Source organism: Oenanthe melanoleuca, chromosome 1A (genome assembly GCF_029582105.1).
Source record: "Oenanthe melanoleuca isolate GR-GAL-2019-014 chromosome 1A, OMel1.0, whole genome shotgun sequence".
Lineage (NCBI taxonomy): Eukaryota > Metazoa > Chordata > Aves > Passeriformes > Muscicapidae > Oenanthe > Oenanthe melanoleuca.
Window position 1 is genome coordinate 55,138,117 of NC_079334.1, and position 288,358 is coordinate 55,426,474.

Genomic DNA, 288,358 nt, shown 5'->3' on the forward strand with positions numbered 1-288,358 from the left:
AAGTTGCACCATTTCCTGCCTTTAAATGTCCATAATGCTAATTCCATCCCCTGGCAAAAAAAAATGTCTTACAGAAATTAATTCAGAAAAAACAACCCTTACATATTAATTGTCTTCTAATAAAGAAGAAAATCTAGTAGTAGTAGAAATGGGAAGATTGGTAGGAATGAGAAAGGAATGGCAATGGGCGGGTGTGAGGCACCAGGAGGGACCAAAGGAAGGAGAGTGTAAGTGGATGCTGCAGGAGTGGCAGATGCTGGTGGGAGCTCACCAAGATGCCAGCACACAGACACAGTGCTGCTGTTTGGGAGGCAGGAAATGAGGGGCAGGGAGTGAGTGAATCCTGCACCTCCCAGCGGTGCAGCAGGATGGACAGTATGGGTGCTACCAGAAAGGGACAAAAGGCACATCTAGAGCCAGCACATGTCACCAATTCAAGAACAACACAGGAGATGTGATGCAGACATGAGGGCAGCATCCCTCATGCTCAAAGCAATTGCAAGGTTGGACACACATATCCTGTGTGCTGGTCAGCCATCTCATGAGGTGCTGCTTTAAAATAACTTAATCTGCCAGTGAGGATACAAAGTCACCCTCCTGTAGGGATTTGTGTTTGGTTTGCTACACTGTGGCTGGTCATCAATCATTTGGGTACATCCAGCCTTGGAATAGGAAAATTATCTCATCTCCAGGGCACCTACCTCATCTTCTGGGAGCTGTTCCCATTTATGGGCCATTAAACTGCTCCTAATCAGCTGTGGAGAGCATTCTTTATACAAAGTACATCTGTATTTGCCAAGACTTGGAAAAATGTCCAGAACGACTTTTCAAATAAACCAGGAGATGTTGCTGACCTAATCTGCCCCATGGCCTCAACACATTCTGGTGAGTACCATGCCTGCCTCTGAAAAACTCACTCCAGATGGGAGAGCTACAAGTGCAGCTGATACAAGCACCCAGTGTCCAATCTTTGCCTGAGACTGCCTGGGAAAAAAAAAAAAAAAAAAAAAAAGGATAAGTGCACCACAACGAATTTCACTAAAGTGAAGGAAATGTGATGGTATTGTAATTTTTTTTTGGGGGGGTAGGCTTTTGGTTTGTTTGAATTGCCATAGTATTCAAGGGATTCAAGGAAGCCTGGTCTTGCAGGCACAGATGCAAACAGGCTGTTGAGATGCTCCATCCCAATAAAACCTGCCCTTCACAAAGCTTTCTGAGGCATGACTAAGCTATAGCAAAGTGGGAAGCCTACGACAGTAAGGGCTGCTTGAGCATGTTGAGAGGAAAAGGGTTGCTTTGATGGGAGGTTACTTTTTCGGAATGAACATGTATCTCACAGCTAATTTCTCCTGTCATCAAGGTAATAAAAATTCACGTCTGAGCATTGGCTTCAGAGATGCAGAATGCTCCCATCTCTTCCACAAATACCCTGCAAATGCTACATCCACATACACTCACTGAGTCCATGCTCTCCCGTACTGACTTGCACTCTGCCCTGGGTTAGAGCCAAACAACTGCAGCTTCAAGTGGAAAACTCCACTGTAGAGAAAAAAAGAAAATCGGAATTCATCCCTCAGTGCCTTTTGCAGCTTGTTTTGTAGTGAAAGGACCGAGACACCTCGCGCTGCAGCTGGTCTTGGCTAACAAAAGCTGTCTCTGGGGTTCGCAGGCGGTCGCTGGCCACTTAGCGGGAGGGAGCCCGAGCTCTTTCTAGCGCGGGTGATTCAGCACAAAGGAGCTTTTGGCTCAGCAGCGGGCAGCCCGCGCCTCTCTGCATCACGCCTCTTCTCGGGCTCTAATACAAGGGACAAAAGTTCTCACAAACCCCTGACTCTGTCAATTCCCTGAGCATACGCCTGAAATGCCCTTTCTGGCGTTTAAGTGTCTTTAAATGGAAAAGATAGAGCTCAGGGCTGTATGCACCATCTGTCTTTGAGAGCCAGCCTCTGCCCCAGGCTGGCTGATGGGTCATCTCCAGTGATACCTTGAGGCTGCAGGGCACTGAGCATCCCTGAATTGCAGCACAGAGAGCTCAGGGCACTGAGCATCCCTGAGCTGCAGCACAGAGAGCTCAGGGCACTGAGCATCCCTGAGCTGCAACACAGAGAGTTCAGGGCACTGAGCATCCCTGAGCTGCAGCACAGAGAGCTCAGGGCACTGAGCATCCCTGAATTGCAGCACAGAGAGCTCAGGGCACTGAATATCCCTGAGCTGCAGCACAGAGAGCTCAGGGCACTGAGCATCCCTGAATTGCAGCACAGAGAGCTCAGGGCACTGAATATCCCTGAGCTGCAGCACAGAGAGCTCAGGGCACTGAGCATCCCTGAATTGCAGCACAGAGAGCTCAGGGCACCGAGCATCCCTGAGCTGCAGCACAGAGAGCTCAGGGCACCGAGCATCCCTGAACTGCAGCACAGAGAGCTCAGGGCACTGAATATCCCTGAGCTGCAGCACAGAGAGCTCAGGGCACTGAGCATCCCTGAGCTGCAGCACAGAGAGCTCAGGGCACTGAATATCCCTGAGCTGCAGCACAGAGAGCTCAGGGCACTGAACATCCCTGAGCTTCAGCACAGAGAGCTCAGGGCACTGAGCATCCCTGAACTGCAGCACAGAGAGCTCAGGGCACTGAATATCCCTGAGCTGCAGCACAGAGAGTTCAGGGCACTGAGCATCCCTGAACTGCAGCACAGAGAGCTCAGGGCACTGAGCATCCCTGAGCTGCAACACAGAGAGTTCAGGGCACTGAGCATCCCTGAGCTGCAGCACAGAGAGCTCAGGGCACTGAATATCCTTGAGCTGCAGCACAGAGAGTTCAGGGCACTGAGCATCCCTGAGCTGCAGCATAGAGAGCTCAGGGCACTGAGCATCCCTGAGCTGCAGCACAGAGAGCTCAGGGCACTGAATATCCCTGAGCTGCAGCACAGAGAGCTCAGGGCACTGAATATCCCTGAACTGCAGCACAGAGAGCTCAGGGCACCGAGCATCCCTGATCTGCAGCACAGAGAGTTCAGGGCACTGAGCATCCCTGAGCTGCAGCACAGAGAGCTCAGGGCACTGAACATCCCTGAGCTGCAGCACAGAGAGCTCAGGGCACTGAATATCCCTGAGCTGCAGCACAGAGAGCTCAGGGCACTGAGCATCCCTGAGCTGCAGCACAGAGAGCTCAGGGCACCGAGCATCCCTGAACTGCAGCACAGAGAGCTCAGGGCACTGAATATCCCTGAGCTGCAGCACAGAGAGCTCAGGGCACTGAGCATCCCTGAGCTGCAGCACAGAGAGCTCAGGGCACTGAATATCCCTGAGCTGCAGCACAGAGAGCTCAGGGCACTGAACATCCCTGAGCTTCAGCACAGAGAGCTCAGGGCACTGAGCATCCCTGAACTGCAGCACAGAGAGCTCAGGGCACTGAATATCCCTGAGCTGCAGCACAGAGAGTTCAGGGCACTGAGCATCCCTGAACTGCAGCACAGAGAGCTCAGGGCACTGAGCATCCCTGAACTGCAGCACAGAGAGCTCAGGGCACTGAGCATCCCTGAGCTGCAGCACAGAGAGCTCAGGGCACTGAATATCCCTGAGCTGCAGCACAGAGAGCTCAGGGCACTGAGCATCCCTGAACTGCAGCACAGAGAGCTCAGGGCACTGAGCATCCCTGAACTGCAGCACAGAGAGCTCAGGGCACTGAGCATCCCTGAGCTGCAGCACAGAGAGCTCAGGGCACTGAATATCCCTGAGCTGCAGCACAGAGAGCTCAGGGCACTGAGCATCCCTGAACTGCAGCACAGAGAGCTCAGGGCACTGAGCATCCCTGAACTGCAGCACAGAGAGCTCAGGGCACTGAGCATCCCTGAGCTGCAGCACAGAGAGCTCAGGGCACTGAATATCCCTGAGCTGCAGCACAGAGAGCTCAGGGCACTGAGCATCCCTGAACTGCAGCACAGAGAGCTCAGGGCACCGAGCATCCCTGAGCTGCAGCACAGAGAGCTCAGGGCACTGAATATCCCTGAACTGCAGCACAGAGAGCTCAGGGCACCGAGCATCCCTGAGCTGCAGCACAGAGAGCTCAGGGCACTGAGCATCCCTGAGCTGCAGCACAGAGAGCTCAGGGCACTGAATATCCCTGAGCTGCAGCACAGAGAGCTCAGGGCACTGAGCATTCCTGAGCTGCAGCACAGAGAGCTCAGGGCACTGAGCATCCCTGAACTGCAGCACAGAGAGTTCAGGGCACTGAGCATCCCTGAGCTGCAGCACAGAGAGCTCAGGGCACTGAACATCCCTGAACTGCAGCACAGAGAGCTCAGGGCACTGAGCATCCCTGAGCTGCAGCACAGAGAGCTCAGGGCACCGAGCATCCCTGAACTGCAGCACATAGAGTTTCAGGGCACTGAGCCTCTGCCATAAAATGTGAGCAGGGGGTCCTCCATGCCAAAGGAGGGGTATCACAGCAACAAAAAGCTCAGCCATATTTTAAAGGGATTAGAAGTGCATAGATGGCAAAAAGGATTTTCATAACAAAAGACTAAATAGATGCAAGTTTGCAAGCAGCAGTAGCTCCCTGCTTTATGGGAAAGTTACACCAGATACAAAGAAAGTGCAGGAAGAAGTCTTATCCCACCCTGCCAGCTGCTGTGGCCTTTCAGCATCCTCAGAAACAGCCCAGACCCGCTGGTCCAGGCAAGGAGCCTTCCCCAGGTAAAGGTAAAACAGAAAGTCATGTCCTAGCTGCCTGATTCATGTGAATGAATAGTCAGTTCAGACTGCTCAGAAAGAGATACTCAGGTTTTGCAAATTTTTCCTCTTTTAATTTTTATTTGGTTTTTTTTGTTTGTTTCTTTTGTTGTTGATTTTGCTTTTGTTTGTTTGTTTTGTTTATAATTTACCTTTTGGATAAAATATTTGTGTTTTCTTTGAGGTTTTACCTGGCTGTGAGTAACTTTGACACCAGCTGCACAACTGTCAAGGCCTAAGTGGGCAACAACTCTGGAAGTGGCTGGGAAAAACATGAAGGCAACCCAAATACCAGTTTTGCTTCTGGGAGCAAGGATGCCAAAGCATCTGTGCCTGTATAGGGCTGAACAACTTTCTACTGATGTTCTTCCTCTTTGTCTCTATCAAGCTGTCCTGGGAAATGCAGGAGCAGGAGCCACTGCTTGCTCAATCACTGCTATAGCTCAGGGGAGAAAAAAGCACCCTGGTTTCTTCCATCTGGTTGGCTGTGTGGGAAACAAGACTCTTACCTGCTAGCAACAGAGGAATTGCTGGCTGCAGCCAGCTGCTTCCCAACACGTGCCCCCTATTCCTGCCTTTACCCCAGTTCTAACCTGGGCCCTGCCCTGCCAGCCCACTGCTGAGCCTGGGCTGTTATTCAGAAAGAATAAATACTCATAGGAAGAAGCAACCATTTCTGAAGGAAAGGATAACAGATCAGTACCCTAGAAACTGGTTTTTAATATAAATTATTAGTGAGGAAGTGTGTGTGACTTGGAGCAGAAATCCATTCCCCAGTGAGTGTCATCTCCTCCAGGCTCCCCACCAAGTGCACTTTTGCTTTCTAATATTTTCTGGACAAGAGATCAGTTTAGGAGGCAGCCAAGGGTGAGAACTCCTTGGAAATTAAACACAGTAGTACTATTATTTAAATCTCTCACCCATCTCTTTACCACAGTTGGATGAAAATCCAACCTCTGCTTCTCATTCCAGTTTCAAAACAGGCACATTAGCTGAGTCTGATCCAAGTACCAGCAGTAGTACTAGCATCTGTTGTTGCTGGTATCAACCTTCATAAAAGGTTTTTTGCTTGTCCTTGAAGGCAAGTCTGGCAGTGAAACTCTTTCCAGCCCTGGAAATGGTGTCCTCTGCATTTCATGGTTATGTCACATTCCTGTACCTGTCAGATGATGACCCAGAAGAGGAAGCAGCCAGATCAGGCAGTGTTGTTCTCTGGCCCCTGGAGCCAGCCAGGAATAAGGTTTGATGGGTGCTATAAAAAATTAATTGGAAGACGTGGTTAAGCTGACATCTCTGGTCTCTTGTGGGATTTCATGGCACTGCATGTCAGGTTGCATTTCACTGTGCAGGGCTGCTCTTCTCTGTGCTGGTATTTCCCTGCTTTTGTGAGCCTCCACAAATGAGATTTCGGCTGTGGACATGCACAGACTAAACCATATCATGTGTTATATCGTGTGTGTCTTGCCCAGTTGCTAAGTAAGCTCCAGTGAAAGATCCTAGTTGGATTCTCAGGCTATAATTAAGTGAGATTTCATTAAGATTTTAAATTATTTCTAGCAAGGTGAAAAAAGTCCTTTTCCATCACCTAAGATTTAGTTCTCTCCTTCAAGTCAGCCAGCCAAGACACTCCACCAGGGTGCTGAGTCACACAGCTGAGGATGGTGCCACCTTGGCCTTGCAGGAATGAGTGTGATATCATCTGGGGTTTGAGCCCAGAGCTGAAACAGCACCCATGACACTCTGGCAAGCTGAGTCACCGAGACAGCCACAGGGGGAGAGGCCTTGGACACAGCAAACACTCTCCAGCAGCCCAGCCCAAAGCCTTGAGCCTGCAAGGCAGCACTCAGCTCCTTCCAGCAGCTCCTGTGCAAGCTGCCTGAAGCCTGCTGCTGCCAGTTATTTTCATTCTCACAGATACATGTGAGCTGTGGGTATGGCAGAGCAGTATTTGGTAGAGATCAGTTAACTGAAACTCAGCCAACTTGTGTCAGGGCTGAAATAAACCTGAAAGGTTTCTCCACAAACATTTTATTTTTATCTTAGCAATGCTAAAATAATTAAAAGGAGAACAAGCCTCAACACCGAAGAAAACAGCTTCTCTTCCAGAGAGACTGCTGCCAGGCTCAGGACAGGCTGGCAGGATGGCAAGGCACAGCAGTGAGGAGTGCCAAGGGACCTGCCAGGGGCTCTGCAGGGCTTGTCCTGGCTCTGCTACCCTCCCCTCCTGCTCCAGCATCCCCCTCCTTCTTCTGCTCCTCACTGCATGTGGCTTTGGCTAGCTCTTCCCTAACAGGCAAGGAGGTGCCAGCTCCTCTCCCCTGAGCTCCTGTCCCCAGAAGTGCATTAAACTTGAAGTTATCCATTTCAAAGCCCCCCAGCCACAACCTACAGGTGAAAAGGCCTCAAGGGGTTGCTCATCATGCCACCCCATGGAGGAGGTAAGTTTTTACAGTACTCTTGAGGGAGGAGTTGTAGTCCCCACACATGCTGTCAGCTGCACAAGCCCAGCATGGATAAAGGAACATCATTTTCCTTTACTCCTCTCTGCCTGGATGACAGGTATCTGATGTGCTGGTACCTCTCATCACTGGAGTAAAGAGCAATTTCCATCTGTGAGCCAACTGACATGCCCTAGGAGGAAGTGACCTATACCCCAGGAGTGCACACTTCTCTCATTTTACACTGGAAGGAGCCTGAAAACCATCCTTGAAGAAGAATATCTGAAATTGGGAAAGGGTATGGAGGTAAGATCATGAAGAGTCCATCCAGCAGTGTCTGGTGGCTGTGCATCCCCCAGGGTGTCCCATTCCTGACATTCCACCTGCAGTTGTGTGTAAGCTATGAGCTGTTTGCCCTGGTAGCTGCTGGGCTGAGAGATGCTGAACAAATCTCATTCATCTCAGTGTGAAGCTCGTTCAGCTCAGGCTGGCACAGACATGTCCTCTCCACAGACCTGATGCTCACAGGGACAGCCAAAGCCCTTCCAGGCTTCCAGGTACCATCTTTGTGCATTTTAGGGCAGAAACTCTGCCTGAGTCACCTCTCAGCAGGGTTTATCTCAAAGCAGGGTGTCAGAGACTCGGGTCATGCCCTCTTGGAGAAGTGGAGAACCCCTTGAGGAGATAATCCTCTAGATCTGTTCTCACTCACCTGCTCACTGGCACAGCTGCCTTGCCTTCCCCACAGGAAGCCTTTCCACTGAAAAACTCAATTCTGCTTTCTGGATTCCACAGAGTGCAGGACAAATGCATCTCCAGGGAAAAAAAAAAAAAAAAAAAAAAAAAGAAGAAACAGAGTGTGCAAATTCTGCAGACAGCTTTTGCAGGCACCTGATGTCAGTTGCACACCTCTGTCCTGCCTGCAGCTGCTGCCAGAAGTTTTTCCCATTCCCATATCTGATCTGTCCTGGAGGAAGTTGTCTCTCTGCTGTTTGGAGACTGTGGGCACAGCAGCAGCTTGAGAAGAGTTTTGGAGTTCAGGAGCTTCAGTTTTACCTGATTGCTGCATGGGGCTGTCAGCACAAGGAAGCCACTGAGCCACCTGGCAGGATTTCTCCTGCACTGAGCCACATGAGCAGCACAAAGCTGGGCAAATTAACCAACAGCTTCTCAGGGACTCAGCTCAGCTCCAGTGCCAGTGGTCATGGAATGGCCTACATACACCCTTTCATCTTCTAGCTAAAAACAAAACAGGAAAATTATCCTTCCTCTCACCCTGCCTCCCACAAGAAAAGGAGTAAGGAGAGCACAGGTTCCTGAAGCTTATGTAGAGTGGTTAAATATTGTCACAGAGTGACCAAGCATTGTATTCAGCCACCCCTGCTCTCCATCCAGAGATGGATGTTCCTTCTGCCTAACAGCACTGGTCAAATGCATGGTGCTCATATCTCCCATGGGCATATTCTGCAGCAGGGTTCTGATTCCATGAAGTGGGTGTTAGCTTCATCCAGTGCCAAAATTTTGAAGGTGGAGCTGCAGGTTCCCTCCTCTACCCTGATTTGGAGATGCCCTGAGGCAGACAAACCTATACACTCACAGAGGCAGCAGGGGGATTAGGGACAGATTTTGGAAGCCTGTCTCTTCTCCTGATCCTGAAGGAGCCAGGATCTAGCTAGCAGAGCACAGTGCTTTCCTCCTGCAGCACAGCAAGCTGTGTTCAGACCCCAGAGATTTGGGATCCTTTGATTCTTTGCAAGTCAAATCAAATGCTTTGCCCTTTACTTCATGAGGCACCTGTGGGAACAGAATCTGCCATGCTGCATCTTTCCCTAAAGTAACACAATCCTACTGCAGTGGAAGTTTGGGGGATTAGTAGCACTTAATGGCTCAGATCTTTGAGTAGTATAAATCTTCCTCATAGTCAGGCTGAAGAGTCACAAGTTAATGACAAATATTTGTTCTCTTTAATGTGTGTACCAAGGGAGGAGTGCCCAGCTCCTTCCAGCTTTCCTCCTCCCTCCCTCTGACAGCTTCAGCACCACCTGCTCTTAGAGCAAAGTGGGCACAGAAATAAAGTCCATGCTGATTTTTGGACAGACAGGCAGTACAGGCTTGTAATGTGAAAACATGCACTTTATTCTTAAGTACAGTGAAGAACTTGGGCACACCTTGTTGAAGATGGAGTGATGCACTTCCCACAAAGAAGTATCATATTTTTATTGATACAAAACATCAGGTTTTAAAAGTTTGATAGTAAATGCAACAGTGATTTAACAAACTCGATGGCAAGGTACACTTGGTTATTTTCTGCTTGGTTATTATATATAATATATTATATTAAGGACAGAGTAAGATAAAACTGTCAGGGAGACTCTCCCATTGAGTCCTTAGGTTCAGAAAGGACCCTCTTGAATTCTAAATTCCTATTTTGTGGGGACTTTAAGGATGGCTGGATCCAAACTTAGTCCCAAAATTGGTCAATGTTTTTAAAGGATTTTATGTGTACAATCAATATTTCTATCACTTAGCTAATATGTCAAAGTTTCAGAAAATAAAAATTAAAAAAAAAAAAATTTAGGTCCTTCCTCCAAGCTACCTTTCCTGTACATCACTATTATTCTATAATTTTTCCTCCAGGACCCCACCCCTCACAAGCATCATTGCTTGAATTCCCTGGGAGCCAGGAGCAGCCTCACAGGCTCCCCCTCCTTCAGCTCACACCTCAGCTGTCAAGGACCTTGAAACTCTCCTCTGCCTCCCAGGCTGTCCCAAAAATGGCTCCCACTCCCCATCAGCTCTTCTCCTCTGTCCTCCTCCTCATCATCATGTGTTCACCCCTCTCCTTCATCTCTAAAGACAGATACAGCCTGTATCTTCTTTTGCCAAAGCCTGGAAGTGCTGGATCAGCCTGCCCTTCTCTGGTTTCTTCCCACTAAGGAATCAGACAGAGAAGAAATTTCTGCCGTTCTTGTGGAGCTTTCAGATTACAAAAAAGCTTCAACACAGCCCATCACTGGTGCAAACACCTCACAGGGAGGACACTGGAGGGACTGACTGGCCAGCTCTCACCCTGCATGGCCAGAATGATGCCAGGGTGGCCACAGCACCTTCAGATGTGGGCTAGGCCCATCACTTTGGGTCCCACAGGGTGTGTGGTTTGAGATTTTGGGTTGCTTTGCCTTTTTTTTTTCCCACAGGTGAATGGGCAGTTCCTTATGCTGTAATTATGGGGAGCAGTTGAGTATCTACAGCCTTGCTCTGCCAAGCCAGACATGGATTATCAGTGTTCTCATTCAGGCTCATCTGTGCATGTATTGTGTATATCTAAGGTTTGATACTTTTGAATACTGGTGCCAAGATTTTATCCCTTTTTTAATTACTCTTTTTTTAAGGCAGACTTGAAAAATCTGATTTAGAAAACACTTAGGCTTAAAAACACTTAGAGGTAAATTATTAAATTTTCCTAAAAAACCAAACCCCCCAACAAACAAACAAACAGACACTCTCCTTCTAAAGAGCTTAGTTGGATACTCTTAGAGAGACAAAACTGTTGTCCAAATGTTATTATCATTGTATTAAAAGGTAGAGCAACTCTAAGCATGATTAATTTTTCATGTATTGAGTAGAAGGGGATAATTAGAATGTTCTTCATACCAATTGCCTGCAATGGCTTTCTAATTAAGTAGATGACTGCCAAGCTAATGAGATTCAAAATTAATTTTTATATATGAATTTGGCCAGGCCTATTTTAGGAACCCCGAAGACAGATTGGTCAGAAGCTTTCTTTTGATGTCAGTCAGACTGCTATTTTGGAAACTGGCATTTTATCACCAGGGTGGCTCTTTTGCAATGGCTTTTGCCTCTACCTGGTGGCTGGAAGATGAATTGCAGGATTCCCAGAGTTTGTTTTAGTTGCAGGCAGGCAGTATTTTTGGATAAGAATATATATAATCATGGAATCACCCTAAGCTTTTGCTATCTGAGGACTCATTTTTTTTCCCACTCCACAGTTGGGTCAAGTAACTATTGGAAAGGACTGGCCATGTGGATATGTGAATAAATAAGGTACATTCATCACAGTCAGCATCAGCAGTCATGACTCATCTGCAAGATTCCTTTGAAACCATCAAAAAAATGATGTTAACAGACAAGAAAACCCAAATGATACAATCAATTCCATTTTCAAAAGGCAGTGGGGAAATCCTTCAACAGCAGCTTGTGAAATAGCTGCCATGGGTTAAGAGAGAGTGTTTTCATGTGAGCCAGCAATTGGCAAAATGCAGGAATACACCAGCATTATTCACAGGGAAGAGAAGTCCCAGCTGGAGTCCTACACTGACATATGCTGCAGCTCCTCTGAGCAGCCAGTTTCTACAAAATCCACAAATTAAGGTGAATAATAGACCTTCTGGGATATTGAGTAAAGTCAGTCAGCTACGTGCAGCTGTCCAAAATAATGGCAAAAGTTACTTCAGCAGTTGCAGAAGGGTTTCAGAATACACAGTAACTGGACAATAAGATGGCAGATGAAATTGCAAATAAAAGAATAGTTTAAGTCAAACCTGTTAGCAAGCTCAATTGTAGCTTTCAATGTGCAGAGATAAAACCTGAATAAGCTACTGCAAATCAAAACAAGATGCACAGTTCCAGGCCCCCTTTCAAGGCAATTATAAATGTGAAAATGTGTTACAGAAAAAACTGTAGCCACTAGCCCTGAAAATAAATAACTGGGGGGATGGGGGTGGGAACTGTGTGCATGAAGTGCTGAGCAGGATGAAGAAAGGGAGCAGAGAACATTGTCTAAGGGTGTTTGCAGCCCTGAGCAGGTGGCAGATGCTACAGGAAAGGAAGGGGAGGGTTTCTCACACAATAAATGCTGAAGTTTCACAGCAGTTTGTGGGAGGATGCCAAAGTTTGCACAGTTCAGAAAGCAATCAGCCAAAGTCCTGGAAGAAAATCCATTTGGCACTATTAAAAATGAAGGTGTTATTTCTGTCAGGAAGTCTTTGGACCATGAATAGGTGCAGTCTGCAAACACTTCTGTGAAAAACCAGCACTTTCTTTTCCATCTCCTTTTGCCCTGCCTGCAGGACCTGTCACTGCTAGAGACAGGGTCACAAGCCAGGAAGCCCTTCGGTCTGCTTATTCTTGATATTTTTTTTTGTATTGTATTGTTTATATCCATTACATTCCACATTTGAAGAAAAACACCAAAGGCTACTAAGCATTTGCTGGAATACATCTTATCTCTCACCAGATGACATTTCAAGCCTCAGCAGGAGTCATCTACAGTGTCTATAACAGGAATGGAGACAGCTAGCCAGAAAAGCCTCAACTAAATGTGAAATACAGCTAAAATCCTTTCTTTTACTAAGTCCACAGTGTACAAGTGCTACACTGAGAAACTGCAACAAATTCCCACAGCATGTGTATTTAAGAAGTCTGTAAGGCATGTAGAGCTCACCTTTGTTTTGACATGCTCTTGTGAGCTTGACTTTACAAAGGCAGTATGACCCATGACATCCATCCTGAGGAGGTCAGTACCAGGTAGGAGCCCTGCCAAATTATGATATTATTGTGATTTCCCACTTTGCAACCACTTTCTATTGCAGCATTATATCTCAGTAAGTCCTAAGGTACTGGTTTCAGATGGGGCCAGAAGAAAGGGAACACAACTGATGCTCCCTCCTGCCAGTTGCATCCTTCTGTTCTGCCTCAGTAATTTACCTTGCTCTGTCTTCCTTAACCTGTTTTTTTCCCACTGTTTGCTGTCCTGTTTTGAGCCACAGAATGGCTGAATTTGGAAAGGACCTCTGGTGTACCTGGTCCAAACCTCTAGTCAAAAAAGGTCATCTGTCAATGAAAAGTCAGATGGTGTTTGAGTATCTCCAAGGACAGAGACTCCCCAGGATGCAGACTCCTGGGCAGCCTGTGCCAGGCTCAGTCTCCCCTCAGTGTGAAGGTCTTTCCTTGGTGTTCAGAGGGAGCCTCTGTGGTTCATTTCCTGCCCATTGCCTCTGACTCTGTCAGTGGGCACTGCTGAGAAGAGCTGGCTCTATCCTGTCTGCAGCCTCCCTTCAGCTATCTGTCTAACCTGGTGAGATCCCCTGAGCCTTCTCTTCCCCAGGCTGAGCAGTGCCAGTTCCCTCAGCCTTTCCTCACAGGGTGATGCTCCAGCCCTTTCACCGTGTCCACGGCCCTTCCTGGGCCATCTCCAGTGTGTCCATGTCTCTCCTGGATGGGGAGCACAGAACAGGACCCAGCACTCCAGGCTCCCCAGTGCTGAGCAGAGGGGCAGGATCCCCCTGACATCCTCCTCCTGGGAATGCTTTGCCTAGTGCAGCCTGGAGGACACCAAAGCTCACTTTGCACTCCACTGCATGAGACCAGGGGAACAGCACTGCAGGACTCACCTGAGAAGAGATCTTTCACTGGAAGAACTCTAATAGCCACCTAGCTCCTACCAAGGGATTAGCAAGGCTAACCACTTCTGTATTTTAGAAAAATGCTGCCTTGAGGCTGAACAAACCATCTGATCAAAAGTTACAGTACATGAAAAAGGCAAGGCCTTTCCAAGAGAGCCCTGCCTCAATCCATAGGTGAAGGTCATGGATTAGGACAGGAAGCAATCTTGGCTGTAGAACACTAAAACACAGATACAGAGCAGCATAGGCCTTCAGCAACCCAAATATTCACACATCTCTGGCATCTGCAGGTTTTACACAGCATGCAGTTGGGTGAAAAAGCAAAGAAAGAATATGAGAATATCCTATTCCAAACAAGACCAAAGGCTTCCCTTCATGCCCTTTCCCAAGAAGCAGCCCATTAGCACCCAGTGATACCCACCCAAGAGAAGTCCAGCATCCCAGCACTCCAGCACTTTGCTCCATGACTACCCCAGGACCCTTCTCTGTCCCAGTCTGTGCTGACAGCTTGCTTTGTTGGCTAAAATATTAGAATAAGCCTATTTTGACAACCTTTTTCATCAGTGACAGTGGCAGCTGTGGGAATACTTTTGCTTCCAAGTCTCTCAGCCTCCTCATAGTTCAGAAAATATTTCAGTTTCTCTACTGTGGGTGGAAATGGAGATCAGCACTTACTAATATTAGAGCAGTGATCTCTGCATGAGTAGCAAAGAGTCCCAGAGTTTCACCCACAGTCTGCAAAACCCAAGGGCACCCTGCACCTCTCTAACATGTCATGGCATAAGGTGCAATAACTGCAGAGGCAGCAGCTAAGGGTGATGCTGCATACTCCAGTAGGAACTGTTAGAGATATTCCCAGAGGGTTTCTTCCACCTGAAAATGTGTTTTGGGCCCCTGAGGACAATGAAATCATCAAAATGGCATTTAAAGCTAAAGGTCAGGTCAGGAATTACAGAATCATTAAGGTTGGAAGAGCCCTTTTAGACCATCAAGTTCAGCCATCAGTATCCACAGTAACCCCTGAACTCCTGAACTGTTGAGGGGAAGCAGCAGGGTGGGAGTGGTGCTGCTTTGGCCCTGTGAAACCACTGCTGTGGCATGACTGATGGTGGGATTTGAAGCCAAAGCTGCCCTGTGGAAACCATCCTGTGTGACTCTTGTTTCTCTGGGGGTGTGAGACCTGTTGGTACAGGGAAAATCAGCCTGGCAGTAGGGGTGGAGTCGGAGCATGTGCCTGACAGCCTAATGAGCTTCCCATCCCCAGCCTGTGTCTCCAGGGATAACTTCTGTCCTTTTTCCTGGCTACAGTGTTCAGATTAGACTCTCTGAAGATAAGGCTGTTTTGGGGCATGCCAGATAGAACAGGAAATGATCCTGGCTGTAACTGAGCAGGAAAGAGGGTCTCCAGTATCCACATGGCACATCCTCCCACAGCCACTGTGGTGCTGCCAGTGAGGCTGCTGTGTGCTGAGGGGCTCCAGTCACTGCCAATAAGCATCACCAATTTTACTTAAAAAGCAGAATTTGGACTGCTTCCCAGATCATAATTACCTATGTATAAATACAATGGTAATTACCTTACCTGAGAGAGACCTCAGAGCACCAACTGACAAGTGATGACAACTAAATTCATTAGGAGTGCAAATGCTCTTCCTCTCCTTTATGAAACAACACTGAGTGATCTCTGAAGAAATCCAGCAGCCAGAGACAAAGTCTGTTAATAAGTGCTGAGCCTGGTGAAAGCTGCTGCAGAGGCAGGACAATGAACTGTGGTGCTCAGGAGCTAGGAGAGCAAGAGAAAATAGAACAGCCAAGAGAGTAGATTTTGAAATGCAACGTGTTTCATACATTTGGAGTGAAATCTGTCTTTCAGTTTGTTTAAACTGGGAAATAAATCATGGCAGGGGCCATATTTCATCACGGAGGACAACAGGTATGGCATGGACATTCCAGAGCCAGAGAGAGCCTAAACTGGGGCCCAGCACAGTATTAGTAAGGCTTTAAAAAATGTTTTTTCAAACACTTCCTATTTTTCTACATTCAGAGTTGCCAAGCCTCAGGTATGCCAACAAACACTCAGGAATATGTTACAAAATGCATCTATGAAAAAAAATTGTATTCCGAGGTCTCTTGAGAAAAGATGAGAAGAGGTCATGGTGCAGAGTGTGCTTCCAGTCCAGGACTAGGCATCAAGACTCTGTCTTTCCATTGAATTCCAGCTATGAAATAAAAAAAAAGAAAAGGGGGGACATAACAATAGTTGTAGTATCTCATATGCACAGCGATTAGGAGAGGTGCTAAATGCCAACTTCACTTTCTCTTGCTGAAAGAGCCACAAAGCTGAAACCCCCACCATTATCTGAGCAACCTGTTATGCTGACTTCATATTCCCACACTAAGCATTTCAGGTAATATTTTAATTTTTCCAACAGGGCAACTAACTAACTAACCTGCCTGCAAGTCTTTCATAAGAGCTGTGTGTTTCCTCCCCTAAGAGGCTGAAACCCCTTGCCTTTGAAAGTAATTGAATTTCTGGAAAATGAACAGATTAGACTGATGTCACAGTGTCCTTGCTTTCACTCCACCTTCATGCCCATCCACCAGAAGCTCTATGACTACTGTTTGATAAATTGAAGGAATGCTCCTCCATGCTTTTCTTCTGCAAATGTTGCCATGTCCAACGAGCCCATGGCAAGCTGATGAGAAACAGGCTACAAGGTCCCACTGCCAGGAAGGAGCTGAGCAGAAAGGTGCCTGGGTGTGTAGATATTACAAAAATAAACAGTACTGTTTTTATCTAATGACATCAAACCCAGCCAGCTTCTGGAGAAGAATCTCTGGGTGCTGAGCAGGTAAGCAGTATAGTGGCAGATGATGCTTGGTGCTGATAAAAACAAAATAATAGAGATTGGAGGAAAAAGCCTAATCCTGTCTCTATGTAAACCATAAAATGTTGAGAAAATGTTAATTCACTCCAGCAAAAAAAAAAAAAAAAAAATTTGGAGGAGTTAAAATCCCTAGAAAACAGTATTTCCATATGAAATGAGTGTCTAAATAGTAGAGATAGATGAAGGAAAATCTAGGGCAGAAATTGGAGCAGTCTGGATTTTAACATCATATGACAAACATCCATCCACGTGTAGTCACTGAGGAGTAGCTACTGATGGTGGTACCAGAACAGTACCCCCATATTCTGTAAATGCAGAGCATGCCTGCCCCATGAGCAGTGCAGTCCTGCAGACTCCTCCACAGCCAGAAGCATCTCTGCCAGTACTTGAACTCTACTACTAATCCACTCATCTTCTGTGTCACCTCCTTGCTCCTCAAGGTTCTTGTAGCACCCCAGAAACTGCTCCCTGGTGCCACTTCAGGGTGTTTGTGATGTGGTGTAACTTTAGTCCCAAACCCATCACTCAGTCAAGTTAGAATGTCTAGCAAGATAGTATTTCCCTTTTGTACTCTGTTCTTATTAATTAGTCCCCTAATCCCCTGATTAAACAACAGGATCTGGCAAAGCAAGGAAATCTGTCCTACTGCACCTTTATTTTGATGAGCTGTCAGCAAACTTTCAGCAGGCTCTTGGGCAAAGCCACAGGAGCTGACTTTTTAATCTGTTTGTACATCATAAGATGAGACCCTGTGAGAAAGAAAGGGCAAATCCTACAAAACAAACAGTAAAATGTAATTTCTAAGGGTTTATTTTTCACTCAGCAGCTCAGTTAATGTATAGGAGAGATATGCAAAGTGCAGAAAAACACATCAGTGTGCAGACTTGGGCTTTCTACTCTGCTTACTTGAGCTGGATGATTAGTCTCACATTTTATTTACAAGTTTATTACAGTATACATTACAGAGCTTGTTATTATGTAGGACTACATTTCTGATGCATTAATCTCTTTATCACCTCCTTCAGTAATTACAATCAAGCCTTATTCAGCTTTTATTTGCTCTTGGCCACTGTGAAATTTTTGAACACGAAATTTGCTTTTCTATTGGCTTATTTGTCATTTTGCATGTTGTAACTAGTGGAGCCTTCAGCTAAAGTGAGGAGGGGAAAAGAAAACCAAACCAATTTAGAGTGAGGAAACTCACAGGCTGTGTTTGAGTAGGGTGGAGCTGAGCTCCTTAGGGTAAATTATAAATGGATGGTTTGAAGTCTAAAGAAATAAACAAGTTCCAACACCGAGTCGCTGCTGTATCCAGTGGGGATTTTAAGAGGCAACAGTGTGCTTAGCTACAACAAATGCCAAGAGAGTTCTAAATTGTTTCTACTCTTCCTGAAAGGAAAAGCTACATACAGCCAAGAAGCCTTGAACATAATTCCTTGCAATAAGGATCCCAGCATTTTGAAGTCCATTCTTGGCTTTAAGAAGAATGAATGTTAGCAATAAAAGTATTTTCTGGAACACTTCCAAACCTGCAATAGGTGAAGGATCAAATTTCACCATATGGAGCTTGGACTACTTCTTCTATTCCTAAAATAAACTCAGATGCAATGTAGAAACATAAATTACTTTTGGTCATTTGACCATTCTTGGGCTGGACATGGAACAGAAGATTGCTCTGCTGACTTGCAGTCCCAGACAATGGAGATACCCAGCTGGGAGAATAAGATGTAACAGCAACCAGCACAGGTAGTCCAAAAACTAGTGAGCTGTTATTTGGTTTTGGTTTGTTTTGGGTTTGTTTTTTTTTTGTTTGTTTTTTTTTGTTTTTTTATTTGTTTGTTTGTTTTTTTCATGTCTAATATGCTGCTAGTTTATTTGAAATATTGGGTAATAAATAATGTTCCCACCCAAAATCTAGTATTATTTGCTTCTCATGTGTGGCACAAAACATCCAGTTTCTTTCCAGTTGCTGGAAAATTGTAAGGTTGTGGAATAAATTGTGGTTAAAAGCTGTTTTATTACTACCTGTTGTGGTTTCTTAGATTATTTTCTCAAAGTGTTACTTTAGCAGGAATAAATCATTGGTGCATTTGTGAAGTAAATAAATGCAGTTACGAAAACGTGATACATGTATCAATTTATGTTAACACTATGTATATAGAGATCTTGTACAAGATATAGGTTGTGTTGCATGGATACCTAAATTTGAGCATAAATTTTTTTCTTCTTCCCCCAAGCAAGAGTTTAGAAGACAAAACCCGTGGTTTGGAGGGGTGGGGGACACACTGCATATCACTTTTTTGCAATATACTTCACAAATCAAATGGAAAAAAAAAAAAAAGTGAACTATTTTAACACAACATTACTGAATGTGAATTTTAAGTCTTTCCCCAAAGTACTGGTGGGCTGAGATAAGAAAAGATCTGTCTCCTTCTATGGAACCACCTCTTACACAGGGATGGATTTACACTGAATCACTTTATTCCCAACCTTAAAAATACTATTGGATCTAGATGCAGGCAACCCCAGCTCCAAACGAGCCTTCCTCTGGGCTACAGTCCCAAGTAAGGAATGATTCTTGGTCCCTGCCCTGGTCTTGTAAAGTTCATGTTTTAGGAAAATCCCTTCCAGTTTAAGTATCTTTTTTTTTTTTTTAAATTATTTTATTTCTCAGTTATGTTTTAAATTCACTTTGGGAAGAAACTTGAAATATTTCACTCCTAGACAAGTTGAAACAGAGCTTTTTTTTTTTTTTTTTTTTAGCTCTGAAATGAGTATGTCATCAACTGGTACAAAGGAAACAAAGGGTCAAGGAAAACCTCACGTGCTTGCATTCCTTATGGACATTGCTCATCATGGTGATGTCAATGTGATTTCTTTTATAAGGAAAGGACAGTTTATATGAGAAAATCTGCAAAATCAGACACGAAGTATCTGGTTTTCTTTGAAGGATCAGCCTTCACTGAAAACTTGCCAGCTAAAACAAGAGAGGTGTAATTCTGTTTTTGTTCCCCACCTTGAGCTGCCTTTTCCAAGCATCCAGATTCGCTGCTGCCTTCTCTGGCCCTTCTGGGGCAGCAGCAGAAACAGATCCCTCAGCCCTGACCTCCGATCTAACAGCGACCCCTGCTCCCCTCCGGGAGCAGCCCTGACTCACCTCACCACCGAAGAGTCTCTGGAGTTCCAGTGTTAAATAAACCATTCCTCTCACTAGGGCAGCGAGTCGCTTGTAAAAACTGTGTTCACCGTTTTGGATTTGAAATCTGTTTAAACTGCAAAATAATATGACAAATGGTGCAATGCATGCAAGGAACACTAAGGATAAAACCTTTAATCAGAAAACAGTGAAACGTCACATCAACAAGACGAAATTGACTGGAAATAGAAGGCAGGACATACAAGTAGGGAAAAGATGAAGGATTTTGTGTAATCATACACAAAATCATTTTATACAGAAGATATTACAGTGTCTTCCCAATCCACAGTTGCCTCTTATTGCAATAAAAAGAAAAAAGTTTATACTGTCTCTTCTTATAAATCTATTTTATCTTGAAATATATACTTGGATCTCATTTTCGAAGTGTCAAGAACAGATATTATTTTATAACAAGAGATTTTTTTTCAAATTGTGGACATTAAGCAATAGAAGCAAGAAAATGTAGAGTGAAGCAAGAAAATTATGGACTTAAACTAAAGTTTCTTTATGCAAATCCCAAGTTAATATTGACTAACCCAGCTACCAAGTGAGTTGCTTTGTTTCTGGAGTATAAAGCAGGTCATTGCATCCACTCAAACTCAATAAATGAATGAAAAGTTATGTTTAACTTTTTTAACTTTCCTTTCAGGAGCGATCATTTTCATCAGAGGATATGCAAAGCCAAGTAAGCTTCTAAATTCCATTTTAAAAAATCTCTGATTGAGTAAAGCTGAATCAGCAAAACATCTTCCAAAAACCCAGTTTAAAAAGCTCTTTTTCCTCCTGACAGACATACTGGCAATTATCCAGGTGGTTGGGGTTTTGTTTCTCTTTCTTTCTTTCTTTCTTTCTTTCTTTCTTTCTTTCTTTCTTTCTTTCTTTCTTTCTTTCTTTCTTTCTTTCTTTCTTTCTTTCTTTCTTTCTTTCTTTCTTTCTTTCTTTCTTTCTTTCTTTCTTTCTTTCTTTCTTTCTTTCTTTCTTTCTTTCTTTCTTTCTTTCTTTCTTTCTTTCTTTCTTTCTTTCTTTCTTTCTTTCTTTCTTTCTTTCTTTCTTTCTTTCTTTCTTTCTTTCTTTCTTTCTTTCTTTCTTTCTTTCTTTCTTTCTTTCCTTCTTTCTCTCTTTCTTTCTCTCTTTCTTTCTCTCTTTCTCTCTTTCTCTCTTTTTCTTTCTTTTCTTTCTTTCTTTTCTTTCTTTCTTTTCTTTCTCTCTCTCTCTCTTTCTTTCCTTCTCTTTCTTTTTCTTTCTCTCTCTCTTCCTTTCTCTCTTTTTCTCTCTCTGTCCCTTGCAATAATGCATTTCAGGAATGAAAGCCACTGAAATAATCTGCTTTATTTATAGACTTCTTATAAGTGCCTAAGAGCCTGACCCGATAGTGACAGATCGCTCTGAAAGTTGCCTCCCAGTTCCTACAAGTCATAAAGTTTTGCGAAATCCCAGCCGGCAGCCTTGGGCTGCTCGTTGTTCTCCACCCCACGGCTTCTCCCTGGGTGAAGCTCTCGTGTGCGGATCTGCAGGTCAGGATCGGTGTGTGCCCGGCAGGCAGGGCAGCCCCGCATCCCGCATCCCGCATCCCGCATCCCGCATCCTTCCCGCAGCACCCGCCAGGGGCCACTGCAGCCGCGGGGATGCGGCCGCACCCGGGCACCGCTCAGGCGCCGGCACCGCCGAGGGAAAAGCAGCGCGACACGAAGGATTTAGCGTAATTTCCTAGAATTGACATTATAATCACCAGTGCAACGTTTCCATGTGGAGTTGGGCTTTGCTTCTCACAGAAGTTTGCGTCCCGTTTATCCTTATGTGCGATTGCCCAAAAGAAATCTTTAACTCGAGGCTCCAGATCCTGCCTGCGGCTTTGCGCGTTTCAGAGCAAGGCGTGAGCACGGCAGCAGATCTTGAGCCGGGACACTGGCAGCAGCCCTTGGGCCTCCACATGATGCTTATTTTGCCCTGGAAAGTAATTTCACTTTATTTTCTCCCCTCCATAGTGAGATTAAATAAAATGAACTTAAACGTATTTGTGTTTAACTTTGCTCTGGACGGCGGATCTGAGACGACAGGTGGCTGCTGCGCGGGGAAGCGGCGAGAGCCGGTCCCGGGAGCTCGGTCCGGGCGGAGCGGCCGCAGCGGGACCGGCCCCGAGCCCGCCCGGCCCCGCGGGGCCGCAGCCGCCCCGGGCGCGGAGCGCAGCCCGCGGGGCCGCAGCCGGCCCGGCCCCCGCCGCCGCCCGGGAGGGGCCGGGCGGGGCCGGCAGAAACCCCGCCCCGGGCAGCGCCCGCCGCGCTCCGCGCTGCCAGCGGAGCCGAGCCGAGCCGGGCCGGGCCGGGAGGCTGCAGCGGGACCGCACCGGACGGGACGGGACGGGACGGGACGGACGGGGCGCAGCGGCTCTGCCGTGTCCGCAGCCACGCGGGACCGCGCCGCCCGTGGGCCGGGCCCGCCGCGGGGAGGGGGGACCTCGGTATTTGATTTTCTTTTCTTCTTTTTGGCGAAGGAGAGGAGCAGCAGGTTTATGCTAATCGCCCTCTGGGGAGCGGCGGCGGGAGGAGGAGGAGGAGAGGAGCCATTTTGAACTCACTTCAAAGTTTAAGGTGGAAAAGTTGGAGCTCTCCAGCGCGCTGCCCGCGGACCGGGACGGGGCGCGGGGCTCGGGGCCGGCGGTGCCCGGGAGGCGAGGGCGGCGGGGGGGGCGGGCCGGCGGCTGATGGATGCGGGCGGGCGGGCAGCCCGGCGGGTGGATGGATTGTGCGGCAGCCCGCTGCCCGGCCCCGCTGCCCGCTGAGCTCCGGAGATGCCGCGGCTGCTGTCCGCCGCCGCCTGCGTGTCCTGGGCCGCGCTGCTCTGCGCCCTGGGCTCGGCGGGCGGCGGGGACCCGCGGCCGCCCCGCGCCGCCGCGCCGCTCCACCTGCCCGCGGGGCCCGCGGCGCGCCCCGCCGCTGCCGCCGCCGCCGAGCCGCCCGCGCTGCCGCCCGCCGGGCGCCTGAGGGCTGCGGGCACCGCGCCGCGCCGCGCTCCCACCGCCGAGCCCCGCGGCGGCCCCTGCCCGCGGCGCGCCCGGCTCCGAGCGGCCGCCGAGCCCCGCCGAGCCGCGGGCTGCGCCCCGCCGCCGGGCACCGAGCGCGGAGCGCGGCGGGCGCGCAGCCTCAACAGCCCCCCGCAGTTCCAGCTGCCCAGCTACCAGGTGTCCATCCCCGAGAACGAGCCGGCCGGCACGGCGGTCATCGTGCTGCGGGCCCAGGACCCCGACGAGGGGGAAGCCGGCCGGCTGGCGTACTCCATGGAGGCGCTCTTTGACGAGCGCTCCAACGACTACTTCACCATCGACGCCGAGACGGGCAGCGTGGTCACTGCCCGCAGCCTGGACCGGGAGACGAAGGACACCCACGTGCTGAAAGTTACCGCCTCCGACCACGGGTCCCCACGCCGCCGCTCGGCCACCACCTATCTGACCGTGACTGTGAGCGACACCAACGACCACGAGCCGGTGTTCGAGCAGCCCGAGTACCGGGAGAGCATCCGGGAGAACCTGGAGGTGGGTTACGAGGTGCTGACCATCCGTGCCACCGATGGCGATGCCCCCGCCAATGCCAACATGCTGTACCGCCTGCTGGAGCCCGGGGCTGGTGACGGAGTCTTTGAGATTGACCCGCGTTCCGGGGTTGTGAGGACCCGAGCCTCGGTGGACCGTGAGGAGGTCTCCGAGTACCACCTGGTGGTGGAAGCCAACGACCAGGGCAAGGACCCAGGACCACGCAGTGCCACGGCCATGGTGCACATCACTGTAGAGGATGAGAATGACAACTACCCTCAGTTCAGTGAGAAGCGCTACCTGGTCCAGGTGCCAGAGGATGCCCCGGTGAACAGCCAGATACTGCAGGTCCAGGCCACAGACCGGGACCGGGGCAGCAATGCCCAGGTGCACTACAGCATTGTGAGTGGCAACCTGAAAGGCCAGTTCTACATCCACTCTTTCTCTGGCGCCATTGACCTAATCAACCCTCTGGATTACGAGACTATCCGGGAGTACACGCTCCGGATCAAAGCCCAGGATGGGGGCAGACCTCCTTTGATCAACTCCAGTGGTATGGTGTCGGTGCAGGTTGTAGACGTGAATGACAATGCCCCCATCTTTGTGAGCACTCCCTTCCAGGCCACAGTGCTGGAGAATGTTCCTCTGGGCTACTCGGTGCTGCATATCCAGGCTGTGGATGCTGACTCTGGAGAGAACGCCCGCTTGGAGTACAAGCTCATAGAGATGGCACCATCCACTGGAGGTGCCCCTGTAGCAGGTGACTCTGGGTTCCCTTTTCAAATCAACAACAGCACGGGGTGGATCACTGTGGCTGCAGAGCTGGACCGAGAGACTGTGGAAAACTATCACTTTGGGGTGGAGGCCAGGGACCACGGCGTCCCGGTCATGACCTCCTCAGCCAGCGTGTCCATCACTGTCCTGGACGTGAACGACAACAACCCCACCTTCACAGAGAAGGTGTATCACCTCAGACTGAACGAGGACGCAGCTGTGGGCAGCAGTGTCCTGACCCTGACCGCAGTGGACAGGGACGTTAACAGTGTTGTGACTTACCAGATTACCAGCGGCAACACCAGGAACCGTTTTGCCATCACCAGTCAGAGCGGAGGGGGGCTGATCACACTGGCCTTGCCCCTGGATTACAAGCAAGAAAGGCAGTACGTGCTCACAGTCACTGCCTCTGATGGCACTCGCTTTGACACCGTCCAGGTCTTCATCAATGTCACGGATGCCAACACGCACCGCCCAGTCTTCCAGAGCTCCCACTACACAGTGAGCGTCAGTGAGGACAAGCCCATTGGCACCTCGATTGTCACCATCAGTGCCACTGATGAAGACACTGGGGAGAACGCAAGAATCACTTACATTTTGGACGACAATATCCCCCAGTTCCGCATTGACCCTGATACAGGCACCATCACCACCCTGATGGAGCTGGACTATGAGGACCAGGCCTCCTACACGTTGGCCATTACAGCCCACGACAATGGTATCCCCCAGAAGTCGGACACCACGTACGTTGAGATCCTCATCCTGGATGCCAATGACAACGCGCCGCGCTTCCTGCGCGACCGCTACCAGGGCTCCGTTTTTGAGGATGTGCCGCTCTCCACCAGTGTCCTGCAGCTGTCTGCCACTGACCGTGACTCAGGCCTCAATGGCCGTCTCCTCTACACGTTCCAGGGTGGCGATGATGGAGATGGAGACTTCTACATTGAGCCCACTTCTGGAGTGATCCGCACCCTGCGCAAGCTGGACCGCGAGAACGTGGCTGTCTACAGCCTGCGGGCCTTTGCTGTGGACAGGGGCAGCCCACCACTGAAAGCCTCTGTGGACATTCAGGTGACTGTGCTGGACATTAATGACAACCCCCCTGTCTTTGAGAAGGATGAGTTCGATATCTTTGTGGAGGAGAACAGCCCCGTGGGCTCTATTGTGGCACGGATCAGTGCAGCAGATCCCGACGAGGGGACCAATGCACAGATCATGTACCAGATTGTAGAGGGGAACATCCCTGAGGTCTTCCAGCTAGACTTGCTCAATGGAGACCTCACAGCCCTCATGGACCTGGATTATGAGAGCCGGACCGAGTATGTTATTGTGGTGCAGGCCACTTCAGCCCCTCTCGTGAGCCGAGCAACTGTGCACATCCGCCTCCTGGACCAGAACGATAACCCGCCCGTGCTGCAGGACTTCCAGATCCTCTTCAATAACTACGTGACCAACAAGTCCAACAGCTTTCCCTCTGGTGTGATTGGCAAGATCCCAGCTCATGATCCCGATGTGTCTGATAGCCTGGCCTACACTTTTGTCCAAGGCAATGAGTTAAACTTGCTCCTTTTGGACTCTGCCACTGGGGAACTCAAACTCAGCCGTGATCTGGACAATAACAGACCCCTGGAAGCCCTTATGAAAGTGTCAGTCTCAGGTAAGCAAGTGTTTGGGTGCATGATTTTGTTTGTACACCAGTATGGGGGCATGGGCAGAAATAGCAGACTTGCAGTTTAGAGTGTAGCTCTCGGTTTCCTGAAGCAGCAATTTATTGGTGAAATTTTTGGAGAGGAACCACAGAAATGTATCAAGCCTATATGCTGTGCATTGAAGTGGTGCTTTGAAGTTATTTAGTAAATGTGGATCACAAGGATAAATAAATATGAGTGTGCATGGGAGGGAGCATACTCCCTCAGCTGAGGTGGTACCTTGCCTGGAGCTTTTCTGATGTGGTTCCATAAAGATGGTAAATAATGTTAACTTGCAAAGATGTAAGGAATGCATGTGTATCTGTAATGCTGTCTCCCCTCCCTTTTTATTTTTCTCTAAAAAAAAGTTGAAATTGGGTATCTCTGCTTTTTCAGCAACAAAACGTGTTTACTCCCTCCTGTGTTCCCAGAATTTTGTCCGGTAGTTTCTTAGACCTCAGCCCAGAGCTGGTGGTCTGAGTGGATGTGCTGCATGGTGTTTGCCATTTCCTGCAGTTCTGTGAGAAATGGCAGCTCAGAAGGCAATGAGCTATGGCTGTGTGATGGCTGTGTAGCATGGCTAATGGCACTGGAGTTGCTTTAGTGGCAGATACTGGCCAACTGCATCCCCCAAATCAGGGCTGTTATGGGGAGAGAAAAGGAGAGGGAAGGATACTGTGCCATTAACTTCACTGGAGAACTTGTGTCTCTGTGTGTGTGTGAAGACCATTCCATATTGGCAATATGTACTTTTATTTGAGCACAAACATGCTCTTAGGATATTATTTTTTTTCTGCTCAGTTGCTTGTTTATCATGGAATTACTTTTTATGCCTCTAATTGTGACATCAATCATGCAATGAGTAATTTCCTCTGCAGGTGCCACTCTATAAAGTTTACTGTGGATCTGATCCCATATTTCTGTTGACTTTCAAAGGTTTAGCTAGATACTTTCCTTGCTGCCTCTCTCTGCAAACTGAAACTAAGATTTGTGTTCTTTTTGTAGAAAAGAAAAAAGCTCCAAGTACTATGTATGTAAAATCACACTTGGGGAGATTATTGTGGCATAATCCCAGCAGCAATTGTTTGGCTGTAAAGTGGCAAGGTTCTTTTTGCTTCAGAAAAATGAAAGTGGCATTAACTGAGGTGACTGATTTTGCTGCAGTGTGTCTCCTGAAAAGCCACTCCTGGTTCTTCCTAAACGCTGGGGTGCAGCTTATGTGGTAAGGTAAATGCTGTTTCCATGTCCTGTGAGGACTAGCAGGAAAAACAGACAGTAGGCTTGTGACCTTAAAGAAAAGCATTTGGATTAAGGTGCAGATGATTGCATGGTCACTGTCTGTTTGAACCAGTAGCTCTTTATCTGGTAGCAGAAGATAAGCACTCATCTCGAAGCACAGAGCTTGGAAAAGTTGTTAAACTAGATGGAGAGTGTTCTCAGTGCAGAAAAATAGCTGACATGAACGATTCCTTTCTCAGTGTAATGATTTACATGGTTTAAGTGGGTGAAGTCTCAGGTAGGAGTGAAGACCTGTTTTCTTATGCAGCAGATTAATTATTCCTGCATCATTTTCATGTTTTGTGAAGGTGTGAACTTTGAAACTGTGCTGTTCATCAAAATGGACTGTCTGCTTCATGTCTTGAGATACTTGAAATGTTAAGGTTTTTATGGCTAAGGTTTTTAAATAATTTTATCAAGCACTGAATTACATTTGACGTTTATTTGGAGAAGTTCACTGTATGGAAATTGGAAGGGCAGTTTGTCGTTGTGTGATTAGTCCATGAAAGTCTCACCTGCCTGGTTTCTCTGATTTATCTGATACAGCTCAAAAAAGAAAAGAGACAGAGAAGAAGCTCAGACAGAAGTACTCCACGGGGTTATCTCTAAGAGTTGCATAACACCTGCAAATCATCTGCTAAAATGACCTGCCAGTTAACTGAGAAAAACCTGTCTATGGAGTAGCCATTAACCTCTCTACCCAGACAAACACAGTCCTCTGCTACTCACAGCTGCTCTTGGGTCAGGGAAGGACTGGACCTCTATATGAACTTGGGAATTCGATCTCTATACGAGTCGGAAATAACAGTGGTGCTATAAAAATCTTATTTCTGTTTAGCGATGTGTTGTGCTGCAGGGGATGTGAGTGTGTGCAGGGCTAGCAAGGAGCCTGCTGCTCCACTGAGCTGCTTTGAGAAACTGAGACGTGGCTGAACGCAGCACTCTTCCATTGACTTGGGGATTATTCAAATAAGCATGGTAATTTTTGCCTTCTGCTTATAAACAGAATTTAAGAATCATGAAGACCAAGCAAATGGAGCTAATAAAGCTGTCAGAGTTTCGAGTCAGCATTGTCAGGAGCTCTGTGGGGTGGTGAGCAGCTGGGGCAGGCTCAGGGCTCTGCCCTTGCCAGTGCTGGGGTACCTGGGCTGTGCCCCACAGCCAGCCAGGAGCCAGCCCAGGCACAGGAGGGAGGAGTGTGGGTGGTGGGTATTAGCATTTTGCTTTGGACTGGGAAGCAGCTTTTGAAGTCTGTCTCTTTTGAAGTGAGTCTCTCTGGGTGCCCCTGTGCCTGTTGTACAGAGCTGAGTGAACAAACCGGACCCTTTTGCATGCAGCTGTTCCAGAAGTGCTCCAGGGGTCTCTTAAAAAGGCACTGTCTCCTTTTTCTACTGTACCTTCAAGGTTTTCCTCAGTAGGGCAGAGCTTTGCCTTTATATTCCCATGTCTGCACATCATGGTGTTTTAACAACTGAGGTGGGATCTGGGCTCTGCTGAAATCCTGCACCTACTTTCCAGGAGGGGCAAGATTTTACTCTGACCTTCTAAAACAGGTGGTCAAGAGTCAATCAGTCTGTGATTTCTTAGTGTTATGGTTAAATATGATTGCTTTTTGTCTGCAGTAATGCTCATGATAATGTTGAACTGGGATTTATTTGGTCAGAAAACGGGTTAAACCTTGCTGAAGTCGCGTTGGGTTTGCTTGTTACACATTATATTGCAGTTCTTGCCGGGGCAGTGGGGGGAAGGCTGGTAGGGCATCAGCTTTGCACAAATGTTACTCAGGTTTGCCTGGGTGTCACATTGCAAGCACTGCTGGCACCTGCTTGGCTGCCTTGCCACAAGCAGTCCCACTTATCCCCAGCAGCAGCTCGGTGGGACACAATAGATGTGTGTGCAAACTCCTCTGGGAACCAGCCTGAGCCAGCAGCGCAGCAAAACCCAGCCCGGCTGGATGCTGCAGCTTCGAGTGGTCCAGATAAAAGTGAAATATCATTATGCAACATACAGTGTACACTTCTGGGAGGTGTAGCACCTCAGGCAGTGAGGGATAGGCACCCAAGCATTTTTGAGGACTGTGCAAGCTCAAGTACATTTCTTTAGCTTTAAATATCCAGTGGCATTCAGCGGGGTTATTGACTATCAGCAGATAGAAATTAACATAGAGCTTGTTTGTGTTACAATCAACTTTGGGAACTTTTACTCAGAGCTTGGTAAGGAATCTTCATTATTACTGTGATTTAAAAGTCCTTATTGCTAATGATCCTGGATCTCCGGGTCTGTGCCATCTCCATACAAACACAGATGATGCAATACTTTGGTGCAGCCCTTGTGAGAAAGGTGTGCCTGAGATACAAAGTGTTGGGGGTTGCTTGTGTGTGGCAAGATGTGAGATTAAAGGGAGAAGGGAAATTTTGGCGAGCAGGTATCTTTGTAGGTACAGGGACACCTCTGGGCAGGGAGGGTGAGCGTGGTGTGACCCCTCAGGACTGTGCTGGAGCCCTGGGCAGGAGCCCAGGCTGCTGTCCCCACCTTTGGGCAGTGGGACCTGGTGAGCTCTGGGGACAGGTCTGCAGGGCAGCTGCCACCAGGGACACGCTTCCAGCACAGCAAGGGGCACTTGGCACCCAAGCTGCTCTCCATGGCCCCTTCCAGGAAACATTCCTGCAGGCAGCTGGTGCAGGGATCCTGTGCCTTACACAGGTAGGAGATGGGAGTGGCTGGGGGGAGAGTGCTCCCCTTGCAGCGGGAGAGGTGCTGGAGCCTGTTGTGTGGCTGCAGGGATTTGCACACTGGGACCTTGGGCTCTTCCCTCGTGCATCCATCCCTCTGCAGAGCCAGGGGAGGAGGCAGCAGCTGGGGCTGCTGGGGCCTGGGAGGCAATGGTGAGGCACCATTTAGAAATATGGCTTGACACAAGCTGCAGGATTGTGTCCCCAGTCGTTGTGTGGTGTGTTTGGTGGGACTGAAGTGAAGGATATTGATAAGAGCTAGTTGTGGTGACTTTGAATATTTACATTTATTGTCCTAAAATACCAAATGAAGAAAAGTGACCATCAATTAAGGTTGGGGTAATTCCTGGATCTGCTGTAGCTACCTGTATCCTTTCTTGCATCCATATAGGTTCTATATTCTAATTTATGCTACAGCAAGGTGCATTGTAGATGTGTGTCCTTCCAGCCTGCTGGAATGTGACTTTCTGTTTTCAGCTGTGTGATGTGTTCCAGCTGATAAAAAGCTGTGGTTGCCTTGTTGGTTCTGTACAGGCTTCCTTCCACTTCATGCCTGGGTTTCATAGGAGTGGTGTATTTTTGTTTCAAAAGACAGGAAAACATCTATGGCAATGAGGGGAAAATATTTAGTGGAAGTCTGACTGAAAACTGACTTTTTACTGAGATAAAAGGTATCTTCTGTCTGTCAATAAATAAAATGTTGATACTTTTCTCAGCAATTTCTGGGAAAGAGAGAAGCTAAGGTAACAAGGATAAAGTATGGGAAGAGTAAGAATGGAGATATGACAGTGAGAAAGATCTAATAGGCTTTACTTGTTATCAAGTCTCATGGGAAAGAAATTAAATGTAGAGAAGTATGGTAGTGGGATTACCTTGAACCCTTTTTTCCTCTAATTTTCACATTATTTGCAAATGAGGCGATAGTTGTAATTAGCATTTTTTAGAATTGGATTAGTAATTTGTTTGTGCTTTTTGATTATTTTTTAAGCCTCAGGGTATATTAAAGAATTGGTTTCCTTGGTGTATTCTCTTGTGATTTGCTTCCATCTCACACATCACTGAAGTATTCTTCCTTCTGACCTCACTCGAGAGTTCAGAAGAATCCTCTCTGGTTCTCTTTTTCTGATCAGACATTTCAGAATTGTTTTAGGCTGGGGTTGCAGAACCTGCTGCAAACTGCCAAATACAGAATAAACATTGAGTTGTTGTCCAAGTAATGGCTAAAGAACCCTTTGTTTAGAATACAGGAACAGTTTTCTAAGTTTTGATGTTAGCATGATAGCAAAGTGCAGTGGAGGTAGTGGTGGGGAAAGCAGGTGATGTGAAGCAGTGGGATTTTATACTGCATTATCTCCAACATCCCAAGTGCTACCTGAGGAAGTGTCTGGCTGCTGATAAAGCCTATCATTTTACATCTGCTCATTGAACAGCCCATTTTCCTTCAGTGTATGTACTTAATACCTTGGAGCTCCCATCCTTTGCTGACTCCCATCTTGGAACTAAATACATTTTCTGACATCCCACAACTGAGGAACATAGTGTGAGGGTTTAAAGTACAACATTAGGTGAATGAAAATAGGTAGTGTGCTCACTGCTCTTCTGTAGGGTGATTGAGAGACCCTTAGCAGACACTTGGATGGGAACCCAGGCATCCTTACACTTCAACCAGTCTGGTCAGAGCATCTTGCCATCCTGGTACCTCCCAGCATCTTCACTGAGGGTTTGGGGTGACTCACTTGTGATCTGCCTCCTCCTCAGAGTGCAGCAGGTCTGTCAGACACCCCTGCAGCTGACAAGTTGTCTCCAGCCTTTGGGCTGGCCAGTGGTCAGAGTTCAGGGGTCCAGGGGTGTGTGATGAGAGCGTGCCACACCTGTGATGGTGGTTCCAGCTCAGCCAGATGTGCAGCTGCTGCACACATGGGCACAGCTGGGCTCACATCCATGGGTTGTGTTGGATACAGCAATTGTTGGACATAGCAGCTTCACTGAGCCCCTCAATTGCCTTGTGGGTCAGGTGAGACTGGTACAAAGACCCTGGCAATATGACTGCTCTGAAAGTTGCAGCAGCACATAACTAAATGTGAAGCAGAAACCTCTCTAAGCCTGTGTGCAAGTACCTTTTCAATATTTAGCAGTGTAGGCAACTCTAGCAGCAATGCTCATGCATGGAGGATGAGTAAGGGAAGGATCAAATGTCAAGACACAGGATCTGTGCTCTCCATTCCTTCACCCTCTCTTTCTTGAGCCCGCAGGGTTTTGAGAGTCAGTTGGTGAGGAGAAGCTCTCTATGTTTGAGTATTTGAGATAACAACACAACTTACCTGCTTACCTCACTATTGCCTAAGCCACAGGGTTTGGGCAACTGTCTCTTTTGGCTTCCTTTGGCCTACTGGCTTGCATTTCCAAAAATATCTATGGAAAGTATTTAGGAAATGTAGGGGAGTTAGAAGAGCTGAAGATACTCAGATCAGATCTAATGACAGTCTTTGGCAATCTTCCATGTTACAGTTTTTCTGTCCAGGTTTCTGTGGGAATTATGATGTTTTTAGGTAATATAGTACTCCTAACTACTCTGACATCTACTTTGCCATTCAAGAAACAAGCATGGTAGTACTGTCTTTTCTCAATGATAGGCTTTTTTGTTGTCTGCTCCTTTTTTAAGACTAGTTGGACAAATGATTGCATAAATCAAAGTACAGAACAAGTTGACAAGGAGTTCAGTTCTTCATAGATTTGTTCACAGTGGTTGTCCACTTGAAACAAAGAACATCTGAGACCTAATTAAATTCAGTTTTGCCACTTTGTATTTCTGTGACAAGTGACAGTATTATTGTTCCCCTCCAATGGAGCTCTTTTTCCAGGGTTGAAAAACACTGAACTATTTATAGAAGTAATACAATTTCCAAAAAGGGCAGGATGTAATCTCTAGTGAAAATTTTGAAATCTGTTGATATTTGCCTAATGCATTTTTTTTTAATTATTAAGACTTTGCTTGAGAATGAATTGCAATGTGTTGATCTTATTGGATTGAAAACAGCTTTATCAAAGGTACAGCTTGGCTTTTATGGTCAGATCTGGTACCATGATCATCCTCTATATCTCTTCAAGTGCTTCAAATGTAGGTTGCAGCCATGCCTGGTTGATAAGCTGGAAATGCCCATCTCACCCCACTGATTAAAGAGGGAATGTGAGTGACTGACTTGGGCTGATTACCTTGTTGTTAGGTGGCTAAAGGTCAGTGGGATGAGCCCACCCTGAATGTGTGTGCCAGAACGGAAGAGTTTGCTTTCTTTTGGAGTGCACTTATTTCTGTTACAGCAAACTACCTGTAGTAGCAGGCTTAGCAGACTAGATAGAAAAGATGGGGGAGCCTGTAATTTGCAAAGAGGAAAAGTTTTGCTGTGAATAATGTTAGGATATACTTTAAATAACGTCAAGAGTTTGAGTGAATGAAGGGGGAAAGTATGCTTTTATGGGGATTTGGCATTCAACAAAGAAAGAAAATTTAAAAATACTTCAGAAAGATCATCTCTGCACTTGAAAAAAGCACTTGAACAAAAAAGTAGGATTTGCTGGAGAGAAAGGAAAACCGTTGGACTTTGTTTCAACAAGTTGTTAGTGCTGCTAAGCTATAACCACCTTCGTATTTATTCCAGTGTTTACCCTTGCCAAGCACAAAAAAAGCAAATAAATGGAATAGCAAACCTTTAATAAATCCTCAGGGGACCACATGATAAACATAGACATGTTATGTTTATCACATACAAAGGAAAGTAATCTGTTTTCAACACCATTTCCTGATGTGATAGATGCTACACTCCATCAGGCCTCCAGCACTTCTGGAAATGACTTGTATGGTCAAAATATTTCAGTGCTTTTTGAAGGAGACAAAAGAAAAATCCCTCGTTAACAACTGCTGTCAGCATGGCATCTCCTGCCTGCCGTGGGGTCTGGGACCTAGGCCCAGTTTCAGGAAGAAGGAAAAGGTTCTGGGACCCACCAAAAGGGGCAAAGCTATGTTCTTAGATTTGAGTTTCCAGTATGTGATGGCCAGCACCTAGCAGTCTGTCTTGGCTGTTAGGTTTGAAGCTAATGTAGTCAAGGTGGATCTCTGTAGCTACCACCAGAGCACACATCACAGGCACAAAGATCTGCTGGACTGGTTGGGTTTGCTCTTTCCTTTCACTAGCCACAGATCAGACTCCTTGATCCTATTCAAAACCAATGCTAGCAAGTCACTGAGCTTATTGCATTGAATTCCTGTCACAGCACTTTTGAACTTTCCAGGAACTGGCTCAGCCAGTGGTGTTCGTACTCTGTTTCTAAAAGAGACCCTTGAACATTCAAGCTGTGATTTTTAGTTTTAAAATTGATTTGGCTGTGTGCATTTAGTTTAAATCATGTAGAAGCTGTCCCACACCAGTGCTTTCACCAGGGCACCACTCAGTGTGACTGGGGAGAGGTGTTTGGCACCTTTCACACCTTAGGTCTATTAAGAGGACTTGGATCTAACCAGCAAGTGCTACAGCATTTCACTTGTGGGTGCCTGTTCTCTGCAGCCCTATTCTGTTTTAGGCAGTTAAGTGTCCTGTAAAGTGGGAATACTTGAAATGCCATCCCACTACAGCTTGGGCACTTCACTCAGCATAGCAATCAGGACACTCAGCCAGGGCAGAGATGGGCTGGGCTCCAGCCCTTGATCTAAGAGCTCTCCCTGTGCTATACATTAAAGAGGAGCCGAAGAAGGTTCAGAAGCTGTCGTGGGACTCACATTTCCCATCTCTTTAGTAGGTGCCATAAGCCACAGAATCTCACCACTCTTGGAGGGTGCAGGAGGGGAGGCTTTCTGGCTCATGTGCATGGACACCTCTGCTTCAGCAGCACTGTGGCCAGTCTGGCTTTTACCTTCAGCTGCTGGATGCTGTTTAGGCCATAAAAAAGTGGGATCATGAGCCTTTCAGGCTGTGTCAGGGCTAGGTCACTTCTGGTTGTAACCAGGAGCTGAATTCTTCTCACCTGGGAGCTTAAAAGTAAAATAAACAAGAACCTTGGGAAATTCCATGGAGTACTTTCCTGTTGATCAGAGATGATTTGTTTGCCTCCTGGCTTTAACTATTTGTAAATGTATTCTGATTTTATGTGGAGCAGCCCCGATGGGCTAAAGGGTCAGTTATGGAAGAATTCATGGGCTCAGACTTAAGTTACTCTGCTAAATATTGAGAGTCCAGCCCACCTTCTCCTGTTTAATCCTCTTTCTCAGTGCAGTTTGCCGTGCTGACAGACTTGCTGGTAATCGTGGACGTGTTGCTGCTCGTCGCTGGATGCGGTGGCTGCTCCGGGTGTGCTCCCTGCTGCTGGAGACAGCCAGGGCTCACTGCACATGGGCTGGAGGGCTCTGGGCAGGGGCTGGGCTCAGCTGTTCCCTTGCCTGACTCAGTTTCCTTCTCACGGGTGTATTTCTGGTGTTGGCCTCCTCTTACTGGCACAGCGTAATTTAGTGATGTGTGCTCTGCATGATGAGCTCTCCATCTGGCAGATAATTGCCTGCTAGTTTAAATCCCGTCTTAACTTCAGTTTCCCAAGCTCATGAACCTGCTGGTGCCTTCTGGTTCCTTTTGCAGAGTGTTTGCCAAAGGATTTGGTGCAAGTTAGAGTGATATGGGTACATTTCTCTGAGATTTTTTGATTGATACATGGGGACAGATTAACTTTTAAGTCCTACTTACCAAGCTGCCTGACATTATTCTTCCTTGAGTTTGGCAGTCTGACACCTCTGCTGACAGCAGGCACTGGTGGTTTGCACTGGTTGTGCAGAGTGGGGACCCTGGGTGTGTTCTGGGACCTGGTAGATGCTGAAAGCTTGTTGCACAATTCATGCTGGTGTTCATCTTTCCTTCTTCCTTATTTTTTTCTCCTTTCTCCCTTTGCACTCACTGGATCTATTTGCCCTATTCTGTTGTGCAGCAAGGTGCTGCATCTCTGGGGTTTGCTTCCTGCAAGTTTGTACAGGGCCATGCACAGCAGAGACCTTGTTGGGCTGCTTTTGTAATAGCTGCTGTAAATAATGAGGATAACCAGCAGGCAGACTGCCTGCCTGCCCTGTGAGAGAGCAGCCTGCAGTGCTGGGGACATCCTGGGCTGGGCAGCAGGCACTGGGGGCTGGCTGGCAGCTGCCCACCAGCACAGGGCTTGCCTCCCTTGTCACTGCCTTCCCTCTTGCATTTGGGGAGGCAGGGCAGATTTCTCATCCACTCTGCACCCTCTTCTGCCCACTGTGCTGCCACTCAGGAGGATACATTGGTGCAGGGCTTGGGGCAGGGTCCATCCCCTCCTGGGATGCCCCTGAGATGTGCCTGGTGAAACAGGGCATTGCCCATGCAGCCCTTGCACTCCCTCTGGCAGCTCTGGGGTACAGACTTCAGTGATGGTGCTGGCTGCAGCTTCCAGGGGTTTTGCAGACACAATCCTTTGTCCCCTGTCCTTGTGCAGAGCCCAGGGAGCCACAGCACAAGTGCTGAGAGTCCCACAGGGGTGGGCAGCACAAGCAGTCGTGGGACATCCGTGTCCAGCTCCAGGTGCAGGGCATGCTGCTCAGTGTCAGTGCTTGCTGTCTTTGCAGTCTGTGGGAGCAGCACCTGTGTGGCCCAGTCTGGGTGTTGATGTTGACTGTATTTTTTTCTATCCCTTGTGCAGTTGCCTTTATTGACTTGTGTCTTTGTGCCTCAGCAACCCTGTGGCTCAGCTAATAAGAGTGTCTGGGACTTTATTCAGCTTTAAGAGGCTTTAAACTAAGAAATTCCTATTTACTGCTAACAGCATTGATGGACATGACTGATTAATGGCAATAAACTCAGGTGAGAACTGAGAGACAAGGATGTTTTTTCTCTTCTGTGCAGTGAACATGTTTCTTTTGTATGACTGAGTTTTACAAACTTTTGTACGATCTGCTTTTAAAATATGTCCTTTGCCAAGTGGTGGGGATTTCTTAAGCTGAGATGACTGATTCACTCCTTTATCTCAGCCAGCCTGCATCAGACTGGGCTGAAGCTGAGATGCTGAGATGATCAGATAAAATTCTTCACACCACTTCTGGCAGTTAAGTATCCATCCCTTTTTATCCCCTGGGGCTAGTCCTGCAGGACAAGTTTCTCCTGCTCTGAGGTTGTCTCAGGGACTCCCTGGGTTTTTGCTCTGAGTCTCTTTGATCAGTCTGTAGCTGTTAAAAGATTCCATTACTCTTTTCAAGGCCTAAAGGGAAAGTAAAGTGACAACTTTGATGGCCATTTTGAAAGCTTTCTCAGACTGGAAAGCATCCCATGGGGCAAACAACTTTACTCACACTCTACACATCCCATAGTGGCCATATAGGATGCCTTAGTGCTGCATAAACTTTGGATATTGTGCATTTTCGGGCATTTCAATGAACTTATATAAGTGACTAATGATAAGAAAAACCTAATTAAATTTTGTTCCTGTGATGAAACTGAATTTTAGAGAAATCAGGCTGAGATTTCAGCAGTTGTGAAATTCCCAGTGTTGTTCTTTGCACTGTAGAGCCTTTGTGTTTACTGCTGTAGTCATATTACATGAATTGCCCAATACCCAGCAAGGCGTTTTCTTGGCTCATTCAGCAGGTAAGATTCCCTGAGGGTCACTGGATCTGCCCATGCACTCAACAGAGAGCTCAGTCTGATAATTTCACAGCCATGTATTTGCATTTCCAGTGCTTTTTTCTTTTTGCCATGCTTCTCCCTTTTATCCTACCACGATTATTGAAACCAAGGCTCTGACTGGTTTTGTGACCTGTGCCATCCCTTCCTGTGTCCCACTGTTTTCACTGTTGAGCCCCTGCTCCATCCTCCTGATCCAGTGGGAGGGATCCATGGGTGTAGGCACCTGGCAGAGTTGGTCAGGTCATGGGCTGGGGTGCTGAACTTGCTGCTGAGAGCTGGTCCTCTAGCAAATGAGAAACTGATCTATGAGAACTCCACGGTAATATAACCCCTTTTGGAAAGCACAATAATTGATAATCCAACCTTTAGAAACCACCACTGTTTCTGTTCCTTACTAGACACCTTGATTAATTTGTTTTCTGTTTCTGTTCTTAGGTATTTTGTAGCGTTTAATTTTCTCTATGATAATTTATGAGTCACAAAATCCCTTGGAACATGTTTGCTTCCACGTGATAACATTTCAGCACCTCTTGCATTTCCTTTGGTTGGATCATGTGTTGCTGCTTATGTGGAGGAAAGGCTGCTGCTTCTCTGAAGAAATCAATATATTGTTACCTGGGTGTGATATGCCAGGCCCTCTCTTTGGAGATGGGCCCTCCATCAAGTTATATAGTACTTAGGGTGCTTGTCACATACTGGAATGGAAAATTACTCCATTTTCTGAAATTACACTATTTGGGTGACTTAATTTTCTTGCCTGCCCACTGTCTATGTATTTGAGTTGGTTCAGGTACATGGAAGCATAAAAAATGTCAGCAGAAAAAATGCAATGGTGCATGGGGCTTCAACCACAGGGGCTCAATAAGTGAGATGGGTTTAATGTATAAAGTGAAGTATTGCATGCAGCTGTACAAGGCACTGCAAATATCTCATCTCTCTCCAATTCTGATTGCTGCTAGTCAAGAAAAGCTAATGTATGTTGTAAAGAGGATAAATTGGGGAACAGAGAATTTGTTTTACTGGAGGTATCATTTATGGTAGAAGATTGCATCCTTCTAACTGCAAAATAAAACCAAAGAAGACTATGACTGCTACCTACATCCCTGAAATACAGGAGAGGGGTAGTTCAAAGAAAAAACGTGTAAGTGAACGAAATAAATTTAGGTGGGATGTTAGAAGGCAGTTTGAAACCTTTAGGGAAGCAAATTCCTGGGATAACCTCTCTGTGAAGGGATCCAAAGAAGTGCAGCTGGGTTTAAGATAAAGCTTGATAAATTGATAAGATTCATGGTTTTGCATTTCCTTGAGAACCTTCCTTAAATAGAAAATTGCACTTGCTGGTGGAAAAATTATTTCCTTTTCTCTGTTTGCTGCAGAAATTAAACATTCATATTAATAAATTGTGAGTGCAGTTAGCCCTTTGAACTGCCTGAGTTGTGTAATTTGGTGTGTGTTGGTAACAGTATTGCTGTCTTCTCCTGAACTTGGTATCAAAATAAGCTTAAGAATCCACAATAAGGTGGTTCAGCAGATCCATGAAGGGGGCTGGAAGTTATTCACAAATGTCACAGGATGCAAGTTGCTGCAAGATGAACCATTCTTGCTTCTGGCTGTCACAACCCTTTGCTTCCCATCACCTGTATGATCTTGTGCTGGGCTGTTTCCATGCACCAAGTTTCCAAAAAGCCAATCTGCCAATAAAGAGCCCCAACAAAAGAGGCTTCTGACTTAGCACAAAGAAACAGCTGAGTTCATTGAATGAGTAGAAGATAATGCAAGGGAGGCTGAGAGTTGACAAAAAGCCAAACTAGTAATAAAAAACAAACAAAAAAGTTCTTACTTGGTGTGAAGAAACAGCTCAATGCAGTATGAGATGAGTTCCAGTGCAGAGATGGGGAGGAGCTGTGGTAGTCAGCCCCTCATTTAGCTTAGTGCTGCTTTGCATTTGCAACCAAAGAAAAACTAACTTTTTTTTTTTTTTGGTAGGATTTCTTTTGCCTTATGCTGGAGCAGTTCAGCACAGGGTTGGACAGACATAGAGATGGTGCTAAAGAGGAGGCAGTAACTAGGTGGGTTTAGGCTCTGCCCTTGGCTTTGGTGGTTTTTCTTGAAGGAGATATATAATTTTCCCCATGCTTGCATTATGTCCCTCTGGAAGGTTGAAAGTTTCTAGAAAGTCCTTTTAAGTTATGAAAATGTTGTACTGCCCCTCCCTCAGGTCTGTATGACCACATGGACTCATATCAAGTGCAAGGTTTGTTCCAGTGCTCTGTGTGCAATACTCAGCTCTTAATCCATGTAGGCAAGAGTGTCAGCACTCATCACTTCCTTCTGTGGGTACAAAGCTCCCAGCTTTCATTTGTGTGAATTTTTGCCACCTAGAAATTCTTCAGCTTGAACCTGCCACAGATTTTGGGATACAAAATGCAGCTGCACTGTACTAACATCAAAACCTCAATAAACATGTTTAAAAACACCTGTCTTGAAAACACACAGAGCACATGAAAAAACAGTAATAAATGATTGCAAAAATAAACAACTGAATAATTCTTTTCCTATAGATTGCTGCCTTTCTAAATTTGTAAGTTTAAAAGATTAGCAAATTTCAGTTTTAAAAGGTAACAAATTCTCTGATAATAAGAGTTTTGCATTAAGAAAGTGTCCATATTTATGAGGTCTGGCTCAGTCCCTTGAATTATCTAGGCACTACTGTAATTGATAACTGAGTGCTGATAACCCTGTTAATATTTCAAGGACTCTTTTGCAGCTATAGGGGAGCACTTGGTAACTATCACATTCCTTTGCACTGCAGGACAGGTTTTTATTTGCTATCTGAATGGAGTTATATGCATATAGGCTTTTTTCTAACTCAGTTCTCCTTGTCTTGCAGCAGCTCCTTGGCACACAGCCTCAGGAACTCTCCAAGATGCTTTTTACAGCAGCTAGGCTCATTGCCTGCTCTGCTGTGGCTGGGATTTGGATTGCAAATTCCTGATCCAAACAAAGAGGGGGAATAGAAAGGGCTGGTTTCTGGCCTCTCTCACACTTTAGGAAACTTTGCTGGCTTCAGAGGATTGTCCTGGTAACTCTGGTTACACTTCCAAAATAAAGAAATGGCCTCTATCTTTGGGTGCAGCCCCTCCAGCTGGAGAGAGGTGGTTCTGGGGAGGCTGCTGGGATTTCAGGCTGCCTTGAGTTTTATCCACACTTGTTCTCTTTCCCCCCCTGCTTTGTTTCTTCCAAACCATGGGTCTGGAAATCCACGAGTTTAGAAAACTCAGGAGAGAGTGGGGAGAAAAAAAAGGATGGAGACAAGTGGTGTGTGCAGGATGTATCCAGATGTGCTCCTTCACCAGCTTGTTGGCACACAAGGGCCCTGCAATGTGAGCACAGCTTCCTGCCATTGATTTGTGAGCCAGTATCAAGGGGTAGGAGCTGGCCTGTGCTGGCTTGTGCTCCTTGGGGAGCAGAGAGGAGTCAAACCAAGCAGGGTGACTCAGCAGAGTCAGCTCCTGCAATGGTTTGTGTAAAACTGCCCAGGGTTGGGAAATGGGCTGTCTGGTCATGGTTAAATCACTCTCTCCTTTGGCTTGCTGCTCTTTGGAGCCATTTATATGGAAACCTGTGCAGAAGACTTTGCAGCATAGGCAGTGCTGGGCTAAGCAAACTGCAGTTGTTCAGTGTCCTGGTTTTCAGTGTGGTATCTGCTTCCCTGCAGCCAGGTCTGTGCAGTGCAGTGGGGAAAGGCACTTTGCTGACTCTTGAACTGTGCTCTGATTTGTGCTCATTCTCCCTCTCACTCTTCTCCTGGGCATTTGTGTGTTAAGGATGTTCACCACATGCTGGAGTCTCCACCTCTCTTGTGGCAGAAAACCACAGGTCCTGTCTTAATGGAGTGGGAGGAACCAGGCAGGGGCAGGGAGGATGGCCAGATGGACACGGGATTTTCTGTGCCTCGCCCCAGGTTGATCAGATGAAATCCAGTCAGGGGTGCTTTTCTCCTGCTGGAGAACAATCCTGTGGGAAGGGGAAAGCAGTGAGGCTGTGAGGAGAGCCCTGTCTCTGTGCAGATGGGGTGCTGTGGGTGCAGGGCAGGGCAGCTGGAGCAGCCCTGGCAGCAGCCGGATGGTGCCGTGGGCGGCGAGCAGCCCCGGGCTCCCTCCCGTGATCTCTGCACAGGAGCAGCCTCCTCAAAGCCTGCTCCTCTATGTTATATGCACAAAACTAGCCTCTGGGAAAAGCTGGTGCTTGCTGGAGACGTTTCTTGGGTGTACCCTGCTCTGTGAGGTACAATTTCTGTGAGATACAACACACCCTCTTTGGGTGAGTTTGTTAGTCAGAAGGTGTTCTGACTTCCTTCTGTTTCAGGGAAGCAAGGCTGGAGGAGAGGCAGGTAAACAGTGTAAGGGGATCTCCTGGCACAGCTCCTTTTAGAGCTAGGAGGCCACCAGAATGGGGACTTGGCTGGGCTGCCTGGTCAGCTCCAGGCATATAGGTAATTAAGATATATCCTCCAATTAACCTGAGTGGCCCTTTTATTGCTGTGTGAGATCAGTGAGCCCAACTGCCATAGCAGAAAAGAGGCTGGATGATTTTAACCACTGCTTTGCATGTTTAAGTAATTAGAGATCTGCCCAGTTAATGTTTACAGAGGCTCATTAAGCAAGACAGGTATGCTTCCCTGCCCTGCAGGTTTAATGGCAGAGGCTGGCTGGGCTGGAATGGTTCCCTTTGCTGTGTCCATCCTGGTATGGCCAGCTCTGTCCCAGCAGGTGAGCCAGCTCAGCAGGGTGCTGGGGCTAACACTGCTGAGTTATGTGGCAGCACTGTGTGTCTGTGTGTCTGTGGTGCCCTGTTTTACTTAGAGCCACGAGCATCACCTCTCAGACCTGCTAAATGCTATGAGGCCAAAGGGATGCCCAGGCTAATATCCCACTCCTGCTCTAGCCACATACCCTGAGGAAGGTGTATGAGAAACAGGGCAGGTACAGGCAGATCCTGCCCTCCTTGCACTGCTCCAGCTCGCAGCAGCCAGATGTTTTATGGCTTTTGGGGCTGCAGGTTTCCCCCAGTTGTGGCATTGACTCACTGTGGGGCAAGTCCATGGCACAATCCATGGCCCCCTCATCTCTCAGTTTAACCCTCTGAAGTTTCTGCTTTCCCTACTGCCTGATCACAGTCCCCACCATTCAGATGCACACACTTGCAGAAATTGTTTTCTGTTAAAACATGTTCCTGATCATCTCACTTTAGTGAGTGATCTTTAGGTTTTATATTGTGAGGGACAGGGATTTTTTGTTTTTTTGTTTGCCTTCTTGTTGTGATCTTATATTTCCTTGTCATCCTTCATCTTAGCCATCTGTCTCTCCATCCTATGAGGAGTGCTCCTAGTCGTGTAATATACTGTGAAGACAATTTCTCCAGTTGTGCCTGGCTTGCCCAGGGGGTGTAAATAAAAGCATCCCAGTGCATATGGGTACATTTATGGCCAACCATTTCCAGGGAAAAGGCAAATTGCAGAGGTGGTAACTGCAATTTCTCAGATGCTTTGAACTTTGTATTCTTTTCTGCAAAAAATTTACTGTGTTTATATAGTTTTTTAAAAGTTCTTTACAAAACTTTGGATATAGAAACATTGTTGTTTTCAGGTAGCTGCTTCTGGTGGTTGTGTGTGAAGAGCTGTGGGATACCCCATACAGCTTTTTGATATTCTCTTTTCTCATCTCTCTAGCTAGGCTGTTTGGATACTGCACTGCTTTAATGTCCATTTCAATACACAAATAGTAGTTATATTGCCTTCCCACTCATGTCAGAGCAAAGCTTAGTCATATATTTCAGAGAAAAATAAAGAACCAGGTGCAGCAAATGTATTTTTACATTTTTATTTGTATTTGTTGGCAGCATTTTAGCCTGCAAATTGTCAACAAAAAGGCAGTGTTTGCTCTCCTCCCTGTGAGGGTAGCTGTGACCTGGGCTGGGCATCTTGTCAGAATTAAGATGTTCATCCCCACTGGCCCACAGCCAGGAGAGGGTGGGAGATACTAATGACATCAGGGTCTCTGCACACCTTGAGCCAGAGTGTGCCTATCACATCTTCCCAGCTGATCTCTGCCCAGCTGATCCCTGCCCAGCTGATCTTGCCCAACTGATCCCTGCCCAGCTGATCCCTGCCCAGCTGATCCTGCCCAGCTGATCTCTGCCCAGCTGATCCTGCCCAAATGATCCTGCCCAGCTGATCCTGCCCAGCTGATCCCTGCCCAACTGATCCCTGCCCAGCTGATCCTGCCCAGCTGATCTCTGCCCAGCTGATCCTGCCCAAATGATCCTGCCCAGCTGATCCTGCCCAGCTGATCCCTGCCCAGCTGATCCTGCCCAGCTGATCCTGCCCAGCTGATCCTGCCCAACTGATCCCTGTTCAGCTGATCCCTGCCCAAATGATCCTGCCCAGCTGATCCTGCCCAACTGATCCCTGTTCAACTGATCCCTGTTCAACTGATCCCTGCCCAGCTGATCCCTGCCCAGCTGATCCTGCCCAGCTGATCCTGCCCAACTGATCCCTGTTCAGCTGATCCCTGCCCAGCTGATCCTGCCCAACTGATCCCTGCCCAGCTGATCCCTGCCAGGACCATTGTGGCTCTCTCATCCCTGGGGAGAGGCTTGACTCAGGCTAAACATTTTACCCCATTCACAGTTTGTTTATTTATTTATTAATGCATCTGGATACTTTTGCTTTTATAACCACATGAATTGTGAGCACATCTGAACTTGATACTTTAATTGCAGTATGAATTGCCTTTGAATCACTAAGGGAAAATCCCTGTTCTTTCCTTTAACCATGCTGTCTACTGGTCAGGATTTTGCTTTGAGGTGTGGCAGGTGTGGCTGCCTGGTTTCTTAGACCCTCTTGCTCAGCCCTTAGTGATAGAAAGAACAAGGTGACTGCATGTGGACAGATTATTATTTTTTTTACAAGAACTCTTTCTGCTAAAATCAGAACACACTGAATTTTTTTTGACAAAGTCAAAATAAGCTCTAGAAAGAAGATTTCTGTAGGCTTCTGAAGAAGATCTGAGTAGTGAGAATATTATCTGCTTGGCATATGGAGTAGAGGGGAGAGTGTCTTCGTGGGGACCCTGTCACCAGTCTTTTGGAGAACACTCAACTTCACCCAAAACAGGAGCTCAACACTTGGCAACAATATTGAATATTTTTAGTTGTTAGATTTAAATTTGGTCTGTTTACCGATAAAAAAGGGTCAAAAGTAAAAAGCAGAAGATCTTAAGCATCATTGTTCAAAGGATATAAAAAGCAAAGTGTTTGCTGTTTATGTTTTCAGTCATAGGGGCTTGATCTTAGTTCCACTTTCAATTGTAAATCACTATAATAAAATGAAAAATGTCAGCATCTCTGCTTTGCCTTGCATACAAGTATGATACAGCATTTGCTTTATTTAATTTTTTCAAATTATCTATATGTGCTTTTGATTCCACTTTTAGACTTAACTGGAATTGTACTGGTTGTGTCTCAGTCACAGATGATTGAGCAGGGAATTATTAACCCAGCATAAGAGCTAACATGAGGATTACTGGAAAGTTCCTGCCTGTGACAGCTTTAAGTGAACTGTGTTACTGCAAAAGCTGCAGAAAGTTCAAATTGCTTGAGATCGTGCCAGAGGACTGTCAGTGGTCTTTTGTTAGAGGCTGACCACCTCAGGCAGGGCTCACAAAGGGAGCCTATTTTGTTTAAACCAAGCAGGGCTAGTTCTGTGCTCCAGAGTTACAGCCTAGCTACCTTGCCCTACATCAGCATTTTGGATATTAAAGCTGTTACCCATGTCCCCAAAAGCCTCTAGGAGGGAACCTGGCACTGCTGTCACTTGGGTCTTACCAGCTTCAATGGGAACTTTCTGCAAAGCTCTTGTGGACTACCTTTGTTTTTACCTGAACCATAAAACTTGGTTTTGACCAAGAGCTGCTGGCTGACACCTGCTGGACTGGACATCCATCCCCCTGAGGCTGAGCCCTGCCATGGAGCACTTACTGACAGAAGTGTTAACAGAAGAAATAACCTGGGTATTAACAGAAGAAATAACCTGTTTGGTGGTCAGCAAAAGTAATGACTTTCAGCTTCTCTTGCCTGTCCACCTCTTTTCCAGATTGATTGTCTGGTGTCTTCAGCTTTAGCCTGGGAGGTGTTGCCTTCTGGGGTGATTTTTTCCATCCCTGTCAGCAGATTATGGAGGCTGAGCCTGACTTTCTGCACCTGTGCCTCTGCTGACTGATGGATGCATGAGCTGTCCCTGTTCAGGCTCCTCCCAGCATGGCCAGCATCTGTCCTGGAGGGCTGAACAAGGCCCAGCCTTTGTCTGAGCTGAGAGACAGTGTAATCTGTCTGCAGAAGCCATGGATAGCCCAGGGCTAACTGTGCTCTCCTAGCTCTGCTGCCCTAAGAGCAAGAGGCATTTTTGGAAAGAAATTTGTTGCTCTGATGGAGAGAAATGTTGCCAGTCCTATCCCATTGGCATGTCCTGCTCACTCCCAGAGGTCCTTTTTGCTTAATCTGGGGGGCTGTGAACACACAGCCTTGACTGGGTGTCATGTCTTGAAGGTGAGATCTGGTTTCTTGTCCCTTTACTGATGTAATTTTTCTGACAAAGCTTATTTTCATTAGCCAAATATATAGGTATTCATAAATACTTTCTAGAAAAAATCCTCAGATCCTGTAGCCTAGCTTTTCAGAGCTTAATTTTTCTTTCCTCTGATGATAGCATGACAGAGACAGAAGTATTACCAGGTATTTGGTGGACCTCTAGGAGGTCTATAAATAGACTTGTATTGCTACATTTTTCAAGTTTATTGTGTGCCTGTATGTGACCATATATCACTGCAACTATTCTTGAGGTAAAAATATTGAGAGGTCCACTATTGTTCCAGCATTTAAAACCCTAAATAGTGGCAGTAGCACTGAGACAATATCTTTTGTTAGTTTTACCCTTTCAACAGCTTTCTGAAGCAACAGATCCTGGTGAGACAGAGGAACAGATAAACAGGTTTATGTGGATTCTTTCAGAAACAGAGGTGTTTCCCCAACTCCTTTAATTGTTGTAGGGTTTTTTGTAGCACCTCTTTCTCTTCTGTATGTGCTGCTTCTAGTAGAGAAGGCTCAGTACAGCAGTTGTACTCTTAACAAGTCAAAGGTTACCCTGCAGCACTGTGTTCTCCTCAGGCATGTCTAACATGAAATTAGCTCCTTTCTTTTAACATTGTGTATTGTGTAACAGTGTTGTTGCAGGATACACTGAAGTCCTCTTTCTTGTGTATGTACCTACCCGTGTGAGGAGCACTGCTGTGGTAAAGGGAACAATTGCTGCAGCACGACTGGGGGCTGTCAGCTCTGCTGCCGGTGGTTTTTGGGGTGTGTGCAGCCTTTGCATCCCTCAGATCCAATGGCAGCAGCTGCCAAGCTTTTGTGCTGCCTCTGATTGCAAAACCACTCTCTGCCTGTTTCGCCCAGTGCCCACCCCTGCAGCAGGCTGAGTGTGAGCTCTGGGTACCGTGAGCATTTGTACAGGGTGAGTGTTCAAAATCCTCATTCTGCACTCCAGCATCTGCCACTGATTCACTGCAATTTGCTGCTCTAGCTGTGCCATGTAACCTGTGCTTATTCATCTCCCTGTGAAAGTAGTAGCAGGTCAGGAGGCAGAGCAGAAAATGAGCTCGCTGTAACCTAGGTGGGTGCAAATCCTCACTGAAAGGGAAGTCAGGGTGGCCACATGGCCACAGACCATCCCTGCCACATGGCCACAGACCATCTTGGCCACATGGCCACAGACCATCCCAGCCACATGGCCACAGACCATCCCAGCCACATGGCCACAGACCATCCCTGCCACATGGCCACAGACCATCCCTGCCACATGGCCACAGACTATCCCAGCCACATGGCCACAGACCATCCCAGCCACATGGCCACAGACCATCCTGCCACATGGCCACAAACCATCCCTGCCACATGGCCACAGACTATCCCAGCCACATGGCCACAGACCATCCCGGCCACATGGCCACAGACCATCCCGGCCACATGGCCACAAACCATCCTGCCACATGGCCACAGACCATCCCTGTCACATGGCCACAGACCATCCTGCCACATGGCCACAGACCATCCCTGCCACATGGCCACAGACCATCCCTGCCACATGGCCACAGACCATCTTGGCCACATGGCCACAGACCATCTTGGCCACATGGCCACAAACCATCCCTGCCACATGGCCACAGACCATCCTGCCACATGGCCACAGACCATCCCTGCCACATGGCCACAGACCATCCCAGCCACATGGCCACAAACCATCCCAGCCACATGGCCACAGACCATCGCTGCCACATGGCCACAGACCATCCCAGCCACATGGCCACAGACCATCCCTGGGGAATGCAGAGCATGGGAGGATGAGTTAATGTGCCTCTGAGTTGGCTCTGGGTGAGGACTGCATTGGGAGCATTGAAGTCTCTTTTATCCTATTCCTGTTGAGGTAATTCTTATGGAATAACATCAAATTATTGATGAAAGGGAAGCCCTTTATTTGCTTATTCTAGAGAGAGATGGCAATATAGTACAAGAAATGCTGTGTAAATACAAGTGGCAAGAAATGGTTGCATTTGATTTTATTGATGGAGATATGGCAGATTTATGACAAATGCTAAAAAAATCCCTATTGTGCATTGAAATAAAATGCAAATGTGCAGAAGTATAAAATCTTTTCCTTATCTGTCCCTATGCATCTTTATAAGTTTACAAACTCATGAGGTACCAAAAGTTTTAGATCTCAGAACACCCATGTTTTACTCAAATGATGCTTATGGCAGGTTGGTCTGGCTCTCTTTTTTTTCTTCTTGTTCCTTATTCCAGCAATCTTTTGGCCAGCTATAATGTAAAATTCCTGATTCTATTTGAAAACTCGTGTTTGCCAAAATGGTAACCTCATAGATTATTCTCTTGTCAGCAAAGCTTTTAACCACAGTTTTGGCAGAGCCTTAAAACATGCCCTTTCTCAAGAAAGAGTTGTCTGGGCTAGAAAATCATTGGCATTAAAAAGAGGTTGTCATAGTGATTGAAACCTCCTCATAGACATTCCTTAGGAAAAGTAGTCTGCAAGATGCACCTTTGTAGTCCCTTTTTTAAGTAAGGGACCCTTTAAATTGAAGAGCCTATTTCATTGTCTGAATGCAGATTTCTGTCACTTGTAAAACAATAGGACTCTGGAGTGCTGTTTGTGTATCAATGCTTCTTTTAATTACTTTTTACAAGAAATGACTCAATGGGAATTAAGTTCAAATTTCTTGCTATTGCAAGGCACCAGGTTTTTAGGTCTAAACCAGGATCACAGCTTAGTTCCTTAGATTAATAGGAAAAGATTCGAGGAAGACACTCCAGCTGAGCCCTGAATGACCAGCTCTGAGCAGGCTTGAAAAGCACAGCCTGGGAAATCCTTCCTTATAGAGGTTTGGTCTCTTGCCTGAAAAGACCTAAACAAGGTTGGGAATTAACTATTACCTCTGGAGGAGGCAGATCCAAATGTGTCACCAGTGTGTTTGGCTCTGGACAGAGCTATGCAGATACAAAAGAGAGAGTTGAGAACATGAGCAAATCACTTTTATGCTAAATCTAGAAATATAATATTGAATCAGTATGGTGGATTTTTTTATGGAGAGATGTAATTATTTATTTGAATCACTGCTATATCTGTGCTGTATTTCCCAAAAAGACTAAAATAAGATGAGGAGGCACATGTTTCTTGGATGGGATCTTTACTTTATAAAGTGAATCAAAATGTATGCTGGATAATCTGGGAAAAGATTGGAAGCTAATCAAGCTAGGAATAAAATATGTGCAGGGGCTGGGGTGAGGTTGTAGAAGTCTCCTGGCAATTATATCTTTCACTACTTGGAGTCCCTGGATGTGCTTTATTCCATACACCTACTTCCAGTTCTTTCATAACACATGCACATGTGAGGAATATTAATTAGATGGAAGCTAAACTCGTGGCTAGCCCAGAGCCATCTGTTAGGAACCTACTTTTTTACCTGGCTGCCCAGCAAGAAAGGTCTAATCCTGAGCTGTTAGGAGACAGTGGCAGAATGAGAGGCGTTGATGTGAGCTGCACTGGATTTCAGTGCCTACTCCTGCAACAAAATTAACCCCAAATTCCAATCCTCTTGGGATTAAAGGAAGAGACAAAGAAAGAGACCTTTAGGAAGATCTTGTTATTCCTGGAAGTACCCAAAGCCCTGCTGGGAATGAGGCCTAATGAGAACCTATTATTGTTCTTATTGTTGTCTCTGAAGTCAAAGGGACTTCTGCAATCGACTTGAAAGGAGCAGGACCTGGGAGCCATTTATTTTACTTTCACTCCCTGCATGAGAGTTCATCAGTTCCAGAATAGTAACTTCAGGGTTTGTGGGTATGGGAAAATCCATCTGAGGGAGAAATGGGGGCTATTTTTTTATATTACATCAGGTTGTTTGGGGGAGTTGGGCAAAGCTGAGAGCTGTGGTCTAGTTTAGATCTGTCTCACCCTAGGTGCATCTATGCCATCATTTTAGTACAGATCACAAATATGCTTTTGAAGCACATCTGCTGATCATTTCCACTTACCACACTGTGATGTGCACTTCAATGTGCTTCATGCAGTCACTTGTGAGTGCAGGGTCTGAAACTTGTCCAGAGTGCTCACTTTAAACACAGCCAGTTCTCAGGACAGAGCCAGGACAGGTGAGAGCAGGAGCCCTGAAATGTGTGCAGAGAGGTTGTCAGCCCCTGCTCTCTTTCACCTCAGATCCTGTTGCTCTGCCATGTCCACACCATGAGCCTGTGCTGCCACAGCAGCCTGCAGGGGAATATGTGCAGCACCCCGAATTTCCCAGCTGCCTATCCTTGTCTGGTGTCAGGCAGTAGCTTGGAGCAAAGTCTGCAGGGTCTCATCAGGTGAGGAAAATCCACAGGAGGGTCACTAAGCTCTCAAGAAAGCAGGAGACAGGTTTTGTCATTTTAGCACACAGCCATGCTTGCCCCATGTCTGCCTTCTCTTGTTCTTAGGGTGCTGCAGCAGGTGCTGAGTTACTGCTTTCATAGGGAAATTTTTCTTTTCACATATACAGCTGATTTTAAATATTTCAGAAATACTGGAATATTGAAACTTGTTTAGTAATAGATTTTTAAAACAGCTCAGCATGGTTGGACTTGGCATTACACTTGGCAAAGGGATTGCTAGAGGTGAACCGATGGTTGAAACAATATTTTGGACCATTTTTTGTCTGCCTTTTCTTTTTGAAAGCTCTGAAGTTAAGGAGGACAAAAATCTGGATCCAACTCATAATTGTTATGAGAAAAATTGTGCATGAGAAAGTGCTGTAAATACTCATTCATTATGAAGAATAATAAAGGCAAAATTTGGCAAAATCGGCTTCGATACAGGCTTTACGATTGCCCCAGCAGCTGGGGTGTGTGTCCAGCTGCAGTTCCAGCCTGGAGCCCCCGTGCCTGTCCCCGGGCTGTGTCCCCCGTGCCTCTCCGGGCTTGGACCAGCCTTTGTCCCGGGTTACTCATCAACCCGTTGCTGTGGCTACCGGCAGCATCGCGCTCCGCTTGTAAATGCGATCTTTGACCGCAGCCGCTGCACCGGAGGAATTTCACAGCTCCCAGAGAAGACAAAACTCCGGGAGCCGGGATGTAAAAGGTTATCTGATACAAGGTGGATGAAGCGGAGGCTTGTTCTGTGTGAAAGCGAATCCCTCTGCCTCACAGTGAGGGAAAGGTTGGGAAGATTTTAAAGTTTCAGGCGTGTTCCCTTGCAGCTATGGTCTTGTTAAATTTGTTTTCTCTAGCTGCAGTGCAAGGGTCGTACACAGCGGTGGGGGTTTGGCCGTTGGCCATTTGCAGAGCTATAAGGTCACTCAAAATTGTTCTTGCACTTGTGTGTTCGCAGCAAGGAAATTTTAATGAGTCTTTCATCGGTAGCAGCCAGATCGTATCTGCTGCAGGGTATCACTCATCTGGCCCCGGCAGAATTAACGCGTTGAATGCCCTGAGCTACGGGCTGAACTTGCAGAAAGGAGCTCGAGTCTTTGTCTGCGTAGCCACAGCAACAAAACCACTGATGAGCTATAAGTTTCTCCAGGATCTGACAATAAACATGCTTTAGCCTGAAAGATTGTGATCACCTGCCTCTGGAAGGGTGTTCTCAGTCGGGACTTTTTGCTTATTTGTTTCAAAGTGATGGGTCACTGAATAACAGAAACTGGGGCCAGAGCACTGGAGACATCATAATATCAATCCATTTACCACTGTACTTTGTCTCACTTGTTCACTGTTAATAACTTTGTTTTTCAGGGGAGTTTGTGCCCATAGACTATATTAATGTATTCTGTATTACATTTTTATTTTCTTGAATTGCTTAAAATGTTTAATTCAAGGCACGGGTTTAACAGGGGAAGGGGTGGTGTGGTTCTTGCTGGAAGGGAAATGCAGGAGGTGCAGTTGCTGGGATTGTCCCCTCCTGCTGGGACTCTGCCCCCCTCCCATGTGCTTCAGACATTCCAAGCTCTTCTTAGGAATTTAGAATTCCCTTTCTTTTTCCCATACGTATGAATTCAGGTCTTGTCTGCCTCTATTCTTTCAGTTCTTAAATGGAAAATACACTGACACCTGTGCAGTTAATGAAAATACAGTAAATTATTGCCTGCCTGAGTTTAAATCTGTGTGATGGCTCTGAGCAGATCCTGAGCCCTTAGGGTGTGAAGATGGCAGCTTGCTGCCAGCAGTGGAGGTCCTGCCCCTGGGTCAGAGCACAAGAAGGGGTGACAGGGGCGTGCTGTGTTGGCTCCAGGTTTCAGGGACAGGACAAACAGCTGGTCTCTGGGATGGCGTCAGGAATGAATCCAAGGGAGTTAATGCAGCTAAACCTGCAGCCAGTTTTTCCTTAGTTCCCTCTGCTACTGTGGGAAGTTCCCAAAGCAAGGATGGCAGGGCCAAGCAATATGAGCTCTTGAAGATGCTCTGCTCTTCCTCTTTGGGAGCTGCATTCAGATCTTGAGAGGTGCTGCAAGGAGACATCCCAAGGCAGGCGTGCAGGTGAGGGCACTCAGGAGGGTGCAGCAGTCAGGGGGCTCCGTGGTGCTGCAGGATCACAGCCCCAAGCAGAGATGATAGGCCAGATACAGTTTCACTGGGGCTTGCACTGTAGCATAAAGGGTTCTTTTTTATTGCAGCCAAGAATTCCATTAGCCTTTTCTTTTCCCAAACAGCCTGTCTCCTACCTGCTGGCAGTATGTTTTAGTTACATTGCATCATATAGTGTGTCTTATATGGCTTTGTTCTAAAATGCATCTCTTTACTTTTGCTCATATTACAGTGAAGTCTGTCACTTCACTGCAACCAGCTCCCACAAGCCTGAGGTCATACAGTGCTCTGATGATTCCATGAGTCTGTTCCCACTGGGGAGATGAGCAGAAGTTGGTTGCTAGTGGGACCAACACCTATTCAGTACACTCTATGTGACATGGGACATTAAATGTATTGAACAGATATGAATGGTCTTAGAGCCTGTGAAATTGCAGTGATAAAACAACATTGTGAGGTGTTTGACTTTACAGGAAATATTTTGCTCCTTTCTTATTTTTGACCATCTATCCCATTTGTAAAGATCCATTTCTCCCATCTTTTCCACATGAATACTCTGAGAAAGCATCTCTTCTGTTGTGTAATTAATGTTACAATACTGTCTGTGTGCACCCTCCAGTCCCTATAATGTCACATTGCTTTGGACTAGGAACTTGAGAATTGTTATTCCTTACTTCAGTGGAAAAAGCACCCAAAAGATCCAAGTTCTTATACCATCAAAATTAAAATAGTAGATATTAAGCACTATCATTCTTACCTTAGTAACTTTGGCTGCATTAGAAGAAATGTGTACTATGAAAAAGCTTTTGTCTGCTAGTAAAAGTATCTTAAAACTGTTTATATTCTTGCTGAATTACATTTGAATGGTCCTTCTGCTGTGAGAGGTAAATACAGGTTTAATTACACTTTTTGGTGGAGATCTTTTAGTTTCCATGTAGATTACCAGCAACTTACAGCCATTGCTGCCATTACCATCATTGCAGAAAGCAGACTCCCCAGTGCTGAGTCTCAGAATAAATTGGTCTGAGACACTGTTGGCAAACAAAGTGCTGCAGTTAGATGATTTAGAACAGTGCTAATGAGGATAAATTTGCAGGGATATTTGGCGTGATTCAGCGTGGCTGTCAACCATGTTTGCTGTTTCTGCCAAAAGTACTAGAATGTGTCTAATTTGGTTGCAAGTGGTAAAACAGTTTTCAGGTATAAACAGGTCAATTCTCTATAGAGCAGAGACACCAATGCTTATTATAATAATTTTCAGGTCTGAAAACAGTATCACTCATAAATATCTCTTTAGGCACTAACACTACAAATTCTTGTCTGAGTGAGCTATCTTGTCTACCTTGAGCAGTTTCATTAAATGAACTTCATTCTGACTGCCTAAGTAGGAAGAGGTTTGCAAGGCCAGGTCAACAGTTTGACTTATTTTCCCATGTGGTGCTAGACTTCATTATAACAAACTCCTGTTACCATTTTCAATTCATTTTTAGGAGGAAAGACTGGTTTTGATAAGCTGTATAGACCCTGTAGTTTGTCCTGTTTTTCTAAGAATTTTTCTTGCCTGTGGATTTTGTAACATTTTTCTCTGTTGAGATCTATTCTTTTAAGAATAGTTATTTTGCTAAGAGCTGTTTGCTTGCAGAGATTTTTGTACCTAAAGTGCTGAGGTTGCTTGTACAGTGGATTTCCACGTCTCACGTATTTGTCTCCCTGTCGGATTAACCGTTCTTGCTGTGCCACTAGGAACATCTGTCAATCTTTTCTGCCCTGTCTGGCAGCTTCATTAAGGATCTCAAATGCATGTAAACACCTTGGGGCTGGGCCTGTCTCTTGGCCTATGCAGTGTGTTTGGGAAGTGCTGCACCAGCCACTCTTCTAAGTAACAGGCACAGAAAGTGTGTGAGGACTCAGAAACAGTAGAAAATTTATCTGAAGGGTTTGGTGACCAGCCTCTCTCACAAAAGTCATTGAGATAGGAAGAATTTGGACTTTTCCAGGTCAAGTTTTTAATGTTCAGGTTCTCTTCTGTACTGCAATTTACTGTTGGAAAGGTATTTGAGGTCTTTGTAGTTTTGTTTATTTAATCAGGTTTTTTGTGTGATCATTTATAAGGGAATCAATGAGTTCTTTTGGATTTCTTAATTTTATTTTATACTTGCATCATAGGTTGTTGGACAGATCAGAGGCACAGTTTGTTCTTGGTACATGCATTTCAAGTGACATTTCCAGTGGTGACCATAAGGAAAAGAAAGCAAACAAGTGCAGTGGACACAATCCTTTTTTTGGGTACAGTTACTTTTTCAAAGGTGTGTTGATGTAATTTGCCTTCTATCCAGGAGATACCTCAAGGAAAGGAAAAGACCTTCACTGCCTGGCTAGGAAGGCAGAGGGCTGGGGCTGGCAGTCACTGGGACTTTGCCTTCAGAGTGGATGTGGAGTGGGATGCCCCAGGCTGTGCATTAAGAAGGTCTGCTGTGAAATACAAGGTCTTTCTGCTTTCCCTTTTGAAGTGCATTTTGTCCTTTTTTGGGCACAGCTTCCTTGGGCTGAGCATAATTCAAATAATCTGTGATTGATGCTGTTACCAGTGCTTCTCTTCTTGGACACAGTTCAGGGATGGTGTGAAGAGATGGCAACCACAAGTCAGGTCTGCCCCATCTAGAATGGATCTTTTCCATTTTTATATGGAACTTTCTCTTCAGAAATGGTGTGAAAACTTTTTTAGTGGATGAGTTATGTCAGGTGAATTTTCAGTTGTTTTCACTATGGAAAGCATGTTATGTTTTCTGACTTGGATCAAACAATTCACCTCAGTTACCCAAATCATGGGATCAAGAAGATGAGGGACTTCTATAATCCTCTTGCAAATTTGCTCAGGTCGGTAGAGTTTTCCTACTTGAGCCCTTTGAGCTGACCTTATGGAAAATATGGGTGCCTTATCTAGATCATGATTTCCCTCAGGGTAGGTGACAGGCACTAGTTAACTGCAGTCAGAATAAAACAAGAGCCTCCTCCCATGTATTCAGTACTCTCCTAAGCTTCCTTCCAGTGCTTCTGCTGATATTGCCAGTGCCAACATAGCTCTTGCTAATTAGTGTACCCTCGTGGGACTTCTCACTTTCCCACTGGATGTGGATGGCAATCTAGGAGCAGGATCCTTCTGTGTACCCAAATACAGAAGGCAAGGGACTGTAGCTGTAGCTCACAGGGGAATTTGGTTTATTCTTTTACTCTAACTGGTTCAGTCTGTTTTCCAAGGCGTGCAGATGGCCCAGTTCTGAATAGTGTACAGACTTGCATTTCCTCTGTGTTTTTCTTTATAAATTGTCTTTCTGTATATATTTGGGAATGTACCAATATCTATATATATTTCTCTTTTAAAGATCTCGCTTTTTAAGGCAATGACAAACTATGGTGTTGTTAAAAGATACAAACATGTTGCCTTCTTCTTATATTTAGCCCAAATACGGTGAATGGAGAGTGATTTAGTAGGGCTGTGAGAATGTAATGAGTGCTTTAGCAGGCTTATAAAGTCAGATTGTGAATCAAATCCTGACTCATGCACAAGAAGTTTTGACTTGCTGAGTTAGTCTGTTGGATTTCACACAGCCAGCAAATTAATGAAGTATATGAATTATTTGCCTTTCAGCATCTCCCTTTTCCTTTTTTAGTTAAAATGTTGTTTTCATTTTAAGTAGGGACAGTTCATATTATAAAACTGTTTTGTAACTGTAGACTCCTTGTTTGCATTTTCCTGCCCTTTCTTGGTAAAATTGATGCTGAGGTTTCCAGGAGATTTGCATTGGCAGAAGTCAAAGTCCAGCCTCAAAGGGCCGTGGGTGCCCCCTGCACAAAGAGTGCATCTCACCCTCCTTCCAAGCTGCTCTTTGCCTGTTGAGCAGATGGGGCATGGTCAGGATGGCAAAACAGGTTCCTGAGCCACAGGAGTAACGGGGACAGACAGCATGGGCACTTTTCTATGGCATGAGACTCTTGCAAGCAAACACACTGGTTTCCTGAATGCCCTCACACCTGGAGCCCTGTGATTTCACAGCTATCAACTTTTCCTTTTTGGGGTTAAAAAAACCAAAACACTTAAATGAACAAACGTTTAATTGCTTTAATATAAGATTTCCCAACCTGCTGCAATTTCATTTTAAGATCACGTGTTGTTGTGAGAAAGCCACACTTTGGCAGTTGTGCCTCATTTTAATGGAGTCCTGGGGCCTAATTCTGCCTTGTTTGCATTAAGCAATGCTTTGTTCCAGGAGCAGTTCTATGGCAATTACCAGGTGTACATTACTGCACACCATGAGTAAGCATGTGATTTAATTACCTCATGGGAGATTCTCCTTGATGTAAAAAGAAATATTGACCCTTCCAAAACCTGATGTCTGAACTTTAGCAAAAGTGGATAAAGCTGTTTTCTACCTGAATACCAAGTGTACTAATTAAACATCAGGAGCTCAGTGTAAAAATGTAGTGGGAAAAGTTGGCCACAGCTCTGGAAGAATTGTGGTATGGGCTGGAGCCTGTGCCGTTCCCAGGAATGGGAATTTTTCCTTTGACTTGGTGAAGAGCAAGATAAAGATCATTTTTCTGAGTTCTGAGGGACCAGTTAAACAACTCATGTTGGTCACATTCTCACGGTAAGCCTGTGGACTAAATGTGCAGCTACTTCAACAAGTAAATGCCTCTAAATTAAGTGATAAATTAACTAACCTAATCCCTTGCTGTAAATAATGCCTGTTGCGTGCCATATTTTAGCATGTTGGGATCTGAAGAGATTTGTGACAGGGGCAGAGCCTGCATTCTAATGAGAGAGAACAGCAGTCTGTAAGCACACCTTACTTTTGGAGACCTCAACTGGACACAAATTGGTAGAGACTTTATTAGCAAAATTCTCCTTTCAAGTCTGATTACATATAATGCACTAAGCACCTTTTATCAGATTTTCTTTCAGGGGGAGTGGCAAGAATCTCTGATGACAAAACTTGTGTCAGTGTGTTGTGTTTGCAGATAGCTTGAAGGAGGAAATATATGCTGTCCAGTTTATTCTCATCAGGTGGACAAGGATCCACTCGTTGCTCATGGGGTTCTCTTAATTTTGTTTGGTTGTTTTTGCTGAGTGTTTTAGGGTTTTTTTGAAAGATGTATTGCTGCCCTGTAGATTGCTCTGTTTGTCTCTATAAAACTGTAGAACTGTGTTCTCAGCTTCTGACTCTGAATCTCATCTTCTCATCTGATGATTTTGAAGCTGGAAGCCAGGGGAGCAGGAGATTTTTGTGTGTGCTCAATTTATCTTCAGATAATTTAGGAGTTAGTTCACAGGGTGTGGAGTCAGGATCTGCCTCCTTCCCTCACTGAGTCCTTTCTGGTTTGCAGACTAAACCAGATTGCCTGTCTTGCCTTCTCTATTGCAGCCAGCCTTGTGCATGTGCCGTGGTGAGGAAGGGGTGCCAGGAAATGCCAGGGCAGGATGTGAGCCCGGGAAGGGCAGGGACAGCCATGGGGTCTCCAGCATCAGAGTCGCCTCTGCTTCCCCAGTCACACATCCTGAGGGTTACACAGTGTACTGTTTTGTTCATTGTCTGAAAAATTTGTGTGACTAGGGAAGTCCATAATCTGTGGTCTCTTTATTCATAAATACCAGCTCAGTAATTTTGTTTAATTTTTGAAAAATCTGCAGTACTGTAAATGCCTATAGAGGCTATGCCCTTTTGGATAGCATTTTCATTGGGGTCTTACCTTGGTATTCAGAGAAATTCAGAGGAAAAGTGTACTCCTACTTAACTATATAATATCTGCTGAGATGATTTACTGCCTGACTTGCAGATATGATTGGATTCATATGCCTTGTTGGCATGTTTGCCTTGCAGTATATATTACCAAATTTGAATGTAAGGTTGCTGGAATATAGCAGACACCAAATCTACTGTACCTTCTGCACAGTGCAGCTGTCATGCAGAAGATTCATTCCTTGTGCCACAAAAATATCTTGGGTGGTTCTTGTTCCTATATAAGGGAAACAGATTTCTTATTTCATTACTTTTGCCCTCTCTGAAGTGTAGGGTGAGGACTCTGTGCCAGGCAGCATTGAAATATTGAAAAGTAGAAGACAATGGAAAGACAAGGATGTGTCCCTCTTCACAGCAGGAATCCCTCTCTGTTAAACAGAAAAAGTATTAATCTATAAATTCCCTTTTAAAACTTACATCTATTGAAACAGGATTATTTGAACAACATAATAAAGGAAGTTATATAAAGTTTTTAATGGTATGATATGTACCACTTTCAATTATTAATAGAGAACTCTTTCATCAATGTGTTTTTCTGTTTTGATGAGTAAGTGTTTTCACTGAGGATGATGAGTGAAAACTATGCAAGTTCTTGTGGAACACGTTGCTCTGGCAGATGGATGGGCTGGGGCAGCTCATCAAGGAGGTGCCCGCTGCTCCTGCAGCACCAGCAGGAGCTGCTTGGAGGAAAATCACTGCCTGACTTCTCATCCTGGTGACCAGCTTGTTGCTTTGGAAAACATGGCTGTAAAAGAGCTTGGTTTATGCTGCTTCAGCTTGATCACAGAAGCATTACTTGCTCCATCATATTTGTCCACTTAGACCAAGACCAGAGGCCACTGCAGAGCGACTCTGAGAAGAAAGCACCTCGTAGCAGGGTGGACCTGAGGTGACTCCTCTGGCACAGGTCCTAGCTCCTCACAGTTTGGGCCTTGCAGTGAGATTCCTAAAGATTTTAGGACCAGAGGAGTGGATTAACAGAGAAGTGTTTGATAAGGAGATTCAAAACTTTCTGTGTCAGACATGTGCATAGCTATTTAAGAACTGAAGTAGCCACACGTGGGGTGTGTTTCAGGGTTAGAGCCATTTAACAATTTTCTAGCTGTGGCACCTGGGGCAATGTAGCTGTCTCCTTTGGTCACCACTCATTGTCTTCAATTCCAAATATTAGCCCTCTGGTTTTGTTTTTTTGTTTTGTTTTGGTTTTTTCCCCCTTTTTGTGCTTCTTTTATAAACCTTTGGGCAGGAGCAATGCATTCTTGGCATTGTTGGACATTTTGGGGGAGCACAATTCCAGGAATTCTTAGCTTTGGGGAGTGATCAGGCAGAAAGGTGTGAGCTAATGTCTGATGATTTATCATTGTTCCACCAGAAAAGGGACACAAGACTTTAAACAATTGCTGGCTGTATAAGCTCAGAAAGTTGTTTTATATGGGGTTGTTTAAGCCCAAAATAGGAATAGTGACAGACTTGCATACTGGAAAGGTGCACTCCTGTTTAAATCCATAGGCATTATTTACTTGCTTGCATGGTAATTTTGATAATGCAATAATGGAGAAAAGTGTATAAAGGAGAAATTTACTTTCAGGAAAAATATTAAGACTGTGAAAGCTCAATATGTCAAAATGTTGGGTACTTTGTTCAGTCCAGGAGGTCTTTATCTTTGTATTCGTAACAATGGTCTTCTCCAAGCTAGGATTTAACTTTATTGATGGGCTGTCTTGGTGAATGAAGAACTTTCTTTCTGTACTGCTGAGAGAAAGAAAACAGCATACTTTACTGAGATTCCCCTTTAATTAAATCCAAAATCAGTTCCTACAACTGATTGTATGTTCTCGAGTTTTTAACAGCATTTAAACCTTGTTTTTATTCTGCAGCATAGGTTGTGTAATAGAAATTCTTTAACTTAAATACAGTAGTTGTAAAAGGAATATGTCAAGTGCTCTCTCAATTTCACTCTCTTTCAGAAAGTGTTGGCAAATCAGATAGGTAGTAAATTGTTTAAATTTACTTTGAATTCTGTAAAAATTATCTGCAAAGTCATCACACTTCTAGGTTTTCTTGGACATGTCTCCTTTCTCTTCCCAGCAGTTTTGTCCAGGCAGAAGAGCCTGGACTTTGCTTATATAAAAGCACATTATGTCGGGCCCTTAGTGTGTGAAAATTTTGCCTAAGGAGGTGTTTGATAATTAGACTAATTAAAAGTAAGCACTAGGGCAGATGCACCAAAGATATTTATGGAAGTTTATTCTCCGTATAAACAGAAGAGGAGCCACTTAAAAGGCTGAAAGCTTTATTTTGAGTCTTTCAGGCTTGAACCAGAACACTAAGTAGCACCACTGCTGCTTTGGCTTTAAAGATAACACTGCTGTGAAGACTTGTCTGTTTTTAGTACACAGTTTTTTGGGTGACAGTCTTTTGAAGTTTGTGATGGACTACTTTGTACAAACACATGGTGAAGTGTTTCCAGCCCTGGGTCATGATAAAGCCTCTTTAAAAGAAATCAAGTAGTGTATTTTGTTCTGGTTCACAAAAGTGGTGTTGGATAACATAGTGAAAACCTTTGCTGCTTGGTGAATCAGGAGAGAAACAGCAGTCTGGCCCTGAAGGGAGGAGAGTTGGATGTACAGAGCCTGGAGAAGGTGAAGTGCCAGGGCCTTTGGGTTTATATTATGAAAGAAATAAAGTGCATTTTGTTTTAGACACAAGTACAAGTCTGACTTCCCTCACCTGGGAACCATGGGCAGAGTGTGGGATTGGCTCTGAAGCACAGCAGGGTGAGGGGATGAGAGCTGGAGGATTGGGAGGCAAAGGAGAAGGCTGGCTGCTCTTGGATGCTCTTACTTCAGCTGAAAAGCTTTCCTTTCCTGACTGCCCCAGAGCTCCTTCCCAGCCCTCCTGGGTGAGAAATGCCTGTTGTCCTGGATCTGGCAAAATGTCTGTCTCTCAAGGCATAAAGATTCATTTCTGTTTACAGCTTTACTAAGAGAGGGAATATGTGAAAGGGGAGAGTGGGAGGGGAAGAACACATGCTGTGTCTTGGGGAACTTGTGTTTCCCAGCAGGTGAAGGACACAGGAATTAAACTCCCTGCTTGAAAGATGTGACTCTCATTCACTGTCAGTGTTTGTCCTCAGTCCATGTGTATGTCTGTGTATTTACCTTTGTGTGCCTATGTCCATGTAATATATGGTCATACACTGGCATTTTTTCGTTCTGTAGAGAGTGTAGTGTGAGAAATTGCTTGTATTGTCATATAATTACTTAGCAGCATTTGAAATAGATGGGAAATAGTGAACAAAACTCCTGTGAGTTAAAAAAACTCAACACTGAAAGCCCCCTAGCAAACAAAAAATCCAATTCCAATACACAAAAAATTATTGTATTCACTCTCTGCAGATGGAAATGGTTCACCTTCAAGTCTGAAAGTGGAGCTTCTTTAAAATGAAGGAGTCAGAGAAAAAGAAAAAAATCCCAAGTCCAGAAACATTCAATTTCAGAACTTTGAGCTTTCATGCTCTAAGATAGGGAAAGCATTTGTCTTTTTTCAGTATACATGCATGTGTCTGTTTACAGTCAGAGTAGTGCAAACCTCATCAGAACCACTGGGACTATTTAATGTTGGCATCTGTGAGAATAGTGTTTGTCTTGTGATCTTAATGTTTTAGCTCCTCAGCAGAGCTCAAATCCACAGGTGAAGCATGCTGATATTTTCTTGTGAAAGTGTGAATTCACAAGGGGAAAATTGAATGTGTGGAATGGTATCATTAAAGTTGAAAGCTAGGGGAAATTGTGCAAAGTCCCAAAACACAGACACTTAGGCTTGGATCTGCTTCCATTATAGCAAATGCCAAAACTCCTATTGTTTTCCTTAGGAGCTGGATTAAGACTTCTATTGATATCATGCCAGTTTGAATTCCTTCTCCTATTTTTGATCTTGACAATCACTTTTTCCATTGTAGTTCCATTAAAGACTTATAACAGTATAATAAAACTTGCTGAAAAAATAACCTAATGTGCCTAAATTATTATGCAAATAGATACAAACTAAAATGCATTCACATAATTGCAATTCTCTCTTTACAGCAAACAATAGGATCTAAACTTTATTCTTTTTGCTTTCTAATCAATTTTCAGTTCATTGTCCCTTTTTTCCAGGGGTTTCTAGAGTATCAAAGTAATTGAAAATAATTGGTCTTTCAGTTGTTTTACAGTTAATACTTGAATAATTAAAAATTAAACCGATTATGCATGTTGTATTTTAATAGAACAATTAATTCAGTGGCATTATTCAGTGGCATCTCTTGAGCATGCCTGGCAGCACTCAGCCCCAAACCAACAGAGACCAATCCAGAGCACAGAACTGCCTCTGTGTTTTGGCAGCCACTGAAATTGCTATTATGGACTCTCCACAAGGAAACAAAACTAAAAGGACTGAAGTATCCTTTTTTAACCCAGGAGAAGCTGCTGCAGCAGGGATTTGGGGACAGTGGCAGTGAGAGACTCTGGGTGTCAGAGGGTGCTGGATCAGCTACATCTCTTCTTCATTCACTTTGGCATTTTTTCTGACTGCCATAGAGGTGTCTATCTGGGGATCATATGTAAATCTGAATAAATAGTCCTTAGTCAGTGTCAACATAGTAAATTCTGTCACACTTGACCTCAGTATGGCCATCTTCCAAATTATGTATTTACATAATTCTAAAAAATTGTAAACTTGGTTTTAAGGTGTATTTGCTCAGAATTTGCATGTAGAAATGATGGAGATCCTGTAGGCTGACAGTGTGCAACTCTGCTGTCATTCATAGTGATCATGGTTTATTTTTGTTTGTGTGATTTTGATATGAGTTTAAAGATGTGATAGCAGAGATACAGTTTGAAGAAAATTGATACGTTGCATCTAAAATATTCATGGTGAAGAACTGAAGTGTCTTCTGCCATTTTGGTTTTGAGTCTGCATAATGGGAATTCCTTTGCCTCCAGCCTTTGCATAGGACAGCTGTAGGAGCATTGCTGTACTGTTTTACCACTTGATACAGCAAATATTACAGACAGTTAAAGACAATTTGAAAAGTGCTTTTATTTTTCAGATTTGAAAAAGCTTTAATTAATAGACCAGCCTCCTGCCTGCAATATGCAATACAATTTTTCATGTACACCCAGTAATAGGACCTGACACAAGCAAGGGGAGTTCTGCAAGCTGCTTCTGTTTTGGGACATTTCTGTCATTTGCCCATGTGAGCAGGGTGTTGGGTAGTGCACACAGATACTGAGGAAATGGTGGTTTGATGAGAGGCATTGTTCCCTCTTCTGTACACATGGACACACCAACATGAGATGCAGTTTTAAGTCAGTCCCAGCATCCTGTTGCTCCCTGTGAAGCTCAGGCCAAGTCCTGTACTGGTGAATGAACCAGACATTTATGGCCTCCACAAATTTTCAGTGTCCCTGTGACAGGACAACTTTCTAATAGGCATAATGGGGGGCTGTGGAATCAGATGCATTCACTCAGTGCTCTGTGGTGGTTCTCAGGGAGCAGGAACATGTTTTTGTGTTTTCCCTTTGTGGCTGGATCAGGAAAAGAAGTGTATGCTAGATAAAGTCAGTTAATGGAAATGTTAGAGACAAGTTGTCCCCAGGTTTTTCCCCTTCTTTTCATACATTTCATTCCACATACATTTCAAAAGGAATAGGTATTGCCAAAAGGAATGAGCAGCATGCAGGGACAATGAAACCTGAATTTGGCAGCCTGCAGCCTGCCAAGGGCTGGGAACCAGGGGGTGCAGCCTTCACAGGGTGCCAGACTGAGCAGGCTAGACCACATGCAAATCTTGATTTGAGCTGTAAAGGCAATTTTGGGGTGGGTCTTGCTGGGATGGGTGTTCCAGATCATTCTCATATGCCCAGGGCAGATGCATTACTGTTTGAGCATTTGGTTGAGACTCAGAGAGCTGTTAGCTTTACTGCTGGAACCAGGGAAGCCAAGTTCTCTTTCCAGTAATAGCCCTGTAAGCCTCTGCAAAACCAATGGAGTTATGTCAGGTTGGCATCTTCGGGGGTGAGGACAGTGTTTTCCTTCAGATTAAAAGGGACAAGTTTCTTTTGTCTTGCAACAAAACAACCAGCTCTTCTCAGAACAGATTTGAGTGTGTTTTGGTGGCCTGTCTTCCATCCATAGTGCATGAAGCATGGAGTGAAGCTGCTCTGCTCGAGCCCTGCTGCTCCCTTGCTGTGCTGCAGCTCTGTGCACATGCTCACACTGGGTGGGCTTGCCTGGAAATGTGCACTGAACCTCTGTGCTTTTATTCTTCAGCCAAGAGCTGCTAATAAAATTGTCCATTCTATGGAGGTCCATATGATATGAGCTCTGTTTTTGAGCAAATTTACATTATTTCATGGCATGTGGTGACAAGTGTGAAGTGTTGCAAAGCACTGGGGTGACTTCTGCACCCAGGGCTGGAGGGGCAGCACCTGATAGAACCTTTACAAACACACAAAAATCTGTGTCAGTTCTGACTGCAGCAGGCTGTGCAGAGGGATTTCAGTAGATGTGATCCCTCATGTGCAGCTGTGACTTTCTGCTTTTTCCTTTCAAGGGAGAGACATGTGGTTTCTGTGGCTAGTTTGGAGTGTTACCTGCCTAAAAAAATCCCTTGTCCCTGTACTCTCAGAGTGGCCTCTCAGGTGGGTGAACACAAGCTTAGGAGAACACAAGAGCTGAAATAGTAATCAGGTGGTTGTTTGGATAGTAATACTTTTTTTATGATTTTCTTCACAAAAGGCTTAGTGAAGGTGTGGATTACTTGCTAACAGCTGAAGTCAAGCAGTGATAGGAAAGTCCTTTCTCTATTTACACAACATAAAGCCAGAAAGCAAGAAATGTTTTTGAAATAGTCTCTGTGAGCACTGTAAAAACAAATGTCTCCACCCTTCACAAATAAAGGCTTTATTGGAGAGGCCATTTGCCATGTATAGAGCAGGGAAAAGGAAACAAAGCTGGTAAAAGTACCCTGTTCATGATGGAAGTGAGAATCCTGGCTGTTCTTCTGTCCATATTGGCAAACACATCTCTGGTGACTCCATGAGCTCCACAGAGCTGAGCACGGAGGAGGAAGAGAAAAGCTTTGGGGGAACAGCCAGAACATCAACCACCTCCCAAACTGGTGCATTTCTAGAACAGCTTTGGGTAGAGGGTGATGCCATTGGGCTCTTCTAAGAGCTCCTTAGCAAAGATTGCTGGTGGGGGCTCAGGTTCTGCAGGCTGATGCTTGGCTATAGCTCATTCCTGCCCTGGAGATGTCTGTTCCTGTGCTAGTTAGTCACCAGTCTTATATTTGTACATGTTAGCTACTGCTTCCCAAGCAACCAGAGGTGAACCACAAACAGGTTACAACAAGACCCTTTAAAATGCTGAAAGGTTAGAATGCAGCAAGTGGGACTTTCAGCATGAGCATGGTAAAAAAAAAAATCTTATAAACCTTTCATCCCCAAGTTTTTAGTGAACATTTTGTGTGTGTGTGTGTATCTTTCTAGGAATAAAAAAGTATTTCAGGAGATCTAGAAGTATAAATTAACTGTAAATTGAATTGGGAAGACACTCACAATTGAAGAGGGACAATGAGACTCCTCTCCAGCATTTCTGAAGTTGTGAAGTAGGATAAAAGACCTTGCAATGATTTTTCCAGTTGCTTATTTTTATTTTTTTTCAAGATGACTACTCTTTCTGTCCACCTTTTGCTCTTCAGAGGGGGCTTGGCATGACCTGGGAAGTATCTCAGAGCCCTACATCAGCAGGTCTCCCCCACACCAAACAAAAATCCCAGAAAGGAGTATTTTTCTCTCTGTGTTCATGCAGAGTAGAGGATTACTTAGCTGTCTTCCTTGCATTGAAAAAGATCTGTGGAGGCTTCAGCTGCAGAACATGCAGCTGTTTGAAGTCTCCCAAACTCCTGTGTCTGAAACAGTGACTCCAGAGCAGCACAGAGGGACCCTTTGGTGCACTTGGGAAGCTGCATGGTGCTCTCAGTGTAACCTGTGCTGTTCCGTGGCATTTTGGTGCTCAGTCTGGTGGCCCAAAATGGCATTTTGGTGCTCAGTCTGGTGGCCCAAGAAGCACAGCCATTGCTTTTGCAGCCCTTTCCCAGTGGGGCTCCAGGTGCTGGTGGCGTGGTGCTCAGGGGCACTGGGTGGACATGGTGTGGGCAGGGGTGGATGGGCAGTGGGGTGGGAGCTGCTGCTGCTGCTGCAGGGGCCCTGCCCTGCCTGGGGACACTTGTACAAGGACATGTTTGCAGAGTTTAGTGTAGAGGAGCTGGGCAGCCCAGTCAGGGAGTGTTGGAGTGAGTGGCAATGGAAGAATGCAGTGAAACTCCTAATAGTAATTAGTTGCATACTGTGGACTAGATGAAAAATCTGGAAGTGTTTTCTCTTTTTAAGTCTTTTTTTTACACACTGTAATAAATGGTAGAATTATGATGAACAGCCAAATAAGCTGGGGTGGCAAATGAAATGACCTCTGTACAGGAAAGGATGTTACATTGCTGTTCCCATCTTCAGCTGAAATGTGTCCAGTGCATTTTTCTATTGTTTAAATTGCTTAATTGCTACGTTCTATGAAGGCATTATTTTGCTAGTCTTATTATTCTTTAATTTGTAGGGTTAGCTTTAATTTGGGGCCAGGAGGTCAGCTCATAAATATTTTTTAGATTTTAGTTAAATTATTTTGCTTTTAGTAAGTCTTTCAGTGCTAATTCTCTGTGTCCTGTAAAATAAGTGCATTGCATAAAATGAGGAATAAGAAGCATAGGCTAACAATAAAATTGATCAGGAGCAGGGTGCTAATGGCATGCCATGGGGTCTGCAGCATGTCACCCCTTGCAGAAACAGCTCTCCAGGAACTCCTTAGTTTCTCTTGGCAAAGGCAGTCTCTGATGCAAGGAGGAAGAACTCCCCTGGGTGCCAAGCCTTGAAAGGCTGAAGACCCCTGAGCTAACCAGCATTAGTTTAATGGATACAGATTGATGTGCTTCTCCCAGCATGTTTTAAAGTATTGCTAAAACCTTCTAAATGCTAGTCTATACAAGTAAATCAGCTGATTTTTTTTCCCTCTTTAGTGCCCTTGGAAGGTGTGCTCTGTGTGTCTGAGCTTTACCTGAGCTGTTTGCTCTCCTTTGGAGAAATACAGCCATAACAGATGATAGACATTCTTTCTCACAAACGTATTCCTTTTTCCACACTCCTTGAATGAGCTTGTGCCAGAAGTTGCTGAGCTGTTAGGAAGGGGCCGGAAGCTGGTAATTTGCTCTCCTGTAGCTTCACAAAAGCTACCAATTTTTTGTGTGGTTCTTACCATCGAAAGGCAAATATAATTAAGAAATTTAGTTGGTTTACAAATAGGTCATGGACCATCTAACAAACTGCAATTGTTGACATTTATGGAGGCTTTTTTTCCCAAACATGGTTTATGAAAGGCAACTGGAAATAGCAGTGAGACAAAACTGCTGTAGGCTCCTATTCTGGGCAGCACTCAGCCCCTCCAGCTCCTCCTCCTCTTTCTCGCCCCAGCATATCTTTTGAAGCTCCCTTTGAGTATTTTCATGTATGTACATGTGCTACACTTCAAATGGTGCAGTAGTTGATTTTCTTGTACTGAGAGCTGTGGGTTGTTAATTGCTAGGCTGGTATTAATGGGTTTCATCCAAATTCTGGCTTTCCTCCCATGAGGCTGCAGTGCACCTTGGTTTCAGCTGCCGTGTGTGCTCGGCAGGGTGTCCCAGCCTGGCACAAAGTGTCCTGCCAGACCTCCTGCAGGGCTGTCACCTTCCCTGGGTCGGTGTGGAGGACTCTGGCTGTCTCCAGCAGCACAGGCATTTGTGTGTCTCAGCCCCAAATCAACCTCTGGAGCAGCTGTAGGTGCATGTATGGTCTTGCTCTTTGTGGGAGAGCAGCAGAATGTCAAGCACCAGAGCTGCTGCAGGCAACAAAGGGTCAGGGTAGAGTCTGTTATTGAAGCAGCCAGTAAATTTACCATCAGGTTTTTCTTATTTCAATTTGCTATGCTTTGCATCTCATTCTTGAACCAGAATTATTTACTCCAGTCAGAGGCAGCTGATCTGAACTAAAAAAACTTTTGCTGGAGGCAAAACGCATATTCTGTCTTCATTACCCACCCCAGACTGGTGAGAAAAACAAAGCGGGGAGCAAGGAGAACCAGATCAGGGATGAAAGCAGAAGCCTGGTCTGCATTCAGCTTTTTGCCCATGATCTTGTGTGCTCAGAGGTGTGGTTAGTTGGATTCAGGAGAAGGAAAATAAGGGTAAATCAAGGAATGACCTCAACCCAATCTTCTCAAAAACTGGCAGTATTGGGTTGTGTGGTTGTGGTTCGGCGCTATTGGTAAGGAGACAAAACCAGGACCAAACAGAGTGGAAGCTGCATCCTGTGGGGATCTTCAAGGAACAATAGCATCTTTCATACTTCATACTTCATGTCTATAAAACACATGAATCAACTCACCTGAGGCAAGAGAAGTCAGAAGCAGCTGACATCAACCACCAGGAGTTGAGCTGCTCATTCTTTCAGAGTTAGCGCATTTCCCGACCGACCCAGTCTGCTCTGGAGCCTGATCCCTCCTTTCCCTGCTAGTGTGAGCTGGGGCCACATGTTCCATATGCTCTGCTGTGTGTCAGACAGCTCACCACTCCTCAGAGCCACCATGCATGGTGAGGGGCCCAGCTGGACACTCCCTTTGCTGGACACAGAGCTGTTGTGCCATGCCTTGCTGGTATCCTCTGTGTGTGGTTATCCTGCACCACACAGGGTGCTGAGAACACCTGCCCTGCATGGTAGGGGACAGCCCTGCTCTCCCTCACCATGGGAGGCTGGAGATCAGTGTGCAGGGCTTGGCTTTTTGGGTGGTTCATGTGCAGTTCCACAACTGTGTCTGAGAGGCTACTTTCTTTGCACTAAAAATTGCTATAGTTGGAGTTTTAGTGCAAGAGGTCCCTAAGTGACCAAACTGGGATTTAATTTACCCATGGCAAAACCCCTTGTAGCAAAATCCCATCCCTTCTTGCATGGCATGAGTCAGTGTTTCAGACACCAGAAAGAGCCAGAGAGAAGCTAAATTAAACTAATTTAATTTTTTCTTCTGCAGGGGCACTCAGCCTGGTGTGAAAGACTTCTATTAGCAGGATTATTCTCTTGTCAGATGGAAGCTGGAGATAGCTGTCCCAGATGTGCATGTCTGGTTTGAAGGCCTGATTATCTTGTTCATGTCACTTCTTGGCCTCTTATCAAAGGAACTCTCACGCACATCACCTTTCAGCTCCTCACTCTCAGCTCTGCAAGGAGGAGGATACACTTAAACCATTTCTAGCTAGTAAGCCCGTGTTTGTAATTTTTTTCCTCTGGGGCAATAGTGTCAAGAGGAACAGGCTCCTGAGCATGTTAGGTGGGGGAGGATGGAAGAAGATTTCTCATGGTTTAGGACAGTAGATGAGGACAGAGCTGCTGTGCTGCAGCAGGAGATTACAGCACAGTATTTGCCAAGCATGAGGTGCTTGTCAGATGGAGCCTTCTGGATGACTGGGATTTGATTTTGAATAATTTTAAAATACCCTTTATTGGTGAGGTGGAGCTTAAAACCTGAATATTATCAGGTGGCTCAAGAGGAGGCCTTAGAGTAGATTCAGAAGTACTGTAAATACTAAAAAAAAAAAAAAAAAAAAAAAAAAAAAAAAACCAAAAAAAACAAAAAAACAAAACTATTATTACTTTTATCAGTATGTGAATAGATTAACTAGAAGTTCTGGTATTTCTGGAGTCATTTTTACAAACCCCTTAGTAACTTTTTGTAACAAAGGTATCAAGAAGAGAAACCAAGTATTTCATGCTTGTAAAATCCCCCAACATCTTTTGGTGCCTGTCAAGGTGTCACCAGGCTGAATAGAGGCATATGTCCTTCTGAAATCAGCCTGAACATAATACAGGAGCTTCCACGTCTGTCATTCAGTGGAAGGAAAGCTCATCCTTTCCCAGGGCACTCTGACAAGAGGCTGTTTAATTGAGCTGAACAAACTGGTCCTGGAGGGGCCGGGGCGGGGGAGCTGCCGAGGATGAGCAGCCCTGGCTGCAGGCAGGCTTGGCTGGGCTGGGAAACACCCCAGCCCGGCTGGAAATGTGAGAGTGCCTTCTCCTTTCTCTGGGTGGCTTCATGGAGAGCCGGGGGCACTGCAGCCTGCAGCGGGGAGAGAGGAATCGAAGGAGAGGCAGGGGGGAGAGTTAAAGTCAGTGCAGTGCTCCCAGTCAGATTGGCTCAGGCTGCAGCTGTGAACTCAGCACTCTGTGACCATCTCTCAAGTCCAGGTGGACTGGAAATTACTTCTGTGATTCTAGTAAAAGCACTCTGAATATTCCACTTTTATCATGTATTATTTTTATCAGTAATTAGTCTATATTAAGGAAAGTGCAGCCAGTGAAGTTCATGTTGGGTTAAGTTGCCTTCTGTCATGTCTGAATCCTGCAGATGGAAGCATTGCTAGAATTAACAATTTACTTGTATTTGGCCAATCAATTTTAACTATGCTGACTGCTGTATTTGTTCATTACTAGCACTAAACTGCCACATGTTGCATTACCAGCTAGTTGTTCCTTTAATTCTTAAGTCCTCTCAAGTTTTTTTTTCTTTCAGTTAAATTCTACTCTTTCTGTATCACAGAGCTGTTCTGTAGATCTGCTAGCAGAATCTAGCATGTGTGGAAATGCATAGTGTGTTAAGTTCCCTACCTCTTTACAAGGTGTGAAAAGCCAGGCAAGTTTATATTGTGCTGTGGTCTGTTCTTGATGTCCAGCTTTGGTTTCCTCTTAGAGCTGCTTTGGGGTTTGTCTCATTTATTCACTCCCATAATGTTTTCCCTCCTCATTTTCTTCACTGTCATGGGTTTTTGTTAGCAGCATCTAGCATTGCATACCCACCCCTCTGCCTCCATTCTCTCTCCCCACTGCTAGTCCAAGAATCATTGTTCTCTGTTTGGTGGTGTTGCCTAGGTCACGAATTGCATCATTTATTAACATTTTTGCATAGCTCACTTCTTTCCCATACCCTCTACATTGTGTGTGTGCACATCAATGTAGCTGTCACCAAACACATGTATTTCCCTTTTTGAATTAGTATTTTGACTTTTCAGGGTTTCTTTATGCCATAAAAAGGAGCAGAATTGACTCTGCAGAGTAACATATTCAGGCATTTCCCCAGGCTTGCAGAAAACCCAGATTACACAGACCTGAGACGTATGTCTGTGTTAGGAAGATGTTTACACACTGGGGGCCTGTCAGCAGTGGGGGCAAACAACAGCCATCAGTGTGCCATGTGTGGCTTGGCTTCTTGTAATGTATATTGTGGTGTACAATTGAGGAGTGAGGATGTCTATTTAAGGAGTAAGAAGAACTATTATATTTTTTTTTTACACTCCATTCTGGAGCCTGTACTGAGACCTCTGAGCCAAGTGCTTCCTCTGGTGTTTTGCACTTATCTTGAAGCTCTTCTGAACTGTCAGTTGTGAACACAGGGAGGTTAGCACCCTCTTTGCTTAAGACCATTTAATCTTAGTACTAACCTTTCATTGAAGAAGGCACCCATGAGCCCTGCCCCTGCAGCTCCATTTCTGTGGCACTGCTGCATCCCTTGGCTGCTGTGCCATCTCTGCTGAGAGCAGTGGGTACCAGAGCAGCTGCAGAGGAGCCTCCTTTTGGCTTTTCTAGTTGCACATTTCTAACATGATCCTATTAAGCACTGACTTCCCAGCTGCCCTTCTCATTAGTTTTCACTTGAAAATACTAACTCAGAAAATTCCCCGGTATTCTTGAGCTGATCCACCCTCCATATGTTTATTGCATTAATCCCATCCTAAACTCCCAGAAGGTAACATCACATCCCATTCTCTTTGTTACAGACTATGGGGTTTGGCTCTTCACTGTGAAATACCAGTCAGGGTCACTTAGGTCATCTCTCTGTCTCATGCTTTGGCTCACGCTTGCTTCCTGAGAGTGAGTTTTGGGTTACTGGTGTCTCCTTCCATGCACTGGTCTCTGCAGGAGCTGTGGCTCAGTCAGTCTGAGCAGTCTCTAAGCCCACACAGTAAATTCTACACAAACATATGCCCCGGGACCATAAATCCTTTTCTGCAAGAGATACCTTTGCTTTGTTACTGTTACCTCCTTGCATTTTAGCAGCCTGCTGAGACCCAGAGCCAGGTGTATGAGCACGGAGCAGGCAGCCCTTGGGGCTGAAGAAAGAGATGGTAAAAGTTTGCCAGGCTCAGTCAGGGGGAGGGATGGTGGAAGGGCAAGGCCATTTGTCTCTGTACATTTGCACCTGTTTTTCATTTGGGCCCTTCCCTTTTCCACATTAAGCTGTGGAGAAGGCATCAGTGGCTGCACTGGCACCTGCTGTCACCTGCCAGCACAGGAGGGCAGCTTCCCACTGCTGCTCCACAAGAGAGAAGTTTAGAGTGAGAAACAGGGGGAGGACGTTGTGGTCACTCTGGGAGGTGGAAAAGGGGACTGGCACTGAGAGGAATGAATTGTAGGGTAAACCTGATGCTGGGAGGTGGAGCCCTGCTGTGCTGACAGAGCAGAGGGTGAGTGGCAATGTATGACAAGTAAAGGCTGAAGTGACCTTACCGAGGTGGATAAGCCATGCCTACAGCAGCATGGTGGCTCTCTGATGTTATTCCTTAGCTCCTGAGGATCCTGTGAGCCACCACACCACTGCTTTGAGGACTACATTTGCTTTTGTTGGTGTGACAGCTCTCCTTTCTTTCCCATCTCCTCTGAGCTCTGAGGGAGGGATTTCCCAGTTTTCTTTGCAGCCTCTCTGCATCTGCTCCAACAGAGGCACAGCTTCAGGCAAGGGCTGACAGGACCTGGGCCACACTGCTAGAACCAAACAAAAACTAATATGTAGTTACCCTTGAATGATTAGTTTTCATGTCTTCAGTCATGGTTTTCCCCTGCATGTGCTTCTCTGCCCACTTCTTTACTGACTCTTGGCAATTTGCATTTGAAATAGCTGGCTTGAATATCAGTAGATGTTTTGTGACATTTTGGGGTGTCAAATTGGGACCTGTTCACCTCCTCAAACATGTATCTGCCTCTTTGCCCTGCTGTGCAAGTCTAGCAGCTGAGTAGAGAGGGATTAGTCTCTCTAGACAGGGCTTTCAGAAACAGGCTTTAATTAAAGGTGCAAGATGGAGCTCAGTGATCACCTCTGATTACTGGTGCAAATGCTTTAAGAAGAGAAATTAGAGCAATGGTGTATTAAGAGGTGGATTCTCAGGTCTTTATCTCAAGCAGTTCGGTCTTTTCAAAGTGATTTGGCCAGATTCTGCCTCCTGGTGCCTGTGTGCAAACCTGAAATAACTCCAGTACACCAAAGGTGTTCCAGGGCAAAGCAGTTACTTTGCTGCTTTGGGTAGAGACTGTTTTGAGCTCAGTGCTGCTGTGTTACTCTGTGCTTGAAAAGAGGAGAGGGAAGCACCCAATTTATTTTACAGTGGTAAGTGATAATAGAGAAATAATCTGTTTCATGCTCATATGACCTTGTTGTTGCCACATTCTTTCTTTTGACATTTCTCAGCTTCTGCTGGTGCCTTGGGATTTTGGTTTGATATTTTCTAGGACAGTATAATTATTCAAATCCCATGCCTTGCACAGCAATGCACAGCATGCACCAAGTGAGCTCAGAACTTTAAATAATTAAAAAAGAAATACTGTGACTTGGTTGGCAAATAAAAGCAATTGTGAAAGAGAGGTACAAGATGCACTCAGAGACCTAAGGAGCCTCTCTGTGCTTCCATCATTTCCAGAGTATCCTGTGCTTTCCAGATGGCTCAGTCAGTAAAACACAGCAGATGTTAAATGGTGCTGTATTTTAAGAAATTGTAATATCATATCTATTGGCCACAAGCAGTGTCAGGATATGAGTCATGGACCTCTACAAAAACTCCAAAATTCTGATTATGAGTGTAAACATCTAAAGACAAAAAGGTGCCTTAGGTAGGTGATATTAAGATGTTTCCTTTTTCTGGGTGCTGGCTTGACTTGGACCACCTGTTACAGCATTTCCTGAAGCCTCAGGTTACTGCTGGAGAAACAACATGTAGGAGATGTCTTGAGCCAACTGAGAAAGCAAGCTGAGAGGGGTCATTTACAGAGCTTGAGCTGTTTTAAAGAGCACAGGAGCCTGGTGTCACAGCACAGCTTCCTGTTCACAAGAGGCTCTTTCAAAGGCAGATGTGAGAGGGTTTATCCACTGAACAAGGAGCCGGCAGCAGTCCTGAAGCGAGAGCGTGGCACTGGATTTCCGTATGGGGAGGCTATGAAACGTCCTCTTGCCAAACAGGTCTCTGAAAAGGACACAAAGACAAATTGGCAATTGTTTTTCAGGGCTAGAATATCTTATTTTGAGCTTGAACATTCTTTGAAATTTTCATGTTTTAGTTTTTTTTTTCTTTTAATTATGAATCTATCCATTCTAAAATTTTAATGTTTTTTTTTTGCTTTTAGTTTTACATCCATCCTTAATTAGAATATTATTCTCTTTTTTTAAGGGAACCAAAGTAAAAGATATGTTTTTCAACTGGGGAAGCACTTTTAAATTTTACTATAATGAAGTTAGAATTCAGGAAAGCTTGAGTCTGGCCAAACCCACCTTAACCCATGGGCTTCATGCCCATGAACAGTTTTCCACCATGAAATGCAGTGTTGGGGTTTGCTTCTGCATCACTGCTCAGAATAGAACACCCATGTGAGCTGTCCTTTTCTACTTCCATGTCCTTGTAGCTACAAATGCAGCAGTTTGTTTTTACTGGGAAGACAGGAAAACAAAAAAAAAAAAAAAATAGAGCCAGCTTCTTTGGGACAATTCTCTGTTCTTCCAGGGGTGGTGGAGGAAGAGTGCATGCACTTCTTGTTAGCAGTCACAGGAGTCAGCCTGAGCTGGAGATCAGGAAATTCTACAGTTTTGGAAGATTTCTGGTAGAAATGTTTCTCCACTTGGTGCTTTCTCCAGACACTGCAGCCACCTGTCACTTCCATGTGCATCTTGCTCAGAGTTTTCTGCCATGAGAAGTGACATCTGGGTGACAGCTGGGCATCACTGTGGTCACCACGTGCCCCAGCCAGGCTCCTGCCTGTGCTCCCTCTGACCTGGAGCGTGCTGAAGCCATGCCTTGCCTGGCACAGTTTATGTGAATTTTCCTGTCCTTCCCACTAACACCAGCCTGTGTGGAGCTGTGCATGGGCACACTGGCAGCCCTCTGAGCCTCCTGATCTGGGTTACAGCTGCTTTGCCTTTCTCCCCATTACAGCTGTCACATCCAGACAGAAATAGCTCTTTCCATGCAGATACTGAAGCTCTGGTTCCCTTTTGCACGAGCCACCTGTGAGACATTCAGGGAAATTGGTGCTTCTATCAGCCAGTGCTGTGCACCACTAAGGGTAGGATTTGCTGTCTTAGGACCCAGCTCAGGGATCAGCAGGTTTCCTGCAGGCTGGGAAGCACAAGGGGGTCTCTGGTAGGTCCTGTGGAGAGAAGGAGCAAGTCTTCCCATGTGGGGTCTTTTTGGGGTTACTGTACAATGACTGTTAAAACTGAGTATTTTTTCAGCATTTAGGAAGTTTTTTCAAAAAGATTCTCAGCACTTGCCAAATAGAGAAATATCAGACTAAATGTAAAGAGAGCTAAAGAGGTTTTAGAAAACTGAGGAAATTTAAAAATAGCTAAAATACATTTTTCTTCTGAGAACTTTGTAATTAAGTTGAGCCATGGCATAAGCCTAATTTTATAACTGGAGAGAGAGAATGAATGTCTGGACTCAAAGGCATGGTCCAGGTACTGTTTGTCCAGGTGACCTCAGAGCTCAGGTGGTGAAAAGGTGTGCTCTGAACGCTGAAACACAAATGCTTTCTCCTAATTAAACTTCAGCAATTGTCTTAACTCTTGGCAAGAGACTCCACAGTATAAAGCATCCTGCAGGAATTCAGATAAGGTCCTTGCCTGGAAAAATCCTGATTTACAGACAGGTGTTTTTCATAGTGTGTACTACTAAATTTTAAAAAGTATATTTTAGAAATAAAGTAAGGATTTATATTGTCTCAGGGATAACATTTATCTCATATTGCATGCATACAAATGGAGGACACAGGAGTTTGGTATATTTAATAGAAAGGTAATAGGATGAACCTCTAATGCTTGGTGAAATTTCATCCTTGTGACTCAGTGGTTTCTCAGGAAGCTGCACATTCTTGATGTACCAAAGGAGTCTCAGAGCTCAGGCTGAAAGCTTCATGTCCAGCAGTCCTGTGATACCCAGGCTGTGCTGAGATCAGTGGGATTATAGGGGTAGGGATTCCTAGAATGAAGATTTTAATGTTTTACCAGAGTGATTTACATTTTAGGGCTCAACATCAATGGTGATGGTTTTGGAGTATATTTTACAAATGCTCAGTATTTTATATTTTTCCATAAAACATAACTAAAACAATGAAAAACAGTGCCTTTAATTATATTAATAGGAATCTACTGGTACTATAATGAAGGAGATCCATACATTCTTTAGGTTTCGTAGAATATACAAACAGCCCTGGGAAAACTGAATGTACAATGAAACTTTTTTTTCTTCCTTGGGTAGTTTATTCCATGCTAGTTGAAAAGTGTTGCTTCCATGGCACCATTAAGGTCATCTTATATCCAGCTTTCACTGTGTGTGCCCTCTTCTACACCTGGAAATTCTTCTTGGGTTGAAAGAGAAGGCTTTTCTACAGATGTTAAGATGTCCAGTGGTCTGGTGCGAGCATTAGCTTCAATGGGATGCCTGGAAATGGTGAACTGGAAAAACTTTGTGCTGTCCATGATGCAGGTGTCCCATCCTGCCCTGCTTTGTGGTGGGCACGTGCCTGCTGGGTCTTGCCATGCTCTTGTGGTAAGGCTCCTTGCTGTTGAAAACCCTGGTGTCACCAAATACAACTTGCTTGGTCTTTCTGCCAATTTGGCAGAACAGGAAGGAAAGAACCATCACCCAGAAGACACAGTCATCCTGCTCCAGAAACATGTGACTTGGCAGAGCCCAGCCTGGCACACTCTGGTGATGCCCTGCTGATGCTGTGCTAAGGTCAAGCATGTATCCAGAGCACAGATTCTTGTCTCTGTTTATCCATTATAGTAAATTCCTTTAAAGAGAATCTTTGCCTTATGGAATTTGTTGGATAGTCTTACATTAGTCCTAGAATGCAAAATTTTGCTCCAGATCTGTGTCATACAAAGTGCCTGGCAGGAAATCTTATCTGAATCTTAAAGAAGTGAATTATGTCGTTATGACTTCACTTCTACAGTTCAGCTGAATAGGAATCCTTAGATAGGCATTTGAGATTACAGTATCATTTCTGAGGATCAGTGTAGTTTCTGTGTTTCACCAGTGGCTCTCAGTCACTGTGTTCCCCACTTTCCTCTGTCAGAACTCGACCTGCCCTTTCTCTGCATCAGCTTCCTGAGGTGATGCAGCAATAGGAGCCCAGCTCCTGCATTCCCTACATTTTGTATGGAGGCTGCTTTTGTCTTTGGAAAAGTTTTGGGAGAAAAATACCCACTGCAAGTTCAGTACTGCAGAAACAGGAAACAAGTGCTTTGTCTCTTGATTCTTGTCCAGCATTCTAGTTTTAACGGCAGGGATCCAAGAATAATCTGAGTTGACCGTGCAGCCAAGCCCACCATGATCTCACTGCCAGTGGCCAGTGATGTGTGATGGTTTGTTAATCAAAAGGGGGTTGTTTTTGCATGACATTTTTAGAAGATTGTGTAGATTGCCTATCAACGGAGAGTTTGGACAAAGCATTCAGCATTTTCCCTTTAAATATTCCCAGTGCCTGGCTTTCCCAAAACTGTGCAAGTTTGGTAAGGGTGGTTTGACCTGTTTGTCTTTGTGCTCTTACTTCTTTGATCATATGATGCTAGCAATTTTTTTTAATTTACATTTCTTATTTGCCTAAATTTATTTCCTCAAGTTTCTGATTTGCTTATTTGCTTCTTACTCTGCTTAAGTCAACAGACCTTGGTTAACAGAAAAGACCAGCTAGACTGGTCAGCTGAAGATCTAGTAAGGAAAAGGAAAATCTATTCCCTTTGAAACTAAAAATGAAGGAAAATGTGATATTTTGTTGAATATTTTCTTTCTAGGGATTTTTAATGGAATTAAGCTAGTTGAAAGTCTAAATTTTTCCAACTGTGGGAGATGGGTGTATTTTTTGTCAGATCCCAGTGGCTGGGTTGTGATGGACCCCATCTCTTCTCTTGAATTTTATCTACTTCTTATTAAAAATTCTTAAACACTAATTGAGCTTGAGAGAGGAAAGGGAGAACAGGTAGAGTTATTTTTTTTTTGGACATGTGTGCTACAAGTGGGACATTCATGCCCTGTCATGGCTCCCATCAAAAAATTTGAGAACTGAAGCAGCCTGAGAGTGTTGCCTTGGTAATGTGGGTCCCTCATGTTTGAGTCTGAGTCTCCTGGGGCAGAAGGAGCAGCTGAACCTACTTTTCCTGTGCCTGGTGCATGTGGAAGCTGACACCTAGCCATTATTGCTTGCCCTGTCCCAGAGAGATAACCTTCTGGTTTTACCTTGTATTAATGTGCAAATGGCCTAGGATGACAGAAACCACAGAAAACCAAAAAAAAAAAATAAAGTGCCCATATGCCTAAGAACCCTCTGATTTCCCCAAGCTGGGCCTCCACAGCACATGAGCACAGTCAGCAACCTGTTGAGCTACCACAGCTGAACTTTTCTGGTGGTTTTTGTGTTTCAGAGAGCTGGGCAAGTCTGCATCACCCTATGCTATCAATAAATTTCAGTTGATACAAAACTGATTTGAAAGCTTTTCTGCAAACAGAAATGACATCAGAAAAATATAAGTATTCTTTCTTTCATTGTTCCCTTCTTTTTTTTTCCACTCAAGATAGCAAACCTGAACCCCTCCAGCAGGAAGTGTCCCCATGATTTCACTGAGGGTCACAGCAGGGAGCAGAGTGTATCTCCAGGCAAAAGCAACATGGGAATATGGAGACATTTAGAAAAAGAAACCTGATGGATTTCATTTTGCTGATGCTGTTTTGAAAGGATACCTTTGAGGTTATTAATATGTTTGTACAGGTACAAACAGTGAGGCAGAGAAGCAATTTCCTTATCACTGCTCCCAGTTTTGAAACTCCCAGGTCCCCACTCCAATTCTTCCAACCTCACCATTGCCATCCTCAAAACATCCATTTCCATCCAGTTTTCATTCATTCCTGCTTTGAAACTGCAAAGAGAGAGATTTGTCTAGAGCTGTGGCTTGCTTGGGGAAGTTCTTTCTTTAATCAGACACAGTGAGTAGAAGTGTTTGCAGGGGATGTAGCTGTGAATGGAGGCTTTTAGGGCACCCATGGGCTGTACCCCAGCAGCACAGCCCCACACAGGGCTGTCCCTTTTGAAGTGGGGTGGGTGATGTAAGAGCATCTCTGGGTAGCCACACTGCTCTTATGTCCTGTACAAAATGCACCATTTACTTGAAGGCCATGGCCTGAATGGAGATTTAGTGCTGGAGCATCCCGTGACTGCAGTTTGTGCTTTCATGGATTTTTGACTCCTGTGTACCTCTGGTTACAGTGGGGGAGGTGGAGGCCCAGGAAGCAAGGAAAAGCCCTTTGGCTGTGGGGTGAGTGGACAGCAGTGCTCCTGTGCCTGGGCTTCATGCACCCCAGTGCTGGCTGGTGTCTCTGCCTGCCCTGCAGTGCCCCACCCAAGCCACCACTGCGAGATGAGGCTGCAGGCCATGCCAGTCTGCTGGGAAACTGTCTTCTGCCTAACCACATTTAGCTCTGCACTTGATTAGAATGAAAATGTGAATGATATTAAACCCCTCTCCCTTCAAAGTTCAGAGAAAATTATTGCAGTAATTAGGCAATAGTTTTGATTATGTATGAAACAAGATCAAGCTTTATGGGAGCTGCTGGAGCCCCCAGCAAGTCAGTCTATGAATTTATCTGGTGTAGCAATCAAGAGTGGGGTTTTTCAGCTGAACAGGTCAGATGAGTCCTGAAAGATGCACAATTTCCATGGACATTAGCATTAAATGGAAATCCTTGTCTTCAGCTGGAGTCTGGATCCTGCATTGTGGCTGGCAGCTGGCTGTGGAGAAGGAGCGAGATGGGCTTCTAGGTTGTGCACTGTACCAAGGACTGGCATGGCCCAGAGTGTGCAGGGCTCCTTCCCTGTGCACCCTGCTAAGGGCTGGCATGGCCCAGAGTGTGCAGGGCTCCTTCCCTTGCACTGTACCAAGGGCTGGCATGGCCCAGAGTGTGCAGGGCTCCTTCCCTTGCACTGTACAAAGGGCTGGCATGGCCCAGAGTGTGCAGGGCTCCTTCCCTGTGCACCCTGCCAAGGGCTGGCATGGCCCAGAGTGTGCAGGGCTCCTTCCCTGTGCACCCTGCCAAGGGCTGGCATGGCCCAGAGTGTGCAGGGCTCCTTCCCTGTGCACTGTACCAAGGGCTGGCATGGCCCAGAGTGTGCAGGGCTCCTTCCCTTGCACTGTACCAAGGGCTGGCATGGCCCAGAGTGTGCAGGGCTCCTTCCCTGTGCACCCTACCAAGGTAGGACACCAAGGAAAGCCAGCTGAGGTACAGGGAGGTGTGCAAATCCCAGAAGGAAAATTGCTTTGCATTTTAGATAGAAGGAAAATCTCCTTTTTGGTTAAACAGTCTGTAAGGAGAGGTTGTTAGCATGCTCATGCTATCTTCCCACATATCATACTTCCCAAAACCCTTCTACTTGTGCTTTCTGCTCAGGACAGGGACTTGTTTCCTTGTTCAGCCTGCTGTTCCTGCATCCCTCTCGGCATCCCCTGCCTGCATCTCATCCCCTAGAGAAGCTGTAGCCCATGAGCACCAGGTACCTGAAGAGCAAGCAGTGATTATTCTGTGGGAGGGTGTTCAAGGAAATTAGGTGTCTCTTCAGCCTTGCTGCAGTTAGAATTCAAGAGTGCTTATTCCAACTTGCTTTACCTCCTACCCTCCGGAAACATTCCCCCAGACTAGTGTTATCAACCCAATTAACATTTCAAAATTCTCAGCTTGCAGGTGCTGGTTTCAGAACAGCAATCTTGTACAATGTTGAGCAATCCAGTTGGCATAAATTTGTTCTTAATCCCCTGTTCAAGCTGCAGACTGAATATGCTCTTTTTCTTTTCAGTATTGTGTACAAAGTAAATAATCCTGAGCAGCACAGGCTACATTAAAGATAATGATGCCAAAATTGGTTTGTTTTTTTCCTCTTATGCACGTTGGGAATTCACAGTTGCTTTATGCACAATTTATCCTCCCACAGTTTGGGTATTTTTAGCTCTTTGATTTAGCTGGTGCAGCTATGGCTGCTGGCAAAGGAACTGTGGGGTGAGAGCCCCAGGTGCCACTGCCCACTTTCCCCAGGTGTCCCAGACATTCATCTTCTTTGCAAAAAGAAGTACATTAAGGTCTGACTTGAAACTGAGAGTGCCTGCAGCTGGTGAGCAGAAGAAGTGTCTTTGCCTGGAATGTCTGAGCACCCTTGTTGGGCTCCATTGCTTGCATCATCTCACAAGTGGGGATGTGGCTGATGCTGCTGTGGGACAGTGAGTGACAAGGCACAGCCTGGCACAGCCGTGGCCTGGGTGCAGACCCCGTGGCCTGGGTGGCCTGGGACAGACCCTGGGGTGCTCTGAGGTGCTGCTGTGGCTGCAGGAAGGTGCTGGAGATAATGTGGTTAATGCTGGTGTAAGGAGAGCTGGTCACTGGCACAGTCACACAGTGTTACCCACTCTGCCAGTGTGGACTATTGCTTGTCTTCCATCACTCTGCCAGTCTTGCTGTAGTTAACCCCAGATACTTTCTTTTCCCCTAAAGATAGGTCTTATCCAGGTCTTTCCTTTCCAGTCAGGACTGGGTGTGCCAAGGTGCTTGCATACACATCAGCTGCCTCCTGTTTTACCTCACCCTGCAATCTAAAATACCCCCATAACACCAGGTGACACATCTTTGTCTTCCCTCTTCCTGTGAATGCTCCAAACCTTCTTTCTTCCAAATGATGCTGGTTAACATTGGCCAATGTTTTCAAAGCAGAGCATCTGCTGAAGGGTGGCTGCAGCTGCTCATCATTCCTGGAAGTTGAGAGATGTTGAGGTACAGATTCAGGCACCTCATTTTAGGAAAACCCTTACCACCTTTTTGTAGTGTCCACATGCTTGCCCTGCTCATCCCTCATGTTTTGCTTTCTGCCCTTGCTGTTCTGATTTTTAACCCCGTGCCATTTCCTGGGCAGACTGCTCTTGTTTGGGGCTGCAGGGTTGGGAGTGAAGCTCTGTGTGAGTGCACTGGCAATGGCTCTGGGAATTAGGCTCCAGGCCAAATTTGGGCAGGGAAGGAAGCCCACTGAAGTCAATGGGAATCACCCTGTTGGTGTAATGGGCTTGGGAGCAGACCTGGGCTTTGACATTCTTCAGAGCAGTGGTTCCAACATGAACCTTTGGCATTGTGTGAATAATAGGTAGTTATTTTTATATATTGTTTCCAAAGCTCACAACTTGTGTTGGCAGTCAGTGCTCCTAAATGCAGGGAGCTGACTGGCAGCCTGAAACAAAGGGACAAAATCAATAATGTAGGCTTCATGTGGCCAAGGATGGTCATCTCTGTGTAGTTTCATCCAGCTTGATGTAATGCCAGAATTGCTTATCAGCAGTGCTTCCAATTCAGGGAAAGGGAGGCTTTGACAGAATTCACTAGTGCCTGTCTAAGAAATAATATGACATTATACACAATGTGTTTATGTTTTTATAAAGCAAGTGATGGAGTGTATTTCTCATTGATGTCACTTTTCTGTCACTGTACCATTTAAGATCACTTTTCTCTAGCAAAAGAAGCCTTTGCACTTTGAGCTGCTCCTGCTACAAAACAGAGACTCTTTAGGGACATAGAGAGGGTATTTGCCAGTGGACATTGCCTTTGGAAAGCTAAGACCACAACCATCCCCTGCTTCCTTTTCCAGGGTGCCCTGAGGGACACTAAAACTGGGGTCATACACAGTTTCTAACCTGAAACACTTCCTCAGTGAGGCTGCTTGCTAACTGGGGAAACCCTGAGATGGGATATCTGTAAATTTGAAATTATGCCCATTTTCCTTTTCCTTTCTGGTCATGTTTTCCTGGTGTTTCAGCAAGGAATTTTACTTAGGTTCCCACCTGCCATTTTTTGTGCAGTTTATTTTCTTTCAGGATATGTTCTTTGCATTATAAGCTCCCGAACTTTTCCATATCACAGAAGATGTTTTAAGGAGTTTATCTTATCATAGACTTCTTACTTCTACTCATGGAAGTGAAGCTTTGCAATAATTTGGGAGGGATGATATTAGCACACTGATATTTTGTGCATTTTAAATCTGCTTCCATGGTGGTGGAAGCACAATGCAAGGAAAGGAGCCAGCCCTGCAATACTGGCAGGTGAAAGCTCAGTGCAGGGCTGTCCACTCTGTCTCACTTTTATTGACATCTGCTGATTTTTTATTGCTGTTTGCTCAGTGGGAAGTGTGGTTTGGGTGCCAGCCCTGCTCAGACAGCCAAGCATTGCCTGCAGTATTCATTTCTGTGACCTGGTGCTACTGGTGTGCTACTGCCACCCAAGCAGTGGAGAGCACGCTAAAAGCACAGCATCCTCATCAGTAATCCCAGGTCTAGTGCTGGACTGGGTGGGTGTTATCTCCCACATGTAAAAACATGGCTGGAAGCAATGGGGATGCAGCTCTGATCATTCCAAGGCCACGGCTGCTTCTTGTGATTTGGGAAGAGCAAGACATTATTTGAACCTGTGGATCACTAGCCAAGGATTTTGCAGGGTTGTCATAAAGACTGGTATCTGCTATTTCCAGATGTGTTATAAAGCAAAATTAGAAAGGGTTTGGGTTGGTATATCTTGTGTAAGAAAGTTCTGATGCTAAAGTATTTGTATAAAGTATGTAGCTTTTAAAAATGGTACTAACACATTTGTATGTAATAAGCTAAAAAAATGTTAATTATTTTATTTCTGCAAACTTAAAAAAGAAACAAAAGGACCTGGCCAGGTGCTGCCATTGCCAAATATGCATTTCAGTTAAACTTCACTGTGTTTACATTTCTAGGTAATAAAATTCTTTGGTTTATAGACTGCCAGAAGATAGAAAGCTGAGATTAAAGTATCAGATTTGATAAGGTTTGTTGTAAAGTAAAGATAATAATGAAACAATGCCTATTTAGTCAATTTTCTAGTTATTAATGTATTTCAGAGACCATTAGGCTTTCATCAGCCTTTCTTCTCTTTTCTTTGTAAAGCATCAGGGTATGTGTTTGCTATTAGGTCTTTTCATTAATTTGATGAGGGATGAAGATGAGTAATTCTAGTGTTAAGTCTCCTCTTCAGCAATGACAATGACTCAAAAGACAACAGTCTGCTTTGATTCCCACCTTCTAGAGAGCATTTTGTGGAAATTATACATAGAATAATATTGCCAGAATAAAATTTCAGTGTGCAGGGGCCACATCTGTAATGAATGCATTTTTGGTGTAGGCACCAGGCTGTTCAGAATTCTCTTGGTTTGTTCACGGGTGTGTAAGACATTAAGAGTCTTATTTTAATCTTTCCACCTTGTTTTTTAAAAACTTGTCTGCAACAGCTCTTGAAAGAACCTTTTGTGATTGCTTAATGACATTTGTATTGCTTTTATTACCTCAGTGTCTCAGCATTTCATCATCTGTACCTACTACTTCACAGTGTACATGTTAAGTGCTATTATCCCTATTTTATGGAAGAGAAATTCAAGACAAAGTGACAAAAGCCATTGGTACAGGGATTTAGGAGCCAAGCCAACAAAAGGATTGGTTGAATCCTTTTTTCTTCCCTTTGGTCTATCCTGTGTTTCCCTTTCCTCAGGCTGTCTGGGTGACTTGGGCTGCTAGGATCCAGGCTGTCTGCTCAAATCACTTTAGCAGGATGCCTGCACATCCCATCTGCAGCATGATCTGAGTGTTTGGAGCTCCTTCAGGAGCACTCCTGCATCCAGCTGGTTTGCTGAAGCCCCCACATGATGGCTGTGAGAGCTGGTGACAGCTAAGCTTGGGGAACGTGTGTGCACTCATCTGTTCCAAGATCTGCTCCAAAGAGTAAAGTGTAGCCAGAAATTTCTAGTGGAGCATCTTGAAGGTTGTTTCACACCTCTGACTGAAACCATCCTGCACCTGCCATATCATGATAGGGGCTTCTTGTAGCTGTATCATGAGACCTTTGGAAACTCAGATGGTTTGAGCCTTTTTAGCAGATTGGTAACTACACATGGTGGGCATCTCAAACATGAAGGCCATGAAGTATTGCCACTCCACAAAATAATATTTCCTAGTGGTAATTCTCTGGCATTTCTGGCAGGAAGCATTTTAACATTCATGGAGTATTTTGATTGTAAATCTCAAAACACATACATTACTGGGTATTTAGGGCTTAAGTCATTTCCCAAAAAAGACAAAAAATTCCATTTTCTTTATTGCACTTGTTCCCAGCCTCAAAGCGAATGCTGTCTGTTGAAAGTAGAATAGATACTAATTTGGTCTCATAAAACCACGGATTGTTTCAACTTTCCTAGAGTTTCTGAATGAACAGATGATCAGATCCTGTGATGCTGCTCTCAGCCTAACTAGTGATATGAAAGAGGCACTTGTCCAGCCAGCTCTATGGCTGTGCCATTCTTTTGTTGCCTATAATACACATGCTCTGCTCCTTTTCTACTCTCTTTTAATTTTAATGCTCTGCAATAGGGTTGCACAAAGCTGAGCTGGCTTTTAAAACACAACTTCATTTTGGAGCTATATGTCTGTGCCCAGTTTTCTTTTGTGCTGCCCATGGAACAAGGAGGCTGTGTGGTATCTGACACCAGGCTTTTCCCAGTGATTTATTAACTGTGTCAGAATAGCTGTTGTGAATGCTGGGAAGCTCTTGCATATTGTGACAGTTGATATTGATTATGACAGTTTGTAGGCTCTACTGCATTGTCAGACAGTGGATCTTATTTTGTCTTCTTACTATACATACCATGGGCTGTAGATCATAGTGTTTTCTTAAAAAAGGACCCATTGTCCAGCATTCTGGCTGGCATGAGAGAACCTCTGTAGCATATTGTGCAACAAATAGCAAAATAGTTCAGACACCCTATGGGACAAACAGGGAAATGTCAATTGCTTTAGAAAAAAAAAAAAAAGTGAATAGTTTGTTCTGGCCTTTCAGGGGAATGAGCTGTGCAAATGATAGACATGGGTTCACTTGTCTGAGGATGTAATTTATGAAAATACTGGTATCCTGTATTGTCTGTTGGCCAGAAATCCACAGACCATGTAGGAGGAGTTTGCAATGAGGATTTTGGCTATCAATCATTTGTAAAGGTTGCTTTGGGTCTTGATGGAAGCTGAGACTACACATTCCTAGAATGAGTCTGAAGGAGAGAAAATAAAGATTTTTGTAAACTTGGGAGAAAATGAAAGCTGTTATGTGAGCTTCTGTGATGGGCACATAGAATCATAGAATTGTTTATTTTGGAAAGGACTTTTAAGATGATCTAGTCCAACCATTAACCAGCCTTGCCAAGCCCACCATTTAACCCTAAGGGCCACATCTACACATCTTTTTACACACCTCCAGGAATGGTGACTCTATCACTTCCCTGGGCTGCCTGTTCCAATGAGCACCCTTTTGGTAGAAAAATTCTTCCTCATACTTAATCTAAGTCTTCCCTGGAGCAACCTGGGGCCATTTCCTCTTGTCTTGTCACTTGTTACCTGGGAGAAGTCAAACAGATCACTCCAGACAATGACCCCTCCTGGCTGATTGGTTTTAGCCAGGCAGTAGTTAAAGTAGCACACAGAGGAAGAGATTTTCCTATTTGCATAAAAGCTGCTTCAGTGGGGAAAAAGTCAACAGCTGAGCTTTTACAGACAACCTGATAAGAGGAGGGAGTCAAAAGCCAATTTGTTAATTATGCTGCTGTGATTTACTATATTGCTGCTATAAAACTGGAAGAAAAGTTTTCCAACAATGCATTTCTTTTTAAAACAAAACCTCACTTGAGATGAAGTGGTGACAGTAAGTAGGAAAGAAATCATTCTAATTTTTTCTCTTCTATTTCTGAGTCACCATAGTAGGTCATCAAGTTACATTTTGAGATAACAAGCCTTAGCAAAATGACATTTAGCAGTCTATGTTATTAAAATTTTGATCTCACACTGATTGGTTTAAATGCAGTTCCTGATGCAATTTTCCACTGATGTGATTCAAAATCCATTTCTCCACATACCTTGTGGTTTAATTGTGGCTTAATAGCAGGTTAGTTGTGTAATTATTACCACTTCAGACCAAGGCTGTGACACTGAGCTGTGACCTAAGGAAACTGGGCTCAGTTCTTAACCCCACTCTGGGCCTCATATTGGCCACTCAAACCAATTAATCTCTCTCATGAGATGAACTCATGCCTATTTAAAGTTGTGTGTTTACACTATGACATCTTTTAGAAGGAACATTTCCTATCAGAAGCCACTCTTGATCTCATCTGGGATTTCTAGATGCTGCTCTAATGCTAACCATATTATCTGTAATGCAATCTTGTATTTTAATGAGTCCCCAGTGTTAGCAAGGAGACAGATTTAAAGTAAGTGATTTGATTTTCAGTGATGATGCAACTTCCCATTCCACACTTACATTGAAGTTGGATTAAATTTAGCACTCACTATGTCATAATTATTTTTCATAATGACAATAATCTAGAGTTTGTACCTTCCCTACTGTAAGCCTCAGGGTGTACTGAAATTATACAGTGGCATCTCTCAGTCCAGTGTCAGGTATTAGTTCTTTATTTTTATAATTATAGGTTTTATTGCAGAACAGCCACAGCATTATCAGAAATGCCTTAAAGGAAGGATAAAATGGAAGAATTTTTAAATGTCTGCTTTTTGCTACAGGCATATTTTATTTACATTTTTTTCTAATATTCATGAAATATTTTTAAGAAGCTACATGTGAGAAATGAAGAAGTTCCGGCACTCAAATGTGAAAACTTGTTTCCTTAGATGACTTTATCTGAAGCTCTGGTCACAACTCTCTGTCTGTCCAGAGTTCTGGCTCTGTAAACTGGGATCAGATCTGAAGAAGATAATTATGACACAGTGAGTGCTAAATTTAAACCAGCTTCAGTTGTGCTGTGAAAAGCAACAGCTTCCCAGCACCAGCTGTGGACTAGCAGTCACTGTCCTGAGAGTGCCCTTCCTCTTGGTTTCCCTTGGCCACCGTAGGGCCCTCAGACTGTTTCCACACTAACCTTGCTAGTTATTTGCCTGGGATCTTCTCCAGGTGTTCTGGCCTCTTTGAGATGTCTCAGGTGCTTAGAGCTAAAATTCTAAGAAATTTCATTTTGTTTTCCTGAGAAAAGGCAATGGTAGTACCTGCAGAGGATGGATACATTTCCCTCTCATCCTGGGGCCCTGAGCCGACTGCCTGGCAGGTCAGTCTCGCCTCCAGGAGTCAGTGGGAGCCTCCTTGTCCTGGTGAGGGCTGCTGTCTGACGTGGCTGTGCTTTTGTCTCCCTTCAGACGGCGTTCACAGCGTCACCGCGGTGTGCACGCTGCGCGTCACCATCATCACGGACGACATGCTCACCAACAGCATCACCGTGCGCCTGGAGAACATGTCCCAGGAGAGGTTCCTCTCTCCGCTCCTGGCCCTCTTCGTGGAGGGCGTGGCCACCGTGCTCTCCACGGCCAAGGACGGCATCTTTGTTTTCAACATCCAGAACGACACGGACGTCAGCTCCAACATCCTCAACGTCACCTTCTCGGCCTTGCTGCCCGGCGGCATCCGCAACAAGTTCTTCCCCTCGGAGGACCTGCAGGAGCAGATCTACCTCAACAGGACGCTGCTGACCACCATCTCCACGCAGAGGGTGCTGCCCTTCGACGACAACATCTGCCTGCGCGAGCCCTGCGAGAACTACATGAAGTGCGTGTCGGTGCTCAAGTTCGACAGCTCGGCGCCGTTCATCAGCTCCAACACGGTTCTGTTCCGGCCCATCCACCCCATCAACGGGCTGCGCTGCCGCTGCCCGCCCGGCTTCACCGGCGACTACTGCGAGACCGAGATCGACCTGTGCTACTCCAACCCCTGCGGCCGCCACGGGCTCTGCCGCAGCCGGGAGGGCGGCTACACCTGCGAGTGCCACGAGGACTACACTGGTACGTGCCGCTCTTGGCTCTGAGCCCTCGTGTATGGGCTGCACCGTCGGCCAGGCCAGCTCTGTGTGCAGCTGAAATTGCTGGCATTCTTAGTCAAAGGGAGAAAAGCTGCTGGCGCTGCCTTCTAGCCAGGAGGAGGTTTGTGGGTGTCACTTAGGGTCAGTCCCATATCTCTGTGTGCACAGTGCTAGGAGCCTTGATCCAGGTCATGCTGGGGGACTGTCAGCTGCTGAAGAGATTTGCACTGTAAGAATTTCTGCTCAGAATGCTTTATGTAGACACATTTCTTCTGTCTGGAAGGAAAAAGGTGGGATGCATCTCCTGGTTCATGGGTTTGCATGTAAATCCATTCCAGGTCCCTTCATACACCAGGGCACAGCCTCAGTAGGAGCTCCAGCCCATGGTCATCACCCAGAACAGAGCATTAGGACTGTTGTTCCCAAAAAGCTGCAATAACACCATAGTGTGGGTGCACAGCTTTGGTAGGAGCTCCAGCCCATGGTCATCACCCAGCACAGAGCATTAGGATTGTTGTTCCCAAAAAGCTGCAATAACACACTCTAGGGAAATACTGTAAGTCAGCTCTGGTTTGTAAATGTTCAGATAAAACCCCAGAAGGACATAGCTGCTTCCAGACCTGTCTCCACAGCCTGCTGAGGAACGTGCTTTGCCTCATCATGGACTTGACAGCTAATAAAGATCAAAGTGCTGCTTCTCAAATACTCTTGAGAAGTTACGAAAGAATATTAGGTGAATGTTTGCTGGTGCTTCAGCAGAGTCAGTGGGATTATTTATGTATTTGGAATTGCACATGCATTTAAGTTTCTGCACTGACGTGCTGCCAGCTGTAATTTACACTGACAGCTCAGCAATGTCTGCTGTGACCCCTGCAAACAAGGGGTGAAGCAGAGGGGGTTGGTTCCCAACACTGCCTCTCACTGCTGCAGCTATAAAAATTTGAAAACATAAATTATTTAAATTATGGTGTAAAAAAAAATAAATCTGGTTGATGTGGATCCAGCCCTCCAGGTGGAAAGGTTTTCCTTCACAGGCTTTTGCCTCAGGGTTGCCATCAAAAATGTGACTGTGGAAGGAGCCAGGAGTAGTGAGCAGGGACATGGCAGCAAAGGAACTGGGCTTTTACCAGCATGGGGGACAGGAGATGCTCCCTCCCATTTATGCAGGGCTTGGGGCAGCAGGTCCTTTCTAAGAAGATGGAGACAAATTATTTGCCTGGTGGGAAAGACCCTGAATAGAACTGTGAGATGGTTGGGATATTTGGTGTTTGTTGAGGCGTTACTTTCCTGCCAAGCTTCTCGTGAATGACTTCTGCAGTGAAGTCCATTATCCATAAATACACAATACTCACAGAATTGGGCATCAAAAAACAGATTTTATGATAAATAGATTTCATTAAAAATGTCTGTATACTAGTGTACTGTAAATAGGAATGCTTAGAAGTAGTAAGATCCATTAACCAAAGATATGCATAAAAATGAAGTTAATACATCCGTGTCTTAGCTTTGGAATGACATGCATTCCATCACATTTTTAGAATCTCTTGCTAGAAATCTTCAGAAAAAAAAAGGCTAAATATACTTTTAAATGAAAGATAATAAGCTTATATTAATAATTGATGAACATGTTTAATACTTAATGCTGCAGTCAGAACAAACACAGTACATATTCAGTATTATTCATACACACAGAAAGATTTGATCTGTAAGTTTATTTTCAGTGCATAGTTGTTGAGTTAAAAATTAACTGTCCTGCTGCCAGGATATTAAAGTGGTCAGAAGTTAAGGAGTGAGCACTGCTTATAGCTTTGCTGTCTATAGGTTTCAGAGTTAACTACACTCGAATAAAACACTTTCTTCTTTGGAAGGGCAGTTTGATGACATTCAGATTGGCCATGGAAAAAGACTTCCAAACATGATAAAGAGGGCTCTGGAATATCTGATCCCAAGAATTGATACAATATTGTTAAATGTTTTTGTTTTATTACTGATGAGTGCAGTAGAAATTTAGTATCTGTCCTGTGGTTGTTCAAGTTACTTTGATGCCTCTTGGTTCCATGTTGCATAACCATGTTTTGTTTATCAAACCCAAGCATCTACTCACATATGGTGGCCATTAGTTTGTTGATTTTCATCCCCTTTACAGAGCAAGGTTGAAAGTGTTATCAACAAGTAATCTATTACCAGAAATATTTCATGAAGATGCATTATTGAATTTTGTCCCAATCTCCTTTAAGTATTATTATTTTACCTATGATTTTAATACTTTCTTTAAATATATTCATATCCATTTGCAAGTTCAGTTTATATCTATTAATCATAATATTGTGTTTTCAGCTTGGATGGGAATTTATTGTTTACTGCAATCCAGATTTTCTATCTATTTGATGGGTAAATAGCATAGGCTGGTTTCAATAGCAGCAGTGTGTGTTGGCTCATGGAATGCAGTACCATAAATTGGAATGAGCAGAAAATTACTAAGTCTGAAGGTTGGGAGATTCTGGTATTACTGAAATATCATTATAGTAGTACCTTGGCATAGTAACATACCAGTATGAGGTACTTACAAATCTTTGAATTGTAAAAGATGAAATATGGATGGTAATAGTCTATGAAATGCAGCCTGCTTTGGGAGCTCTCATGTTTCCATTTCCCAATTAAGAGCCTACATAGAAAAATAATTATAAGAAAATGCTAAGATCTGTCATCTCTCTGGGGAGATAGGCTGCAGTTTGATGAGAAATCACTACACAATCATAACCCTGTACTGATTTTATCTGACTGGTCACCTGCTAAAAATATAGTGTTTATTTCCTGTACAAGGCAATTATGTTCTATCTTAATAGGATGGAATTTCCCTCCATTTTTCCACCCTGCTTTGAAGCCCTCCCTTTGGTTTGATGTAATTGTTAGTCATTTATACATGATGAAAGTTTCTCTGTCTTCAGGAGTCTTCTGTTACGGGCACAAAGGTAAACTGAGCTTCTACAAGGTATTTCTGAAACCTGATTACTGGCTAGGCTGGGGTGATTTGGAATTCACTTCCTGTGATGTAAGGAGGTTAGTGAGGAAGTACATATATTTTTAGTAGTTTTTTTTTCAGAGTTACAACTTCCTTAACTACTTTATATACAAATTAATGTAGAGAAGTGAACAATGTACACACTAATAGTTGTGCCATTGATGGCAGAGAGCTGTGTGCATGACTAAAGGTTAAAGGATGAAATTTTAGTTAAGCAAACCAATTTGTTGAACACTATATAGAGCCTGTATAATTTTTCCAGCTTCATTTCCTGTATCTTTGAGTTCTGCAAAGCAGCTGAGATGAGCTGTAGGTGAAGGCTTAGACACAGATGGAGGTGTCTGTACTGCCCAGGGGGCAGCCCCCCAAAGTGCAAATGCATCTTGTCATCCACAGCAGGTTTGGGGGCATGGATGCCACAGCAGTTAGTGCATGAGCTCCTTCCTGGTGCCTCCCACAGAGCACTCCACTGGGGCCATAAGTCAGCACCTCTTTGGGTGTGAATTCCCAAATTCCTGCCCTGCCATGGGTGGGTGCCTCCTCCAGTGCTATTCTCATGGTCCTCCTGCTCAGCAGCCACCAAGACTGCTCTCCTCTATGGTCATGTTTCCAAAAATCAAAATTTAATTGACACAGAAAAAATGGAAAAAAACCCCACCAACTCCTGAAATAATGAAGAGATTTAATGTTCCCACAGTTCTCCTCAGCATTATTATATTATCTCTGCCTCCTTTGCTATGCAACCCCTAGCCAGGAACAGTTTGTAAGGGGAAAAGATCATCAGAGAATTCCCCATATCCTTTGCATCTCTCCTTGGATTTCACTTCAGAGAGAGCAGAAATCTTACATGGTTGTAAATCTTCTAGTAATCAAATACAGCAATTGGAGATCTTTTGTGTGTTACAGTTTTTTCCCTCCTAATTTGTATTTGTGATACCATATTGACATGAGGAATCATGACATCTAATGTGCCTGCTATGAATTCAGACTTTGTGTCATGAGAAGGTAATTATAGCTGGTTTTTCAGCATCCTGCCAGAAGTTCCTAATCATATTGCTTAGTAAGTTCTCAGTGTTTGGCTCTTGCAAACATAGAACATAGAACATAAAAGTAAATGTGAGGATATCTTCTGCTTTATCTTTACTTATATCCATTCTTTAGATAGTAATTTCTCAGCTCACTCTGATACCAGGTTCTCCTTTTTCAGGCCAGAGAGATTTATTCCAGAGAATTTCAGCTTCCGTGTAGAGAAATTTGGCAGCCACAGTAGTCATAATGAGTGTTTTATCTTGTGCTAGAAGGTCTGAAATTCCACTCTCAGTTGCATTTCTGCAGCTTGGTGGGATCACAGGTGTGTAGCAGCCAAATCCTGTACAGAAACTCAAAATCTGATTCCTTCCTCAGTGCTTCTTTAACTCCTTGTTTAGCTTTTGAAAGGCTGTGGTTTTGTGACACCAAGTGTGAACAAAGGTTATCCTTACAGGCCTGTGGGATTTTGACAATACTTTCAAGCAGCTGTGGCCAAGTTTTTATTTCATATGAAACACCAAAGAAGAAAATCTGTGGTTCACAAATGCTGCTGTGAATGTAGGGACACTGTCCTTGCCATGTAACAGCTTCATGGCTCATCTCTCTGATACTTCATCCAAGTATTGAGGGCACACAATGAAGACACTGAAATGTTTTGTATCACTGCTGCCTTAACAGTATCTTCTAGTCTAGCTCTTAAGAGTTGTGCTACTGGATTCCAGGTGGTTTTACATATTAAAGAGATAAAAACCTTGGCAAGATCTAATTCTCTAAAAAACATATAAACATATAGCCTCAATTTTAAGAGTTTTATTAGAGTGCTGGATGATTTGCAGTACTTCCAGAATTTGAACTCTTAGTGGGTTTTTATGAAGTTTTTGTGCAGATTTTGGATGCATGAAAAATTGAAGCAGAGTGCTGATTAACTTTCATTGTTTGTCAGTGCCTTCAGCAGAATACCTGGTTGCCTTATCTTGCAGTTTCTATATGGCAATCCTGTGAAAAATTGTGGAGGGTGATTATATCCCAGTGAATGTCTGGACAATGTAGAAGGTTCAGACATTTTTCTGAATTTTTTTCTTTTTCAGCAGTGCTATGCCATGCCATTGTTCTGATGCTTGTGGTGAAACTAGGTCTTCATAACAGCATCACCACTTCCCTTTGATTGTTGTGGACCTGACTCTCTGCAGCTTTTTCATATCTGATGGAAAGATAAAAATCGTTTGCTTGTAAGATCCATCCTTACAGTTAGCACTTCTTGGCTGATGTCCCAGCACAGTCTTTTCCATCCATTTTCAGCTTCCCCTGTTTCAGCCCTTTTCTGCCCTTACTGAATAGGGAGGCATTTCTGTTGGTGTAGACATGGCAAGCTGTGCCTCATCCAGAGGAAGCTGGGCTCGAGGAATGGGCCCATGGGAATCTTGTGAGGTTTAAGAAGACCAAGAACAAGGTCCTGTGGGGATTAGAGCACCCCCAGTATCAACACAGTCTGGGGTTTGAACAGATGGAGAGCTGCCCTGCCAGGAAGGACTCAGAGGTGCTGTGGATACAAGCCTGGACAAGAGCTGGCAATGGGCTCCTACAGCCCAGAAAGGCAATTGTGTCCTGGGCTGCATCCAAAGCAAGTCAAGAGCAGCTGAGGAAGGGCCATTCCTGGGCTGCCCATGGCTGGAAACTTGGGGGAATCCCTGTGAAAGACATTTCTCTCCTGACACAGATTCTCAGCAGCAGTCTGTGCACCCACTCACCTGGTGTGTTTAACTCTGAGATTTGCTGTGCATGTAAAAACAGGTCCTTGCTTTTTGTGGCAAGGTTTGCTGCTCACACATGCAGGGATGGGGCCAGCACACCACAGCCTTACAGCTGGATCCAAGTGATGCTGCACTGAGGCTGTGGCCCAGATATCAACTGCAGGACTGCTTCCTCCAGAAGATAAGTGAAACAATAAAAACAGAGTAAAGAATTTCAGTCAAATTCTGAAGTCTATTATTGTTATGTTTCTGTTGATTATATTCCTGTCCATGTCTGTCACCAAGTAACAGGAGATGAATGTTGCAAATCTGGAGTTTATATCAGATTCACAGGACTCACTGAAGAGGTCTGCCATTTCTCTAGGTGGGTTTTTATCTGGAGGAGATGTCCTTCAGCTAATGCTCAACCTACGCTCACTTGTCAGGATGCAGAAAGCCTTTGCTAATTGGATTACTGTGCTGTGTTTGTTGGCAGTTTAGTTCTCAAATGCTGTACATGGCCTGCAGCCTTCACAGCAATCTGCTATGCTTTTTCTTAAACCCAGGCAGAGAGTTTTATCACATTACCCTCATCCTGATGTGCATAAACTAGCTAGTGTTTAAAGTTCCACAGTTCTCTCAGTCATGTCCAACCCTCCTTGCCCTCACCCAAGGTGCTGCACGTGGGATGGTCTCTGATTCAGCTGCCCTGCTGCAAGTGCTGGGGTCCAGATGCCTCATCTGGAGCCTTGTGTCTTATCTTCCTTGCCCATGGAAATATTTGCACTGATCAAAGTCCTTTGCTGTCATGTGGAAACCTAGCTACAGACTTAATGCTGTGTTTGTTCTTTTTAATTAGTTTTAGGATTATTTGACAGGACTCATGTTCTTTCTGGGTGATCCTGCAGTGGAGGCATGATGGGTGCTTTGTAGAAGCCAGTAGCAGATCACACACCAATGTAATCACTTAGCTCTGGCTTCAGGAGCCACCTTAGTAATTAATCTCTAGTATACTTACGAATTCACCTCCTCCAAACAGTTCCATGTCTAGGAAATCCTTCTTACTGATTACAGCTTATCTTCTTTTGCTTCTCCATGAGACAGCTGTAGGCCTGGCTTCTTCTGCTTCCCTTCTTTTAGCCACTCCCCTCATTTGTCAGCTGAAGAGTCTATCACTGATCATTTAACACTTTCTCCCCAGATTTTGATAACAAAAAAAAGGTGAAAGTAGCATGCAGCTAAAATTCAGTGACCAGATAGCTTGGGCAGTAACCTGTTTTAGGATGGTTCTATTCTCAGAGTTACATTTTTACACTTGCTGGCTCCCAATGCCCTTGGTGTCTGTGAGGTCACACCGGGATATGGAGAGAAGGCAGGTTTTGGTTGTGGGCTGTACAGCACCAAGTCAAGGCTTGTGGACATGAGAAGCCTGCCAGCACAGACTGAGGTGGGACAGGGCTGCAGCTGTGGGAAAGTGCTGCCCCAGCTCTTCTGCAATGCAGGTATGGCCAGGTATGACCTCAGGATGTTTGGGGTCAGAAGGGACCTCTGAAGATCAGCTAGTCCAGCCCCCCTACCATGGCTAACCTTGGTTTCAGCCTCTTTTTTTCAAGTCAAATTTCAATAAATGCCTTTTGTGAAAGTAGCACATTTGAGCCTGACCCCATGCCCAGCTAAGCTCCTGTTTGCTGTCAGGCTTTGTGTGAGCCAGGCAAGGTGCTAGCCTGGCGTGGGTACCTGGCCCCTGACCTCTCCTCCACCCCTTGGCAAGGAAATGTGTGAGTGTGAGCTTATCAGTGGTGTCCAGTGGCAGAGAGATGCACAGGGAGCAGCTCAGGTTCCCTGCTGGCATCCTGGCTAACAACAGAGACTGCTCCAAATTTAGGATTCCCTTTATTCTAGTGCATGTGAAATTTCTTTTATTGTATTTCATTGTGTATGATAGTGTTCTCTCAGTTTTGAGCAGTTTCTTGAATTGTTTTCCTGGTTTTATATTGATGGTATTTCTGTTACCACACCTAAATGGGAGGCACAATTGTCCCATACTTTTTGCAAACCTTTGTTATAGCACATTTTCTTAAAATCGTTGGTAAAACTAAAATAAAAAATGTGGGAAGTGAAGTGCAATTAATCAAAGTGGAGGTAGTATTTGATATTATAATTGTAGGTACATGTAAAACCCCTCCTTACTGATGTAGCTAAATTCCCACACACTGTCATAATTGTGAGCATAGATATGCATTGCAGATCATTGGTCTGACAGAAATTACACTCATGGGGGGTTTTTTCATAAAAATATTTTAAATAGCAGTTTATTGAACAACAGCAAATTTCTCTGTGACTGTAACTTACAATTGTGTTTTTATTAATTTAGCCAAGTTGAGCCTTGTGTAATGTAAGATTTGGGGGTGTTTTTCCCATTTTTTAATTTCAAAAAAGTTAGCTGGATAAAATTTTAAGCTGCACAAGCTCATTACCCAAACATACACTTGCTAAATGTCAACACAACCCATATGTTAGACTACCCCTTAAGTGGTGGTGGTTTTTTCTCACTGAAAACAAATCAGATAAGAAAAAAAGGAGGAGAGAGGGAAGAGAAAAACCCGAAAACTTGCCTATGAGTTATTTGTGCAGAAGATAAAATCATAATGAGATAGCATATTTTTCCAGTATTCCTTTTGTTCTGAAAATCCTCTCACAGTGTTCACAGCAGATCAGAGGTGAAGAAAAAAAGATTCACATCTGAAGTGAAATATTCTAGATCTTCCAAATCAAAAAAGAGATTTAGCTTCCAAGGATCAAGGTAATGGGGTTTCTTTTCTCCTGTTTGCAAATAAAAAACTTGGAAACAAAACTGTTTTTGTTTTGGGAAGCAGTAAGACTGAATTGTGAAAAACATGTTGGACTTCTGTATATATATTTATAATTCCCAAATTAGACATTTTTGTTTTTATCAGTGGATAAACAACGGGCAGAGATGAGGGTATCAGGATGATATCCTGTTAGGAAGGAAAAAAAGCATAAAACAGTTTCTTGTGTCTCAGTTCTTTGTGCAATGATGATTGAAAGTTTCGACAGTTGAGCACCAGACTGAGGCACTTGGCCTTGAACATCAAGATAATTACAGTTGTGCAGAGCGTGGTGGGAACCACAACTTCATTGTTGTTGCAAATGCTCTTTTGTTTAGAGCATCATGGTTCAGTGCCTGCATGCCAGCCCTGCTGCTGGGGGGTTTTGTTCCGCGACCCGCATGTGCTGCCCCGACACGCAGCCTCCAGCTCCCAGCTCCTGAAAATCGAGGTGAAGACACTGCAGCCTGTCTCTTAAATTCTCCACAGAGAAGCATATGGGATCTTTTATACAGCATTTTCCTCTAGTATAATTCAAAAGCATGTTTTAATTAGATAGGCCAGCTTCAAAGGGTCAGCACAACTGATGTGCATATTGTAAGAAAGATGAAGATATGAAAATGAATGCCTTGTATTAATAATTAAACACATTCTAATTGACACCATGAAGTGTATTAACTCTAATAAGATGGTAATCATTTAAGGTTACTTTAAAATTGAATGGTATTTAACAAAAAGGCTGAATTTTAATTCACTGGACTGCTGTAAGCAGAGTTAAGTGCAAGCTGTGAAAGCTGGCTGGATTAATTTTTTATGAGTCCATTTAAAAATACTTTTTAAGACAGTAACTTTTGAATTTCCATCTATTCTGTAGGTTTAAAAATACATGGACTCTGAGATTTTCTGTGCAAGATGTGTGTGATAGTACAGTCCCTTTTTCATGACTCATTAAGAAAAAGTCAGTTTCTCTGCTTAAGTTGCTTTTTGTTTTCAGTTTGTGTTCTTGTGTTGTGTACCAAATATTTTTGAGGCTACCAAAACACAAGATTATGGGATTATGTTTTTGACCCTAATCATTTTAATTTGACAGGCAATGGGGCATTTGTGATTGGTTTTTTTTCAGAATTTTCTTTCAATGTATAACAATGAGAATTTGATGAGCATCAGATTGTTTTGCCAGTGCTACTTATCCCGTGATGCTCAACCACTGAACTGTGATTCACAGTCAAGACAGTTGCACAGTGCTTTTAAGTATACCTTTCTTTTAAGCTGATACTTCTCATACAAAATAAAAATACAGAGCTCTGAACTCCTAGCTTCCTAACACATACTCACAATAGTAGATTGACTTTAAGCATGGTTTTCTCTTGCATTATTAATATTTTATGGCCTATCCTCAGTTATTCTCACTAATTGGCCATTACGCTCCTCCCCACCAGAGCTTCTGGGACCACCTAGGATGTTTGGGGGCATGATTTGATTTGAGGTCTGCCTGGTTCTATTTACCATAGCACTGGATCACACAGAAAATGGGAGAGGGAGATTTTCCTGTGAAAACTTTGATTTGTGGAAAGCACAGAACGTGGGCTCTCAGCCTGCCTTTAGCAGGGATGTGCAGAGTTGGCTGCTTGTGCAGGCAGTCCCAGGGGGCTGCTGGAGACAAGGGGAGATGGCTTCTTCTGTGTTTTGTCTCCTGGGAGCTGAATCATCATGTCTGTAATAGTTACATGGAGAAAATCAAGTGGGATTTAGTGAAATAAGGACTGAACTCTCCTAAAGAAAAGATCAATGTTTGTCCTTGAAAGGGAGACACAGATCCTCTTTTCTGCTTATTCTTTAGCCTTCATTTTTCTTCTTTCTGAGGGAAGTTATTTGCAGATGTGTTGCCTTTTTGAACTGCTTTTTGATGCTAACTTGATCAAAAACAAGTGCAAGAGTTTTGCTCTTGCCCACCAATTTGGGAACTGGGAGTTGCAACCCCTTGGTGATCTCTGTGGAAAGCAGCTTAGGGAAACCAGGCTGCAAGTGAGCAGGAAGCCTGGTGGTGCCTGAAAGCATGTCTGGTTTTCCAGCTCCTGAGTTCCTGTTGATAAAAGATATTATTGCACACACACCCCTGCCACTGCCACCACACCTTGCTTGCTTTCCTCATTCCCATAAATAGTTTAATGTATTTTGAAAAGCACAATGTGAGGCCAAAACAGCCTTTGGAACAGCAGCCTTGTGGAATTAATGGGCCTGGTGGTGGCATTGGGTGCCCAGGAAAAATTGCAACTCTCTGGGATGAAATAATCTTTCTTGTCATCTGAGCAGAAGCACGATGAGTCTGTCCCCTTCTTCTGTCTCACTGCTGCCCATGAAGGAGGTGAGAACCAGGCCTGGCAGGTGGTTCCCATGCTGAAGTGCCTGCAGGGATGCAGAGATGCAAATATGGATCAGCCTGCAAAGGTTGTCCCAAAGGGAATCTGTCCTGCCAGCCGTGGTGGCTACTCCAGCCTTTGGTTCTCTCCATGTGCCCCTCCTCCAGTAACACTCCTGGAGAGGAATCAAGGGCCACAGAGAGCTGAGAAAACAAAATATAATATCAGATGAATGTATAGTAAAGGTAGAGAGTGATTGTGCCTCTTAAATAAATGGAGGGAGGGATATTCCTCTGTAAATGAATGTGTTATGCAAAGGGATGCTTTGTTCTTACACCTCCAGCTTCTTCACCAGTTTTAAGGCGGGATTTTAGGAAGAGATTTATTCCAAGTAATTGCAGACAAATGCAAATTGCAGACACAATGGCATAATCTAGTTTGAGATTTGTCTTTGACATCTATAATGATGTTATCCCCCTGATAATACATCCAGAGATAAAGCTTAGGCTTTTATTGAAAGGCACTGTTTCATCACCATATCTTACACCAAATCACTGCAATTTGCATTATGATGAATTGTCTTACATGTAAACCTGCCACAGAGTTCAATACAACTGGAAATTTTTGTGCATTTCTTTTTTCTCATGTGTAGGTTTATGTTAGCTTTGTGAGAGAGACAGAACCTAAAAGGTCTCTAAAGCTTTACCTTACAGGTCAAATGCAGAAGGAGATGACACCTTGCAAGGCCCTGTACATTACAATAAATGGTTCAATAATTAGAGAATTTATCAACCATTGTCAAGTCAGCCAAGAGTAAAGATTAAGATATTAAGAAATTACCCACTGGACCCCATAGGGCAAAATTTGTTGTTAAGTGTGGCAGGATGAAGGTTGGGAAGCCAAATGCCTTTTCCAGCCAAAATGATCCTATGATTCTATGGGTTTTTCTCCTCCACCACATCTAAAGCATTCCAAAAAAGTGCTTTTCCTCAGCATTTCCTCAGCAGCCTGGGGGTGATTGTGTCTGGTGCTGTGGGAGCAGGCAGCAGGGGGAAGCCAGACACGTTGTGTCCATCCCTGCCCACTGCCCATTGCAGGACACCAGTGCCCAGGTTTCTCATGGAGGTGTCTCTTCCTGGGTTTGCCATTGAGGATGTGCCCCACCTCTGCAAAACAAACATCTGGGGCTTTTTTGGGAGGTATTGGCACCAATCCATGGGCTGTAAAATCATGAGTTAACTCTTTTCTCTGCCAGACCATAAGGTGGGCTTCAGAATTGGATGTTTTCTTAAATAAAGAATATTTTACTGTGGCATCTGGCTCCTTGCTCACCATGGTGCTGTCAGTAAAAACCAAAAAATCACAGTACCTTTGATAAATCTCACTTGCACTTCTGGTGCTCACACTGTTCTGGCCTCATGACTGGAAGGTGAAAAGTGAGTTTCCTGTTGTAGATAGAGTGGAAACTTAATGCCTAGGAATTTTTAATCCTCAACAAGTACACAAGGAAAAGAACACAAGTATTCAGTTGTGACTTTTGTCTATGCTCTGTTCTTGCTGGTGCTGGTGGAAATTGCATAGGAGAATGAGGTTCAGTGATCATGCAACATTGAGCATATATCATCTTGAGAACATGCTCATAATTTCTGAAATCCACAGACTAATTCATTTCTCCAACAGATGTGCCCCAAATATCACTAATCCTCCTCAGTATTGTTTCTTCTCCCTCCCACCTCCCCAATTATTCCTTCTCATTTAAATGCAAAAACACAAAAACAACCCAAATCATCAATCCATCCATCCGTCCCTCTCTGCAGGGTGTCTTTTGTTTTGCTTTGTTTTGTGACCAGGGAAGGGGAGGAGTCAGGGGTAACTGGAACATCTTTGCTGCTGTAGGATCCTGAGCCTGGTTTGGGGCTCTCAAAGGGCCAGGCACTGCTGCAGGGCTGCTCTGCATGTGCATTGCATCAGTGGGCACAGCCTGAAGCAGCTTGAGAGATGGAGACCAGCTCCTGCTGCTTTTGCTTTTGTAAAACACAGTTTAGCTTGGCTTCCAGTGGGAAGGATCAGCAAGTAGAATGGGGTCCTGGCCTCTCCCCTGCCTGTTTGGCCCATGGGGTATTTTCATGGTGGTCCTCCTTCTCCTCCCAGGAGCTTGCAGGACTTCAGAGCAGCCAGGATGCAGATGCTTTCCTTGAGCACCCTGCTGGGAAGAGGAACTGGGAAGGCTCAACAGCATCATCCTGTTGATGGGAGCTCCCTCAGAACAGACAGTTTGGGCTGGAATTTGACCACCAAGAGCTGTCATGAGCCTTGGGGCCAGCAGATGACACCCACAGCTTCAAAAGCAAATAAAAGAAAATAAAAAGCCTCTCACGTTCATTATTTTAAAGCGACTCGTGATTAAAAATTTTAGGACCCTTATTTAGCTGAGTCCTTTGATTTTTGAAAATCTGATTTGTGAGTTATCAGGAATGTCTAGGGGGAGCTTTAAGGAAGAAACACAGGGAAGGGAGAAGGGTGATGGTAAAGGAGAGGTATAAGAGATATATATTTGTATCCAAAAGAGCAGAGGTAAATCTGCACACTTTCTTCCCACCAGCTCAGAGCTTAGGGCTTATGGCCACAGAAAAACTAAAGCAGATCCAGAGATAAAAGGGTGATTTCTGGAGTATCTTATTGTAGAAGCATTTCTACACATCACCTCAGAGAACTACTTGGCACACTAAATACAGAGTGTGACAGGAATGTTTTTGCTGTTACGTTGCTTAGTGTTATTAGGTCAGGTTACTCTCTTGTAAATACATAATATTAAATCTGGAATGGTTAGCAACTGAAATTCTGCAGGACAGCTGGCACTGCAAGTCAGCAGTTTGAGTGTGTATGTATAGAGTATGTCTGTGTACTTATATAATATATGTGTATGTCAGGTATTTATATATTATTTTACTCTAACCTGCTTCTCATAATATGACTATCAGTCAGAAAGCAACAAAGAAAGCAGAAAGCAAAAGAAAGTAGGGAAACTCTAAAACAGACCTTAAGCTGGTGTTTCTCCCTGTAAGAGGATTTGGGATAATTTTAATTAACCTAGATTAGTCCCAGTTCTAAAAACATAAACAAATGAGAAAAAAGAAGACAAAAATGTATTTTCAAGTTTGAAGGTTTAGTAGCAGTGTCATTTAGAAACCTTACAAGGTCATGGCCATCAGTGTCAGTAGTATGGAGTCTGCACAGCCTCTGAAGTGGCAGTGGGGTTTGGCCCTTGATTTCTAAGGAACCCAGGTTTTACATCTGTTACTCAAATAACACTTCTGAGTCACTCATGTGAAATGGTACATGAATTTAGTTGTCCTCTAATTAATCTCTGTCACTACTGTACTAGTGGCTTCTAACTTCTATTTGATCCAGCTTCTCCATCATTCACAATGAGTTGGCTAATGTTTCTGGGTAGCTGCTCTCCAACTTCTCTCATAAACCCAGTAGATTTTGTTTGCTTGTTTGCTTGTTTGCTTGTTTGCTTGTTTGTTTGTGTCACGTTTCATTGGTAATTGGCATTTGCTGCCAGTTTGCTGGGAGGTAAGGCTGACCTCCCAGTAGGTTCTGAGGGTAAACTCATGCACCACAGAGCCACTAAAGTAGTGAACTTCCCTTTATGGACAAAATTCAGTGATAATTTGTATTATTTGAATTGCACTTATGTTTTAGGCAAGTTTTCCTGCAGTACATGCCTGTACAATCAGTGGAGAGAGGTGGGTATCTACTGAAGATGTTGATCCACTTCTCCTAAGGCAAGCATTGAGCCACTAGACTCACACATGAGCCATCCAGAATGGCTTAAAGCTGTATTTCCACAACAGCTAAACCTTTCTAAGGCCATTCCTTCATTCTTATTCCTGGGTGCATGGTCCTGCCTCCTTCCCATGTGCTTGCTGTGCTATTCATCCCATCAGTCATAGCAGGGACTTAATCTGAAGATCACTAATGCTTCAGTAAAGAAATGAACATGTTGCCATCTTAGCTCTACAAATCAGTCAACTGCAGGATGACATGAATGCCAGCACAAGGGAAGGGGAGGAAACTGCAGCATGCTTGGGGAAAGGAGGGGACTGTGGTAACTCCCACTCAGACTGAACTATGGTGAAACCACCCCTAAAGCACAAGATCCCAACCTCTTTATCTCTTGTTCCAGTAGAGATTTCCAAGCTGATTCTGCAGCTAATTTGTTTTTAACAGCCTTCTTATTACTTAGTGCACTGACTGCTCTGGTGCCAGTTGTCATGTAAGGTTAGTAGTGCTTTAAGTAGTAGAGGAAAAGGAGGATTGATTTCCCATAATGTGCAAGACAGCAAATACATTTTTAATGTAGTTGGTTCTTTATTAGGGCAAATGGTCAATGAGACTTGTTTGAAGAATTTAGTTTTTCTATTTCTTTTTGTTTCTTCTTTTGCCTTAGTTCTTGTGGATTCTTCTTTTCACATTAAAGTATATAATTTGAGGTGGGCTGCTTAAATCAGCTTCTCAAAATGCTTTTTATTCTGGCAAAGCAATTACAAACATAGAGAAAATTAATATGTGTCTAGAGCAAGTGGCAGGATGAAGAAAGGAGAAAAGAATCAGTTCAAACAATTACAGACAGTGAGTAAAAAATTAATGTGTCCAGGGAAACTGAAGAAAAACTAACATCAGTACAAATCTGCTGCTTCATTTAAATATATATTTAATGTACTGTTTCAGTTGAATACAATCAGAGAATAGCAAAAGATTTTGAGGACTAGTCCCTAAACCATGTATTGGTGAAACACACTGCAGTAAACTGATGTGAAGAGGAATTATGTATGTATTTGGATGCCATCATCTTGTTTCCAGCAAGCTTTCAAACATTATTCATCATTGTTGTAAGGACAAACAACTCATCAGCAAAACCACAGTCAGATTTCTGCAAAGACCAGCTTCTTGATGCACACCAGTGTGTTGCTTGAAACCCACAATGTTCAGCTCATAAGGCATTTGCAGCTGTGAGATTATTGTCTCAGTTTTAAGACACCATTTTTTATTTCTTTTCGCTTTTTTTCATCACCACTTATTGTTTATTAGTTTAACTTTCATTACTTTATTTGGAATAGGTCAGAGGCACACCAAATCTAGCCAACCTTTGTATGTGCCTGTTCTCGTTATTTTGCACCTGCTATCGTGGTGTCCTCATTTATATAAACTTAATAAGAAACTTAATAATTAACATCTTTGTAACATTAGTCCTAAAATCGAAGAGGATAGGTATGTATTAAAGATAGGATGTTAGGATGTTTGTGAGTAGAATGCAGTGTCAAAAGCAAATATGACATTTTCATCTTGAGGGCTTTAAATCCAGGAAGCACTACATAAAGGGCTGCAGAAAAGCCACAAGACTCACAGCTTTAAGAGTCATGAGTAATAATTGGGAGCCTATAAGATCAGCTACTGTCATATCACAGTATCACAAATCATTTTCTGGCAAGGGCAGAATTTTTTCAAAGCCCAGGAGTCTGCTGGCAGATAACAGGCAGCCACAGCCTGTGTTATCTGAGTGCTTTAGCTTTAGAGCTGGAGGGGCTGAGCTTCACATCCCCTGCTTGCATTTCACAGGGCTCAGATCTGTAACTAGTTTGTTCAGTGATTCCTAAAATGCAAGCCAGTATGAAAAATGAAATTGCATTAGGCAAGGAAATGCTGTGAGGAGCAAAGGAGAGTTTCACAGTCTGGGTGAGTGGCTGAGCCTTGCTGCTATTGCAGACTGAGCCCAGGCTGTGTGTGACAGCTGTTTGGGCTGTGCTTTTGTCACCCCAGCCCCTCCAGACCCTCACTGCACAGCAGCTCTCCCTCCTCTGCACTATTTTTTCCTGCCAGACTGTAAGGCCACCCTTTGGATGGCACGTCCCAGCACTCCAGCCTTTAACTGCAAGCAGGCACACAGGCGCTTTTCATTCCCAAGGGCTGGCATTCTGCTCCCTTCCTTTCCTGCTCCTCAAGCAGCTCTTCCCTTAGGGCCTTCTCACTCCAGCTCTTCCTTCGAGTCCATGCAGGCTTTGGTTCAGATTCTGAGGATGGTTTTCAGGCAGTGCCTCAAAACTCCTGCAGGGCAGAGCTGTGGGACAGTGACGTGTCCATGGGGAGGTGGCTGCCCTTGGAACTGACCAACCCACTGGTGACACAAAAGTGCCTTCTGTTGCCAGTCCTGATCAAGGCAGTGCTTCCAATTCTTGCTCAGATGGCCACTCCAAAAGGCAAAAATGCTGTTTCTAAATCCAGGCACTTTTGGAGAAAAGGGCAATTAAGGTTTTTAAGTGTGAAAAAAACAAAAAAGTTTTTTGGTAACCTTTGTGTCTCAAAGCACAGTGACACCTTGGATTTACTGTTGAGATTTCAAAACCACTATTTTAATATATTTTGGTAAATATACATAAATATGAAAATTCAGCATCAAAGAATATGCATCAAATAGTTCTCATTTACATTAGAGACTTAAGAGAACTCCGAATAATTTTAGTATCTGGGACATCAATGATGCTACAGCTGAATGAATATAGAACAAAGAATCTTGAAGTATATTATTTTAATTTACTTCTTTACACATCATAAGGAAAAGCAGTAACAAACAGTATACAGTAGAACTTTTCTGTAAGCTTTTCTCTTAAATAATTTTATGCCTGTATAGGTATCTAAACAAATGGCCTACACATTCTTGTTATATGACTGAACTATCACTGACTTCCAGCTTAGGCTTTTGTACTTCACTTCTGTATTGCCATGGCATTTCCACAGCATGCTGCAATGCCAGGAATCTCTCCTTTTTCTGTCTGTGTATTCAAGCCTTTGTGTTATTTGCTTTTACAAAATACATCATTCTGTTCCCAGAAAGCCTTGAAGATTATGTTCTTCTCTGAGTCAGAGAGTTATTTCACAAAATATTCTACTACTTTTTTAAAGCAATGAACCTCTGCTTTGTCTTTCTGTAGGAATTGTTTTTCCATTTTCTGAGAGTTTTGGTACACAAGATATGTGTAGAAGGGCTGTGCTTATGCAGTGGATCATCAACAAGTGCTTGCTGTTGTGTTCTCTTGAAACATCTGGTGTGTGTGCACCATATCCAGTGTACCAAGGGATGTCTTGGGTGATATGTACATTTTTTGCCAAAAGAAACACATTATAGAGCATTTAAAAATATTAAGGAAAGTGTATTCATATAATCTTGCCTGTTATGTAGAGCTGATAAATGGAAACAGGAAGATATTTATCAAGTGATTTTCACAGCATTTCACTTAATATGTTAAAGTGAGAGTACAGGAACCTCAGTGCTGAAGGGGGAAAGCTCTGAGCACAGGCTGGTATGGGTTATCAGTTCAGAGTCATGCACAGAGCAGGTCCATCCTCCAGAGCTGGCCCCACATGGATGGAGAGTGCATCCAGGCCTGGCTCCTGATCATACAATCCAACCTTTGCTCCTGCATTTTGCCAGCTTGAGCCATCCCTGTCTGAAAGGCAAGTGATGTTGATGCAAGAAGAACATGCAGCAAAGCTGGAGAACCAAAAGCAGAAAGCTGCTCACCTCCCCTTACCTGGGAGACCCTGCCCTTGGGGCAGTGGCTGCAGCAGTGCAAAGCCTGGCAGTTCTCAGCTGGCACAGAAAGGAGGTGCAGACCCAGGTCTGGCTGCAGCAGTGCTGCTGGCTGCAGCTCTGGCCTGGGAGCCTGTGGGAGCAGGGCTGTGGGGCAGCAGATGGAGCAAAACTTGCCATTTAAATTTGCCTTTGTTAATGAGTCACTGCCCCCAGCTCCTGCTGCTTTTGCTTTCCTGCAGGAATGTGTTTTCATGGTTTTAGCTGTGCTTGAATCAATCACAGGGTTGGGAGGGGTCTCTGCTCCTCCAGACCCCCACTAAAGCAGGTTTGCACAGGATCACGTCTGGGTGGGTTTCAAATATCTCCAAAGAGACCCCCCAGCCTCTCTGGGCAGCCATTCCAGTGCTCTGTCATCCTCAAAGGACAGAAGTTTTTCCTTATTCTCAGATGGAACTTCCTCCTTGTCAGTGCCTGTTGCCCCTTGTCCTGTTGCTGAGCACTGCTGCAGAGCCTGTCCCAATGTAATTGCATCATCTGGGGCGAGTGATCATGCAAACATTGAGGTGTTAGAAATGTATTCCTTCAGCTGGCTTGAGTAGTACAACACTTGAGTAGCATTGCTCTACATTTACTGTCAGACACTGTTACTGGGTTAAGTTAACTGTGTATGCCACCTCCAGTTTCTCTGAACAGTGTTACGTGTGGGATGTGAACATGCTTTATACCATAGGAAGACACATGTCAAAACACTAATGTTAACTAATTAACTCACACAGAGGGTTTGGCTTTCTGTACAATGATTAATTCAGCAGCTGCTTTTGTCCCAACCACAGCAGATTTTTTAAAATTAATATCCTCTTAAAAGTCCATTAATTTTTAAAAATTAGGATTAATTCTCAGATTTTGGGCAAGCACAAGACAAAACCCCATGGCATATATACAAAGCAAGACACCACATTCATTAGTATTGTATTTAACACAACTTACTACATGCTTTGGGGATGAATAAAGACAAAGTATTTAGGGGTGAAACAACTTCAGCAAGTGGCAGACAGAATCCTTAACTTCTGTGGAGAGTTAATGTGCCCTTCTCTGAAGGGTTCAGAAAATGTTCATTACCTGCAGCATGCATGTGTGGGAAAAGGTAAAAGCAATCCCTATCTGCATCCTGCTTATTCTTGCTATAGACATTTTGAGAGCTTTTTCATCAGCTCAGCCATGTCCTGCTCCACCATGGGCAGCAGCACCAAATTCCATTCAAGGCAAAGTGTAACCATTTATCTGTTTTACACAATTTCCAGCTGTAGTGAAACTCCAAAACAATTGTACATATTTTGGTTGACAAAGTATGTACCGGGTTTTTACCTCCTCCCATCTAGATCTGTCTGTCACCATGTCAAGGAATCTGAAAACCATTGTGGGAGAAACAGGACTTTTGGACATTAAATTAATATGATTATGCAGAAGCTGATTTATTGTTTACTTTTTAGCTCTAATTATACACTCTAAGACTACTGTCTATGTGATTACACATTTTTTGATTGGTGCTTCTATGCTGTTCACGTGCTTTGTATGAGCTCTTCAGGTACAATCATTGGTGGCTGTCTAGAACTTCACTGCCCACTTTTATCTTGGGTTTTTAATCTCAGTATTCTGATTTTTAGCTTTTTCTCTCTCGATTTTGCACAAGTAGCCTTGAGGGGTCTCAACAAGTTGCAGAAAAACACCTGAAAATGGCTCATCTTGTGCACCTGTTATAAAGATTGGTCTAAACTAAGAAATATACTGAAAAATAGCTAAGTGTGTGAAGCAAAAGATGCAGAAAAACAACTAGGCAGCAAAATATGGAGAAAAACAGCTAAATATATTTTATATACAATAAAATACGATACAGACCATGGCCTGGAGTTGTTCAGACATGTCACTGTGGCCCAAACTTGTTCAGTATTGCTACAAACCATAGGCCAATGTTGTTGGGTATTTGCAAGAGGATTGCTCAGCAAATCCACTTCCCCGAAAATTGAGACTTGAAGAAGCTGCAGCATCCTTACCCCAGCAGCCACTCGTAGCTGGGTTGCTGTGGGATGGGGTGCAGGGTGACTGGTGCAGGTGAGGTGCCACCCTCCTGATGTGTGCTTGTCCCCCGCAGGAGAGTGGTGCGAGGTGAGCGCGCGCTCCGGCCGCTGCGCCCCGGGCGTCTGCAAGAACGGCGGCACCTGCGTCAACCTGCTCATCGGGGGCTTCAAGTGCGAGTGCCCCCCGGGCGAGTTCGAGCGGCCCTACTGCGAGATGACCACCAGGAGCTTCCCCCCCCAGTCCTTCATCACCTTCAAGGGGCTGCGCCAGCGCTTCCACTTCACCGTCTCCCTCATGTAAGTGCCGGCAGGGAGGGGTTCTGTGGCTGCTGCCTCCTCCCTTGAGCTCAGTTTGTCACACGCTGACACCCACCAAGATCTACCCCTGAAGGTCACTGCAGGCGTTTCTGTCTGTGACCCCTGGAGCAGGGCATAGCCATGCTGTTTGAAAGCATTTGATTTCTGCCCTGCTGTGGATGTTTCTGAGTTGCTGACTCACAACCTTCCCTGTTGTACACAGGGTGATGGGATGGGGAGAAGGGACACCAGGACCACTCTGGCCACCCATCCGCAGCCTTCAGCTGCTGAAGTGGATGTTGGGGTGGATGTTGGGTTTGACACTTCTACTAGCTGGGCCTTTGGCTTCCTGACCTTCAGCCCAGCTTCAGAACCAATCCATTTGTGCTCCGTGTTTGAGAGCATTTTTCCCATCTCCTGTTTCTCCACCTGTGAGAGGACCTGTGCATGTCAGGCCATGGCTGAGCACAGTCTGGATCTTCTCAGGTTCTTGCCTTCCCGTGGTCCCCAGCCTTGGGTTTGGGATATCCCAAACTGATCCAGCTCCTCACCTAGCCCCTTCTGGCCTTCACACCCAGATCCCATTCCAGCTCCCAGGCCCATCTGTCCCAACTTCCCTGTGTTGGGCAGTCTTTTGGGCTCTCACTTTTCTCCTGGGGGAGCTCAGGTAGGCAAGGAGGAGCAATGATAACAGTCATGGGCAAGGGCTCTTCCTCACCTGGAAAAACCCCTCTTCTGGAGAAGATTCTTGGGTCAGGCATAGGGTTTGCTTGGTGTGGAGCCAGAGCTCCAGGTGCACAGATGTCTCTTCTCTGGGAAGGAGGTGGGCTTGCAGCTTTCCCATGGTTTAGCTGGCCAGGGACTTTTGGTTTTCCTCACAGCTGACTGTGAGTGAATGACACAAAATGTGTTAGCCCTGGCCCCAAAGAGCAGAGCTGGGATTTTTTGATAGGTACAACATAGCTGGATGGGCAGATCTGTTTGAGTATCTGTCCAGAGAAAGTACTCAGGGAGGTCAGACAGGCTTCAGGCTTATGCCCCTCCAGCACCCAGCTATTACCTGGTGTTTCACATCTGTCAGGAGCCAGGTCACTTTTTTGCACCATGTTTTTGAGTATTGGCCTTTAGCACTGTTTACTTTCCTGAGCTAAGATCCCAGAGAGACTCCCCATGTAATGCTTTTGTTAATATAAGTAAGTAATGCCCCATCCTTGTAAATGTTCAAGGCCAGGCAGGATGAGACTTGGAGCAACCTGGTCTAGTGGAAGGTGTCCCTGCCCATGGCAGGGGTTTGGTACCAGATGGTCTTTATGGTCCCTTCCAACCCAAATCATTCTCTCATTTTATGATTTCTACCATTTTATCTTTCATCTGCCTTAATCCTAAATTCAAAATTTTATGGGATCTTGAAATTTTGATTACACCAGAAAGCACAGACGTGGTTTGCACACAAGCCAAGGGAAGGAAGAGTTTGTGAAGGTTGTTTTAGAGCCTCAGGTCTGAGCACACAGAAAAGCTGAGGAGCAAAGGCTCTGTTGGTTTGTCAGACCCACCATGAGAGCAAACAAAGGCAGGGTCTGGGCTTGCTGCCAGCAGGAATTGCTGCACTACCCCTGACTTGTCCCCTCTGCCAGGAGGTGTCATTTTTCAGGCTTTTGGAAAGAGAGCTTTGACGTTTAGGGTGCTTCTAGTTAAAATGAATCAAATGCCCTGTGTAGGAGTTATTGAGAAATAGCAAAGTACTGTACAAAGGTAATCCTTACACCAGGGTTTCTTCACCATCTTTAGAATGACAATGGCTTATTTAGTTATGAGCTAAACACTCTTAGTCCACTCAGTGTGGCTGTAAGAATTCTAGGCCATTATGAGGTTCATCCCACACTGTCTGGAATGGTGACACATTTAGCTTTTCATACCTGAAGTTTACTTTTATTTACACTAGCTATGTCTGTGGCTTTTATTATGGAAATTATTACTATATATATAATATATTCTTATTATTATTTATTTATGTTTATTTATTTATGCTAATGATGATGATTTGCCATTATGTATTTTATGATTTGGGAGGATTTTTAAAATCCCAGGATGTCCAGTTTCCATTGGCCTCAAGTGACTCATGACCCACTCCTAACAAAGAGCAGAATATTTGCATTGTCCAGTCTCATAACTAAAATGTTTTTTAAAGTATTTAGGTTACTGACCACACATTTCTTTCTGCTCCCAATATTTTGTATCTTCCTTGCTTAATTCCAACACTTACTACTCCTTCACTCCAAGAGACACTGTTAGTGGAGCAGGTTTCTCATTATTTATGCAAAATTCTGTAAGAAAGAGAGTCTTTTGTTTCCTGTGTCATGAAATGAAACATATCCCTTCTATTAAAAAACAGTATATTTTCCCCCAGGTGGTGGGTTATAACCAGACAAGTTCAAAAAAAGTAGTGCTTTTAACAATGAGTATAATACAAAAGTTGCTTTTGACTAGTGGCAAAGAATGGAACTGTGCACAGATATACTAAAGAAATATACAAAATGATTAATAATGAAATAGTTTAATAAACAGTGGTTTCATATTTACAATTATGGTATACTTAAAACTAAAGTTATAAGAATATGAGAAAATATATTCAAACATAACTAAGCTTCCTGTTATTTCTGCCAGACTAAATCTTCCTGCCCACTGAAGAAACACCACTAGTATTACTCCCTTTTCCTTTGCTCATTTATATTCTGGATAGATGGGTCAAAATATTTGGATGAAGCAGTTATCCATGAGAAAATAGTCTTGGGAAATGTTTTAGAGGAACTGAATTCCTTTAGCTCAAATGTTTGATGGTAAAAAATGAAAACTAAACCTGTGTTTTGATAATATTGGTATATTTCAATAGTATTGTTGTAATTAATTTAGTGTGCCTTTTACTTGTATAATATTACACTATGATAAACTAGAAATAAATACATATATTAAAACTAACTAAAAGTAATCAAAACATTAATTAATATTTTGAAGGACTATAATGCATATTTTTGAAATTTGAATTTTACGGGGAATATCAAATTTGTGACTTCTGTTTTTTTGAACCAGAACAATTCATTATCCTTCAAAAACATTTAAAATATATGAATAAAATTTCCCATTTCTGTGTAGCTCAAATTCTGAAAGGTTTCTACTCAGTGTGATCCATAACATATGCATGTCTGATAAACAACTTCTGGTAAAAAATTTGTCTTCGAAACAATTTCTTACAAATACCAACCCTGGTATTTTAACATACTGCTTCATTCCCATTCTCTGAAATGCAGGTTTTGTTGCATCACATGAGAATCTTGCTATTAGACATGATATGACAGGCACAAGAGTCACTTCTTGTGTCTGTGGAAAAACAGTTTTCATTAGCTGTGTACAGTATTTCATTCATTTGTAGGTAAAGTGGGTTAATTTAAATCAGGCATATTTTCTGAAGTTCAAGATACAAAATCAGACTAAATTGCCATTGGGAAACACAAGGAATTCCCATGGTTTCTCTCTTTTTCTCTCTTTATCTAATATTAATCTTTGTAAAAATGTTTATGTGAAGTGTAATAATTTTTTTTTGCATTTCTGACTAGATGAAAGCTGTGTGCAATTCTCCAGAGATGAGAGAATTCAATTAAAAATTATAAAATACTCACAACAAGCAGAAATTTGAAAAAAATGTTCTGTGCTGACAAAAAAAAACAAACACAAGGCTTTTTTTAAAGGGGGGGTTGCCCCTTTTTCTGCAAGACGGATACATTCCATATTAGTAGCACAAGAAAAATTTAACCCAAATGTATGTGTTGGTGCTGATCTAGTGAAATCATTTAAGTGTTCATTTTCCTTCCTCCAATTGACTGACCGGTTGATTGACTAACTCTGATTTTCTACATGGCATTATTAAAGTAACTCTTATCTTTCTTTCCTCTTACCTCCCCATCAGGCTTTTTTAATCAGTTGATGACTGTCCTAAGACTCTGTAGCATTTAGACAGCCAGCAGGCAGCAAGGATGCCCCCTTTGATGTGAAAATGCTTTCTGGCTGTCAGACTGTTTGCAGAGTGTAGTAAGTGCTACTGTTTGGTGAGTGTCAGATACTGCTGCTGCATCTTGTGTCTGCCTAATTTTAGCCCTCGTGAGGGTCAGCAGATCTCTGCAGGGTAGATTTCTCTAATTTCCATCTGCTTGCCTTGCTGATTGTGAAAGAGTAGATTTATCCTGTGCCTGACTCCTCAGTTTTACAATTTTCTGTCTGAAGATTGATTCAAAGGCTTGTTTATCTGCTGAACACAAAGCTGTCTTTCTTCTGGGTGACTTGGCCATCAGTCTTTAATCCATAAGCTGTTCAGCACAAACTAACTCCATGTGTCTGTTCCAGGTTTGCAACCAGGGAGAGGAACGCTCTCCTCCTCTACAACGGGCGTTTCAACGAGAAGCACGACTTCATTGCCTTGGAGATCATTGAGGAGCAGATCCAGCTCACCTTCTCTGCAGGTGAGGCTTCACCTGAGCCTTTCTGCTCCAGCTCAGGGGATCCTCTCAAGCCCTGTGGAAATGCACTTCAGTGATTTTATATGGCTGTTTGCTGCCTCATTAATTTACTGGCTGGCACTGCACAGTAAACAGCTGATGCCGGGTGTACTCCAGATTGTAGCAGTTTGTGGGGTTACACTCACTGTCGTAGGCTGGAGCTTGTCAACACACCAGTTATAAAAGCCAGAGTTTATGGCTGCTGTAAAAGATTGGCACTAGCCTGAATGTTGGCCTCCAAGCCAATGTTTGCTTAAATGACACTTCATTTTATCATATTGTGATAAATGTTGTGTGTTTATCAGAGGAAGGTAGGTGCATAAATGTTATCTAAAAAATCTATGCAAGCCAAAGGAAAAGCTAGCAGAAGTGAAAACTGCCTGCCATTCATTAGGGATTAGGGGAGGAGCAGTGCTGTCTCTAGAAGGCATTTCTGCACTGCAGAAGCCCCTCCTCTCAGAAGAAGCTGTAAATGACAATGAATTGAGGAGAACTGCACTCTCATTGCTACAGTGGGCCAGGAAACAACAAGTGGCAGCTTCGGGATTTGCTTGTTTCTGCACTAGGACTAAGCCAGTGTCTTCATAGGAGAAGAGAGCAGGGAGGAGTGACAAGCAGAGTTCAGGCAGGACATATGCCCAGAAGCAGATCTGTGCTTTCAGTGCAAGGCTTTGGTGACTTTATGAAATCTCAGTAGTGTAGATGAACTGGTATTTTTAGGTATTTAAGATACTTTTCTAAAGTACCTTAGTCTAAAGACTAAAACAAATACCTGGAAAGGGCTGTTGTCCCGTAAGTCAAGTGGAGTTATGTGTAGGTCAAGTGAGATGTTTGTGCCTTTGTATTGGGCAGCATAATTCAGGAAATAATCCTGCTATTTCCCACTATCTGTATTCAGGATAGACACCTGGGCTCAAGTCAGCTTCTGTTTTATTTTTGTGGAAATTGAGACATTGCAAGCAGTAAGGCCATGGAAGCAGAAGCACAGCCCACAGTGGTGTTGCACACTCATCACCAGTGATGGCTTACTGCCCTTAGACCCCATGGTGAATCCTGTGTGACCCCACTGATTTACCAGTGATGCTTAAGTGCATATGTGGGCTCTTTGGGTTGAAGATATCCGGTTACATTTCCCCTTTATTACCTCAAAATTGTCCAAATTAGATTTTAAGGCAGGTTTCTGAATGGATTAGTGTGAGGAAATAGCATGCTGCAGAGAGATGTGCTTTCTTCTGTAGCTCTGCTTCACCTGTCTAAACTTGAATCAAATTGCTTGGAAGGTACCCTGAGGATGAATGGGAAAAAAAAATAAATTCTGCTTGCACTTATATGCATTTAAATGTGAAGGAACTCCTTTAAGATACACAAAACTAAATTTAGATTTGCACTGCTGCACCTGAGAGCAGGTCTGGTCCTGCATATTACAAATGGTATTTTCTTTGGAAGGAGAATGTTTTGTGTTTTATAGTTTTAAGTGGCTTTTAGCGAACACTACAAGTTTGGGACACCTGATCTCACTGTGTTACATGTCGCAACAACTTTTTCACAGAAAGCAGAGCAAAAGGATTGCAGAACAGTGATCTGCCTTTTGCAGACACTTGATAGCTGAATAAAAAGCCCAATTATTTGTATAGATTTTATCACTAAGTGATACAAACCATCACAGCAGAATGTCACACATGTTAAGCTGAAATATGTATTGTTTAAATAATAGAAATATATGGGATGGGAGTTAAACAGAGTAGGGGACACAAGAATAATACTTGACTCAGATATTTGTTGCAAGTAGAGAGTTGAAAGTACCTTTTAAGCTCAACAATACTATGAGCTTTGTTAGTTTACAGGGGGAGTTACTTTTCCTGTGGTTTATTATGTAGAATTTTCCAACTGTTAAAAAAAAAAAAATAGGGAAAAAAAAAAGAGCAATCCCTTCTCCGTGCCAGGCCTATTATGTACTTTCAACAAGAATGTTTATTTTGCTGCTACCTCGAAACAGATATGCTTGGTTACTGAGCTGGGTCCGCTGACTCAGTCCTGGCTTAAAAGCTTCAGCTTTCCAATTGCAGTGGCAAACTCTTGCTTTCAAATTTAAACACTGAAAGGCTGCCAATAATTTCATTAATCACTGGTAAAATTTTGCTGAGCCCAATGTTACCATGGGTTTTAGTACTTTTGGATTTCACTTTCTCAGCTTCAACAGGGAGTAGCTTCCCTTCCCTGACAAAATATCCCATCACAATGCTTATTATACTCAAAAAACCTCAAAGAGTGCTTTTGGCAAAAATGCAGAGAAATTCATGTACGTTTCTCCCTCAGCTGATCACTTCAGCATCTACCCAGTACCTCTGTTACCACACTTTGCAGAACCATGATAAAAAACAACATAATTCACCCAAATGTGCAGAAGCTGGTTTTTGTGCACCAGAGTAACTCCATGAAACTGGGGATATTTATTGACTTGCAGGACAAACCCAAATTCCTCCCTGACGAAGCAAGGTGCTGCATGCTGTCCAGTGAGAGTCTCTGTGTTTCTTGCAGTAGTGGTCACTTATGTTTCCCTTCTGCCTGTTTTTGCAGGGGAGACAACCACGACAGTGGCGCCGTTCATTGCGGGAGGGGTCAGCGACGGGCAGTGGCACTCGGTTCAGGTGCAGTACTACAATAAGGTAAGGCTAATTGTGTTGGTGATAGCCCTACTATTTATACAGCAGTAGAGGTGTGGGTCATCTAGCTCTGACCTGAATTTTATTTGTTTAACCAGGCACATTGGTACAGCTCTGCACAAATGGTACTGGTCACGCTTACCTTGCCTGGGACAAAAATTCTCTCGTAGGACTTTTGAGTTTTGACCCAGGAAGGCAAAACTAGATGTAATACTTTTTTTTTTAGAAGTGCTTGGAACTATTTTCATTTCAGTTTCTGGGGTTCCTGTCCCTCAGCTGCCCCCTTGGTCACTGCCACTTGGTCACAGGGTCAGTCTGACTGAATGAAAAGGATTGCAGGCTCTCTGTGCAGAGCAGCCATTCATGATGAACCAGAAAGCAGAGGCTTTTAGAGTGTACAGTGTCACTATTTACAGGTAGATGTCAGACATCTTCTATAAACCATAACAAAAATTAAAGAGTTCATTTAGTGACTAAGAAACGTTGCTTTTAAGTCTGACATGATAGCATTTTGGGGGATCACATAAGGAAATAGAGAAGCATTGTTGGCTGTTAAAAAGGAAACAGGATACTGGTGTAGGAAGCTGAATGGAAGATGAAGGATTAATGTGATCAGCAAGTTTTTTATTTCCCCGTGCTACATCCTTTCATCACAGTTTGTGCGGCAGTTTGAATGGGAAGATTAAAATTTTATTTTGACTCCTAGATAGGATCTCCTAGCCTAAGGATATTTTATCGAGGTAATGAAAAGCTTTCTATTAGTATTTTATATTTAAAAAAAAAAAAAAAAACTTAATTAAGTTTTGTGCTCAATATATGTAATATATTCTCTGCTGTCTGGAGCCCAGAGAAATAGAGCAAAAGTTGGTGTGTTGCCATGCACACATCTGTGGACACTGTGAAGCTCTTCCTCTGCTTCCATGTGTGCTTATTTCTTAGAGGATTACTCTGGCAGAGTGAACAGCACTTACTGAGGCAGTGGAGGGACACCTCAGCTTTCAGGCTCCTGGGCACAGCTGCAGGGAGAGCTGCTGGACCAGCTCACTGAAATGCCAGTGAGCAGATAAGGGGCCTGAGCAGCAGAGGAATGCTCTTTAAAAGGCAAAGAGATGTGACACAGATGTTAAAAATAAACCCCTTCCTCATTTTTAGGGCTTGCTGTGGTTTAACCAGGATAGTAGGTGAGCCATGTTAGCAACTGGTGTTTTCTCGTTGTTAACACGTGGGTCCTGTCATCATTTTCTTCTTCTGTGTCAGTTTTTTGAAGTGAAATGAGCCAGTCTCCACTGAACAGGACAAAATTCTGGGCAGAGAGGGAGAGCAGAGGGAAACACCAGGAAACACTGCTGACTTCACTGCCTTTGCCACTTGCATGACATGAAAGTGATGAAAAGCAGGGTCACTGTGTGGAGAGCAGCACTGTGCCCTTTGCTGTCCCTGTGAGAGACTGAGGTCATCACCTTCCCCTTAGCAGCATTTATTGCAGGATGGTTAAATTTGGGCTGGAGGGGGGAGCTGACAGTGTTGAGTAAATGGCACAGTAGGACATGCTCACCAGTGTGTATTCAGCGTGCTCCCAGGACTTCTTCCCAGCACATCTGAGAATGGCACATGTTGGACCAGCTCTCCAGCAGTGAAACAGGGAGTGGGTGCTGCAGGGCAGGGACAGCTGGAGGCAGCTCTGCAGCCCTGCCTAGGGCTGAGCTTTCACCTCCTGGTATTTGTTTGTACAGCAGTTTCTTGGCTACTTCATGTTTTAACAAAGCTGGAAGTAAAGTTCCAGTGAGGAGGTTGAAAAGACAGGGATAATTTAGGGATTCGAGTTGTGCCAAGATAAATGGGATGCTGTGCCTAAACTTGACACAGTTGAGATGTTTGAATAACAGAGTACCAAAACTCAAGAGTTTCATTAAATGATGCACACATATCAGTTTGCAGGTACTGCATCCTTCCAGTCTTTCCAAAATCCCACTGCAGTGTCAGTTAATTATCCCAAGACTATATGGCCCCTTTGTTCTGCTCAGACACTGCCCAACCTTTCTGAGCACACAGAGCTCCCCTGAGCTGTCTCCCTCCTCCCTGTCTCTGGCTCATGTTTAATTCTCACCTTCAGGCCCTCTGGACTCTCCTCCCTCCTGTCAGCCTCTGTCTTTTCCTGGCAGCAGGGCCACATGGGCTACCTCCACCAGCATCCCTTTGGTGCTCCTCACCCCTTTTTCCATTCTGCTGTTTGTCTGGGGCACTTCTGGTCTTTGCTCATTTTTAGACATATCTTGATGATTTGTCCATGGGAAATGCATAATCATCACAGATATCCATAGAGATCCAATTTATTGATTTGTCTTTCTCACATTAAAAAACTTCAGCAGCAGCTATTTTCTTAATATTCACATCCTGGTGGTGTGTAAAGTCACCCTCCACAAAGTCAGTTTGCTAATAACCATAATGAAACAAGAAGCAAGTGTAGAGTCAACTCCTGTAAAGTGTTTTCTGTTCTTAGCTCAGAAATTATGTGCTTGGTAATATTTATCTTTAGTGTTGTTGAAAAATGATGGTTTAGAATTAACTGCATATCATGAAGCTCCCCTGCCACTTGGGGCCGAACACTGGAGTCTCATCAGTAAAAGAGAAGTCCAGAGCTGGCTTTGCTCCACTGTATTTCAGAAAGACATCAAACCAGTTCACTGTCAGTTCAAGTATTTGATGCTTTCTTAGCAATCCTGCTATTTTCCAGCACTGTAAAACATTGCAGTAAGGAAACAGATTGTAACAGAGGAATGGAAGCAATGTCATTTCATTTACTGTGTAGTGATGGAAAAGGATGCTCCCTACCTTGGAGGAAACCAGCTGACACACTTGGTTTCAGTAGAAGTGCCCGAGGGAAGCACATGGAACTTGTACTAAGTGTTGCCACTGTATTGAATTTCTGGAAGGGAAGACACCAAGAGGGAGGAATTAAAAGTTAGAAGACAGCAGAACTAGGAGTGTTTTATAACCATTATCTGGTTTCAGTTATATATTGGAAGTTTTTCAGCTTCCCAGTAGCAAAGTATCAGTTTACCTGTTACTTGCCATTATAGATGTTTGCTGACAGTGGGGGAAGACAGGGAGGAAGGCCACTTGCTGACTCTGATAACTCAAACACATTATTTAGTGGGGTCCTGATCTTGCAGCAATTAAAATCAATGGAGGTATTGACCAAAAGGTAACCTGTGGGTGACCTGCTTTCTCAAGAGGCATATATATATTGATAAGAAATTTAGAAGAAATGGAATTTAAAAAATTATTTTGGAAGGAAAGGTCGAAGGAGAGGGAAGATTTCAGCCTGGTAAATAAAACTGATTCAAAAATAGTAGGAGCAGCCTGCTGCTTGTCCACAGGATAGCTGGTGTAAGGGGCAGCAGCAATGTCAGCTGCCTTATTTGCCTTTCTAGGTGGTGAGAATGTAGTCAGCCTCTGATGGAGTTTGGTCCTCATCCTTTGGCTCTCCTGAGCCTGCCAGCATGAGTGACAGTGACCAGGTTAGCCATGCTGATAATGTTTGGAATAGGAGCAAACCATATTTGATGGTAATGATGCTCAATAGCAATGACATCACATGAACTGTCTAGCATTCATTGCACATACAGGTTCATGTATGATTGTAGGTAGCACTTGGAACAGCAGATTTTACTGAACCCAGTAGTGAATGATGTTTTTAATTAAGTGCAAAGTTCAAGCCACTCTCCCAAACTTCTGATAAATCACAGTTTTATTCAGAATTTGAGATATACCATCAAACTTATGTTAATGTTTTACCTGACTCATTACCTCAGGGTAGAATTCATCATTTGGCACAACATAAAAATATTTTGAGTATGGACATGTTCCTTTAATTATAGACGACATGTACCTATATATTTGTATTTATATGCTCTGTATATTTTATCTTACTTATACATGTATGACATCCAGGTTGCTTAATGACGTTATGTTTGTAAGCAAAAGGTCCTTCTGTATCTCTTTAAGGGAGCACAGGATTATTTTACCTCAATGACAGAAAACCTGAGAAAAGCATATAGAAACAAGCTATCAGTGAGTGTCTGATGTGCAGTGCAGTAATTCTGGGGGATAGGATGAACAAAGCCCTGAATGACTCACTGAATGACTCACAAAAGTAACAACTTCTGTGTGCTGTTAGGCAGTGTCTCTGATGAGATCCACTTCCATGATCAGGAGGTATAAAGTGATGGGTGCCTAGGACAGTGTCTCCACTGATCTGGTCTCTTGAACCTACAGTCTCCTAGGATGAGCTATTCAGGACAAATATTACTCTTTTTCCATTGCTGGGACGAGGTTTCTTCTCCTATCTGATAATCAACAGTAAGCAGCTGTCCTCCTTGAATGTCTTTGACTGAGACATGCCATGGTTTTTGTTTCAGATTCTTGGCTGTCTTGGGAGTAGCCCACCCCTTCAGAGTGATTAGAGTTAGTAGGGACCTGCTGATTCTCATCCCTGTGTGCTTCCCACCCGGCAGATCCCAGGCCTATACTTAGCCTGAAGACAGCTGCTGGAGAAAACAGGCAAATTCTTCAGTTAGAGATAAACTTGAAAGAAGTGAGGGCTGCTTAGGTTTGATCTTTGGTGTGTTGTGAATTCAAAGAACAGGAGGTGAATTGCTCTTGATTAGACTCACATATGAATTAAAAAATTTCCTGCCTGTGGTAAGCGATGGTTTCTCTTGAGTTAACTGGCCTTCATTAGGGGCAAGCTGCAGCTTGAATATCACTGAAGACTGAGTTAACACTGTAGAGATTTAGCTCTCAGCCCACTCATGCACTAGAGTTTGCCAGTACCTTCCCATCTCATGGAGGTTTTATCCCTCATCCACTGGCTGAAAGCTGTTTACAGGTGCCAGAACAGCCTGTGTTTCAGTGCCAAGTCCCCCACTGTATTTTATTTTCCATACCTGGGGTGGGTACTGCAGCTCTCCCCTTGTGCTTGCTCAGCAGGTGAGTGGGTGGGTGGGAAGCAGCAGCTCTCTCCCTCACCTGAGGGTTCCTCTCTCCCTCACCTGAGGGTTCCTCAGCCAAAGCTCATCCTGAAGGGTTATTTTACCATGCCTGTACAGCTGTGCTGTAGCACCAGCAGAGCTTATTTATTGAAGCCTGCTCCACAAATCCTCCATCCTGTGGATCACTCATAGTGCCCACAGACTGGCTGTTGATGCAAAACCCACCACCTCTATATCTGGGGCACCTCAGTGAGCCCCATTTGTTCAGTGGCTCCCCAGCACTGTTGGACAGAGCTTTGCTGTGATCCAGATGAAGCTGTGGGCAGCTGAGGGTCTTGAGGATGGTGTGAATTTGGGACTGCTGCCAGCTCAGGTAGCCTTGGGATGAAGCTGTTCACAACAGAGACACAGATTCTATCTGCACTTGCTCAGGACTTAGGAAAAAGTGGAAGGAAGGGCAGGGTCATAGAGGAAAAGTCAGGAAGAGAAAAAGCAATCCCAGGCCAGGTCAGGGTTTCATAGGATGCTGTTTCTGTAGCTAGTCAGGCAGTATGGTGGTCAGAAAGAGGAATTAAGTTCTGTGAATACAGGCATCCAAAGGGGCATAAATGAAGAGCATACCTGAAGTGTCTGTCAGTGCTCTTAATGTTAAAACAAAAATCTCTAACATTTGTCACTGCCTTTGTTTTACTAGAGCCCCTGTTTTGTTTCTGGGAGCTTGTGTCAGCTGCCTAACAGTGGCCAGAGGCAGAGCACTGCTGAACAACTTGAGGATGTGCATGCTAATTTTTTGTTTTAAAAACTCGGGTCCACCCCTGTTGTCCTGTTCTCCCCCCCAGGAGCCAGCTGAGACCAAGTGTCATGCAGCCACCCTTCACCAAGCGGGGGTGACACATCCATACCCTGAAAATCAAGATCTGCAGGGCTGTGTGTTGTTGTAGTTGTGGGCAACTGAAGCTTGGTGGCCACTTGCAATCCCCTGCCATGGGCAGTCAGGATGTGCCTTTTATTCCTCATCATAAGCACAAGTGGCACAGGCAGTTGCAGGCAGTGGGAGTGGTGCAGGTCTGTGTTGGGGAGGTAAATGTAGTGATTTGTTTTCTACAGGGTGGGATGAGTGCAGCAGCCTCTGATGATCTGCTGCAGAGGCAAGCACAGACCCTGCTGCCTCTGGCACACGAGCCCCTGCATGAGGTGCCTTTGGAGCTGACAGATAGGTTATCTGGTTTCCTTCTGAAAACACAGACCTTCTCTGATGATGGCAAATTTGCCTGTTATGGAAATATATTCTGTATCCGGGACTGACAATTGTTTTTGCCACTTTGCCTTGGAAAAAAAGAAAAAAGGCAGAGTGCCTTTCAGTACAACACTGTAGTGAAACTCAGACTGTGACAATTGTGCCAAAAGACAAGGGTGGCACTGGTTGCTGCTTTCTTTCCTGCAAAGGGGACCAATGCTTGTTAGAAGTTCTGGGTTCTCAGCACTCTGTTGCCCCAGGACCAGCAGGCAGCATCAGGCAGTAGCTCAGCACAGGCTTCCCTGTGCCACCCCACTCCCACCTCGTGGGAGCATTCCAGCACAAACACCTTGTTTGCTCAGCTCTTGGTCTCCCTGCTGAGCCTGCCAGCGAGGCTGCCAATGCTGTGGGTGATTTATGAGGCAGGCACATGCCTGCAGTTGAATAGGGATTGCCAGCTCTTTGGAGAAAAGCCACATAGCTGCCACCAGCTAGGCATAACTTTAGTCATTGGACCCTGGGTGAAAGACACTGCCCTCACAGTATCCAGGACACCACCCAGTATCGTTTACTTCTTAATCTGAATGGTCAGGAAAAGTGGTTGGCAGTTAAATTCTTAGGTAGGTATTTGATATTTTACCCCTTGTGCTGGGGAGCACCTCTTACACCAGAGCAGGATTGCCCAGCTGAGTGCTGAGTTTTGTAACTTGATTGGAAAAGACAGACCCCAGCAGAAGTCAAATAACTGGAAAAACAATTAGCAATAATGTTTGGGTATGACTTATGCAAATGTCTATCGCTGGTGACATCTGAGCAGATGTAATTGTGATCTGAGGGAGAATTTTTGAAGTTAATCCTCGTGGTGGCTTCCAGACTAATTTGTTAAGGGATTGAGGGAGATTTTCTAAATAAACAATGCAGTTGTAGAAGATTATGGTAATGCCACTGTTGATCAGATGTGGGCACTGCCAGAGTTTGGATTTTGCTGGCTCAGATTGGCTTGCTGTGTTTACAGCATTTGTGATTGACACAGACCTGCTCCAGCATTGCTTGGCATTGTCTGATACAGAAAAATGCAGAACAGTAATTGCCATGTCAAGCAAACCATGGAGGTGGGGAGGTACTGTAAATACCTAAAGTGTTATTCAATTAGGAGCAACTTACTTCTCTGGGCATATTTTCCCAGAAAGGAATAGAATTTTGTGGCATTTGAAAACCTAAATTAATAATTTTTCTAAGAAATGCCAATGTATCTTTTAAAGGCCCTCTAAAGTGTGCAGTGCAGAAAGTGTGTTACAATGTAGTGCTTCCTCTTAAAAGAAACCACATGTTCTTACATAAGATTTAACCACATTTCTTCCAATTTTATCATTTCTTTATCACCCATCTCACTGTGAATTGTTTAATAGCAGAATGTGCAGCAGGGTCTCGAGGTCAGTGTGTTATGGCAAGGAGGAGGTGGTGGTGCTAACTTCCAGCAGAGTGTGGATGGTACAGCTCCCCAGATCATCAATTTGTGCTGGATGCCTTTCCTTCTACGGCATTTTCATGGATCAAAAGTTCTGCCATGGCTTATGCACAGGGGAGCTTGCAGGACACCAAAACCACAGGGAGCATAACCACAGTCAATTCCTTAGCTCAAGTTTTTGAGGACTTAGCTGTACTAACCCGTGTAACTCGGGGGCCTGTTCTTCACAGAGAATGTTACCAGAGTTCCTGCAGCTTTACAAGAAAAAAAGCATTTCAAGTGTAAAAGTCACTTTCTTTTCTAGCCACAACCAGGATTTTTAAGCAGCATCCTGAGAGACATTCATGTTTAATTTACTCCTCAGCTCAAGAGGGTAAGGAAATTTGACCGGAATACCAAGGTGGCTAGCCAGAAGCAGGTTATGACAGTATTTTTTACAAGAATAGAAGTTGCTGTATCAGAAGATTGTTGTGCTTTTTGGTGGGTAGGATTGTATACTGGTGAAAGATGTGGTGGGTAGTGCTGGGGGCTCATGTACAATATGAGAGTATGAGGAATTTGTAGCTATGCATTTGTATTACTTATCTGTACTATGTATTTTAGCTGCTGCTGGGCATGGCCATGTGAAAATCCCCTAGCAATTAAAATTACAAGCAACTAGAGGAAGGAAAGAAATTAGATTTTTATTGCTCAATGCATTCTGCATTTTACATTTAAAGTTCAGAATGTTATTCTAGTCAAACACATAAAATATGTTCTTCATGTCTGAATGCAAAAGATGTCATTTCCCACATGCTCAGAACTCAATTTTTAAAATGCCATGAGAAAAGGTAATCTCAGAAAAAATAGTTCCATTTATGAGTCATTTCCTGGCTTTCTGGCTCATGATTCAGACACTCACATCCTTGCTGAGGTCAAATTCATCCTATTCCACCCAAATCCAGTGGATCATCAATGAAAGTCCTCCTCTAGGTAAGGCCATGGATTTGCTATATTGAAACTGAACCTTGACATATTCTGATTAGAAGTCATATACCTGCCCACAGTTCTGATGTTCTTGCTGTCCCTTGAAATCTTTAAATCAAGTCAGTATTTCCCTTTCTAAAGGAACATTTTCGCTTGGGTGCAGGTGATGTTATTGAGCAGGACTCACTGGGTTATGTTCTGTGGTTGTATAAAGCAAAAAATTGATTAGATGAGAACACGAGTCCCATCGATTCAAAAAATGTGACAGAATCCTGTGAAAACCTGCCTTGAGTTCCAGCCTGCAGTATTGCAGGTGGAAAGCTTAGAGAAAACAGAAATGTTGCTGCACATTTGCCCTGTTCTTACACACTTCCACAGCATCTACCACTCCCTCAGTGGGACTTTGGTCTGGCCTATGGCAACCATTTACATTCCTAACATCTCCTGAAAAGCACTGGAGGGCTGCCTGGCTAATATTTACTTTTTCTTGCTCTGGCTGGTTGTGGAGCCCTTGCAGGTGTTAGTGGGTGTAAAGGGATGGGGGGTGGGCAGCTGATTTGCCCTTGCAGAACAAAGATATGTGAGTCTGGACTTTAAAAGCCCCTCCCTGCAATTCCACCGGTATTTATTCGTGTGGATTTCAATTAGTAATTGTTTTTGTTGGTGTTTTGTTTGCTTTTTTTTTTTTTTTTCTGGTAGAGGGTAAGTGTGAAGTGATTGATATCTGGGAAAGGAAATCAGGATCTGGCTGTGGAGCGACATTCCATTGTCTTGACACAAAATAACAAATAACTCACCTCTAAATCTGTGTCTCGGGAAATTAAAGTGTAAAGCAGTGAAAGTCATTTGGAGGTCATTGAGATGTAAAGTGTGACCTGCTCCCCAGCACTGAGTAGCTCAGCTCTCAGTGACAGCTTTGAGAAATCTCTCCATCAACTGGGGAAGGGAGGGAAGGCGTGTACCAGTGCCTGGCTTGTTCTCTCCCACGCCTGCTTTTGGAACTGCTGCTCTCACAGAGTTTGCAAACACCACTTGAAAACACTGGTTGTTGTGGTGGTGATTTTATGTGCAAACACCAACACCAACTTTTCAGAAAACATCTGCACAGTAAGGGACTGTGTCTTGGTAAAACCAGCCTGAGTCCCTCCTCCTTTGGAAGCCTCATTTTTGGCAAGGCTGTTCAATGCTTACTCTTCTCACATCACCCAGGTTTTAAAGGTTTAACCTGTGTGCCCATCTAGGGTGCTCACCCCACACCTGAGCTGGGTGTCAGCTGTGTGGCTGTTCCTCCTGGTGTGGGGCTCTCAGGTCATCCTGGGGAACCTGGCACCCTGTGATGCTCTTGGAACCCAGTTTGCTAAAGCCAGCTCTGCACTGCAAAACTCTGAAGACATTTAGTGGCACCTCCCAAAATGGTGATTGTAACCTCCTCCTGAAGGCTTGGGAGATGTAAGGAACCTCCATGAGATCTGGCAGAGTCTGATGGTCCTCAGCTCACCCTGAGGCTCTGAGGATCGTGCTTGAAGGTTGTGCTGTGCAGCCCAGCCTGGCAAAGCCTTGCTCAAAGCCAGCACAGTCATTGGAATGGCACCTCAGGAATTTGGTGCGAGTTCTTTGAAGTGCACTGTTATCTCCATTAAATCATGTAGTAAATTACAGTAGCTCACTGATTTGCAGTAACTGTTCAGGTATTTTGTATCTGTCTGTGTAGTTGAGAGGAAGGAGCACTCTGCAGTTACCAGGCCTTGCAGAAGTCTCTGTGTGCCAGGAGACCCTCACAAGATCCAGCCATGGGGGCAGGGAGGGAGCCCATAGAAAAATGTGGGATTCTGGATTTTACAGGCTGAAATATGACTCCATTACCCATACTAAGCAGCAGTTTGCTTGGTGAGGTGTCACCAGAATTTGTCCAGTAGGGGGTTAGTTTCTGTGCATAAGTGTCACAGGTATTTCTTGGACTCTGAGAGCAGCAACATTGACATCCTGGATGGAAAAATATGTTGTAGAACTTACAAGATTTATATAAAGCCAAAAATATTTGAGAATGGTTCTTTGGCAGGTAGATAGGGAAAGGGAGAAGGATTTGCTGAACTGGCAGAGGACAGCAGGGAAAGAGGCTTTTCCAGCATCAAAGGATGTGTTCTTCTTTCCCAGTTCTCCAAGGGTGCTGGAGAACATCCTTGCTGGTGGAAAGAGAGGGAGACAGCAAAATAGTCAGAAAAAGGGTTCAGAGGGCAGGAGAGGTCAGGGAGAAGGGACATCAGCCACAGAGGCAGATCAGAGCGAGGAGAGGAAGGACAAGGACACCCACAGCAGCAGAGCACTGTGGTGAGTGCTGTCTCCCACATGGAAAACTGAATGTTGTCTTGAGCAGAGAGAGAATGGTCTTGTGACAGCCAAAACAGGTCTGTCTTGCTGTGTCACTGATTCAGCATCAAAGAGCTGAGAAGCATCTGGGAATACACATTTGAGGATAAAATTTCTATTTGCAGACAGAGAAGACTCATCTTCCCATCAGCACTACAGCAGCCCTTGCCAAAATTAGTCGAAACTAAGAATATACCCTTTGCAGTAGCTGGATGATATTTGTGAAGATACTGATAGTGCTGAAGAGGCAAGGAGCATGTCTGGATGCCATGCCTGTGTAACCATGGCTTTTCACAGCCCTGCTGTGCCATTCCACATGCTGTGACAGGAGGGGCTGCTCCCATCTCTGCCCCAGCGCTGGAAGAGCAGCAGCAATTCGGGCAGTGCCGTTCAGTAGTGCCAGGTCTCATAGCTGTGCTGAAAGCCTCCTGCTTTGAATATCAAAGTTTAGCCTCTGGATGCAGCCCTAAAGGAGATAACAAATCAGGCCAGTAAAACTCGCTTGACTTTGTGGGCCAGCCCAGATCCCGATGATTGGTGTTGCAGGGCGTTTCTCTAGGAAAAGGAACTGGTCTGGTGGCTTTTCAGGATTTGCATTTTTTACTCACTGATGGGAAACTCTTTGGTTTTCCTTTTTACTGTCACAGGCTCTCGTGTTTCTGTACAGACTTGAACCAAATTAAATACAAAGAAATGACATTAAAATGTTCAGTGAATAAAGGGAATACATACATCAAAGGAGTAAGGGGGTTATGTGAAATGACTTGTCCTGCCTTTCCCTGGTGACTAATCAGGATCTGTTCTTCACACCACTTATTTTAAAGGTGCTCTGGAAATCTGTAAGGGGAAACTCTAGAAAACAGAGATTAACCTTAGTGGTTTCTGTAATCTGGCCTAATTTGGAGTTTCCTGATTGATCAGAGTGGCCTGCAAGTCCATGCTAAGCTCCTCTGGCATTTCCAGTCTCTCCCTGGAGGACTGTAAGCGGTGTGCTTCCCCTGTTTATGTGTTCCTGTTTATTATTTATTTTCCTTGCGGGGGGCTGGGCTCTGGCAGCTTGTCCAGGGCGAGCGCCGCCGCGGGCCCTTAATGAGCTTTTTGAGCACTGAAGCAGCACAGCATGGCCTGGGAATGGCAGGGGCTGTGCCTCCTTCCCCAGCAGCCCGAGAGGCCGCGGGTTAACGAGGCAGCCGGGGCAGCCTAATGAGCGCCAGGGAGCCGGGCAGGGCACCCGGCGTGGCACAGCCCGGCAGCCTCCGGCAGGACCAGCGCCAGCTGCTCCATTCCCCATTGATACCGAACCCGGGAGCCTCAAACAGCAAAGAGCCCCAAAATGTACAAGGCATTTTCCACACAGACCTTTGGGGGTGGTGGGGTCTGAACCAGCACATTAGCAATGAAGAGGAGAGCATTAAAAAAAAATAACTAGGAAACAGGTTCTTTTTAACCTTTAACCACGCCAAACAGCCAATAAATCATTAGCTACTAATTAACAAAAACAGAGGGGTAACTTACTGTCTGGTAAGCAAACTCTTGGAATCTCTGAAAGGCTGGCGCTGACTTCAGGATAGCTTTTCTTCTTACACATTTGCACTTATTAAAAAGACAAACAAGCCAAGCTCTGAATATTAAGCTATGCCATGCAAAGCATTTTGCTAAAAAACCGACTTTCTAAAATAAATATTTAATTTTTAATGTGTACAGTGAGCTGAGCAAATGCAGAATTTACAGTATGCAACATCTGACCCCCAAGAAAATAGGTCTCCTTCAAGTGTAGCAAGGTAGGCTGTGTCTCATCTGCAAGCAATACTGGTTTGCATTTTTTAAGTCTTGGCCATACTTACATTACAGTCTGCTGCTGAATCATCTCCTCAGCTCCTTCGAAAGACTCGGTGGGGTGGCTAAAGCAGGCAGAAGAGCTCCTGGCCAAAGTTTGGGCAGGGGAGCACAGCTTTCGGTCTGAGCTCAGGGAATATATGTTTGTGGAAACACTCTCTGATGGCTAACAAAACTACTCTCCCTCTTCCCATCTGTGAGAAAAGTCAAGTGGCAAGTTTTTATCTAAGAATGGAAGTTGGAAAAAAGTTTTCTGGTGGAGGAAATGTTTGTGAGAACTCTGGAACAGGTTATTATCTTACAGATTAACTAATGAAAGGGTGAGATCCAGGAATCTGAGTGTCACCACTGCTGCTGATTGACTAAACAAACATTTTAACTTTGCAGTATTAGTATCACACATACAGACACTATCCAGTCTGGTTTGATTTAAAATAAGTCTGCCAAAGATTGGACTACTTGCTTAAACCTCTCCAACAATTTTGCATCCTGACTGGGAAGCAGTAGGACATATGATCTAAAATACAAGGGTTAAGTGTTTAGGACAAGGGCTCCCATTGTCTGTTGATTTGTATGTCTCTCCATTCACTGTGCATCGTTACACCAGCTGTGTCTTTAATAAGTCACTGTGTGGGCTCTCACAGTTTAAATATTTACTTAAACATAGTAGAGAATCCAAATGAAACTGAGATACACAAGAATATCCACGTCTGATGTTCTAAGTAGAATCAGAGTGGATTTGTGCAGTAGATTTGCAAACTATAAGCAGATGTGTTTTGATGACTTTCTCTCTGTCTGGTCTCCACTTATAAAACAAAAGTTCACAGATTAAGCTTCTCAGAGTTTTTCACCTAAAAGAAGCTACATGTCTTTCTTGCTGTTGAATTTATGGGGAGAGGTCCAGATATTGCCCCATAACTGAATTTCAAAAGAATTGGATTTGGCATCACTAGTAAAATATCTCCAGAGTGGTGTTCTCTCACTGCAGTCTGAGACAGTCACTACAAGGGGCCAGAGAGAGTTCCATCCCCTACTGCAGCTCAAGAAGGTCGCTCCTCCAGGTTGCTGCTGAGGACAGTAGATGAGTCTCACTGTTATCTCTGCTATGGTCAGAAAGGGAGCTGCAATTTTCAAAAGACATCCTAGGAGGCTGTCATTCCTGTAGTCACATTTTGCCTGTGACTCTCTCTGGGCAAGGGTGAATGTCACGGGTTAGATATGAGATGGGAGGTTGTCACTCATATCAGAACCACTGATCTTCATGAAAGCTCAGTGGTGAGGCAAGGTTAAGTTTCATTACATTGTTTACAGTTTTAGTTATTAATTACCATCATTTGAGGAACATAAATATGGTTCATCTTGGTTTACAGATAGAGAGAAGGGTAGGGGACTTACACTGTCACATGTTGATCCTGAGGCAGGACTATTTCTTTGTGTCCTCCAAGTTGACCCTATATGTGACTATAACATAAAAACAATAACAAACAAAATTACTTTCCTTATGGGATGCACAAAATGTTTGAAGAATCATCATGTGATGGTGATAAAATACTGCAACACTCAAGGCTGCTCTTTCTTCCTTTCATTTGAGTCCTGCAATAATGCACTTCTTTCATGGTTTGTTTAAGGGAGACCAGGTTTTCTCTCTAGAACTGCTTGGTACCTCTTCTTGCTACTCTGTGTTACAGCATGTGGTCTTTGAAATTTGAATCCCAGCTTCTTACTGGAGAAGCACTAACTGAAAAGGCAGCCTTTAGGGTTAGGCAGCGAAAGGTAAATTTTCAGCTCCATGAGCAGGAACTCACTTACATGACTTGCATTACTATTAATGGGGGTCATGCTGGTAAATTCCTGTCCACCACATTGCACATTTACTCATGAATGCAGACTTGGCACAGCTAATGAAACTTGCCTTTTGGGAAGCATGTGTTTCAGGAGATGGGTCTGACAGGCAGAAAGGACTGCTAAGTACCCAGATGAAAGTCTGGCTTTTAACTCCCTGGACATATTTCCAGAAAATAACAGTGTGAATTAATGCTGGTTAGTGTTAGCTGTTCCTACTGTTAGGGATCAGTCTTGCTCCAGTGGGATTTCATTGAGGCAAAGATCATGCCTGAAATGTGAATGTGTGTGCTGTCATTTAGTGTTGGCAATTCACTTTCTGGTGCATTTTCCAAGTGCTACTTACTGTTACTTGTTTTCTTCAGTTCTCTGCTAACACCAGCTTCTATAATCATAAACAAATAAAGGAGTTTTTAAAATAATTTTCAGCCCTGCTACTTTCCCAGAGATGATCCCTCCTATGGCTGAGCATCACCTGGTGATTACCAGCCTACATTACTCATGGGCATTTAAACCCCTTTATTCTTGTAATGTGTCCATTACAGTGATGGCATCTTATTTCCAAAACTCTTCTCCAGCCTATTTACTTTGCTAGGCTAAACATGCCAAGTCCATTTTGCCTGTTTGATATGGTAAACTTGGCACTGCTCTGGCTGTTCTGTGCACCTGCTGTAATTGGAAGGTATTTTTAGTAAATGAAAACAAAACTACCCAAACATTCTATCCTGTTCAGTGTCAGTTTCAGAAAGAAACTTTCCTAATATGCATCTGTGCAACAGCTCAGTATTGTATTGCCTTTTTAACCTTTTAATCTCATCGTGGTTCCTCATTGTTTAGTAGTTAATTAGTAGGGTTGTTTTATTATTTTTCATTGTTTAGTGCTGAGAGTCGCAGAGTCTGCAGTAGGAATTCTTGTCTCAGATCCCAAGTTTCATGTTGTGGGATTCTCTTTCTTACATGCACCTATTCAAAGTGATTTTTTTTTAATGCATGATACTCTAAATATTCTTTCCATCATCAGTAACCTATATTTAATCAAAATACTGAATGAATAAAATCTGTTCCATGATTCATTGCTGAAGGAACTCCTAACTTGGTTTTCTCTGATAAAGCGTTTTATTTATTTCCTATACTGTTAGAATATGAGTAGTGTATAGTACTTGCCACATATTTTGAGTTCTTGTCCCATTATATCACTCAGAAAATCTCTTTCTCTTCCCAGTGACATATTCCTGCATTTTGGGAAAAGCCTGTCAAATTCTGTCAAATGAGCCTTTTAGCACGGTCAGAAAATCACCTTGTGTTTGAACTAAGTATGGTTTGAACTGCCAATAGATTTCATTCACTGGAATATTCCCTTTCTTCATGGTTCTGTGTGGTCATCAGAGCTGAAGAGATGCCAGCGATTTATACTGCAATGAACAGTCAACATCTAGAGAAACACTTTTCAGTTTCTACGTTAAATAAAAGTAGAAAAAAATCAATTTGCTATTGCATCTAGTGACTGTGAAGGAGCAGCTGCAAAGTGCTGAGTCTCATCAGGTTGCAATCATGATTAACATTGGGCAGATCCCCCCTGCTGAGGGAATAAATACCCTGCCTTTGTCAAGGCTCCCATGTAAGAAACAATAGATTATTTCAGTGAAGCACAAGAACATAAATGTTAATCGAATCATTCCTCTGAATGAATAGAAGTAGCACCCAGAATGTAAACATTTTAATTTTGGAAGGGAAGGTCTGTCTGTCAGTTGATTAGTTTTCCATGTATTTTTTCATTTACTTTGAAAAGCTGCTCACTAACATTGCCATCATTGCATACAATAACATTTTCAGCACTTCAAATACATGTGTTTCCTGTCTGTCCAAGCTGGGCAGCGGCAAAGTCCAGGGAGTATCGGAAAAAATAAAATCTGCCTTAATAGCACTCAAGAGAGGTCAAAACCTTATACTGAATAACTGCCAAACTATGTGATCACATTAGTTCTTGGTAGAGGAAATGGAAAATACTTTTCAACTGGAATTGACACCAGGAAACATATTTTAAAAATGTTTTTTATACATTTGGATAATTACCCTTAAAAATAAATCTATCTCTATACAGATAATGAAAGTGGCTGTAAGTATTTTAATAAATTTATGTGTAAGTGAAACAGAAAGAAGTCATTTATTCCCTTACTTCTTCCTTGTTTGCTGTACAAATAAGCAATTTCAGAATGCAGTCAAGCAGTACATGTTTTAAAGCAAGTGTACAGCAAGCTACAAATTCCCAGCCATCTTCATTTTCAAATGGATACAGCTATTGTTGATTAACACATCCAATAAATATGTTTTGGCTTTCAGTGTATCTGGGCAGATCCTGCTGACTTCATTCCTGTGGGGTGTCCCTTTGCAAAGCCAGAAGAGTCCAGCTCAGTGCTTCTCTTGTACCCATAATGTCCTCAACAATCTTGCACAAGTGGTAGATGAGGATCCCTCAGCTCTATGTGAACACTAAACATGGAAACAGTTTCCTTACAGGATTTTCTAGTTCTTCACTGAGGCTGCTATGCTGCTGTTTATACATGCACCCTTTTTAAGAGTCATAATGTTCTTCTCCACTGGACAAATCTGTCTCTTGAGTTTCTGCACAGCAAACATCATCTCCTGTCAGTCACTCTGGGGTGCATTTCAACAGTGACCAAATTAGTGAAGATGATGAAGGATCTGTTTGTGGTGGAAGCACAGAAGTTTGATGGCTGGTATTGAATTCCTGGTGGTCCCATAGGAAAGCCTGTCTGTTTGGGTCACTGAATTTCCCCACTCAGTAGGTGCTGCAGTGGGGAGAACAACAGCTGACAGCAGGTGATTGGCAGAGTGAGCCAGTAACAGGGGAGATGTGAAGCTGAGTGTGATAATTCTAGCTTTGTTGCTCATATTCACCAGAGCCCATTGTGATTGGGTGGGCAGGAGTTTCCTACTGCCTGGGGGAAGCAGAGGTGAGGAAAAGTCAGAGCTTTTATTGCTTCTCTAAAACACACTTTCTTTCCATTTTCCTTGCTGCACCTGCAGTGTCAGTCTGTGTGCCTGCACCAGAGCAAGCACAGATACATCCATTATTCTTGATTGTCCAGCTCCACAGGTCATTGGTCTATAGTCTTCTGCAACTAGAAACTGGGGGCTTCTCAGCTGACCCAGCAATGGGCAGTGGTTTTTTGTGCACTACATCTTGTAGCTGGAACAAGCAGGTTTCCCTGAGTTCCCTCCCAGTCATCAGACAACATCTCACTACAGCTTTTATAGAGGCCTGAGCTCAGTTTCTGGTAGCCTTGACAGAGTATGCCCATCAGAGAAAATGTGATTTAAGTCTTTAAGCTTCAGTTGCAATAATACATCATTTTAGGGTTTTCATTTCCTTGAGGTGAAGAGGTGCAAAACGAGCATAATTTATTAGAATTTACTATGCAGAAGTGAGAAACACCTGTTTCATTTAGCTGTGGAAAAGACCAAAGCCACTTCTGACACCCTGTGTATCATACTGGGCATGTGTTGACTGACTGAAGTCATCCATCAGGGTTTTTTCTTGCCTAAATGTTGTGGGACAACCTAACTTCTGCTGTTTCATTTACATCTTCTATTTTTGTCCTCTTTAGGGGGTAGTGACAAGTATGTTGTGGAGCTGACTGACCCAGCATTGAAACCCCATGTATGTAGCACTGTATGACATGTGCCATTTATTTTTTTTTAGCCAAACATTGGCCGGTTGGGAATTCCCCACGGGCCCTCTGGAGAGAAGGTGGCTGTGGTGACTGTGGATGACTGTGACACAGCAGTGGCCGTGCGCTTCGGGAGCCTCATTGGAAACTACACCTGTGCTGCCCAGGGGACTCAGACTGGCTCAAAAAAGTAAGGATTCACTATATTTGTGTTTTCCACTCATTGCCTTTTTCCGGTGGAAAGTCAACAGTGTGCAATTAATCACTGAGCACTAAGCGATTAATCAGCAAATTGGAAAAAGAGATAGGATGCAACAAGAAAAAATAACAAAGTTTAGTTTGAGACCTGGAATTATATACATCATTTAAGTTAAGAGTCCTATCTTAAAAGGAGGTAGAAATAAAGAGTATAAACAACCAACCATTGCAAATCTTTGGGTGTGAGAAAAGGTTTCCTCTGAAGAAAGAAAAAAACCCAGTACTTTTCAGTTTAAAGAGGAGGCGAACAGCAGCAACATAGGGGGATATAAAGTAATGAATGATAGGAAAGAGGCAACTGAGATACACATGGTGCTCTAATATCCCAGGAGAGGGGCACACTATAAAATGGGGCTAATCCAAATGACCAGATGATGACTTCTTACACAATGTGGAGTCATTCTGTAGAACCTACATTCGCTAAATGTCATTAAGACTAAGATCGTCACAGGATTTTAAAGGGGTTGGTACTATAAAATAATTAAGTCATTATATAAAAATGCTCTGCTTCTCAACCTTGTGCTGAGCAGCATCAGCCAGTCCCTGCATGGCTGGGGTCAGAAGGAAGTGTCCTGTGGCTACACATTTTTCTCTAATTTTCATTTTCTTCTGCCTACTAGCAACTGTTAGGAACAGGTCGCTGGATTCTGTATGCACATGGCAGCTCCTAAGTTAAAAGTTAGTGTTACTGGACAGTCCTTTGATTACAAGCTCTGGAAGTGCTCATGCAGCAGAGGGAAGTGCAGCTTAAATGTGCTTATGGAAGCAATAAGATAAAGAACAAAATAAAACAAACTCTTGCCAAGAAATTATGAGCATTTCTTTGTTTCTTCAGATCTTTGGACCTAACTGGCCCTCTCCTCCTTGGTGGTGTCCCAAACTTGCCTGAGGATTTCCCGGTGCACAACCGGCAGTTCATCGGCTGCATGAGGAACCTCTCCATCGACAGCAAGCCCATTGACATGGCTGGTTTCATTGCCAATAATGGCACTCTGCCAGGTATGGGCAGCTACTGCCCCAAAGGTCAACACCAGAAAGGTCTCTGCTGTGTGTGTGGCACAGCTTAGGGTGTTGAGGAGGCTGGCACTGCGAAGAGCCCCAGGAAGGGGAAGGAACACAGAGTTCTGAATGACCCCTGTCCCCCTGTTAGCACTGTTGAGGGCAAAGCAGCTATGGGGCAGGAACTTAAAGTGCTGTGTGGCACTGTGCTGCCACTGTCTCTGGCCAGACCTCATTTGTGTGAGCAAGGTGCAGTCCACACCTGTGCCAGGGAAGCATACAATAGCCTGTGGCACAGGGCACACTTCCAGGATTCAGCTGCACATCAGAAAGGGCTGGGCTTGTTTAGACTTTCTGCATTGCTGGGAGTTTCAGACAGGAATTTACTCCTAAATTAACTTTTTGTCTTCTATTTTTAAAGAAGACAAAAAGTTTATTTACCTAATTTTTATTTACCTATTTATTTGCCTAATAAATGTCATTTTGCTCTGAAAGCCAGTGGGATTAGTTCCTGAAAAAGACAGTACTTGCAATGACTTCTTAATAAATTGTGTTGGCTCTGTAAATAAAATTCTGGAATCCCTAAATGTGAGTCCTGCTTCATGGAGCAGCCTGTTAGAGGTCCTGATTTGATTTCCAGTCCTTGGATCCCTGATCAGGATTAGTTCCAGTGATTAGGTATACAGAATGTTCTCATCATCCTAAAACTGGCTCTGACAGACAAAAATGGAAAGTCCCTTCTGTCCGTGCTGCTGAAGGTCTGTGTAAGAGCTAAATTGCACTTCTAAAGTATGTTGTATTGATTGTGGATTAAGGAAGGAGTCATAGCATATGCCTTTTATAGACAGACTTGTCTTTATGCATTTGACACATGATCAGCTTACATAAACTTTTGCCATCCACATTTTGTTTCACTGCCTTCAAAAATATTTTTTTAAAAAAGGTAGAAACCCAAACTTGTAATAGTCGTGTCTTCTTTTTACATAAAAACTCAAATGCAGTCATTCAGAGCCTTTTTCTTATTAAAAGCATACAAAGTAATGGTTTTCCTGGATTCCAGGCTGTGCAGCGCAGAGGAACTATTGTGAAACCAACTGGTGCCAGAATGGAGGCACGTGCATCAACAAGTGGAACACGTACATCTGCGAGTGCCCCGTGCGCTACGGAGGGAAAAACTGTGAGCAAGGTAGGCTGCAAAGAGCTCTCTGCATTGTCATGTCTGCACATCTCAGTGCCTGTCATTGCCATCCCAAAGCATGTGTGTCCAGCTGTGATGCTGAAGGGTGACAGAAGATTGTAGTTGAGGCTGTCACCCATTATCTATTTGAAATCGTTTTAGAGATCCCCCCTATATAGTAGATGACATACTGTCATGAGTAAGAGCAGCTTTCATTGATTTGTTTACATAAGCAAAGTAGCTCCAAAGAACTTGGCTGCATTTAGTAATTTGTTTATGGTAAAAATGCCTGATCCTAAGCCCCTTAAATCAGTGGAAAGAATCCTGCTGACTTTACTGGGCTTTGACTCAAATTGGGGATGAATGTGCTGTTTTAATCACCACTTTTTTGGCAAGAAGGCTTTCTGTGCTAAGTAAGAGCACTTCCAGTTTTACTGGATTTCTCTTTGATTGAACACAATGTGCATATATGTGTAAAACCTCATTACTAAAGGATAAGGAAGGAGCAGCAGGTGAGTTTTATAGGGTGTGAAGAACTTGCAATCAGTTTTTTCCCTGGAAGTGAGGAGCTGCCTGTGTGAGGAGTCCCATGGGGTTGGTGCTGTAAGGTGGCTGCTGCTGCTCCTTTGGAGTCTTCCTGGATGCTTCCAGCAAAGAAAACATGCTTCTACTGGGCCAGGTCTAGGTAGTGGCAATTTCTCTTCCCTTTCCTGGGAAGCAGTAATATTAGCTTAAGAGGAGAGGATACTTGGTTAAGTTTCTGTCTTGGAGGTAAAGGTTTTCAGAGTGAAGAACGGGGAAAAGGAATGATGGAGATCTTTTCCTATGCTCCACCTCACACAGAGCCCAGAGCTGTTATTATTGCCCCTAGCCTGGTACCTGCTTTCTGTAGCAGCTCCTTAAATATTTTGAGCTTCCCAGGTTTGTATGAAGATCTGATTTTTCCATGTGTCTCATGTCAAGTATGTTTGTTGGTGAAGTTCTTGTGCTCTCTTTATGATTGGCTTTTCTCTGTGCTACAAACCCACTCTGATGTACCCTGAGAGGAGTGCCAGGGCCCAGCTATGATGTGTCTCATACTGGTGTAAATGGGGAGTACTGCTATCACATGCAAAGACTATCCTTCCCTCTGTTTTTCAAATGGAATTCAGAATTTGATAAAATGTTTGTTTTATTTACTATTTTCTTATCCCAAACTCAAGACCAATCCACAAAGTTTGGGATTTAGAAAATCCTATAGGAGATGTCCTGTAACCATCCCTGGAAACTCATTTTAAATTCAGGTGATAGAGGTGATGGCAGTCACAGCAGCACTGCCTCCCCCCATTCCCAGCTGTCACCTCTGCCTCCAGCACTGTGCACTCTTGCATGTCCCCTTTGTCACAGAAAAACCCCATGTTCTTGCTGATGTCTCAGTTTGTGGGGTTTTTCTAATAGTTTGAAGGCAGCAGGCTGCTTGGTTCTTTGATGATATTTGTGGGCCAGTGTCTCTGGAAAAAGTAGAAGCCAAGAAAGAAATTGAATGTGACCAAAGGTTTCAGGAGCCCTAAGTTAAAGTCAGGAGGAATCACATATACACTATTCCTGTCTTTCAAAAAATCTGCACCTAAACACAATCTTCCACATGTCCAGCACCCACACTGCAGGTGGCATCCAGTGGGATGTTGGCAGCATGTTTCCCAAGGCCCTCTGTCTCCACAGGGAATAACCCTCACATCTTCCTGCTGGCCTGTTAAATGTAGGACTCTCTTTAGAGTGAGTGTAGGCACAGGCAGTGCTTCCAAGTGACAAGCCCTGAGCACACCATTGGTTTGCATCAGTGCACTGCCCATGGCAGGGAGGTGCTGGGAAGCACATGGGCCCCTGTGGTGACAGGGGAGGTCAGGTCCCACCTGGGGACAGTGCGTGTGGCCAGCCCCTCCATGGACACCCAAGCATGAGGAAGGGCTGGGGGAAAGAGGGAGGTCAGAGGGGGCTGACAAATGGGGATTTCTATTTAACTAGCAGGGGAAGGTGCACCCTAGCCCCAGGGAAGGGAGGGAAGTTGGGAGAATGTGTGGGAAGGGAATGGTATTTGCAAGTACAGAAAGTCACCAGCAGTGAGAAAAGGAAGGTGGCTAATTGCCATGCCAGGCCAGTTCTCCCAGGAGCAAAGGCAAAATGCTTCAAACAGCATTCCCAGCCTTCAGCAGGTGGGAAGCCTGCAAGTTTGCATCCTGCCTCTCTGCTCCAGAGGCACATGGGCTCAAAAATCTCAGCAACAGTCCAGAAAACCAGCAGCAAAGTTGGAATCTGGGGTCATTGTGAAGGTCAGCAGGATAGAGGAAGGTGTAGGCTGACTTTTGCACAGGTAGAGCAGGAGAAAATAATCCTGCTCCACACTGATGTCCTGGTTACTTTTACACTGATGTGGTGCAGTGTGGGCTGATGAATTGTGCCCTGTGTCAGAATTGTGCCCTGGCCCAGACAGCCAGAACTCAAGCACTGCATTCAAGTTTTAAGCAACTTAAGGACATCTGTATCTGTGACAATCTTTTTTTAAGTTGCCATCTGCTTTTCAAGAGCAGGCTATGCTGCAGTTGTTCCACCATATGCCCTCTCTGGCATGAGTGTATGACTGCAAAGGGAAGATCACAGGTTGGAGCAGGAGAGAGAAGGGCAGCCCCTTGGGACTGCCCTTAGCCTGATGTGGGGTGGATGGGTAACCACATCTTAAGGAAGGGCAAGTCAAGTTACACCTCCGGCTTGACTAGTGGTAGCCCACTAGTCCCTGACTTTTTGTTTCTCACAAATGGGGAGCTAAAGAGCTTGCACTTTACTCCAACCCCTGCACTCCCCTCCCCACTCCAGCCTTTCCCTTTATAGACACCAGCAGGGCAGACATATGAGAATTTGGAGTTTGGCTTGATTCCTCAAAAAAATGCAACTTCACATCAACTTTACTCCATTTTCTGCCATGGTGTCATCCCTCAACCTTTTTCTAAGGACTTGCCATTTCATAGTAACACATATGCATTTGTGTATAATTATGTCTTCTAGTACAAAAAATCCAAAAAGTGCCAGCGGATATGGTAGTGTGGAGCAGAAGGGGAAAGACTATTAAGCCCTGTCATTTCACTGTCCAACATGGACTCAGCACATGATTAAATAAAAGGCTGGGTGCTAATCTGTGGTGGTTGTACCCAGTCTCTAAGGCCTGTTTCCACAGAAACTGCCATGAACTTCACCAACGTGCCCATGAGCAAGGACATCTGTCAGGGGCTGACTGCAGATCCCACTACAAGGTTTCACAGGTGGTGGAGGTGTCATATGAGGTGTTGCAAATAGCACAGATCTCCCATGGCTTAATCTGTGCTTCTGATCATTGAGATCAACTAGTTCAGGGGACTGTAGCTCCTGTTACCCAGGGTAACAACTTTAAAAGTCCAAGGGAATGGGTATTCCTCTATTATACATCAGCAAAGTACTTTCTATTGAAGACTGTCATTGGTGTCACCCTGTGGAAGCTGTGCTTGTGCAAGGTTAGAGAGGGGGACAGCTTTGCAGCTGCCATCTCAGGATATTTAAAGCAGATGATTTAGGCAATTCCACACAAACTTTCTCCCTGTGAAAAGGCTGTGTAGATGGGGCAGCTGAATAATCTGGCCCTGGAGTATTCATAATTAATTCATATTTCCTGTTGCCTCCCAGCCTTTTCCTGTGTTTAATCTGTTAATTAGAAGCAGGTAATCAAGGTTATGTTGAAAACATCTGCAGCAACTGTTGCCCTCATACTTCCTGCTCTGTCCACCCACTCAACAGCAGAACTGTATCAGCAGAGATCCTGAGCTTGCCTTTCTAGGAACAGCTCTCACGTGGGTCATGCCACAACAGTGTGGAGGTGCTGCTTTTGAGTACAGGCAACAAGACAAGATGCCTACCCACAACCAGGGTAGGTTGTGAATTTGCAGTATTATGAACTGATTCACAGTAACCCCTAGAGCAGCTCTTCATCCATGGTAGATTGAATATAGCTCAGTGGAAGAGGGACTAGCTCCCTTGTGCCATCACTGTGACATAGCACCATTTTTCCTCTTAACATTTGTCTTGAAGGATAAAAATTGTTTTCTTCTGTATTTTGGTTCACAGCAATGCCTTCTCCTCAGCGTTTCAGTGGTGAGAGCATTATCATTTGGAGTGACCTTGACATTACCATCTCTGTGCCGTGGTACATTGGGCTGATGTTCAGAACCAGGAAAGTCAATGGCATGCTCATGCAAGCCAATGCTGGGGCTGCATCCAAGATCAACATTCAGGTAAAACTGTGGCTGCCTTTGGTTAGAAAAGAATTAATACTCCTCCAGCAGTAGATATAGCAAGATGAACTATATAGCTTCATCCACCTAAATGAATTCCTGTCAATAAAAACATATCACTACTTTAGCCTTTTACAAAGATCAAAAAGTGAATGATCAAAATATCATTATAAAAAATCATATTAATTTAAGATGTTTTTCCTAGTCAGAGGTACGAGTGGTCATTTATATAGATGTCAAAAATGGGTCTATGTCTTTGGGGGATTTTTGGCCATAAGGGAAGTTGGAATCTAAATGTTCAAAGTTACACAAGGAGTTCTCGCAAGCATTCCCATCTTTACTCTTTGGACTTTTTTTTCCTTTTGGGTTGTCTTAGGAAGTGTTATTACGTAGCTCTCCACCTCTTTCTGCATCAAGTACAAATATGCAGCAAAAAAGACATGATTTTTAATTTTTTCTCAACAGATACTGAACAACTATGTGCAGTTTGAAGTGTATAGTGGCCTGAGCCAGGTTGCTAGTTTGAAGATGAGCCAGTCACGGGTCAGTGATGGAGAATGGCATCATTTATTAATAGAGCTGAAGAGTGCAAAAGATGGTAAAGATCTCAAGTACCTTGCTGTCATGTCCTTGGACTATGGGATGTACCAGGTAAGGCAGCATCATAACTTTGCCACTGAGCACTGCAGAAATGCTATTAGGAGCAAGTAGGATAAAGGAATGTGAACAAGTACTTAGGCTGTGAGATATGTTCTGCAGTGATTGATGCCTAATTAATGATATTAATTTATTAAGCTTTATGATGTCTTACAAAGAAGTCTGTAAAAAGACACATTCCAGTGTCTGGCTCCTCACTGCTTTGGTATTTTTTATGTTATCTACTGACAGCTACTTCTTGACTCTATCACTACAGAAAGCAGTCTGTCTGTGTCACAGAGGATGATAGTGCTTCTTATCAGCTGTCCTTTTCCTCACAGAGCTCTGTGCAGATTGGAAATCAACTACCTGGATTGAAAATGAAAAGCATCATTGTGGGAGGTGTCTCTGGAGACCAAGTCTCTGTTCAGCAGGGATTTTATGGATGTATGCAGGTATGAAATGAAAAGTGTAGCAGTAAATGTTGAACTTGTGAGAAAATACCCAGGTGAAAATGTGGGAGGTTTCTTTTTCATCCACCCTCAAACATTTCTGTTTCCTCCATAAAAATTATCTAAGAAACAAAATATTAAAGTCTACCCACTCTGCCAGGTACAAAGCTGATCACATAGGGGAAAAACATTCAAAAAAAGTCTGGGTTTGGCTCATCAGGTGATTTCTTTAAAATGTAGCCTCATTGATTGATGAAAACAGTGAAACACATACTACTGTACTCTGAAAGGAGGCTCTAATTTTAAAATAATTGTCTTTTGTCACCAGGGAGTAAGAATGGGAGAGACATCTACAAACATAGCGACTCTCAACATGAAGCAGGCTATCAAGATTAATGTCAAGGAGGGCTGTGAAGTGGACAACCCTTGTGATTCCAACCCATGTCCCCAGCACAGCTACTGCAGTGATGACTGGGACAGCTACTCCTGTGTCTGTGACCCAGGTAACCTGTGACCACTCATACTGGAGCTGATCACACCTTTGTGCACTCATCAGAAGCAGCACAGCAGCAGTATGCTGGCAAAATGTTCATCTTCTGATTCTTCCTCTTCCAATCAGTATTACCTTTCTCACTCTTACTGGAAGCTGCAGTCCTGGGCTAAGAATCCAGGCAATGTATCCACCAAACAGAAAGACAGTTTCTGGTCCAAAGGACTCCTATACACCTCCCCTTTTCTTTTTATGGTTTTTTTTTTCTTTCTCAGCCTTTTCTGCTGCTGAATTTCAGTCTCTCACTCTGCATCCTAATCAAGATACTTTGAATGTTTTCTCTGTTTTGGAGTATGTAACCAGCACATGCTGTCAGCACCCAGCACAGTCACCTCCCATACATGCAGCAAGAGAATACAAAACTATTTTAGCACATGCCCCGAATATTAAACTGGGAACCAAAGGCACAAGGGTGCCTCAAGCATGGTAACAGACTGTCAAAAAGAATGGCTTATTACAATTTTGTCTGAGAGGGAAAAAGTGCTTCATTTCTGACAGTATCTCATGGGGAATTTACTGATTATCAAAGATGTGTTATTAGTCTAAGCTTAAGACAGGCAGTCTTTTGGAGACATGCAAATCATAAATTACAATGGTTGCTGTAATTTTCTTACCTTGTCTCCCCAGGGTACTTTGGGAGAGACTGTGTTGATGTATGTAACTTGAACCCATGTGAGCATGTCTCCACGTGCGTGCACAAACCCAGCTCATCCCACGGCTACACCTGTGAATGTGGACAAAGCTACTATGGACAGTACTGCGAAAGCAAGTAAGGGAATTATTTTGTTCTTGGCTTCTTGATCCTTCCAGGTAGCTCTTCATCTGAGGCAGCAATCCTCCCACTTCCTGTTCTGCTCCAATAACCTTTCCTGTTACAATTTGGGTTGTGTTTTAGGCTCCTTTGCCTTTTGGCATTCCTGAGCTCTCCCCAGAAACTAGACAATCTTCTGTGTTTGTTACTCAGGAGCCACTTTTCTTCATCAGCTGCTCAGGGCCCCAACGATTTCTGCTATATTATACAGCACTGTATCTCACTGTACTTTGTGGTGGGTTTGTCCTTAGTTTGCTCTACATCTCTCCTCCAGCTTCCCCAGCACACAAAGCGATGCACCAGTTTGGTGACCTATAGCAAGATAAAATCCTTTTGCAGTTTAGGTCCAGTCCCTGGACTGGCAAAAAGCCATCTCTTCTGGACAGTCTGGGGGCCTGTGTCTATTGCTTTGTGGGAGAAACGTGCTGATTGCCTCGTCAGCAGCTTCCTGGTCTCAGATAAGCATTCAGCAACCAGCCCTATCCCAGAGGCGGCACTTTGATTTACTGTAATATGGGCTATTCATGATGTGCAAATGAAGTGCATTTGTCTGCCCATTTAGGAATGGCTCATGTGATGTTTCCTTCCCTTTGAAAACTGCAAGCTTCTTCCTCTGCCTTTTGTTGTGTGGGCTTGCAAATGTTGGCCGTGCTGTTGCCAGATTTGTCTTTCATTCCTCTGGATTAGCGACACGGAGACATTGTCTCTTGTCATTATCTGCTGACATCATGTCAAGTGCAACATTGTGGTTTTCATATACTGAAGCATAGAAATACAAACCTAGCAATTACCGTAAATAAAATTGTTAGTGGTCTTCGAAACAGATGCAAATAGATTTTCTTTCCTATATGAGCAGCAGGGAGGGGATACCTTGTGCATTACCATGATCTGGGTCTCAGAGCCATTGTCCTTCAGGCTACTGCTTGACAAAGGCTCACAGCTATCAGAGAATCAGAGGTCTCCTTGCCAGAACCAGTACTGGGGCATCTGTGAGATAACCTGCTCAGAGAATCACCCAGAAGAAATAGTATCAGTGAAAATGGGAGTTTTCCTTCAGCAGGGGTGGCCTTTGGCTTGCTGCTTAGCTTCCAGTGTGCTGCACTCAGTCTGAATCACAGTCTTTGATCCATAATCCAGATCAAAGCTGCCACCCTCCCCTCTTCCATGTTCCCTACCACGTGTCCTCTTGTCTCTCTGGTAGCAGACCAGGGCTTTTCAGACATTGTAGTGAACCATCCAAGAAAGTCAGGTTGGCTGAAAGTAGTGGCTTTTCTTTATAGGATGAGCTTGCAAACAGCTTTGCATCTGAGCACCAGCACAGATATCCCTGTGGCCTGGACAAGAAGCACTGCTGTGGGCAGCAGGGGAGGGGGAGTGGGATATAAAATACTGGGGAGCTGTACCCCAAGTCAGTTTGTGGTGACCAGGGCACAGACTCAGAGCCACCTACACTTGAAAATACTTAAAGAAACATTCCCTCTAGGGTTTTTTAGCACTGATATTCTAAATTTTCTCATATTATAGTGTATTTATACTTATATATGTATTGATTGTTCTTTGAGATACATTACTGTCTGTAAGCTGATACAGTTGAGGGCTGATTTGGCCCAAAGCTTTTTTTTTCACACTTCTTAAGAGCAAACTTAAAATAACTTTCTTTCAATTTGATTTTCTTTAATAGGATCGACCTACCTTGTCCCAGAGGCTGGTGGGGAAACCCCATCTGTGGCCCATGTAATTGTGAGACTAGTAAAGGGTTTGATTCTGATTGCAATAAGACCAATGGAGAATGCCACTGCAAGGTAAGCAGAAGAAACCAGTCTTAAGTCAAAATTTCTTTAGTTTAAAAAGTAATTGTACCACCAAGAATTACAAGTGAGTATCTGAGACAAAGTACACACAGTTGTGCTTTGTATCACATATATATGTACGTGCACAGTGGAGTTAATCGTTACCTAGACATTTTGCTGGCACCACCCTTCTCCAAATCATACTGTAAGCTCTTATCTTATTTGTGTTTGGAAAACTGAACGAGAGGATGAAAGCCTGGCTCTGATCTCTGAAGTGCAGCCTGGTTTATCAGGGGAGATCAGGCCGGGGTGCAGAGGAGTGTCAGTGGGGTTTTGTGTATCACAAGTGAGTAATAGCCATGAAACAGCTCGGGCCAGCTGGGTGAAGCTCTCCCCTGGGCTGTGGCCAGCAAAGGGCCTGGCAGCTGGACAGAGCTGGAGGGCTGAATGCTTTCCTCACTGCCCTCTCCAACGAGTTTTCCGTGGACAGGCAGAGACAGATGGGGGACGTGGGAGGGGAGGCACCTCGTCATGAAGGTTTTACAAAGGACTTCTCACAATAGGTTTTACAACTGGCTTGAATGACACCAGAGGAGCTGGGCTTGTGCAGACTGGCGCTGTGAATCTGGCCCCCTGCTCCTTTCCAAAATGCCAGCAGGACACACAGCAACTGTTGCATTAAATGGAGTCGGTGGGGTGCTCTTGTGCAATCCCAGTGCCTCAGATCAAAAGCATGCACAGAGGCAATTTGAATATGGGATCGTTGCGTGCTCTCCACCTTCTACGTGAAACACAAATGCACAGTGTGGGAACTTTCCTTGGTGACTCGTTCGTGCCATACATTGTGGAATTGCAAAGCTGAGAAAACTCTAAATCCTCCAAGAATATGTTTGGTGGGCTCTGCAACAAGTGTCCAAGGAATGATGTGGGCCCTGTGGCTCCACTGCAAATGGCAACACAAACCCTGATAAGAGTAATGTAATTTTTACCTGTGCTCTGCAAAGTTAGCCCTTTTATGATGTACGTGCTGCTAGAGCAGGTTTCAGAAATGTGAGCAGTTTGTAACCTCGTGTCTGTGATTTTGGTTTTTCCAGGCCAATTACTACCGGCCCCAGAGCAGTGACACGTGCTACCCCTGCGACTGCTTCCCGTCCGGCTCCCACACGCGCGCCTGCGACATGGAGACGGGGCAGTGTCCCTGCAAGCCCGGCGTCATCGGGCGCCAGTGCAACCGCTGCGACAACCCCTTCGCAGAGGTCACCCTCAGGGGCTGCGAAGGTCAGCGGGCCTGGCACGGGCACAGGGGACACTGGGGCCTGGCTGGGGACACTGGGGCCTGGCAGGGGACACTGGGGGACACTGAGCCCTGGCAGCGGGCACAGGGGACACTGGGGTCTGGCTGGGGACACTGGGGGACACTGAGCCCTGGCAGCGGGCACAGGGGACACTGGGGCCTGGCTGGGGACACTGGGGTCTGGCTGGGGACACTGGGGGACACTGAGCCCTGGCAGCGGGCACAGGGGACACTGGGGCCTGGCTGGGGACACAGGGGACACTGGGGCCTGGCAGCGGGCACAGGGGACACTGGGGCCTGGCTGGGGACACTGGGGCCTGGCAGCGGGCACAGGGGCTTGGCAACGGGCACAGGGGGACACTGAGCACTAGCAGGGGGCATAGGGGACACAGAGCCTGGCAGGGGACACTGGGGCCTGGCAGCGGGCACAGGGGACACTGGGGCCTGGCTGGGGACACTGAGCCCTGGCAGCCGGCACAGGGCACACTGCACTGTCCTGGGGCCTGTGAGCCCAGCAGCGTGGCTCCAGCTGTGGGGATAATGGGCTCTGCAGCAGATAAACAAAGACCCCTCCTCCTAGATATGTGCCAATGTAGCTCATGGGGGCTGAGGAAACAGAAAAAAAGCTCTTACCTCTTTAATTTTTCTCAAATGGAAATAGAGCAAGGTGAGGTGAAGTAGGGGGGCCAAAAGACTAGCACCAACTTTTCTTTAAACCTGAGTTCATCTGCCAGTGCAGTGTTGTATTGCTGAGCTGCAGCTGGAGAGGCAGGTGAGAGCCTCACAGCTTTTGCCCACAGAGGCTGTGCCGTGCACCTCATGCACTCTGCCTGTCTTCCCCATCTTGCCCATCCTGCCTTTCCTCTCACCCACCCACCCACCCACCCACCATCCTCCTGTGATCAGCACAAAGCTGCTGCAGCAGCCATCTCGCCAGTGTGTGTGGGTGAAATGAAGGAGAAACATTTTCCCACAATAAAGGAGCAAGCAGAGATAGGCACAGCCAAAATCCAGAGCCCCATAATCATCCTGAGCTCTCCTCTGCCTGTACCTGTCTGTCCAATCTGCTGGATAAGGAGCAGCTGATGGGAGGCACTGCAGAGGACAGGTATCCTGACAGGGCTTTGGAATAACAGGAAGGTCCTTCAGGCAGGTTGAAATGTCTCACTGTTGTGATTTTTATCTTGTCAGAAAAATTGCATCATTTCTTTTTCTGCTTTCAGTAATTTATAATGGCTGTCCCAAAGCTTTCGAGGCTGGTATTTGGTGGCCACAGACCAAGTTTGGCCAGCCAGCTGCTGTGCCTTGTCCTAAGGGCTCAGTGGGTAAGTTCCCATGGTAAATAATTACCTACTTTATCTGCATGCCTCTTTTAAAAAAGAAAAAATGTGTACATAGGGGATAGCATTAATTCACTGGGTCTGGAGACTGCAGCATAGCTTATGCATATCATGAGCAAAGAAGTATAGCTAGCTGAAATCAAAGAGCTGTTAAAATACATTTGGAATACTAGCAATAAGTAAATACAACAGTACAGCAGATAAACATGTATAAAGCACAGAAATTCTCTATTTCCAAAAAAGCAGAGTCCAACTTTCTGGTTTTTATTTTCTATTTATCAAGCAATTCTTACACATGTAACTTTTAATTTCTAGTGACTTATAAGTGTTCTTTAGCTGTACAGTTCATCTGGGATACGATAAAACTAGGAAAATTATATTCCTGATGACTACTTTACTAGGATTGCAGCCTACTAAAGCTAAGAGTTGCAACAAAACTCACATTTTTCCACACAATATCTTTTCCATAAGTGAAACAGCTGAAAAACACTTTGTATAAAGCAGATGAGCTGTGCTGTTTAGTACAACAGGGAAATGACAATTTGCTTTTTCTGTATTACTCTGAAAACATGTATCAGATTTTTGAAAATAGAGTTCCAGATCTTTTCCAAAGGATGTTCTGTGGGAAATGAAAACTCTGTCTTGGTTCTGGACCTGGTAACTCTCTGATGTGAGTGCTCCTTAGGCTCAGGGAGTTATAAATAGTTATGTGACTGCCCCAAATATTTTTAGAGGGAGGCCACTGCTTATAGGTGTGAGTTGTGGTCAACCGAGCTCCTGTTCTAAAGATTTTAGGAGACACATTTTTTCTTTCTTTTAGGTAAAGAATGTTTTCATTATTAAACAGTATAAAGTTGAATTAAAATGAGTTTTCGACACTGTTCTTGTGGTTGTGTCTCTTCTAGGAAATACACTAGCAGGCAATGTTTCTTATAGTAATTGCACATTCTAAGTATTTTCTAATTTTACAGATCATTCAAAAAACTAAGTTTTATAATAATGAATATTCAGACTAAGAAGCTGAGGCTTAATTGTATTCACCTAATCATGAAAGAGAAATAATATTAGACATAGTAAAATAAATTATAGTTCTTATTTAGACATTGGTAATTAAATGGCTTAGACACATGCAGTATATTATGTGCAAATTAACTAGCACAAATATAAATCTTGAATTTGATTACTTGCAATTCGTGGTGAAAGATCCTCAGCCAAGAATTACATTTTAAAATTATTTGACAAATAGTACAAAATATAATAGGCTAAATTAAACAGTAAGCTGCTCTCAGTCCATTTACAAGTGGCATAAAGGCAATTTTGCATGTTAGCTGAAGTGTTAGCACATGCAGCATGCAGATGTGTGGGCATGTGTTGATGGGAATACATTTGTCCAGTAGGTCTTCCTGTACAGGCTATTGCACAGAAATCTCAGCTGGGGTGGGTTTTCAGGAATACATAGGATGTGCAGAGTCTTTCTCTTTTTTGGCATAAAAAAATGAATGAATTAATTTGAGAACAATCAGGCAGTGAGGCTGAGAGCAGTTGGGCAGAGCTTAGAATTTGCCTGACTTTTCTCCAAAGCCTGGGGAAAGTGATCCCTGAAGTAGTCTAATTTTCTCTCACAGGAACCCCCTGTTTGGAAGTTGAAATACATGTGTAGCTTTGAGCAACTTGAAAATGCAGGGAATGTGAAAGTCTAGGATAGTTGAAATCTATGAATATTTACCCTGCACAGTTCAGAACATTGTTTGCCAGTGATGCTTTGTTTCCTTCAGGAAATGCCGTTCGCCATTGTAATATTGAGAAGGGCTGGCTGCCTCCTGAGCTTTTCAACTGCACCACCAACACTTTTGTGGATCTAAAAATCATGGTAAGCTGGGTGTTTTCAGTTTTCCCTTTACTGTGTAAATAATGATCAGTTTGGACTCCAGTCTGATATCCCTGCACTCAATCTTTTGACTGCATCATTGAACACCCTCATTTTCCATCAGGACCCTGGTGCTTTTCTGGCTCTCAGTTACATTTGCCATTGAGTTTTGTTGCCAACTCTTTCTCAAGACAAACAAAAATTTGACCAAACAATTCCTTTGTGCCAAGAATCCCTAAATTGTAATTGTCTTTGTGACTAGAATGAAAAAAAAATATCTGATTGGATTGTTTCTTCCTTTTTATCTGATTCAGAATGAGAAGTTACACCACAATGAGACCAAGTTGGATGGAGACAAAACCATACGGATTGTGAGAGCCCTGCAGAATGCCACCAAATACACACAAAGCTTGTATGGCAATGATGTGAGGACAGCTTACCAGATAATGATCCAGGTCCTCCAGTATGAGAGCCAGCAGCAAGGGTTTGACTTGGCAGCCACAAGGGATGTGGAATTCAATGAGGTAAGAGAAATACTGTATACTGTGCTGTTACAGTTTCCCTTAAAAATTAGGTGGCAGTGGGTAATTAAATTTGTCTTTGACCAAGATGAAGAGAATATTGTGTAATTGCTAATCTGTTCCACAAATAAGCCTCTCTTCTCAGATTAGAATGGAAAGTTGGTTATGCATGTGTCTATGCATGCATATGTATGTGTAATACAAATATAATAGAGTGTGCTTTTCTAAAAAATATCTTCATAGCAACAGCCAAAAGCAATATTCTCCATATTAAAAAAATCATTAAGTTAATATGTTTTTTCTGGCTGAAATAGTTTTGTATACTATATTTATTTTTGTTGTAAAACATGCCCAATGTGATCATGCTCATTTTAAAGCACATACTAAAATGTGTGCCAGAGAGCTTCTGCTACTCAGAGCATCCATGAAAGACCCAGTTACTACCCAAGACCTGACCAGGGCTAGAGAACAAGCTGTAGCACTCTCCCTGTCTGGTAAAATATGTAGTTGTGATTGAAAAATGTGAAATTTGAGGGCAGTTGGGAGTTTTCTGTGGTCTAATGTGAAGGCTGGATGACCCATGTCAGGCTGGTGGAGCTTTCCTCAATCCGTGTGTACAGTGGGGTACTGTTCTCCATTCTTGCCTATACTATTTCCAAGATCCTGACCATGGCACAACACAGGGTCCAAGATAAAACATCTGTTTGGATCTGTGCTGGCAGAGCCCAGAATTTGGGCACCAGCATGGGGAATGAATGACCCTCCATGGGTCAGGTCTGGCCCATGCTGGCCACGGCTGGCTCCCTTAGAAGGTGTGCTACACCCAAGTCCCTGCTCACAGTACTTCAGGAGGACCATAGGTCAGGCAGGCTTTAGGATGAAATTGGAGAGCCTGTGCAAAGCCAACCAGGAGAGGATATCACGGGAGAGTTAGGAGCAGGAAGAAATGCTGAGAAAGAAAGGCTGAGAAAATTCCTGTGTCTTGGGCTGTATAGTCAGCAGAGAGTGGAGAACTTCTGAAACATTTTATGTTTTTAGATGCATGTTTAGATTTTAAGAGATTCAGTTGTTTTCTTTCTTGTGGGCTGTGAAGCAGGCTGTTCAGATCTTGAAAAGGAACTTCATTTCTTATCATGTTTTGTTAAGTAGAAATATGAACAATAAGCAAAAAAAAATTTGGAAACATGTTTTAATTTACTGTTCTCTGCACTTGGCACTGAAATTCATACAGATGATGTTTCCAAGAACTCCCTAAATATTTTAGGATAGGTCAGGAATTTGAAAACTAATGAGTACAGCTCATGAATAAAAGGAGGTAATCCTATGCTGAGGAAGCACAAGGGGAGAAGGAATTTATTTTTTATAATCCCGCATAGAAGCCTGAAAAATAGATAATAAAACACCATAAATAATGTTCACAAACATGGAGGAGGCCTGGTACCAAGTACAGTATGTGTCTCCTGCATTCCTGGGAACCATGTTGTGCTTCTCACCCTAGGTAAAGGTGGTCATATTGGGAGTCTCTTTCAGCTCAGATATGTTCCTGCAGCCTCAAACAATACAGACAGGATACAGATAGCTCCTTCTAAATGAAGCCTAAATATTTTTCTTGGCTATTTTAGAGCTTGTGGTGATTAATTCCTAACATCATTTTTGCCAGTTTTACCTTAGTTAGGAATTAGGTTGTGTTACAACATAGTTCATATGTACACCAAGAATAAAAACTTCTTAGCATCTTTCTCATTTAAGTAATTTAAGACTCTTTTGGGGTCAGTCTTCTTCCATTCAGCCTGAGGGTCCCTTTGCATATTTTTTTAAGGAAGGGCAGAAGAATCAGGTTCTCAGAAGAAATGCCTTTTTTATACTATTTGTAAGCAACGTAAAAATGGGGAGATAATAACATGATTTAAGTTTCCTTATGTACTTTCAAGTTTGTCTATGCAAGTTAATACTCACTCTTATCATTTTTCACCCTATAAGTTGTCTTTGTTACCTAGGAAACAAAGTAAAAGAAAAAATTAAAGAGGAAGTGATATTTCTATCCGTGGCTTTCTTTTGTTTTTCAACAAAAAAACATTCTTTTGATTTCTCTGGAGAAGTTCTTTGGTGTACCTGCTAAGAGCTGTGCTTTTCATGTGTCTGATCTCTCAGGAACAAAGAAAACATGGATAGGTTTTCCTCCTGCATTTTCTTGCTCTATTTCCTGTCATTAGGTGGAAGAAAGTAGGCAGTTTTCTTACAGCCTCCAGTTTTGGCTTAGTTTGCTCATAAAAAGTTTGGAGGGATTAGCTTTACATTACCAAAAAAACCTCTGGGTGAGTAACTGGTGTACATATTTTTATATGGCTGCACAGAACATGCCTGCATTAAATATTTCATTACACACTCACCTGAGGCAGTCAGGTCAATCATTTTCAGTACTTCTTACTTGAAACCCAGCTCTGCATTTGCTTAATAATTTAGGCTTGTACTTTATTTCTCAGAATATTATCAAAGTGGGTAGTGCTTTACTGGACCCTGGCAACAAGGAGCACTGGGAGCAAATCCAGCGAACAGAGGGTGGCACCGCTCACCTGCTCAGGCACTATGAGGAATACTTCAACAATGTGGCCCAGAACATGAAAAAAACCTACATGAGACCTTTTGTCATTGTTGCCACTAACATGAGTAAGTATCTGTGTTGAAAACTGACGTTTTTTTGAGTCTTAAAAATGTGCTGTATATAGGTGCTAGTTATTTGTTTCTCAGTACCCACTGAGAAAAGTCATTGCATTAGTTTCAAATCCATTGAGCCTTGATCCATATCTTTCTGGACCATGCCACTTCTCCATGTGGCTTTTTGTTGCAGTCATAGCAATGTAGAGATAGTAGGAAGAACTAAGTTTATAAATAAAGGTAATGCCTTTTGAGAACAAGTAATATAGTTGAATGTAGTAGATCTCATTTTTGGAGGAAACACAGCAATGCCACCTGAAGAATTACCGCAGTACAAAAAAAAAAGTAACCCTACTATTGATTTTATTGCATATTATTAATCTTACTTGCATATGTACTGGCCAGGGAGGTGGTTGAATTCCCAGCCCTGGAGATGTTCAAGAAACAACTGGATGTGGCATTTAGTGCTATGGTCTAGTTGACAGGGTAATGATCTGTCAAAGGTTGGACTCAATGGTCTTATAGGTCTTTTCTAACTTAGATGATTCTGTGATTGCACCTCTGATTTTCACATGCTTTCCTAACCTGGAACCTGTCCAGAAAATAATAATCTGTAGGGATTCTTGTGCTGAAAGGTGTTTGCACAGAATCACCAATCCTTCAAACACCATCCCAGTCTTGCAAAACCCATAATCAGAGCAAAATCCATGGGATCCAAAATATCCAAAATGAGTCTAAACTGAGAGGGAAACATCAGGCATCCCAAGACACCTTCCCCACCTATCACAGGAAATTTCTCCTCTGACAAACAAATAGCAGCTCCTGCACTTTGGGCTGTGATGTATTTCATAGACATCCCTGCAGTGCATATGCAGGTGAAGCACAGCAACCACAGCCTGGTCAGCTTGTTTCCCCATTCTCTTCCCTGCTCTCTCTATTTCATTTTCTTCCCAGCTACCAACAGTCTGAGCTGAGGGGGTGTTGGTGGCAGTTCTGCTCTGAGTGGGAGTGGAGATGGGGCTGGCTGACCTTCAGAAGTCCCTCACAAAGAGCATTGCTATTTGTATTTTCTTTCAGAGGTGCTCTAAACTATATCAGCCTGAACTTGTGTTTAGCTTTTCCAAGTTGTTGCTTTTATTTCAGATATGAAGACAAAAGTTTGTCTTATTTTCCCAACTACACCTGCTGTTCTAATATGAATTTGAATTGGCTACAAACTTTTTCCCAAGAATGCTTTATGTCCACAATCACAGGGGCAGAAAATCAAAGGCATGAGGCTGTCAAGTTACAAAGACTGTAGCATCCTGCATCAACAGAGCATAGATTATTGTTGAAATGAGCCAAGCTGAAACACTTTGATTTTTGTTTAATAAACCAAAATGGAAATACATTCTTATCATTCAGGACAATGAGAATCAAAATATTTTTATCTTCATACTCAGAAAAAAAGTGTGCTCAGGATTTTAACCCAACTGAACTGAGATGAAAACAAACCCAAAATTTCTTGCAGGTTGTAAATCATGACTTTTTTTCAACCAGTTCTTCTTGTGTAAAGAGGTGTGAGCTTGAGAGGGATGAGGCAACTCTGGCCTGAAAGAGGTCTGCTTTCTTTTGAGCAGTTTTTCCAGGTGAACATGGTGTTAATAGATTTTTCTAATGGCTCATCTGGGAGTTAGTTAGAAACCAGGAAAGTTCTTAACGTGGATGTTTCTTCATACAGAAATTTGCAGAGGGTCACACCTTTTGGTGTAGGTTTACCCCCAGGACATGTAAATTGGCACTCAGTGACTTGTCTTAAATGAAAAAGTTAAAGCCAACTCAACTACTTTTAAGTATTTGGGCAGTTAAACAGGCAGAGATGATGAGGTAAGCTAGGGAGGAACTGCCAGTGGAGGACTAAGGAGTAGTTCCAGATAAAATGCATGTTATTTTCTTTGGTCAGCTGACTTCACAATCCAGCAGATGTAGAACTATGTTTTTGAAGCAGTAGATTTAGTCTTCCCATTAAAAAGCAAGTCTAAAATTGGAACATGCAACACACACTGGAGCAAGTCAGCAGCACATGGAGAAATTCTGTGAAGCAGGAGCATTCACTGAGCAGCAGCCAGGGAAAAGCCTCTGTGAAACCACAATCAGCTGCTGCTGGAGAAGCACCAGTGAAGTGAGAGATCACTTCACTGATGAAAAATTTCTTCACTGAAACAATTCTCAGATATTGAAACAGGTGGCCCAGGGAAGTCACCATCCCTGGAGGTATTTAAGATACGTAGATGTGGCCCTTGGGGCCATGGTTTAGTGCTGGACTTGGAGATGCTGAGTTAACAGTTCAGCTTTATCTTGGAGATCTTTTCCAACCTAAACAATTTTATGATTCTTTATTTCCAATATTTGCAGTATGTTTTCATAGTATGAGATAATGCCTTGTGATTTCCTTTCCACTGAACAGTAAATGTATATTTTGATAAATGTAACATAATGCTGACACATAAACTTTTAGTTATCACGTAAGGTCTTAATGGAAAAAATTAAATTTTACTTTCTATTTTAGGGTTTAAATTTTTTATCTGCATCGTGCAGTCATTTTAACCTTTCAATAATGTTTCACTGTGATGATGGGAAACTTTTATCCCCCCCAGTTATTGCTGTTGACATCTTTGACAAGTCTAATTTCACGGGAGCTAGAATACCACGATTTCATGAGATTAAAGAAGATTACCCCAAAGACCTGGAGTCATCTGTTGTGTTCCCTGATACTTTATTCAGACCTTCAGAAAGGAAAGGTAAAACCCTTCTGCTGCTGTTTGGTGAGCGATTCTGGCCAGCTCCCAGGGAGTGTGATTGATCCCCAGGGAGCAGAGTGGTACTCGGGTGAGAGCAGGGCAGCCATCTGCACAAGTGAACGTTATTTTGGGATGGAGCAGCTGTGCATACTTCTGAGGCATTTTGCCTGCCGGCAGTGATGGAGGCATGGGGGGCTGTGGGACTGGCTGTACCTGTCTGTCAGGTCTCACTTGCAGCCCCTCAAAGCCCTGTCAAACAGGAGAAATGCTCTGCTTCTGTTCCCACCAGGACAGGATGGGATGGCTGCCCAGCCCCTGCAGTCCCACAGCCACCTTCTCCAGCCCCTGCAGAGAAGGAGGGAGTGGTGTGAGAGATGGAGAATCCACCTCAGAGAGAGGTGTTATCAGAGCTAGTCAGCAATGAAAAAATCTTGAGCTGGGTGATAAGGGAGAGTACATGGGAAAGTGCCTGTTTCCCAATGTCTCTGAAGTACCCCAAGGTTGCTGCAAAGCACCACAAGGATTTTTGGGCAAAGGGAGAGAGGGGAACTCAAAGTTCAATACATGTACCATGGCTGAATGTCTTCTGAATGGGAAAATAGTAACTCTTCTGAAAATAATACATAATAAGCTAATACAGCTTTATGACTTTTTGCTTAGAAACAGAGTATCTGCTTCTATGATTTGTATCTTTTCTGTAAGAAAAAAGGGAATGGGAATTTTAAGAGAATCTTCCAAAACTGGAAGCTCATTAAATGACACAATTAGCAGGGTGAAATCTTATGTAAGTAGTTGGTGTATCCATTAATACTAGTTTTGCCATATATAAAGGTACAAGCAATTTAACAGCATGCATAATGTTCTCCTTAAGTTATGCATGGAGTACTTATGGACCTTTTAGCTTAGAAATTGCTTATTTTATAGCTAGACTAAATGGCTTTTCACTGTTCAATGGTTATTTGATTATGAGCTATATAACTGTGAATTGTGCTGAAATTTTATTAAAAATATCAAATATAACATTAGGAGCATGCTGAGTGCTCTAAGCCTGGAGTTGTAACAACTCTAATATTACTGTATCTTGGCAAAGCAAAATTATCAGTTTAAATGGTAGCTCTGAAGCTGTGTGCAAAGAATATAATATTTGTGTTAATTCCATAGCAGTGCCTACATTGAAACCTTCAAATCAGAAAATACCCTCGAAATTGAACAACAATGTCTTCAGCCCTGAGAGCGCTTTTGCAAAGAGAAAGAAGAGACACCCAGACATTGAGACACATCATACTGTTGCCATGGTCATTATATACCGATCCCTGGGACACCTCCTGCCTGAAAACTATGATCCTGACAGAAGGAGCTTGAGGTAAACTTCAGACCTGTTTGTGAATTGTTCAGATCCCTTCTTCTACTTTCTGAATGCGTGGGGGCAGCAGAGCTGCTTTTGTACTGGCCAAGTTATCATCAGTGCTGCTGTTCTCACCACAGCACTGTCTCATGTCCTCCACTGGCACACTGTGGGAGAATAACTATGCCAGAAATGCCAGCAGTTTTTGGAAACACATCTGTGTGGAAGGCTGATGGTAATGCCTGCCTCACTTTCTGAGCAGAAGCAACTGGAAATCTTCTATTTGCATTTTGCTGTGTAGATCACTGTGCAGTTTTTCTCCTTGTGCAGATTGCCAAATCGCCCTATCATCAACACACCTGTAGTGAGCACAGCCATTCACAGCGATGGGGAGTTTCCTCCCAACCTGGTGGAAAAGCCCATCATAGTGGAGTATGCCATGCTGGAAACAGAGGAGAGAACAAAGCCTGTCTGTGTCTTCTGGAACCACTCCATCACGTATGTCTCCTGCTTGCTTTAGGGCTGTGAGTGACAACTGTCTGAGTAGCAGAAAAGGCCTGCCTGGGAAGATAATTCTGGAGGAAACCCTTTCTTGGTCTGTCTTTTCAACTGACAGTTGATTTTTGGTGGAATAGAGCCATGTAGTCATTTCCCACCAATGTGAGAAAAATGAAAATAATTATCATAACTCCTCAAACAAAAGATTCACCATGTGGTTTCTAAGTGCTGTCATGTCTTTCTGCAGGGTTTTCACCCAGAAATAATAAATCTCACAATTTCCTTGTATTTGCCTATGCTCTTTACCCACAGATGTATGTCTGGACAAGCATGGTCTGACTCCAGTGTCTGAATTCATGGCTCATCTAAGTTCTTTAAGTCAGGTTTTCAGGAGATGATTCAGCTCTTCCAGGGGCTTCCTGTTACACTCCAGTGACTATGGACAGAGTAGATAGCAAGCAGGCACCCTTGATGCCTCAGCCAGGGCCAGTGCAAAAAATTGCAAAACCAAAATCTTCATTTTGGTAGAAATGAGGACTGAGGTTTTGCAGATGAAATTAGGAGTAAAGATTATGAATTTCTGAATCACAATTTTTTTAATCAAGATTCAATGCAAAGGCAGTTACACTGATAAGAACTTAACTTTCATTTCATCAACTATTGTGGATTTGCTTTCGTTTGTTTTAGTGAAAGATGGAGGTAGAGGAAATGCCTTCTTTTGGCATGAGACCTTTTCAGCTTCTGGAAAGCAATTGTAAAACAGAAGCAGAATATAAGGAGGGGAAGTGTTAGGAAAAAGATAAAATGTTCTGAAAATGGTTCATTTAGGTATTTTGTATTGAGTAAAGTTCAAGATAAAGACATATTTTTCTTGAAATTGAGAAAAATTACATGAGCTGGAAATGTATATGCTGATATGCATTGGTTTTATGGCATTGTGGAAACAGTCCTGTTGGAGATATTTCAAGAGTGTCAATAAAACAAAAGAAAATGTTTTGAGAGGTAACCACATTCATATTATGCTTTCACAGTATTGTAACTATTACATGCACAGTGCAATTTCCAGCTAGAAACCCAAGTACACACTGAGAGGATAACATGGTCTGCCCAGGGGAAAGGGCTGTTACTTGTTTCCTAACAACCCAAAAACTCTAATAAGTTTATGGAAAAATCCATTAAAAGGCAATATCCTGTGCTGGAAATAAACAACAAACTAACCTAGGGAATGTGTACCTCCTAGTTAAAGGCTTCAGGAAATGATGTCATTTAAAGAATCAAAGATGCAACAGAAATCTCTTATGCTCACATTAATAAACTCTTCCATTTGCCCACATATGAAGTAGTGTTTTTGCTTGTATGCACTGTCAGTCTGCTGATTATGAGGGAATGGCAAGACCTTTTTCATAAATTTTTAAACATTGTATGAGCTTGAATAACTCATTAGTTCTAAAGTGATTCATCTGTTAGCTATTTGCTGGCAACTTCAGTGGCATTGTTATCTGTGTTACGTCTTCCTACAGCCACAATTGAAAAGCAGCTCTTACGTGGCGTGTAATGAAAGGGCTTTTAGAAAGAGAGTACTTTTTTTTAGAAAGAGACAAAGTGATATTAAAATTTAACAAGTATTTTATTGTTGAATGAAAATGGTCTTGTCATATGTAATTGAAAAATCTTTCAGTAACTGCAAGACTATTTTTATTACTCATTAACTTCAGAACAGAATAATTAATATTGATACAAAATAATTTCTGAAGTCGCTGGAGTTAACCATAACTACACAGGGAAGAATTTTAAGGCAGCAGTTCCTCCCCATTGTTAATATAAGAGGTCTTCTAATATGAAGTATTATTTATTAGAGAAGGTTTTAACCTTTTCTTGTGTACTTTTCCGAGGAACTCTATAATGATATCATATTTTTTCATATTTCACATGACTCAAATATGTGTCCCTCTGTGGTTCTGGTATTATTTACCTTGGTTACAGACATTTTGTTCAGTGCAATCACCTTCCCATATTGGTTGTGTGGTCACTGACCCAAAAGCAAATTTTAAAATTTTTTATTTTTTTAAACTCAAAGCAGACTGTTACAAACCCACAAAATCTGGGCATCAAAGCCGGTTGTCTTACCAGAAACTACTTCAACTGAAGGCCTTTTTAATTTGCTGATACTCTTTCAGGCAGGTGACAGCTATAAATAATTCTGTCCTGGTACCAGTCCTCTCTGGTTGTGCAGCACAAGCTGCCACAGAGGGCAGTGGAAGGTAGGGGGAGATCAGAGGATGACACTCAGAAATGCCTTTTTTCCCACAGGATTGGTGGGACAGGTGCTTGGAGCTCCAGAGGGTGTGAGCTGTTTTCCAGAAACCAGAGCCACATCGCTTGCCAATGCAACCATGTAACCAGCTTTGCTGTCCTGATGGACATTTCTAAACGAGAGGTGGGTGATGGCAGACTCATGATTTTTGGAGACTTTGGTTTTCAAGGGCTTTAACTCAGATCTTGAGCTTTGTGTGTGACTCAGGGCATTGTGAGCAGATCAATCCCAGTGTCAGGAGTGTGTTGCCTGACAGCACCTGCCGTTGGGTTTGCTGAAAGGAACTTTTTACCTGGTTGGTGCATCCTCAACATGTTTTGCAACTAAAGAGGTGGCATCACCCACTCCTTTGGTCCATAAGTAAATCTATATGTTGGCTCAGCAGTAATGAAAACACTGGCATTCTGAGTAGCAGATTTAATTGGAGAAAAAGCAAGGGAAAACCCCAAGAGATCCTGTCAGTCTGTCTTTCTGCAGAATGGGGAGGTGCTTCCTCTGAAGATTGTCACTTACACAACCGTGTCCATCTCGCTGGCGGCTTTGCTGATCACCTTCATTTTGCTGGTTCTGATCCGCACACTACGTTCCAACTTGCACAGTATCCACAAAAACCTGGTGGCTGCCCTGTTCTTTTCTGAGCTTGTCTTTCTTATTGGAATCAACCAGACTGAAAACCCGGTAAGACTTACTCTGTGTTCATTGCTAGAGTTGTTCTCAAGTTTAAATCAGGGGGTTCATATTGCAGCTTTTACCTTCTCCCATCTGTTTCACTTTCTCATCTTTTTGAATTTTTTTTTGATTTAGCACTTACTTGAAAAATATCAGATTTTTAGTATATTCATGTGTGGTTGATATCATTAATAGCAATGGCAGGCAATAGGACTATATCTCATTTTCAGAGAATATATGACAGCAGCCCTGTTGAAGGTTTATCCCAGGAACTGAACCTTGCATACTGATTTCTTCCTTTCTTTCCATCAGTGTGTTTTCTGTCTTATTTTGTCTATTAAGTAGGATGCTCCCCAGTTTTTCCTGCAGCAGGTACTTCCCAAGCCCAAATGGCTCCTGGTGCTGACTCACATGTTGTCAGTGATGTGGTGCTGGTTGGGTGCTAATATGCACGTTGTACACCCACTGGCCATTCTGGAGAAGCCACTTGCCAGGCGTGGGACAGCTTGCTACTCCAGGATTCAGTAGGAGACCTGTCAGTTTGCTTTGTGCCTTCCAGACACAGTGATTGTTGGCTTCAGCCCATCATACCTGTTGACAAAGCTTAGTGCAAGGATCTCCAGCATTGTGCATGTCAAGAAGTGCAAGTTATTAATAGACTGAGTATGAGATAGATGTAAACCACACACGAAGTGTGTGTGTTCTGTACTTAAGATCTCACTGCTCCCTTAACCATGTGGCATTATATGTAGTATTGCTGCTGTTTCTTAGTAGCCCCCATCCCAAAAGCTATGGCTGCCATTCAGACAGGTAAGATACAGGCAAGGGCTCCAGCACTCCCAGGCTGTACAGGCACCTGTGCCAAACAGGCTGGACACAGATGGGGGATGACATAAGATAAAAAGTATTTCCTTAATAGATAGGAAAAATATTCGAAATATTACTTCAGGGATTATCTGAACACTGAAGAAAATTTATCCTTTAGAAATCTGTTACTGTACATGTTCCAATCTAATTTTTGAGAGGGAAGTACAGTCTTGAGATCAAAACAAAGCAACAACATCAACAATCATGCTGATTTCACATTGTCCAAGCAGCAGAAATAGGATAATATGCCTACATTCAATGAATATCATCACCATCATGGTAGTGACCCTGTGGTGCCTAAACATGCAGCCTCGTTTGCTGTATAACTTAATCCTACACTGTCACTCTGGCTTCTAATATCCACTTGAGCTATAGCATGCATTTTAAAAAGTATCTGACCCTGGCTAATTTCAGCTTCCAGTAACTGAGTGCTGACAAGAACTTTACCTAGTAAATTTGAGAGACCTCTCTTATAAAAATTGTCTTGCCAATAAACCTCTGTTTAATAGTATTTCTTTTGGAAAACTGTATAAAACTTAGCTGCTGAAATTATTCTATTTCTAAGATTCAGGTTAGTCTGTTGGGTTTTTTCTGGGCTTTTTCTCTCACTTTACTTTTTGAAAAATTGTGAATGCCTAACTGGATAAAGCTTTCCAGTTGGTTGCATCACTTCCAATCCCATATACCAAATATATCAGGAACTCAGGTCCTTTATCTGCTGCAATGGTGAGATCATCTGCAGTGACCTGCCCTCTGGGATATGGTCTCATGTCATGTGTGAACTTGTGTTGTCTTTGTTTCATTATATAAATGTTTGCATACTAAAATAACTTTGCTGAAATGAGCTCACCTTGCCAATTGATACACAGCACTCTGTGTAACTTGACCTTTCCCATGCCTTGCTGAGCACACCACTCATTTTTCACTGCATTTCACTACCAAGGGGTTTGTACTCCTTCAGTTCTCCAGCATATCTACTGAGGAGTTGGAGGCCAAGTCCACATTCTTACAGAATTTTACCAAAAATTATGCAGTAAATGGCTACTCATTTCCAGATTCCTTTTATACTATCATGAAGCACCAAGTAGAGGTTTATAAAAATAGTAAAACAGTTCATTATATCAATACCACAAATCCTAATGGTTGTACTTGGTGAGATTGTTCTCTTTTACTCCTTCTCATTTTCATGCTTTGGGGCTCATGGTGGGATCATGTCCTGTAGGACTCAATGAAACGCCCCAAACCTTTAAACCATTTACAAAGATCTTTAATTTACAGAATGTATTTCATATGGCAGAAAGCTGCTCCTTACAGCCAACCCAGTCAATTTGAGAAGGTAGGAGGGCTGTAAGCCATGTCTGCTTGAGACAATTATTCATCTGTCTGTATGGAATGAGAGTTGTCTAACGAGTCATGCACTGATGAACATAAAGAGGTAAAGAATGCTGGAGCACAAATAATGCTGTGCTGCTTGGCACCCAGCCTGGCTTTTATGGGTTTCTGTAAATTTAACAGTCACATTTCTGGGTGAGGTCTTAATCTTTCCCTGGACTATTGATAGAAAGTGATTTATTTTCTTTCTTTTTTCTTACCTGAAAAAGGTAATGTTCAGGGCAGCACTCTACTCATAAGCATGTGAGAATAGGAACAAGAAAAGCACTACTTACATAGAGGGAAGAAAGATGGTTTATTTAGTGAGCCACATTTTCAATAACACTTGATGTTATAATAACACTGATGTGGTAAGTGAATCCAGAAAGTTGGCTGTCTTTGTATGATTCTTTTGCTCAGCAAAGAGGTTAAATGTTCATTAAATAGGGAAATGTAATTTCTGGGCATTATACCATGAAAAACCACTAAAAAGTCATGCCAGAGTCTGAAAGCAGGGTCTGTGCTGCACAGGAACAAAAGGTTACAAAACACAATGTAAAACATTTTTGAAAAAAACTGAATGGTTGCACAAAGTTCTCTTAATTCAAGCTTATCAACAGATCATTGGAAAAATCCTTTGTTTGGCTTCTGAAAGGAGGAGGTTAATTGCAAGATTACAATTCAGGTGTCAATGCTTATGGTCATTCTTGTTTTCACTCATCAAACTGTTAAGTTGGGAGTGAAAATTGGTCAGCAGATATTAGAAATGCAAGTATCTGAAGGTCATAGATTTCAAGGTGGACATTTGATCACAGAGATGACTTCAGCCACCAGTTTGCCCATTGTAGCTGTTACTTTTAGTCACAATGTGGACCTGGTCTCTGGTTTCAGCAGGTCCTTAATTTTTGCTGCTCTCAGCCTGACAGAGCTTAGTGATCTGCTTTACTTTAAAAAAGCAAAATCTTTCATGAGCAGCTCTTCTTAAACTCTGAAAAATGTAATTTTCAGTATATTTGGCAGTATATTTGTTCTGCCAAAATCTCTTTATTACACTTGCCATTAGCTGTACGGGGATCAGCCAATGACTCACCAGGTTGTGATTCAGAAGAGCAACTCTAATTTCCCTGCCCTTTCCCTTCTGCAGTTTGTGTGCACTGTGATTGCCATCCTGCTGCATTATTTCTACATGAGCACCTTTGCATGGATGTTTGTGGAGCAGCTCCACATCTACCGGATGCTGACTGAAGTGAGGAACATCAACTTCGGGCACATGCGCTTCTACTACGTTGTTGGCTGGGGCATTCCTGCCATCATAACAGGTACCCTCAACCACCCCAAAAAGCTTAGTTCCACTGCCATCTTCACTGGCCAGGTTCAGGGAAGTTAACCCATCCCAGAGAGCTATGGGTGTTTTCCTGAACCAGGGCAGCACCAAGCCACTTCGGGCAGAAATCAACCTGAATTTGGCACATCTGTGTACCAAATGTCTGTTGACCCAGCTGAAGTGATACTGATGGTTATCCAATAAGAGAAACACAAGTGTTCAGATTAAATCAGGACTTGATAACATTGCTTGGGAATAACAGTATTTTTATTTGACAAATTTGCCAATAGCATTCAGAGAAATTTTCCTTCCCTGTGCTGGCACCTCCAGATACGGACACATGGAACTACAGTGGCTTCAGAAGCAATGCTGCCTGTCCACAGGACATTACTGCTCTTTACTGGACATTCCCACTACTTACTGTCAACCAGCAGTAAATACTTCCTGAAGGGAATTTCAGTGGCTCTGTTTTACTTGGCATAAAACCAAGCTGGGAATATTCAAGCTGCCTTTTACTTAATTTCAGACACAAAGGCTGTAACTTCCAGTTGAGGGAAAGTAATGAAAAACTGGAGGCAGTAATCTTTTAAACCTATCCAGAGTGATCTGGAGGAGCACATCCATCTCCACCCCCACCATGCCTATTTCTGCCATAGACATTTCCAGAGTTATCCTGAGCACACGGCGCTGTGTTAATTCAGGCAGACAGCTCCTCAGGAACTGTGCTTCATGGAACAGTTGGAGTGGGCTTTTTGGGTTCAACTGTTTCAGCATGTATCTGTTGCCATATGGAAAATCAGATCATAGGCAGTTAACTTTTTCCCAATTAGTTTTATTTTTACAGGTAATATCATACTGTCAGCAATGGCAGAGGTTTAGATGTCTCCGAGATCAAACAAATAGCTATCACTCATGTACACTTGCAAAAATATTATGGAACAAGTTAGATTTAAAAATATGTACTTGTTCTTTTTTCTGTGTGCTTTGAGAAAGTGTAATACCAAATCACAGTGTAGGCTGATACAGATTAATTCTCTCTTCAGGGAGCTGGTAAGTTTTTCCATATCATTTTGTGCCTAAATGATTTCTACTTCTATCAATTTCTAGTAAAAAAGCACAGACCAGAAGGCTCTGCCATTTTGGACATACCCCAAACATTTAAAATAGAAATTGTCCTTGAACTTGTGAAGCATTTCAGACCTATATGACTTTTATCAGTGCATACAGGACTACTGCAATATTTTCAGGAACACTGAAGTGCAATCAGATATTTGGCAACATCATTTCTAGCAAAAAAGAAATATCATTAAATTAATATCAGACCTTCTCAATAGCAGTATTATGCAATTTAAATATCACAAGCATACAATTTTTACATTTTTCTACTTAGATATTGCTCCTGTGATATGAAACTATTTTGCATTTTTAAAACTTTCCAGGTTGTGTCCTGCAATTTATTATCTGAATCTACTGAATTTGCAGTTTTGTTTAAATGAAAAGTCAAATCCCTCTTACTGAGAAAGTCAGGAGATTTTGTGAAATGAAGGATAAAGAAAAATAAGCCTTTAGTTTGCCCTTCCAGGTTTATGAATCATATGAAGAGAAAATTGTTTCATCATGAATAGCACAATGTAGGATTTCTTGCCTCTATATAACTTGTAACTGTACATATTTTAATTAAGCTTCTTTATAAATTTAAATTTCTAAACAGTAAAAAGGTTCCAACTTCATAACATGAATCCTGAACATTATTTAAATTTCTTTATGAGAGAAGGATTGATTATGTTTTTTTAGTAGTGGTATAGTCTAGATATGGGAAGAAATTTTAATTTTGGGACATGCAGAGAACTTTTTTATTTTAAAGATAAATACCATTCATCATCATCATAGCTATCCTGAGAGGGGAAAAAAAAAAACAAAACTGAAGTAGCAGTGGCTTTTTGTATATTATTTTTTCTGCTTTCTGTGCTCAAACTGATATTCATTTCAAGCTGTAACATAGTGATCCTCAGGCATCTGTGATGGGACCAAGCTACTTGGAGAAGGGAGCCTTGGCCTTCAGAGGGGGATAAAACAGTAAAATGCTTACAGAGGAGCACTCCCAACGAGGAAGAACCACATTTAATCACAGTACAGAAATGCAAATTGCCATGAATAAGAATAGAATAGAAGCTGGAAGAAGGCTTACAGCCATCAAAAGAGTGTGGATCTGGAATAGTCCTCCTTTGGGTGTGATAGTGGAATATTTTAAATTTGCTTTAAGCTTGCTCATTTTAGAATGTAGTTTGATCCATCTTGAAGAGGGATTTTATGACTTCCTTGCCACAGGAGCAAAGGCTGGATTTGGCACTCAGCAAGACCCCCCTAGTTCTGCCTGTCTCCAAGGCAGCACGCTAACTGCTCGACATATGTGTGCAGTAACTGCCTTGCCATGGAGACTGCAGAGCTTGTGTTAGAGCAGGTTCTTGCACTGCCCTAAAACCAATATCTCCCAGAACTGGCACTTTTCAAATCCTAAGTAAAGCAGTGAATCTGGAGAGAGTTGAGGCTGCCCCACAGCTGTCTGAGTCACACATGGCTGCTGAGCCCTCAGGAGGGTCAAACCATGCCCCTCCTGCAGCCCTTGGCACACTCCTATGTGCGTGCTGGGGATGGGTGCTGGTGCCCACAGGACTCTTGGCCATAGGACCAGCCCCAGCTCCTGCAAACGTCAGCAGGTATCACTCAGCCTGTACACTCAGTCTGTTAAGGGCAGCCAGGCTGCAGCATTTAATTGATGTGCCAAAATATTTCTCAGTATTACATTGCATTGGCTTAATTCTGCCTTTCAGTAAAGTGTTATTTCACGTGTTGTTGACTGCAGTAATATTTGAAAGATGTACCTGAAGACTGCAATTTGCCCCGTTTTTTTAATAGAGAGCTTAAGAGTAGGATTTTGAGAGGGAAAAATTGTTGTTGTCTGCCAATTACTCATAGAGCCAGAGTCCTATTAATGGGGAAATGCAGTCCTGGGAAACAGACTGTATCCATAGAATTACATCTGTATAAAATACTTTATGGTCCCTTAATCATTTATGGCTAATTCTTTCTGGATGGCAACTGCTGAAGGGGGAGGTGGAAGGGCCAATGAGAGTAGGAAGAGAGGCTAGTCCTATCTCATTCCACATTTCAGTGAAAACAGATCCAATATCCACTGCTTTGCCAAATAGCCAGTTTAGTTTTCATAGACCATAGGCCTGTACCAGATGTGAATATTGGCTGTGGGCCAGTTCTAAGCAGCAAGAGTGAAATGCAGCTACCTTTCCCTTTCTCAGTGTCCTTTCATCAAGAGAAGATGGTTCTTAATGCAGACAAGCCCTCCTTGCAGAGAGCAGCACTGCCATCGGCCTTGGCCGCCTCCCGAGACAGGACATGCTCTTCACTGTGCCCCCGTGCCCAGACAGCATGCTGCAGCCACCTGCCATATGGCACTGGCCACAGGCTTCACAGGGATCACTTTCTGTGTCCTGGAGAAGGAAGATCTCTGCAGACAGGGTACACCTGTCTCCAAGGAGGGAGTGGATCTTTGCACAGGAATTAGCAGGGCTCATTAAAAAAGCTTTAAACTAGGTTTGAAGGGGGAAAGGGAGAAACAAAGCTCACTAGATGCAACTGAGGGCAGAATGCCAGTGTTTGTGGGATAGTGTGCTAGTGAGTCCTTCTGTCTGCCATCTCTGTGGAGGCAGGGGTTGGATGTCCATGTGGCAGCAAAGACCAGGTGTGTCTGTGTTAGAAACCATAGGAATGGTTACCTGTGTTAGGGGGTGTTTTGACTGTCTAGAGCTTGATGCTGGTGATATAAGAGTTGAGTGTTTATGGGTAAGAATCACCTGGAAGGATAACAAGACAGATACCATGGTAAGAGTCTATTATAGATCATCCAGCCAGGATGAGGAGGCAGAGGAAATACTTCACAAGCAGCTGGGAGAAGTCTCACCATCCCTAGTCCTTGTTCTTTTGAGGGACTCGACTAAGCAGGTGTCTGCTGGGAATACAACACAGCAGAAGAGAGTCCAGGAGGTTCCTGGAAGAGAACTTGCTGATGCAGCTGATGAGCTGATGAGCCAGCAAAGGGAGATATCCCACTGAACCTGTTCACTGTGAACAGAGAAGGACTTGTGGGTGATGTGATGGCTGAAGACTGTCTTGGACACAGTGATATAAAATGTTATTTTTCAATTCTCTTAGAAGTAAGGTAGGGGTTCAGCAGAACTTCCACCTTGGGTTTTCACAAGGCTGACTTTGGCCTGTTTAGATACCTAACTCAGAGTTTCTTGAGAGGCAGCCATGAAGGGAAAAGGAGTCCAGGAAGGCTGAACATTCCTCAAGCAGGAAGTCCTAAAGGCACGGGAGCAGCTGTCCCCATGTGGTGTAAGACAAACCAGTGGGGAAGACCAGCCTGGATGGAGAGAGAGCTTTTGCTGGAACCAAGAGAAAAATGGAAGAAAAAGCAGACAACTCAGGAGGAAAGAAAAGATGTTGTGATCACCCCCCCGTACTCAGCACTGGTGAAGCCACACTGCGAATCAGTTCAGTTTTGGGGCCCTCACTACAAGAGGACAACAAGGTGCTGGAGCAAGTCCAAGAGGAGCTGCTGAAGGGTCTGGAACACAAGTCTGATGAGAAGCAGCTGAGGGAGCTGGGGGTGCTTATCCCAGAGAAAAGAAGTCTCAGGGGACACCTTATATGAAATGTCATCTCCGACCTAAGCAGTTCTATGGTGTATGATTTTGCAGGTCAAAGGCAAATCTCAGTCCATCACCATATGGGCAGAGTGTAGGTCACCAAGTCAGGCAGCATTGTAAATCAGCTCAGAGACCCCCTTGGAATTGGCCAGGTTTTGAAAAATAAAATAATAAAAGGTGTGTTTTAAACTCGATTGCCTTGGGGCATTAACTCCATTTCAGACAGTGCCAAAAGCAAGGTGAGGTACCTGGGAAGGCAGTTCTAAATGAATCCCACCTGAGCTCAAGCAGTTAACTCACATAAGTTCCCAGGTTCCTTTGTCTCTGATGTTATTTTAGTGACAGCAAGTTAAGAATGCGCTTTTTTTTCATAGGATAGACATCTCCTCAGTTATGATTCATGTCATTCTGCTGCACAGGCTTATTGAAATTCCTCAACATGTCAGTCACCCTCAAGGCTCATACTGTGTGAGAATGACTTTAAAACTGTGCTGAAACAGAATTAATTTGGGATTTACATTTGTTATGTCGCTGAACTTTGTTCTAGTTGGCAAAACTTAGAGTATTGTTTGATATGAAGTCACCTGGACAAAGATTTTGATTTACAAAAGTTTTATTTCAATTTTTTCCTTGACAGAATTTCCTATTGAATAAATTTTGCCATGATAATTTTGTTTATTTGAAACTACACTTGGTTATAGGCAGTACCTTTCTGATTTACTTTTTCTCCATTTTGTGACACAGGGCTTGCTGTTGGTCTGGATCCTCAAGGCTATGGGAATCCTGATTTCTGCTGGCTGTCTGTTCATGACACTCTGATCTGGAGTTTTGCTGGGCCCATTGTAATGGTTGTTGTTGTAAGTAGGAGAAGTTGGCATCCAGAACTGTCTCTTCTGTACTGCTACCTTTTCTCATAAGTTTTGTCAAACAGTAGTCATGCAAAGCAGCCATGTTATTTACATTTGAAGCATATGTACTCGAGCTTGCATCTTTTGCTTCAATAGATAAGACATGAACTAAGATCCTGGAAATCAGAGGGTTGCTTGCCCATACAAAGACTGCTTGTGGAGAATGGCTGTATGGCCAGAAACCTATTTCTCCTTCACTTTGTTCCATTTTTGTAGGGTTTGTCTGTGAGATTAGTAAACAAATCAACAAAATGAGCCATAACAAGTCACTTCATCCAGAAGTCCTAAAGGAATATTAAATATTTCCACTTTCAGGAATTTAAAAGAATGGGCTGCTGTTTAACTTTTACCTTACAGGTGCTCCTTCAAAATAACACCAGAAGATAAATATTCATGGTTTGATTCTTATTTTGAATGCCAAATACAAGTTCTGGTCTCCTCACCTGAGAAAGTAGACCTGGAAGCAGTGTAGGTTATGGTCACAACTCATCAGAGACATGGGATAGCTCCCACTGGAGGACCAACAAGTGGACTAGGAGTCTTAAGCCTAGAGAAGTGAAAGCTACAGAGAAGGGGGAAGGAGGAGCCTGTAATTGTGTGTTCTATGACACACTGGAGAAAATGGCTATGGACCCAACCATTCAAGGTCTTTCCCAACACAAGCAGTAGCAGGAGGCAGCAGATCTAGCAGAAACAGGACAAGCTGCATGATTTCTCCACAGCATTTTTAGTCAGAAATTCCTAGAAACTGGACAATGGCAGTGGTAAAACTACACAGTGTATGATATGAAAATGAATGATGAGGTAAATTCTCAGCATTAACATTCACTAAGAGTGATTAAGTACAAATGCACCACCAACCTAGTACATCCCAGCTGACATGGAAATCCATGGAGACTGGAGGTTTATTCAGAGTAATTATCACTGTATGCTCTGCTAGAAAATATTCCTAAATTCTGGTTTGACCCAACTGAAACAAGGTGCTGAGCTGAGGTGGACACTGGTTTGGACAAGGACAGCCATTCTTGAGTTTTTCTTTCCCTCAAGCATTTTTGCATAGGGTTGTGTTACTGAGTTTTATCCAGACCTAGTGCCAGGATGTCTTTGACTATATTGCCTTGAAACAAGGTGAATATTGGAATTTAGAGACCTATAAGTTGAACAAAAAATATTCTTGGTGCCACAAAATCCAATTGCATTGTTATTGAAAATAGACCTGTAACAAATATACAGAAAGAATCCATGCTGTTATTTCAATTCTCTTTCAGATAAACACTGTCATCTTTATACTAGCAATGAAAGCATCATGCAGACGAAGGCAACGTTCATTTGAAAAAACAGGAGTCATGTAAGTTTGAGTTCAAAAACCTGTAGGAGTTCTGACCAGAAATAATAAAAGACAGAATTGCCTAAAATCAAGCTTTGGAAATAATTTTTTTTTTTGGAGTAGAGTGTTGGTAGAAGCAATTGGAGCTGCTTCACCCTGCCCACTCCTAGGGTTCCCTTGAAGATCCTCTAAAACTTCCACCATGGTGCTCTGCATGGTGCACCACCAAGTGTAAGCAGGAAAAGGGAGAAGGGAAAGATCTGTCCTTCAGATGGTATCATTGCAGTCCTTCCAGATCTTTCATTATAGTCTCTACTACACTGTCACTTCACCTCTGCCCATGGCATGGCCAGGTAGACATAATTCTGGGTCTCCCTGTGCTTGTGCATGGCTCAGAAAGGTCTCCCCTCTCAAGTGTCTGGGTTACCAGCTGTGCCATGGCAGAGATCCACTGACATTCCATGCTGAGGGCTAACTTCCCTGCATCCCATGCTCAGTGGGATGAGCAGCATTGCAAGTTGCAACCTGCCACCCTCCTGAGCTGCTGTGGCAGCCTCTTCTCATTAACATCTGTTTCGCCCAAAGCTCAGAATTTTCCTGTGAACTCAAATGTGATTAGCTAGTGCAGAACAGCCCCTTGAGTTTTTTGGGCTTTTTTTTCCAATAAGGTAGCTGTATGAGATTTCAAATAGCTACTTCTCATTATTTTTTTCAGCTCTGGGTGTAGCTGTGCTGTGGACACATTGACATGGCTTTTCCACTCCTGGTTTCCCTGGAGCTAGACTTTGTGGTTCTCTGAACCCTAAGCTTAATGAAAACTAGAATCTGAGGGTGAGCTCCCCAGCAGCATGGGTGGCCCAGTTAATAGTAATAAAAGTGTGGAGGGAGCAATGTTGGTACAGTGCCATGCTCCTCTTGGCATGCCCTTTCCAGCCCCAGTTTCCATGCAGCTGTCAGTTTTGTGCATTCTGAACCCTGACCCCAATTGTGTCTGGGTTTCTGAATGAGGCCTAAATCTCCCTAAACCAAGGAGTATAATTGCTACCTAATGGCAGCAGTTTTACTCATAATATAAAACTTTTGCCACTAGATTTGCTTCTGTCTTTTGAAAGTGTCTGTGGAAATTGTATTTTTAGCAAACAAATATTCCCTGAGCTCACTCAGTCCAAAACCTTGGTTAGTAACGTTGGGAAGGAATGTGAGAGTGAAGTTGACAAACTGAAATGAGATGGATATGGCCATTTACTGCCCAGATGTGTTCCTCAGAGTCATAAAGGCTGAACAGCATGGGCTTGTAAAACAGATTTGTTTGAACAAAGTCTTGGAAATGAACTTGGAAAGAAATCACTTTTTAAACATGAAATGCTAACCTGTGGAGTATTGCTGCGAGAGAGTTGGAAACTGGGAGTTGGTAAACACTGCCCTAATTTTCCCAAAGGGCTTTTCCAGTTGCCAGGTTGTTGGGCACAAACCACCATCCATGGGGAGATGCTGGGCTGTTCCCTTGTATCCTATCACCCTGCAAATGTCCATCTGTGTTTGTTTTGCAGCTCTGTGTTGAGGACAGCATTCCTGCTCCTGCTGCTTATCAGCGCCACGTGGCTGCTGGGGCTCATGGCAGTCAACAGCGACGTCATGACATTTCACTATCTCTTTGCCATTTTCAGCTGCCTGCAGGTAAGCTGAGTAGTATCTTGCCTGTGGTAGACCTTGGTGAGCACACTGCCACACCCAGACCTCCAAAAACCTGCTCAACGTGAGCTAACTTACAAAAAACAGAGATCTCAAGGGCAATTTTTGCTTTCTCTTCTCAAGGAGAGAGTTCTTTTCACCAAAAATATAATTTTAAGTAATTACCTCTCTCACTTTTAGTCATTCTAAAGATAAGTGCACTACCATAGTAACCTGTGACAGTAGGCAGTTATACCTCTGTCTTGCTAGACACAAAGTCTTCGTTACTGTGTTCTGTGTGCTCTTTCTTAAGTCATTCTGTTGCTATCACAAATGAGAGACTGCTATATTTCACACCAAGAGTCAAAGGCTCCAACTTCAAGGCTTTCACAAATCAAGTTACTGTTCAAAGAAATGAGACAAATAAGGATTTTCAAATACAATGTGAATTGCATTTTCCTGGGTTGCTTGTCCCACTTTACACAACTGTTGATTAAAGATGCAAAAAGTAGTTATTTGTAGGAGACTTGGTATGGAAGTAGTCACAGAGCTTCATGTGGTTACAAATTGAATGTGAGCAAGGATGACAGTAACTGCCCTAGTAGGTGCCTGCAGTACTAAAACAGCTGCTGCAGGACACTCAGCTGCAGCACAGCAGCCACAACTTGCAGCCACACAGAAAACAAAGCCTGATGGAGATGGTTGTCACTGGCCTGGAAGCACAACAATATAGGTCAGCCTGGAGCAAGATTTTTTTGCCACTGCAACTGGTGTGCTCTGAAACAAATCCACCTACTCAGGCTGTAAAACCAGGCTTCCACAAATCTAAAATAAAATTAAATTAAACATAAACCTGATGAGAGGGACAAAGGTCAGCAGCCAGAATTCTCCAAACTTGCCCAGAGAGGCACAGACGTATGTGACATTTCACATCACTGCCTTCTTTGAACTTGTATTTTTAAAGAGACATTTATGTGAGTTTTATTAATGAATAATCCCAAAGTGCTAGAGCCAGCTAAGATCACATTTGATTGAACATTAAGAAAGTGAGCTTGAAGTTTAAAGTTACTCTAAGTCAATTGCTTTGGCTGAAATCATGAAATTCAGGCTTCTTATAATGTTGGTACAGCTGCAACTTCGTGAGTATTGGCTTTTCTATACTGTGTGTCCAACCAAAGTTGATAACAATTTGGCAGCTGTGTTAATTCCCTTAGAGCAAGTACATCTGAAGGCACACACGTGTGTGTGCCCTGCCCCCAGCAAAAGCTGTTAATGTGTGTTCCTGGCAGCCAGAAACTGTCCAGCCCTGGGGCCTTCACTGATTTTCCCACCAGAGGCATTGCTTAACCAAGGAACTTAGGCAACAAAAGAGTTGGGACCTCTCTGCCCCCAGCACCTCTTCACATCTCACAAGGCTTTCTAAAATTCTCTTAGACACAGTATTAAGGGCTTCTTTCACAGAAGTTGCACAGAAGTGTTAGGAGATCAGTTAATTCCATTTCAGTCAAGAAAGAAAATATTTATTGCATTTGAAATACAACGTCATGGGCTACAAACTAGAATTCAGGGGTTGTTTCAAAATGGGCATTCTCTAATATCTGTATTTGCAATGTGGTAGTAGTGAAGCATTTACATTTTCCTCTCTCTAAAATTATCCAGGGGCTGTTCATTTTCTTCTTCCACTGTGTATTTAACAAAGAAGTGAGAAAGCACTTGAAGAACACTTTAACTGGAAAGAAACCTCTTCCAGATGATTCCACTGCAACAAGAGCTACATTGTTAACTGTAAGAAAAAAAACATTGAGAGAAAAAACATCCTCTTGCTGGTAGAAGTTACCTAAAATAAACTTATAGGTGGCTTATCTGCAGTTAAGTGAACTGAAGGATTGCTTTCAGTGACTTGCACAAAGATTACTGATGGCATCTCTTGAAAGTTTTGATTTTTATTTTAATTTAAATCTTTGAGAGAAAATAATTCTTTTCCCTGGTATCAAAACCCATTTGGTTCTTTGAAACTTAATACATTTGTGGGTAACATGAGCTTCTGGAAGAGTCATTCACTATTGCTTTATGTCCTTTTTTCCCCTGTCAGCGATCTCTGAACTGTAACAACACGTACATAGAAGAGCCCAACATGTACCGCACAACTATGGGGGAATCCACTGTCTCCCTAGAGAGCACCGTCAGGTCAGCCAAGAGCCACAATAGCTACCTTGCTTATATTCTCAGGTAATCCGGTGGCAGGTGCATGGCTTTCAGGTGCTTGCCTTTCCCTTTTCATTGCTCTTGTGGAAATCAGAACTCTGGTTCAAATGCTACTTGGTTTATGTCTTAACAGTTCTGTTTCATGTGACTGTCATTCTCTTTGGTCATTTTCTGTTGCATGTGTCTTCGGGGCAGGGTTCCACCAGCTCGGTGGTTAACCTAAGAGTGATGTTACCTAGGTGGGCTGTGCTGCTTGCCTGTTCTAATTCAGATGTGTCTCAAGGAGCACAGTTTAGCTCATTGACTTTTTCAGAGTGTGATTCATATGGCATAAGGCAGATAGCTACATCAGGATAACCTCTGTCTCACCATAAAGTGACTGTGCAGTCAAGCACAGGCTGGCTGGCATCCCCTGCAGCTGTCTGCATGTCTGCTTTGTTGTTAAGAACAGTGAAGTGACCAAGAAAGTTGTCCTCTGTTTTTCTTCTCAAAGGGATGAGGCTGCTCATAAACTCAGTGGATCCTCAAGTCAAGCAAGGGCTGGTCAGACTGAAGCAGATTCCTCCATTTTTCATAGGAATCCATCCAAATCCAATGGTAAGAATAATTTCTAAATGCTTTGACCCATTTGTGCACTTTCTTCTCATCATATTCTTTGAAGTCTTCTGTAACAGAAAGAATAATTAGAATTATTAGGTGTTCTCATTCTCATTATGCCATTGGTATAACAAGCTATGCAATGGCTGCCTTACAAGGAAATGCTGGAATGGAAGTATCATATGTTTGCTGCTTGTGATGGTTTAATTTTTATTTGTTGTTCTAACAGCTGTTGACAGTTTATGGAGTCCCCTTTCTCACAAATTATGTACTGTAGCTCTTGATTTTTAGTTGGAGAAATTGTAATGTTTAAGACCTTGAGGAAATATTTTCCTTTACTGCTCTGTGGTTTGTACAAAAAATGAGAAGTGCCTCTTGTCTGCTTTTCTTTCATTTTGGTCTTGACATTAAATTTTGTTTCCTTGTAGCAGTTTTTAAGTGCATTTCAGATTCTTGGTATTTCTAGATATCTTCTTTTGCCAGTGTGTTGTGTTCATTGAGATCCAATAGGGTTAATGCTCTGCATATTAAATAGTGAAAAATATGTTCCCACTCTGTTCTCATGTCCTGTACATGTAAAAGATCCTGCCCACTAGCTAAGCTGAGAGGTTGTGCTTCCCAGTGATTATGCTGCTGTCCTTCTGAGTTTATCCTATATACACTTACAGATGTAAGAGCTCATTCCTCTCAGGGTCTGAACCAGATTCCTGCCTTTCCTTTCTCCTTGTGCATTTATCAGGTAGATTTGTTCAACGCCTATTTACCTTGCACTGTGTTTTGCCATCCCCATTTGCAGAGCACGATTCAGACTCCGACAGCGAGCTGTCCCTCGATGAGCACAGCAGTTCTTACGCCTCCTCCCATTCCTCTGACAGCGAGGAAGATGGGCTCGAGACAGAGAAGCAGTGGAACACATCTACATCCAAAAACAACGAGCATGGCCCACTCCACAGCACACCCAAAGGTACCCCCAGTGCCAGGGGAGGGCAGTGGTGCTCTAAAATAGCTTTAGATTAGATGGGATAAATTTGCCCCACTACAATGCAACTGAGGCAGCATCTCTACCTCTGTGCCTTGCTTCTGGAGAGATCCTTGTTGTTTCCAGCATAGAGACCTTTCTTCTTTCAGAGCTTGTTCACAGGGGTGGCTGAGTACTGAATCACACAGAATGCTGAATGCCTTAAGGTAGAGTGAACTTTGCAGGCAGGTCCCCAAAGCACTTGGACATGGCATTACCAAGCCAGCAAAATCATGTATGAAAAAGAGGAGAAAGGAGCCACGTGTTTTGAGGGCAGGGGAAAGAAATGCCTGCCCCTCCTCAGGCAACAAAGGCATTGTTGTTGGGGAGGCTCTGGACTTAAAGAGTTGGCAATCATTGACCATTAATATAATTTCTGTGTGGCAGGATGCAGGCATTTCTAAACATAGTTGATCCTGTCATAATGAAAGGCAACTTTGAATGACAAACATCCAGGCTGTATGCTGTGGCTCTTCACAGATACAGCACAGGGTGCCTGGGGTGCTCTCAGCCTTCAGAAACCAACCTCCCCAAGGAGGGATCTCTGACCCTGAGAGCTGAGAGGGTAGGTTTGCCTCACACTTCTCCATAATGGAGCTGGCAACCTCACTCTGGGGCGGTTTGGACACCCTGCCATCCTACCAGGTGAAATTTTTGGCTATTTAATACACCTCAAGGGCAGTGCAGTCCAGCAAGGGCACAGCTCCTCTCCAGCCACAGAGGCCAGGCAGTGGTTGAGAGAACATATCAAAGGTGTTTTTTGAGCTAGTGTTTTTTTGCATTGCAGTTGATACCCTTCCCAATCATGTGAAACCCTATTGGCCCACAGAGTGCGTAACAGCCAGCGATGGTGAGGACCCTGGTAGGAAACAGAAACTCAAAGTAGAGACCAAGGTCAACGTAGAGCTTCACAGGGAAAACCAGGTGAACCACAGCAATGAAGCACCACAGGACAAGGAGAACGAAGGGCAGCAGAAGGAGAACAGACCTCTGGCCCACCAGAATAACCAGCAGCCGGAACAGAGGAAAGGTAGCACAGCCAACCCAGCCTCACAGTTGGATTGGGAGACTGGGGGGGTTAATGAGCATTAATTAGTTTAAAAGGTAGCTCTGTCGGGGAAAAATACTTTCCAAATGGCTCCAACTTGTGTAGCCAGATACACCATGGGAAGTAGTAGGTAGTAATTAGTAACTAGTAACTAGTAGGTAGTTGCTGAAGTCTCTTCTTTTGTTGATGAAATGAAGTGCCAAACTAGAAGTCTTAGTAACAAATAGAGAATGTAACATCTTGCATGTGCTTAGCTTGATAAATGGAATTACTGATACACTTAAAAATTTTTATTATTCCCTCTTTTCCTTAACAGGCATCTTAAAAAATAAAGTTACCTACCCTCCCCCACTGGTGGATAAGAATATGAAGAACCGTTTGCGGGAAAAGCTGTCGGATTACAATCAGAGCACAGTCTCATCCAGGACTACTTCCCTAGGGACAAATGAGGGGCTCCGCTCTCCTTCGGACTCAGGGGTCACAGTGAAAAATGTCCGGAGGGAGCAGTCTCGAGACCAGCTCAATGGCATGGCCATGAGCCTCCACGTGGGAACAGGGCATGCTGACACCTCAGACTCAGAGTAAGTGCCCTGGGATGCCCTCTTGTGCTCTCACCCTTCACCTTCCAACCCCAGACTCACACATGAGCTAAACTTTCCTCTGGTGACTGGCCAGAGTCCATCACCAGTGACTGTCTTGATGGTCAGCCCATAACATGTCTCCAGGCCGTGGTGTTCCAGCCATGAGACGGCCAAAACAGGTATCCTGGGCAAGTTGTGTGATAGACACCTGCTGCTGGGTCACCCTGGCATGCTCTGAACTGGCAGGCTGATGTGGTACTGGCACACTTGGACAGGAGCAGCCACACTCTGCCCTGCCACCCTGCCAGGATTGGGTGGGCAAAGGCACAAGGCTGTGGTGTCAGTGTCCATCTGGGCAGAGGGAAGCCATGGCTGAGGCAGGAGACCCCAAGGCTGGAGAGATAACCGAGCTACCGATCCTAAATTACCAGGCATGTGATTCCTACCTGCTGCATGGCAATCAGTGTGTGAATTTACCATTGTAATCTAAATCAAACATAGACAAAAGGCTGAGCAAGCTCTCGGCCAAAGGAAATTCTCAGAAACCTCATTACTCATCATAATTTTTGCATTTCAAATTAAGACAACAGCCATATGTTAAGTGTCTGCAGGCATTTTATTCATATAGTCTCATTTGTTAGTAGCATGAGTAATAGTCTTACTGTTTCACCAAACTGAGAGAAAATTTCTCACCCAGCTTTAAATCTGGCACTGTCTCACCAGGCTGTAAATATCCCTGTTGGGTGTACAGACCATTCCCACCTCACTACAAAAGCACATCTTTGGATTGCTGGGATTTGGCTGATGAAATAGATCCTAGTTAGCCAGGAAACATGGATGTTTTGATAAGCCATTACTGAATAAGCTGCTACCAGGTAACACAGTCGTTACTGGAGAATAACTCGCTAGCTTGTACTAAGGAACTGTGTTACCTCCAGAGCTTTGGCATCATGGAAAGCTCTGCTGTTGGCAGAGATTGCACAAATTGCACAGATTGCACAAATCCATCTGATACACCAGGCTTCTAACAGCTTGTAAGATCTGTGTGTGAACCTTGCATCCTCAGCAAAGCATTAGACAAACACAAGCCCTCTGCACAACTTCCTCTAAAACATTTTTGTTGTGTACTGCCTGAAACTGTTTCTCCCAGCTGGTCTCCCCCTCTAGGACAGCAAGCAGTGGATTGGCAAGGCATGGTAACTTCACAGAGCATGAGCCCTTACTAAAAACAATTAGGTGGGTTTGGGTGGAGTGGTTTGCCTGTGCCTGTTTAACCCTAAGCCTGCATGATCACTTCTTCTCACTGACAGAGGCAGTAATGAAACTTCAATTTGAACCATCAGGGAACTGTGATCACCTCTGCACGGTTCCGACTCCTCGCCTTGGACTTCATCAGAGCGGCCACACGGCGAGGAGGGTGAGGGGGCATCCATTCCCACGTGGCTTCACCTTCTGGCAGACTCCTGGCTGCTCCCAGCTGCACTTGCAATAAGGGCTCTGTGTGGTACACTCCTCCCACAGGAACCCATGCTGAAAACATGGGGATGGCCACAGGAATGCACTGTGATGGACAGACACCTGTGCACCCTGCACACAGTGCTGCAGGGGTTGCTTGTTCCAGCGGAGAACCAAGGAAAAACACATTGTTTCCTAGTGGACCTACAATGAGCCTAAAGACAAGCACTATGAGGTGTCTCTTGTGGAGTTTTGATGGCTACAGCGTGAGCCCTTGAGGGTTCTGAGCTCTAGGGAGGAATATCTAAACAAGTGTCCTTTGGTTTCTATGCCAGCATCTCTGTCCACCCCCCTACGGACACGTCGTCTTAAGAAAAAAAAATCCTTTATATATATATATATATAAAAAGTGTAGATACTTTTATATATTTTGTATGGTGTTGCTAAAGACAAAGTTCCTTTGTATATTTTACATTTATACTGATCTTCTTAATTTGATAATAGGAAACCAATTAAAAAGATGTTTTGATATTTTTTATATGAACATTGCACAATTTTACTTGAATTTGGCGTTTGATAAGTAACTGAGGTTTGCATGGAAGCCACCTTCAGACACAATGCAGTTTTCAATGTACTACAGTAAAGATTACATTAAAAACCATGACTATAATTTATAAGTTCTGTTAACAGATTTTGGAACACTTATAAGGGCACAGTATGTTTTTCTCATAAGCTCTTCTAAAACCTACAATATTTTTTTCATTTTTTTGCATTGAAGTGTTCAGGAACTGAACTTCAGGACTACACATGTCTTTGTGTAAGGTTTCAACACAGTCTTTGTCTGGAAGAATTCAAATCAGTATTTCCCTTACAAAGAGCAAGAAAATAATTGGTGTGATTGTATGGTAGGTTTTGACCCTGGTCTGGCTGTGCAACAAACCAGCACTCTGCATGTCCCAAGGACAGGGCCCTCCTCCCATGGATCAATGTCTGCCTCAGGTGTTTTTCTCTTTTTTAGCTCATTGGATTCAGCACATTACTAATCAAAGCAGAAATACATGACTTAAAAGCAGATTTGACTGCCCAGCTCTTTAACAAAGCACTGCTCCTCTTGATAGTTCAAAAAGTTCATGAAAGGCTTAAGGTTTCGTGTTTCCCACAAAATGTGCTGGTTTCACAAGTTTAGGAAAGTTAAGTGTGACCTGTCTGCTGTTTTCACCTTCCTGCAATGTTTACAAAAAGAGGAAGAGTAAGCTGTGAAAAAGTTTGCATCCAGCAGTGCAAGGCAGAGCTCAGCCGGTGGCTGCCATGGTGGGAATACTTGACTGCAGGGATGGCAATGCTGTGCCTGTGCCTGCTGCCTGCCAACAAGGCTTTCAGGAGCTCCCTGCTCACCATAGCAGCCCTTCTGGGAAAATATTGGCTATTGTTTGTGCAAATGTGTGTGAAGGGGAAGAAAATCGGGCTAAATAAAATGCAGGAGTTGGAGAAAAGATGAGAAACTGTGTACTGTACTCTCGGTTTCATTGTATTCTTATGCATTTTCAAAGTATCAAGGAGGCCTTTGGAAGGGGAGAGGAAGGAAAGATGCTGTTCCTTTAAAAATTATGCAACACACTCTGACATTTTCTGACAGAAAAAAATATTTGAATGTTTTAAGGGTCTGGCACTTGGCTGTGTGCTCAGGCATTGTGTATAACCCATGCTAGTTGTTCTTACATCTGTGTATGTATATTTTGTCCCAGTGAGATGTAGGTAGTTTTTATTTTGATCAGAATTGTTGCAGTAAATGAGGGTCAGTTGTATTAATGACAAAAAAATTAAAACCTATTTTTATGACTTTTTAAAAGCTTTATGGCAGATTAGACACTGGAAGTTTGTTTGTTTTTTTAACAAATGTATTTATTAATGTGCAGAACACTGGAATTGCATCACAGATGAAAGGAGAATTTACAATAAATTAAGAAATTTTTTTGAACTTGTATTCTTCCTCTGGTGGTTTATTTTGAAGTGCAGCACAGATGAGAGTCCAAATAGCATTTCCTGGGCATTAGCAGGAGCAGGAAAATACAGGTACCCACCTCTCACTGAGGCAGCAGAGGCTGTAAAGCACCAACCAGGCAATGCAGCCCAGAGCCCTGGACTGGCACAGGATGCCACAATGTGCATGGCATTTCAGTCCAAACCTGTGGAATTCTTCAGATATGGGAAATAGTCCATGGAAGAGAAATGCCCTCTGCTAACCTGGAGCAAAGCAGATCACCAGGAAAGCATCAGATTTAGAAAAGGATGTGTGGGAGCAGTTGAGGGGAGTGGCTGCAGCCTGCAGGGAGTGACAAGAGCCTCTGGGACGGTCTGGGCTCTGTCCTTGCTCTCCCAAACCAGCTGAGGCCAAGGCAAGGTCCTGCTCACTCAGTCCTTTCCAGGCTGTTGTGCAAGTCCTCATTCATGCATCTCACAAGGCACAGCAGTGACCTGCACGTGTCATGTCAGCTTTCTGGAAATCAAAATGTTTCTCAGTGTTAACTGCCCAGTGTGAAGCCAGGTGGAGAGAGCCTGGCTACTGATTTAGAAGCAAAATCAATTCTTCAGGATCTTCAGTTTGGAAACAGCTCTGGCAAAACACTAAAGAAACTCAAGTAATATCCCAGAGGGAAACTGGTTTTAATTTTATAGTGCAAGTGCATTATTTGGTGGAACACTGAGTTTTTCTCAAGTATTAGTTCACCATTGTGTGGAGAAGCACAGTAAGCCTGAGGCTTTCACATAAGCAGGTTAGTTAAGGCAGAGACCAGGCTGTGATCCTGTCTCCAGTAGTGACCTGCAGCATATGTTTAGAAAAAGAGGATTATCAGCCACACATAACATGGCAAGGTGGCCCCAGCAGGGTCCACAGCCCCCAGCTCAGCAGCTCAGGTCTTCCCAGAGGGAGGGGTTGTGCTGCCTCCAGCAGCCCATGTATTTCCCTCATACATCTCTCGTGTTGTTTTGGATCCATTTAAACTTCTAGTGCACAGTGGGCTGCCTGATTCAGTCACAAGCAGCAAGAAAAATCTCTTCCTTCAGCTTCATTCCTGTCCCCTACAATGAACACCTTTGCTGCTTGCAGCAGGACAGGCAGTGAGAATCATCTCTGTCACCTTCTCCAGGTCAAAGAGAGAGACAGGCTCTGTCCTAGAGCACCTGAGAAATCTCTTTCCAGCTGGGCAGCTGTAACGGCAGTAACTGTTCCACGTGCAGAAACATTGCTGTACCTTTTACCCTTCATCCTTGCCCTTCTTCAACCCATTACCATGTCAGCTACAGCCTTTTTGGTGGTGGCAGGGAGAGGAGAGACCAGAGCAGTCCACAAAATGCAAGCACTAGGCCTGCCCCCGCCAAAAAAAAAAAAAAAAGAATTCAAAAAAATCTCCATTTCATTCACTTTTCCTGTCCTAATCTTTACAATGGTATTTGGCCTAAGCAAATTGTAGAAGAAAGTTCCATAAGAAATACATCAGTGGCAGCAGCATGGCATGGTAAGGCTGCAGTAACATAAGCAGTCATGAAGCCCAGCCACTTCAACAACTCAATATACTCAAATATATTCAAATATACTCAGGGATCTGTCTAAAAGTCCTAAACAATAATTCCAGTAGAATTGCCAGTAGCCAGCAATAGCATTTCTGAGGATGAGTGAGTTTTTCTGAATCTTTATGCCATGCTTGGGCACACAGCCCGCTCAGCTGCAGAGGATGCCCCTGCCAAGGTCTGGGGGGTCACAGAAAGGTCCCCAGCAGCCCTGGTGAGATATCACCACTGTCACACCAACACCACCTGCAGCACCAGGAGCACTCTGGATGCATTTGTGCCTCACAGCCTCTCCTGCAGAGGTTATGCCATGCCTTTATTCTCCTGTTTGCACAAGTGCAACTCACTTCTCCCTAAAAGAAGCAATTTGTACTGGTCTCATTTTCCATTTCAATCTATTGATTTTTGTATCCATCCTCCAGTTTCTCATGCTCATTTTGGATTTTAGTCCTGCCCATGAGGATGCCTAGAGGCAGCATCTGCAGCCTTTACCAGCTACCTTTTATTTCATCATTCAAACCATGAATGAAATTATCAAATAAAACTAAGCCAAATAGGGCTTTTGTAACACTTCTTTTCTTGCCAAGCAAGTTTTGCACCTACCTCATATCGATTAACGTCAGCTGCTCTCACAGTGTTTTATGTATGACAATAGTGTGGGGCAGCATCAAACCTTTCACTGAAGACATGTTCCATCTGCTGCTGCTGCTCCTTTATTCACTGTGCCAGGCATTGTATTAAAGAAAATGAGATTAATCTGAAGTGTGTGTGGCAAAGAGACCCTGTTAATTCATGATTGTCTTCTAAATACTTCAAAGCATTTGTAAGTGCTCCCAGGAGCCCTCCAGAGCTCTGTGCTGTGCTGTGTCCCCTTCTGCCTGGGTTAGACATCTGCTGCTGCCATCCCTCTGCCCAAAGATACTTCTGAATTGAGTATCCTTCAAACTCAAATTTTGCATAGTCTGAACATACTGTTTTTATTTGAACTGATTTCCTTGTGGACTGATGCTTCATGGAGGTGCTGTGAGAGAGCTTTACCTCTCTAGAGATACAACAGTTTGCAAAATCACCAGCCCCTTGGGCTAGTGTGCAGGAAAACCTCTTGCTTTTGGTCATTTGATGGAAGCCCTTCAGAAGTTCATCTTGAATGATCTTGTTTGCATGTTCAGCCTGTATTGTGCTTTCCAAGTGGAGAACATAGAGTTGGGTCTGTGTTGTTGTTAGATATTCATACACTCAAGGAAACAGTGAGCATGGGAAGTCCTGGGTATGTATAAACAGGGCAGCTGAAGCAGAAGGTCCTTGTGAATTATCCATTCCCTTCAGGTTAGGAATATCCCACTGAATCCCGTACAAAGCAGCAGCTGCTGTGGTTGGGAGTCAGCAAAGTGCAAAGTTTCCAGGGGAAACAGCAAATCTGGCATTGATTTTGAGAAAAATCAATACCTTTTATTACATGTTTATTTCCTGAATAAAACAAACAGAAACACCTAGAATGGTTAACTCCTTCACTTACAGTTGCACAGGTTTCAGGGATGGAGAGGATCAGGGAAAAGCCCAGTTGGCTTAGGGGCTTTAGGGGTTAGGGTTCATGGTGCTGGCACAAAATGGCCAAGTGGGAGTGAGCAGGTGGTCAGGAGGGACCGAGCTGCCATCAAAGCACTCCTGACACACAGCTTTCCCCACTGGGAAAAACACCTTCCTGGCTGATCTTATCTAGGTTATGCCAAGCACAGCCCAAAAGCAGCTTGTGTACTTTCTTTCTTGCTCTCTCAGTGACAGGGCAGGTCCCCCAGCATCCCAGTCTGCATCACTTCCCTGTGGGCAGACCCATGACAGAGGCAGTGCCATCACAACTGAGGTAAACCCAAGGGGCTTCTGTCAAGGCTGTTCCTTTGCTGGAGCAGAGCAGCCACAAAGCACTCCTGTTTCTTGCACAGTGTTTAGTTTGCCTCTGTGGTGATACACAGACACACCAGGCATCCCTTGGGATTTCCTGCAAGCTCCACCTGTGTTAAACATGCCTCTTAGGAGGTTTAACATGGGAGCTTCAAGCCTGGCCTCTGCTGGGCTGGCTTTTCTTGGCAGGTGCTCAGCAGCATTAGCTACAGGAAGTCCATTGTAATTAAAGGTTGGGCAGTTGTGGCAAGAAGCACCAGAGCAGAGCTGCCTGCTCTAATTCCCTGGATCAATCTATTGTGCTCAGACAGTATTTACATGTCTCTCCTGATCCATCAGTGATGCTCTCCTCTGGCCTCAGATAGAAGGCAGCTTGCAGGGAGCCACCTTAAAACCCATCAGTCCCAGCTCTCCTCTCAGTATCTAATTCCCCTGCTTGCTCTGGAGTTCCAGCACCACTGTTGCATTGCAGTGCAGAGGAGACACACCACAAGAGGACAGTCTCTGCTCCATGAAATGGTTGTGTCATAAATAAGGATCAGCACCTGGCTACTAATCAGTTCACAGATTCTTCTTGTGCCATCTCCTTCACCCTAAAAGGTAGGTGTAAGACATGAATAAGTATGTAGTATGTAAAGTGCTTTTTCAATTTAAAAGTCACACCTGAAAGCTTCCAAACGTGTAATAGATTGATCAAACAGTTTTACTACATATAGCAAATCTGCTATGGAGCCATGGAGCTGTTGGTGTGACATGGCCTATAGAGTCCTTTGTGTACTCTCAGAGAGTAGAGATAAAAATGTGTGAAGAGTAGTTAAGTAACTAGATTAAAATAAAAACTACCTTTAATTCAGCACCAATCTGAAATCCACAGATACTACATGGCTAGTTATCCTATTTTTGCATACTAGTCCATTTTATGTTTACAGTCCATCCTTCTTTGATGTTTATATTTTCATACAAAGCCTCATCCAGTGTAATGAGACCACACCAGACCAGCTGAGTTTGCTTTTCCACCGGGCAGGAGCTGCAGCAGGGCTGGGGATGCAGCCTTTGAGACAAAGATTTCAAAGAGTTCTGTGCTACCCTTTTTTAGATGTAAATTTTGCTGAAGTCTTTAAATGAGAGAAGAAATGTTCCATCACTGGTTTTCTCTCAGTCTCTCCTCCTGTGCTGCCCTGAGAAATGGGCACAGCCCAGGATTTTCCTGCTGGGCTGGTGTTCATCAGCCCTGGAGAACACAGCAGAGTGGGAGGCAGACAGAGGAAATCTCTGCAGTACCTGCCAGGGGGAGGAGGAGCACATGGCACATCTTCCCTGCCCCGAGGACATGGCTGAGCTTCCTCTCTGCTCTGGTCAAATTTCACTGAAATAAAAAGAGAACTGGATGCACAGAGGGATGAAGCAGCTGGCTCCCACAAAGTCAGTGCTACTTGCATCTTGAGTCTCTTTCCTCCCTAGGGGCACTCCTGGAGAAAAGGAAGAATTCACCATTTGTCTAGGAGTCCAGCTTGAAGGTTTTCTGATACAACCCAGATGTTCCATCTGCCAGCCAGAACTGCCACCAACACTGCTTGCAGACCACATCCAGTGATGCCTTGGGTTTTAGCTTTTATATTTTTCAGATTCTCTGCTGCTTAGTGTGTAACTCTGAAACTTCACATTAGGTGTTAGTAAGTTCTCTTCACAGGGTAGTTTAGACAAAACAATTCCTTCCCAGAATAAAGGACAACTGGTACCCAAAAAGCAGAAACAACAGCAAAGTGAAGGGGGTAAGACAGGGGGCTGAGACTTCATAGCCTGGGGCTGTGGTTGGGCAATTGACCCCAATATGTAGATGAACCAAAACTTCTAAAAGTGTAAAAACTTTTGGATGGATCAGGATCCATCCGGGCTCTTGCACTGCCCTAGGTGTATCCTTTCAATAAATACCTACTTTATTCCTTTTGCTCTGTCCAGTCTCTGTTCCAGGTCAACCTTTCCAGGCATCACCAGCTCATGCAACCCCAGAGACACAAACCCAGGAGCCCTGCAGGAATGCAAAGCACCAGGGGAATTTCTGTCATGAGCCCCCACAGCCCTTTTGGAGAAACCCAGGACAGAGTAGTCAGGTCACTTTTCTCTTGATGTATCTTCTTAGTGGAAGTAGGTCTGCTGCCTTTCACCACAGGGACTGAAATGCTGTAATTACAAGACTGGTATTTTCCTGGCAGCCTCCGCAAAAGATGGTGCTACTGAATGGGAAAAGTGCCACTGAATTATCAAAGTTCAGGGTGGAGCAGCCACCCAAAAAAAATTACTTTCTAGGGTCTGTTTAAGGGGTATCTGTCCATGTATTTCATTGTTTCTAGGACCTTAAACTTGCAGAACGAGTTGGAAGCTCTTTTGTATTGAAGAAATTACTCTGAATGCTGCAAACCTGCACAGAGTCCATTCACTTTTTGCTTTCTCCTTTCTGTAGCTGTACTATGCCTGTAGTAAAAAGCAAGACACTTTAAAAAACCCCAAAAGTCACTGTTCATCAGCATCCTCCCATATTCAAAGTGTGAGAATCTGGTACTCATTCTCAAGAAGGAAAAAAAATAAATCTCCTTTTTACCCATTCAAGAACCAGATGAAATTTGAGAGTGACCAGGAAACCAATGACCTGCACAGCCTGGCACAGGGAAAGAGGGCAGGACTGAACTCCAAGAAGAAATGTGTGTTTTCCCTGATGCCAGGGATGACTGGCCTGACCTGTACCATGCTGTCTGCCCAGCCCCAGTCAGAGTTTGGCTCTTACAAGGTGCTGCCTCTCAGCCTGCCCACGGCTGTGCTGACACCCCTGGGCAGCTTTATCCCTGCTGTGAGCAAACCCACCGAGGGGCAATCCTTCCAATGGATTGGCTCAGCAAAAATCTGAAGCAAAAGGGAAAAACTCTCAATTACAGACGTGCTAATTGCCACCATGTCCCAACAGCACGGCTGGGAGGGATGGCCGTGATGCCCTGGTGCCTCCTGGTGCTGAAGCTGGAAATGGCACATCACACCTTGGTGTGATCATCGCATTTATCACAGATCATTTCACTTTGTTCAATGCTTTAAAGCGTGTAAATACTACAAATGCAGAGAAAGCGTTTTTACAATTAAACCCGAGGCTGTTTGAGGCGCTGAGATCCCCCTGCAGCTCATTGTGCCTGCAGAACCCAACACAGTCCCGAGCAAAGCAGGGACAGCAGAGACCCTCCCCAGCCCTCCCTGGCTGAAGCCTCCAAGCTGAAAGGGCTCTTTTGGACAAAGAGAGGTTCGAAAATTCTGGTTTGGGAATAAAGGTGGAAGGGGAAATTGTATCCTTTACTCTGAAACAGCACGATCCTGAAATCCTGGCACAGAGCTTGTGCTGTGAGCCTTCACTCCCATTGCCCTCGGGGGACAGACTGCACAGGAGGCTGCACACACTCATCCCCCAGCTTCCAGGGAGAGCTCAGCCTTGTCCACAGGGGCTGGATTCAATATTCACATCTAGAAATACTAATTTAAATGCTGCACCTGAAAATTTGTTATTTTTTTCACTTGTAAGTATGCTCAAGTATAGACCTACTCTAAAAAGGAAGACGGGGATAAAGCTTTATAAAAACAACAGCAGCTTTGGTCCCTGTGGTTTGCAGCTAAAGAGAGTGAATGCTCACTTTTGAAATAGGAGGATGACAGCTTCTCTCAGCCCTAAAAGCCAATGCAAACACTAAGAGCCAATGCTTTTACTGCTGGACTGCAAATACTGTGCTGCCATAGTGTGAATGAAATCCTTCACCACACCTGTGCAACATCTCAGTGCTCCAAAGCTCCTAAGCAGGTGAAGACAGAATCACAGAGCAGCCCTGCTCTCCTTGCATGGGGACACTTCTGTCCTCCAGCAGCAGCTGGGGCAGGAACACTGCCAAGATGGAGCAAACCAGGAGTGCAATTAAGACAGGTTTTACACAAGCACTTCTGGAATAAAACTGCACTTGGAGTGCAATTTTTCAGTCATTACACACTCAGAAACACAGGTTTCAAATATATTCACAGGGCACAACAGAGATTTCAATTCAGACCCAGCCTCAGCTGACATGAGTTGTGGTTTTTCAGTTACATGATCCTAATCTTGTTATCACATTTTCTACTTTGGAAGGAAAAACTGCTTTTTAGAATAGTTATTCATGTGAGTCTTTGAAACCAAATATTTCAAGACCTGAAAAGCTTAATCACCACTTGAAAGTGAAATCACCTGTTTGCAATCTGTTGCCCAAAGTAGCAGGAGAAATGACCAAAAAAACAGTGGAAAGCCAATGAATTTTAAAAAGCACATTGATGCCAATCTTCTGCAATAGATATAAAAAAGAAAACTGACCTGCCAGACTGCCCTTTCCCCATCCAAGCTTAATCTTGGCCCAATTCCAGCCTTGGCAAAGGCTGTGTGAACAATGGTGTCAGTGATGTCCCTTGTTGGGCACACGGCTGCCTGACCCCAGCACCAACCTCTGCTCCCACCCCACTCCTCACTCCCTGCTCCCAAGCTGTTTGGAAATGCTGGTTTAAACACACAAATGTGTGTTGCTGGACAGCCTCTAGTGAAGCATCCCATGCCATGTTTGCAATTTGAATTCCACAAATGCTCACTAACTCCTAGCTCAAAGCAGTGTGGTGAGGCTCACTGGGAGCAAGAGCTGCAATCACTCCATCATGTCAAAGGCTTTCCTTGTCATCATGGCAAGAGGCTGAGCTGCAGCTCCACCCTCCTCAATGAGGCTGTACTAAACAAACATTGTCCATATTCACCTCTACCTCAGATGAGGACTCTTCAGTAGAACCATGAAGTTTCATTTCTGATGATAAAAATCAAAGCCTATGAAGTGAATGGAGATCATTACTGGAGAGGTTTCCACCAAAGAGCAGCATGTCAGCTTCTGAACTTTCTGCATTAGTCATCCTGGATTACTGCTGTGTCCAGTGTTAAGGATGCTTAAGCAGAAACAGGGAAACAGAATATATTCAAAAGCCTCTGTTCTGCAGGTGCTGTACTACAAACAGGACATGGTTAACCTTTCCTGCTATGAGGCACTGGCTCAGCAGCTCTCAGCAAACCTGGGATCTCACTGCCAGTTAAAATCTCAAAATTCTACACCACCAGGAAGCCCTGATCCTGCACAACTGTATTTGAGGACCAGTCACCTTCTGCTATCATGCTGAAAGACAGTAATTAATTTTTGCTATCTTGCTGCAATTAAGTTTTATTATGAGCTTGGGGTATCCTCAATATGCACCCAGTCTTTATAAAACTACCTAATTTTGAAGGAGTATTCAGCTCTTCCTAAGAGCAATCCATTTTGAGACAGGGCAAGATCCAGTCATTATCAGGTCTATACTGATCCACAATAAGGAAATCCCTGTGAATTTGCATTTTTCTCAAGCACAACAATGCATTCTCCTCTCTAGGAGATAAACCAAACAGCCTCAGACCTCAGCAGTTAACAGAAAATTAGTCAGTTGTGTGAAAACATTTAACATTCAAGGCTGTTAAGCCCCTAAGATTTGTAATTCTGATTTATATAAACATCTGATGCAACTACTTAACACAGTTTAAGAATCCAAAGCATTTTTTATAAAACTATGCAAAATGAAAAATAAATATCTGCTGTCTGGAGCTCACTCGGAATGCTGAACTTAAACATCATTCACCCTTCTTCCAGAGTTCAAAGCACAAACACACATTTAGTATAAAATAACATTTTATACTAATATACTAATAACATTAATTTACTAGGGACAGGTACCTTTAAGTAAGGGGGAAAAAACCATTTCACATACTCATAGGAGATACATTTATTATTTCAGACATGATTTTTGTATTAAAATTCTTGTAGGTAAAACTATTATTACAGAACACCTTAGGACATCCCTTGGTATGTATTAATATAAACAGCACCATACAGTCCAGCAAAATTGCACCAAACTGGCTTTAGTTTTAAACTCCTTCAGTGCTAACAGTCAAGAGCTGGCAGTCTGGTTAACTGGCCTCAAGAACCACATTTATTATAGCTTTTATTGTTCTCAGGCAGCAAATTCTCCAAAGTCCTTCAATAAACCATCCCAGGTGTTATGTTGCTGGTTCTGCTTTGTCAATCTCTTCCTTCTTTGGACTCTCCTCTCTGTTTTTGCCCTGTTGCAGGGTGTACACTGATGGGCCTATCCTCAGGATCTTCCCACTGCCCAGGCACTCATCTCCCTTGTAGAACACAGCAAACTAGGAGATAAACACAGAGAGAGTCTTTTTATATCAGCTGCAAAAACCATGGTGAGAAACTGCAGGCTGTGCAAGACATGCTGGACAGTGAGCAATTTATATCTGTTCTGTCTAAATCTTAAAAAACCCAACCCAAAACAAACAAAACCCCCGAAATTACAGAGGATTTGTAGGATCACATGAGTGTTAATTTATAAATGTGTTGGTGGAAATTTCATCATGAACTTCTACAAGGCTATCTCAAAACTCTTCAGTTACTGAGGAGGAATGGATTGTGCTGGAAAGTTTCCTTTCCAAAGGGAATGACATACATAACATCACCTGCATCTTCACTGGACCTTCCCCAGAAAACTGTGCCCAGCCTACAGTGGCACCTGACAAAACAGGAAGGGGACCAAGAACTGTAGCAGCAGACAATCTGCAAGGAACCAACTGGAGCTCCCTGATGTGCTCAGCAGGCTGGTGCAGGAGAGGGCAGCCCAGACCTCCTGCCAGTACAGAGCCTGGTTACAGGCTCAGCAGCTCCTGGCACTCAGGGCCTTCTCACACCTCTCATAAGCTCTGGCTGGATCATTCTCAGCTTCTCTCCACTACAAACAGTTATCAGCTAATGTCCCTCCTGATGTGTCCCACAGGCCCCCAAGTATTGGGGAGGGTGGGTAGAACTTATGCTGGCAGAAGGGATGCAGGGAATGCTTGAGAGGAAATGTGCTGGAATGGATGGAGTATCTTCATTTTGGCAATGCTCAAAGGCATCCCTGTTAGGCACAGCACCTCTCCTCTGTCTGGGACAATGGAATTCACCAGACAGCCTCACTAAACAGGTTTGAACACTAAACCCACACTAAGCGGGCAATTACCAAATTAATGCCTTTTAAAATCTACTTATTGCAAAAAACAACAGCTTCCATTTCTGCATATACAACTGATTACCAGAGATGCTTCCATGTATTTCTAAAATTTGTAAGCAAGTTTCTCAGAATATACAGATAACAACAGATCATTTAAATCTGAAACAATCTCCCTGAAAATAGTAGATAAATACTAAAAATAGAGATAATCACTCTCACATGCAAATAAATTAATTCCTTTGTTCCAGCTAATAAAAAAGCTACTTTGTTTTATTAGCCAGATAAGGTAAAACACAAAAATGGAAGGAAAACAACTTCTAATAACTTACCTGTCCAGGTGTGATAGCTCTTGCTGGCTTCACTAGTGTTACCCACACACTCCCATCTTGGTTTAGAGTCAGGACACAAGGTACTAGAGCAGAAAATTATAAAACACCTGAAGTTAACCATTATGTTCATGTTAAAGAAGGAAAACCCAAGCTAAACAGATCTAAGTCACGATACCACAGCACAGAATTGTTTTGTAAGAAACAATTTGTTTTTTGCAGAAACAGGAGGGCCAAGCCAGAACCTATCCACTATTACTGCAGAACTACATGAAGTTTCACAGACTACCAGAGTTTCACAGACTGAGCTAGACAAAAGAAAAGGTTTGACTACCCAGTGCCATCTGGTGGCGGAATCTGAAGTGACACTCCATCATCTTCTCCCTGACGAGCTCCGGCGGCGGCTCCTCCGCTATCCAGTGCACTCGGGCTGTCCGCAGCAGGTCTCTGTACAGAGCAGGGTGATCTCGGGACGGTGCCTTAAAATACGTTCAGTTATTGCTGATGAGTTTGTCAAAGAGCATGAAACTTGGAAAGTGAAGCATGAAATATAGAAGATGCATCCAGCCATAGCAAAATGAAGGCAATATGAGCAAGAAAGCAAACACTTGTCAGCACTTAACATAGGCTAAAGCAAGCCTGAATGGTTTGTCAGTCTTCTACTCCTCAGAGCCATGTCTCTCTTCTTGTATGCTTTTCCCTCCAACTGCATTTTTGCCTTCTTCAGGCTGAGTTCAGAAACCTGACCTTCTTTATCCTGTCTCAACAAGATGCTACCTCCCTCTTCTCCAACTTCCCCAATGAACACCTCCCTAGCAAAGGCATTGCCTTTGACAAACTTGCTGCAGGACAAAAATATTTCTTAGTGCTCCTGTCTGTTTCTTCTCAATTCTCATTTGATTATGGTCCCATGTACTGGCACATTAACAAGCAGCAGAACACCTCATTATAATCACATCAGTATCCAGGAAGAGTAACAACTGCGTGAACAGGAAGAAATATTATCAATGCTGGCAAGCAGCAGAAGTCTGCATCACCTCATATGATTAGCCATTAACACACCAATTATTTATTATTTATCATATATATTCTGCCTCAGTTTTCAAAATGATTAAACTCTGTCACTGGCTCCTCATCCTTTTACTAGAAAAACAAAGCAGAAATATATCATAAACCAAGCTAATACACATTTTATAAACCACATCATAATAACTGAGATAAAACCCTCATGCTTTAGAGTAGAAAATGAGAGCTCAGAGATTGGCTGGTTCTTTTCAGTATTTGCCCTTTGCTTGGAAAAACTCTATGCCAAAATCTAAAACAATTTGGTGCTCGTGAGAAGCCTGTTTGGAAAAGATGTTTCACATCTGCTGATGCTACACTAGTTGGTTCTTGTTTCCACCAGAGGAAAGCCAAGAATTCTGCCCAGGTTAGGCTCAGATTCCATATAGCAGCAGTCACAAAATACATGCATAAGTCATTTGCAAATCCAGTGTTAATTAACTCACCACAAAGACATCTCCAGTGCTGACATCTTTGTCTACAACAAACCAAGCCTCCTTGAGGCCTGCCAGCCGAGCCCTCTGGCCTATTGTGAAGAGGAACCAACCTAAAGAAATATGAAAATAGAATGCTGCTAGTAACTTTTCATCTTTTACTATCAGAAGAACACATTAAAATAATTTCCCCAAAATTTTACAACTAAACAAAGAATAACAAACCAAGCTGTCTTACAGAAGAGGGCTAGCCACAAACTAAACTAACATCTACTTGAAATTTCATCTGTACCTGAAATGCAAACTAAAGATTACAAATCAATCCATTTCAACTGTGGCATTCTTAGGTATTACAAAAGTTTCAATTTGTGGGTTATCTACCACTCAGTCTTGCCAGTCTCCCTTACTTTCATGTACCAGCATAACATCCTGTTATCATAAATTAGTTGGGAGAGAAACTCAGTTCTGGCAGCTTGAACTGAGGACAGCAAATAAAGAACACTCAGGAGAAAAGGCAAAGTTAAGGTGCCCATGTTTGATGATGTCCTGCTGTGCATCACTGAGGTACATTGTCTTCTGCAAAGTTTAGGTACTAAAAAATATGGAACTGAAGTACAGTCATTTGAAAGAATTAAGGGACCAATGATCTCTTGGTATTAAAATAGCAATTACTTAGTATCAACAGAGTAACCCTAATATTTATTTGCTTTCTTGCAATACAGAACAAATAATAAAGAATCAGTTTAGTTCAAGGCTCTACTACTGTATACAGCAAACTTTCCATGGTTTAACAAACTGAGTAAAACCTGCAGACTCCTTTGGAAATTCCAAAAATTTGTCCCTCCAAATATAAGCAATATTGTTCCATTTATCTAAAAGTAAGTTATTAAGGTGGGTTAGGCAATTACCTTTGTGTCTTCCCATCACCTTCTTATCTTCAATGGAAACAAAGTTACCTGGTTGAGGTTCCAAATACTACCAAAGAGGAAGAGGTAAGTCACAAGACAGCCCAAGAAAACCTCACAGTATATTTCAGATTCTGTCACTACATTCTCTCAAAGCTGAAAAACAACTCTTCAAGAAATAAACTCTGCCCAAGCAGCTTACTGACTCCTCCTTGATGCTGCTCTGCAGGAAGGGCAGTCCCTATGAGCAGTAATTCTAGGCTTCACTTCCCCTATCCTCACATACATCAGGAGACAGCAGGATCCAGCACTCTGTCCCTCTCACATTCCAACCATTTGTCAGAGCCTGGCAGGCACAGAGTGCATGTTCACTTCTTTTGCACCAGAAAATGAGTGACAGCTGGTAGAGGGGCAAGATATTTCCTACAGGCTGTGGGCATCAGCTTCTAATTAGGCTTGTGACTGCAAAGGGAGGTGGGACATTGCTACCTACAGTGGGCCACAAGCTGCTAGAGATTTTTCTATAGATAGTGTTTTAAAAACTGAACACCAGAACAAACCAAAGATTGCCAGAGATTCAGTGTTGCTCACCTCAAGAAGGAATTTTTCAAAGTTTCTTTCACCAATGAAACAGACCCCCATACTCTGAAAAAGGAACATGGAATTGAATACACAAAAGCAGAGAAAAACATTTGAAATAATGTCAATTAATAATCAGTCCAAGATTTTTTTCTCCCTCCTGTGTACCCCAAACTATTTTAGGCATCTCATAAACAAATCCACATCATCTGCTGCAACATAGGTAAACTAATTCTATACAGAATCAGTGAGAGCTGTAAGCACAGAAGTAAGAAGGAAAATAGAAAATAGAACACCTGTTCAAGAAATACATTAACCTCAGTGACTAGATTGTATGTACATTAAAAACAGATGTCTCTTTCATATTAAAGTACAAAAGTAACAAAATGGCAAAGTGGTGGTCCATCTCTGGAAAAAATCACTTCCAGAACCAAATAGGCTTCTCCTTCCCTTCCAGTTACTGCTATCATTCTTCAAACACATATTTACTGAGGCTGAATATAAGCATGAAAAGCAATCAAGGCAGCATCAGCAACATAACTACTGCCTGCCTGCATTACAGTTTTTGAGATCGACTCACGAAGTCTTAGTTCTCAGAGAAATGTAACTTTTTTTTTTAAAGAGTAACTGAGGAAAAACAGTATTATCAAATTTCTAAAGACATAGTGAGAAGTAATTTTAAGAGAGGAAGCTCTTAAAAGCTGTGGAGAATAAAGAACAAAAGCTTCTCCCTTGCTGCGCTAGAGGATGCTCTCCTTTAGGCTCACAACATCCTACATATTCACCTTCATCTTAGTTCTTGTGATACAACAGCAGACAATATACCTGCAAGCTAACTACACAACTAACCACAAACTCCTAAAAGTACTTTTAACGAAGTAGCCAACTATGAAAAATGCTTCCCAACCTATTATATTATTCTTTCCTATCAAAAATGGACAGGTTGCCACAAGTTAATGTTCAAAAAGTTCAGGAAAGTTGTTTTAGAGAGAAATACAAATCAAAAGAGTGTTAAGTGTTACCATGCCTCTTTTTTCTTTAGCACATGATGAAGGTCATGTTCTGCTGCTATCTTCTTTACAAAACTTTTTGTTAAATCCCCTAAAGGGAAGATGGTTTTCCTCAAAGCATCCTGTGAAATCTGACTTAGAAAGAAGGTCTGGTCCTTAAAGAGGTCAGCCCCTTGAAGGAGTTTCACAGCTGCAAAGCGAAACACATAGAACATCTCAACATAACTACTATTAATAGTTCAAATTGCTTTAGTATTTTGTTTGACCATCAACATTTCTGATTAATTTTTTTCAAATACATGTTAGAGACAGTATTTTACATGGTTTTAAAAATATAATGGAAACACTTGGATAATTTTTCATCACTAAAAAGATCTACAAGATTCTGGTTTTGTACTATGCAGAATCTTACAAAGACACATACTGCCTCATTTATTTCAATAGTGCATCTGTCATCGGCAAGGACATAGACAAATCAAAAAAACAAAAACAACTTTTCATATTTCCTGTGAAAGAGAATGAAGATTCAAATACCTTGGAGTAAACTGTTCTTCAAAAAAACACTGTTTTGCCCTGAAATCACCCTATTAGAGATCAACTATTTGAGCAATCAGGGGAGTTACTACCAATGCTCAGAGATGAGAGTTTGACCTTTTTCTTTAAAATAGATGAAAACTCCTGATTACCCAGATGAAATAAAATCAGTAAAACTTTTCAATCATGTTCTGCCCCTTCTCTTTAAAATAGCTCTGCTGTTGTACAAACACTACTTAGATGTTTCTTGACTCAAATCCAAACTACAGACCAATAGTTCAGTCACAACTGGTGATATGAAATCTCAGTCATGGGGCAAGGAAGCCCATCACAAAACACATCTGTAAATCACAGTCTGCCACATATATAGACCACAGGTCCAACTGGGGCCATTTCAACTTCCCAGAAGTAAAATTAAAACAAAGAAACAAATAAACCTCTTTAACTCCAGCAGGGAATCTGTAATGTAAAATCATCACTGTGGCAGTTTTGCATAGCTTTAGTTTACAAGTTTTTTTTCCCCTCTGGGTACAGCATATTTTCACCATATATTACACATTCATCTAACTCTTAAAACAAGAAAATGTAATCCTTGATAAGTCAGGGTCATTTTTAGTAATGTAAACACCTTGTTTAGCACAAACAACTGTTTACAAAGGCTGGTATTTAATTAGTAATCATTGTGTGTAAGGTCACAAACATCTCTGATTCTATGACTCCAAATATAGTTTACATTTCCCTTTCTCATGTAGGACAAAACATGAAATCAAGACACAACTTACTATTTCTAACTTCAAAACGGTTTCTGAAAAGCTTCTGTGGTCTTTTAGTATGTTTCTGTTGAAACACTTCCTCATCCTCCAGTGAGGTCCTGGCATAATGCCCAGTAGCAATTGCATCTGCTCCTATTAAGGAAAGAAAAACCAAACATAACATAAAGGCACAAACTTGAAATTCACAGCTCAAAACACAATTGCAAACATACAGTAAGAAAAGCAGAAAGCAATGAAAGAAGAAAACCTATAGAGAAGTCTTATACTGACAATAATTGTACTCCTGTTATTTAAATAATGTAAACTATTCACCAGCATGCCAGCACTTGTGCTTTTGTACTTTAAGGACCACCTAAGAATGTAAAACTTAATGGTCAGGTCAATGCATGCTCCTGAAATAAATCTGTTGCTACATATGAGCAACCTAATCTAGTGGAAGATGTCCCTGCCCAGGGCAGAGGAGCTGGACTAGATGACCTTTAAAGGTCCCTCCCAACCTGAACCATTCTATGATTCTTTATGTTAGAGCAATCTTAAAACCAAATACTTCACAATTATTGACACTCCTAAAGAGATATCAGTTAGGCATGCACATGAACTCATTTATTTCCCCACCTTTTAAAGAGTTTGTTTCCTTTCAGCATTTCCATGGCACACACTCTGTACTGACACACTTGAAAATGCCTTACCAAGGTTATCCATAGCATAATGCAGGAAGTAGTTGAATTTGATGTGCTTGTTACACAAAATATCAGGATTAGGCGTCCTTCCCAATTCATACTCTTTCAAGAGGTCACTGTAAAATAAAGATTCAAATGTCTATCAGAATCATCAACATGCATAATACTATCAGAAACTGGACAGTGTTTAAATATGAGAAGCTGAGTTCCAGCCCCAGAGGAGACCCAGTCACTGTAAACATTTTATGTTAGAAATAAAATACCCATTATATTTTAATGTGCAAAAAAACAATGTTTGAAACATTTTCTCCAAAGTGCACTGAGAACAGAGTCAAATTATGACTTACTATCTTGTAACCCTGCTTTATTAAATTAATATTCCCTCTGGGCAGATGTGGCTGTCCACTGTGCACATCCTACTCGTCTCTCACAGAATACTTACCTTCAGAATTAAACAACCTATTTAAATTTTCAGTGGGACAATATGGTGGTACACACCAGGAGTGTTACAGCTGAACAGACAGTAATTTCAGCTGCAATGATGTCACCACAAGCAGTTACTCATGGGGCTTAATTTTAGAGACTTTTTCCTGTCCTTTTTTTTTTCCTTTCTAGAAATTCTAAGTTTCTCAAAGTTATGTTATAGTTTTACACTGCAGCATAATTACTTAGCATTATTCACTTGAAAATGCTGAAATAGTAACTAATGAAATTAAACCAGCATACAGTGCTACCCTGAGATATCAGAAGGCCTTATCACTGCATCATTTTGTTTGTCTGTAGCCACTCCACTCAAGATGAACTGAGGGCACAGACTGGATTTAAAAGAACAACAGCAATACTAACATACTTTTCTCCATCTGAAACAGAATCAATTGCTTCTTCCTTACCATGTGACAATATATTAAAAAATAGAAAACAAAGCAACATATCTCTCATTTTCTCTAACTCATTTTTAAAGTGCTGAATTCAACTCATACTAATAATTAAAACACCTGGATCTACCCAGAGCTGCCTCCTTCTTGCTGGCTCACAGTGCACTCTTATGGTACCCTAGGAGTTCTATAAACCAGTCACCACAAAGCCACCCTCCCACCAATTCAGACCTTCTAGTGAAGCACAGAACCAGAGAAAGGGCAGTGGAGGGTGTCTACTGGATTCCCCTCTGACAGAGAGAACTGAAACAGGCTTTGCACAAACCATGGAAAAAACAAGACCTGGAACAGTTCTCCTGATAAAAGGTGTTTTATGGTGATCTCTCTTTAAAGACAGATCCAGAGGAGGAGTAAATTTAAGATCAGTGATGACAGTAAAGAAGAAAAGGATGGTGAAACAAACCAGGACACTTGTAACAGAATGTTAGGAAACACTGTACGAATAAACCCCAAGAAGTTTTGTAGCACTTACTCATTCTCTCACACCAAAAGGAAAAAATGGAGTGAACTTTCCCAGAAAAGAGCTGTTTGGCTGTTTTCTTCACTGACTATGCAAAAGTTTGGTGCCCAGCCTGATGTCATTTTAACATGCAGTACAAGTAGCGTGACCAGGCTATTCCTCAGTTTCATGTACGGTAATAGCAGCACTACTTGAAGGGGGATGATGAAGATGAGGGAACAATTTTTATGTACTTATGTCCAGAGCACAAAGATAAATTATGCTATTATACCAACGTGCCCCTTCTTGTCCTACCTTCCAAGAAAATCTTTCAGCTTTTCCTATGCAGAACTTGCCTTAAAGTCCAACAAATTCACAGAAATCTGAGCACCTTTTTTTAGACAACAGTTTCAGGTTTGTTATAAGTTTAAAGAAGCAAGGCTATGCCACAAACATTTTGGGCTAACCTGGATTCAGCACACATTATGTAAAATGTACTGCTTAAGTTACACACACAGATAGTAACAGCACCTCATTAAATAATTTTTTTCAAGTTGCAGTAACGTTGGGCCAGTATATCAATAGCTGAAGAAATAAGCTGCAACAAAGCAATTACTACACATTCATACAAGGAGAAATCTCTACTAACTTAAAAAATAAAATATATATATATATATTAAAAGCAAAATATAAATTCTGACCGCAAATACAAATGAGAGAAAAAATAATTCTTCAATATTTATTTAAGCTTCAGGGCTTTCTCTGAGCATTAATAAAACTGCAGTGAATTGCCACTGCTCATTATCTGTCCATTCTTGTCACACAATACCACACTAACATACTGAAAGACCATCTATGGTAATTGTGTTTCTACCTGAATACTTCATTCCAGTATTCCTTCACGTAGGAAACCTGGTGAAACGGGATATCAAGCTTCTGGCACACCCGATAAGCATCTTCGCAATCTCTGTCAACAGAGCAAGCTCCCTGCTCATCCAGAGGGTCCCAGTTCTTCATAAACACACCTGTCACCTGGTAGCCTATGAAATGAAGGCAAGAACGACTTAGAAAGTCAAATTCTTACAGCCTAGACACAAACCCTGTGTTTCTCAAGAACAGCTTTAGTAACTGCATCTTACCGAAGATGTGAGTAGCTCTGTGCTACGTTTTACAGTACAGTTACTGTACAGGTATATTTTTTCTCTAGGTGACAGCTAACCCAAGCTGCTTTAGCAGCCGAACGCGACGCTAAGTCAGTCCCATCCCCGGCCCCTCTTTTACGCCGTCCGCGGCCCCGCGGTGCCCGGCCCAGCCCGGCCTGGGGCCGCTCCACGGGCGAGGCCGTGCGCGGGGACCGAGAGGGGAGGCGCGGGCCCGCAGCGCGGCACAGGGCCGGGCACAGGGCCGGGCCCAGGGCCGGGCCCCGCTGCCCTCCCTCCCTCCGTGCCGGCCCCAGCCCCGCACCTCGGCGGCGCAGCAGCAGCGCGGCCACGGCGCTGTCCACGCCGCCGGACACGGCGCAGGCCACGCGGCGCCCCTGGGCCGCCAGCATCGCCCCGCCGCCGCTTCCGCCCGCCCGCCCCGCTGCCCACGGCGCCTGCGCCGCGCCGGGCAGGGCAGAGCCGGGCAGGGCAGAGCCGGCAGAGCTGCGCCGGGCAGGGCAGAGCGGGGCAGGGCAGGGCAGAGCCGGGCAGGGCAGGGCCGGGCAGAGCCGGCAGAGCTGCGCCGGGCAGGGCAGAGCCGGGCAGGGCAGGGCAGAGCCGGGCAGGGCAGGGCAGAGCCGGGCAGGGCAGAGCCGGCAGAGCTGCGCCGGGCAGGGCAGAGCGGGGCAGGGCAGGGCAGAGCCGGGCAGGGCAGGGCCGGGCAGAGCCGGGCAGGGCAGAGCCGGCAGAGCTGCGCCGGGCAGGGCAGAGCCGGGCAGGGCAGGGCCGGGCCGGCAGGGCAGAGCCGGCAGAGCCGCGCCGGGCAGGGCAGAGCCGCGCCGGGCAGGGCAGAGCCGGGCAGGGCAGAGCCGGCAGAGCCGGGTAGGGCAGGGCAGGACAGAACCGAGCCGGGCAGGGCAGAGCCGGCAGAGCCGCGCCGGGCAGGGCAGAGCCGGGCAGGGCAGAGCCGCGCGGAGAAGGGGCAGAGAACGGCCCTGGCCCCCACCAGGCCACCCGCATTCCTCACATGCTCGGCCCCACCGCTCCTACTGAGCTACAGGACCCACCACCGTGAGTTAGATAAAGGAAAGCCCAGAATAAAACAGCTCCCTTTCACCGCTTCATGTCCCTTTTCCCGGAAATAACCCACAGTTTAGCCCAGCTGGGGCAGCTCCGACCAAACCAACACGCTGTTATCTTCGCCTTTGCATCACATAAATCCAGGTGGTGCGGTCACTCCTTTAACACTGACATGTTTCTTTCCAAACTTGCTACACCACCCGGAAAGTCCACTAGTCTTTTACCTACATTTTAGCGGTTGATAGTGAAACACTAGCAAAGTCTACCCATTAAACACAATAAAAAGTTGCTATTTTGTACAGGTTTAGCCAACAACGCATTTATTTTAAATTAAAACTTTGTTTTACATAGAGGAAAGGATTCAAATGACTAGCGGCAAGAAGTAGGGAGGCAGGTTTCCAACTCAGAAATTAGCATTCCAATTTTTTTGCCTTAGAGCAACATAGTTTAAATACACCCATTGCAGCACATCCATGAACAAAACCATTATCAGACAGTTAGAATTTTATTTTATTAATGGAGCTCATCAGACAAATCTACAGCCATCTTAAAAAATTATACAAGTGAGGAATAACACCAAAAACACTTCAAAGATCACAGTTGCTAAGAATACTTCAATTCAGATTCAGAACTTGAGTAGAGGGGAATCCAGATTTTCTTTGTTTACATCAGGGCTCAGAGTGATAAGAGGAGAACTCAAATCAATCAGCTGAAAGAAAAACAGTAAAATGTAGCTATTGTAACTGTTGTGCATAGCTACTAGCAGTTATAATCTCTATTATTCTCAAGTACTTTTCTTGTTTAGGGTTCCTATTAGTATTGTATTCAAGCTTATAAAAAAAATGCTCATTCTTAGACAAGCACAAGGTGGTTATTGCCCATACTTACCTTAAAACCTAAAAAAACCTTTTCTAAATTTTAGTACTCTGCATATTCTAATGGCAGTGCCATCCAGACAGGATACAGCACTTCTGAACTCCTCTGAACGTGCCCCCCCAAAGTCAGAGTTATGCAATACTCCTCTTTGGACAAAATCTGAAGGGCCTGATACTCAACCAAGCCCAACTACCTTTTGTCAAAAGCTGCATCCTCATAATTACCAGCATTCAACTGACAATGATCTAAAGGCATCTACCTTCAAGCCATTAATGTATAAAAAACACTTGCCCAGAAATGCCTGTAAAATTTAGAGCAGATTCCAACAGCACACATCTTCCAGCTAAGGAGAGGATTAGGAGAGAAGTTAAACATCCTTTATTTTTTGGTTAAAATCAGCTGTTGCCCAAGAACTGAAAATGAGCAAGAAAGGTGAAGCTTCAGAACAGTTTTATTTTGTAATAGCTGCTTTAAGCACTTTCTCCATCCTCCTTTTCCTATTTGCAGATTGCTCACTGAGCTCTAGTTCAGAACATACTGTTTATTTTTAAGCATGACATTCTCTTAAGAGCACCTAATTATGTATATCATATTGAGCTAATATTAAATAATTCCTACAGTATTGGGGAATTGCTCTGCTTGCAAAGGTATGCAGACAGTTGACATTTTTCTGCTAATATAACTTGCATCAGATGATCTGAATAAAACTTACCTTTATCTGTCCAGATAACACAGGCTTTGGAGAAGTAATCTTACTCACTTCAGGAGTATTGGAAAGGTCAATCAAAGGTCTACTTTCACACTCAGAAGTGTGTGGGAGAGACTTGTCTGCTCCAATATCTAGCAGTAAAGCCTTTAAAAAAAATTTAAAAAAAAAATCATGTTTTCTCCCCTGTTCACCAAGTTTCCCTCATATATATTGAGGCAATCAATTTAGCTTATAAAGCTGTAATAATGACAGATCAAGCTTAATTTACAGCTTGGTATTTTTCCATGCAGGATTTATTGCAGTGTAAAAACCTCAGCTCCTACTCTGCCAGTGGTTAGCATCACAGGGGAAACATGGTAAAACAAAGCTAAAGAGATCTCTTGGGGTATAAAGCAGTTTTTCACTTAAAAGTAGGAATAAATTTAAAACAGAAGATTAGTAACCCTCTTAACACTTAAATGATTTAACTACAATTATTGTGCAATGTTATTCAGCCATATAAACTATTCTCTACAGCTTCACACTCTAGTTATCCTTTTGTCCAGTTTAACTACCCCATACATGTACTAAGCAATTCTGAAACACTCACTTTATGCCACCAATAAGATGACAAAAAACACACTAATGCAACAACATCAAGTAATTAATCCACAGATTATTCTAAATCTCAGTATTTGTAAATCAATAGCCACTTTGTCAGGTTAACAATTCACAACTACAAGTTCAGTCTTTTCTTCCACCTGTGGAGGGCCAGCTTTCAACATTCATGAGAGAGGGGAAGTGTTCACTGAACTAATTACTTCACACTTAAATTTACTGCTATATGTATGGACTTTGTGGTTTAATCCTCATTCACTGTATGTAGATTTTCACTCCTTTTAGGTGACTGAATTAGCTACAGCAGTGTTTTGGCTTTGGAGGTTTTTTTAAATCCCCGAAGGAGCTTTATGGCTACAACATAAACTGCCCTGCAACAGTACTTTTTCTAATTGAAGCTACAAGAATTTCACAGTACTCTTCCAAAAGCAGAAATTTAATAAACAATCTGCAAGTATTTGACAGTGCATTTGAAATGGGAACACACTTAATGGAAATACTGAACATATGCGGTTCAGTGCTAAATATAGGCACTAGAGGGTGCACATGGTCACAGTCAATTGGACACCACAATATAAAAAAAAAAGTAAAAAAAAAGACATTGAGCTATTTGAGAGCATCCAGAGGAAGGCAACAAGGTGATGGGTCTGGAAGCCTTACGAGCAGCTGAGAGCACCTTATTGTGGTCTTGGACATCCTCATGAGAAGGAGCAAGGTACCAATCTCTTCATTCCCATGAACTCAAGGAAACATCATGAAGCTGAGTTAGGGGAGGTTTAGGTTGGACAGCAGGAAAAGATTTTTCAGTCAGAATGGTTGGGCACTGCAACAGGCTCCCCAGGGAAGTAGTCACAGTACCAGCCTGACAGAGTTCAAGAAGTGTTTAGTTTGATTCCTGAAGTGCCCTGTGCAGGCCTTGGAGCTGGACTTGATGATTCTGATGGGACCCTTCCAACTCAGAATATTCTATTATTTCATTATTCTAACACATTTTAGCTTCATGTATACTGAAGTGGTTTCCTTACTTATCCTTTATCTTGAAATAATTCAAGCAGCTTATTTAGTAATTTTGTAGGAAAATATATAGTCATTTCTTACCTCAGGTTGTTTCTCCTCAGCCAGCTGATTTTGTACTTCAGCCAGCTTATTTTGTACTTCTGCCTCTTTTAATGCATTTTCTACTCCTTCTGCAGCAGTTTTCTCTGGTGAGAAGTTAAGTACAAGAGGTGGCACAGGTGGAGGAGATGTATCATCCTCTGAAGATGTCTGTGTCTTACTCTCTTGTTTCTGTTTAGGACTGGGGAAAAGAGCATCAGCAATAATTGAGTTCTTTAATTAGCATTAACTACTAAACACTGACAAGCCAATTTCTAACCTCATTTTCCCCTTTTTACCCCAAGCTTTAATGCCAAAAGGCTTTCCACGTTTTTACCCAAATAAATGCTAGTTACCCACAAAATACAAAATATTTAATTCTGCAGAAAAAGTATAGCCTACCCATAAAAAAAAAAAAAAAAGGATTATGAAGAATTTAATCTTGACATTTCCATCCAGACTAAACTTCACACTAGGTATTTAACTTGGAACAGCTAGAAAAGAGGCATTGATTTTGTGCATCACTGAGCAACCCACTTCAGTCCCTGCTGACAGAAGTACTGACGCTGGCTGGAGGACCAGAGGCTGTAACGTGATGAGTATGATAAAGTCATTGTAGACAGAATAATTGCTTCCTTGAGAGAAAAAACTATTTGAAACATTTGGCCAAAGTAATGTGACACGGTTTTGTAGCCACAAATCATTTCTACTTCAGTACAGCTCCTCTCCACCAGCCACAAAACAAGCCTGCATACATATATTTGGCCCTTGTCAGAAGATGCTGGGCAGATAGAAGGCGGAAACACTACTTTCACAGAAAGCCCTTGAAAGCCAAGAGTCATCACTAGAATTCACTAAGAGGCAATTTACCTACAATATTCATTTCATACACGAAGATTTCTCTTACCCAGCTGTAAAAGTCTTTTTGGTAGAAAAGCTGCAGCTTTGCCGAAGAGATGCAGCGTGTGGCGAGAATGCCACTCTGGGCACAGTTCTGGGAGTCACTGCTGGGAGCCCCGAGAGCCGACGGACAGGCGTAGGCAGGCCAGACCGCTTCACACTGGCAGGAGTCATGGTGGCAGACTTCTCAGGAAAACAAAACCCCTGGAAAACCTTATCTTCTGAGCCTTTCATAGGAGTGCTGACTGCCATGGCACTAGAAGAGGAACATGCCTTAGCCAAACCATTCTAAAAACTGTTTGAATAACACTATTCTTCCAAATTATAGAAATCCATTTCCCTTTGGTCAGTAAGGGAACAGTAGCTCACCTTAACATTCATAATCACAGCACAGTAAGGTCTTTACTTAATAAGAATTATTTTATTAATTATTTTAGTCTATTTAGTACTACAAAGAAACCTCTTCTGAATAGTGGGAGGGGGGTTATTTGGTTTAGTTTTTGGTTTTGATTTGTTTTAAATCTGTTCCAATAGGCACCAACACGTCTAAGCTGGCAGGTCTCAAGGGACTAGACATTAAAGTTAGAACTTTTAAAAGACTGTTGCAACACCCAACCATGTTGCATGCTAAGAAGGATGCCTCAGTACATTCAATTTTCAGTGAAGCCCTACCTTCCAGGTGTGCCACAAAATGTTAATCCAAGAGATGGTGCTGCTTTTTGTGCCAATTTGTTTGGTGTTGCATCTAAAGAGAAAAGTTTTGTTAATTGCTATCAGATTCATGTTTATTTCTTTTATAGCAGTTATCTTTCAGTTAAATACTAATTCCTTCCCCAAAGTGGTCAGAAGTATAATAAACAAATAAGCCTTCAAAGTAGTACTTGCTTTTAATAACCAAAGTAGAAGACAGGTCATACAAAGTATGTACATACCTTGAGTCTTCACAGGAGCCTTAGTTTGACTTGTTGAAGCAGACAGAACTCTAGCCTTGGGCTTTGGACACAGGCTTCCTTTTGTTGAAATCCCATCTTTATTCTGCTGACATAGCTGCTGCAGACTGGGAACAGAGCTTGGTCTCTGAATTCCACTGCCTGCAGCCTCAGATAATGTTGCAGAAGCTGAAGATTTAGCCAGGTTTATAGCACTAGATACTTTGGGAGTACTAGCTGATCTCACTTGCTTCTTGGATTTCTCAGTATTGGCAGCCTGCAGAGATGACACTGTGGTAGGTCTGACAAGGGCCAGCCTGCTTGTACCAGATGGAAGCTTAGAGCCACTCACACTAGCTTTTGATGACAAGTTTGATTTTCCTGAAATAGAAAGTTGAACTTCTGAAGTTTTTGACTAAGCAGAATAATTATACTAACACAGGAAAGGAAAATAGTAATTTACGGCATTTAAATTTAGGTTCAAACAATTCAAGTTTTAGAAGAATATATAAAACCACTGAAAATTTATTCCTTAAATTCTTTGCAGTTTTACTTTTACTTTGCAGTTTTGTCTTTTCACCAAATTCCTGAATTACTGCAATCAAGTGAAAGAATACTCTTCAATGAATGCCAAAACAGCTTGCAGATTCAAATTACTTCCAGTATTTACTTCCAGCAGAGCTGGCCCTATTCCCTTAAACAGTCTTTCAAGGAGGCAACAGTTTGAGTTACACCGATTAACATCACAGGCTAAACTACTGCAGAGGCATTTTTTCCAGATTTCTGTAAAGTTCTTACTTTTAGTCTGTAGGTTACTTTCATTACTGTTAATGAAAGAATGAATCTTGATTAGATAGTTCTATTGCATAAAATAGTTCTTACTAAGCTTTTAATAATATGTTAATAATCTCCCAGAAACAAGGTGCAAAATAAAAATTTGCTCCAACTTGGTATTTTGATAGATGTACAAGAAGGATAGTCTTTATATCTGTCAGTACTTTTAGGAGACTATTTTCCTGAGGCTTAATGAAATGGTCAAATTGATGGTCTCAATACAATACAAGCCCTTTGGCTGTGTTATCCCCCTGAAAGTGCTTTTCCCATTTGCTCGAGTCAAGCTCATCCTTTATTTAGGCTTACAGAAATGTGGGATAATGCCTTCCACCTTCCTTCAAAATTTCAGTTGTTTTGGTATTTTGTTTTTTCTTTTAATTCCAGTCAGACAAGCTTAGAGCATTCAGAAGCTCATGTTCTTGGCTATAATAGAGGAGATTGTGCATAAAGCGAAGAGAATTCCTGGAGCATTGCTTCCTTTCTAGCTACGTCAGATGCTCACATGTAGGCATCAGATTTGTATCAATCTAGTCAATCTACAAATTATGGGTGTCTAACATTTATCTTTAGTCCACAGGGATTTACTGGGCTAGCCTAGAAAATTTTATTCTCCATACAAAACACTTCTTAGTGCTTGAATGTACTGAACATCATAAAAACATTTCCAAATCCAAAGCCCAGAAAATGCTCAGCTATTTCAAAATTGATTTGTGGCACAAATCTGTACTAAGATGATTACCTTTTTTGCCTATAGGAGAAATGGGTAAACTTGAATTAAGACTTGAGTTCATGCTGGAAACTGATGATGAAGATGATGATGTAGCCTTTCTTGGGAGACCGCTGACAGCACGAGGACATTTCAGATATGACATCTTCTTTAAGCCAGGCTGAATCAAAAGCAAAAAAATGTCCTATTTAATGCATTATTTTGCCATTATTTGTCTTGGTACTGTAATTTTCCTCATGAATTTTAGAGAAGCTCCTTAACTCAGATTACATTTTAAAAGTGAATTTTCTTAGAGACAGATCATTGTATTATTATACAGAACTGGAACATCAGATCTAGGAGGCAAACAGTCATTTTTATTCCTGCCACAAACTTGAGTATGGACTTAAAGGAATTAAAGAATAAAGAGTCAGCCCAGGCACCAGTATATGCTGGGCACCAAGCAGCTGGAAAGCAGCTTTGCAGGCCAGGCCCCTGGGAACACTGGTGGAGAAGCTGAACACGAGTCTGCAGTGCACCCTTGCTGACAGCACAAGAAGCAGCCTTGGCAGCAAGTGAAGGGAGGTGATCGTGCTCTCTGCTCAGCACTGAGAGCCCACACCTGAAGATCTCCATACAGTTCCAGGCTCCCCAGTATGAGAGTGATTTGAGCTACTGGAAAGAGTCCAACAAAGGAACCCTAGAATTGTTAAGGGGCTGGAGCATCTCCCACCTAAGAAAAGGCTGAAAGCTGGGACTTCTCAGCCTGGAGAAGATAAGGCTCAAGGTAGATCTCATCAATACATGGAAATAGCTGAAAGAACAGAAGCCAGTGGTGCCCAGTGACAGGATTAGAGGCAATGGGCAGAGTAAAACACAGGAGGTTCTACTTCTGAACATCAGGAAACACTTTTCTTACTTCAAAGGTCACCAATCACTGGCACTGGCTGCCCTATGAGGTTGCCAAGACTTCATCCTTGGAGATACTCAAAAGCTGTCTGGCCATGGGCCTGGGCAAATGACTCCCTGTGGTCCTGCTTGAGCAGGGAATTGGACCAGATGACCTCAAAAGGTCCCTTACAACCTCAGCAATTTTGTGATTCAGTGAAGTGGCACCCAGCATTAAAATAGGCATTTAAAGCTTAACAACAACTGACAGCTGTAGGAATACTACCTTCATGCAAGTTGTTGTGAAGTTTTAAATGCATTTTCATGTGGTATAGTTAACTACACATCAAAAACTTTCTTACAAGAAACTGCTCATCACTTGCCTGCAGCTAGTCTTAAAAACAAAGGCATGCTTGTGCATCCAACACATGTGGATTAGTTTTCTTAAGTACATTCATGTGTTAGAGACTTACAGCACACACTCAAGAATGGCAAATACAAAACACTGATTACTTTTCCTTAAAATCATTTTTTGTTTTACAAAACAGCTTTAAATTAAATTAGAAAGCAAACTATATTCATTTCTTTTCATCAGAAATACTGCAGAAGTTCTTTTCATATTAAGGAGGGTTGCCATTACCTTACTTGGTGCAGGAAGGACTTTTGTGTCTTGCACTGAGGAACTGCTACTGAAGGAAGACTCAACAGCATCTAAAGCAATACTAGATTTATCAGAAAATACATCTTCAGATGATCCCATGCTGTTTAAGTCTCTTCTTGTAGAAATACTTGTAGTTTTTCCTCGTTTGAGCTGCAAATTTCAATGCAACATTTTAAAAGCTACTAGTGCTTCTGGAAATCACTATAAAGCTTTTTACATACATTGATTCTGTTCAGAAACAGAGACAACAGTCAATGAAGAAAAGTCCAAACCCAGTAAAGCCTTTAGAAAAAATACAGTCTGCAGTAAGTCTAGTGAGTGTATTTGCTAAGTACTAGAACATGCCTGAACCCAGATACTGCACAGCAACTTAAGGACAGTTCTGCAACAATTCATCAGTCCAAATCATACAATCATATTCACCTACATGGTGTTCCATACTGTAACAGCTGTACCTTACAACTACACTGGATTCTCCATTTATTATTCTTCTACTTTGGTTTCCAAAAGGTGAGACATTACAATAGTAAGACTGCATCATGCAAAACTATTCAGACAGTGGGGTATAATTTGTCTAGTTAAAGCATTTAAGATCATGTCTTTTCTTATAGCACACAAAATCAGGAAGAAGTTTATACTACAAAGGAAAATCAGAGTCCTGTAATTTCTATAGGTGATGGTTCTTAAGAAACCCCTGCCACATCTTCAGTAAAATCCGTAATATATAGTAAAGCCTAAGCTATAAAAAGCAGAGAAATAAAATCCAAAATATATTCTATCAAAAGACTGGGATTTGTGCTCACAAGGTCACTAACACAACTGTTTCCTTGCAGAATACATTTCCATTGACAAGGATTAATAATAAATAAACACATATAAAGTGTATAAAATATAAAGTTACACATGAGTAACATTGTAGTCATTTTACCAGCAACACAGCAGTGTCAGATAGCAGCTAGAAGAGAAGCCAAGAATTATAGCATTCACAAAACCACACTACAACTACAAAAGAAATTTACTTTTAAATACTCGACATTGTCATAATAGACCAAGACAATACCATAGTACCTGCCATCTCTTTATTTTAGATATGTTTCCTGACTAAGGATCTTATGAGGTAGAGAAGTATCAGAAGATTAAAGTTTGCTTTTAAAAAGAAAAGATTGTAAACAGGTTAAATATTCCTAAAATACAGACTTTACTTGAAGAAAACGTTGCCCAGAACACGACTTTACCTTGTCAATTGTCAACAAATTGCTTTTACCAAAAGTAGATGATGGTCTTGCCATTGGCAGTTTGCCAATTGCCTTTGTATTTGTTTCCTTAGTTTTCTGTTCCTCTGTCAGGGGCAAACTGGCATTTTTTGTAGGAGACACACAAATTTTAACAGGGCTTCTGTCAGGAGGAGCAGGAAGAGCATGTACTTGGCCATCTGTCACAAGTTCATGCGATGCCTTCTGAAAACAAGGTGGCAGCTGACATGCTGGGCTGTCCTGCACACAGTATGTTTCCCGTTTAACAGCCCTGGGACTTAAGTCTATAGTTTTGTTTCTCAGTATCTTCAGCTTTGACTTTGAGTCCTCCACAAATGTTTCTACAGCCTTGTTTTCCTGTTCTTCTGTTTGGCTTATTTTGGTCTCTGTGTCCTTGCTTCCAGCCTCTATTTGCAGTGCCAACAAACGAGCTTCTTTGAAAATTTCCACAAATTTCTCTCCTTGAAGCGGGCTCCACATGAGTTTATCATCAAAAGAAGATACACACTTTTTTGCTTCAATACTGGCAGCAATACATCTTTCTTTGTGTCCCACAGGTCCAACAAAAACTTCATCTTCATTTCCACTACAAAGAAAATTAATTTAGCTGAGCACCTTACATGCATCCATTTTGAAGGGTCTACAGTACTTACATAACTTACCTTGTTGAAGAGAGTGAAAGGTCAAAATCAAACTTTTCATCAGTCAGAAGATCAAAGTCTGAAACTATAAAAAGAATTTTGTCACAGCACAGATTTGCAATGAAAATTATTGCACTATGCTTTGACAATTTGGTGAGTGATGGCAGCTGGCAAAAAAGAAAAAAGCTTTAGCCACCAAGTTTAAAATCCTAAACTTAGGAAAACATATTTTAGGTCCAAGAAATTTAAGGTACAATTGTGAACATGATCATAATTGTGAGATACCCAAATATTGTGAAACAGCTTAATGGTAATTTCTAAGCAGCTGTAACAGCAACATGGAATGCAGCTTATCAGCAGCCTCCAAACAAAATAAGTGAGAACATGTAATCTAGAGCTATGTGACAATGCATTTGTCCCACTAATCAGTTCTCTTCTTGCTCATGCTGCCACAGAACAGTAGCAGGAGCCAGTGAGAAAGATTACTTTTCTTCTTAGTTAATATAGACACTAAATAAATCAGCACCTGATGGATAAGGGAGGAGCTCAGATTAGATATATAAAAAAAGAGGCTGATGACATCAGTCACTATTACACAAGCTTTAGCACCATGCTCCACAAGCTCCTCAGAAGGTTTCTGAGACTGGCAACAGCAGCCCATCCAAGGAAGTGAGTACACAGAACACAATGTAAGGCAAACAGAGAATGTCTACTGATCTGAGCAGTCCTAACCTATAACAAGGGATATATCACATAGAGAATAACTCAACATGTTCTCCACCTACCATTGCTCATGCAAACATCCAGTTTTGTTTCAATCTCATGACTCTGGCTATGTGCTGACATTTCTTTTTTTTCCTCCATAGTACCTGTAAAATATAGAAGCAGACATGCAAAAAGTTTAAAAAAACCCCCACAAAACCGAACAACAGGGTCACAGAATTAGTGAGGAGGCAAACATTCCCTTTGAAGACTCTCATATTTAGACACTGCCACGGAGAATCACAGAAGAGTTAGGGTTGGAAGAGACCTCTGGAGGTCATTTAATCCAAGCCCGTATCAAGGCAGGGTCACTGAAGCAGGTTACACAGGAACACTGCTGGGTTAGGAATATCTCCAGAGAGACTTCACGACCTCCCTGGGCAGCCTATTCCTGTTCCGCCACTCTCGATGTAAAGTGCCTATTCACGCTGTAATGAAACTTCGCGTAGTTTAGTTTAATTTAGTATTACTACCCATCCTGCACTGGACACCACAGAATGGTGGTTTATAGGTGGCGCATAGTTCACCATCCCGCCGGCCGCCCCACCTCAGGCGAGCTCGCACAGGTCCCTCCCTTCCCCGGCCGCAGCGGGAAACCGGGAAAGGCCTCCGGGCACCCCGCCGGGGCTCGGGAAGGGCCCGGGCCGGAGCCGCCGCCGCCCGCGCTCACCGCTCGCCCCTCACCGAGCTCACCAGCCGCGCCGCGCACCCGCCCGCACTTGGAAAGCGCGCCCCGCTCACGTGACGCGCCCCTCGCGCCCTCATTGGCCGGTTCGAAGGATACACGGCACTCCCGGTGCATTCTGGGGCTTGTAGTTGGAGCAGGGCCCCCAACGGCTGCTCTGCTGGGCCGCGCAGGCCGCGCCGCCCCATCCCGCTCTGTCCTCGCCCCTGACATAGGCTCTGGCCGTGGTGTGTCACCCCCGCGGCTCATTCTTGCACAGCCCGGCTCGCCTGGCCGGCCTCGGCACTGCGGAGTGGCAGCAGCGCAGGGAAAGCCTCAGCAGGGTGTGGGCGTTGCAGGTCTCACCGTGAGGCCGGCGGCGTGGGCCGTGTCTGCAGCGCAGCTGCCGTGCGCCGGCTCCTTTGGTTTCCTTTGCTGGATGTGGTTGTCCTAGTAGCTTAGCTTTAGAAGTGAGGTTCAGCTTGGACATAACAGGAATTTAATCACAGAAAGCATGATTAGCCATTGGAATGGGCTGCCCAGGGAGGCGGTGGAGGTGTTCAAGGAAGGACTGGATGCGGTGCTCACGGTCTGGTTGTCAAGATGTTCAGTCAGAGGTTGGACTCGGAGGTCTTTTCCAGCCTAATGGATTCTGTGATTTTGTAAGGGGGATATATATCTGATCCTAAAGTGGCATGAGGAATAGTGAGATCCATGGATGTCTGTCCCAGCTACAGACTATTATTATCAGTCCCATTAAAGCAGCCTGACTGTTAGAAAAGTTTTAAAAGTAGAACCATGTTACTAAAAAAAACTAGGAAAACACCACTGTTCACATTTCTTCTAACATTTAATGCTGTGCAGTGCTTAGGGTTTTCTTGCAATGCATGGCACTGCATGAGAGACTGTGTTCCAGTGATGTATTCTGTTCTAATTATTTTGGGATGACTAAATCAATCAGCTGGAATTTATCAGCTGAATAAGAATAGTTAATTATAACCTGCAGATTTTCAAATGGATAAGATACTCTCTAATCCTTTCTCCAGTTGACCATTTGCAATTTTTACCTTTCCTGGAGCCCCACATGCAGTCTATATGTAACTTGAGTATATAGCAAGTATCCTGTGTAGTGGCAAATACATACAGTAAATGGCTGGGATAAATTGGCTGCTGAATATTAGCATGCTTGTTTCACACTTCTCCCTCCCTTGAAATGACACAAACAGTCCCTCCTGGCTGGCAGTGGTCAGTTGCACGGGGAACTAAGTTGCTTGTAAAATAGGCCAATCCTCATTGTTACAGTTTCTGTCTTCCAGCTTTTTTTTTTTAACATCAGAATTTTCTACCCATTTTCTTTGATGTTTTCCTCATTGCTCCTTGAATTACTCTTATGGATGTAATGATTTCAATTTATTGATTTATTTCTTTCCATTCAATTTCATGTCATTATAGTTTCTACCTAGTCCATTCGTTTCACTTTGTTCTCTGTTTTCAAGATTTCATTTCCTTTCATGAAAGGAAATTCTTCATTTCCTCAAAGAAAATGAAATCTTCCAATTTCACTGAGTCAATTCCTTTCATGAAAGGAAATTCTTCATTTCCCCAAAGAAAATGAAATCTTCCAATTTCACTGAGGATCAGGTTGGCAAGATGTGGTCCATTTCCCTGCACTTCATGTCATTCCATACTATTTGTTTTCCCTTCGTGACAGATTTTTTTTTTTTTCCTTTAAGCATTTCATTTCATCAATTTCTTCTCCTGTCTTTTTGACTTCATTCCCTGATTTTGGGACTTTAGTAAATTTAATTTTGGTAGTTTTTTTGGTTCTTTTCACTGCACCTCATTTAATCCAAATCAATTTGGTTGTAGTCACTGCATTCCCAAATTTTCTTCTTTTCTAATTGCATTTTATTTTATCATATCATACCTCCCTTTCAGAGTGCTTGTTACACTTTATTCTCCATTTTCAAGATTTCATTGTTGAAATTTCTGAACCAAAGTTAAAAAACTAAAATGGAATGGGATGACATGAAGCACAGGGAAATGGACCAAACCGTGCCAAACTGATACTATTTGAAATCACAATATTTCATTTCCTTTCATCAAAGGAAATTATTCATTTCATGAAAGGAAATGAAATCTCAAAATCGGAGAAAAAGGTGAAACAAACTGACTGGGGTGGGGTTATAATGACAAGAAATTCAATAGTTAAAAGTAAAAGAAATTTCTGAAATAAAACAATTGTTATCAAATGTATGGAGTTAACATGAATTGCTCCCCTTTGCATGGCTTTGTAGCTGCAGTGTCCCTGGATCCCTGGACTTTGTGGTTTTCTCAACCCTAACCCTATGCATAACCCCAACCCTAGGTGGAGCAGGAAAAGCTGCATTTGTGTGAAGCTGGCGCCAAGGAGAAGTGTGGAGGGAGCAGTGTTGGGGCAGGGCCATGCTCCCCTTCTTCAGTCCTTGGAGATCTGGGATTTGTGGATTTCTCAAGCCTAACCCTAAGTGGAGCAGTAAAAGTAGCCTGATTAGGGTGAATTTCGAGCACATGGGTGGTGCTGAGCAAAGGTGTGGATGGAGCAATCTTGGGGCAGTGCCATGCTCCCCTGGCATGCCTTTTGTAGCTGCAGTGTCCCTGGAGCAGTATACAGCTTTTACATCTATCCCTGTATATATTATTTAAAGAAACTGAATCCAAGAGTTGTAACTTCCTATATTCTCAGGATCAGTTCTGAAAAAGCTAGAACTGATTCAAGTCAGTAATTCTTTACTGATGTCTGAATTTTTTCTTCCAAGTCATTGTAATTTCTGTTTCTCTCCATTTAATATATTACTAATAATGAAGAATGAGCTTTTGTCCTCGGTGGTTTCACTGGTTCCAATGTCACAGTTTTAGTCGCGTAGGTCAACAAACTCAGTCTTAATTTTTTGGAGTGTAAGTGATTTTTCCAGGACATATTATTAGTTGTTTTAATAAAACCAAAGGAAACAGTTTTATTTATACAGAAGCATAAATACTGTAACCAGAACATATGTGAAGGAAAGGCAAAAGCCTTTAGAAATGCACCAGAACTAGAAGCTCATATTTGTGTTAATAGCAATTATATGTGACAATAAACTGAAAGTAACAGTTAAATGAGATATACAGTTATTTTAAAGATGATGCAATAAAGTGTTTTGGGAAAGAAAGGTTTTGGTCTGTCTTTATAAATTGCAAATTTAAATGTGTTTGTTTACAAGCCCCACAAATCATTACAGGGGCATTGAATTGGTTATATTAAACCCACCATTAACCCAGCTGATCCTGCAACACCTAGCTTGGAAGAAATTCTGCATTGGCACAGCCTCTTGATAATTAATGACTCCAGGTGGTCAGGGAATAATAGGAAATATGTGACTGCTACTAATCCTAGATGTCAAAATGTGGGTTTTTTGTGGTGATATATTGCTTATTGACTGCTTATTGAATGTGATCACATTATAATATGTGATCATATTGTAAAAGTCGAAGGTGTTTTTAAAAGGCATCTGTTTTTTTCATTAAAAATATTTGAGTATTAGAGCATATGTAAGTGATGGTGGCTTGAAATTTCATTCCAGGTAATTTAAACCAAATTGCAGTTGTAGAAAGGAACTAAGTTTTACCCCAAAATAGCCTATGATCTAATAGAAAGTAATTCTAAGTTACAGCTCATCCTGCATTTTTCATCACCACCACCCTCCATCTGTGCATTACTTGTGTTGTTATGAATTTGGCAATACTTCAGCTGCAAGCTACTGTTTATAACAAGAGATCCCAGCAGCTAAAAGAAGCCAGTCATTGGGATTACTCATAACTTGCCTTGTGAAGTGCTCAAGGGAATTTCTTTAAGAACTGTGTCAAAATCAGCTTTAGAAACCATTAATTTGAGAGCTTTCATTGACACATAGGAGGTGTTCCGAGATTATTGTTGGTCAAGTTGGTGGGCTTGGAAGGAAGATTCTTTTTGTTGGTACTGAGAGAAAATTTCTTCATTTTGTGAAGGAATCAAGAGGATAAAAAAGGCTCTTTTCGTCTCTGCAAGAAGAAATCTGACGCAGTGGGAACCCAATCACCCAGACACCATGAATGCTTGCAGAAGGTAAGCTGCATATGCTGCATTCCCCTCAGTTAGGAACAGAAAAGCAAACTATTGGTAGAATATTCCTCTTGTGGTCTTCACATGATTGTCCCAAATGATCATGAACTATGCTATTTGATTTACAGCTACACGTGACAGATTGTCCTGATACAAATGTTAAATGTCTAATTCTGCAATTTCTGAAAAAGCTCAATGGCTGAACTTCTGTTTTATTGATGAATTCCCTTTTGGAGATTGCATTTCCTAGTCTTTCAGTTTTAACAAATCAGTTTTGACAGCTCTCTTCCAAGTGTGCCTAAGTATGTAATTTGTGGTTTAAAGTTATTTTTTACTCATAAGCTCTATCTGTGCTAACATTTGTGGTAATCTCTACTCTTCTGTCATAGTAACAGCAGGAACATGTATGAACCAGACCTGCAATACATATAATCCATCTCAGACCCCTTCCTAATGAATGTGAAAACCACAAACTAATTAATCTCCTTTTGGCTTTGCAGTTTAGATGTAATTGTGCACATTAAACATTTCTCTCAAAAAAAGGAAAAAGAAATGGCAGCAGGAACAAGGACTTAGCACTGGGGCTTAGCAGGCAATTTTCAGTGAAGATGATAACTGGAGGTCTGTTGCCATAGGTGAATACTTCCAGTTTCAAACCCTTTGGGAAAGGTGACAAAGCAATGTCAAATGTTACTGCAGAGAATCCTGCAGATATGCTTTGCGTAGTTACTCTTGACTGCTGTCATTGCATAATGAACACCTTGACACAAGTCCCCTCTGAAAAGCAGACAAAAAACCATGCTAGAACAGGATGGGAAGATCACATGCTGTGCTTGTTCCTGTGGATTCGAGCTTTGGAAACTAGTAATTTTTTATTTGAACCCTGTCACTTTCATAATATTGCAAAATGAAAGGGTATGTTTTTTCTCATAAAATGATCTGTATCAATAGTGAGGAGTAAGAGCACTGTGTTTCCTATACCCAGTCTCTGTGCCTGTCAGTGGGAGAGAAATACCAAATGGCTGGTAAAGGTTTTACATTTCCAATTATAGAAATTATTTTATTACCCCCAGACAGTTTGAAGAGCTCCTTCCCAAATCTAGTCAATGATTCAATGCACACTCTGGATTTCATTACAAACACTATTGAACTGTTAATAAAGAAGAATAATTTTTAACCTTAATCTTGCTTTTTGTTATGTCAGGATACATTCTCTCCGTGCTCACAGACAGAAAACTAATGGAAACAAAAGTGAGAACTGGCATAGCACCTCTGGGTTCAAGCACCAGCACGGAGATGATCTTGTTACAGTCCACACTCTTTACACAGTGATCATCATGGTCCTTCTAGTGGCACTCTGGGGAGCCTGGTCAAGAAAGGATTCAGTCTCATAGCACCAATGTAGCAACTTTCTTTGTCAAATATTTAAAGAAGTATTTGTGTAAATTTGTGTCAAGAGGTACAAAAAATGCTCTCAGCATATTTCAGTTTACTTGAAACTGCTAAAATAGTTGCTATTTGTGGAAGTGAATCTATGAAGCAATTTAACAAGCCATGTACAGAACATAATTTTGTGAATAACAGAGACTTGTTTGACCTTTACACATTTATATTATCTTCAGCATGTATATGAAACTTTAAGCATGATATTGTAGAAAGAAGAGTTCAACTTCTGTTTTATTGGTCAATGTTTTGTATGTCCACCCCAGCTTTCCATTTGTGAACTTGTCGAGTCTACCTCTGCTAAATTTGCCTGTCCCAGTCCATGGTAAAACATACACTATAAGAAGGGAAATAACCTGCCATGTCACAACAACATAGGAAAAAATAACCAACAAACCCAGCTATTCTGCTGGCAAAGGAAGATCACTGAAAAAGTCAAATTCTCGTGCTGAAGAGAGTTTAATGGGACTTGCATCCATTATTTGTAACTTATGGTAATGACTTTTTAAACTCAGGAATAAAATGATGAAATAAGCTGCTTTTGTCAATCTTTTGTCACAGAACCAGAACCAGCTGGCTCAATCTTCATCTTGTATATATTTATCTGCAACCACCACTTGCAGATAATTCATTAACATCTCATGGCAGCACCAGCTTCTGTGTACACTAGCCCATCGCTGATGGGGGGCATTCCATCAGTGCTTGAACACGGGAGCAGTGCTTTGATGATGCTCCCGAAAGAACAGCACACAAAGGAATACTTAAGGAAACAGATGATTAGCACATTAAATACATTGTCACAGAACATAGGGACCCAGTTATAAAACATGTAGCATGAACATTACAAGTGAACACAAAAGGATGGGCCCTCCCTTGTCAATACATGTTTGAAGCTCATGAGATGGGAGAAGGACCTACACATTCTACCAGCAGCACAAAAACTCCCAGTGATCAGGATTCAGTGTGCTGGAAGTCAAACACAAAATCCCAAAGGCACCCCACCAAAGGAAAAAAAGCTAGAATAATTGACCACACATAATGATGTAACATTTAGATATTAAATTTATAAATTATGCAGGTATTATCCTTGCCTCTGAAGCACTGGACATCCAAATAAGATATTGAAAATACTTCATTTTCCTCTTTCACCTTGTGATGGAGGAGATGAGGTATGAAAGTTCAGAGGAGACTGCTGCGGAACATTAAATGTTTTGAAAAGTGTATTTTTTTCTTAAATTTTTGCTTTCCTGGAAAACAGCCTTGGTTGATTTAACAGTAACATTAGAGATCTAAATTAAATAATTTTTAACATGTTCAGAAAGATAACTGTATCTTTACAGGGTGAACAGAATCTACTTTTATTACCAGTTTTTGTAAATAACTCATTTAAGTTGGATAATGCAACCACGTGTAGGGAAATCTGTGGTCTTGCAGGGCATAGTCTTCAATGCAAACAGACCCAAATCATCTGCCTGGCTCAATAACACTTTGGAGACTTCAGCTCCCAAAATAATTTCTGTAAATCCATCCATGAAAACACCTCATTTGGGTATCACAGTAAATCACAATTTAACTTAACAGTAAGCTACATAATGTCTCCACACCAATGAAATAGATGGAGAAACAGAAACTGGGAATCCAAGTTTGTTTGGAATTTATGTGTCAAAACTTTTGTGCAGGGATCATTTTATTACTATTTCTCCTGTATTAAACAGACCAGACAGACGTTTTACACGTGTTCAAAAAAGGCAGTGGTTTAAGTAAGCTTGTCTGCTGTTATTTTAAACTAACAAAAACATTGTAATTCTGCCAGTAATCTTATGATATATTCCATGTACCAATTGGACTGTCAGAAAAGGAAAACAAGTCTCTTATTTTCCATGGTCATTCTCACATGCTCATGTGATACACTTTTGTTTTTAAAGACTCAAGTCCTTCCAAGCTCCATTTTTTACTACTGCCTCACATTTCCCTTTAGAGAGGATGATGCATTCTGTAAAGGCATCTTTAATGCAAGAAGTCAGCACAGCCATTTGTCCCTAATCTTTTGATAAACTTTGTAATTCCCTTAGTGCTTGGTAACTAAATTTGCCATTGGTCTGGTTGGTAAGAAAAGGATGGTATTTGTACTACTGTGTGTTAACTAAGGGAAGACTTAACTGAAATCAAATTGCAAAACTGAAACTGTACATTTCTGTATTAAGCACTAAAAAACCCCAGACAAAACCAGGTCTGTATGTCAGTTCACTGGTCTGTTTACTGTTCAGGACAACATTTCAAAATGTATGTTCCTTCAAAATGTATGTGTAAGAATGTGAGGCATTCTCTTCCAAAGATCTTTCAAGTACACAAATCATAGTACCTCAGAAAACACCAGAAAAAAATGCAGACAGCTGTAGTTTTATGCACATCCTAGAAAAATAGTACAGCATAAAAATAACAAACAGCATGGATTTCTACCTAATTAGGACAGTAGTTTTACTTAAACAGGATGCATACATGTGATTAAATGATCCACATTCACTGCTGTTGCACCTGATGACTACTGGAAATCAATGGTCCTCCTAGTTCCCTCTGATGGCCTTTCCTAGCAGTAGTCCAAAAAACCCCAATAAGTTTTATGTCCTTTCAGAATGCTATGTAAGCTCTATTGACAATTTAAGTGGATCCAACCTGGTGCAAATTTGTCTGTGAATTCTGCACCTGTAACCAGGCTCCATAAGTTCAGCACCACCATGTATAAATCAGTGTTATGAAGTAAAAGCATGACTCCTTATCCTTTAAAGCCAGCACTGGATGACATCAGACTGTCAGCTGCAAACACCACCACAGTATTCTCCACACAGACCTTACTCTTCATTGTACACATCTCTGATGCCCCTGCTCCACACTGCCACTGGCCAGCAAGGCACCCTCTACCTCTTCCTGTCCTCAGAGGGTGGGCAGCAACTCTATGCCAGTAGCACAGAGGGAGATGCTGCTGATTGTTTATGGAAAATTTCCTCTTTCTAGTCTATCAGAAATACTTGGGCTGTAAAGATGCCTTTTCTGGCAGTAGTATTGTTAGAAGGCTATCATCCATCGAGTTGCCAAACCAAAACAAAACAGAGCACAGTTAATAACAATTATTTACAATGTTTGAACCCTGTCTGGGACTATCAAAACATTTGACAAAAGACTAAGTACAGATTTCCAAGCCTTTTGTTTAAGTTCAGCTTAAAGTACTGCCAATTCTCCCTTGTCAAGAAAAAAGGACAGAAATGCCAATGGCAAATTCTGCTTGGCATGGCAGAGTTGCTCTCTGTGCTTAGAACACAGCTCAGGTTACCCATGTGTCCAAGCTTGGTTAAAGCTCAGATGTTATCAAACTACTCAGTACTACTTCACTTTTTCTGAAATTTATTTCCACATTTTCACAAAACATCTTTTGTTGACATTCTGCAAATAACACTATCCAATAACGTGCCGATTTTTTCTTCTTGTGGAGTAATTTTGTACATCTGCAGAAAAAAGGAGAAAACAGGAAAGATTTATAAGGAAGAAAAAAAACTAATAATATAGCTTCTAAAAATATGTACACAAGAAAAGATTATTCCTCTCTCCCCCACTTTTACATTGGAAATTCTTATCTTCTTGTGACTGCAAGACAAAATTTGGACGGAAGCAAATTCTGAAACTGCAAGAACAAGGAAAGCTATGAAACTGAATAACAGCAGCACTTTTAGCTCCACGTGTTAAATGCTATGATTTGTCCAGTTTTATTCATATGCCTCCTATCAATACTTTGACAGACATGATAAAGATGACTTAAGTTACTTGAATTTTATCATGTAGGAGACACATGCTTCAAAATACTTATTTAGCAGATGGTAATCTGTTAAGAGCATGCCCTAAGGCAGTTCCTAACAGCTAATTAATGTGGTTTTATTTTAACCACCCCTACTGGGTCTATCTATGTGCTTAAGCTTATGAAACTGCTCAGGACTGAAATTTTTAATTAAATGAATATTTGCTTAAAAACAGGAATCAAAAATGCTTGGATGGTAGGCAGCGATTAGGAATTTATTTTTATGTTCTAATTCCCTGACAACATTAATAACTTGAAGACTTAAACTTTTTGATGTTAGGATGTGACAACTAAAATTTGTTTCATCTATACAATTCTAAGAAATAACCAAGGTCCACTTAAAACAAGGTTCCAGCTGTGCTAAAGAAATACAGATACTAAGGTAATTATGTCTGTTGATATTTAATCAGACAACTAAATAAACTACCCCTTTTCTCCATGTCAGTCTTCTCTTTTGGCTACACACCTTTTTGACTTTGGCAGTGTCTGTTAGATGGGGGAGTTCATCTAGGGAAATTTGCTGGCCTTCCACCTGAGATGCTATATCTGCCAGGTTTACAGTCTTGTCTCCATCCACAACCAGCACAATGAGCACTGCTGTGTCGCTGTCTGAAATGCCAAACTTTTTAAATGCATCTGAAATCTGAAACAGAAAAAAAATTAAAATATTATGAGGCAATTTCTCACTAACATAAGGAACCTTTTCAGTTACTGTGTCAGATACACTAAGAATATAAATTGACAGACATGTTACATTAATGGAATTCTGACAAGGTACAAACTGTAACAGCACATTAGTGTTATTAAAAATAACGATTCAAAACTTCTACTAGTGGCCAGGTAGAGTGTTAAAGGAATACATGCACTTAGTTTGGCTGTGTGGATCTTAGCAAGCTTTTCTGGCAAAAAAATGAATTTGTTCAATAAATCTTACATTGTTGCTTGGTGAAAGGCTGAAAATAATTTCTGCATTGAGTGTTCTGGTCTTCATTTTACCTATTTTCTCTAGATGCACTGCTTTGTTGGCTGCCACAAGAATCTGAAAAGGATCTACAATCTGTAAAACACAACAGAAAGAGTTATAACTTACTGTTTTGAAATCTGAAAAAAAAAATCCTAACCACTTCTTTTTGATAGCCTAATTCTAACAAAAAAAGGACTAGATTCTGAAACTATTTATGGGTTAAATGAGAACAAAGGCACCAAATAATGGATTTTTGACAGCATGAATTAATTATCACCAGAGTTTACACGTGAAGCAAATTTAAACTCCACCAAGCAGGATGTGAAATCAATCAAAACGATGTTTTTGGCCAATCTTGCCAAGGCTGTTGCACACGTACGAAATCAAAGAGGGCACTTGAAGGCGCAAAGCAGCTCGTGTGCCAGCGGCTGAGGGCACGGCTCAGCCTCGCTGCGCTCCCTCCAGCACTCGCACTCCGACAGGCGGCACTCTGCACTCACCATCGCCGGGTTTATCAGTGCTCCTTCAATGCACCCTTCCATGGCTTTTTTCCGCAGGGCAGCGGCATTTTTCACGTGCTGGAAGAGGAGCAGCGTGACGCTGTGCTGAGGGAACAGCTCCAGCCGGTGCGTTCGCTCCATCCCGGCCCGGGCTATCGGCGGCACGGAGGCGCTGCTCGTCCCGCGTTAAACACAGCGGTATCAACACGGGGCCGGGGCTCGGCGCTCCCTGCAGGACTGCCCGGTTCCGGCCGGTGCCGCTCCTGCCGAGGCTCGGCGCTCCCTGCAGACCTGCCCGGTTCCGGCCGGTGCCGCTCCTGCCGGGGCTCGGCGCTCCCTGCAGACCTGCCCGGTTCCGGCCCTTCCCTCCCGGCCGGTGCCGCTCCTGCCGAGGCTCGGCGCTCCCTGCAGACCTGCCCGGTTCCGGCCCTTCCCGCCCGGCCGGTGCCGCTCCTGCCGGGGCTCGGCGCTCCCTGCAGACCTGCCCGGTTCCGGCCCTTCCCTCCCGGCCGGTGCCGCCGCTCGCCGCTCGCCCCTCCCCGGAAGGGCGGCCCCGCCGCGGAGCCGGCATGGAGCGGGCCGAGGCCTACGGCTTCTCGGGGGCGATGAGCGGCGCCTTCCTGCTGTCGTGCCTGCTCTTCGCGGCCGTCAGCCGGCGGCAGCGCGGGCCCTACATGGACGAGGTGTTCCACGTCCCGCAGGCGCAGGCCTATTGCCAGGGTCGCTTCCTGCAGGTCAGGGGGGCTCGCCCTTGTAGCGGCAGGCGCTCGGGGAGGGGGCGGCCGAGCGCGGGTTTGTAGCGGGGGAGCAGCGGCGCACAGAGCTCAGGACCCTCGGGCAGCAGGGCAGGAGCTGTCTGTGCCTCGGCCGGGCGGCCGCAGCCGCTGTCGGTAACGCGGTGTGTGTGCTTTGCAGTGGGACCCCATGATCACCACGCTGCCCGGCCTGTACCTGCTCTCGGTGGGGCTGGTGAAACCCGCGGCCTGGCTGCTCGGCTGGACCGGACGCGTCGTGTGCTCGGTGGGAATGCTCAGGTTTATCAATCTCCTCTTCAGTGCCGGCAACTTCTATTTGCTGTATTTGCTTCTGTTCAAGATCCATCAGAAGAATAAGGTACGGTCAAAGTAAAATCATTATAAGCACTCGTACAAGCAGCTTTGATGGCTCAGTGTATGTTCCCTTCACTACATATGTGACATGTTCTCAGTTTTATATAACTGTGAGTGCCACCACCAGTTTGGCGGAGAAGGCACATTCCTACTTCTCTGATTTTTTAAATATCTTTTTTCTTGCACAATAATTCATTCTTATACATAACTACAAGGAGTCCCATTGAGGTCTGAATGCCTGTGTAGTTGGAATTGCTTAAGAGTCCTCACAAAACTTGAACAGCAGCTCCTCAGCTGCTCTGTGAGCAGCCTGTGTCATTGATGGGGATTTCTTCTTTTTCAGCTGCAGGCATTTAGATTTGTCCTTGTTGAATTTAATAGTATTTTTGTTGCCCCATTCTTCCAGCCTGAGTGGGTCACTCTGGATGACACCTGTGCTCTTGAGCAAATTGCCTGGTCCTGCCCATACAGTGTCAGCTCCAGACTTGGTGACTGTGTACTCTTGCTGCTTTCTTGTCATTGATAAAGGCATTAGACAGGACAGATCCCAGTATAGATCCCTGTGGTACTTGGGTGTTACTGACCTTTGGGTACAGTTCACCATGCAGCCAGTTTTTATCTGTCTAGCTGTCCATGCATCCAGGCCATAACAGATCAGCCTGGATACAAGAATGTATATTTAAAATTCTGGAGCATCCACCACTGCAGTAAATAGTTTTAGTGGTTAGTGGCCTATTTAAAATCCTCCATGTTAGTGAAGTTACTTAGTTTAACTTTTAACTTTAAAAGGCTTTTTTGTTATTCCCTGATAACTGAAGGATTCCTTTACCATAAAGAAAATTTATTTTGGAGAAACCTCTTCACTTCTAAGCACATGAGAACACTGTACAGGATTAGATTAAGTAAATTGTTTCCACTTTTAATTTTATACTTGGAAGTGGAAACATAAATGTAAGACAAAGTTGCATGACATTAGGCTAAGCATTTAGTGATACTTTGACATTTCTTTGAACCTCAGTGTTTTCTCAATTCCTTTTTCTTGTCAGGTGATGAGTGGCTGCACTACATTCAGAATTATCTAACATTTTTAAATGTTGTGATGTGGTGTTGTCAAGTAGTGAATGGAATAATTGGGAAGAGTTTTTAAGTGCATGGACTTCTACTTTTTTAAAAATTTCCTTTCTGACTCATGAATTATAATGATTATAAACAATAACAGTTGCATCAAAGATTAGAAACTTGGAGTGGCCTCACTGTGGACTTGATTCCAAAGAGCTAATAGCAGAGGCACAGAATGGTGCTGTCTCACAGATAAACAATCTCATTATGAGACTGTAGGAGTGTAAACAATTTTTTTTTAATTTTCTTCTGGCCATTAGTGTAGACTTTTTATCCAAGGTATGGAAGCAATTATGCTCCCACCATAATTTTAATGCTGCAAATATGTACACACCTGACATATGAAAGAAGTTGGTGTATTTTCATTTCCATATTTTTAACTCAGCTGCAGTAATGTTTTCACTTGGACTTTAACATTGCGTAACTATGTTAATGTAGCAGGAGCTTAAGAAAAATGGAAACAAATATGCAATAATGGAAACAAGGAGCACAGATGTACACATTAACAGTGTGTTAATGGAATTCTCAAGAATTATACTAGTTTTCTTTTAATACACTATTTCATGTTATTGGATGTTGTCTAATCACATTTTTCTGTTTCTTCTTTAGGCTGTGTCTGGTTTCCAGAGAATATTGTCCGCATTAACTCTTGCAGTGTTTCCCACCCTTTATTTTTTCACATTCCTTTATTATACGGATCCAGGATCTGTATTTTTCACTCTCTTTTCCTATTTAATGTGCCTTTATGGTAACCATAAAACTTCTGCTCTCCTTGGATTTTGTGGCTTCATGTTTCGTCAGACAAATATTGTGTGGACAGTTTTTTGTGCTGGAAATGTTGTTGCAGAGAAGCTAAATGAAGCCTGGAAGACTGAGTTGCAGAAAAAGAAAGATGAAAAGATTTCGTCCAGGAAAGGATCATTTTCTGATTTGACCAGAATACTGCATTTTCTTGTTCAATATCTGGTGTCACCTAAAAACTTAGTTACACTTACTGCTCTAACTTGGCCATACATCATATTAGTATCTCTCTTCTTTGTTTTTATCTTCATCAATGGTGGTATAGTTGTTGGTGATAGAAGTAGTCATGAAGCTTGTTTACACTTTCCTCAGCTGTTCTATTTTCTGTCCTTTACGGGTTTTTTTTCATTCCCTCATTTATTGACCCGTACTAAAATCAGGAAATTCCTTTTGTCATTGCGAAAGCACCCTGTGCAGTATAGCCTAATCACTGTCATCTCTTTATTCCTGATCTGGAAATTTACCTATGTCCATAAGTATTTACTAGCAGATAACAGACATTATACATTCTATGTCTGGAGAAAAGTCTTCCAAAGACACGAACTTGTAAAATACCTGTTAGTTCCCTTCTATGTATTTGCTGGCTGGAGTTTTACTGATACGCTAAAATCAAAATCAATATTCTGGATCTTAATGTATTTTGTGTGTTTATTAGCAGTCACAGTTCCTCAAAAGTTGCTAGAATTTCGTTACTTTATTTTGCCATTCTTAATATATAGGCTCAATATTCCATTTTTGTCTCTGTATAGACAACTTCTGGAGCTGGCTTTTTATATTTTAGTAAATGCTGTGACTTTGTATCTTTTTCTAAACAGAACATTCCAATGGGAAAATAATGATGAAGTACAGAGGTTTATGTGGTGACTTTTTTTTTTATATACTTTTATACCTGTAGGAAAACACAGTTCTGTTTCAGGACTAGGCTCTGGAATGAAGCATATGTTTTGCATCATGTAAAGACTGTTTCCCTAGCTGGAGCTGGGAAGAAAGCTCTTTGCTTATTTTGTTGCAACCAAATGCAAGATCTATTATAATGTGAAGATACTCCATATATTGGATTTATGAGAATTTTAAAATTCAATATGAGGGGAAATGTGAGAACACCTTTCTGTAATTAGTGTAAAATAAGAGAGATGTTTACTGTCATTTTTCATGATAATAAAATATTATATAACATGCCTTTGAAGGTATAACAGTTTATAAGTATGTTTCAGAGGTTTGCCTTCTAGAAAAGAAGGATTTCAGCCTGTTCAACCTTTCTGTTTATTTATCTGTGTGCATATTTATTGCTCAGATCAGGCAACTTCCTTCTAGGTTTTCTACTGGTCAAAGTATAAACCACTACTAAAATACAATGTTTTCAAAGCCTCCTATGTCTCACTGAATTTTCATTACTTTCTTTTGTCAGTAAATGCTTTCATTAGTTTTGTAAGCAAAATGTAGGCTCTGAAATCATTAGAGCATTTTGAACATTTTATTTCAAACTGGTGTTTAGAAAACACCGTGGACGCTATGTGTATGCACTTTCTGCATAAATGTTACTGTACAATAAAACATAAATGGCAGTTGATAATATGACCTGTTAGAAAGGGAGTAGTTTACAAATGTCAGACGTGGAATGGATTGCAGCCTTCTTAAATAATTGAGCTTTTATGTCCTGTGGTTCTGTGCTCACAGGTTTGTGCTGAAATTGGCTTTGAGTGCACTCCTGAGTTGCACTGTTTCAAAGATCTTTGATGTACTTCAAGAAGTACACATGGCATTATTGAACTATTCTTTTAAGTATTTTTCATGTTTAATGGAACTTGAATGTATATATTTTGACATAAGTAAAATGCAATGTATATATACATACATACATGTATGCATGTATATATATTTAAAAGCATGTAGTGTGCATTATTAGCAGAGTAAATGAAGGCTGTAATGGTTCCTGTCGGTAAATCACTTTAATAAGTCTTAGAAATACTTGATTGCTAAAGTGTGTGGCAGGGAAGAGTGCTGTCCAAAACTTCAGATACTGTGTAGCTTCTTCAAATTATTGTTCTATAATGAAAATACTTCAGCCAAATCTGTGCAAACATCTTATTATCACCACTCAAGTCACTCTGAATTGGAATTGTTTCTCGAGACCACAGAGGCAGTTAGGGACTCGGATCAGTGCTGTTACTGTTTTCTTTTGCAACATGAAGATCCGTGTCCTGGCTCCAATTCCTTCCCTGCTCTGGCTCTCTCATGGGCGTGATGAGTTCAGATTCTACCAGTGCCTTTGCAACTCTGTTTCTCCTAAGGAAACCCTCAAGCCGCTCGTCAATGAGTAGGTGTGTTTGTATTGAATTTCAGATAATTGCCTGGTTGCTTTTTGCTTCTTGGCCTTTTGCCAGCCTGGTAATTTGTTGTCAGTGTGTACCATAGGGAAAACGATTTTCAATTAGTCCCTATTTCCTTCTTCAAGTTGAAGGGACAAGAGATACCTGATATGGATTGCTTGTGAAGAATCCAGCTTGGTTCTGGCAGAGTCCAGGATGTTGTGCTGGGATTTCAGTATCACAGATTTGGGAGGGGAAGCCTTGTGTGCCTTCTGCTTCCAATTTTGTTTTTGTATGCCATGCCAATAAAATCATAAGATAAAAAGCATTTGCCTGCTTAAATACAACTTCATTTGTGCCCTGAAATACTGAGTTGGAATGGTAACATGGAAAGGCATGGGGCTCTGTCTAGTATTCCAAGTTGTATCTTTGATCCGAGGTTTTTTCTGCTTTTATGTAGGGGAGCAGGTGTTCATTCCCTTGAGAACAAAATTCCCTTGCAAAGATCCCTGTGTAGTCCAGAGGTGTTCTATCCAGCATGTCTGCTTTTACTGGTTTTAAATGCCATCCGTAATCAGCTCTGTTGAGAGACTGTTCATGCTTCCTATTTTTAACAGAAGTAGCAGCTGTGCTTCAAGTGGAAATAACCAGTTTAAATATGTACAGTTTTAAAACATTTTTTTTGTTGTGAAAAGTAAATGCAAAATGTTCACCAAAATATAAAGCACAATACCTTTCTAATGAACTCTATGCCAGGAGACACTAGAAAAATCACACATATCTGTGACTTGTTGGGGCTGTTTAACCAGTACTCTGAAATGGCATAATATTTTATAATGGAATTTATCACTATACTTACTGGTTTTAATTTAAAAGTACAGATGTGCTTAATATATGTTGCTCATTTGAAAGCAGGCTTAATTGATAAAAGTTTATTTAAAGAGGGAAGTTGATGAATTACTAAATTAGAAAGGAGAATGTATTTGTAGAATAAAGCTATGTTTTCATTTTGCCTATGAGCCTGAGGGTGTTTGCAGGCAATATTCAATGTTAGCCAAGTCAGTACAGAAATCAGAGGGCTTATTTTTGTATCAGAATTGGTTATAAAGAAAGGTCTCCAAATTCCATCAGTATTTTCTAGAACTTTGACAAATGGCAGTAGCAATGCTTGAAATCTATTGAAAAATAGATTTTAGTATTTTGCTCCTGCAATATATTCCCATTGTAGTTGTTTCTAATTTATTAGCTCTTTTCCTTAAAGACATGCAGAAAGGGTTGTATTTATCCTGCTTTATGTTGCCAAGGTCTTCTAGATTCAATAGAACTATAATTGCATATTTTAGGTTAATTCTCAGCAGATGTCAATGAAATTTCTTACAGCAGCTTTAAAATGTTAATTTCTTGTAAATTTTATTAGATTTAGAATAATTTAGAATAAAATCATGCTAATTTCTTGAAGTATTCAAGATAAAACCAAAAATAGCATAGCTAACATTTCTATAATACTTGCTTTGAAAAAAAAGGCTCAGTTTAATTTTTTTCTTAGAAATAAGATTATTTTTCAGTAACTGTAGGAATAATAAAAATAGCTGAATAGTCACAGCATGGCTGAATTGTTTTGAAGTGGGGGAAAAACACAAACATTGGAACTTTTAGTTAAAATATGTTGTTATTCAGCAAGATAGGAAGTTTGATAATCCTTTATACTGTGAACTGCATTTCCTGCTATTTGTGAGCATTCTATATTTCATTCCTTTTAACTTCTTTGACAACAGATGTTAATGTTCAAAATTAGCAAGAATTTTATAGCATAAGCTATGCTGAAATACTTTTTACCTGTTAATTTTCTAGAGGGTTGATAAATAAGATGGATTACTTCTTAGAAAGTAAGGAAAAAGTATCCTGTAGTGTCTGGTGGCAGTTGAATTTTGTCCTGTTAATGCAGCTCTGGTGTTTTTTGTTGTTCACAAGGTGGCAGTCCTGTGCTGTTTTGTTGAGTGACCAAGTGCTTAGTGCAATGCTGCTTGAAATCACAGTGTTGTTCCAGCAGCACTCTGATAATTAGAAAACTTCAGGTTCTCTTATGGCTGGTTGCTTGTTTTAGTAACTAATTTAGCTATAATATCCTTGTTAATTTTAAATACATATAGTCTGCAAAGTTTTACTAGGACAAGTTTTGTTTGTCTTTAAAGTGTCTTTCTGGCATTATTTTCTGTTTGTGAAATCTTCATGTCTGCTCTAAGAGAACAAAATGAAACTTGAAATCCTACTCATGTAAAGATGTCATTTTTAGCAGATTAACAGATTTCCTTTGGGTGTTTTATTTTTATTAAATTTCACTGTATTCTTACTCTCCTTGCATGTTCATTCTATTTGTTTTATCTAATAAGAAAAAAACCCTGAAGAACAAGTTCAGAAAAGCAGAGTAATTATGCTTTTGGGGCTGACACGTGGTGATTTTCTAAAATATTCACTCTTATTTTTGTGATGCACATACAAACTATAAATGCTCAAGTGTCTGTTGGCCCTATAGTAGTTGATATACCATCTTTTAAATGCATCATCTAGTTTTGTGTAATGAAAAACTGTAAATCCCAGTCCATGAAAATGCTTCTAATTATCTTAAACTTTGTCTCTATTCAGCATCCTAATTTTTTCCCCTGAAAAATTTTGCTCTCCTTGCTTATCCCTTGTTAGATAAGACATGCTTTTTATTTTCAATTCAGTGACATTTTTCTGTCATCTGAGGCATGTTTTATTGAAAAACATCCTTCTTAAAAGTATGTTTTAGATAGATGCAGATAATTGGTTTTGCTGACAAACATCCTTTTGGATACAAAAAGGATTTCTATAAGACAGAAATGCTAATTTACCTAACCATGTGTAGCTAAAATGCTATAGCCTTAATTTGCTAGTTTTTCTGGTTGAGCTCAGAATATGCTCAGGACCTCACGCTGTTCCTTCAGTTTCACAGATAGTTGGGATATGAGGAGCAGGAAGCAAGAGGAAAGATATTTCTGCAGATCATTGTCATGGCAGTGCTGCTGTGGCTGGGAGTGTGCAAGGCTGCCAGGAGCAGCAGTGGGTGAGTTTTTGGGGCTAGAGGGCACTGCTGAATATAGAAGAGCTCTGTGGCTGGCTAAAGTACATGGTGATAGGGGAGAGCTGCTGGCCATACACAGGTGGGAATGTCTTCTCCAGCTGCAAGGAGAATCTGCTGTAGCTAGAGCTGGCTGGATCTCTGGGAGAATGATCCTGCTGAAATCTGACAGTGAACTGGTTTGTTGGAAGATGTTTTAGTGCTTTGTGCATCTGTAAATAAAAACTGTTCTTGCTGTGTTCAGGAAACTTGACTTGAAACACAGCTGTGTGTCACAAATAGGGAAGGAGTTGCTTTCATTTTTATGGAATCAGAATCATTAAGCTTGGACAAGACTCATAAGACCATTGGGTCCAGCTATCAAGCCAGTGCCACCTTTCTCACCACTAAACCACATCCCCAGCTGCCACATTCCTGTACCTTTTGAGCCCTTGGAGGGATGGTGATTCCGCCACTTCCCTGGACAGCCTGTTTCAAAGCCTGACTACCCTTTCCATGAAAATAATTGTTGTAATATCTGATCTAAACTTAACGCCATTCCATCTGGTCCTCACTTGTTACATGGGAGAAGAAACCAACCCTGACCTGGCTACAGCCTTGTTTCAGAGACCACTTTCAGACACCTCCTTCAGACCTATAAATTTAATATATGTAAATCATATTTTCTTGCATTTTCCTGTGATTCCTATTTGATTCCCATCCAATCTCAAAGCATTGATGTCATTCATCAATCTGAATGATTTTCACATTGTCAGTTGCCCAGATACCTTAGTGTGTTTATAGTACAAATTGGTGCATCTTAAAAAATAACCTTTAAAGCAGTGTTTCCCATGTGCTTTATCGTCTGGTTTTAAGTAGATGTAAATTAATATCCCATGCATTTAATTCAAATTGGCTTGAACTTCTATTAATAACAGCAGTGTATGCCTTTTCAAAGATGTAATTGCAAGAGTTCATGTCCTTAGCTACATTCCCATCTTCTGTAATGAGACTACATTTTGACATTTTCTTATCAACCCTCCTAAAATTATTGTCATAGAAATAATCTTGTGAAAATGTAATGAAAAAGGAATGGTGATTATCACAGGCAAGAGTCTAATTTTAGAGCACTGCTTCAGACCTGCAAGTTTAGTACATGTAAATCATGCTGCATTTTCCTGTGTTCCCATGAAATCTCAAAGCATTGCCTGACCAGAGTTTGAGCAGATTTTCCTGGCAACCACTCTGCTAGCTAACTTTGAAAAGTTTCAACCCAATCCAATCTGTTGCTAACTTGCTTTAAAATCTCAAGAAGCCTTGTGGAATTACATTCTCTCTTCAGGTCCAGCTGGAGAAAGAAACAATAACACATCAAAGGAAAAGGAATTTATTTGCTGTTTATAGTAAAGAGTTGTATGCATCTTTGCTAAAACTGTATCAGTGCACATTTGCTTGAGTAACAGTGAGTTTTGTTCCCTTAATTATTACTAGGATGGAATTTTCTGCCTTCTTTTCTGAAACAAGGAAGAAGAATAGTTGGCTTAAAACCAAAAAGAAATTAGGTTTCTGACAGTTTTCTTAAGAATTAAGAGAATATATTTGGGATTCTGGAAACAGCTGTTGTCTGAGAGAAGCTTTAAGTTCTCTTCAAGATAAATATTAGTAATTTTACTTCTCCCTCCTATACTGCTTATAAAATATATATATTGCTTAAATTTTGTGAGGGTGGAAGAGGGGGGTAGCATTACAATGGCCTGGTTTGGCTGTTTGCCTGACAGGAGGCCACAAAATTATCTAAAGAACTTGTATCAAGGAGAAAGTTATTTTCCATATTATGTAAGTGAATCCTATAAGTATAATATTTTGAAGCTGAAATGGAGCTTTTGAAAACACACTCTGTTTAAAGCAATCAAGTAGTGATGAATTTGCCATTTCATTAAATGAGCTTTTGCAGAGATTAATTACTTCTACTCTTAAGAACCTTTTCTCTCTAGTTATGATCTTTTTGCTACATCTGTGCAAAGACAATTCTCCCCATTTTCCTCTTCCACTTGTGCAGATACATATAATTTATGCTCATATGTGCAGCTCACAACACAACAGCCTCTTAACCTACTGACCTACAGAGATAAGAGAGTTTGGCGTCCCCGCTTGTTTTATCCTAGATTTATTTTCAGCACATAAAGAAGTAATGATTAATATAATTGAAGTCTTCACAAAACTTTTGAGATCTCCTATAAGGAAGAAGTATTATCTACCTAGACCTGTGTACCCTGCTTTCTTTAGCTGAAACAAGGTGTGTGGCACCTTGCATGCATGGATGCTTGCACTGTGAGGAGCAAGCTGGCTAGCTTGTACAAGAGCCATCAATTATTGACTTTTAATGTCAAGCTAACAGAAAAAACAGTCCAAAATAAATATATTAACAATTCCCATAACAACTGCTTTCATCTTTATTAGTGAAGTGACTAGAGATATATACAACAGTTTACTTGCTTCTTCTTGATTATTACTATGTTAATAGTGGTTTGGGCATGTGAAGTTTTAGTTTGGCTGAGCAGTTTATGATTTGGCTGTTTCCTGTAGAGTTCCTTGAAGTTAAATTCTTGTGGAGACAAATTTAATTGATTTATTACTGCCTTTATCTCTTAAGCCAGGACTAACTCAAGTGGCTTGCTGTTGTATTGAGAGGTTGGCTGTGTTTGCCTTGAGACAGTTTCTTTGTGGAATTCGAGCAGAGGAGTTTTCCTTTCCTGTAAAATTAAAAATAAAGCTATTCAGATTATGAGAAATCTGTAAAGAAGCCTGCTTGTCTTGTCCTTATACTAACTAAACCAAATATTATTTGCTCTGATGGGGCTCTATGTACTCTCTAATACAAGGGATCACTGCATGAGGGCTAGAGGACTTTAAGCATTGCTTCAAACAAATATCAGGTCAGCTAACTTTGCAGGAAGCCTTTGATTTTGAGTAAAAACTCACCACCACCAGTAGCTGGTGGGCTCATTCCTCTTGCACTTTCAAATCCTAATATTGTAATTAAAACTTCTTTGTGAATAAGGAGTCTTTCTGGAAAACAATTGTCTATCCTACTACCAATTAAGTCTTCTATAAACCTTAGCATGCAATTACAGCAAAGATCAGTTAAAGTAAGTCATTTGTGACTGAATCTGAATCAAATATGTTAATACCTGCAAAGATTCTGCCTTAAATCACAGACAGTAAAATACATGATGCTCTTGAACTTTCTTGCCCATCAGTTTATCTGAGAGTAAGCAAACAAGAAAAGCCTTTCAAGTCAGTCCTAACATCTAACTAACTGGTAGTCTGCAGTTACTTGGCAAAAAAGTAGCCTGTCAAAATCAGCCTGTAGTCCCTTTTGTAAAGAGCTTTAAAAGATTTCCAGGGGTTTTGGTGTGATGGATCTCAATGCAAATGTTCTTCAGCCCTTTTTGTGTTTTCTTTCACAATGCAAGATCCTCTTCCCTGGACGTGGCTTTATTGCCTCTTGGATAAAAAAATTGGTCTGGAGGTCTGTTTTATTACATTAAAGGAGTGTTCATGAATTAACATGAGTAATGCTTCAACCAAATGGATCTATACCCTGCAGTCAAAATGCAAACAACAGTGTGTATTGACAGAATATATTCAATACTTTATTTTCTCATTAAATCTAGCATAAAGTAGACAGGATAATTTGGTATCAGATTTAAACTTTCATGTTACTCTGCAAGTGTATAGATATTGACAATTTGTTTGGTCCTTTGAACATATACTTCCAAGGCAGAGTTGAAGAAGGTAATTACAATCCAAGTCTCTTTTCCATTACCCACAAACTAATTTAATTGAAATTAAGTAAGTACAACTTCATGAGATGGATCTATTTTCATTTCAATACTGCATTCTCTGAGGACACTAGAGGATATAAATCAACAGGAACTACACACTAAAGAAATAATAACACCTTCTGGAAATGCTTCAGCTGAGTGCTCTCAGTCTTAGAACCTGAAAGAACAGGCATAAAGACCTTGCAGATTTTTAGATTTGTATGTTCAGTAGAACATATAATGTTAAAAAAATAAAATAAAACTCAGGGCAATGACTTTTGGTTTTTTTAACTACCATTTGATGTTTACAACAATCAAACAATGCAAGGAAATAAAAATCTGAAAAGATTTTGTCCAACAGATTTTCTGTTGTCAGCTCATATAAGATAGAAAGTATCTGTGCACTAAATCTGAAAAGGTGGATCTACTTGTTCATGTGCTCATCTGCATTTTCATCATTCTAAATACCTTTATTAATCTGATATCTTCCTTTGAACCTTCACTAGGACTTCTGTATTTTGATAACAAATAGAAGAAAAAACTGTAGGGTATTCCTGGTAAGTTGCATGGAGAAAAAAGATGAAAGTAATGCTGTGTGCATTTGCAGGAAGCTTAGACCAGGAATAAATTCCCCTTTCATCCCTTTCTGGGGTGAGTGATCCCCTTCCTCCCCCCACAGGCTGTACCTGCTTTTGCTTGGCTGTTCTTCCTTTTGTGCCAGCCCCTGTAAGGACGTGCCCCAGACTGTCCACAGCTGTAGCTGGTTTTGCCCCAGCCACCCTGGCATGCTGAGACTGTTTCTGTATCATTCCTGCTGCTGAAAAACAAAACTCAGAGTTCATCTGGGATTTCAAGACATGTAAATGGAGGCTGTACTTACCATCAGTCTCATCGGGATGGCATCAAAAAGACTGGCCTGGGAAAAGGAGTGTGTGATCATCCTACCCTGGCTGTCAGAAGCTAAATTTGCAGTGTAGGAGTTTTGCTTATCTTGATTTCCCTAGTGGGGCTCTTCAGATGATTGATCTTTTCTAGCTGGGGTGAGCTGACAGCCCTTTTGCCTTGTCCTGAGATAATGTAAGAAAGCTGTGAGCTCAGCAGACCGTGTTGCCCCACCTTGAAGGAGCACTAAAGACAGCCATAAAATTGCACATCAGCTGTTAGCCCAGCCTGGCCCCCTCTCTGAGATGTTGCAGCATCAGCATCTGCTCAACCTGGGAATGGATGGTTCTCCAGCAACACAAAAGCCAAGGTTGTTTTATGATGTTTTGGTTGTTATTTGGTCTCATATAAACTGTGTCCCTGATTCACCCATGGAAGATATTTCGGAAGGCACGAATGCAGACCTGCACTTAAGTCTTGTGATTCAGGCATCAGAAGTCCTGAGATTTAGAAACAAAAGAAGAGAGAATTTCTGTCATGTTTTCTTAATTTCTTGTACTCAAGGGTCAGGTAGAGCTGAAATTAATATGGAAAACTGTCCACCTTATAGCACTTGCTTTGTTCTGTACTTTTTGTCATGTGGTTCCCATCGAAGGTAGTGGTGAGTGGATGAGATAATGCATAAAAGAGTATTTTTTACTAGACATGTGACTGCAGAATAAAATACATTTTTCACTGCTTTCCATGTACATAAATCTCTGAAAGACTGAAAGACCTTACATTGGTTTCTGCTGCTGAGACAGGTTCCCTAGTGGCCCATTAGAGCTTGTTGTCCTTCAAAATGCATGAGTGCAGCTGCTGATGGTGGTCAAATGACACTGGTGAATGGCTTTTTTCTTTGCTTTCCAGCCTCTTTCTTCTTTTTGCATTTTGTCTGTGATACATGGCATGCTAGTGTCATTGGCTTTCCTTAGTGGATAAAGGCATTTTTCTGATTTTTTGCATGTTGCCTTTATTTTTTCCCTGCATCTCATGGCTTTTTACAAAGCTTTTTTATAATCAGATGATGAGTTATTTATGTAGAACCAGTCTTGTCCTCTTGTTATATACTTGAATTATTTTGTAATGCTTTAAAATTGCTTTGGATAAATATATTTCCAACACATATAACCCAACAAAAAATTACAACCAGTGTTTATTGAAGGAAATGTGTTGGATAGTCTCCTTTCTTCGTAGCTATTTAAGAAAATACAAGTCCTCATGGAAGGAAAAACATTAGACTGAAGATTAATCTTTTATCCTTAATTACAAAAAGATTTTGCTTCAAAATAAAGTTGTAAAAATTAACCTTTACATTTTGGCTTCAATCATAAAACTCAGATTGGATTAATTCCCCTCTTGGACAATGAGAGTCAATATACTCGAATTCCTACTGCTGCTATTAAACCTTCCCTTTACTGTTCAAATTAAATAAATCATTTGCCAATAAAGCATAAATAAAATATGTTTTCTAGAAAAGGAAGAACCCAAAGTGGGTGGATGAAGAAGAGGATCCTGACTACTATGTATTTATCACCAGCAATCCTTCAGTTTCCAGATTCCTAGTAAGATGGCTTCTTCCTTCTATTTGAAGAGCTCCTTCACAGGAGTGAACAGTGGTGCCATGATGGGGCTCAAGAATTCAAGACAGCTATTGCAATACTTTCTGTATTTCTTGAAGAGTTGAGCTGCCATCAGCTTTTGCTTTTCTGGTAATGTGCCCAATTTGCTCCTTTTCCTTCACAGAAACTTGAAATAATTGCTGACAGTTTTAAACCTGAGGGCAGGTAGGTGACCTACAGATGAAAGCCACAGTGCTGAGAGCTCCTGATTCAAACAATGATGTTTTTTGTTCTTCACCTCACCTATTACTGTACAACATGGATAATAAGGAAAAAGCAGAGACCTTGGCACTGGCTCTGTCATTTCAATTTTTCAGTTCATTGCAAATAGGGCTGTGTTGCTCTTAAATAGCCAGGATTTTTTGAGTGTCTTACAATTGGCAACTTACTGCATTTGATTTATAGCATTTCTGTAACAAAAAGCATTCCTGCCTCAGAAAGAAATAATCTTCTGTCAAAATGAAAATAAAATGCTGGCATGCTTAGAATTAGGTATTGCCTAAGCAGAACATCCTGAAAGATGTTCCTTTATGAAGCTGTTGCTTGTTTCTTTTTTTTTCCCTCTCTTGGAGAGTATGAGATTTTCATTACAAAATTACAAGTGGCACATGTTGCAGTAAGTCATATCTGCACTACAAGTATCTGTGCTAACCATAAACATGACCCAAGGCATATTAGTCAGTCATAAAGGATCACTTGTCAAATAAAGCCTGTTTGCAGGAGGACAGAAGATGCTTACAGGAATTCAGTGAGTGTCAGGGGTGGTCCCTGCTGCCACTGCTCCTCCAAAGGCATGTTAATTAAACAACATGCAAAGAAAATAAATCTGTCGTGTTCGTGTGGTCAGAACCCAGGGAGGGGTAACAGATGATGGCTTAAATGGTTTCTGAAAGCTTTGGTTTGTTTTGGTTTTTAGAGAAATTGTTCAGTAGATACCAGATTCATTGAAATCAAACTGAGAGGGTATTTTAACTTTCTCCTTGTGTTTATATCCTGCTTTGATACTGCAGAAGCCCAGAAGATAATGGGTTGGTATGTATGTCTCAAATGCTGATAGCTGGTTGTGTGCTTATAGTAGAAGATAACTTGTACCAGTTTCCATGGCAAGTGTGTAATTTACTAATAAAACTCTGTATGTTTTGCAGATCCTCTGACTTTTGTCATTTTTTTGAAGTGAGCATCTACCAATCTCAAGAGCTCCCTTCTCCTTAAGGCTGGGATGTCACAGGATATTAGACATCACTGTATAAGGAGCTGTTGCAAGTGTATCTATCTCTCACAAGTAAGTGCCTATGCAGCTCAGGCAAAAAGAGCTTTCTGATCCTGTTGGATTTCAAAAAGAGAGTCTACCCTTACTCAAATTTTGGTTATTAAAATCACTCAAATTTTGATCCACCTGGCCAGAGACAAAATATTGTAATTGAGGCTGACAGTGACACAACGATTAACAAAGTCCTACACTTTCACTGTTAATGTGATGAGCATCCATTTGAATCACTGCTGAAGACTCACCTCTAAGGACTCAAAGGAAGTTGCATTATCAGGTTCAAACCATATCCAATTCTAATTTAAGTATTTTATTGCATGTTCTTGTGTTGATCATAAATCTAGTACCAATCATAGTACAAACACAATGTGCTGTAATTGAAAAATAATCGTATTTTCATTTTTATTTCTCTTTTAAAACTATAACTTCTCTTGACTGTAATGTATGCCAAAACTTTACCAAAGTATCCTTTTTCTACAGAGCACAGCCTACCCAAAACAATAAAGAATTTGTCAATAGCATCAGGATCCTAGAGGATGATCTAAAAATTATATTCCTAATATAAAATAACAAATACTTGCAAGAAATATGGATTAACATATAAATGCTGCCTAGTAACTGGGAGTCTATATATATGCATTGAATAACCTAACAGAGTTAGAAGATTGCAAAGTTATCAATGACTCTTGTGTCTGCAAATGGATTCACTATATTAGTAACAAAGCCTGTAATTCACTTTGGGGGAAGAGAGATAGTCTTTGTGTGGAAGATTAGTATTACAGTAAGTAGTACTTTGGATCTTCTATTTTAATCATCCATAGAAGAATGAAAGAAGTGCCCCGTGCTGCATTGTGTCATCATCTCTACAAGGCTTTAAAACCACATTCCTAGAGCTCTTTTTAAAAGCATGAAGTGAAGGGAAATGTCAGGTTTGATGAAAATGCATGATTCAGGCTGGGAGACCCGATTTTTTTGTCTCTGTTTTCTCATCTTTGCAATAAGGATGAAGAGAGGAGTTTGCTTTTCATTCTGGTATCCTTGCTGGTGAGCCACCCTGGCTCCCCCTGGTGCAGGAGGTGCAGCCCACAGCTCTGTAGTGGGGCTCCTGCCCCCAGGGTCCACCTGCAGGGTCCTGACTGGGCTGGGGACAAGGCACTGTCCCCTCCTCGGGCCACATGAGCTGTAAGTCCCTCCTGGCCCTCATCCCTGTGCCCTGAGGATCACTTTGGCTTTGCTGCAGGGGTTAGGGGAGCAGGGGCTTTCCTGGGGCAGGATTTCTGGGTGAAAGAAGCAGAGAAGGTATGTTTTTAAATTAGTTCCTAATGCCAGCGTGCCTGTTTTCCATAGATCTTGCCAAAATAGTGTCAGTCAGCATACACAGACTAATGAAATAAATCAGTGTTGGTGCTGGCACTCAAATCACTTTGTTTCTGAAGGCTGTTTGCTGAGATTGGAGCACCACCTCTACCCCAGGCACTGGCCTGAAACTATGATGGTAGGTAGCAAAGTGACAGCAGAAATAGGTCAGGAGGAACATCTACCTGGGAAAATGAGTCACGACCTTGTCTTAGTCAAGAGCACAATTAGGGGTATCGTGCTCTCTGTCTTTAAGGTCCCAAGTCAGGGAAGAAGATGGAAAGCTGGTCTTGGTGTGGCCACTGGTGACAGGTGAGTCCTCTTCAGGGGCATTGGGGACACTCAGGTCAGTGAGTGCATTTCTGGATTATTGTAAAATCTGAAAGTGGCATTTTGCTGTAAGTGTTTGATGAAAAAGAGAAAAGTGATATCCCAGAGGTCAGCCTGAATTTGGGAATGACAACATCTCTCCTGCAAGCCTAAGAAGTCAGAACAGCTTTGGCCAGGGAGTTAGTTACCCATGTTTAAATGAACTCCAACAAAATCTGAATTTCTGAAGTGTACTCAAATATACATAGGTTTTTTTCATCTGTCTGGGTGACTGTGAATATTTGGCTGCCTTTATTGTAGTGGTACTACATGTCACTTCACTCTGATGCTCATTTGAATGCTCTGGAGAAGATCCCTACTGCAAGGCTGGCTAAAAGCCACTCCTCCTGCTCTTGTTTGCTCTAGTTGAGCCTGTGGTTGCAAATCTAAAATAAGCATTCTGAATCCAGCTTTTCTTTGATCTGTAGTGAAGCACATCTCTTCTAGTTAGAGTCAAAGGCTGCATGTCAACTTGTAAAACATGAACAAATTGAAGGGTGACATCAGATTTCCAAGCAATATTGGTAAGGAAGACTGAACATACCAACAGGCCATTTGCTGTTTTTCTAGTGAAGGTCTTCAGTTACAAAGAGCAGAAGAACTTATTTCTGCTGATGTTGGTACTTGGTGCTGTTTATTTGCAAGCAGCAGCAGCAGCAGGGTTGTAAAGCCATCTGTTTACAAATCACAGTTTTTGTCATGGGCTTAATCACTCAACTCAAGAATGCAGTAACAAACTATTTACATTTCTGTGTCTGACAGAAATATGTGCTCCTTCCATTCCCTCCCTACTTGCTCAGCATCTCCTGTTCTACTGGAGTCTGTTCTACTAAAAATGCTCTAAAACAGATCACTTAGCATTTTGCTTGGGGAGTCAGAGCAGGGTATTTGCTCCTAAAAGGATGTCATTTGTCATTGACAGCTGTCAGGCTTACCAGATCCTTTTGAAACATGTTTTTTGAGCTGACTCCAGTACTCTGGCACTGCAGATCTTGCAGAGCACACAGCTACAGTGCCCATGTTTCACCCTGCTCATTTGGCACTTTCAAAATCTGTGTGCACTACCTTTTGCACGTTTCCTTGCATAGCTGCACTTGGTGCATATTCTTACAAGTATCTGGTTGCCTCTGGGGGTACAAACCAGGATGAGAGTCACAGCAATTTCTGTGTTCTGATCCCTGGTGAATTTTCTCCCAAAGAGCCACAGGTGCTTGCACCACTTGAGGCCCTCAGTGAAAATGGGAGTAGCTACTGGCTTCACATCCCACACTCTGCTAGTTCCAAGATTTTCTGATGCTTTTTTTACAAGTATTTTTAGATTAGCCAGTGGGCATCTAACACTACAAGCATGTTTCTATGGAAGCAAAGGGTTCCTTTTAGCATGTCTGTAGACAATGCAAAGATTTCATGGATTTTACACTCTGTGCCTTGTTTTGAAACATACTCAAAAACCTGTCTATGCTGTCTGCCCACAAAGTCTTAAAATTACATTTGTATTTACTTCTGGAACATACAATAATGTGGAATAATTTAACTGGATTTGACCCACTGGCCTGAAAGTGACACTTTAATGGACTGACAATCAGCTTTTTGATAATAGCTCCTTTGCTTGTACTCCCTCCTTTGCTTGTTTCCCTCCTCTTCTATTTATTGCCCTTAATTTCCTTCTCTTCTACCTAAACTCTGAAGGAAACCTTTGTTGAAATAGGTAGTGACCAGATGAAGATGAGTTTTAACACTCAGATGGAGAATGGAGATGCTTAGTCCAAGAGCACCCTAGTTCAGCTGCCTCTAAAACCTGATTTAGATCTCTTGATATTAGTAATAACAGAGGTTAATCACACTGGTATCTGGTAACACATCCATTTAATTTTATTTTATGTTAATAGTAATAGTATTACACAGCTCCTTTACCAGAGCTATCACACCTTTAATATGTGGAACTTCTCTGCAATTTAATGAAAAACAAGTCTGAAATCTCAACAATCATCATTCTCTGAGAAAACAAAATATTTTGTCAGAAATTTTGTCCATCAGCCCAGACCATTACAAGAGACTTCAAAGCTCCCATCTCTGTTTCTCTTGACATTAACTAATTGTGAGTACAGTGATTTGTGCAGTATTTGTTGTATGATGGCACTGGGTCACCAATCTGGCTGATTGGGTGAGCAGTGACATTGGCTTGGAGGGAAAATGCACAAGTGCTTTCACAGGCACAAGCCAAAATGGAATTCAGTCAAATAACTCACAAGAAAAAAAGAAAAAAAGAAAAAAAGAAAAAAAAAAAAAAAAAAAGAAAGAGAAAGCAAAGGAAAACTGCAGGTGGAATGAATCATAATGCAAAAAGGAAGACCTCTGTATTTCTGGGGTCACCTAGTCTAGCAAGTTTTATTCATTTGTGACAGAATCCATGTAGAAGCTGAGGAGGTGAAAAGACCAGAAAATACCAACTGTATGGTCAATGTTTGCACCATCCAGTGTTGTTCCACTACAACAGACACTGTAATGGGCTGTATTACTTATGTCCTCCAGCCCTGCTCCCAGCAAAACAAATGCCATCCTTGAGTAACCAGAACACTTATACTGTAGGTCCACAGTAAGGATGGTTAAAGAAGTTTAGTGCTTTAAAGAATATTTGAACTTTTAAGTTTAGAATTTCTTTTAACAGTTTAAAATAAAAATAATTGTTTTTCTTATGCCTCAGACCATTCGTTAGGTTTTTTAAAAAATATCTCTTTTAGATTAATTTATTTCCCAATGGACAAAATGTGGGAAATGTCACCAAGAAAAATATCTTAATTAAATCAGTGATTTCATTGGATCAAGGATCCCTTGATTTTTCTGCTGTTTATTAATGTTTTTCATTTTCAAGCTTTGGTTTCTCCCAGAGTCATCATCAGTGACTTGAGAAACTATTTTGTAGCAGAAGCACCAGCCTGCCTAGGCCTTCTGGTCTCCTCTCAAAGACCACAGAAGCAATGTGTGGCTTTCAAGTCTTATTGTTTTCACAGGCAGGAAATAGGTGAGGATTAATAACCACTGTGCACCTCTGGAAAAGCAACAGACAAAACAACCCTCCCTAAAAGGGACTAACAAGTAAAGAAAAAAGCCAAACAGCTTACAGGGATGGATAAAGCCTGGGAATCTCTTTCTGTGAGCAGACACACTTCCAGCTCAGATGTTACAAAGGATTCTCTTGTTTGAACTATCAGAGAAATGGATCAAACAGCACAGTCAGGAGGAAGAAAAGGAACAGCAGGGCACGCAGAAGATCAGATTTAGCAAGAACAGAGTTGTGATGATGCATCAATGAAGTGTAGTAACCTAAAAAGGGATTGCCTGGTGAAGGAAAAGAAAGATGACCAGGTAGCATCACTTCAAAATCCTCCATAATCCTGTGTGCCTCTCCATGTCCTGCTAGTAAGGATGTGTACTGCTTCCTGTATGGTAAAAGCAGAAGATTATGTTTTGTATCCCATATTTACATCTTGTGGTGACAGGCAGGGTCTTTGGGAATGTGCACTCCTGTCCCTGCCCAGCCTGCCCATGGCCTGGAGCCACTTCAGCACAGCCCAGGACCAGTCCTGCTCCAGTGATGCTGCCAGGCTTGGTCTCCAGCCTGCCACAGCCTCGCCTGAGCAAGAACATCTGGGGTTTGTTTTGGTTCACTGAATCAATCAGAGAGCTGCCCTGGGCTTGGAGGGGGCCAGGACGTGGCCCATGGCATAGTTCCAGTCACCAAGTGTATGGTGTAGCACTTGATCAATTAAGCTCAAAACCAAAGAGGTGTTTCAGCATCTTTTTTCCACAATGGATCCTTGCTTTTAAAGAGATGTTCTCTTCAAATAGGCACAGCCTGTAGCATGTATCAAATATGTTTTTCCAGCTAATCTCCAGTATCTGATTGCTGATGCTGTCAAAAATAATCCAATCTGTATTAGTTGTCATTTTGATATGCCATGATAGGGGAGTTTTGTAATCCTTCCTCTGTATACCTACAAGGGGTATGTTTTTCACTGCTGATTGAAATGCTCCCTGAATGCCAGAAATGCACTCATCAACATTTCAAGTGATGTATTTATCTGAAGTAGTTTCCTTCTGATAATTTCATTTGATGAATCAAAAACACAGCTTTCAAATCCCTGCAAATCAAGACAAGAATTTTTGGATAACATTTATAAAAGCAATATTGGGGTCAGATAATCTAGCCTTGATTCCTAGTAGGTGTTTTATTTTCTTTTGATGTTGACACCTTATAGCAGCCCATTCAAATCCAACTTATTACAGCTTATTACAGTTCACTACCCAGCAAAAGATACAGCTGTGATGCTCATGTGAAGAACATGGCCATTTAATTTAGGGACCTCCATCAAGATTGCACAAAGGCACAAATCTCTCAAAGCTTTCACTACTAAATTGTCAGCAAGACAGTTGTCCTTTGTATTTTTTTTTTTTTTTTTTTTGCTACTGGGAGCCAGTTTTTTGACCAAAGCTCAGTCTCTCCTTCCCCAAGCTCTCAGTCTTTTGCTTCTTCTCCCCTGTCATTGCTTCTACTCTGCTACATCTCAAAAACCGCCCTCCAGCATTCCCCACAGCCTTTATTATACTGAAAGGAGGGAAAATAAACATTTAATCCAAAATATTTGCAGCTAAATCTATTAATTTATTTATAGTTTCTGGCAAAAATAAAATGCTTTGGATGGATAATGAGCAATTGAAGACAGTTATCTTAGAATATTAAACTAGACATCTGAATTTACAGTCTGGCTTTCTGTAAGTACAATTACTGAGAAATGCAGGTTGATTTTATTAACTTGTAAAAATCTCCAAGGCAGATGAAAACAAAAAGTGCCATGAATTATTCTAGAAATTTTTCATTTAAAATTACTTAAAAACCTGACTAGGCCCCAGCAACTTCTGATAAATTAAATTGTGCTTAGAAAATGTTACAATACTCTTTCTAACTGCTCTGTCAAAATAGATTTCAAGTTGCCAGAAAAGACAACCATTGCCCTTCCCACATACTCTCCTGTGCCTTCATGTGCTGAAAACCAAAGGAAAAGGTTTTTTAAGTTTTCCTTGAAGAGAAGGAACTTCAAGAGCAGCACTGTAGAGGAATCAGAAGAGCCCTCTGAACTGATAATTTTGTTGTGAATTCCTCTCTCTCCAGCCTAGTCCTGTGCTGAAATGATGCCTTTTGTTTTCACCACCAAGCCAAGCACAGACAGGATGCCACACACAGTCAGTCTGTCTGTCTGTCTGTCTGTCTGTGCTGCTTTCATGTGCAGGGTTTGATGCTGTCTTGCTGTGATGCCAGCCCAAGGGTTTGCAATTCTTTTTCTGCCCCTGCCAGGTCTCTGGGCTCTCCCCCAGCAGGCTGGAGGGGGAGGCAGCTCCTGCCCCTTCGTGGTCAGGTGTGACCTCAGGAGGCTGCACTTGGTGCCTGCTGTGCCATCAGCCTGCCCAGCCTTTGCTGTCACCTGTGTCACTCCTCTGAACTCATCCTTTTGCACCTCAGGATACACCCTCCCAAAAATGCACCCTGCCAGGGAGCAGGGCAGGGGCTGGGCAGCCCTGTTGGTGCCACTGATGCCCCTGTTTAGCAGAGGATGCTCCTCTGAGGGTCTGCCACCATGGGCTGCCAGGCACATCACCTGCTCTGCCCCACCCTGGGGACCAGAGCAGCACTGCCTGAGCCAAATTAGGGGTGCCAGAAAGGCAACCTTTGTTAGGAAAACATCTGGCAATTCACTATAAACATTTGTGTGCAAGAAACAGCATTGTTTACTGCTGCAGATCCTTCAGGGGGTCTGTGCTCTGGCTGTGCAGTGGCAGCTCAGTCATGAGCCTGGAAATAATTTGTGGGATTATTTTTGGAAATGTCCAATTGTCTTATTATGCCAAGATAAAATGGGGTAACAGATGTAGTAATTAAAAATGAAAAAGTGACAGTTATTTTTGGCTCAAATTGATACTATTAACTGACAGGGTAGATGGGCCTTTAAAGCCAGAAATACATGCAATAGCAGTCAGAATAGCTGTTATTTCCCTGCTGTTTGTGAAAGGCTTATGAATCATGTTCTACACCCAGCCAATGGCATACCTTTATTTCAGATGCTATTTAAATTACACCTAATTTAAATGAAGAGGTGGAACTAAGGAAATAGCTGAAGGGGTTTTTTCAGGCTTTTTCTGACATCAGAAGTCAGATGACTGCATATCTTGATTTCCAGAAGAACATATATAACTAATTAATAAAATAAACAGGAAATGTACCCCATGATGACCTGTAAAAAGACCATATTGAATTTATAGCTGCAATGTCAGACTGAATTTGTATTCCCATGAGATCAGCATTGAGAATGTACTTCTTTTGCTTTTTAATATTATGTGTGAGAAACCAGTCTCTTCTTACTGAACCATCATTTCCAAAGCATTGTATTAACATCAGTAGTAACCACACCAAAATTTTTTCTCACTTAAAATGAGAACAGTAGGATTTGACTCTGCTTCTTACATACTCCTAGAAGTAAAATATATATATATATATATATATATATATATTCCTAGAAATAAAAATAATTTAAATTCCCCACAACTGTTAAGGCTGACCCTACAACTAGGGACATTCCCTGGCTATAAGGATTTGACTGAGGACTGTGTTTCTCTGAGCTCATTTGCACTAGACTCACTGCAAGCCTTAGATAAGTGCATTAACTTTTAGGAAAGGTAATCATGATACTAATTTATCTCCTTCATCTATAATGCCAGGTAATGCAGTTTGGCAAGCATCACTTATAACTAGAATTATTCCCCCCTGGGAAGCTGTAAATGACTGCTCTTCATCCAAATATGTTTTGCCTCTATGCACAGAGACACACAGGCTATCTTCCAACTTAAATCAATATTGTGATCAGCTCTGAATCCAATTAAAGCATATTTGCCTGGCATTTCAGATGGTGAAGTAATGATCTTCCCCAGCCCCAGCAGGACCCCAGGGAGGTGCAGAGGGTAGCTGGGAGCCTGGACTGCAGATCCAGGGTCACTTCATCAGCACTGGAGCGTGCAGGGCAGAGCCTGTTTTGGCTGGAAGAGAGCCAGGAGCTGGGGATGAAAGCTTTCCTGGCACCAACATCAGAGAGCTGCAGCACTTCAGATTTTCCTTGAGCAGAGACACAAGCAGGCAAAGGGAATTTATTGTGGAGCCTTTGCAGCCTCCACTGGGGGAAATCTGCTGCAGATCAAGCCCTTGACTTTCCTGGCCATTCTCTGCTCTTGCAGCTCCACTGGAGTAGAGATGCTCTGCTCCTGCTCCCCCTGCCCACACTTGGGGTGGCTGCTTGACTTAATTTTAAATATTTATTGGACATTTAGTCTAATGCCCACTACTTGGGAAATGTCTCATGTGATGGGTGTTAAAGTAAAGGTCAATTTTTTTTTGCAAGAGACTGGCCTAAAAAAAGCAAGCTCCAGCTGTTCAATGCTGGGAATACACATTTATGACATTCCCCTCAGAATGACATTTCTGCAGTACAGTACTTCAAGTGAGATGTATCCTTTGGAATTTGCAAGGCAGTCAACTAATTTGCTTTGTAAAGTAGACAGTAAATGAGAATTTATTTTTGATAAACATTTGCAAATTTTCTATCTGGATGGAACACTTGTGATACAAGAACAAATACTTGATGTCTCCTTCAGGATGGATTGGAGAAGCCCAGTTAGAAAGTTTGCATAGAAATCAATCATTTCCAATTCTACATAAACACTCTCACAAATTCTGTGTTCTGCAAAATCAGGGGAGTAAGCACATTTGTTACCATTAGTCACACACACAGCACTCTGCAATATTATCTATGATTCTTTGTGCCAGAGCAATAGCTTCAGCTCAAAATGCAGATAATTTACCACAGACTTTATTTATGGCCTTTATCCCTGCTTCTTGCAAACAGCAGGGCTGGATGGACAAAATGTTAAAAGAAGTATCAGAAATCTCTGGAAGGCTTAGGAGAGCAGCTAGAGTCTTTTTTTTCTGGAAATCCTCTTATGCCTATGTTTCTATGTTGTAATGGGCTTTTTAAAAGTGGTTTAAGTCAAATTTTCAGGGTTAAATGGCTGGAGTAGGTTATTGTACAGCTGTGCTAGCAGCATGAACTGAGCAAGTCCCAGAGTAAGTGAGTAGAGAGGCATTTCAGTGTCATATGCTGAAGGAGTGTCTGGCACCTGACATTTTATCTCATTCAACTATCTGTGCCATGCTCTGCAGCTCACCTTCCATAACCACCTGACAGAGGAAAACAGTGACCCTGAGGATTTAAACAAAACAGTCCAAGTTTGATTTTCTACTGTTTTGTACATCTTGTGATGATCTAAAGCTCTCTAGAAGAAGGGCAAAGTTGCTCTGAAATGTGGCTTTCCTTGAGAAGAGGAACTTGACTCCAATTCTGTTTCCCTGAAGTAGAACATAAATCACTGCTTGGCCTACAAGGTGAGCTCTCCAAGCACACTTGTCCTCTCTTACTGCCATTCTCTTTCAAGCCCCTTTCACAGCTCAAGCTGTGAACTGAATCTAGGGCAGGACTGCTGGAGAAGGTGGATGTCTTGGGGAGCTGAACCACAGCTGTGCTCTGCAGACTGTCCTGAGCTCCTGATGTGCACACAGCACTTTGCCAGGCACTCAAAGGTACATGTTTCAGAGGCTTGCTTCCCAATTTACTCAGAGCAAAAATTATAATGGTGTTTTTTAAAGATATCTGTGTCTCTAGACATTGCTTACATAGCCTTTCTTATAATTATAGATATGTAATTATATACTTAATGATGACACCCCCTCTGTCTGATGATAAATATATTTTTCCGTAATAGCACTTAAGCATTGCATATTTACTAATCAAAAGGAGATTTGCAGTGCAAGTGAAGATTTACAAATTAATTACACCATATCTTCAATTATACCATAAATAATCTGGATCATTTCCCAAGAAATTATATTAGAGCTCTTGTAAAGGCACTTACCCTGGGTGTCTGCAATGGCCCACATCTCGTGCCTGCCCTGACAGAGTAAGAAATCCAAAGTGCTAAGTTTTCATTACTACTGCCTCTGAAGTAACTGCAGTGCACTTAAAATAGATGTACAATTCATGAAAATGAATCATTAAAAGGCATTGAGTTGAATTGTGCCTGGCAGATGTTGTCACAAACATTGCTGAAATACTTGAACACTTCTTCCAGCAAGTGAGGATGGGATGCTTGGCAGCAAAATTAAGCCATAGCCAGAGAAGCAATGCTTGTCATGCTAATGCAAGAAAGGATTCATAAACAGCCTCATGGAGCTCTACAGGAGGGTGCTCCTTCCTCATCTGTTGGATAGCTCTTGGTCAAGGCTACATCATCCTACCCATGGTGGTCCCACACCTCAGCCCTGGAAAAATGAGAAGTTGCAAGCAGAAGGAGGCAGAGGCCAGCCTGGCCTGAGCTGTTCTCCATCCCTGGGTTCTCTGCAGCCCTCCCTGCCCACCCATGGTGCTGGTGCACAGGACTCATCTGCTTCTCTCATCTAGAACCAGCTTGACAGGGTTCAATTTTAGCCTGAGTGGGGCAGAGGAGGAAATCCTGGACAGCAGCAAAGAATGGCTTGCTTTAAGATGGCCAATGCCCTGAAACCAAGGTTCTGAAAAGCATGGTAATTTTAATTTTCTGCATCCTTCCTGCTGAAGAGCTGGGCAACCATAAAAAATGCTTTGGCAAGTATTGTAACTGCATGATATGCAATGGCTTGTTTGCACCATCTTCTTGGGTGCAGACATTTTTTTTAAGAGGACTTGATAATGGGCAAGAGTGCAGGCTCTCCAAGACACAGCTGTAAGCTTGATTGAGCCCCAATTTTGGTGAGTTCATTTCAGTGTTTGAACATGGCAGGTCCACACCAGACTCTTCTTCATGTCCCACATGGTAAATGCCCCAGCTATCTTCCTGTGATCTAGGGAAAGCAGACTGATGGGCAATTCCACTCACATGGCAAAAACATTAATTTTCATTTTCCACCCCTCATTAATGTTTCTCCAAATAAGACTAGTGTGTGTAGGGGTGAGTTCTTACTGGCAGGAAAATATCTTGGCTGGAAGCTTATTTTAACTTCTGGAGGAGAATGGCCTTATCAGATTCCTCAGCAATTGAATAAAGCATGTGGTCTCCCACTTACCTGGGATTTGAATAAGATTTGTGCTAATGCTGATGGCTTAAAAGCACACAGCACCTAAACATTCTTTGACAGGTGATTTTTTTTCTGTGTGTAACTGAAAAAAGTACATCTTGGTAGAGGAGTTTATCAGTTCCAGCCTAGCTAATGAGCTTAGTCTTCTTTTGTACTGCTGAAATTATACAAAAGTCCCTGCCTGAAGGAGGAATATTGATGAAATTTTGCTTCAGCTTACTGAGAAGTTTAATCATGTGGATCTCTGATCCACTGCAGGGTCTGCCCAAAAGCTGGGCTCTGCTGCTCTCAGCTCAGCTCCCAGCACCTGCTGATCTAGGGCAGCCTGGTGGGTCAGCCAGGGAAGCACTGAGTGGTGGGGATACCCAAAATATTGTTCCTTGCATCATGCTGGCCTCCAAACTGACCCTCTCTCCTGTGATGGAGACCCTCTGTGAATCTTGTGAGGTTCTTGACCTCTGGTGCTCTAAGCACCAACTTCAGAGCTCTTGGTTTCTACTTTGTTGGGTCATCTTAAATAAGCAAAGCAGCTAATAGTTGCTTAAAAGGTTATTTATTACAAAGCACATCTTATTGCAAACCACATCAGTCTCAAAAGGCAATGGCAAAAGCAGTAGTACAAAAGCAAATAGCTAGAGCAAATGGCTAAAAGTCCTGGCAAAAGCAAAAGGCTAAAAGCACCAACTCTCCCCAATACATACTCTTATATAGAATTTTTTCATCAAGCTAAGACACAAACTCAGACCACCACTCCTTGACCTATTAGAATTCTAGTTTCTTAGCACACCAGGTTACATATACAACTACTCATACAACCTGTCTTGTTCTATCTGAAAAATGTAAGCAATATTCTTACTATAGCCCTATTATGTCTAAGTCCTGTCTACAACTGTGGGCCTGGAGCCTCTACTGAAAATATCAGTATGTTTACAACCTTCACTAGGACTCACACTGCTACAGTGGAATCTAAACCTTTTACTTACTAAAACTTACTAACTTACTTCTACTTAAACTTACTTCTACTTTATGTGTGAGTGGCTTAATATACTTCAATGCATCCACGGACTTTAATTCAATCCCTGCACTTTGATTTCTCTGAAGAATTCAGAGAGACCCCTGAGTCACTGACTCCAACAGGACCTCACTGTGTTCCTGTGACTCCAAAGTTGCAGTTGTTCTTGCTATGGTATCAGTCATTCCCTCTGCCTCTGGGTTAGTAAGCTTCCTGAGGACTTGGAAACACTCCTCATCTGACATTTTCTATTGTAGCATTCAGAAAGTGGACACCCTACTTTGCAGTATTTTACACTGTTAATTTTGTCCATTTCTGTGCACAAATGGTAAGATATGTTCTGCAGTACATCATCTCTAAGCAGTGTCACCATGCTTCACAGATTCTTTGCACTTTGTTTTTCCTTCTGAAAGGATGAAAGGTCTGCTCTGTTTCCTGGGTTATGAATATCCACAGAGCATCTCTCAGTAACTCCCTAAAGCTTTCTTCCTTCTCAGAGTTATTGCTGCCATGCTCCTTTACATAACACCGTTCAAAAGTGGGTTTATTTCTGCATGAGCACATAGTCCTGTGTCCCACCACCCTCCTCCATGGTGTCACTAATGTCCACCAGCATGACTTTGCTTTTTGAAAGCTCTGTGCACCTGGCAGCTTGTGCCCACAGGAGATGTGTCTGTGGGCTCGTTGCACGTGTGGCTGATTGCCACAGCTGGTGGGTAAAGCCAAATCCCCACAGTAAATCCACATCTAATGGGGCAGCCAAGGCTTGATATCAGCAAAGCTGCACTTGCTTTCTCTCTTCTTACCTATGGGCACATCTTGCCTAAAGTCTCTTCTGACGGTGAGGAGGTGAATTTGTGGCAGCCTGGAAACAATGTTTGAAGAGTAAGAAAATGTGATACCACAAAATGGTTATTTCATTCTATTGCTTGGCACACATTAACCTAATTTTAAAATGCCATACTGCATGTGATATGTATGCTAATGCTGTTTTGCTTTTTACTGAGAGCCCTTCCTGTAAAGCTGACAGTAAGGATATCTGTTGAAGGATTGGTTGGTGTCTTCAGCCTATCAAGACAAGCAACCCATCCATTTATGTTAAAAGATTGAAAAGTTCCACTCATTATTGAAACTCTGTGACTGAGTTCTACAGAGAACAAATGAATTAGAGAGCACTTGGGTTTTCCTGAACATAAAAAACAGTAATGATTTTAAGAGATGGTATTTTCTTTCTTGTTGTTGTTGTTGTTGTTTTGTTTATTTGTTTTTCATGAAAGGACATATATTTTTACCAATTTTAGTCAAGAAAAAACAGGAAGGTGTTAGGGACTTCAAAGTCTCTCCTGAAGGAATAACTAGCTCTGAAGAGGGCTGGAACACAGGGCAGTACCCTGGGAAATGTTCTGGTTTCAGGAAAATTTGCTGGTTGCTGTTACCAGCATAACAAAGAGCCCTAAAACATTGTTCCTGTGCCTTATGCAGTAGCACATCAAGTTTTGCCTTGCAATTCAGAGTCCTCACTAATTGATATAAATTAATAACACCCCAATTTCATTCCTATGTGAGGGTCAGCTTAACATTGTTTATGATTTTGTAAGAAAACTGTCATCCATGTTTTACAGTTGCCCCATTACTCAATATTTGGTGGTGTTCACCGATATGTGAAAGCCCCAGCTCCAAATTCCTGTTCCCTCTTAGCAAACACTTGCAGGTGAAGCATGTTCCTTCTCCCTGTGGAGAGCCAGAGCACACATTTGGCTTGCTCAACATTTGGTTGCTGGTGCCAGGGGAGCAAACCCCTCCAAAGAGAGGAGAAGGAAGGATGCATCAGGGCTGGGGCCAGCCTGGTGGACAGCACATATTAGCCAAGTGTGCAAACAGCTCAGAGCAGGAGCTGTTATTTCATTACTTGCTTTAGGTCTAGAATGTAATTGCCACTGAACAAATACCACTAACAATAACAGTGTACTGCTGTACTCATAGCTTTATGCTTCTCTTTGCATTGTGGTGCACCCCTGGTTTTAAACCACGAACCCTGATTATTAAAGCACATAGAGAGGAATTATATCCTCCCACATCATCTCTGCTGCAAACAGGGTGACTGCCCAGGTGCCTCAGTAACAGCTTTGTGCAACACACAAATGCCTTTAATCATCCCAGCCTGCTCCCACAGTGTCTTGTTTAGACCACTTAAAATAACCTACCCAAATTATGAATCTTTGCATAAGAAATGATATGTGTTTCAAAGCACAATGGGACACATTCTGCACGAAGGTTGGTTGGGAAGTGGGAGTGAGCCTCTGTGCAAGAGGCAATTCAGCAGAGAACTCACATTGTCTTTAACACTGCAATTAACCTAAAACATTGTCCTTGTAAATAAAAAGATTTGCAGTGTGGCCACGGCTGTGGAAAGCTTGTGATGAAACATTTAGGACAGCGCTTTCTGAATGCGACTGATTTTCAGAAGGCATATCAAAGTTTCATGGGGCACTAATTTAATCACAGATGATGAATGATTTTATTTTTATGTTGGGCTTTAACAAGGCTGGATGAATGTGGGGTAGCTTAACAAGTCTGTGCCTGAATCACAGCTTTTGGAGAGCTGCTTCCCTCCAGCTGAGCACATCGTGTCAGTCTTGTGGGGCTCTGAGCCTCACAGCTGAGCCCAAATGCAGGGAAACCTGGCAATTATGGGAGAGCTTCACAACAGCAGCACAGCCTTTGGTTCAGTCCTCATTAACCACCCCTGCCCTGCTCCTGGCCCAGCCTCTCCAGGCACAGACTAAACAGAAAGAAGCAGAGGTGTGTCTCTGTGAGGGGCTGGTTGTACTTTTTGCATTGCAGGTTGTCCTCACACCCCTCAGAAGTGGCTCAGCTGTGGAGGGCAGTGTGGTGGTGGGAGTTTGCAGGGCCAGTCCGAGGTGCAGCTGCTGCTGACACCCCCCACTGCCCCTGGGCTCTCATCATGCTGCTGCACAAGATCTGCCAGCCTGATCTAAAAGCTCAGGAAAGTCACAAAAAGTTTTCATGTAAAATTGCAGGAGAGACAGTGATGTGGGATGATGTACATAGCAAGCCTAAAGACGGTACCATGGATCCCTTTTCTTGGATCACATGAAGATTACAGTTTAAGAAGACAATTTAATCATGACCTGCGGTGAGTGGCTGGATCTCAACACAAGCCTGCCCCCAAGCCTGAGCCCCAGGACTGCCTGGCAGTGTGAGCACAGGCACAGCAGAGCCCCAGCCTTCTCTTTCTGCTGATCCTCTTCAGCAGCTGGAGCACTTTTTTGGCAGCAGAAGTGTTACCTGGGAGCTGCAAGGGCATCAACCAGCTGGTCCCTGCCAGCCTGCCTTGCTCAGGGTCACCCACCATGGCATGGGGTGCAAAGTGGGGCTGCTCCCCAGGGCTGTGCAGGAGAGCATGGGACACATCCTGCTCAGACCACCCGTGCTGAGCACTGGGAAAGGGCACAACACACCAGTATGGTGCTGGGAAGGGAAAGGGGAAGGGGCAAAAACATTGCATCAGCTCTGGAGTCACCAGTTTGCAGAGCAGATGAGTGGTGGCTCTTTTGCATGCTGTGAATTTCCAGCACTGCCTCAGTTGTGCTGGGAACACAAATATTTTTCTGTTGTGCCTGTGCCAAATCAGTTACAGCATCCAGCAGCTGTGCTGGTGTGTTTTGACTGAAGAGACACCACTTGATGTCAGCATAAAGTAACTCATTATCAACACATTCACCCAAGTTCACATTTAGGATCTTCAGAAATTATTACCATTATATTAAGCTATATGTTTAAAGCTTTGCAGCTAATTAATATGCACTGATTAATATGCAGCCCAGACTCAGCCTCAGGTAGTGGGAAAGTTTCTGATATAATAAAGCTACAAGCAGAGTGACAGAGACATATTACCTCACCAGATGGCACAGTTTGTTAAAACAAACCAACGCATTTCTAAGAGTGTTCTAATCTCCACTTGAAACACATTTTAATTTAAAATTGAGGGATATTTACATGAAACAGGTTCTGAGAACACATATTTCACAAGTTAGATAAAGGCAGTTCTGTTTTAAGGCAAGAGAAGGTGGGAAAACATAAACTAATAAAAAACATTCTCAATGATGGAATTTCAAGCCTAACAGTTGTTTGTGAGGAATTTAGATTATTATGGAAAGCTTTCCTCTGGAGGGTGACAGTAGAGTCTGTGTTCAAGACTCATCAGCACAACTGAGGTGCAGAATTGTGTGAATAACAATTAATCTGATTGGAAAAAAACCCATTTTATTTTGGAGTACTGAACCTTTTAGGGTTTTATTAAACTTTAGGTCACCCTGGGAATGGAAACACTGTTCTGTATGTAATGAGATCCTGAATATGCTGGAAAAGAAACAAGGCAAAATGTAATTTTTAAGAATTATAATCTGATTAGGCCAGTTGCTGTCTGTGAAAAGCAATTAGCATGTTTTGATGAATTCACTGTTTGAAGTAGGAAGAATGTTGCTGGATCTCTGGATGTCACAGGTAACACACTCAAAGGTGGATGTGGGCTGTTTCACTTATTCACTCCTGCACAGTTCAATCCAGTCCTTTTTAACCTTTTTTTATTTACTAATCTGAGGCCAGTTTAAAGCAATATGGGTGCCTAAATCTTTGTTGCTCCAAGACCCAGGGAGGATGACCAGACATCAGCATCACACTCAGGCTCTCCACACCTGCCAGGGGGCTCGGGCAGCTGCCCTGCCTGCTCTGGCTCCCCAGGAGGAGCCTCACCAGCTCTGCTGGGCTGGCACCCCAGTCCTGCAGCCCCCAGCAGCCTTTCCCACAGCTCAGGGTCTCTCCAACAGAGAAATGGGGAAGACAAGAGACAATGCCTTTTCTTCCGAAAAGGGGGAATAAGGTGGGGGTGATGGTGCTGGGTGACAGGGTGGGAGATGTGGGGAAGGTCTGTTCTCCAGCCTGCCCAGAGTTTGCTGGGCTGTCACCTCCATTCAGCTCTGGTATTTTGGCTTGCTATGAGTACAAAGTTTGCCTCTGATGTCCTCCCTCTGTTCTCACACAAAAATAAGAAACTTCTTCTTGCCTAATTTCTTTCTGCTGTTTCCCCTCATCTCCCATGTTTCATCCTTCAGCAGCCCATCTCTTAGAGCAAGAGCTATCTTGACTGTTTCTGACAAGTCTTTGACTTTCATGGGAGACCTTTAGCACCTTCATACTAAAGAAAAGAGGAAGAGTAAGTTTTCTATCATTTTGCTAAGAGGCAAACCACATGAGACACAATTAAGAAATATTTTAATGCAGAAACCTTTTTCACTGCAGATAAATTGCAATATTTTATGCTCTCCACAAAGAAACAATGCACAGAGGGTAATTCAGAGAGCTGACATTGCTGTCCTGTTGAATTTCTTGTGGAGACACAGCCCCTAACGAAAAATTGTAGCAACCAGGAGGAGTTAGAAAAGCTTAACCAATCTCTACTTCCATCAATAGAATGTGCAATTGGAAAAGATTAATGTAGAATTTTAACCTCGTTGACAGGGGTCTCACTGAATGAGAGCAGATCCAAGCTTTGCTCTTGATTCCTTGATTAGTTCCTGACATTTTTTAAGACGTGAAATATAAAATACATTAATAATCTTTGACTGGAGTCAGAAACAGTCAGAAATTCAGATATAAATGGTATTTTGGAGACAAGCAAGGTGTTGCCACTTAATGAATAACACAGGTAACGTTTTACTGCAGCTCACCTTTATGACCTCCTCTTCCTCCAGCAACTCAGCATCTTGGCTCTACTAAACCCACTCTGCATTTTTAAAATATTTCTTACATATTTTTATGGTTTTTTTCCTCAAATATTTAGATTCAGAATCATAACATTCTGAACATATGCTGACCACACATTGAAAAGTTGTGTTCAGGTACCATTATTTTTTGACTTGGACAGTAGGCAGATATCCCAAACATCTGCAGTTCATGGGCCTCATAAAACCCATATAATTGGAAAGACAGTGAAAGAAAAAGAAAAGCCAAAACCAAAGCAACTATTAAATGGTGAGTTCAAAGGTAGCTCACCTGCTATCAGCTCAACCCTTCTCTTAATCTGCTCACATCAGTCATACAAGCTGTTTAAATAAAATATGGGAGAGTATTCACAATCTGGTGTATCCAACAAATTCGCTTTCCCATACTCTCAGTAGTTCTTACAAGCATCAAAAGGAAAAAAACCCACCTATTAATTTTGCTTTAAAAGCAGATAGGGATTTAGAAGCCCTTCTTCCTCACTCTCTTCTTTACATCAAAAAAAAAAAACCCAAAAAACCAAGTCACAAAAAACCCCAGAAAATAAATTATCAAAAAGTGAGATAAGGTATTAAGTTTATTCAGGAGCTCAGAATTACTTCAGAGAGCTGCTTTTCACTCCTATCCAATGCATATTTATAAGTTTTAAGTCAATATGTTTTGCTAGCACTTTTAAGGTAGAAAGCTGCCTGCTGTCCCTTGTAGCTAAATGCCAGGTAAATAAACAACCAACTGGTTAAGCAAATAAAGTAAACAGTGTTTGTGGGCAGGTAGTTTTGTTCAGCATGTGGCATATAAATGTTTACTAATTCTGTTAACCTGGAGAAATGCTGAGGTAAAGGAAGAGATTACAGCAAATGTGCAGATTAAAACAGAAACTTTTGTCAAAAATAGTGTTCATAGAAGCAAATAGTAAATAACTACATGAGTTCACTGAAGCCAAATGCTTCCATTTAATAAATGAAACACTTCATTAATCCTCCCTGACAGCAGCAATGCTTGGAATGGAGAACAGATCCAAGAGAAAGTATTTTTCAAAGTCACATCCCACGAGTCCCTGGCAGCCCAGGCAGGACCCACACCTGCTCCCAGGTGAGGAGGAGTACAACAAAGGCAGTTCCTCCCAGCTCTCACTCCTGCAACTCCTGCCTGCTGCCAAAGTATTTGGGGCTCATGACAGGGCAGCTGGAGGAGCTATCAGCTGTGTGGGTTGCTGTGATCAATATCTGCCTTAGAGATGCTCCTGGTCCCTGGCTGCTCTGCACCAGCCAAAATCCATATGCCAAAAATGTGCCATGACAGAGTTGTCCCCATGCTGTGTCCTTCACTAAAATACCCATTTACCACTTGCTTTGAGGGCTGCCCAGAAGCAAAGCACATGGTTGTGGCAAATCCCTGTGCTTCAAGTGAGCCCTCCAGCACTGGGTGCCTTTCTGCAGGAGCACTTGGAGCTCTGTGACCAGCTGCATGTCTCATCTTTACCCTAAACCAGTATCTTTCCATTTGCCAGGATTAGGACGTGGCCCATGCAGTTGGATTCATCCTTTCTAACACCCCAGCACGATGGGGGTGTCAGGTGTAGGACAGCATTTTGACAGAAATCCATCCACATGTGGCAGTGCTGAAGGTGCATCTATCTCATCAGCTGAGCCTCAGCTGTGGCACTGCTCTGGTGTTTGCATGTCCAGCTCTGCAGCAGTGCTAGGAGCAGCACCCTCCTTTCTTTAGCAAACTGCATTACACAGCACTGACTTGGCCCCCATAACTTGGACCTCTGGGCTTGCCCAGAGCATCACATCATCCCTGTGTGAAGCCAAGGCACCCCCTGCACACCAGCTGGCACAGGAGGCTGAGGCATGGCTTGTCTCATCATCACTGTAGTGCCTTCCCATGGAATTGCTCACCAGCTTTCTAGTTGCTGTGCCTCAAGCTGCTTCCTGTCCCCTCACATGAGCTAGAGGACAAAGAGCAGGCAGTCCATGGCACCTGTGAAAGAGCTCCTGGTGTGGCAAACTCTCCCTTCTCTCTTCTGCCTGGCCCTGGTCAGGCATCTTGTCTGCAGAGCTATTGTCCCTTTGTGAAGTTAGATCAAAAGTGAGCAGATGGCCTGGTAGTGTCTGGGGTGGGAAAACAACATGCATGAAGCCTGCATTAGAAAAATCAAGCTTAAAATAGATGGGCTCAAAGCCAAGATACTCCTTTGCACACACTTCTTCCCCAGGGCAGAGGAGGAAAGTGCAGAGATGTGACAGATGCCAGTCACTTTGCTTCATGTATTTCTGGAAACAGATTAGATACTGCAAGGAGAACAACAAAGAACTTGAACTAAATATTGAAGTCTCTACCTTCCTGAGAGATGGGTCAAGGGAGCACCATAAGGAGAGGTCTGGGCTGAGAACAGGCCACACCTTCCCTTTTGGCAGCATGGAAAGCATGGGGTGTTTCTGCACTGAAGGTGCAAGAGGAGTGATGAGTTGTTCTCCTAGCATGGGGATCTGTAGGAGAAAAAATGTCTAAAAATGAGCAGACAAAGGAGTGCTGGCTGAAAAAGGGATCAGAGTAAGTTGTTTCAGACAGCTCAACAGAGGGTCCCAGGGAACAAAAAATTAAAAAATGGGGAAAGAAAGAGTGTTTGAAAGATAGCTGTGATCCAGGTAGTATCTCACTGGGAGAAGCTGGGGAGAGGAGCTGCAGACCCATCCTTAGCCAGCAGCTGGTCAAGCTCCTGCCCACACTGAGGTGTGGGTTAAGGTGTGCCAAAGCACACTGGAAACCTCAGGGGAATGCTCTTCCTTTTGGTTGAAGGAAGTTTTGGTAGATTCTGACTTCTTACACATTTTTTACAGAGGAGTGAGAAGCAATACAGATCCACCAGAAACCTTGGTGCCACTGTTGAATTTGCAGCACATGGGAGCTAATTCTACATGGCAGCTGAGGTTCAGCTTGAGCTTGCAGTGTTTTTGTGCTGAAGACAACACTGAGATGGTCAGCGCTGCAGGAACTGAGTTCCACTGAGTCTCTCTGTCTGGCAGCTACATTTTTTACTTTGTGCTGCAACATGCAAAGAGAATTTGCTTTGCCTTCTGATGTTTATCTTAATTTTACATGTGTTCACAACTCACAGCAGAAAATGACAAATTGAGAAAATATTTGTTTTCACAAAAGCCAAGAGACTGTTGCAGCAGACAGCCAGACAAACACAGTGTAAGTGCCAAAGTCTGAGCTTTTCTATACTGTGTGCCATGTACACAATGAGTTTTACCTGCCTAAAGGGCAGCAGGAAATTCAGTCCATATGCTGCCATAATAAATGCAGTGTCTCTGCACAAGGATTACTTGTTGCATCCCACTGCAGGTTTTTGGAACACCACCCAAAAGGGAGGCTGAAATCATCAGCCACATTTCATTTGGCCATGCCAACTGAATCTAAACAAATTGAAAAATGACCTGCCTGTAACACTTTGAGGCATACAGCAGAAAATAACTCTGAAATAGCTGCTTATGTTCAGTGCAGAAAGATTTATTTCTGATCTCTGAGATTGAACAGCAGAGGTAAATAGAACCACCTGTAAACCATTACCTGTCATGCCCCACTGCCCCCATGTGAAAAAACAAGAACAGGCATTGCTTGGAGTGGAGTTGGTCTGGCAAGTGATGAGGAAAATGTTTTCTCTAAAAAAGCAGCAAATTAAGAGGAGCTGCTACATCTGAAATGGTGTTTGCCTGAAAGGTCCCAGCTTTTGACAAAAGGCCCATGAGTCTAGCATTTGCTTTCTCTCCTGTGGTGCAATATGAGCCACTTCACCCTTTACTTCATACTTCAAGAGGGATTTTGGTGGTGAAACAAACTGACCTATTTTACAAATAGCTTAAAAGGCTCTGCACTGATAGCCAAAATGGAGAAGAGCTCTGTATGTGACTGTCTCTTTACTTAATTGTTATCTATTTATTTAAATTTGGGGGAGGGAGGATATTTTGTTTGTTTTGTATTTAATAATGGATTTTGCTGCCATGATATTATACATTCCATGTAAATTCCTGAAAAAGCAGACCTTAAAAATGCTTTCTTTTATTACCAAATTATTTGGGACCATGGTTTGCTACCAGCAGCTGGCAGTTTGATTTCCAAACATGGACCGTGCCAAGATTCCCTGGTCCATGGCATCCTAGCTCTCCTAGGCAAACACAGCACTGCACATCTTGCCTGAAGCGTTTCTCTAGTTCCACTGTGACTTTAGCCCAGTTTCCAAAGGAAAAAAAAAAACATCTAAACATGACCTTCATCTTTCCTCTTTTCTCTCAACTCCTGAACCCGTTGACTGGCTTAGTCTCCATGAGACAGAGGGCTGGAAGCTCCAAAGATCAATTTTCCCTGTGGATTCTGTGCAAACTGGTGGGAAGGTGTTTACAGAGCCTTTTAAAAAGACAGCTTTTAGTGCTTCTACCAAGGAAAGGGGTCAGAAAACTTTGGTATTTCCCTTTGCACTGTCAGCTTTAAAATATGGCTCTTTAATGTGGTATACAGTGAAATAGTCTTAGTACTGTGTACATTATCTGAAATACCTTCAGATATTTTAAGATGTTTTCCACAATAAACTTGTATTTAGGTGGCACAGCAATGCCCAGTCTGAGTATGCTGAAGATAAGGATGATCTTGACCCTTTTCAGTTCAGACTGTGTGACTGAGCACAGAAAAAAAAAAAGTTAAGAAGGGTTCCAAAATGGGTTTGGGAAAGGTTGTTGTTTTTAGGGTCTCAGATGGATCCTCAGACTCCCTAAAATTGCCTCTGAGCTCCCAAGGCTGCTGAACCACAGCCCAAAAGAGCCACCAAAACAAGACTCCTAATCAGGGTGTCTTTGTTTACTCAGGTATCTCTATGAAACTTTGGAACAAAAAGCATGTACATAATTCATTCCCAAGTGCATTTGGGGTGTCTGGTCCTGTCAAAGCAATATCAGGAACACATGGACTAAACCACCTCCCTGTCTGCTCCTGCAGGAGCAGATTTGATCCCTGACACTGGCAAGCTGGTATGTGAATTTTACAGCTCCAGGAGAATAAATTATCTTAGTCACCTCTCACCAGTTTTCCACCAAACCAAAAGTACTTTAATTATGTGAGTGTCGAGCAGTCAAATGCTGTACCTCAGACACAGCTATTCCAGGAGAAAATTAGAAGCACAGAGGAGCAAACAATATGCCAGGGAAACTATGATTGCAGTGTGATCTGAAGGATAACTTTAGTAATGCAAGTGTTTCTTTGCTGGATGACTCATGGAAGGAAGCAGGGGCTGGAGCTGCTGAAAAAAGAGCCTGCTCCTTGGGAACATGAGCGAAGGGCAAGGATCAACTGTGAAAAACCAACTTTTTGTTTGATGTTAATAATCTTTAGGAAATGGATGGAGTGAGAGCAAATGTCAGCTCCAGTAATGACTATGTAACTTTGGGACTGTACAGAAAAGTGATAGCCCAGCTCACATGTTACTGGTGGAAATAATGGGGAGAGGTGAGCTGAGGATTCAAGCCTTGCTTTAACCCTTCTGAATTTCTCTGTGAATTCTGATTTGTTAAAGGGACAGGCAGCAATTTTAAATATTTAACTCTCTTTATATATAGCATGTAGGCATTTATATACATATATACACACTATATACACCATATAAGCATGTTTTACCATTGTGTTTGTCTGTGCAACAGCTTTCCAAAGCTGCACAAGAAACATCATCTTACTGACTGTCACTTATTGAATTTTAAGAAGAATAAATATCTAATAGTTTTTATGTTAAGATCCAACTGGCATGTTATAATATTTAATTCAAAACATAAACATGTTATAATAATATACATATTGTATAAGAATACATGTTCAATTGTTAGATTTTCCACATACCAATCAGACCCACCTCACACATATTTTTTCAGTGATTATTTTCAGAGCACCTTCTTCCAATAACAGTTTGTCAAAACCTCATTCCTTCTGTCTCTTTCCAAAATAGCACCAAGTTTAATGTTGTTTCTCTCCCAAATTGTGGCACAGCTGGCAGTGAGTAAAACCAACAGACTGCTCTACATTTGTGACTGTGCTCCTTCCTTCCAGACAAGGGGTGCCAGCTCTGTAAATTCAGAGGCCAGATCACATTCTGGCAGAAAGTCAGAGTACTAGGGGAAAAGAATGTAATATGTAATTCTGCTGCCTGTTATTTTGAATTTGGAGGCATTTGTGTTTAAATGGACGCTTGTTGGCTTTTTTTTGGCAGGACCACCAGCTCTGATCCAGCTCTGCTTTGCACTGATGAAAGGACTATTTGTTGCTCAGCCAGTCTGCTCATGGTTTGCAGTCCTGTGTTGGAAAGATTTCCTGATACCAACCTCAAATGCCACTTCCACTGGCAGATCCATGGCTTTTTGTCCCACTCATAGCAAATGTGAACGTCTCAACCGGGAAGTTTCCAAACTGAAAACAACTGGGAGCTGGAGTGCTGGGGGAAAGTATTTTTTATATACTTGCCTTGTTTCCTTGCTTCCCCAGACATTCACTTTGGTGCTGTCAGAGATATGATCCTGGCAGGCAAAATTTTAGTTTGATGCAGTACAGTTATTTTTAAGACACAAAATCCAGTTTATTGCATTCTTCTTCACAGCAGCCTTTTCTGTCCTCGAGGAGTGTTACTGATGCTCCTCTCCTCCTGGCTATACCATTCAAATTTTTTCAATTTTCCTTTCAAGGGCAGAACCTCAGACGTCTCATCTTCATCCTCTTAACTCCTCCTTGCCTGCACCATGTCTTCCTGGGGACACAGTGCTCAAGGATATAGAAGCAAAGTCTGCTTGTGACTCTAGGGAGGAGATGTTTTTGTACTAGTAGCAAGGCATGTCATAAAAGTGAGGAGTTTGGGAGGAAAGGAGTCTCAAAATACTCAAATATTTTTGGTTGAGTCAACCTTGGAAATACTGGAATGGTGGTCCTGTGTTCAGCTTGCACTGTGTGCATTGTTTGAGATGCCTGATTCTGTTTAGGCCAACTAATGTGAGTATTTTTGGGCTCTGTACCACACATGATCTGCTTGACTCTTGCCAAACAGATTAGTGGAGGAATAGGACTGGATACAACAAAATAGATTAAAGGGACTGTGAGCAGCTGGGGTAGAAGTGATTTTCATAAGGACATTTTACAACTGTGCTGTTTCCATTGAATTTAATTGATTTTTTTTTATTCAATTACAAGGTATCCTTTTTCTCTTAAAATCTGCCTTCTTATCTTCTTATAAGTTTTATAAATTTTTCAATAGCTGTTGGACTGATATGAAGTGTAGAACTGCTTCCTTTGGCTCCCTTATTCTAAGGTAAGTGGAACACTATGGATTTCAGGGGTAAACACAGTTCTGCCTAAGACATCAATGTCCCAGACTAAAGAAGTTGATCTCGTAGAGGATGAGACTGTGGAGATCACACTCTGGTGTTCCAGACATGTGGGACAGTGTCAGACTGGGTTGCAGTCATTTGAATTTTGGAACTCTGAGATAAAAGACTTTTTTTTAGTAAGAGGCAAAAGCCTAAAAACCAGCGCAAGGAAGAAGGGGATACATGCCAATTTAACAACTGAATGCAGAGCTTGACCATCAAATAGTTTATACCCAACTGGAAATGAGGCCAGAGGAATCAGTTTAATCTGTTGACTTGACAGAAAAGCTGTATATGATGTAGTAGATTATATAATTCCCATAATTTTTTTCAACAGTTTTAGAGAGTTACAAAGATGTTTACAAAGATGCTGTTTGGTTTCTACTATGTATTCTGTAAGCTTTGAAGCAAACTTCTTTATAAATCTTTTCTTTTATTGTATATTCTCTGAATTGTATTTCTTCCATCATGATTCTTGAAATAAACATGACATGAAAATAAATTTAAATTTTAACCTTCATTCTTGTTCCTACACTTCTGAGAGGTTTTAGGAAGATTTGAAGATAATTTTAAATGTTCTTCAAAAAAGCAGAGCTTTTATTATCTCTGTCTACTGCTAGATGCCATGGAAAATCCTTAGAAATATGAAACATAACACATAAAACCCACTGAGCCACCATCTAATCAAATGAGTAGATTTATAACGACAGAATACCATTAAAATGCAGGCAGAAAACTCAGTACTCCTATTCTGCATTTCTTTTTGTTACTTTAAGTCTTCACTTAGGGAGTAATGGAAGTGAGCTGAATAATGAATACAGTTAATACAGTCTCAAGGAGTCTCAATTTCTTTCCCTTGAGCTGAGCTGAAGGTCAAATAACTTCAGTATAGTAGAAAGCACCAAGATGGTCCTTTTTAGACTCTTTTAATGACTACAATTTAATGGTGACAAGGAATAGAAATGCTGAAGGAGATGAGATATTTTAAAGCTTTAGTTTGCTTTCAGCAAAATTAGAGAATAATGCATTTCAGTTCCTTGGGCAAATGACAATAAAATAATCACTTTGCTAGTTTTAGGTGGTGCAGTGAATAGCTCAAATCAGAAGTACAGACAACTGGTTTTTCCTTAATGAGTTTATCCCACTGATGAATGAAGACAAGTCAAATGATGCAGTTATTTCTCCATTAACTGGGTAATCATGGCTTGTTACTGAATTTAATCAATGGGTATTTCCATATTTCTAGACCCTGCTGTGGAATCCTGCCCTGGGCTGAGCACCTTGTTCCCATGTACAGTACCTGGGGAATGATTTTGCAGAGTATGAGTGCAAGTCAGCAAGAACACTGCCCAGGGACACCTGCAGTGGCAATGTGCACCCAGAAAATAGAGGTGCTTATCTATTCTTTAATATATGTACTCACAAATGTTATGTTATGTTATGTTATGTTATGTTATGTTATGTTATGTTATGTTATGTTATGTTATGTTATGTTATGTATATAACAGTTATAACTAATGACTGTAGCTAGCAGCTGGATCGACAGGGCAAAGGCTGAAGAAGATTACTTTGTTCACAGAATGGGTCAGATTTGAAGGGACCACAGTGGGTGATTTGGTCCAACCTCCCAGCTCAAGCAGGGTCATCCCAGAGCACATTGCACAGGGTTGCACCCAGAGAGGTCTTGAATATCTCCAGTGAGGAAAACTCCAAAACCTCTCAGGGGAGCTTGTTCCAGTACATGGTCACTGCACAGTAAAGTTCTTTCTCATATTCAATTGCAACTTCCTGTGCATCATTTTGTGCCTGTTGCCTCTTGTCACTTGACAGAAGCAAGAAGAGCCTGGCTTCATCCTCTTGGCACCTTCCCTTCCAATTCCCTTACATATATTGATTATTCCTGCTTCATATTTTCCTCTGTGCCTTCAGCTGGGCAGAGAACAAGAATGTCCAAGGAAGGATTCATAAACTGGGGCACATAGGCTTGGTCATGCTCATGAAAGGAGGAGCAGGAGGAGGCTTGCCTGGCCCTGGACGACTGTGAGGAATGGACAGAAGCCATGGAAGACAGCTTAATTTGCAGCCAGCAAAAACAGTATTGCAAATCTGAAGGAAGATAATTCAATATGAATGGTTGTAAGCTGTTTCTGTATCTCCAAATATTACTGCAGTGCCAGGGAACCTTCTATGTGATCAAGAACCAAGGGAATACCATGTGGCATCACCCGCCTGGACATCATTATGTTAAAAATATAATCTTCACAGTTAATACAAATATATGAAATTTTTCACTTCCTTTCTACATATTGACTAAAGCAAGTAATGTGTTACATTTCTCTCTCAAATTGTCCTGTACTTTGTGCCTGATTTGCCCTCATATTGATATGTTCACATTCCACTCTTATCATATGAGCACTGTGCAAGCCTTGGGAAGCTTTTCTCCATTACTCATCCTTCAGCAGATGTTCATGTTTACCACCCTGTTGACCTTGTTAGCATATTTACCACTGTGTAAACAGTTTGTATTCTGCTCAGACTGTGAAGTCTATTTTGGCCAATATTTTGACAAAGGCTTAGTGTGAGTATATGCCTACTAATCAGTATAGCAGAGAAAATCTGCATGTTAAAAAAAAGATGAGAAATAGAAAGCATCATAAAGACAATGAGATTAAATAATGAGCCTTTCAGTGATCTCATATAGATAACATATTGAAAGTATACAGAGCTAGACACCAGTTCACATGCCTAGTGAGCTGCATATAAGAGTAGTGCAGGCATATAAGGGAAAATTAGAAAGTCCATGCATAAAATGTCATACATCTAGCAGGGGATATCAAAGGTAACAAGAAAATACACTAAATTTAGATTAATAGTGAGAGGATTATGAAAGCAAGAGTTGGTCTTCTACTCAGAGGGAGACAAAGCTATTTATAAATGATATTGAGAAGACTGAAGTGCTCTGTTTCTTTTTTTCTTCAGCATTCCCTGGAAGAACAGTGAAAAAGGATGTGAATTCAGGTAGAAATAGAAAATCTGCTGAGAGCTCAAATCAGTAAATTGATTTTTTTCCCAAAAAAATTTCTCTGGAGCTAATGAAATGTCACTGGTAATTTTGAAAACCAGATGAAACACATCTGACAGCAATTAGAGGCCAATCACTGGAAACCAGAGGATGGGTACTGCTGGGAGCCTGCTTATCTTTGTAATGGGGAATAGGGTGAACTGGGGAATTGCAGTCTTGCCAGTTTATCTTCTCCTCCTAAAATGGGAAGAAATAATCCAACCATCAGAAAGCACCCAGAAGATAATGAAGAATAAGTAGCAGCTATCAGAGATTTGTCAGGAGCATGAGATCTTTGACAAAGGCCATTTCCATGTACAGCAGCCAGAGGCACCTGGTGGGCTGTGGGAAGGAGGTCAGCACCACGTTTCAGACAGGCTGAGACCAGAGCTCCTGTGCTGCTCTTTGATGAACTGGCTGCAGAGCCATGATCTGTGCTCCATGGCCAACACTCCAGCCATGGTTTCTATGGGCACCTCTCCTGGGCCCCTTGTGAAAAATATTTTTGCTGATGACTTGCTGATAGACTAAGAACTCCATTTATTCAGTTTTTAAACAGCAGAATGCTAGGAAGGGTAGCAAGTGTACTGGGGGATGGGGTGAGCTGTGAGAATCTTCTGAGTGATCCTGCCAAAAGGAGATGTGTTTTCTGTAGTGCTTTGTAGCTGACTGCCTTTCTGAAAGCCCAAGAGCTGAGTGGTGCTGAAGGCAAAGGTCTCCTGCTGGGTCCTGCCAAAGCCCCGTGGCCTCAGCACAGGATGATGTGATCCCAGCTCATCTTCCCCACTCCTGTCTCGGGGGTACCTGCACTGCCAGCCTGGCTGCCCTGGGGATTTTCACCTCCCAGAGCACAGGCAGAGTGGAACAGGAATGAGCATAGCTCAGACCAAACATGATCTTCGTGCCCTACTGCTCAAAGCTGGCTTTGCTGCACAGGAGGTCCCGTGGATGGGTGTCCTAGGTTACAATGTAAAGATGTGCCCAAAAGTGTGTATTCTGTCTGAATTCTATCTGCTGAAACCAGGTGGGGCAGTGATCCTTATCTCTGTGGGAGATATCTTCTGCTAATGGGCCATCTCTTAAACCAGATGGGGCAATGTTCTTTATCTTTCCCATGACCCATCCTTCCTCCAGGAAGATATCTTCTGTTAATGGGTCATTGAGTCCAACTGTGTGACTGATAAAATTACATCATCCCATTGGGAGATGCTCCACCCAGGGGGAGGAGCCAAGCCTTTCCTACTTGGATAAAAACTGAGATTTGGAACACCAAAGCAGCCCTTACCCACTGGTTTCCAGAGGACAAGAGTTACCAGGATCACTGCCAGGATTTCTACAGAATCACTGCTTCAAGCAGACCACTTCATCTGGACTGCTACCACCATCCTAAGTAGTGGGATGTCAGGTTGTATTCTGACTCTGTCAGTGGTTTTTCTTTTGTACTATTAGAAGTATTTTTTTTTTTTTACCCTATTAAATTGTATTTCTGACTAGGAGTCTCTCACTGGTTTTGTTTTCAAAATATTACAATGGGGTACATCCAGGCAGCCCCTGGAGGGGCTATTAGCCCCACATGTTCCCCAGCCAGCCTGCTGCCATGGGGACAGCCTCAACATTGGGACTCAGAGCCTGAAAATAATTTTAGCATGCAGATTAAAATAGCTTTAATTAGGATTTTCACTTGACTAGAAGTTGCATGTGATCTCTATGTTTTACAGGGACATTTAGCGCTGTCTCCTCTGCTGAGAGGCAGCTTTGTGTGTGGGCAAGCAAGTACCCAGGCTCATAAAGGGAGGGTGCACTCCCAGATCCAGTAAAGCTGCTGCAAAGCTGCTGCTGTCAAGACCTAGAGGAAGGAAAACTGGGCTATTCTCCGCCTGCCAGGCTGCTTCCTGCTCTCACAAAGCCCTTAGAAAAATGAAACCAGTCAAAATTTGCAACCTGCCCTAAAATAAACTTTCTAAATGTGATTCAAACTTTCAAAAGATTTCAATCTTGAGTTGTCTTGAAGTAATTTTTTTATGTTAATTTTCTACTATTGACCTAAAAATCAGTCATTTAGACAACCCTGCTCTGTGCAGAAAGGATAAAGCTTATCACAGAACCAAACACAATTTTTCAGGACCTGTTGGAAAGAGAAAAAGACCATACTGCTTGCCATTATAGATTCAGAGCACATTTCTTTGACCTGTCCTCCTCTCAAGATAAGCATAGTGCATATGCAAATAACTGTAAGAAATGCCATCAACAGGCAAGTGGAAAATAATCAACTCAACAAACTAAACTAACAACTTAAACTGAAGCATCCCTCTCTTCCTGGGAAAAGATAAAGAAACAAGTGCCTGAGAGCATGTTGGGCACCTCACCTTGCTTTTTGAAGGGTAAGTCATGGTTAGAGTCTGGGAGTAGTAATGGCACTTTTGTTGTCCCCCATTAGCACTGCTGCTCCCTGAGGTGGCATCTCACAGCATCCTCTGGTCACAAAGCACAGCAGTGCCAGCACAGCCATGTCCTCTCTGGGGACATGGATGAGGATGACCATGGATCAGCAGCTCATCCCTGCTTTGCTGTGAACCCAGAGAGCCCAGCACCATGGAGTGCCAGGAATGGGCTGCAGCATCACCACATGTGCACAGCCCAGTCTTAGTGTCTCTGAGGGTGGGCATGCCCCATGTCCAGAAGATACTCTCCAATCATTTGTCACTATTTCTGTCTAAAATAAGATTTATTCCCTTCTTCCCTCTAGAGGATGAAACACATAATTTTGAGCACTTGGTTAAAACTCCATGCCTGTGCTTAGTCTGTGCTAGCAGCTGGCTACTAATGATCTCCATCCTTGCTGGAAACACTGCCCCGCAGTGTGTGCTGACAGGGCTGCAGGCATCAAGGGCCTCTTGTACATTATCCTGTAAAAAACTCAGATTTTCCTTTGGGCAAAAATGCTAGCAAGAGGCTATCTAAAATCTCAGAGTTACATGAATATTTGTAATCTCCCCATCTTTTTCATCCCAAATCCCCTAGGCTGGAATTTGATACCAAGAGACTGATGCCTATTCCTGCTTCCCAAAAATAAATCTGTGGGCTAAATATATCCCACAATCTGAAGGAAACTTGTCAAGTTAAAATGAAAATCTGCTATAAGAAAACTAAACACTGTATTAAACACTTCATCAAGATATGTTAAAACAGGAATGTACAGTTTGCTATCAGCTTTTACTGAGTCAGGAGAGACTATTGCTTATGTGGATTTCTGCACGGGGGATTCCAGTTCTGTGAGAAATTTGCCTGTCACCATCTGAGCTCTTGAAAAACATTTTTTTTCTTCCAGACATTTTAAAATGTAATTACAAAAATGAAAATGCTAACAGATTTCAAATCACTTCAGGACATTTTGCCAACTAGAAACATGTTGACTTTTTAAACAAATGGCTTGCTTTCCCTGTAATTAGTTTTAAAACATTCATTTTTGCACTGACAGACATCAAGCAGCTATTCTGCAGCTGTCTCAGACTTTCTGAGCTTGACCTTAATAAATAATACAAGGTTTTCTTAATTTGAAGAGTAACATATGCTTTTCTTCTTCCCTGCTGAAGTGGATCCATTTATGTTTCCTGCAGCCAATGTGTCTGCTAGGGCAGCATATGCCTTTTGCACAATGCAATTACCTTTATGTGGGCAAGTAGGCCACATCATTAACAATTAAATATTTTCAGAACTTTACATTTAACAAGAAAAAAAAATGATTATCAGTCCCCTTTCCCCTTACATGGTGTGGGGTAAGCTGTGAACTCAGAGTCCTCTGGCCATGGGGGTTCTGCCATTAGCTGCTGATGGATTTTACCCAGCATGTGCCCATCCTCATGGGCAGTGCTGGGAGATGCAGCTGGGACACCAGAGAGGCACTGCCAGGTTCTGGGCTGCTTTGGTGGATCCCCCCAGGGAGCCCTTTTCCTCAGCAGGGGTATATGCTGTGGGTTATGTCCACATTAATCATCTGCAGCCTCCTGCAGACCAAGGAACACAGTGAGGCCAGCATGGGCTGATGACTTTGTGTCCTGAATTCTTTGGGTTTGTGGATTCATCTGGTTTGCCAGACTCCAGAACCCAGCAGTCTCTGGGAACACTCCACAGGCTTGCCCTCCTTTGTCCATCTTTACACAGTTGTTTTCTGGTTCCAGTCTGTATAAGAATATTCACAGGTACTTGGAGAGGCCATTCATCCAAACTCTCACAAGGAGATCTTTATACAATCTGGTGCCTTTTTTATATGCCAGTTTGAAGTCAAAGAAGGAGATAGGCCCAAGTCTATCTTGGTGTCTGTGGCAGACACCAAGGAGTGAAAGCAAAGGGGTGCAGCATGTTTTATTTACCTCTCCTGCCATCATTGCTTGGTGCTGCACCTCCTTGTGCCATAGCATCTGCTATCAGTAAGCCCTGCTTTAGTTACATGGCAGACTCACTGGTCTGAAGCTGTACCATGGGATGCATCACAGTCTGCACGTGTCCTGTTGTGAAAAGGTTTTAATGACATGGCAAAACAAAAAAGCCTCCCTCAGGGTCAAATGCTTGAGATTTGCCTTGGACACTGGGGCTGAGTTGGAGGTTTCTCAGCAGGACATACTTGCTGCCATAATCTGCAGTTAAATACCTGTTCTTTGGCCATACAGGTGTGGAATACCTTGAAGGCCCCTTGGTTTTGGATTTTTTAGGTTTCCACTCCCAAAGAGTTTGCTTTGCTCTCTGGAATATTGGAGGATGTTGTCACAGAGGCTCTTGAAGAAGTTTCAAAGGGCAGAGTTCCTAAGAGCAGTGCACATGGTCCTTCTCTCCTTGTGATGGCAAAGATATGGGACACCAGGAGCACAGGAACCCACACCAACATTTAATCACACAAAACTGCATTCAGGTGGCTCCTAATTTTCCTTTCCAGGAAAAAGGATTTGACACCAATGGAAGACATCAACTGATTGGTGAAATGAAAGATCTGCCTTCATTTCTGTCCCCAGTCACCTGCACTGGGCACATTGTGCCTGTCAGCACAGCGGCCTGGATTATACTGTGCTGCCTGTGCCATCTCTGGGAAACACACACTTATGGTATGTAGAGAAACAGCCATGATTTTTTCAGATTAACTTTATATTCTATTTTTCATTCAAGGCAGTATCAGACTATCAGACCCTCCAGAGTTTATTGTTCTTCCAGTGACAAATTTTCTTGGAAAATATTGCTAGGGAAGACTCTGGATTTATTGTAAGCAAAATATTAATCAGCAACAAATACAGAGAATTAGCTTGCTGAACAAATCCTTTATGTCTTTACAGATAAAATTGCTGGTAAAATGACAACCACATAAAAATGCACAAATGACCTAATGGAAAAGAGTAAACACTTTAATAAAGCAGAAGTTTACTGCACTGAGGAATTTCTATTATTAAACATTGATAAAGATGGGCTGCATTGCTTGGTTTAATTCTTCTTCAGCCACCTAGCAGATTACAATCTAGTGCTCTGGCCAGCTAACCTGGAGCATAAACCCAATATTGTGCAGGGGGAAATTATTCTGTGCCTTCAGGTACCTCCTGAGGCTGGCAGCAGCACAATCCCTCTGGGAAGACAGGGTAGGAACAGGTAGTCACTACTGCTTGCACTTATCTGTACTTTCTTGCAACTGAGCTCTTGCCTGCAATTAAGGACTGGTCAATGCAAACCAGTGAGTTAATACATTTTTTCCTACACTGTTACTACTCCTTTTGTCATTAACCTGCAGTATAACTCCCTGGGATCCTCCCTTGGCTCTCTCTGTGACTCCTACTCCACTCCCTTCAGGAACTGGGACCCACAGCTGTGGGGCAGAGATGCTTTTACACAGGTAGTGCCCACTCAAAAGTTTATCCCATGGGATAAAGAGAGCTTGGGTATCTGTGAAAATCTGAAGACAAACTGAAGGTTAGTAGAGAGGGAATAATCCTGGCCTTCCTCTGCTTTCCTTCAGCATCAGAAATCTTATTGTCCTTCTCACCCCTGCAGCTCCAGACTTACAGTGGTTAAATCCTACATGGTGCTGAGGGATACCTTTCACTTTAGGTTATGCACCAATATTCTCAATATTAAAAAAATCCTATTACAATAAATAAACCTATAAACATTCTAGGCCTTCAAAAGTCTGGATATAAATCTTCTGTATGTCTGCAATAACACCAGACCCCAAATATTTGCACCAGGTAAAGCAATTTGCAATGATGAGAACAGCCACCAGCACATAAGGTGTGATTCCAGCACCAGATAAATATTTTCTCTTGCTCATTATGCCCATCAGGCTTTCAAGACAGTTAGCCATAAGGAAAATAAACTGATGCTGTTGTTTTTACAAACTAGGAACAGGAAGCACTGAAGGCAAGAGAGCAAAAGCACTGGGGAATCAGATCCAAACCTGTTTTGTGGGCCAGGTGAGTAGGGCAGGTGTTACCCCACACACCTCTCAGGGTAGCTTTGGCTGCTTCCAGATTACTGTATTTCTTAATTTCTCACATTTCCCTTCCCAACCCAGCTGTGTGACTGTGACCAGGAGCCTGACCTCCCCACCTGCTCCTCATTTGTGTATCTGTGCAAGGATGTGCCTACAGCCCTGCTAGCCCCCCATACATACCTCACTCATCTCCTGTGGTAGGAGAGACTTCATGGCCAGCACAGACTCTCATTTAAGTGGGTTAAAAATCAGCAGTTGACCACGGGATTTGCAGGACAAAGAGGCATTTTGGCAGCACTGGGATTGTTGCCCAGGGAGCAGCTGACTGCTGAGAGGTGGGGAAGGCAGTATTGTCACCTGAATGTCAACTTTCACATCTAAAGTGGTTTGGGGTTTCCCTTAAACCAGCATGATCTGGGTTTGAAGGAAGGATTAGGAAGTGTCATTTTCAATTAAAATAGCAAACTATTTTTGAAAAAGATCTTCTGTAAAGAGTAAATGCAGCCAATGATCTCTGGAGTGGGAGCCAGGAAATATTGACAGGCATAGCTCCAGCAATGAGGATGGAAAGACTCAAACAGCAAACAATTTCCTAGAAAGCTCCTGTATCCCATTTTGTGCTTTAGTAACAGGCACATGTGATTCATGACCTGGCTTTAAACCAGTGATGGCTTAAAGGCTTTATAGATTTCTTTGTTGCTGGTGGCTGCTGTCACAGGAGATGTAGGTGTGACATTCTTCATTAGTCTATACAATGATGATCCTGCATCTCATTTGCAGAATTTGGGCATGGAGCACCTTGACCATGGTTTGTATGAGCTCTGAGACTTGAAGAGCTGCTGTGGATGCTCTTCTTCCATTTTCTCACTTCTACCAAGCTGGAGAATTCAGGTTTGTGTCTCATCACCTGCTCTGTTAATGAATTTCAGTTGCCACTGATAGGAGTGCTTTGGAGGGAAATTGCAGGATGTTGTGAGCACTCAAGCTTTCCTTTCTTTTCTGTCACTCATGCTCCTCAATTTCTCTGTTCTCACACTGTTGTCTGGACAAGGAGGAGATGACAGTGCTAAGAAAATATATCTGTGGTAATGGAGGGGGTTAGAGATTGCAGCAGTGAAGACAAAAACTCCAATTTCGTCTTTTGTCTTGCTTTTGTCTTAAATGCTACCACAATTCACAAGCATGGATTTAACTGCATTTTATCCCTTGTAGGTGTACTTATATCTAGATTTAAGAAATAATGGAGGAATGAAAGACTGAAATACATGCACAAGAAGTTTCCAGTAGAACAAAAATCTAGAAAACTTATTCATACTTTAAATTAAATCTGGACATTTGGTCCACCCCTGCTTTTATTTCCCAAGATAAGCATTATGCAGTACAACTGAGCTATTGCTGGAATCCAGTTTTTAGTCACCATTGACAAGATAATAATTTTCCCAATTTTAGGATCATGCACAGTATGCCTGCCTTTCTCAGCAGCCTCCTCTCCAAGGCTCTGCTGCTGTGTCTGTGTTGGGAGGAGGCACTGCTGCCAGTGAGTCAGTGCACAGCATGCACTCCTCCTGTCAGGCAGAATGGCTCTCCCCCACTCAGTTTTCCTGTTCTCAGTGAAATAAAATGTCTTCAGTGGCAGACTGAAATTAGGCATTTTCTTATCCTGATGAAATAACAGGTGTCTAAGCCCCTGGGTGCGAGTCCCTGAGCTGCCACCACTGCTGGAAAGCAGACAGGAGGGGAGCTGAGGATAAAGCTGGTGAAGGGCTGGAAAAGCAGAGGCAGGAGGAAAGATCCTCAGACACAGAGGGAGGATGAGGAGCCAAGAGACAGACCTTGCCAAGGGTTCTGCATGAGCCACCTAAATGCAAAGAAATCACAACAGATATTTTCTCCTGCATGTCATGGTTGTCCTTGTTTGAAGGAGAAGTGTCTGCCAATAAAGGCAGGAGCTTCTCTTTGAAATGGAGAATGCAAACCCCCTTCCCTCCAAATTATTATAATTTTGAAATTAAGAGGCTCTCAGGCAAAGATATGGGAATTAGGAATAACAGTTCTTTCCTAGGAAAATTAAAATAGAAATACAGTTTTACAAAGAACAATCCCAAAACACTGCCAGAGTCAGAATACAACCTGACACCCCATCAGTCAGGGTGTTGGTAGCAGTCCCATTAAATGGTGGCTGCATCCTCCTGCAGTGACAGATGTGGTTCAGCTGGAGCAGTTTTCCTCTGAACGTCCAGGGATGATGTGGAAAGGTCTGGCTTTCCTCTGGAATCCAGTGGAAAGAAGGTACCTTAGTGTTCAAAAATCTCAGTTTTTATCTAGGTAGGAAAGGCTTGGCTCCTCCCCCTGGGTGGAGCATCTCCCAATGGGATGATGTAATTTTATCAGTCATGCAGTGGGACTCAATGGCCCAGCAGCAGATGATATCTTCCTGGAGGGAGGATGGGTTGTGGAAAAGATAAAGATGATTGCCCCATCTGGTTTAAAAGATGGCCCATTAGCAGATAATATGTGCCACAGAGATAAGGATCACTGCCCCACCTGGCTTCAACAGATGGTGACAGAATACACATTTCTGGTCACATCTTGTATTGCAACCCAAGACAATGGTCTAACCCCAGCCAGCAACCAAGCTCCACTCATTCACACCCCTAAACACAGATTTTATCCAAGTGCACCTCAGAGAGCAGAGGGAAACTGCTTACCATGGAAAGGGGAATGATTGAAATGACCATTCTAAGTGACCAGTCTAAAACCTCCAGAAAATCAATGTGTCTCCTCATGGATTATTAACCACAAGGAGTCTGCCCACAATTTAGAGGAATCCTCCAGGCCTCCAAGGTATGAGTATGCCCAAGGAAACAAATCAGAGCATCACAGCAGGTCACAGTCAAATGCAGCAGATGAGGAGGTGGCTAGAGCCTTGTGAGAAAGGGCACTGAGCAGAGAGTTCAGCAAGGCTCCCTGTCTGTTCACACTTCTGGGGAGCTTTTAAGACTGAGGAGGAAAATTACTGAGAGAACTGACTTCAAAGAGTTTTGCAGCACTATCATTTCAGGTCAAGAGAAAACAGGAAACTAACATTGTCTCTTAAATCTTTAAGATGTCAGTAAATAAATGATGTGGTTTCAGAACTGTAAAGCATCTCATTTATTCTGCTGACTTCAGCTGGTGCCATTGGGTGCTCAGCACTTCTGGAAATAAAATCATTTGTTTGCCAAGCCTCAGAAGGAAAAGCTGAGCAGGCTGACTTGAAGTTCTTGTTCTTGCAAATATGAATATGAAGCAGGAAATAAAAATATGAACCGAATATGAATTGAACCAGAGTATGAAACTTATATCAGTAGTGTTCCCTCAGGAAAATCAATGCTTGGAAGAAGAGAAAAAGTGCACATATAGACAGATTGGTAAACACCATAGGAAAGGAGGAAGAATGGGACTTGTTTGGTATTATTATTATTGTTTGCTGTTTTGGAGCTGGTCTGCCTCTGCCTTTACTTTGCAGTGTTTGTTGTAGCTCTGCATTGAACTAATTGCTTCCAGCCCGGGGGGCTGCAGTGAAAATGTAGGCAAGTGCTAATGCCTTGACTGTTAATTAACATGATGGCAAAGCAATCGAGGAGGGGACTGAAATGTCAAGCAGTGGAAAAAAAAGAATATGAAAAATGCCAGATTCCTGTGCAGTGAGAGAAGCAGGGGCAGGCTGTCAATGCTGCTTTTTGGAAGGGGCTCCTCCATGGAATTCTCCCTGTTCTGGCTCCATGTGGGAGTCTCCACCAGCCTGCTCTGCACAGGAGGGGTTACAAAAGTGTTTCACAGAAAATCGACATTTTCCACATTTTTTTTTCTTCTGTAATATTCCACTGGAAAACAAAATCCCTTGGTTGGTAAATCTCAAATATTCTTGGTCAATTTCCCTTCCACTTCAGTGTCCCAGCAATCAGGAAAAGCTTGAAATGGGACATGAGAGATATAATCTCTTGGTATGATGGTGCCTAAAGGAAGAAAAAAGAGTATGAGATCCCAAAATATGATTTATCTAATATGACGCCCACTGGGAAAGCCAAAGATTAGTGTCTGATGAAGTGAAAACCTTTTGTCCTGGCCAACATAAAATTAAGTTCAGGAATGTTTGATGAATTGATTCCTCAGTTATAATAGAATGGAAAAAAAGTGTCAAAATTACAGGACAATACAAAAATATTAGGACAATTTTTTGGGTCATTTTTGCAAAAGATTAGTGTTTAATTTCTTTTTCTGAGCAGTAACTCATGCATTTTAATTCAAACATCCTCACAGCAAATGTTTATATGGATATCAATTTTAGTAAGAGACTTCAAATTACTAATCTTCTGATAGAGAGAGAATCCCTTTATTATATAGTTTGCCTAGCAAAGCATTTCATCACACAGAAGGGAGAAATACCTTAATACACTGTTGTGAGGAAAAGAGAGAAAAATAAGATTCAGAGGCTGAACCAGGTGTCAAGACTATAGGGGAAAAAAGGCACCTAAAAGCTGCTGAAGCACAATCACAGACAATGCAGTTGAGACTATATTTGATTATATATAGTTTCCTCATTAATGCATTGAAAAAAATCTTCCCAAAGGGAGGCTGATAGCAGTGTCACAGGCAGGGGAGGTGAAGTGGAGGATGATGAGTCTCCATCTCACCCTGTGAGCCGAGAGCAAGCCCAGGTTTGTCAGACACAGGTGAATGCACCTTTTACAAGACTGGGTCCTTTTCTTCTGTGACATGACATGAAGCCCAGAGTGCTTTTCTCTCTGGATGCTGACACAAGACATGAGTCAGAATAATGAAATACAATGAACCATCACGTGGACTTCTCTAAATCAAGCTATGCATTGTGTTAATATTCCTGCAAACCTGTTTGGGAGTGTCTTGTGAAGCCTTGACACGTGCCTAAGAGATAATTCACACAAGCCAGGGGCTCTGTGCTCCCTGTGCTGCAGCACTGTCTGCAGTGATGAACTGTGTGCTGCTGAGTTACCTGTGGGATCACTGGGCTTTAAATTCCAAAATGCCAACACATCCCACCTCTTCCAGCCATTGTCAAGGAAAGAGGGATTTAATGAATTTGAGAACTGGATGCAATAAAACTGAATTTAAGGGAGATGAATTTAAGGGTGATGTAAGTTGATGCAATTTTTAATTGACACAATTTCACTCAGTATAAGCAATGCCTAAAAATAGTCCTCTTGCTCTAACTGATCACCATCAGACCACTGGCTTGCAGCTGAACTGAAGGGCATTTCTGGGACTAAGGCTACTCAAAAATGCCATGCAAATCTATTTCCAGCACTTAATGAACTTTCAGATTTTTGAAACCTTAATATTCTGCCTTATTTAAACTGTGGTTTCTTCTTACCAGCCTCCAGATGAAGATGAGCCTATGAAATACACTTTTATTTCTATTCTCTGTAATATAGCATAAGGTGCCAGCCTAGAATTACATCACATTACACTGCAATAATTTCTAAAAAAAATTATTTATGTGTAACTGTCTATTTTCCCTTTTGGTTATGTATGTAAAATTATGCTTCTAGGATGAAAGTGCTTTCCTGAAAGGTGCCAATGTTTTCCCAGTATGTATACCAGCAGATCAGCTCCTGACTCACACTTTCCCTCTAGGACTTCTTAGATGGCAGCTGCAGCAGCCAGGCTGAGTGCTGGGGTAGTTCCAGACATCTGCCTTGTAAGCAGGGATTTCAACATGCTCCACTTTGCAAAACCTTTGCCTTAGGGTCAGAATTACTTTTTGTTTTTTTAAGCTAGCCATGGTTGTCCTTCTGGGGCATTGCTCACACTTAAACCTCCCACTTAGGAATGCATTTGGTTTTATTTTGGTGAGCATAGAGTTTAGCAAACGTTGTTCATTAACAATGAACTTTCCCATACACCTATGTTTTCTTTTTTCTTATTTCTCAATGCTATTGGATTTCCCATGATGTGTATTTTCATTGGATTAATATCAATGTGATGTTCTATATCCCTAATGTATCTGAGCCCATTAGGTACTTTTGTACTTCATTTTGTGAGAATGTCTTTTGTCCTCTATTCAGAAGATATTTGTGTATCACATTTGTAGGATGTTCTTGACCCCAGAGCATGGAAGAATTCTCCTGCTATTTAAAAACCCCCACAAAAGTAACACCTCTTGTACCTCCATGCTAATACCTCTCTGTTATATGAGCTTGTGGTGTGCCCAATGCACAAAGCAAGCTGAATTCTCTGCCTTGGAATTCGACTGTCATTAATTGTTTTGATATGTGTTTGCTATGATTACATTGCCCTTATTTCCAGTATCTGTTTTGAAACACAATATTAGTTCATTTATTTCCTGTGTCACAAACCAATCTCATGGTGAACATTGCTTTGCAAATGTATTGACATAATGCTTCTCTTGAGAGCTTTGCACTGCTGTTTTCTTTGTGCTATTATTTTTAATGTTAGAAGTGTCACCCTTTCATAAAGTAAACTGCTTTGGTTGCAAATAGGTGAATTTGCCCCTTGTGCTGAATACATTTGGATCTTATTCTGACTGTTGTTATCTTGTTTACGGCTTCTGGACCAAGTTGTTTGTTCACCCTTGACTCTGTTTCTCCTCAGATGCACATCAGTACTGCTGCTGCCTGCTGTGCTTTGTGTTTGGGAATCACATTGTAGCTTTCCTTCTCCAGTGACCCCAGACCTTTCTGATAATACCTTGCTGATTTTTACTACCCATAGTTCTCTCAATTCTAATCAGTCCATATGGTAACATGGCTCAAACTTTGTGCACCCCTTATCAGGCTCAGCCACAGTACTTTGCTTGCTTTGGCTCCCCAGGAGCAGATGTCCTGGGCAAATTTTGGGAATACAGGGACATAAATGGAGTTGTTAAAAATTAACATGAAGAACCTCACTGCTTCTTCAGATGCTTAAATGACTTTTGAAATCTGTCCTCTGATATTAGTTCTTCTTGTTGAATGGTTCAGAGAATGTAATTACTGCACACACAAGGATTTTAATCTGCCAGGTTTCTCTCCTGTCTCTCTCAGAAGCTTTGAAAGCTCACAGCCATCTCATCTGCTCTGCCTGTGGCTTTGGACTGAGCAGCTCAGAGCACATCATTGCTCCTGTTTTATCTGGAGGCCAACCAGACTCCAGAGTACAGAGGAGAAGTGACTCACAATGAGCTCCTTGGACAATGAACTTCATTCCTTCTCTCAAGCACTATCCATCTTGCTCTGCTCAGTTTTTATCTCTTGGTCTCAGCAAAATCTCACCCTTCAAGGCCACAAGGGAGCTTCTTTACCATGTATAATGCATTTCATACACAGCCATGGGGTTTCAATAAGGAGTTCCTGCACCTGCCTTGTGTCCTTCATTGCACTAAAAATATCTAGACAGATACTCACCCTTGATTTAATGCTCTGTGCTGCCAGGGATGTTCTTTTGTTTCTAGGTCCATGCTCCCAATGGCTAATTATTTTCACCTAAAGATTTACACAAGGTGTCTTGCCTGAGGACATGGCAATACTTTAAGGGGAAAGTTTTGGTGCTGAGGACAAGAGCCACTGAGAGAGGTGACTGATCACATTGCTCTAGGGGTGTCACAGGTCCTTGACCCTTTTACTCTGATCGTTGTTGTTGAGCTGGGGAAAATTCCTCTGGTGTCCCAACACCCTCTGTTTGAAGGCTTTCCCTGGGAGCAGGTGGCTGTGCCATCCCCTCAGAGGGTTCCTTGTCTCCTCCAGGGATTTGAACAAAGCCAGTCTTCCCCCTCTCTGCAGATTACAACTATAGGCATGAGGTTATTTCTCTCATCACTTTCAGAAGCTGCTCCAATAGATTTTGCTCAAGGGAAATATAAAGGAGCCAAGCAAATCTGTGGAAGAAATATGGGCTGAGTGTTGCCTTCTTACAATTGTGCAGGTGACAATGAAAGTGCCCCTTGGCAGAGTGTGACCTGTGCAGTCCTTGCTGTAAAACTCAGCATGGGGGTGTCCTGGCAGGTGTCTCAGCTGAGCATCCACCTAAACCTGGGGTAGCTGCTGGCTCTGACACTGCCTGCAACTCTCTGCTTCTGCCTGGGGCTTTCTGACACCAGTGGTCACCTGGCCTGTCCCCCCAGAGCTCAGCAAGAGCTGATGGCATCACCACATGACATGTATCCCCAGGTGGGGATTTGGGATGGAGGCAGCTTCAGCACCACGAGAATGAGTCAGCCTCCCATGTCAGAGAGTGTTTCTTAATTTAGATGTACCAGACTACAGTTCCTCCAGACATTCATCCCTGGGCCCCTGTGCTCACATTTGCTTTACTGTTGGCTCTCTGAAGGTCTCCTGTGACTTTCTGAGGGGGCTGACAGCACCCTCACAGCACAGGGGAGGGAGGAGCTGTGCCATGAAGGGAAAGATTTCCACAAAGTGACCCGGCAAGCAACATCAACTGCTTTAGAAACATCATTGCTGGTATGAGCTCCAGAGCTTGGCCCCTGTGTCGTGCCTGTATCACAGAGAAATTGCCCAAATGATTGTGGAATCAAGCCCTTTGAATGTGTCCCACCTCAATTAATGCACATTAAGGATGAAGCATTCACTCATATTATTGTTAAATTTTGTCTAAGTAATGGGTCTTTGTATTGACTTTTTGCTAGTCATTAAGGCAAGAGGTGATAATTTTCTGTTCAAAGTGAAATTGTGATAGTGTCCCACAAAGGGTGTGGTGGAACTCCTAAAACAAACTCCCTCAACCACTGCTTGCATTGGGAACATGACAGTAGCCAGATGCCCTCCTGTTTGGCTCACCTTGTCTCTGCCTGTTGTTATCTTGCTCAGTTTCAGACAGGTTAATAGCAAACCTACAGGGCAAGCAATGGAGAGGAAGAAATGACATTTTATTATTGTTATTAATTATTTTCACTGTGTTGGCTTCTAGCAGTGGAGGCCCAGAACAGGTCCCTGCTGGGGAAAGCACTCTGCAGATGCAATGGAAAGGCAATCCCTGCCCCAAGCAGCACAAACATTAAACAAAAAGATTATGAGAGACAAGACTAGGTCTCAGTGTCATAAAGCTCTGATTTCCTTCTGCAACAGTGAAAACATGAAAATCAAAGATTATTGCCTGACAGATGTTTCCATAAAGCAATAAAACAAGCAGAGAAAAGAGCAGTCTTCCATGAAGACAATAATTTCCCTTTGGATGCTTGACTGCTGCTTCACTGGGAAGTTTTCCATGTCCTGCTCCATCCTCATGACTAGCAGCCTTTCTTCTCTGTGAGCAATATCTCAAAGCCAATGAGGGAAAGCCTTGGGACAAGAAAACCTCTGGAGTGGGAAACCTCCACAACTCACCTCTCCAGTGCTGTGCATTCTCTGCAACCTCCTGAGGGAAAGTTCTCCCAGGGGCTGTTTCAATGCTCAATAAAAATAACTTTCCTGTGCTCTCTGAAAAGTCATGTGAATTACCCCAGATGTTTTATTAATGGCACAGTGCCCACATGCAGTGTACTGAAGCCACTCTTAGCCTCTCCATACCAGCAGCAATACCTATACCAGGCATATAAGGGTGAGTAATGCCCTAAGCAGCTAAAGCTCTCAGGTGCTATTTTCTCCTCAATACCAGTACATGTCATCTGGTTTTGGAGTTGAAGTTGCTTATTGCATCCCCAGCATTGCTGTGGCCAGTGAGAAAAAGGCATTAATGCAAATTTCTATTTTGTGGTATAATCTGAAGAAAGCTTCATTTAGTAATACCCATGTGTTATTTAAACATTTATCACTTTGCTCTTTCTCAGAACTGGTTCTCATCAATTTATCATGTGCCTTGCATTTTGCTACCTACATTTTCTTACTTTTGGTAAATCTTTTAAAGGCAACCTGAAAAGTTACAGCACCAACCATGAGCCACTTTGCATGTCAGTGGCTGGGTGTCTGAATTACTCTGCTGCTCAGGGTTCAGAAATTTGTGTCTGAAAACCCCAATCCCTCTCTTCTGATGGTAACATCCCACTGCCAGCACCCACCCTCTCCACCAAGACACCCAACCACAGACAAGGCCCTGAAATAAGACCCTTGGGATGTGGAGGAAAAGAGCTTTTGGCATCTCTCTGCCTCCTCTGCCCACCTTGGCAGGCAG

General features: G+C 42.9%; 5 protein-coding genes across 8 annotated transcripts; 2 read left to right on the plus strand and 3 right to left on the minus strand.

Annotated features, from left to right (window-relative positions):
- The first annotated feature begins 22,731 nt into the window (after positions 1-22,731).
- CELSR1 (cadherin EGF LAG seven-pass G-type receptor 1) lies at positions 22,732-183,590 on the plus strand. Its single transcript, XM_056482024.1, has 35 exons — positions 22,732-25,629; positions 89,039-89,677; positions 110,431-110,653; positions 115,049-115,164; positions 117,778-117,866; positions 136,298-136,455; positions 137,359-137,522; positions 138,583-138,708; positions 142,828-142,994; positions 143,460-143,645; positions 143,972-144,085; positions 144,411-144,585; positions 145,260-145,401; positions 147,125-147,245; positions 148,328-148,511; positions 149,751-149,852; positions 151,643-151,737; positions 152,049-152,258; positions 154,739-154,922; positions 157,547-157,690; positions 158,852-159,053; positions 159,366-159,533; positions 161,844-161,970; positions 162,325-162,525; positions 165,899-166,073; positions 171,547-171,659; positions 172,979-173,058; positions 174,588-174,714; positions 176,368-176,493; positions 176,801-176,937; positions 177,407-177,510; positions 178,307-178,474; positions 179,316-179,558; positions 179,893-180,157; positions 181,468-183,590. The coding sequence occupies exons 1-35, from the start codon at positions 22,947-22,949 to the stop codon at positions 181,490-181,492; spliced, it is 8,283 nt and encodes a 2,760-aa protein (XP_056337999.1). The 5' UTR covers positions 22,732-22,946; the 3' UTR covers positions 181,493-183,590.
- A 9,307-nt stretch (positions 183,591-192,897) lies between these two features.
- Positions 192,898-203,455, minus strand: TRMU (tRNA mitochondrial 2-thiouridylase). The gene is made up of 11 exons (XM_056482160.1): positions 203,336-203,455; positions 202,746-202,911; positions 200,507-200,613; positions 199,827-199,949; positions 198,528-198,700; positions 197,513-197,566; positions 196,925-196,991; positions 196,029-196,129; positions 194,855-194,999; positions 194,524-194,606; positions 192,898-193,343 (listed from the first exon to the last, which is right to left on the minus strand). The coding sequence occupies exons 1-11, from the start codon at positions 203,421-203,423 to the stop codon at positions 193,197-193,199; spliced, it is 1,254 nt and encodes a 417-aa protein (XP_056338135.1). The 5' UTR covers positions 203,424-203,455; the 3' UTR covers positions 192,898-193,196.
- Positions 203,456-204,525: 1,070 nt separating this feature from the next.
- GTSE1 (G2 and S-phase expressed 1) lies at positions 204,526-215,893 on the minus strand. Of its 4 annotated transcripts, none has more exons than XM_056514094.1 (12): positions 215,638-215,893; positions 214,968-215,051; positions 214,204-214,267; positions 213,524-214,127; positions 212,268-212,438; positions 210,773-210,920; positions 209,203-209,580; positions 208,943-209,015; positions 208,278-208,526; positions 207,374-207,572; positions 205,682-205,822; positions 204,526-204,802 (listed from the first exon to the last, which is right to left on the minus strand). In XM_056514094.1, exons 1-12 carry the CDS (start codon positions 215,876-215,878, stop codon positions 204,719-204,721), a joined length of 2,436 nt encoding a protein of 811 aa, XP_056370069.1. In that variant the 5' UTR covers positions 215,879-215,893; the 3' UTR covers positions 204,526-204,718. The 4 variants fall into 4 exon arrangements, with proteins under 4 accessions (XP_056370069.1, XP_056370060.1, XP_056370077.1 ...); XM_056514085.1 differs by having other exon boundaries at positions 215,629-215,893; XM_056514102.1 differs by lacking the exon at positions 215,638-215,893 and adding an exon at positions 215,418-215,634.
- An 8,660-nt stretch (positions 215,894-224,553) lies between these two features.
- TPRKB (TP53RK binding protein) lies at positions 224,554-226,799 on the minus strand. The gene is made up of 4 exons (XM_056514135.1): positions 226,483-226,799; positions 225,953-226,075; positions 225,485-225,661; positions 224,554-224,671 (listed from the first exon to the last, which is right to left on the minus strand). Exons 1-4 carry the CDS (start codon positions 226,621-226,623, stop codon positions 224,585-224,587), a joined length of 528 nt encoding a protein of 175 aa, XP_056370110.1. The 5' UTR covers positions 226,624-226,799; the 3' UTR covers positions 224,554-224,584.
- Positions 226,686-230,881, plus strand: ALG10 (ALG10 alpha-1,2-glucosyltransferase). The gene is made up of 3 exons (XM_056514122.1): positions 226,686-227,216; positions 227,398-227,595; positions 229,320-230,881. The coding sequence occupies exons 1-3, from the start codon at positions 227,052-227,054 to the stop codon at positions 230,373-230,375; spliced, it is 1,419 nt and encodes a 472-aa protein (XP_056370097.1). The 5' UTR covers positions 226,686-227,051; the 3' UTR covers positions 230,376-230,881.
- Positions 230,882-288,358: the final 57,477 nt, after the last annotated feature.

Excerpts from the sequence above, each read along its gene's own strand:
- CELSR1 (XM_056482024.1), top strand. The coding sequence starts at position 22,947 with ATGGAGGCGCTCTTTGACGAGCGCTCCAACGACTACTTCACCATCGAC. Across the intron at positions 145,402-147,124 it reads GGACAGTACTGCGAAAGCAA|GATCGACCTACCTTGTCCCA; the intron begins GTAAGGGAATTA and ends TTTCTTTAATAG. Across the intron at positions 179,559-179,892 it reads GCAGCCGGAACAGAGGAAAG|GCATCTTAAAAAATAAAGTT; the intron begins GTAGCACAGCCA and ends TTTCCTTAACAG.
- TRMU (XM_056482160.1), bottom strand. The coding sequence starts at position 203,423 with ATGCTGGCGGCCCAGGGGCGCCGCGTGGCCTGCGCCGTGTCCGGCGGC. Across the intron at positions 197,567-198,527 it reads ATGTGCTAAAGAAAAAAGAG|AGTATGGGGGTCTGTTTCAT; the intron begins GCATGGTAACAC and ends TTCCTTTTTCAG. Across the intron at positions 193,344-194,523 it reads GAGCTATCACACCTGGACAG|TTTGCTGTGTTCTACAAGGG; the intron begins GTAAGTTATTAG and ends TTTATCTCCTAG.
- GTSE1 (XM_056514085.1), bottom strand. The coding sequence starts at position 215,878 with ATGAGCCGCGGGGGTGACACACCACGGCCAGAGCCTATGTCAGGGGCG. Across the intron at positions 214,268-214,967 it reads GGATGTTTGCATGAGCAATG|TTTCAGACTTTGATCTTCTG; the intron begins GTAGGTGGAGAA and ends TTCTTTTTATAG. Across the intron at positions 208,527-208,942 it reads TTTTGTGGCACACCTGGAAG|TGCCATGGCAGTCAGCACTC; the intron begins GTAGGGCTTCAC and ends TTCCTCTTCTAG.
- TPRKB (XM_056514135.1), bottom strand. The coding sequence starts at position 226,623 with ATGGAGCGAACGCACCGGCTGGAGCTGTTCCCTCAGCACAGCGTCACG. Across the intron at positions 226,076-226,482 it reads CACTGATAAACCCGGCGATG|ATTGTAGATCCTTTTCAGAT; the intron begins GTGAGTGCAGAG and ends TGTGTTTTACAG. Across the intron at positions 225,662-225,952 it reads GCCTTTCACCAAGCAACAAT|ATTTCAGATGCATTTAAAAA; the intron begins GTAAGATTTATT and ends TTTCTGTTTCAG.
- ALG10 (XM_056514122.1), top strand. The coding sequence starts at position 227,052 with ATGGAGCGGGCCGAGGCCTACGGCTTCTCGGGGGCGATGAGCGGCGCC. Across the intron at positions 227,217-227,397 it reads GCCAGGGTCGCTTCCTGCAG|TGGGACCCCATGATCACCAC; the intron begins GTCAGGGGGGCT and ends TGTGCTTTGCAG. Across the intron at positions 227,596-229,319 it reads AGATCCATCAGAAGAATAAG|GCTGTGTCTGGTTTCCAGAG; the intron begins GTACGGTCAAAG and ends TTTCTTCTTTAG.